This window comes from Mesoplodon bidens (genome assembly GCF_964165515.1).
Source record: "Mesoplodon bidens genome assembly, chromosome: 19".
NCBI classification, from domain to species: domain Eukaryota; kingdom Metazoa; phylum Chordata; class Mammalia; order Artiodactyla; family Ziphiidae; genus Mesoplodon; species Mesoplodon bidens.
The window spans coordinates 25699307-25987664 of record NC_138179.1 but is presented as its reverse complement, the minus strand read 5'-3'; the positions used below and the strand labels follow the sequence as shown (position 1 = coordinate 25987664).

Here is a 288358-nt window from a genome sequence, read left to right as displayed (position 1 = left end):
TTTCCCTTTGATCCCACTGACCTACATTAGATCATATGCCCAAACCCAAGTTGCAAATAAGACTGTAGAAACAAATGTCTGGTATGACCAGCTTTTATGTTAAGGGGAACCTCCATCATGAGCAGGCAACCAACAGGAGGGTGGCCAATTCCTCCAGGTTTGTCAGAACTTTCCTGGTTTTAAAACTGGAAGCTCCACATCTTGGGAAACCCCTCAGTCCTGGGAAAACTGGATGGTGTCACCTATCTGTCATGGTGGATGCCTGTAGGGTGTTGGAGGAGAGGAACAGGTGGTAGGTATATGCCTATAGTATCAGGAAGGAGCTCAGGTACTGCAGGTGTCATTTGAGAGGGGGAAGAGGGGCTATTGCATGAGCTGTTCTGAGTAGAATGGATGGGTCATGATTAGCATTTAGATGTGAAGCAGGAAGGAGAGCAAGGGATCACTGGTGACTCTGGGGGGGTCCTGTCTCAAGTAACAAGAATGCCCACTTATTATCTCACAGTGCTGTGAGTCAGAAGTCTGGGCACACAGTGGCTCAGCTGAGTCTTCTGCTGAGGGTCTCACAAGGCTGAAATCAAAGGGTCCCTACTTTTTCAAGTTGTTGGCAGAATTATGTTCCTTGTGGTTGTAGGACTGAGGTTCCAATTTTCTTGGCACATGGCTTTCTTTATCTTCAAGCAAAAATACTACATTCTACCTTTTCCTGCCTCAAATTCCTTATTTTCCCTTACATTACCAGCTGGAGTAGGATTTCTGCTTTTAAGGTCTTGTGTGATTAGATTAGGCCTGTTCAACAATCCAGGATAATCTCCCAATCTTAAAGTCATCTGATTAGAAACGTTAATCACATCTGCAAAGTCTGTTTTGCCATGTGCAGCATATTTATCAGAATAACACCAGGGGGTGAAAGTCATGGGGGCCAAAATTCTGCCTACAGATGGTTAGGTAGAAAAATTAGGAGATCATTGATGACATTTTGCCACAGCAAAGAAGAAAAAGTTTTCTAACAATAGAAATAAGCCTTCAGGTAGATGGTCTGTCTTACGAAGCACTGAGCCCTCCATCTAGGAAAGAATTTAGAGCCACTTGAAATGCTATTAAAGAAATTCCTACACTGAGGAAGGATGGGAATGGATGATTCCTAAGATTTCATCTAACTCTAAGATCCTACAAGTCCAGTTTTCCAAATTACTGTAGTCCTGCCAAATAGAGAAAAATACAGTAAGTTTGATTAATGAAAAGACAGAATTTTTCAGAGAGTGATCAAACCATTCTAATACAGGTGTTTTTACTTTCTCTGCAATGACTTGCCGTAAAACTTGAAAGCAAGGACTTGCAGAAACTGACCTTTCCTTTCCCATTTCATGGAGTTATTGGCTCTGAGAAAAAGCTTGGAGACACTTAGAGATCCCCAATATTGCCTGTCTTAGACTAGACCTTGGGTGATAGGGAAATATTATGAAACACTCCCTTGGAAGAGGCTGTTAGGATATCTCACCGATTTGTAGTTTTAGGGACTTTTCCCCTTTAGGTGATAGGCAGAGTGCTGAAAGTGGAAACAGACTCTGTGGCCCACCCTGAGACCAGGCTCTTACTGATGGTAAATGCAGGAAGTGGTTGCAGGCTGGACGGAGCTTCGAAGAGCAGGAGATGATGGATCATGAAAATCTGCTTTGAAGAAAGAGAATTCCAGTGGATCTAAAACCCTGTGAGAGTGGGAATTTAAATAGAATATCTTCTTTACCTATTAAGCGAGCACTAATACCAAAGCTAGGCCCAGGAGAGGATGAAGAACAGCATGTCTTAGACAATGTAGGATGAAGTGCAATAACCTTGATTATCTGGTGCCCAGATCAGACAGCAATGCGAAGTAAATCCTGATAGGAAAACTCTCAGGGGTTGGTCATGAAGGTGGGTAACTTTTGGCTCTTCATTTACCTAGAAAGGTGAACAGAAGAATGTAGGCTCTCCTCCCTGCACAGTTTGGGAGAGCATAATATTTCATCTGGGGAAGCTGAAAAAGCAAGACTATTTAGAGTGAGTCAGGATGTACACAGTCAGCCTCTGAACAAAAGCCCAAGACGTCACCCATTCCTGAATGCAGTAGACAGTCAGGTAATAGGAAGTAAACTGTAGAAAATGCTAAACTGAAGGAGGAAAGTTTGAGGCAATTGGGAGAGGAAGTGGTCATAATAGCTACAATGTATACATCATGCACTCACTATGCACCCAGCAGACACTCCACTCCGTGTCCATGATCTGATGTTGCCCACACAACAAGGCTATGAGTAAATAACCTGTTCCATGTTCAATGGCGCTGGCAGGTGGCAAAGCCAGGGCACAATCCATAATATGATTGTAGAACTTACTCTCTGAAGCATGATGTCACTCTAACGCAACTTCGAGCACACAATTCAGAAAGCGGTTGCCCAGAAATGTTTTTAGCTTTCTCACAACTATCTATTTAAGACCATGAGAATCACAGGATCTTCATGTCCAACAGGAGCACTGTGGTCACTCTTGCTCTGATCCCCTAGCCCAGGGGTCCCAAACCCCCAGGCCACAGACTGGTACCAGTCCACAGCCTATTAGGAACTGGGCCACACAGCAGGAGGTGAGTGGCAGGAGAGTGAGTGAAGTTTCATCTGCCGCTCCCCATCGCTCCCCATTGCTTACATTACCGCCTGAACCTTTCCCACCCGCCCACCACCCCCCGAGTCTGTAGAAAAATTGTCTTCCACGAAACTGGCCCCTGGTGCCAAAAAGGTTGGGGACCACTGCCCTAGCCCATATGAGTTGTCGTCTATGACATCAATACCAGGTGACCCTCCTTACCTGCCTGTGTCTGAAACTGAACCTGTTTCCTCACAGACAGCTCATTCCATTACCGGCCATTTATAATTGTTAGAAAATTCTTCCACGAATCAAGCTAACATAAGCCTTCCTTTTAATTTCTACTCCCCATTTTTCAAACTCCAGAGCTATATAGAAAAAGTCCAGCATTTCTCTCTATATAAAATGCATGCCCGAGTGGAAGTCAGCCATCATTACCCCAAGACCTCAGTTCTCCAGAAAAAATATTTTCAATTTCTTCAACCATTTTGAAAGAAATGAAGACCACCAATGTCACCATTGCCACAATCATCAACGCCACAATTGCTGCTGCTACCACTAAACCTTCAAGGATGAAGAAAAAAAAAAGTACCTAAACATATGAAAATATTTAATAGGGCAAAGGAAATTACCCAATCTAAAGATTCATAATAATTTTTCCATTACAAAAGATTAGTATAAGAAGAAATGGAAAAAAAAGAATAAATGGAAGCTCAAAAGGTTTGACTAGACATTCACCAAAGAAGATATATAAATAGCAAATATGCACAAAAGCATTAATCATTGGGGAAATGCAAATTAAAACCCAAATGAGATATCACTACACATATACTAGAATGGCTAAGATTTAAAAGACTGACAATATTAAGTGCTAACAAGGATACAGAGCAACTGGAATGCTCACCATTGCTGGTGGGAATGGAAAATTACACAGACAGTTTGGAAAACATGTTGGTAACATCCTATAAGGTAATGATGCACTTGTCATACTACCCAGCAATCTCACTTCTAGGAATTTTTTTAAGGGAAATAAAAACACATATCTTCACAAAGACCTAAATATGATTGTTTATTCGTAATAACACCTAAATACCCTTCCACTGGTGAATGAATAAACAGATGGCAGGACCTCCCTACAATGAAACACCTGCTCCACATTGAAAAGCACAAACTACCGATTGATACAACAAATGGATGAACCTTACATGAATTTCTGCAGGAAAGACACCAGAACCAAAAGATTACATGTATGGTTACATTCAGAGGCTATTCTGGAAAAGGCAAAGCCAACTAATGAAAAAACAGATCAGGGAATTGCCTGGTTGTCCAGTGGTTAGGACTCCACACTTTCACTGCCAAGGGCCCAGGTTTAATCCCTGGCCGGGGAACTAAGGTCCTGCAAGCCACGTGGTGCAGCCAAAAAAAAAAGAAAGATCAGTGGTTTCCAGGGGTTTGGCGGGGGAGAGGGGCTGACTAGTTAGGGCCAACACAAAGGGATTCAAGAGATGATAAAAGCGGTCTGTATTACAATCATGGTGGTGGATACATGACTATGTTTTTGTCAAAACTACATACAACAGAAAGAAAAAATTCTACTGTATGTGAGTTTCTAAAAATCGATCAAGGTTTGAAGGCAACACACCCAGAAAATAATACAAACTGTAAAAAACAAAATATGACTGCATTACAAATTGATAGTAACTACCATGAAGGGGACAAGGAAGAAAACTAACCTAAGTAACTTTGGAAACTGTATTTTGACTGGATATTATAAGGTTAAGACAAAAAGAACTATACACTGATATTGTACCCTAGTTAGTATTTTTTTCTCATACATGTATGAGTTAACAATTCTAAAAATACTTTACATGTATTCTAGGGTTGAACAAATAAATAAACATATTGTATATAATAAAAGCCAAGTTTCTCCTATTGAAGAAGTTACAAATAAGGAAAGGAGAAGGGTAGAATGAGCCCTGTGGAGTTGTATTGAAATTAGAGGTATCAATATAAATGCATGAGATTTTAAAAATTAGCTAACATGGGAGAGAAGCAGAGACAGAGTTTTCTGTGAACCCATAGGTTAATATATATTCATGTAGTTCCACTCTCTTTCCACTAAAAGGGCTTAGAAGCAATAAAATCTCAATAGCAATGAGCATACCCAGTGCCTAGATCTTGGCTTCTAAATACTATCCTTTAATCAAAAAAAGCCAGGGCTTATTGGTGAAGTAGCTACTTCCAGGACTAGGGCAAGAAAAACACAAGACAAACCTATAATGTCTGGTGATAACAATGCAAGTGCTGAAGAAAGAACGGAAGCAGAAGCCAATCTGAGAAAGTTCCCCATAGCTAAAACTGGAATAACTTGAACAACAAAGTAAATGGTAACTGTACTGGATTGTAATCAATAGAATAAAATAAAAAAAATCCATGAACCCACGCAGATGTAAATAAGTAATCAAATAAGTAAATAAATGGTGGAGAAACGACAGCTATTCCCTACAGGAGAATTCCAATTAACAAATGCAAAAGAAATGAGGAAAATGAAAAATAACCAACAGTAATGACTGTAGACAAGATTCACAGATGAATGTTAAAATTGGATGGTGAAAGTTTGAGGAGAAATAGGATATTTGAATAGTCTAAAAGTATCTCCCTCAAGATATATGACTATATATATAGAATAGAATAGAATAAAATTAGGATAGGATAAGATAGGATAGGGTAGGGTAGGGTAGCGTAAGGTAGGGTAGGGTAGGGTAGAGTAGAATAGGATAGAATAGAATAGAATAGAATAGAATAATAGTAACTACTTTGAAGAGAGTTGGCACTCCTCAACTAACTAATCAAACACCCAGTAATAAGTCATATCAACATCACATATCCCCTGCACTACAAAAGGGCCATATTTCAGTGGTATTCTTGCCAAAAATTCAAAACCTCAATAAAATCTGAGAAAACACCAAACCAACCCAAACTGAAGGACGTTCTACAAAATGACTAACCAGTACTACTCAAAAGCATCAAGGTCCTGAAAGACAAAGAAATACTGAGGAAGAGTCCAGATTGGAGGAAGGAGACTTGACAGCTGAACCCAGTGTGGGGCCCTGGATTGGAAAACATTGGTCAAAAAACTGGTGAAAACCGAATAAAGTCTGTAGTTTACCTAACAGTATTATGCCGATGTGAAGATCTTAGCTTTGGCAACCGTACCACACGTATGTAAGATGTTACATTACATTAGAGAAAGCTGTACTAATATTGCTACTTTTCTGTAAATCCAAAAATATTTCAAAATAAAAAGTTAAAAAATGCAATGACAGACTCTTAAGAAATAATGGTAATATTTAAAGTTATCCTGTGCAGCCAACACCAAACTCAAACAGAAATCCCTGTTCTTAAATTCCTTTTATTATTAGAAACAAAGAATGGAAATAAAAGAATGGAACACATTTCATTCAAGAATTTAAAAAATATGCACATATAGATGTACATCCGTAAAAGAAGAAAGGAATAATGATAAGAGCAAGTATCAATAAACTGAAAAAAAGAAAAACAGACTAATGCTAAATGAATCAAAAGAGAAAACACAAGCACACAATTTAAAGTCAAAGAAAGGGATAATACCATTTATATCCATTTGTAGCCATGGATAGAGAGACAGTTTTTTAAATCCTAAACAAATGTTGTGTATTAACCTTTTATTTTAATGAGTGGAAAATATTCTAGGAAAACATAAATTATGAAAATTGACACAAAATGCATAGGAAAGTTAAAAAGCCTAATAACAATAGAAGAAGTAGTTTAAAAAACTTGTTAAAGACCTACACAGAAAGAATCATAGTCTTTAATTTTATGAATGAGTTCTTTCAAATGGTCAAAGAATAGTGAACTCTTATGTCAATTAAACTGTTTAAGAGCGTAGAAAAACATAGAAAACTTATCAACTCATTTTCTAAAATGAGAATGAGTCTGATGACATAAACCTGGTAAAGTATAAAAATAAAATGTTCATTTTACATATATAATTACTATCTCAGAGAGTTTCGATTCCCTCTTGTAGAATTTTGTTCAATTCCTTTCAAATTTAGAGACTGAGAAATATAGGAAACAATAAAAATAAATTTTAAAAATATTTGAGTCATTCTGTTTTTACCACATTCTCTCTTAACTATTACACCATTTGTCCTGGGGAGAGGCCTTATACATTCCTTATAATTCTTGTTCTGGATGCATCTTAGGAAGCCCCAGTCTTCTTGGTGTTTTTTCCATTTCAGTGTTTTTCTACTTTTACACATTCATGCCAGCCTCACTTTTCCATCTGTGCTTTGTATTACGCCTCTCCTTACAGCTCTTGTACGTGTTCTTTTAAAAATGTGAATTAGGGACTTCTCTGGTGGTGCAGTGGTTAAGAATCCACCTGCCAATGCAGGGGACATGGGTTCGATCCCTGGGCCAGAAAGATCCCACATGATGTGGAGCAACTAAGCCCATGCGCCACAACTACTGAGCCTGCGAGCCACAACTACTGAGACCACATGCGACAACTACTGAGCCCGTGCACCTAGAGCCCGTGCTCTGCAACAAGAGAAGCCACCGCAGTGAGAAGTCTGTGCACCGCAATGAAGAGTAGCCCCTGCTCGCTGCAACGAGAGGAAGCCCGCGCACAGCAACGAAGACCCAATGCAGCAAAAAATAAATTAATAAAAAATAAATAAATTTCTAAAAAAGAAAATTTCATGATTCTGTGCCTTGGCATGGATATTAAAACAAAATGTTAAGTCAAGAGATTTTTTTTAAATGTGAATTAATCAGAAAGTCTAGCCACATTGATTTTTATGGATGTCTCCCCTTTTCTTCTTCATCAAAAAATCATTCATAATTATATCATCAGAATTTAATTTTTGAGAGTATTTCATCCTTTGTGGATTAAAGGGGCAGTAGAGTCCCTTATAATGATTTCAGGTTTTGGAATAATGGCTCTTTTTTCTGTAAAGCTTTTGAAATATGAAGACCATGGGGCTAGGATGCGTGTTTTACTGGGTCTAGGCTTCCCTTTGGTGCCTGTGAGATGACATACTTTCTTTCTTCCAAAGCTTTCAATTCTGCTTAACCAAGAATTCCACCCAAGTTGATCAAAACTAGCAGTTTCACTATAACTTTTCAAGAAGAGGGGTTTCCCAAATCTCGATTTTTTTAAAGAAAGTCTTCCCACTTCATATTTTTCATGTATGAAGCAGGCCTCAGCTGGAATCCATTCCTCTTACACTAGTACTAAGAGTGTTAAACATGACAACTCTAAGTTAGAGAACTCACTAGTCCTCAGGAATATCTCGTACAAAGCTAACAAAGCTCAAAAGACTGCCATGTGCCAGTTTCAGTGCCTCATAGACATGTGTGATGGGGAGACATATGAGCACACAGTTCCTCCCCCCAACCCCGGGGCTCCAGTGAGCAGCAGGGTCATCGTGGAGGATGGGAGACCCCCGTGACAAGTCTTAAACACGAAGACAAAGGATGAAGCACCAACCAGTCAGTCTCTGGGGTCACAGAGAGCCCAGGAGGTCAAAGGCCTAAGTTGTGAAATTGCATCCCATCCTTGCTGGAGAGAAGCTGCAGGAAAACAGCAGGACAGCTGCCAAAGTAATGAGAGCAGGACATCCAGACCCCTGAGCCCAAGAGGGTGGCTCTCCTGCCGCAGCAGCCTCTGAGCTAAATGACAAGTGGGAGACTTCCCTGGTGGCGCAGTGGATAAGACTCCACCCTCCCAATGCAGGGGGCCTGGGTTCGATCCCTGTCAGGGAACTATATCCCACATGCATGTTGCAACTAAGGAGCCCACGAGCTGCAACTAAGGAGCCTGCCTGCCGCAACTAAGACCCCACACAACCAAATAAATAATTTTAAAATGAATAAATAAATATTAAAAGAAAATAAATGACAAGTGGGTACCGGTATCATTAGTTTGATTATTTTTCCCTTACCTCCTTCCTTTCCCCTGCCTGCTTCCAAACAAGGATACTAAGCCCTTAGTGGGGTCTCTTTTAAAAAGTTTTTTTAAGGTACAAGAAAAAAAAAGATAAAGTTACACAACTGTGTACCCACTATCCAGAATTAATAAATGTTAACTTTTTGCCACGTTTGCTTCCGAACTTTTTTAAAACAGTAGGAATAAAACATTATAGAGAGAGCATCCTTTGTTCCCATTTCCAACGCTTTTCCTTACCCTTTCCAGAGAAAATTACACAGATACATATAAACATATATATACATGCACAGATATGTATGCATGAACAATATTATGTTTTGTGGGTTTTTTTAATCTATATAAGTGTACCATATAACACATTCCTCTCTCTCTCCCTCACTTTCTCTCATATATATATGTATGTGTATATATGTACATATATGGATAAACTATAGATAGATACGTAGATAGATAGGGAGATGGATGGATGGGCAGATGGAGGGAGATACATACATACATACATAAGTAAACAATACATATAATGCTTTCTGGTTTTACTGAAATGTAAATAAATGTATCCTATGGAACATGTACCTGCTTTTTCTCTCTAAGCATTGTGTTTCCGGGATGTGTAGATACGTGGATACATCCCGCCCTGGTTCACTCACTGCTCTTCCTTTGTGGAACCCGGAGCATGAGTTACCATAGTATATCCAACCACCCCCTATTGACAGGCATTTGTGCTGTTTCCAGGTTTTCCGATTACAAACAGTGCCGTCAGGAGCGAGTCTTCCAGGACCCGTCTTGGGGAGTGAAGCGTCTAGACCTAGAAGTGGAATTGCTCATCCAGAGAGGAGGTCAGCACACCAAATAGGAAATATTTTAGGTTTTCAGGTCTCTGTCACAGTTACTCACCTTGGTCCCTGTAGCATGAAAGAGCCGTGGACAAAGCGAGTGAGCGCCCTCGTGCTTCAAGGAAACTGCCACCTCTGTCCCCAGCGAGAGCACCGTCAGCATCACCCCCGACAGCCAAACAGCTCCCCAAAGCGGTGCACACTTAGCCTTCCCCACTGTCCTGCTTCCATATGTTTTCCCTTCATAGTTTCTTGCCTTGGAGATGTTTGCAGAGCTGCAAATAGACGTTGCTTGGGTCAACAGACCCTCATGTGTTTTAGGAGCCGGAATTCATTGAAAAGATTGCAAATGCTTGGGGTTCAGAGAGAAGAGGGGTGTGTATGTGTGTGAGGGCGGGGGAGCTTTGAAGTCCACCAGAAGAGAAGAGGAGAGATTTTGCCCAGACTGTTGTCGGTTGCTCCTTGAGCAGGGGGTGCCCTCTCAGTCCTCGGGGGCAGGATGCAGCAGGACTGCAGAGGGGTGGCTGGCAGGCTGCCCAAGAAGGTTCCCACCCTCCAGAAAGCACAGCACTGGCAGAGGTGCTGGACTTCAAAAACCATGTGGACATAAGGCTGGACATCCCAGTCATCACCAGGGAGGGGATAGGAAGAGAGGGCCACACACCACCCACCAGCCCCGATGATCTGGACAGTTGACCGTCCAGGATTATTATACAACCTGGAGGAGGAGAGAAGGAAGAATCCTCAGTTTTAAAATGTCCTTGGAAAATTTTTTTTTTTTTTTTTTTTTTTTTGCGGTACGCGGGCCTCTCACTGTTGTGGCCTCTCCCGTTGTGGAGCACAGGCTCCGGATGCGCAGGCTCAGCAGCCATGGCTCACGGGCCCAGCTGCTACACGGCATGTGGGATCTTCCCGGACCGGGGCACGAACCTGTGTCCCCTGCATCGGCAGGCGGACTCTCAACCACCACGCCACCATGGAAGCCCCCTGGAAAATTATTTTAAAGGTAGAGAACTCATATTTGCACACCCGAATTTCACCCACTGCAAGGGAATTTAACTAGGAATCTTCTCCCCCGTGTCTTTTGTTTATACAAATATTAAAAAATCCTTCAAGGCTGTGTTCCTTCCTCACCTTCCCCAAAAAGCCATCTTTAAGGACGCCAGCTAGAGTTCTAACTTCTTTTGCTCAACATTTGTCGAGTATAGAATAATAGGATGGTTAAGAAGGGGAACTCCAGAGTTACCCAGGTCTGCATTACAATTCTTCTTCCTCCATGTACTGTTAAAAAACAAAATTCAGATGAGTAAATTTTAAACATCTTACTGGCTTTTTCAGTAATTCATGAATCAGACATCATCCTACCAAGCAGATAGAAAGAAACTCTGAGGAGCTGTACAAAATGAAAGACTTTTACTGGCAGAAGGGAGCAGGACAGGGAAGTTGTACTCAGCAAAAAGCAGGTTGGTTATCACAAGGTCACTTTCCTTTAGGGGATGCAGGGGTCCACTAGACAGATGACCTCACTAGTGCTGATCAGGGGATTCCTGATTCCCCGGTTTAAGATTCCATTGGTTTAAGATTCCATTTCCGGGAGAACCAAAACTGTAATTAAGTCACAGTTTAGTGATGTGGGGCTTAGCATAAGTGACTCCATTTGTGGCCTGTTGTCTTGTTTCTAATAATACCCTCTGGAAGGTGGACAACTTAACCTCTCTGAGCCTCTGTTTCCTCATCTTCAAAAACTGGGAGAACAATAGAATCTATCTCATAGGATATGATAATTAAATGAGAAATGTCAAATATTTAGAACGTAGCTATTCCCCCCCACAAAATGATTTATTTATTCTTGGACATTATTGCACTTACTATCTGTAGCCCGTATTTCAGTATTTGATTGCGTATTGCTGTGAGAGCAGTTACCTCATTGTATTATGATTACATGTGTGTATTTGTTCTTTCCCTTCACACGATGAATAACTCCAGGGCAAAATTTTGTTTTATTCATCTTTCTATTTCTAGTACATGGTACATAGTAGAGAGTCATTATATGCTTGCTAAGTAAGTGACTTTATGAAAAAGTTGACTAATGTTGCCTTGTGCTTTTGGCTCATGCATCAATCAAATGTAAGGGTAAAAAAAGATTTTTCAGAATCCTAAGGTGTCAGAAAGTTTACCTCCAACAAACCTATTCTTAGAAAATTACTCGCAAAGCAAGAGAATAAACCAAGAAAGAAAAAGATGTGGAATCTACAATGGATCCAACCCAGAAGAAGAGTAAAGAGAATTCCCGGGATGAGAGCATTAAGCTGAAATCACAGCCAATTCAGGGGGAGAGTGAATCTGAGGAGGGGGGCAGAGTAGGAGAAATTGATGGAATAATTCTTATGATTGAGAACTGGAGAAATTTTGGTAATATAATAAAGGCAATTACTGGGATAGAAAAAAAGGAGACCCCATTTGAACCTGAACTTACAGAAAGATTCTCCTTTGAGTACTGAGATTATCATATTCTACACATATTAATGGAAATGTAATCATAGCACATTGCTTGGTTCTGCAAAGAATAGTAATTATATTATCCAGAAGAAGATAAACGCTGTGGATGAGTTTTCAACTTTTAGAATCAATTCTAGCCAAATCATGGGAGGCAACCTTGCTTACATAACAAAATGCAAACATTATAAACCTTGATAATGGAAACATAAAGCTTTTGTGCATAAAGTGTAGGAGGTAGACAGGAGCACTGGTAAAGTATGGGGAAAGCAAATTACCAGTGCAGAATGGAGATGTCTTATGGTTGCTAGAAAAAGAACTGGGAATAAAAGGATAATGTTTGAATATGCAGATGTGACTAAAGAAGGAGGAGCTGGTTGAAGATATTAATACACTACACTTGGGGGATAGGATTGGTGGTGATAAAAGTGATAGAAATTCTTATCTATCAAGCAGAAAGACAACAGTCAACAATTGGTGTGGACTCCAGAATTGGTAACATAAATGTACTCTTTATCTGTATAGAGACAACACCCAAAAGAACAGATACACACACGCATGCATGCACGCACGCACGCACACACACACGGACATATCTGTTAATAAAGGAAGAAATTAAGGTCAACCATAAAATACAATGCTTTTTTTAAATTAAAGTAGGGAACATAAACAATATGCTGACATCATGAGTTTTGCTGGGATCCTTCCTACTTGGGTGAAAGCTACTCTCTTCATCAAAATCTGGGAGTGGGGGGCAAGGGTGGGTAGAGCCAGGATTGAAAATGAGAGCACAGGAGGCAGGCGGACAGACCAAGTCAGGCGAAAACTGCCCCCTCATGGGGAGAGGCTCCCAGCCGGATGGACCACAAGTTGAATCAGGGATAAACGTTGGAATGGACACGGTAACCAGGAATGAGAGGTCTAGCATTTTGTAATTTCTGAAGAATTCCAGTTAAATTCCCTTTCGCTTCAGTAAACAAGATGAAAACCGCTGCCCGCCATGTGTGTGGTCTCTGTGGCACCTAAGAGTCAAGGTCACAGCCAGGACATGAAAAGGGAAGCCCAGCAGCTGCTGGCGTCCCAGGTGCTGAGAGCAGAGGGCAGCACGCCCTCTACTGGCTTCCTGGGGGGACTGCCACACGGAGGCTTGGGGGCTGAGCCCCCAGCTTGGAGATGGGCACCTGAAGCCAGGAAAACTTTTGGACAGCAAGTTTTTTGGCTAGTAGCAAACAAGATAATGCCTTTCTCTACCAGGAAATTCCATTAGGGAAGGGGAAACAAAAAGCTGAAACCATCTTCACAGCCAACTAGAAATTTTGCAGAGAAATGATTTTTTTTTTTTAATGATTGTAAAACTTGGCTAGAATCATCATCATCATAACCTCTTTTATTTGCCGGGTGACAGGCAGTTTGCAAACACTTTGACATCATCTCATCATACCCTTAGGAAGTACTGTTTTCCTCCTTTGCAGAAAACACAGGCATCCCGAAAGCATAGCAGCATTGCACAACTAAGGTCCCGCATCAACTCCAGGCATGACCTTTAGTTTTGTCCCCGCTGTACCATCCAACCCAAAGGCCCTAAGAACAGCCCAATAAATCAGGAAATGTTCGTGACCGCCCCTCAGATTCACAGTGGTTCCTGCCTGTGTAAGCACAGAAACCCACCCCCCCCACAATGGACTGAAACCCAAGGGTTCACCCCATTTACTCCACCCTCGGGGAGTCTCACTAGGAAGAAGAAACGAGCCCAAGGTCTTTGGGATTTATGGATTATTCACATGCTCCCACATGCGACCCACACCTTCCCTGCTTTATGGCATCACAGGAGAGTTCATAAAAGAAGCAGGCTTTACTTCTCAGCAGAGTTGCATGTTTTGCAATTACAAATAGTAAAGGGGAGCTTGCATGAGTGAATGGGCTGGCTGCACTTTTTCCCAGTACCCACACGTTAAACTTTTGACACCCAAGTCACCCTGCTGTTTCAACCAGGAAAGCCTGGTTGGAGCTGGTGAGATAAGAACGTCAGTAGCAGATGAAGCAAAGCCCTCTTGTCTTAGCCCAGCGAGGTGGTGAGCCCCTTAGCACCTTGTCAAACACTAAATTTAATCCCAGTTTTATTTTCGAATCGCTTTTAAAAAATACAGTAACCATTAAGCAATAGGGGGAAAGGTCCTTTTAAAATGATTTATTACGTGTTAACAGCTAAAGAAAACCTAAACAATGTCTCCATAAAGACCCACGATCACATTTTTAATTAAGAGCCACAACTTTTAATGGAAAGCATAATATGCCCATTCATTTCAGGGTGCTGGTGGCAGCTGGGCCATCCAGCATTGGACTCGGGGGAGAACAGCAGCTTCCATTCCCACCTCAAGGTCTTCTGCTAAAGAAAATAACGATAAAGTCAGATCCCTTTAAACCTTGAGTTTGGGAATTTCAACCCAGAAAAAGGACACATTTTGTTTCACTACAGAGACGTTTATTACTGTTTCTGAAGTGCCCACAATAGCTCACTCAGTGCTCTGAGTAACTCAGACACCCCCGGAGTTTTAATATGTGTCTAGGTGGTTCTAAATGTGACCCGGGACATTCCTGCCCGTGCTCTGGGCAAACAAATCAAGCTCTGAGAAACAAATCGTCACTCTCTCTTTCTGAAACTGGCCCCTTAAATGCTTTTTCTTCTCCAGCTCTTTTATTTATGATTAAAATTTCATATTTCTACCATATAATCCTGCAATCCCACTCCCGGTCATATACCCAGAGGAAACATGGTCCAAAAAGATACATGCACGCCAATGTTCATTGCAGCACTGTTTACAATAGCCAAGACATGGAAGCAACCTAAATGTCCATCGACAGAGGAATGGATCAAGAAGATACAGTACACATATACAATGGACTATTACTCAGCCATAAAAAAGAATGAAATAATACCATTTGCAGCAACATGGATGAACCTAGAGATTGTCATACTGAGTAAAGTAGGTCAGACAAAGAAAGAGAAATATCATATGATATCGCTTATATGCGGAATCTTAAAAAAAATGATTCAAATGAACTTAATTACAAAACAGAAACAGACTCACAGACTTAGAGAATGAACCTCTGGCTACCAGGGGAGAAGGCTGGCAGGGAGGGATAGTTAGGGAGTTTGGGGTTGACATGTACACACTGCTATATTTAAAATGGATAACCAACAAGGACCTACTTATAGCACAGGGATCTCTTCTCAATGTTATGTAACAACCTAAATGGGAAAATAATTTCAAAAAGAATAGATACATGTATATGTAAAACTGAATCACTTTGCTGTACACCTGAAACCAACACAACATTGTTAATCAACTATACTTCAATATAAAATTAAAAGTCAAGAAAAAAATTAAAATTTCATGATCAAAGAGAACAGAGCTCTGTCTGTTTGTGTGGTCCTGCAGGGAAGTGTCGATAGTACCACCAGCATCGATTGGCTGCTTCCCACGTGCCAGGTTCTGCAAGGCTCTGTGATTAGAGTTCAACAGCATTATCTCACTTGATCCTGGTGACAGGGCAGTGAAAGGCTTATCACCCCCATTTGCAGGTGGGAAAACTGAAGCTTGGAGAGGGCGAGGAATTTGGTTGCTAAGCAGCATCACACACCACGGGCTGTGGATGGGTGGGGTGGGGCTGGACCAATGTACGAGACCCAGTCCTTACACTCAAAGAGTTTTAGGGCTTGTTGGAAAGGTAGGACTTGAGCACATCGAAACAGAACCAGCCATACCGGACTGCAGCTGTAGGAACCCAATGGCAGCTAAAGGGACACAGAGCCCAGTCGCCCCTGGGTACCCATGGGGGATTAGTTCTAGGATCCCTGCAGACCCCCAAATCCACAAGTGCTCATGTCTCGTATAATATGGTGTAGTACTTGCATATAGCCTACACACATCCTCCTGTATACTTTATTTTTTAATATTTTATTTTTATACTATTTGTAAAAGTTACTTTCCATTTACAGTTATTACAAAATATTGGCTATGTTACCTGGGTTGTACATTACATCCTTGAGCCTATCTTACAGCCAATAGTTTGTACCTCTTACTCTCCTACCCTTCTATTGCTCCTCCTCCACCACTAGTTTGTTCTCTATATCTGCAAGTCTGCTTCTTTTATGTTATATTCACTAGTTTGTTGAACTTTTTAGATTCTACATATAAGTGATATCATACAGTATTTATCTTTCTCTGACATTTCATTTAGCATAATGCCCTCCAAGTCCATCCATGTTGCTGCAAATGGCAAAATGTCATTCTTTTTTATGGCTGAGTAGTATTCCATAGTGTGTTCATGTGCCTGTTGGCCATCTGCACTTTAAATCACCTCTAGATTACTTGTAATACCTCATACAATGTAATGCCTATTTTGTACATATGTACATAGTTGTAAATACAGTGTAAATGCTATGGAAATAGTTGCCTGTGTGTGGCAAATTTAAGTTTTGCTTTTGGGAACTTTCTGGAATTTTTTTTGAATATTTTTGATTTTCGATTGGTTGAATCTGCAAATGCAGACCCCACGAACATGGAGGGCTAATTGTATTGCTGAAGAAGTTCAGAGAAGGGAACACCTGCTCTGGGGTTTAAGATAGAGGGGAATTCAATCTTGACCTTTAAGGATACTCTGAATTTTAAAAAATAGAGTGGGGGCAGGTGGAGAAAAGGGAAAAGTGAATTCTTGTAGAATTCTTATATGTCAGTGTTTGCCTAACTTGGTTCTTTGTGCCACCTTGAGAATTTTTGCCACCTGGACACCCCAGGTACCAAATTCCTGCCAGGATAATCTACTACGATTTCTCAATATTTTTCTTAAAACACATTACTTTTTAAACAAAAGATTTAAAAGATTTTAAAGGAAACTTTATATCGATGCTGCAATTTGAAAAGTAGAATCATTTAGCTGAAAGTAAAGAAGTAGCCCACAACAGTACATGGGATAAAAACAAGATAATGCTCTCAAGTTTAAAAATTGTAAAATAACAATAGAATAATACTAGCACTGAGAAACCTCAATATATTGTTTTAAACCTGAAAAGCAGTCCCTGTTAGATTCCTGTCCTATGTTTTCAGAAGGCTTGGCTGGGTGACTAGTATCAGAACAGACCTAGGCTTTCCTCAATTCACAGCCCCTTTGTTCCAGAGGCCAGGACACACTGAAAACAGCCCACCTTTGCTCACCTGCCCATTTTCATGCGGTCACTCTTGGAGAATCTTTCCCAAGCCATCCTCCCCAGCAGATACCTGCGATGCCCAAAGAGGGAAGCTGGGGGAAACCTATTGGATGTGGGGAAGTATAGAATGGCGATTCATCCTATCATTACTTCCAAATATACTGTGACAGCAACTTAAGTTACAGAAGGTTTAAAATGTCGATGATGTTCTGAAAAAAGTGGATATCCAAGGCTTTGTCTACCTAAACCTGAGCTTAATAACTGCAATGGAATCATGCACTTCAAGGGCAAGCTATATTGCTTTTTCTAAAACACGTTAAAATTAATGCATAGAAATTCATACTAGAATATTCTAGATCATCATTTGTTTGTGGATCACTTTTTAGGCAAATACTAGAAACAAAGTTCCAGAGGAGAATCCTCCAGCTGGTCCTGCCCCAAAGAACCCATCTGGCCTTCCCACCACCTGCTCCAAATTCTTCTTCTTGGGATGCCTGAGACGTGCTTTGCCATTTGGTCCCAGACTAACTGCATCCAATACTGCATCTGTCTTTGATTCCAATAGCCCTTAAGAAGCATCTTTGCCATGTCAACACTGCCCTAGTCTTAATGCCTGAAATGTAGACAGTGTTTCTCTCTGCAGGCAACCTGAAGGCCTCAGAGACAAAAATATATTTGAAAGTAAAAGGAGTGGGAACAGGGGTATTTTTTTTGAAGTATAGTTGATTTACAACATTATGTTAGTTTCAGGTGTACAGCAAAGTGATTCAGTGTTTATATATATATATATATATATATATATTTCTTTTTAGATTATTTTCCATTATAGGTGATTATAAGATATTAAATATAGTTCCCTGTGCTATACAATAAGTCTTTGTTGCTTATCTATTTTATGTATAGTAGTTTGTTAATCCCATAGTTGTAATTTATCCTTCCCCCACTCCCTTTTCCCTTTGGTAACCATAAGTTTGTTTCCTATGTCAGTGAGTCTGTTTCTGTTTTGTATATAGACTCATTTGTATTATTTTTTAGATTCCACATATAAGTGATATCATACAATATTTATCTTTCTCTAACTTACTTCACTAAGTATAATATTCTCTAGGTCCATCCATGTTGCTGCAAATGGCATTATTTCATTCTTTTTATGGCTGAGTAATATTCCACTGTGTGTGTGTGTGTGTGTGTGTGTGTGTGTGTGTGTGTGTGTACCACATCTTCTTAAGCCAGTCTGTTGATGGGCACTTGTGTTGCTTCTATGTCTTGGCTATTGTAAATAGTGCTGCTATGAACATTGGAGTGCATGTATCTTTTTGAATTAGAGTTTTCGTCTTTTCTGGATTATTATCCCCGGGGTGGGATTGCTGGATAATATGGTAGTTCTATTTTTAGCTTTTTAAGGAACCTCCATACTGTTTTCCATAGTGGCTGCACCAACTTACATTCCCATCAACAGTGTAGAAGGGGGAACAGAAGTATTTGATCATCATTAGGATAAATTGCCTATTCGGCTACTTTCATCCTTCCCCGTTCAACCTAACTGGCACATTAAATCTCCACCACATTAAGCAAAGTTTCGACCCCTATCCAAGCCCATGTTTCAGTTTCCTTGGTCTGCTTGATCCAAGACGGGCCTGATGAAGGCTCCAGTGGCAGCTGTGATATAAGGGCTCTGGAAGAAAGTGGGCTAGTCGGGTGAGCAAGTGCTTCTCTCTGACGATGCCCACTCACACCCTTCCTGACACCATCCTGCCCACTGCTGACTTTGAACTTGGTAGGTTAAGTCCTTGCAGACCTCTTCATAGGCTACAGCTGCTTTGCCCCACCCCGTATCCCAGGGTTCTCCCACCTCCCATCTCCCTGCTAGGGAATAGCCTATTCAGAGTATGGAAGGCAAGTTCTGTAAACCCACTGTGCTCTAGAGCATTTGTCTGAAGTCCGATGCTAGTTTGGAATTTTCAGATACTGTCCTCCGATGTATCTTTAGAAGGAACTTTGGTGGTTTAATCTCATCCAATGCTGTGGGGTTTGTTTGTTTGTTTGTTTTGCCACACTGCTTGTAGAATCTTAATTCCTCTACCAGGGATTGAACACGGGCCCGGTAGTGAAAGCACGGAATCCTAACCACTGGACTGCCAGGGTATTCCCTCCACTGCTATGTTTTTAAACCAAATTAAGTAAACAACTATATGCCAGTTACTGCATTGGGTGCTGGAAATACCATCCGTAGCCAAAATAGTCTCTACTGTGCAGCAGTTCATCATCTCAGGGGAAAAAAAAAGGCATTTTTATGTTATTTACTTGTTTATTTGTCTTAACGACAAAGTGCCCTCAGAACAAAAAAGCAAGAGAAATTACCTGTGTTTGGAAGATTCAAGTCCACCCCATGGACTTGAGGGTCCACCCCATGGCTAATGGTCCCTCTCCACAGGGGGCAGGGGGCCATGTGGCCCTGGCTTCAAGGGTCACAGACCGGGAAGGGGCACACATTACATGAGAGGACGCACCCATGTTGAAACCAGAAATTATGGGTTGAATTAACAGAAGGACAGAAAGCAGTATAAACCTGAAGCTGAAGGACTGTGATGGACAGAAGGACCATGGTGAGGCTAGTGATGGCTGTGATGGGCCGTGTGCAGGCAGAGCCCCAGAGATGAGGGAGAGGGAGAGAATTCAGGAGGGAGAGGGAGGGAAGAAGAAAGTTGGAGAAAGTGGCCATTTCGTCCTGGTAGCTGTCAGCTCCTTGCTCACAGTCACAGCCGCTGTGTCCCAAGGGACATGTGAATTTATTTTGGATATACTTTGCCTTTTCGTTCAGTAGCTTGTACCCAAAAGAACACTGCTTAGAACATAAGTCAGAGAGGTGACATTTAAACCAGATATGAAAGACGAATAGCAGTTGGACAGGAAGGAGAAAGAGTAGCACACTCAGCCTAAGAAAACATTCGTGTGCACAGAGGTCCAAAGAAGTTTCTGTCCCGAGTGGTTTACAAAGTATGACTTTCGGTCCTGGGAGGGGTGCGGTCGTGGGGATCTCACAAGGTATTTTGCACAGCTCTTCTTTGTCTGTCTGCCTGCCAGCTGGTGCCAGGAGATGAGCTGCACTAGGGTGGGATTCTAGGCTCAGGACAGGAACCAGGGGATGATTGCACAGGCAGCTGTCTTTAGCAAAGTTGTCTCAGAGTCCAAACAAAACCTTGTACACGAATGTCCACAGCAGCGGTATTCACAAGGGCAAAAGGTGGAAACAGCCCAAATGTCCATCAGTGGATGAGTGGAGAAACAAAATGTGATCTGTCTGTGCAATGGAATATTTCTCAGCCTTTAAAAGGAATGAAGTGCTTATACGTGCTATAATATGGATGAACCTTGAAAACATTATGCTAAGTGAAGACAGCCAGACACAAAAGGCCTCTTGTTATATAATTCCATGTATATACCCAGGATAGGCAAATCCATAGAGGCAGAAAGCAGATTAGGGGCTGCCAGGGGGTAAAGGGAGGGAAAAACAGAGTAACTACTAATGGTTAAGGGTTTCCTTTTGGGACAATGATAAAGGTCTGGCACCAGATAGTGGTGGTAGATGCTCGCCATAGTGAATGGCACACTTGAATATGGTTAAAATGGTAACTATTATGTGTATTTTATCACAGGTTTTAAAACGCAAAAGCTAGTTTTTAAAGTGGGCAAGGGGAGAGCTAGACCTCACTGTGGATCCGGGGGAAAGCCCTCGGGATCACGCAGACAGCAGAGCCACAAGGAAGGGGGCTGTGCTCCCTGATCTTCTAACCAGACCAACCTGTTTCCTGCAGCAGCTAAGCTCTGCTAAGAAGTGGTGTCACACTGGTGGAGGGACGGCTGAGCTTTGAAAGACTCAGACTTGGGTTCAATCTTCACTCTGCCCCTCCTGAGATGTTTGACCTTTGACCTTTCAAAGATATCCACGCTGTCTCTGAGCCCTTAACCAATCACACAGGACGCCCCCAGGCCCCCCAGGCCAAAGGCCTCCATCAGGGCACAGACCTTCTCTTCCTCCCACTGTGAATCCTTCCCCCTCCTCTGCCTGCCTTGGAGTCTCTCCAGACTCAAGTGCCAAGGCTACCCCCTTCCCAGGGCACGGTCAGCGTGAAGAAGAGCCTTTGCTGTCCCGTGTGGTTGGCCTTCATCACAGTCCTTAGATGTGATCTGGACCTGAGTTACCTACCTGAGGGCCGTGGGCATCCTCCTCAAAGACCTCTCGCCACTCCGAGTCAGGTTGGATTCTTAGAGTGCCCTCTCCTCTCTCCAGAACCAAGAAGGCAAATCTTTCAGCTCAAGATCTACGGAGCCTTCCCGAGACTCCTCTGAAATAAAGATAGAGAAGTTCAGAAAGCACTGAGACTGGAGCAATTAAAATAACAGGAGGGGAAAACTATCAGTGTCATCCAATTTCCAGAAGATGTAGAAGGGATGCCAGAGTGTTGACAGGTGAAGCAGACAAACAACGCACAGCTGAAAGCGGCGGCGTGGAGCCCGAAGTGAGGGGTTCAGAGCAGATGGGAGACCCCCGAGTGGGGAAGGGTGGTGTAAAATGTGATGCCCAAAACAGGGGGGCTCATGAAGGTCTGTGTGTGATGTATCTGTTAGCACCAGTACCCGCACCCCGTAGGCAGAGCTCAGGCAGCTGATGTTATTCCCCCAGAAACAAACAAACAAGAAACAAGCAAACAAACAACAAAAAAAAGCCTGAACATCTCTTTTTCTAAAAAACCAAAAATACTTGTTAAAAATATTAAATGTAGTAAAAGTGTCTTTAGAAAAACTGATTTCTTTACAATTTCTTTAAGCCCCTCAAATTTGCCTCACTCCCCTCGCAGGGGCTGCTAGAATTGCAGATTCCCTCAAAGGGGGATTGATTTTCAAAGAAACCAAACTACATTTTAGGAAATGAGCTTTATGTAGGTTGGTCCCTTATCCCCAGCCTGTACCTAAGCTGTTTCTTCTATTTGGAGTTCAGGCAAGTCCAAGCACCTCTGACACAATTTAGGGGCTGCTGGTCAGGGTGGATTATCATCAAGCCCAAGGAGGGTCCCAGGTTGAAATAGATCAAAGGGAAAAGTGTTAGGGAGACAGTGTGACCTGGTGACAGGACTTCCTGACCGGGGAGAGAAATTGTATGGCAAGGTGCTATTGGTAGTCCTGTCCTTCAGACTCATGCCTGGTTTTCAGAGACAAAGTAAATCTCCACGCTCTGTTTTCATGGAAAGCTCCCAGTATACTCCCGCGCGGGAAGCACAGTTTTGCCACCCTCTGTAAAAAAATTAATAAACTGAAACCTCACTTAAATAGAGTTGAGAGACCAGCAGGGGGAGCTCTCATGCCCTGTAAGGATGGCAAAGCCCAATAGGAAGAAGAAAGACTCCTCTTCTTTCCTGGTCAGGACTCAGCCAATGACAAGCCACGGACTCTTTGTTTACTATCACCTCCCAACTTCCGTTCCCCTCTATAAAAGTATTCTCCATCCCTTGCTGTGTGGGGACTTCCACGTGGTTCACCGTGGTTGCAGACCCCAAGTGGCAATTCTCTGCTGATCCGAAATAAAACCATCTTTGCTGGAGAAATATCTGGCGTTTTATTTGTTAGGGGAAACGCTGACTGAAACCTCCTGCCCTGACCAGGCATGGTAGTAACCAGTTGCGTGAGTTACTTTATGACAGGAGGTCCTGGTAAAGAACTGGAACTAACAAGCTACCACCAACCGGAAGAATTTGGGAAAGGTCAAAAGGAGAGAGGAGATGCCAGCCCATATGTCCTACCAACCTCCCAGAATCCTCCTCGCTGGAATCCATCTTGGCTGAGTGATGCGTGCGCCACCAGGAAGGACCCTGAGTCAGAATGATTGGCCAGAGAGAACCCGGAAACTAATCCCATCACCATAAAACCCGAGACTGCGAGCCACGTGGCAGAGCAGTCCTCCTGGTTTCCCTGACCCTTGTGCTCTCCCTCCAGGCGCCCCTTCCCAATAAAGTCTCTTGCTTTGTCAGCACGTGTCTCCTTGGTCAATTCATTTCTTTTTTTAAATTTTTACTTATATTTATTTTTGGCTGTGTTGGGTCTTCGTTGCTGTGCATGGGCTTTCTCTAGTTATGGTGAGCAGGGGCTACTCTTCTTTGCGGTGCGCGGGCTTCTCATTGTGGTGGCTTCTCTTGTTGCGGAGCACGGGCTCTAGGCATGTGGGCTTCAGTAGCTGTGGTGCATGGGCTCTAGAGCACAGGCTCAGTAGTTGTGGCGCAACGGGTTTAGTTGCTCCACAGCATGTGGGATCTTCCCAGACCAGGGCTTGAACCCGTGTCCCCTGCATTGGCAGGCGAATTCTTAACCACTGAGCCACCAGGGAAGTCCCGACAATTCATTGCTGAGTGTTAGACAAGAGCCCACTCTTGGGCCCTGGAAGGGGTCCCCCTTCCTGCAACATATTTGCTTTAGGTCAACACCTGTAAGGAAGGGAGGTTATCACAGAGGGAGAGGAGCAGTCTCCCCGCTTTAGTTGCCTCAGCCCCTTTAGGAGCCCTGGTGTGGCAGTAGCGGCTAGACCCAGGGAAGCCCACGATGGAGCACCCAGCTGAGGAAGCGGTGCTTGGAAGGTGCCAGGAGAGCAGAAGGAAGGAAAAGGCCAGTGGATGCCTCCCTGTGCCTGAGTATCCTTGCTGATGAGCATGCTCTAGAAACCCCAGGAATCGAGTGCTGGGGCAAACCCAGCACACAGAGATTATGAATTAGATTAATAGCAACAATCATTATTTTATATATATATATGCATATATATATATATATATAAAAGCCTGCCTAAGCCAAATCTGATCATCTGCTTATTTCAAGAAAAACTATCTGTAATCAAATTTTTATGCAAAAAGAATTTTAATAGCTCCACAGAGCTTTGTTATGGAAGAAATTAATTCCTCTGTTAAAATGAGTTTGCAGAATTCAAGTCTATAAACTAGATGAATATGTTTCAGATAAAAGGAAACTTTATTCATTTTTGCAAAATAACTATTTGCTACTTGCTTATTAATGATAAATGACCTTCATTCACTCATTGCCTTATTTCTCATCTCGCTTATATCCTCCCAAAATTGGCAATTAAGTGTCATGGGCAAAAGCAAGTCTCCAGAGCCATGCTGCAAAAATGAGAACCCTATTTCTGCAAAGTGAACTTGGAGGTTCTGATTCTTTTTGTCTTCCATGTCTCCCTTGTAAAACAGAGGTATATAAAAATACTTCCTTCATCAAAGGATTGCGAAGAAGGGTAAATGAGTTAACAGCCTGGTGCTTAATGAGCAGTCAATAAAGGTTATCAAAATCATTAGCATTGGGGTTTCCCTGGTGGCGCAGTGGTTACCCTGCCAATGCGGGGGACACGGGTTCGAGCCCTGGTCGGGGAAGATCCCACATGCCACAGAGCAACTAAGCCCGTGTGCCACAACTACTGAGCCCACGCGCCACTGCATGCCTAGAGCCCATGCTCCACAACAAGAGAAGCCACCGCAATGAGAAGCACGTGCACTGCAACAAAGAGTAGCCCCCGCTCGCTGCAACGAGAGAAAGCCCATGCGCAGCAGCGAAGACCCAGTGCAGCCAAAAGTAAATTAATTAATTTAAAAAAAATCATTAGCATCATATAAAGTGAGAACTAGCAGGCACATTAGGGTCCCTGCGGCCCTTTTATCTTCCAGCTGAGGAATCTAAATTTCTAAGAACTGTTCTGAGCCAGAGCCTGGACTTCAAGTTTCCTTTCATGCTTAACTGAGAATCTCTTTGACACAAAGTATACATGTAAAACAGAAAGCAAGAGTTGTTTATTCTATGGGTACTTTAAAGACTGTCTTGAAAGAATTCCTTGACAACATGGTGTAAAATGTTATTCTCTGAGGAAACAGGAGACAAACAAAACTTCTTCACCAGATCTATGGAACTGTGGCAAGCTATCTCAGAAACTAGAGGACTAGGGGATTTACATGGTCTCTGAGTGTTACAAAACCCCACAAGGCTGGATTTACATACAAGCAGAGCCCAGTCTGGGTCATCCCAAAGACCTGCCCCACCAAAGTAATTCCTCCCAGCTTTCACAGAACCTGAGAAAGATCCCTTCTGACAAATCAGGCTGTTACCTGGATTAAAACACTGAGGTACCAATCCAGCACTAAATCCCATCAACCAGAATTTAATGAAACCCTTGTAATTTGTTACAGAATAATTACACTTCTAATTTACTTTTTTCAAAAATTAGAACAAATCCCAAGTCATCCCAGTATAAATTGCTTCTACTCACGTGCATTCTGATATGTCTTTTTCAGCTGAAGAATAAGTTCTTATTTATTATTTTTCCAGATTTATTGAGGTGTGATTGGCAAATAAATGGCAGAACAAGTTCTGAATGTGGGCGTGTGTCACACATTTGACAATCATCCCTTATACACAAGGCAGTAGATGAGATGCCCCAACAGGGCTATAGTCGATAATCAACACCTGTGATTTTAGAAGTTTAGTTTGGCTTGGGTTCATTTTCCCTGGATGGAGCTTCTTACTTTTGCTCTCATGAAAATCAATTTTTAAAAATTTCATAGGGGTCTAGATCTGAATTCTGAACTTTTTAGGGAAAAACATTGTCTCCCCCCCAAAAATTGAATATTTTTCCTTCTTGACAATGGTAGACTCCTGCCTCTAGGATTGTTATAAAGATTCTAATTAATGTTTGCAAAGGTAGACAGAGTCCAAAGTTTAGTTGATTGAAGTCACAAGGGTCAGAAAAGGTCAATATCCTCATCCCTTAAGTTCCAGTTGATTTGGTGGTTGAGTGCTCAAGGAGGGTTTAAATTCTGCGAGGCAGCTCAAGAAAGTTCTTCAGACTAATCTTCACCATTGAGACAGAACTGGGATTCTTCACAACTGATTTGTTATCTGTCCTATAGTTACTTCTCTTGCCTGATAACAGTTGTTTGTTCCTACATTCTTCTGTTTCCTTAAGATCATTAATTACTGAGACCTGTTCTAGGGCAAGCTTTGTAGCTTAGATCACAAAATGACTTAGGCCAAGAAAGCCATGCCTGGTTCTCTTTCCCTGGGGACCTCATATCTGCTTACACTATCACCAAAGCTATAGACGGCTCAAAGGAACCCTGGTACAGCAAGGACCAGGGCATGGGTGGCAGAAAGATCTAAGCTAACTTAGATGGCCTGATGGTTTACCTTTAGACATCACAAAGTCTCCTGGAGAAAGAAGAGGTGATAATTTATGTAGGATATGAGCATGTAGAGGATGAAAAGTAATCTTCTCTCTAAACTTCTAGGTTCTGTGGCTAACCACCCCCCATTCCCCCACCATAATAAAAAAGACAGATTAACAGGAAAAAAACCTCAAGTTTGATAACATGTGTTCCTCCTGTACATGGGAGATATCCAGGAAAACAGAGTCACTCTCCAAAATGGCCCAAGGCACCACCTTAAATACAAGCTCCATTTAAAGACAAAGGAGGATGTCATGGGTAGGGTGGGACAGTTAGGAAGGTTATCAGGAAAAGCACAGTAAACAAGGGTAAGGTTGTTATGCAGATTTAGGTCTTTGCCTTCTCCACTGATCAGTTTCTAGAGATTTAGTCACCCCCTTTATCCTGCACAGAGAGGGAGACTCCCTTACAAATGGAGATTTCCCTTGTAAATGTAAATTTTTCTTACGAGAGCTAACTTCTGCTTGGTTTTAAGAGTTTTTCCTGTGTCTGCTGTTTCTTAAAAATAATCAAAATAATCTCAAAATAATCCTTACCCCAAAGAAGCATATTTTGGGATGGTATATTCTGTTCCCCTTCAGGAGACAAGCTCTTGAGAATTCTTAGTGGAGTTCTCAGCTGTGCCATATGGGTAAAAATGAAGAGCATAGAAAACCTATTCCCAAGGGCTTCAGTGGAAACTCCCTCATTCATCCAAAAATGATCCACTGTCCTAAGCAGGTCCTATAGAAAACTGTGGAGTTGAGGGATCTCCAACAAAGCCCTCCTTTTTTTTTTTTTTTTTTTTGCGGTACGCAGGCCTCTCACTGTTGTGGCCTCTCCCGTTGCGGAGCACAGGCTCCGGACGCACAGGCTCAACGGCCATGGCTCACGGGCCCAGCCGTGAGCCCAGCATCAGTTTCTTTTCTTTTTTTTTTTAAATAAATTTATTTATTTTATTTATTTATTTTTGGCTGTGTTGTGTCTTTGTTGCTGCGAGCGGACTTTCTCTAGTTGCTTCAAGTGGGTTTCTCATTGTGGTGGCTTCTCTCATTGTGGAGCAGGCTCTAGGCACGCGGGCTTCAGTAGTTGTGATGCACAGGCTTAGTTGCTCCATGGCATGTGGGATCTTCCTGGACTAGGGATTGAACCCGTGTCCCCTGCACTGGCAGGCGGATTCTTTTTTTTTTTTTTAGAAGGGAAGTAGTAAAACTATATTTATTCCTAGACAACATGATCACGTAGACAGAAAATTCTAAGGAACATACAAATAGCCACTACAATAAATGAGTTTAGCCAGACAAATGTACAATAATCAATTGTATTTTTACATACTAGCAGCCACGGTTGGAAATAGAAGTGAAAAAACAATATGTACCACTAACAATAGCATCAAACAGCATCACATTTGATTATTGCTGATGGGAATGTAATAACCCTCCAATTCTACTCTCAGGTATTTGCACAAAAGAATTAAAAACATATGCCCGTATGCAAGTAGTGTAAAAGACATTTATACTTATATTGGCAGTAAAAAAAAAATTAAAAATAAACCTAAGGGATATAGAAGTATATAAAAATAGAAAGTGAAAATATTGGCAGGCAGATTCTTAGCCACAGTGCCACCAGGGAAGTCCCCATGTCCTTGTTCTATATTCTTTTAGGCAGTTAGAGGGAAGGTCAAAGTTTCTTCCTAAGTCTTTTGGCCCTTGATCGTTTTCAACTTGAAATAATTCACAAGACAAAGAGACATTTTGGAGTGGCAAATTTTTCCCATAAAGAGATTTTTTTAGATTTTTATTTTATATTGGGGTATAGTTGATTTACAATGTTCTGTTAGTTTCAGGTATACAGCAAAGTGATTTAGTTTTATATATATATTCTTTTTCAGATTCTTTTCCCATATAGATTATTACAGAATATTGAGTAGAGTTCCCTGTGCTATACAGCAGGTCCTTGTTGATTATCTAGTTTATATATAGGAGTGTGTATATGCTAATCCCAACCTCCTAATTTATTCCTCCCCTCCCCATTTTTCCCTTTGGTAACCATAAGTTTGTTTTCTAAGTCTGTGAGTCTGTTTCTGTTTTGCAAATATGTTCATTTGTATCATCTTTTTTAGATTCCACCTATAAGTGAAACCATATGATATTTTTGTTTTTCTCTGACTTACTTCACGTATGATAATCTCTATGTCCATCCATGTTGCTGCAAATGGCATTATTTCATTCTTCTTTATGGCTGAGAAATATTCCATTATATATATATATAATATATATATATATTCCATTATATATATATATTTTATATATATATAATATATATATAATATATATCACATATTCTTTATCAATTCATCTGCCAATGGACACTTAGATTGCTTCCATGTCCTGGCTATTGTCAATAGTGCTGTTATGAATGTTGGGGTGCCTTCATCTTTTCAAATTAGATTTTTCTCTGGCCATGTGCCCAGGAGTGGGATTGTTGCAGCAGGTCTTGAGGAACAAACTGTTGTATGTGATCAACTCTGGTGAGCCAGTGAAAGCTGGTATGAGCTGGCTCTAGCCTTCTTCAGCATATTTGGAACAGGTTATTGGACTATTGGTTGTTGATGTGGCAACAGGAAGCAAGATACTTGACCTGTCCTGGTGAGACAGCAATCTGAGTGGAAGAAGTTAATGATGCCATCAGCTGGCAGGCATTCAAGGAGGGCAAGGCTTCCGGATCATGCTCTAGAGGTTGAGAAAATCCATGGAGAGTGAGCTGGGATGGTAACTTCTCTCCATCTTGAGAAATTTAGAAAAGGACAGTTGGTTTTAGAACGTCCATCTCAAGATACAAAAGGACCCTGAGGTATAGAGCCAATATGTTCAGACCACTAAAATCCAGGTTTAAAATCCATCTTTCCTGTTGCTCAAAAACTCACTGACTAAAATTATAAGTGAACCAGAATTCTTCCTCAGTAAAATTAGTGAGTTTTCATAACTGAGAGGGGCATCTTCTGGGAAGTAGAGCTGGGGAATCTGATCCTGCATCTCATCTAAAATGCTTTCCCACTGCACTGTTCTTACCTGCTTTGACCTACCCTCTCACTAGGACACTGTTAGGGACTGGATTGCGTCTGCTGGAGATTCATCTGTTGATGTCCTATCCCTCAGTTCCTCAGAATGTGACCTTATTTGGAAATAGGATCTTTATATAAGTACTCAAGTTACAGTGAGGTCATCAGTATGGGCCCTAATCCAATACAATTGGTGTCCTTATAAATGGGGGAGATTTGGAAACAGACATGCACATGGGAGTGATGGCAGAGATGGGGGTGATGCTTCTACAGCTAAGAAACACCAAAGATTGCTAGAAAACCACCAGAAGCTAGGAGAGAGGCATGGAAAAGATTCTCCCTCATGGCTCCCAGAAGGCACCAACTCTGCTGACACCTTGATCTTGGATTTTTGACCTCCAGAAATGTGAGACAATAAATTTCTGTTACAAGCCACCCAATGTGTGGTCCTTTGTTATAGCACCCCTACCAAACGAATAGAGATACCAGAGCCTGAACATAGGATCTAAGAGTAGCCAGGACAGCCTGCCACCTAGTAGATATCCACAGAGATTTTATGAATAAATAAGTGAACCCATGAATGGAGAACTGAGGCTCTTGGTGACTCAAGTCACAGAATGTATATAAATAATCTGTAGTGACTTATATGTGTCTTTTCCTTTGAGGAACAATCTCTTTCCTACTTATTGTGTTTCCAACAGTTGGAAATCATGGTACCCACTGCCCTCACACAGGGCAGGTGTGTGACCTAGGCTGGTCGGTCGAAGAGTCATTGACTCTAAGGGTTAGTTCAGGGCTAAGCATGTGATTCAATCCGAGCCAACAAGACTTCTTTTTTTTTTTTAAACTGGGGCAGCCTGCCCTGATATTCCTTTAATTATTATTATTATTATTATTATTGGCTGTGTTGGGTCTTCGTTGCTGCACACAGGCATCCTCTGGTTGCTGCGTGCTGGGGCTACTCTTCATTGTGGTGCGCGGTCTTTAGTAGTTGTGGCGCATGGGCTCTAAAGCGCCAGCTCAGTAGTTGTGGTGCACGGGCTTAGTTGCTCCGTGGCATGTGGGATCTTCCCAGACCAAGGCTCAAACCTGTGTCCCCTGCATTGGCAGGCAGATTCTTAACCACTGCGCCACCGGGAAAGCCCCCAGCAGACGTCTTTGTTGGTGATTAATAAGAAAGTCTACTTCTTATCTTGGGAATCTTGGCATGGAGAAGATGGGCAGTTGAAGCTGAGGTGGCCTCCTCACCCAGATGCATGCAGGTCTTCAGGTCCCTCATCAACATGAAGAGGGCAACTGGCCAGCCCACACTGGGACGCATTTCTCAGGAGAGAGAAAAAAAGAGAGAGAGAGGAAAATGACCACAACACTGGAGCCTCTGGTCTTCACTGTGCCCAGGCCACATCAACCACTGATTCCTGCTTATAAAAGTCAATAAATTCCCTTTTCTGCTTAAGCTAGCTTAAGTTATGTCCCTGTCACTTGCAGGCAAAAGAATAGTGGGGAATTCAATGTAATTGCGCTTAAGAACAGCTGTCAATAGACTGTGCATATCTAGAACGATCCATTTACTGGTAAATCTCTTCAGAGGGACACTGCGTACCTGAGTTATGAACTCGTTTTTCCTTCCAACTATTCCCACTCCACATGTGGTTCAAATGATGTACACATTCCATGGTCCTGTGCCACACACTTGGTTTTAACCTCTACTGTCATTTAACAGACTGCCATGCATTGAGATTCATGCAAATTTGTGGCCAGAGTTAAGTGGTTCCAGAAAATGGAAGAAAACCCAACTGCTGGTGCCACTATAATCCTGCTTTGTCCCTCTTCCCAGGCAACACCTGCACCTCTTCTAAATATACACAAGGAAATACTGATTTGAAGATGCCTGCATGTCTCAAAGCGGCCCTGCTTGGAGAGGACTTCAGGGGCCACCTTGAGAGACAGGGTATGTTGGGATACTGTGTCCCCACCTCCTGTTCAACCAGGAAAGCTCTTCTTTGCATTACTTTATATATTGGAATATATAATTACTTCATATACTGGAATATACTAAAATGAATTAAAAGGAACTGATAAAAGAAAATGGCCTAAGACCCTCTAGGGCAGTAGACCCTGAGCAAATCTTTATTGCCTTAGTAGACGAATGTGTAGGCTTCGAGGGCTGAGGTTCAGGCCCCCGGCTCAACACTTCTGCCCCATCCCGCCAGCAGAAGAGCTCTGACACGGGTCTGACACCCATGGAGCAGCAGGTGGTTAAGGGCAGGGCATGCTTCGTGAACCCCATCTCTGCTGTGCGCTAGTTATGTGACCTTGGACTAGTTACTCAGTCATGTACTTCAGCTTCTTAAGCAATCAAGTGGGAGAAAATAGGAGTGCCCCCATCATGAGATCATCCTTGAGGACTGATTCCTCTAAACATATAAAATGTTGACATCAGTGCCTGGCACACACGAAACCTGAGGGAAATCCTAGGCATTCAGGGTCTTGGCCAGCTTCTCATGCTCCACCAAAAGCCCCTCCACACAAGGAATGTGCTGGGGGAAGGACAGTAAGGCTGGAGCACTGGGAAAACCAGCAGGAATGTCCATCACACACATCTGTGATTGTGCAGCGGGGGACAGAGTCACTTATTCTTCGATGCACAGTTTCCATTAACAAAAAGAAAAAAATCAAAACTCTGGCACCATGTGGTCTATCCGTCCCCTGGGTTTTGTCCAGGGAATGGCTAGCAATGACTAATCTAATATCAGAGGGGCTTGACAGCCCAGGGCTTAATATATGAAGTGTTTAGTACATTCCTGACGAAAATCGGCTCCAGTGTATGGACACACATTCATTCATGCCTTATGGTTCCCAGCTGCAACACTGCAGCCATAAACACTCGTTGTTGGAAGGCTGGGGGAGACTAGGAGTGGATTTCCAGGAAGGACTGTTTCTTCAGGGGAGCAGGCCAGAGAGCAAGGCTCCCACAAGACCAGGGGGCCCCCTGGCTGGGGCAGGAGGAAGGCTGGGGATGGGGTCTTGCTCCTCACTAAGGTCACCATCTCTGCAGTTCTGCTGCAGACCATGGAGGGCTGGGGCAGGTGATTTATTTCTCTCCAATTTGCAGATAGGGATGCAAAGACCTAGGACTTTGTGGAGTGAATTTGCTTAACAAAAATTGTCAGCCATTTAGCAGAAGTCAGAAAACAAAACAAACAAATGTGTTTGTGTTGTTGTTTTGGTTTTTTTAAATAAATTTATTTATTTATTATTTATTTATTTTGGCTGTGTTGGGTCTTCATTGCTGTACGCGGGCTTTCTCTAGTTGCGGTGAGTGGGGGCTACTCTTCGTTGCGGTGCGCGGGCTTCTCATTGCTGTGGCTTCTCTTGTTGCAGAGCACAGGCTCTAGGCGCGCAAGCTTCAGTAGTTGTGGCTCGCGGGCTCTAGAGCACAGGCTCAGTAGTTGTGGCGCATGGGCTTAGTTGCTCCGCAGCATGTGGGATCTTCCCGGACCAAGGCTTGAACCTGTGTCCCCTGCATTGGCAGGCGGATACTTAACCACTGTGCCACCAGGGAAGCCCAACAAATGTGTTTTGAAGGCAATTTGGGATAGAGCCTTCTACAGGCCGAGGAAAGGTTGTTTTAGTGGGGAAATGTGAGCTTCAGTTACCCGAGTTGAAATAACTGTTGAATGTCTGATGATGCATGAGTAAATGAATGGACTTGCCCAGGTTGCTCCTTGCAAGGAGACTGCAGTGTTCTGGAAAGCACTCCACACTGGGAAGAAGGATGTATGGATTCTAGGATTGCGGATGACACGTCCTTGTTTTGCGACTCGGGTCAAATTATTTGTCATCTCTAAACCTCCATTTCCTTAACCGTAGAATAGAGCAATGTATCCTGACTACTTTGCAGGGCTGGTGTTCAGCTCAAACAAGGTTAATGTGTCTGGAAGTGCATCATCAGCTCTAAAGCCAAATTTGAACACAAGGAAATCCAAGGCAGGTAGAGGTGATCACGTGGCTATCTGAGTTCTGTGCCACTGATGGCAGAGATGGAGGTGCTCAGGGTACGGAAAGCCGTGGGAACACTGGTCACCGCGTTGCCAAAGTCAGTTAAGTTCAACTAATCAAGTTTAATAAGATGTAATGAATAGTCTTAATAAAGAAATTCTACTGGTTTGGCAAGTATTTGTGGATGAACAATGTCGCCTGCCCTACCAGTAACAAAGGATGTTGTGGCCACTGTCATCAGCCACCGCAGCCGCCCCCCAACGGTGCCCTCTGAGGGATTCAGGATGGAGAAAAGCAGGATCCAGGCCCCAGATAGTTAAGATGCCTATCAAAGGAATGATTTCAAGGAGTCCAGACTCTTGCATCTTCCCGTACACAGAAAAGCACTAAATTCATTACCTTGAGGTGTCTGGTTTTCTTTAATTAACATTAATCTTTTGATGTTTGACTACCTGGGGTGTTTTGTTTTGTTTTGTTCTGTTGCTTTGTTTGTGTGTATGTGTGTTTGTTGCAAAAACTCCTGTATATCCTGGCTCTTCCCTTACCTCTCCGGAGCTGTCCCTCAGAGCGATCTGAGCCGCCTCCTGGGCTTAAGTCCTCGGTAAGTGTGCTGAATAAAACATAATTCTCAATTTTTAGGTTGTGCATTTTTTTATCAGTCGACATATCAATCAGCCCTTTGAATTATGTATGGATAGTGGGGAGTTTGTAGGATTGTTATGAAATTTCCCTTTGCTTTTTAGCTTGCTTTTTTCATGATTCATGGTAAAATTAATTTCTATTGTGTGCTTTTTATCCCCTGGCAGAAATCTTGGTTGTATTTGAGAATTTATGCAAAGTGAAAAGGAGCATTAAAAAGAGAGAAAAGGGAGAGTGGAAGAAATGGGTGACAGGAGTCCAAACATATAAACGTCTACTTATAAAATAAGTAAGTCCTGGGGATATGTTGTACAGCATGATGATGACTCTAGTTAACAATACCATACTGCATACTTGAGAGTTGCTAAGAGAGTAGACCTTAAAAGTTCTCATCACAGGGGCTTCCCTGGTGGCACAGTGGCTAAGAATCCGCCTGACAATGCAGGGGACACGGGTTCGATCCCTGGTCTGGGAAGATCCCACATGCCGCAGAGCAACTAAGCCCGTGTGCCACAACTACTGAGCCTGTGCTCTAGAGCCCGCGAGCGACAACTACTAAAACCCACGCGCCTAGAGCCCATGCTCCGCAACAAGAGAAGCCACCGCAACGAGAAGCCCACACACCACAACGAAGAGTAGCCCCCACTCACTGCAACTAGAGAAAGCCCGCACGAAGCAACAAAGACCCAAGGCAGTCAAAAAAAAATTCTCATCACAAGAAAATTAATTCATAAATATGTATAGTGATGGATGTTAACTAGACATTGTGGTGATAATTTCACAATGTGTACAAATATCAAATCATTATGTTATACACAAGAAATGAATATAATGTTATATGACAATTATATCTCAATAAAATAAAATTAAGAATTTTAAAATAATAATAAAAAATAGAAAGAAAAAAGAAGGTCTTAGTTTGGGGTCCTTCCCAGTAGAACCCAAGGCAAAGATTTAGGTGTAAGTGGTTTATTTTTGAGGAGATTCAGGATGCCCTTTGAGAGGGTGGGAGGGTGTGACTGGGAAGGAAAAGAAGCCAGTCCCAGGATTTCCCTAGCAGTCCAGTGGGTAAGACTCCGTGCTTTCACTGCAGGGGGCATGGGTTCCATCCCTGGTCAGGGAACTACGATCTCATATGCCATGTGGTGCAGTGAAAGAAAGAAAGAAAGAAGAAAGAAAAGCCAGTCCTGAGCACAGACCTGAGTGTGTTGCTGTGGGTAGCAGGGGTTGGTCCTCCTGGGCCCTTTTACACACTGTGCAGAAGGCACCTCAGAATTGCCCCTTTAGGAGGGGAGGACGCTGGGGTATTTATCTACCACCTCCCACTTGTCCTGTCCTAGGAATTCACTCCCTGGTATTCTTCTGGTCAGCTCTGGCACAGGCTGAGAACACTCCAGAAGCCAGATAACATCCTCTGGCTGAGAGAGGCAGGGTCTTAAGGAGGAAGTCTTTGGGGTACGCAGGAACCATCCACGGAAGATGCAGATGGAGCCGAGGCTTGTAGGAGGGGCAGGGACAGAGACTAGCTCACAAATGAAACCGGTCTGGGGGGAAATAGCCTTAAAATGAAATCATCAATGGCACGGACACTCTCATAACAGCAGCTGACCCCATTTGTGACTTTCTCCCAAAGTCTAAGGTTCCATGGAACATGGAACCCCAGAATTAGAAGCTGGGGTTTGAAATACCCAGTGAGTGAGGGTTTCTTCACTTTCAGCCCATGATCTCCTGCTTCAGAATCACCTAGAGGGAACCTATGAAAAGTCAATATTCTTGGTCCCTACCCAGACTTAACCAAATCTGGATCTGGGGGGCAAGATGCTATGGTGTATGCATTTATAACAAACACTCCAAGCCATTCTGATACAACTACTTTATGATCTTCACCCCACTCTCGCTAAATCTCCAGTTGCTCAATAATCACTTGAAATGTCATCAGAGAAGTTGAAGATGGTGTTTTTGTCCAGAGGCACAATCTCTGGGACTTAACCCTAGCAAGGATGCTGGCCATCCTCCTGTTGGTCCAGAGCATCTTCCATCTGACAGGTGATGATGCCCAGAAACTCTCCTTCACACAGCACTTCCGACTTGGCACATCCCGTAATGGTCTCCCTTCAACACTTTGCAGCCTCCAACCCCTACTGAGCCCCATCCATGATCTAGTTCCTTTATCCATCCACCATGGCTTTGGGGGAAGAGGCCATAGAGATAACCCATGGGGAAGGATCTAGCACAATGCCAAGTTCAATAAATGTTTGGGGAATAAATGATGGGTCTCCTACATCCTCTGTCTTTTCTGTCTCATGTTCTCTTCACACTTCCTACCTCCCCACCACCATCCTTCTAAAATATTCCTCCTATTTTCTTACTCCCCTTCTCCCACCCCTCATCCTTCTTTTTTTGGCTTTGATAGAGAATTAAACTATATGTTGGTGTTTTATTAAACTAATTTTATCGGCCCTTAATGTACAAGGTATTTAAGACATTTCATATGTGTGTTTTCTCTCAAATTAGTCTACTTTGACATCTTAGTTCCAAAATGTTTTCTTTTTTTTTTAACATACATTTATTTATTTATTTGTTTGTTTGTTTGGCTGCACCAGGTCTTAGTTGTGGTACGCGGGATCTTTAGTGCAGCATGCGAACTCTTAGTTGCGGCATGTGGGATCCAGTTCCCTGACCAGGGATTGAACCCAGGCCCCTGCACTGGGAGTTCGGAGTCTTAACCACTGGACCACCAGGGAAGTCCAGCAAAATGTTTTCTTTTTAGTACGTGGAGCTCTCAATACATATTTTTTCCCCAGTCACTGGACATATGTAGGAAAGAAGACTTTTCTGAATATACTGCTATGTGAATATACACACATACATCAGAATGTCTCAGCTAGCACCTACCTGGATCCAGGTCAAGAAACATAAGCTCTCAGTCTCACCAACCTGCTTCTTTTAATCCTTCGCCCTCCAATTTCACATTTAACTGAAGAAGATTGTCAGTAGATCAGATAGAAGGGATTTTTTTAAAATTTATGTATTTATTTATTTATTTTTGGCTGTGTTGGGTCTTCATTACTGTGCGCGGGCTTTCTCTAGTTGCGGTGAGCGGGGGCTACTCTTCATTGCGGTGCACAGGCTTCTCATTGCGGTGGCTTCTCTTGTTGTGGAGCACGGGCTCTAGGCACTTGGGCTTCAGTAGTTTTGGCACACAGGCTCAGTAGTTGTGGCTCACGGGCTCTAGAGCGCAGGCTCAGTAGTTGTGGCGCACGGGCTTAGTTGTTCTGCGGCATGTGGGATCTTCCGGACCAGGGCTCGAACCCGTGTCCCCTGCATTGGCAGGTGGATTCTCAACCACTGTGCCACCAGGGAAGCCCCAGAAGGGATTTTTGTTCAAACCCCAAAGGACCTGCTGTTGCTTTTAAATGACGTTAGGGAGGCAGAGGAGGGCTCATCACATTATGAACTTAATCTCCTCTGAGCCCCATCTTTCACCTCTTGGGGAGAATTATCTTTACTCATGTGATATCGCTGCTGCCTGAAGTTTGATTTAAAGAATCGATGTCATCCAGAAACATCAGTTTATTTATAGCTTCTTTACATAAAAGTCTATAAATTAAGGAAGAATTAAGGAGGAAAGGAGAGATCTGGGTGGGGGCACTCAGGATGAGTTGTGATGTCAAGTGTTGAGTCTTTGATGATTTACTGCTCATAAAACAAGAAAAGAACAGAGCCAGTAGAGGCATCAATGCCTGGGCTGTGAGGCACTTGGGAGCCCAGGACCACTTTTGACTAGACACAGGTTTTCCCAGGTCCATCCTCCTGTTCAAGGGTGATATCAATGGACACACCTATTTTAGAGATGGGAAAATGGAGGCCTGGGAATGATCCTGGGAACTGCGAACAGGAGGTCTCCTTGGCTGTAGATACATGGGCTAAAACCAGGACTTTAAACCACCAGTAATTTAGTAGTCATTGTATAAGGAGCATTAAAAAGACTACCTAAAAGCTGCGAGAGGAGGGTCAGAAGTCCTGAGAGGTGATGTGGAAGGAAAGAGATGCTACACTGCCTCTGCCCCTAGAGCTGACCTCAGGGTTAGTGTGCCCTAGGGTGGACCAAAGAGAGTACCTGTATCCTAAATCACAGTACACCAGCCCTCCTGGCATGAAGCCTCCGAGGGATCCCCAGAGCCACATGATCCAGGACGGCAGAGGCCAGGGAGTCCTGTTGGGCAGCCCTTGATGAGATTTCTTCCCAGCCCGTATCCTGTCCTGTTAATACTACCTCATCACAAGGTAGAAGATGCCCAGTCAGCGTGGAGGAAACAGACGGGCAAATGGGTGTGGGCGGATGTAGGAAAGTCTTCTATGAAACATCAAGAACTTTTTCAAGCCAGAAATAAGAACCAAGCTTTGAAGGCCTTCGCTCTGATGTGGTAAAGTTATTTTCTCCCCAAACGAAAGTTAGAGGCATCTCAAGAGCGCCGTCCCTTTTTTCATTTTGAGTAAAGGTTAACTCTGTGCAAGTCAGATCCACGATGGGGAGGGATGCCCAGGGAACTCACTGGGTCTCTGTGGCAAGGAGAAGTTGGCCGGTGCTCCAGCGTTTGAGTTCGGTTTGGGTTTCTCTGGTCCCCAGTTTGCTCCCGTGCCCAGGAGGCGGGTCAGACAAGTGGCCAGAGCTGCTTGCTACCTCCTACTAAGGTCCTTCAAAACACACGCACTGGCCACATGGCAGCCAATTCTCCTGGAAACAGGGCGCAAGTCTAGGAAATGGTTCACACAGCTGCCCCCCTAGTTCTTTCTTAAGGCAATCTAAGTGGCAGGGTCATAGCTGAGCTGCCGGGAAATCAGTATCACATGGTGTCCTAAGTGTGTCTCATGTAAACTTCCCCAAGCAATTAGCACACAAGGATACACAAGGATGCACATTTGCGTGCGCACGCGCAAACACACACAGAGCCCTTTGTGGACTTCTTTGGATTCTTGGCTATCCTTTAAAGGGAAGAGTGGGTGCTAAATTGGATCTTAGCTTCCCTGACATTTATTCTGGTTAAATGCCCCATGGTGCATAAATATGCACACTGGCTTGAAGGGGAAAGACCACTAGGAAGGAGATGGGTGGGTAGCTGAGCCGGCAGATGCGAACGCTAGTTCAGCTTTGCCTCGCTGACACCCTCCAATATGTCTTTCTTCTGTTGGACTGCTGTCCCCAGAGCCCACGTAGAGCCTCGAGAAGTGCATGAGGACTGACCTGGCTTCTAGCCCTGGTCTGCCCAGCGCCCCAGGAGGGCTTGAGATAATGCTTTCTGAGACCCCTTCCAACTCTGATGTTTTAGGAGTCTGCAATTACCTAAGATTTGTGAAACTGACATAGGGTTTTTATGCACATCAAAAGAAACAGAGCTTTTAGCTCAACAATTTCACTCCTAGGAATTTATCCTAAAGAGATAATCTAACATGTGTGCAAAGCTGTAGGTACAAGAATGTTCACCACAGTGTTATTTATGGCAGCAAAACGGGAGACCTCAGTGTTCAGCAATAAAGGAATGGTGAACTCAGCATTTCCCAAAGTTTGTTCTGTGATATTAATGGGTATGACTGGGGGACAAAAAAGAAGGAGGAGGTTGTGACATTCCATGGTCAACAATTTTAAAGAAACACCATCTTAATCAAAGAAAAAGTTAAAAAGATTTTTTCCATGTGGAATTTCATTGGCCCTTTATGCAGAAGATATTAAGTACTCAATAAAATCTGTTGAATGATTGACAATTTTCTGAATGATTGAAAATCTGTTGAATGATTGAACAGAAAGTGAATATTTATAGTCAGGAAAAAAGCTATGGGCTTCACTGTTTTAAAGCCGTGGAACATTATACCTTCCAGGACGGTAGAGTGGTCATTTATAGTACCTAAGGAGAGGGTACCCTCTAGATTATGTTTATTTCTGTCTTTATTTATTTTAAGCCTTTTTTTCCAGGAAAAGATTTAAAGTGGGTGAGCTGGGGGTTACACCATATAAAGTTCCTGGAGGGCAAGAGACCCTGCCACGAGCACTCCTTCGATGCAAGACCCAGGCCTGGAGAACAGACGCGCAACAAATTATATTGTTTATGCACCCCTCCAATAAACCCCTTCTGTTTCCTATAAAAATGATTAGTTCAGATGGAAATGTATATTTGTTTGGAATCCCAGATCTCAGAGTCTTCAACTAGCACCTACTGACACTGCCACTTTTCACAGGCAGTATGTATATTCTAAATAAGACGAGGGGTATTTATATTATTTACGACCACAAGCCTACACTCCCAGGCTCTTCTCCAGAATCGTATTCCTGATGAGCCGGGCTGGACCACATGTGACTTAGAAAGACTTCTTTGTGCTCCTGGCCCAAGACTTAATCTAAAAGTAAACATAGTATATAGCAGAATCAAGAATTTATAAACATCTTTACAGGCTGGAACATAAGACCCCAAGCAAAAAAAGTTATTGGCCACAGTAATACTAGCTAACATTTATTGAGTGCTTTGGGTATGCCAGCATTGTTCTAGACAGCTTTATATGAATTATCTCAGAATTCTTACAGAAATCCTATGAGGTGGGAACCATAGTCATCCCCTGTTTCACAAGTGAAAAAACTAAGGAACAGAGAGGTGAAGAAACTTACCTAAGGTCACCCAGCTAATGATAGAGCTAAGGTTTAGACCCAGCAATCTGTCTACAGACTCCATGGGCTTAGCCAGCCCATGATGCTCTTAAGCAGCCCTAGATTAATACTTTTTAAATAAAAAAATAAAAATAAAGTGAATGATGAAAAAAAAGCCACTGAATGGTGGATAATCAGCTGTGTTGACTTTATAAAAGCCCTCAAGTTGTGCTGTAAATTTGCTGTATTTCTACAGGACAATGTAAAAAATTATTGGGACTTCCCTGGCGGTCCAGTGGTTAAGACTCCACGATTCCACTGTGAGGGGCACGGGTTCGAGCCCTGGTTGGGGAACAAAGATCCCGCACGCCACACTACAAGGCCAAAAATAAATAAATAAATAAATTTTAAAAAAGCATGCTGTACTAGGTCAGAATAAGCCGACAGACACATTGAGGACCACTCAGGGGCTGTCCAGGCCCAAAGAGCCAGCCACGGGCGCCACCATTCAGATCACAAAATAGAGCATTAGCCACAGCTCAGAAGCCTGTCTGATTATTATATTACCTCCCAGATAATTACTGTTTTGATCTTTATCACCATAAACTAGCTTTGCCTGGTTCTGAACTTTATTTAAGTGGAATCGTAAAGTCTCCTTTTGGTGAGGCTTTCTTCACTTGCCGTTATTAACAGTGAAGTTCATCTATACTGTCGAGTCTGTGGCAGTGGTTCATTTCTCTTCATTTCATTCCCAAGGAGAGGAAATGTTTGTGTACAGCCCATGAACTAAGAGCAGTTTGTATAATTTTTTTTTTTTTTTTTTTTTTTTCCGTACACGGGCCTCTCACTGCTGTGGCCTCTCTCGTTGTGGAGCACAGGCTCCGGACGCGCAGGCTCAGTGACCATGGCTCACGGGCCCAGCCGCTCCGCAGCATGTGGGATCTTCCCGGACCGGGGCACGAACTCGTGTCCCCTGCATCGGCAGGCGGACTCCCAACCACTGCGCCACCAGGGAAGCCCTGTATAATTTTTTAATGGTTGAAAGAAATGTTTTTAAAGGATAACATTTTGTAATGTGAAAATTGTATGAAATTCAAGTCTCAGTGTCCATAAATAAAATTCTAGAAGCACAGCCATGCTCATTCGTTGTGGGTTGTCTGTGGCTACTTTCATGCTACAACAGCAGAGATGAGTACTTGTGTCAGAAGCAATATGTCCAGCAAAGCCTAAGATATTTACTATCTGACCCTTCACAGAAGCAGTGGACAGCTGCCTAGGAAGGGAACCCTCCCCAAAGACGGAGCCCGCTGGTGTCATGATTCTGGATGTCCCAGACTCCAAAACAGTAAGAAATACATTCTGTTGTTTATAAGCTATCTGTGGTACTTTGCTATAGCAGCCCAAACCTGCTATATCGTGTTCCACGGTATGAATGAACTATAATTTATTATCCATTCAATTGTTGATAGGTATTTGGTTTGTTTCCAGTTGGGGGCAATAATAAACAGTGATCTTATGTACATTCTTGCATATATATACACATTTCTGTTGATTTACCTAAATATGGAACTGCTGAGTCATTGAATATTCATGTGTTTAATTTTATTAGATACTATCAAACAGTTTTCTTTTTCTTTTTTCTTTTTTAACATCTTTATTGGAGCATAACTGTTTTACAATGGTGTGTTAGTTTCTGCTTTATAACAAAGTGAATCAGCTATACATATACATATATCCCCGTATCTCTTCCCTCTTGCGTCTCCCTCCCACCCTCCCTATCCCACCCCTCTAAGTGGTCACAAAGCACCGTGCTGATCTCCCTCTGCTATGCAGCTGCTTCCCACTAGCTACCTATTTTACATTTGGTAGTGTATATAAGTCCATTCCACTCTCTCACTTTGTCCCAGCTTACCCTTCCCCCTCCCCGTGTCCTCAAGTCCATTCTCTACATCTGAGTCATTATTCCTGTCCTGCCCCTAGGTTCTTCATAAACAGTTTTTTTTTAGATTCCACATATATATGTGTTAGCATACGGTATTTGTTTTTCTCTTTCTGACTTACTTCACTCCGTATGACAGACTCTAGGTCCACCCACCTCACTACAAATAACTCAATTTTGTTTCTTTTTATAGCTGAGTAATATTCCATTGTATATATGTGCCACATCTTCTTTATCCATTCATCTGTCGATGGACACTTAGGTTGCTTCCATGTCCTGGCTATTGTAAATAGAGCTGCAATGAACATTGTGGTACATGACTCTTTTTGAATTATGGTTTTCTCAGGGTATATGCCCAGTAGTGGGATTGCTGGGTTGAATGGTAGTTCTATTTTTAGTTTTTAAAGGAACCTCCATACTGTTCTCCATAGTGGCTGTACAAATTTACATTCCCACCAACAGTGCAAGAGGGTTCCCTTTTCTCCACACCCTCTCCAGCATTTATTGTTTGTAGGTTTTTTGGTGATGGCCATTCTGACTGGTGTGAGGTGATACCTCATTGTAGTTTTGATTTGCATTTCTCTAATGATTAGTGATGGTGAGCATCCTTTCATGTGTTTGTTGGTCATCTGTATGTCTTCTTTGGAGAAATCTCTGTTTAGGTCTTCGGCCCATTTTTGGACTAGGTTGTTTTTTTGATATTGAGCTACATGAGCTGCTTGTAAATTTTGGAGATTAATCCTTTGTCAGTTGCTTCATTTGCAAATATTTACTCCCATTCTGAGGGTTGTCTTTTTGTCTTGTTTATGGTTTCCTTTGCTTTGCAAAAGCTTTTAAGTTTCATTAGGTCCCATTTGTTTATTTTTCTTTTTACTTCCATTTCTCTAGGAGGTGGGTCAAAAAGGATCTTGCTGTGATTTATGTCATAGAGTGTTCTGCCTATGTTTTCTTTCCTCTAAGAGTTTTATAGTGTCTGGCCTTACATTTAGGTCTTTTATCCATTTTGAGTTTATTTTTGTGTATGGTGTTATGGAGTGTTCTAATTTCATTCTCTTACATGTAGCTGTCCAGTTTTCCCAGCACCACTTATTGAAGAGACTATCTTTTCTCCATTGTATATTCTTGCCTCCTTTATCAAAAATAAGGTGACCATATGTGCGTGGGTTTATCTCTGGGCTTTCTATCCTGTTCCATTGATCTATATTTCTGTTTCTGTGCCAGTACAATACTGTCTTGATTACCGTAGCTTTGTAGTATAGTCTGAAGTCAGAGAGCCTGATTCCTCCAGCTCTGTTTTTCTTTCTCAAGATTGCTTTGACTCTTTGAGGTCTTTTGTGTTTCCATACAGATTTTGAAATTTTTTGTTCTAGTTCTGTGAAAAATGCCATTGGTAGTTTGATAGGGATTGTATTGAATCTGTAGATTGCTTTGGGTAGTATAGTCATTTTCACAATGTTGATTCTTCCAGCATGTATCATCTTTAATTTCTTTCATCAGTGTCTTATAGTTTTCTGCATACAGGTCTTTTGTTTCCTTAGGTAGGTTTATTCCTAGTTATTTTATTCTTTTTGTTGCACTGATAACTGGGAGTGTTTCCTTAATTTCTCTTACAAATTTTTCATCATTAGTGTATAGGAATGCAAGAGATTTCTGGCATTAATTTTGTATCCTGCTACTTTACCAAATTCATTGATTAGCTCTAGTAGTTTTCCAGTAGCATCTTTAGGATTCTCTATGTATAGTATCACGTCATCTGCAAACAGTAACAGTTTTACTTCTTCTTTTCCAATTTCTATTCCTTTTATTTATTTTTCTTCTCTGATTGCTGTGGCTAAAACTTCCAAAACTATGTTGAATAATAGTGGTAAGAGTGGAAAACCTTGTCTTGTTCCTGACCTCAGAGGAAACGGTTTCAGTTTTTCACCACTGAGAACAATGTTGGCTGTGGGTTTGTCATATATGGCCTTTATTATGTTGAGGAAAGTTCCCTCTATGCTTACTTTCTGGAGGGTTTTTATCATAAATGGGTGCTGAATTTTGTCTAAAGCTTTTTCTGCATCTATTGAGATCATCATATGGTTTTTCTCCTTCAATTTGTTAATATGGTTTATCACATGGATTGATTTGCATATATTGAAGAATCCTTGCATTCCTGGGATAAACTCCAGTTGATGGTGTATGTTGCTTTTAATGTGCTGTTGGATTCTGTTTGCTAGTATTTTGTTGAGGGTTTTTGCATCTATGTTCATCAGTGATATTGGCCTGTAGGTTTCTTTCTTTGTGCCATCTTTGTCTGGTTTTGGTATCAGGGTGATGGTGGCCTCATAGAATGAGTTTGGGAGTGTTCCTCCCTCTGCTATATTTTGGAAGAGTTTGAGAAGGATAGGTGTTAGCTCTTCTCTAAATGTTTGATCGAATTCACCTGTGAAGCCATCTGGTCCTGGGCTTTTGTTTGTTGGAAGATTTTAAATCACAGTCTCAATTTCAGTGCTTGTGATTGGTCTGTTTATATTTTCTGTTTCTTCCTGGTTCACTCTCCTAAGGTTGTGCTTTTCTAAGAACTTGTCAATTTCTTCCAGGTTGTCCATTTTATTGGCGTATAGTTGCTTGTACTAATCTTTCATGATCCTTTGTATTTCTGCAGTGTTAGTTGTTACTTCTTTTTCATTTCTAGTTCTATTGATTTGAGTCTTCTCCCTTTTTTTTCTTGATGAGTCTGGCTAATGGTTTATCAATTTTGTTTATCGTCTCAAAGAACCAGCTTCTAGTTTTATTGCTCTTTGCTATTGTTTCCTTCATTTCTTTTTCATTTATTTCTGATCTGATCTTTATGATTTCTTTCCTTCTGCTAACTTTGGGGTTTTCTGTTCTTCTTTCTCTAATTGCTTTAGGTGTAAGGTTAGGTTGTTTATTTGAGATGTTTCTTGTTTTTTGAGGTAGGATTGTATTGCTATAAACTTCCCTCTTAGAACTGCTTTTGCTGCATCCAATAGGTTTTGGGTCATCATGTTTTCACTGTCATTTATTTCTAGGTATTTTTTTATTTCCTCTTTGATTTCTTCAGTGATCTCTTGGTTATTTAGTACTGTATTGTTTAGCTTCCATGTGTTTGTAATTTTTACCAATTTTTTCCTGTAATTGATATCTAGTTTCATAGCGTTGTGGTTGGAAACGATACTTGATATGATTTCAATTTTCTTAAATTTACCAAGACTTCATTTGTGACCCAAGATATGATCTATCCTGGAGAATGTTCCATGAGCATTTGAGAAGAAAGTGTATTCTGTTGTTTTGGGATGGAATGTCCTATAAATATCAATTAAGTCCATCTTGTTTAATGTATCATTTAAAGCTTGTGTTTCCTTATTTATTTTTATTTTGGATGATCTGTCCATTGGTGAAAGTGAGGTGTTAAAGTCTCCTACTATGACTGTGTTACTGTCGATTTCCCCTTTCATGCTGTTAGCATTTGCCTTATGTATTGAGGTGCTCCTATGTTGGGTGCATAAATATTTACAATTGTTATATCTTCTTCTTGGATTGATTCCTTGATCTTTGTGTAGTGTCCTTCTTTGTCTCTTGTAATAGTCTTCATTTTAAAGTCTATTTTGTCTGATATGAGAATTGCTACTCTAGCTTTCCTTTGATTTCCATTTGCATGGAGTATCTTTTTCCATCCCCTCACTTTCAGTCTGTATGTGTCCCTAGGTCTGAAGTGGGTGTCTTGTAGACAGCATATATACGGGTCTTGTTTTTGTATCCATTTAGCCAGTCTGTGTCTTTTGGTTGGAGCACTTAATCCATTTACATTTAAGGTGGTTATTGATATGTATGTTCCTATTACCATTTTCTTCATTGTTTTGGGTTTGTTATTGTACGTCTTTTCCTTCTCTTGTGTTTCCTGCCTAGAGAAGTTCCTTTAGCATTTGTTGTAAAGCTGGTTTGGTGATGCTGAATTCTCTTAGCTTTTGCTTGTCTGTAAAGGTTTGAATTTATCCATCAAATCTGAATGAGATCCTTGCTGGGTAGAGGAATCTTGGTTGTAGGTTTTTCCCTCTCGTTGCTTTAAATATGTCCTGCCACTCCCTTCTGGCTTGCAGAAAGATAAGCTGTTAACCTTATGGGGATTCCCTTGTATGTTATTTATTGTTTTTCCCTTGCTATTTTAAATATTTTTTCTTTGTATTTAATTTTTGATAGTTTGATTAATATGTGTTTTGGTGTGTTTCTCCTTGGGTTTATCCTGTATGGGACTCTCTGCGCTTCCTGGACTTGATTGACTATTTCCTTTCCCATATTAGGGAAGTTTTCAACTATAATCTCTTCAAATATTTTCTCAGTCCCTTTCTTTTTCTCTTCTTCTTCTGGGACCCCTATAGTTCGAATGTTGTTGCGTTTAATGTTGTCCCAGAGGTCTCTGAGACTGTCCTCAATTCTTTTCATTTATTTTTCTTTATTCTGCTCTGCAGTAGTTATTTCCACTATTTTATCCTCCAGGTCACTTATTCATTCTTCTGCTTCAGTTATTCTGCTATTGATCCCTTCTAGAGAATTTTTAATTTCAGTTATTGTGTTGTTCATCCCTGTTTGTTTGCTCTTTAGTTCTTCTAGGTCCTTGTTAAACGTTTCTTGTATTTTCTCCATTCTATTTCCAAGATTTTGGATCATCTTTACTGTCATTATTCTGAATTCTTTTTCAGTAGACTGCCTATTTCCTCTTCATTTGTTAGGTCTGATGGGTTTTTACCTTGCTCCTTCATCTGCTGTGTGTTTCTCTGTCTTCTCATTTTGCTTAATTTACTGTGCTTGGGGTCTCTTTTTTGCAGGCTGCAGGTTCGTAGTTCCCGTTGGTTTTGGTGTCTGCTCCCAGTTGGTAAGGTTGGTTCAGTGGGTTGTGTAGGCTTCCTGGTGGAGGGGACTGGTGCCTGTGTTCTGGTGGTTGAGGCTGGATCTTGTTTTTCTGGTGGGCGGGACCATGTCTGGTGGTGTGTTTTGGGGTGTCTGGGACCTTATTATGATTTTAGGCAGCGTCTCTGCTAATGGGTGTGGTTGTGTTCCTGTCTTGCTAGTTGTTTGACATAGGGTGTCCAGCACTGTAGCTTGCTGGTCGTTGAGTGGAGCTGGGTCTTAGCATTGAGATGGTGATCTCTGGGAGAGCTTTCGCCTTTTGATATTATGTGGAACCTGGAGGTCTGTGGTGGACCAATGTCCTGAACTCGGCTCTCCCACCTCAGAGGCACAGGCCTGACACCTGGCTGGAGCATGAAGACCCTGTCAGCCACACAGCTCAGAAGAAAAGTGAGAAAAAAAGAAAGAAAGAAAGAAAAGAAAAGAAAGTTATTAAAATAAAAAACAAAATTATTTAAAATAAAAAAATTTAAAGTAAAAAAAGAAAGAAGAGAGCAACCAAACCAAAAAAACAAATCCACCAATGATAACAAGCGCTAAAAACTATACAAAAAAAAAAAAAAACAAACAGACAGAACCCTAGGACAAATGGTAAAAAGTAAAAGCTAAGCTCTACAGACAAAATCACACAAAGAAGCATACACATACACACTCACAAAAAGAGAAAAAGGAAGAAAATATATATATATGTATATTTTTTTTAAAAAGGAAGAGAGCAAACAAATGAATAAACAAATCTACCAGTGATAATAAGCTCTAAGTACCAAACTAAGATAAACATAAAACCAGAAACAATTTAGATGCAGAAAGCAAACCCTAAGTCTACAGTTGCTCCCAAAGTCCACCACTTCAATTCTGGGATGATTTGTTGTTTATTCAGGTATTCCCCAGATGCAGGTTACATCAAGTTGATTGTGGAGATTTAATCTGCTGCTCCTGAGGCTGCTGGGGGAAATTTCCCTTTCTCTTCTTTGTTCGCACAGCTCCTGGGATTCAGCTTTGGATTTGGCGCCGCCTCTGCATGTAGGTCGCCCTCTGGCGTCTTTTCCCCGCCCAGACAGGAGGGGGTTAAAGGAACAGCTGATTTGGGCGCTCAGGCTCACTCAGGCCGGGGGAGGGAGGGGTACGGATGCGGGGCAAGCCTGCAGTGGCAGAGGCCGATGTGACGTTGCAAGAGCCTGAGGTGCGCCGTGTGTTCTCCCAGGGAAGTTGTCCCTGGATCACGGGACCCTGGCAGTGGCGGGCTGCACAGCCTCCCAGGAGGGGAGGTGTGGATGGTGACCTGTGCTTGCACACAGGATTCTTTGTGGCAGCAGCAGCCTTAGCGTCTCATGCCTGTCTCTGGGGTCCACGTCTCTGCAGCTCGTTTAGGTGGTGCTCTGAATCCCCTCTCCTCGCCCACCTTGAAACAATGGTCTCTTGCCTCTTCGGCAGGTCCACACCTTTTCCCGGACTCCCTCCCGGCTAGCCGTGGCGCACTAACCCCTTCAGGCTGTGTTCACGCCGCCAACCCCAGTCCTCTCCCTGCGCTCCGACCGAAGCCCGAGCCTCAGCTCCCAGCCCCGCCCGCCCCGGCGGGTGAGCAGACAAGCCTCTCAGGCTGGTGAGTGCTGGTCGGCACCGATCCGCTGTGTGGAAATCTCTCTGCTTTGCCCTCCGCACCCCTATTTGCTGTGCTCTCCTCCGTGGCTCCGAAGCTTCCCCGCTCCGCCACCCGCAGTCTCCGCCCGTGAAGGGGCTTCTAGTGTGTGGAGACCTTTCCTCCTTCACGGCTCCCTCTCACTGATGCAGGTCCTGTCTCTATTCTTTTTTTTTTTTTTTGCGGTACGTGGGCCTCTCACCGCTGCGGCCTCTCCCGTTGCGGAGCACAGGCTCCGGACGCGCAGGCTCAGCGGCCATGGCTCACGGGCCCAGCCGCTCCGCGGCATGTGGGATCTTCCCGGACCGGGGCACGAACCCGTGTGCCCTGCATCAGCAGGCAGACTCAACCACTGCACCACCAGGGAAGCCCCTGTCCCTGTTCTTTTGTCTCTTTTTTCTTTTGCCCTACCCAGGTACGTGGGGAGTTTCTTGCCTTTTGGGAAGTCTGAGGTCTTCTGCCAGCATTCAGTAGGTGTTCTGTAGGAGTTGTTCCACGTGTAGCTATATTTCTGATGTATTTGTTGGGAGGAAGGTGATCTCCACGTCTTACTCCTCCACCATCCTGAAGGTCTCTCCAAACAGTTTTCCAAAGCTGGTGCTCCAGTTTACTATGTCACCAGCAACATAAATGGTAAATTTGTTATAAATCAAGTGATTGAATATGAATAATTCTGTTTCTGGACTCTATTCCACTTCCTACAGTTTTTTTCATAAATCATAAAGTATAATCATCTTTATTCTTCTTCTACCTTGCCTATTCTTAGCCCTTTCTATTTCCATATAAATTTTAGAATCTGCTTATCAATTTCCACAGAAATAAAGTCTGCTGGGATTTCGATAGGGATGGCATTAAATATATAGATTGATTTCAAGAAAAAATAACGTAGCAAGATTGAATCTTCCAATCTATGAACATGGCATTTCCTTCCATTTATGGCCAGTAACTGTGTGTAGTTTTTTGTGTAGAAGTCTTGAATATCTTTCTTTGGGCATTTCCTAGGTATTTGTTTTTTTTAATATTCTTTTGAACTGCAACTCCCCACAAATCCTCCAAATCAATGAAGCAGCTCTAATCACTGGCCCCTGAGAATCTCTGAAACATCCTTTCCAAGTCCAGCCCCACTCTTCTGAGATGTCCTCTTTGCTTTTCCTACCTACTAGGATTTCAATTATATTTGAAATCCAGAAAAAAAAAAATCCATCTTTTGCTTGAAATCGTCTCAGACCTCTCCAATCCTGCAGTAATGCTGCATTACCATCAATTAGTGGCTCCTATTATCTTATTGCTTATTTACTAATTAATGATCCTGTGCTACTTGGCCTTTTCTTGGGAGTAAATTGCTAGAAAACTTTTCAATATCAACACACAACTTTTGAAGTCTTGTCTCCCCCCCAAAGTACACATTCAATGAAGATAAATACGCATTATCTTTTACTTTTAGTATCCCTTAAATATTTTTCCAGAGTAGTGTGTTCAGAAGGAACTTAAAGTTAGCTCCCTGTATGATTGAATCATAAATTTATTTTCCAAAACATAGTTTAGCTGAAGATTGATGTGAAATGGTTAGCTATTTCCTATTCTTTCTATAATTGGCTCATACATCATGCACATAATAATTCGTGGATTTAAACTTGTCTTATGCTTTAAAGCTAAACTTTTCAGTGAATTAAGAGAAACATATTTTTGTTTTCTCTTCTTTATTTTTGATGAAAGAGGTAGGCAGCTGGTTCAAAAAGAGATTTGAGGGAAAAAACCACTTTATCCTTTTAGCCTTTTTAAAAAGTCCCATTGAATGAGGCCATGAAATTATAGAAGACGCAAATCTGTTATACATAATTTGAAGTAGTTGACATGCAAGACCCCCCTGTGCGGATTCAGAAATCATTTTTTCAAAATGCCAGGCAGCATTTTTTGGCTCATAAACATTGACAGTGCCCTGTATGACCCAAATAATTTGTTTCTTCAATTGGGAAATCCTTAGATGTAGCCAGGCAAGTTTAGAAAAGAGAAAGGCAGAAATACAGAGAGAAGTAAGAGGGAAATGGCTGGGTTGAGACTGGATTCTATTTTACTTCTATGCTGACTTCCATGAATTGGGATCAGGCCAAATGATGAGGGAATAAAAATTAGAAAGATTGAGCTTTAGACAAAGAGGATTTTGTGGAGAGTCTATACACAGATCATTTGGGGCTTATGTTTTGTTTAAAAAAAAAAAATCACATCACAACCACCAGCCCGAGCCCTCAAAACGTTCCCAGCAGCTGGCAACTAGAGATAAGGCAGAGGTATTTCACAGTCTAATACTAATCATATTTGAGCACTTCAAGTAAGATTGGACAGTCTTTTTTTTTCTTTCATACTATTTATTTTTAAGTTCAAATCAAGGACTTGTATATATGAAAGATCCTCTTGCGTCTAAAACACAAAACAGAGGGAGAGAGAAGTGGGGATGCAGCATGAGGTGGGGGGTAGGAGTTAGAGAAAAGACTTGTGTCTCCAACAGAACCCTACTCATTAACATTGGAATTCTTATAAAATTCCAGGCTGCCCCAGCTGATACCCACATGAGGGTGGAGGCTGCTACCCAGGCTGTCAGACCTCTGGGGTGAGGGAGTGGAGTTCAAAGACCAACAGCATCCTAGGATGTTCTAGGATGTCACAAAGAGGAGGACCAACGGGGGAGGAGACCCATCCTGAATCATGATGAGCAGCTTTATTTCTCTGCCAGCCCTGCAGATCCAGGCTGCTCTCTGTAAGCCATCCTGTAATTCTACATAATCCATGCTTCATTTGCTTGGAGCATGATTGGAAAACAAACAAACAAACAAATTCAAAAACTGTAGTCTATGCCAGAAAGGCTCATTACTGATTATAGATTAACTCCCTTTTCTTGAAACCATTTCTTCCTGGTCTTGTTCATGCTGTAGGTCTCATATATCTTCCCTCATGTATATTACACCAGGTATGAGTCAATGGCTTCAGGTTAAAAACAAACGGGCATCATTAAATTAGGTTAACCTGCAGATAACCAGCTATCGGTCATCTTTAAAGCCATTCTGTCCCACTATTCTAGTACTTTTTCTTTCAAATTATCTCATGAAATCCCATCATTCCCCAATCCCAAATCCACATGGGATCAGAGGATGCAAAAGCCCTCATCTGCTAATCCCATTCACTGTCACACAGATACAACATCATGCATCTATACTGTTGCCTACAGTGTTCCCTTTAGGGGTCTAAAGTACTTTCACTTGTGTCTCTGCTTGTTAAACTCCTGGTTTGTTATTCAAGAACAGTGCAAACTGTTGCCTTCTCAGAACATTCCCCTAAAATTCCCAGGAAGAAAAATCTTTCTCCACTGTGCTTTCTTAGCCTTCTTCATCTACCACAATTGTGATACTTGACAAATAATCAAATGTTTATAAAACAATTTGAAACCATGTATCTCAGATTGGGACTTGAACCCACGAGGCCGGGACTCAAACCCAGCCAAAACCCGTATTGGGACTTGAACCCACACGGCCAGGGCTCAAACCTGGCCAAAACCCACAGTCTTTTAACTGAGATCACACACCTGGTTTCAGGACTTAATGAAGCTCAGGTTCTTGATGTCTCATCGCAGAAAGAATTCAGTGAGAGACAAAGTGATAGGTAAGAAGTGGATTTATTTAGAGAGAAACACACTCCACAGACAGAGTGTGGGCCATCTCAAAAGACGAGAGCGGCCTCAAAATATGGTTAGTTATTATGGGCTGGGTAATTTTTTTTTTTTTGGCTACGTTGGGTCTTCGTTGCTGCACGCGGGCTTTCTTTAGTTGTGGTGAGCGGGAGCTACTCTTTGTTGTGGTGTGTGGGCTTCTCACTGTGGTGGCTTCTCTTGTTGTGGAGCACAGCTTCTAGGCACGTGGGCTTCAGTAGTTGCAGGACACATGCCCAGTAGTTGTGGCTCATGGGCTTAGTTGCTCCTCAGCATGTGGGATCTTTGCGGACCAGGGATTGAACCTGTGTCCCCGGCACTGGCAGGCGGATTCTTAACCACTGCACTGCCAGGGAAATCCCGGGCTGGGTAATTTCATATGCTAATGAGTGGGAGGATTATTCCAACTCTTTTGGGAACGGGCAGGGATTTCCAGGAATTGGGCCACTGCCCAGTTTTTAATCTTTGATGGTTGTCCTGGAACTGTCACGGCACTGGTGGATGTGTCACATAGCTTGCTGATGTGTTACAATGAGCATACTGAGGCTCAAGGTCTAGTGGAAGTCCACTTGTCAACTTGGACCTATTTGGTTCTAATCATTTTATGTCATGTCCTCGGGCTATGTCATTCTTTTAAAGTTTGTGCCCTGCCCCCTTCCCTGCTGTTTCAAATTCAGTGATCACTCCTACCAGATAGCACAACAGGAGGAAAAACTATTTCAGTGACATTACTGTATCCATAAACTCTAGCTGTGGCCGGTACATGATGGATATGCAATAAAACATTGAACAAATATAGATGGGTGGGTGGATGGATGGATGGATTGTTGCTTAGATGGAGCTAGAGAAAGATTGGTGTATTGATCTCCTATTGTTGTTGGGTAATAAAGTCTGATTCCATTTTTTGATGTTTGCTGACAGTATTTAAGCTTCACTCCACACTATCCTCTTTGTGCCCCACACCTGGGAAAGCTGATAAGAATTGGTATCAATGGGACGACGATAAGACCATGCACAGGAACCTTCACCCTGTCCCCACTTTATAACTACCACAAAACCTCCAAGCCAGTCTCCTTTTCCCACTTTCTCAAGCTATTTTTGGACCTGACTGGGAGCCACCCTGAAAGCCTCCTTTATGTGAGTAAAAGTTTTTTTTCAGATCCTTTTGGTGTTTGTGTGGCATCATCAATCTCAACATCTGAACCAAATTTGGGGTAGGGGTCCACCCTGTCTCTGAAGGGTGGCTATAGCATGCCGCAACAAACTATCTATCGCAAACTTAGTGACACAGCTCAGGATATTGTCTATAGCCCCTGAGGAGGAACTAAAGGTCCTTGAATTTCTTTAACGACTGAACTAGTATTACTTTGTCCTGTTTGACTGCTTTCCTTTGCTTTTGCATTTTTTTCCCATTTCTCTGATGAACTTTATTCTTTGGCTAAAGTTTTTCTACAGACAAAAGGTAGGCGGAGGACGTGGTGGGGGGTGGAGGTGGGGTCTGTCTGGGGAAGGCCCCATAGGGCTCTGCTCTGTTATAGAGACCTGCTGCTGAATGAGATTCTGGGAGGGGAGAAGGACAGGATGGGTAGAGAAAAACTGAGCAAATTCAAAGAAAGTTAATATCTCGTTGTTTTTACATAAAGGCCATAGAGTCTTTCAGTTCCTCATTTTGTCCCGTCTTTTGCCAGTGAAAGCTATATTTACTTTATCTTTGTTTTGCCCCAGTAAATAGTGTGACTATGAATATTTAACAGGGCACAACGGTTCATCTTCTCTACTCTGCTGGCCCCATTAGACCATCCAAGATGTTTAAAGTATAAAAAGTGATAGGGCTACTCTCTTAGCGAAAACAACCAAACAGACAAACAAACTAAACATCTGAAACTAACACAACACTATAAATAACTATACTCCAATAAAATTAAAAACAAAAAATCTACTTCTTAACAATTTTCAAGTATACAATATATATTATTAACTAGTCATTTTGTTGTACATTACATCCCCAGAACTTATAAGTGAATATTTGTGCCTCTTAATTACCTTCACCCAACTCCCTCTACGCCCCCAATCCCTGCTTAACTAATTCACTGAATTTGAGTTAAGATATTTGAGCTGTGTATTCATAGTGTCTCCATGTACATAAAAAACTGTAGATTGAATGACAATACAATTAGGAAGAATTGTACCTTATTGAGTAACTGAGTCTGAAAGATGAAGAACGAAGATCAGTATCAATCTGTGAGATTGTCTCTAAAGATGACACACAGGGCTCTACCCTATGGGGCATTTTTACTTATGCCAAGTTTGAAGGTGGATTTTAGGCTCATTAAATTTGTGGATAGCACAGTAGAAACACTAAATAATGGAACTGAGTTCACCCAGTGGACTCAGACAATGGGTCAGGTGGTGGTGGGCAGGGAACAGTGGAAGCTGGCCATGTGTTTTCTTCTTCCTCCCCTCCCCCATCACACTCTTCTCTCATTCACCTTTGTGGCATGTACAAGTTTATACACCCCACACAGGGCCACTGAGGGATTAAGCGAGATGAAGGGAAGTGGGTGAGGTAGCATCATTCCCTACATTCTTCAGGACTACTCGAAGTCCGGTGGTTAAGACTCTGTGCTTCCAATGCAGGGGCCACGGGTTCGATCCCTGGTTGGGGAACTAAGATCCCACATGCCTCAAGCCCGAACAAAACAAAACAAAACAAAACACACCTTCTTCAGCCTTGGCCCAGGATTTCAGGGTGGGCCAAGATGACAATCTTCTAAGCAGTACTAGCAGGGGCAGAACTCAAACTCTAGGTCCCCTTCTTGGCAAATTATTCTGACGTCTCTAGAAATAGTCTTTGGGGGTGACCACATCTGCCTTTGTGAACACGAGCAGTCGGTGCAATAAAAGGGTGGTTACGGAGATTTGCACATGCTTGATGTGCTCTTTTCATCAGGCAACCAGGCCCAGGATAAAGCAACTGCCGCTAACATGTGCTTCTGCTGAGGCAAACACATCAAAAAGACCACCAGAGCTAAAAATAGACAGGACATCAGATGCATTCAGGCCACAAGCTCGAGAAGCAGCCTTTTAGATGGGCTACCACATATGCAGAAAATAATGATTCAGCGATGAAGACGAACGTTTTGGAGCTAGAAGAACTGTGAGAAATCACGTGGCCTAACTCCTCACTTGAGTGTGGAGAGCACTGGGCAGAGAGAGGTCTGATGTGCCCAAGATCACCCAGTTAATTACTGGTGTGGTTGGTTTCTTGGCCTGGTCCAAATTTCCTTCTACTCTGCTATGTTGTTCTGGTTCTAATAAAGATAATAACAGTAATAATTGTGATGACTTAATGTTTTTATCACTTTGTTTTTTTTTTTTTTTGCTGTACGCGGGCCTCTCACTGCTGTGGCCTCTCCCGTTGCGGAGCACAGGCTCCGGACGCGCAGGCCCAGCGGCCATGGCTCACGGGCCCAGCCGCTCCGCGGCATGTGGGATCTTCCCGGACCGGGGCACGAACCCGTGTCCCCTGCATCGGCAGGCGGACTCTCAACCACTGCGCCACCAGGGAAGCCCCAAGACAGTAGATCTTAAAAGTTCTCATCCCAAGGAAGAAAACTGATAGCTATGTTAGGTGATGAACGTTAACTAAACTTACTGTGGTAATCACTTTGCAGTATATACATGTATCTAATCATTATGTTGCACACCTTACACTTATACAGTGTTATATGTCAATTATATCTGAATAAAACTGGGGGGGTGGGATAGGGAGGGGGGGAGGGAGACGCAAGAGGGAGGGGATATGGGGATATATGTATATGTATAGCTGATTCACTTCGTTATAGAGCCGAAACTAACACACCATTGTCAAGCAATTGTACTCCAATAAAGATGTTAAAAAATAAAAAAATAAAATAAAACTGGGGGTGGCGGGGGAGGGAAGCCAAAACAAAAAAAATGCAAATGTAAAAAAAAATGCACTAGGATTGCTGTACTTTCTTGATAGAACTAGTCTAGTAATCCCATCAAAAAATGAGTGGGTCGGGCTTCCCTGGTGGCGCAGTGGTTGAGAGTCTGCCTGCCGATGCAGGGGACACGGGTTCGTGCCCTGGTCCGGGAAGATCCCACATGCCGTGGAGCGGCTGGGCCCGTGAGCCATGGCCGCTGAGCCTGCGCGTCCAGAGTCTGTGCTCCGCAGCGGGAGAGGCCACAACAGTGAGAGGCCCGCGTACCACACACAAAAAAATAAATTAAAAATAAATAAATAAATAAATGTTTTCAAAAAAAATGAATGGGTCTAATCTGGCATCACACTCATAACAAACAACTTTATCTGTATTTTATTATATTTTATCTGTATGTGCTCACAATGCCATCAAAAGTCAGGCAGGAGGGTCTGATCAAAAGCCAGACACAGGACTGGGGTAACAGCCTGGCCTCAGGCGTTTTTAGGCAATGGTGGTGATCTGGCTCACAGGTCTGGTTAGAGTTTGAAGGCTCCTTTGATAACCCATTTCCTGCAGTCCCCCAATGTGTCCAGGTAGTAGTTCCGATCCAGACACCCCTAGGAATTTCACGAGGATAAGCTAAAGTTTCAGAACAGGATCAACCTTAAAACCTTACTAGGCACTGCATCAGGAAATTTATATAAAAGAACTGAGGGTTAAGCTCTTCAACCTAAAGGTGGGGAAGATGGCTGTGGAATTTTTCAGAGATTTATTTGGTATGAAATGCTTTGCACAGATGTAAACATTGATAAAATTCACATGTTAACGATCTGACTCTCCACTTCCGTTTGCTTGAATCTTCTCAAGATGCCTTCAGTTCCAGGCAGGGAGACAGAATTGCCTGCAGCTTAGCACATGAGAAGCGTGGCTCCTAGGACAGCCCTGGGTGTAGCTAGCTTCTTAATGATGTTAACCAGAGTAGGCTGATGGGATCTTAGAGGATCAAAAGGAATTTTAAAAAATTGTACATGAGCCCAGAAGAAAGTCCATAAAATCACTTCCTTGTGTCTGTGGGTTCCACCCATTAAACAGCCTGCCAAAGCCAAATACCTGAGAAGGAAGCAGGGTAGAGAGAGAGGAAAAAGGAGAAGCTGACTCTGGAGGGCGAATGAATCAATCCCCCAAATTCTGGATTCATTAGCATATAATAGAGCCCAAGGGGCTACATCCTGCCTGTGTATGACTTTAGGGAGAAATTTAAATCATCTTCTTCTACCCCGAGCTAATATTCTTCCTCGGTGTTATAAGAAATCCACCCAGCCTAGAAACCTGCGGCTGACTAAGGGTCTAGGAGAAGAAAAAGATAAGGATGGAAAGAGAAAAATGGAGAAACTGAGCTAATCCAAAGAAAATTAACACCTCCCGAAAGCAGTAGATTCCTTCAGTTCCTCATTTTGTCCCCAATCTCTTCCCAGTGAAAGTTGTATTTACTTTCTTCATTTTGCTTTGCCCCAGTACATACCTTGACTAGGAATACTAACCAGGCACAATTTGTTTCCCTTCTGCTGACCTCATTAAACCATATAAGATAAGCTCTAATTTGTAGCCAGGCTTCGAATTGAATTTAATCACAAAGCCCACCTCCTTTCAGTTCCAGTTCACTGCAAAACAGGCTATTTGGCAAGTGAAGCAGTCGGCTCCAGTGTGCCTCTGTGCCTCTGCATGAGCCGTGCCCAGCGTTGAAAAAGCCATGCCTTTTCTCCCTTACTGCCTAGTTCCTCACTCACCCAGCCCTGTCTCCTTCCCACCCATAACAAGCCAGCAACCTTCACCTCCCTGCACAAGCACTTCTCTCGGTCCTCACTTACGTTTGTCCGTTCTTCTGCTGTGATGCTCCTTACCCGTCTGGATTTCTCAACTACGAGTGACTCGATGGCAAGATCCCCATCTTCTTCATCTTTTTATTATTAGCGCCAGTAAATGATGGTTGAATGGAGGATCTTTCATCAGAGGAAGGCCAGCCCCATTCTTTATCCCATTACAAACCCTGCCCCTCATCCTTTGCTTTTCAGTGTCCCTCCATAATGGACAGGAAGGATCATGGTAATGAACTGCACCATCACCTGTGCATGCGTGTGGTTCTATAGGTGGTTTATACACAGAGCCTAGGTGCACTTACCTTCCATCGTCTGTTGATTTATTTGTTTCTTCCCTCTTCATCCAATGAGTAACATCCTGTCCAAAATGACTATAGTAAGAATTGAGGCATATTAAGTGAGAGCTTTGGTGCATGCTCAACAAATGATTGTTGAATGAATTAATTGAATGACGGAATGAATGAATAAAAGCAATATGATTAGGAGCAAGTTTGCAAGATGCTGGAGTAATTTCCTGCAATTGTCTGTAGAGTGCATGTGCTGGATGGGGCACAAATGCTGAATAAATGTTAGTCATCATCATCATCACCATCATACCATCATCGTCATCAACATTGTCATCAACAGTGCCTGGTATTTCTATTTAGCAATGAATCTCATGCCATTAAAGCCTGATGTCCACCATTATGGTTAATATTCAAGGTTCTGGGAGTTCCAGCCAACTGCAATCACACAAACAATAATAGACTCTGTATGTGCCAGGTACTGGGCTTTGTGCCTTATGGACAATATTTCATTTAATCCTCAGAAGATCCCTATAAAGTAGGTATCATTATCCCTTTTTACAACTGAGAAAACAGCCTTAGAAATTGGGTAAAATGCAGAAGGTTTGAATTAGTAGGCGGTACAGTATGAATTTACCCAGGTCTGTCTGTCTGAAACAGTGATGCTTTTTAAGCACTGCACTATATTGATCTATCATAAGGAAAAGAAGTCAAAATTCTAAATATTGACAAATATTTCTTGCAAATAAAATGATCATCTCTTTGCAAAGCCCAAGATATCCAACCTAGAAACTATTGCAGTATCTCAAAATATAATGGTATTTAAAGACCTCTCCTCTTTCCCATTTGGTAGCCATAAGTTTATTTTCTATGTCTGTGAGTCTATTTCTATTTTGTAAATAAGTTCATTTGTATCATTTTTTTAGATTCCACATATAAGTGATATCATATGAGATCTGAAAAAAAAAGATCTCATTCACAACAACTATTTTTTTTTTTTTTTTTTTTTTTTTTTTTTGTGGTACGCGGGCTTCTCACTGCTGTGGCTTCTCCCGTTGCAGAGCACAGGCTCCGGACGCACAGGCTCAGCGGCCATGGCGCACGGACCCAGCCGCTCCGCGGCATGTGGGATCTTCCCAAACCGGGGCACGAACCCGTGTCCCCTGCATCGGCAGGCGGACTCTCAACCACTGCGCCACCAGGGAAGCCCCACAACAACTATTTTTTTAATATTTATTTATTTTTGGCTGTGTTAGGTCATAGTTGTGGCACACGGGCTCTCTGGTTGTGGCGCGTGGGCTTAGTTGCCCCCCAGCATGTGGGATCCCAGTTCCCCAACCAGGGATCGAACCCGTGTCCCCTGCACTGGAAGGCGAATTCTTAGCCACTGGACCACCAGGGAAGTCCACAAGAACCATTTTTTTAAAAATTAAAATATTACGTCATGTGTCCCAGTGCAGGGAATTTGCTTTCTAGTGTGGCTCCCAGTACAGTTCACCCCTGCTCCCCACCCCAGCAGCCAGGGCCAAGTTTTTGGCAAAGTGGGAGTGAAATTCGTAAGTAATGTTCAAGGCCTATAGAAAGAAAACAACTGATAAACTTGAACAAGACATTTACAAGAATGAGAATAAATTAAAAGATATACCGGGGCTTCCCTGGTGGTGCAGTGGTTGACAGTCCGCCTGCCGATGCAGGGGACACGGGTTCGTGCCCCGGTCCGGGAAGATCCCACATGCCGTGGAGCGGCTGGGCCCGTGAGCCATGGCCACCGAGCCTGTGTGTCCGGAGCCTGTGCTCCACAACAGGAGAGGCCACAGCAGTGAGAGGCCCGCGTACCACAAAAAAAAAAAAAAAAAGATATACCATATTCCTTGATGAGAAGATTTAATATTGATAAAATATCAAATTTTCACAAATTTAGTTTCATATTAACAATGCCAATAAAAACTCTGACAGGACTATTGTCTGAAATTTCACAAAATGGTTTTAACATTCGTATTGGAGAACAAGCAAATTAGAAAAGCCAAAAATATTTTGGAAGAGAAAACTTACAAGAACGACTTACCACACAAATATTAACATGTAATATATAGTATAATAATTAAGTCAATATGTTATTTGTACAAACTTAGAAGGACAGAGTAATAAAATAGAATAGGAAACATAACAGCAGACCCAAGTATATATATAAATGTAATATTTGATAAAGGTGAAATTTAAAATCAGTTAAAAAGTAAAGAATAATAATTCAACAAACGGTTTGAGGAAAGCTGGCTAACCATTTAGAAAGTAAACGTAAATACCAAACTCATACTACACCCTAAATCAATTCCAGATGTACTAAAATTTTAGGCACTTAAAAAAAGTAAACTATAAAACACAGTAAATATTTATATATAATTTTTAGCAGGGTAGATCTAAGTGTCTTATCAAAAATAGAAATCTAAGAAAAAAACCAAGAGACTTGACTAAATGCAATTTTATAATGTTTGTAAGTAAAACAAAAAGAATTGACAAGCAAACGACAAACCAAAACAAGTTTTGTAACTTCTATGGAGGGGCTTAATTCCTCGACATATAAAGATTTGTATGAATCAATTAGAAAGGGATAAATAATTCAATTAAAAGCTCAACAAAAGCAGGTGGCAAAAGAAATACAAGTGGTTATAAACCCAAATAAACCCTGAAAATCCAATAACTGCAAACCAAAATGTCTTTGAGGTAATGCTGCTTTGATAAAAAATTATTATCAAATTGGCAATAATTTTTTAAATTATTTGTTAGAGGGCTTCCCTTGTGGCGCAGTGGTTGAGAGTCCACCTGCCGATGCAGGGGACATGGGTTTGTGCCCCAGTCTGGGAAGATCCCACATGCTGTGGAGCGGCTGGGCCCGTGAGCCATGGCCGCTGAGCCTGCGCGTCCGGAGCCTGTGCTCCACAGCGGGAGAGGCCACACACACACACAAAAAAGTTATTTGTTAGATTAGAGTAAGAGGTACTTGTGTACCCTGCTCGGGAGGAGTATAAATTTATGCAACCTGTCTGGAAGTTAATTTTGTCACAGGTATGAAAATGACCTAAAAACTGTGCAGCCTGCTTTGGAAGTAATAGTAAAAAAGTAACCGCACATGATAATCAGCAGTTAGCTCTTAGAAAGTTAACTGAATCATGGTGACAAACCAGAAATGATTTGAATTTCAACTTTAGAGAAATGGTTTAAAAAAGTGATTGAACATGGACAAAGAGGAATACTATGCAGTCATTAAAAAGGCTACTCTTGGGCTTCCCTGGTGGCGCAGTGGTTGAGAGTCCGCCTGCCGATGCAGAGGACACGGGTTCGTGCCCCAGTCCGGGAAGATCCCACATGCCACGGAGCGGCTAGGCCCGTGTGCCATGGCCGCTGAGCCTGCGCGTCCGGAGCCTGTGCTCCACAACGGGAGAGGCCACAACAGTGAGAGGCCCGCATACCGCAAAAAAAAAAAAAAAAAAAAAGGCTACTCTTACAGTCATATTTTATTTCATGAAAGATGTTCACAGTCAGTGAGAAAAGCCCACAGGACTGTATCTATGAGAGGCACTGTCCAGCAGAGCTTTCTGTGTGGATGGAAATGTGTTTTATCTGCACTGCCCAACAGCCCCATGCAGCTTTTGAGTACTGGAAATGTGGCTAGTGTAACTGAGAAACTGAATTTTTTAAATATTTGTTTTAATTAATTCTAATTTGAATGGCCACATGTGGCTATTGGCTGCCATAACTGATGGTCAGATCTATAGATTGATCATATTTGTATCTACATATATATGTGCATATATATTATGCACATATACATATATATGTGCATAATATATACTATATTGATATTTTAATCTACATAATATAGGAAAGATGTACACCAAAATGTAAACAATGGTTATCCCTGAAGACTGGCACTCTAGGTGTTTTATTTGTTTAAATATGTTTAAATTTGTTTTACTATGTGGGCAAGGAGAGTTATTTCCCAAATAGGAGTACAAAGTGCTATGAACTGGTTTGAAAACACTTTTCTATGCGGAGAGTGGTGAAAATTCTGGGCCTCTTATGTGGGTCCCGGATGCGTTTGCCTGGCCACCCAGACTGAATCATGTCTAATTGGAGCCCCCAGTTTTTTTTTCCCAAGGACCTTTCCAGATGTCACTGCCCCATATCCCAGCACACCAAGGATCACTTCCGCAGAGTCACAGCCCTGGGCTTTGGTCAATGTTAGTTTCCTAACAGTTTTCTTAACTGATAGGCAGAGAGTAAGAAAAACTTGTGTGAATGATGGGGCGGGAGGCCTGTTTTTTTTTTTTTTTTTTTTTTTTTTTTTTTTTTTTTGCGGTACGCGGGCCTCTCACTGCTGTGACCTCTCCCGTTGCGGAGCACAGGCTCCGGACACACAGGCTCCGTGGCCATGGCTCGCGGGCCCAGCCGCTGCGCGGGACGTGGGATCCTCCGGGATAGGGGCACGAACCCGTGTCCCCTGCATCGGCAGGCGGACTCTCAACCACTGCGCCACCAGGGACGCCCTCCGGGAGGCCTGTTTTTAATAGAAGTTGTGGGATCAGCCATGCATGCTTCCACTCAGCACTTCTTATCTCATCCAGTGTCAGAGCTTTTCATCACACCATGGGCCCCAGTCCTGGGAGATTTGCTTCTCATTATGGCTCCCAGCCATAATGTTCCCCATCCCAGGAGTCAGGCCCAGGCATGCCTCCAGGATGAAAAATTATCCAGGCTGCTGGTACAGTGGGAGAACTAATTCTCCCACTATGGGCACTTCAATACACTTAAGAAGTCCTCTGATACCGAAGGAATCACCACAACTGTAGCAGATGCCCATACCTGGGGCTCCTCCAGAACTGTTGAGGGCTGTCACAGAATACTCATTTTGTCTTCATTTATCTCTGTTTCACCCCAAGACCAGCATGGAACAATCAAGCATGAATATAACCTTCCTCCTCTCTCCTAACTGTCGCATTCATCAGTCACAGTACCCTTCTCTGCTGAGTCCAGTGAGGCCTCAGCATCCTTCTCAACCCAGGACAGTCATCACCCATCATACCAAAAGAAAGCTATTTGACCCCCAGAATTAAAGTTTGTCGTATGATTGTTCAGTGAAAGCAGAGCCCATATTGAAGCCAGACTCTATATTTTTGGACAGTTGAGAGCAAACAGCAATTTGCTGTTGTCCTATATTTATAGACTGCTGTAAGTTTATAAAGCACTCTTGTGACAGCTGAATATCTCAATAACCCTATGAAGTTAGAAAAGGCTGGGGTTAGTTTCCTGACCTGAGACACAGGCCCTTGTTCACTAGGTAATGTAGCAATAGTGTGATTGTCACAATCACTAGGTTGGTACATTGTGAAGAAGGGGCTTAATCCTAGATCACGTGACTCTAAACACAGGGCTCTTTTTGCAACATTGAGCTGCTGCTCCACTCAGACGGCAGTAGGAAAGCCCCCAAGCAACCCAGGGCTGCCCACGTCCAAGAGTAAACCAGGGGAGTGGTGAAGAGTTGGTCAGCCTCTAGCACTGGGTTCAAAACTTGCCTTCCCCACTTACTATTTGTATGACCCTAGGAAATTCCTCAAACTCTATAAGCGTCAGTTACCCCAGCTGTAAAACGTGGATAATCACATTCTCTCCCTCACAGAGTTGTTGTGAAAATGAAATAATATTTAGCACACTCCTGGGTATACAGTAGGCACTCAGTAGGAAAGTTCTTATCGCCAGTCCAGTTTCCACATGTGCCCACGAGAACAGCCCCTGGAAAGTGACCTGTCTTCCAGGAGAGGAAGATGACCTTTGCATCTTGAATCACCAAGTAGATTCCATAAAAGACTGATAAATCACCCAGAAGAGAAGGACTGGGGATTTGATCATGGATGAAGAAGAAAGTCACTTCTTAGACTAGAGTCATGTTGAGATGGATAAGTTTGCCTTACGGCCTTGGGGAGATCAAGGCTGAGACCCCAGGAGTGAAGGGGGATCCAGCATGCTCGGAGATGTGTGTGATGTACAGTTACCACCCCAGGTAGGGTACTTTTGATGATCTTCAGCTCTCATCGGATGATTGCAAGGAACCATTGCTTTCTCTTTAGGCCCCTGCATCACACTAGGAAGAATGAAACTTCTCCCAGAAAATTTGACCTTTGACAGTATGCCATCCCATGCCCACAAGTGGTCATTGCAAACTTAGGGCTAGCCCAAACATTTTTTTTTCCAGAGGGAGGTGGGCAGGCTTGAGATTGGGAAGAAAGTGGGAACTCTAACTTTTTAATCTTATAATGATGATGTTTCTAGGAATACTTTGTGGTACAAAGCAGAGATTATTTATTGACACTAGTTACTGTTTGATTGCATTCTCCATCATTTCTACATTGGCTGAGGATAATTTCTTGCTGGGAGAGGCCATTCACCACTACCACGGGCTCTGAGTGTCTCTTCATGCTCTAGCTGAGCCTGCCAAAAATGCAAGATCCTGACCACTCTCTGCCTGGTCCATTTCTCAAAATTGTGTTTGCAGCAAGCAAGATTGAGTGATGAAGTACCAAGCCCTCCTGGCCAGAGAGAGGGCATTGTTACCACTCACACCAATCTCAGTGTTCCTCTTCTTTAATGCAACCCGCTGTTTGTGAAGGCGTCCATCTAGGTTCATCTGTATCACTCCCCAGGGGACTTGAGAGCCATAGGGAATGGACATGACAGGAAACTCAAGCTGCCTGTTGTGCTATAATTATATTGTCTCTGACCCAGGAATCTCGTGTCTTCTGCCAACGCCCATGAAATAATAATAGGTTAGCTTAATAGCCTACAAGTAGGATAGACTCCCAGATCCTTTCTGGTTCTTGGCACTTATATATCAACAAAATTTAGCATTTTGTTGTATTCTATCCTGTACAGTTTGCTAACTGTGGGATATTGTAGTAGACAGGATGATCATGGTGCCTCCAAGCCCACAGCCTCTTCTAAGTGGGACTGTGTCATGAAAATGCAGCTTGATACAGGCCAGGTGACTATTCCCACACCTGGTGACAGCTAATTGGACCTGGAGTGGGCACTGGAATTAAAGAACAGCCAGTTCATGAGCTGGCCAGTAATCTGTGATGTGGACTGGCACAAAAATATGAGCTGGGCCAGATTCAGTGGATCAAGAAATGTACAGTTAGCAGTGAGATCTGAGCTGAGGTATCATTACAGTCATTAGCTGAAGCTACGAGGAAGCAGACAGTAGGAATGAACAAAAGCTATGAGATAGAGAAAGGATATAAAGAATCGAGAGAAGGAATGAACCAGTTAATAATTAGGAAGAACCAGACGTGAGAATATCAGCTGAATTATGATTGATGGTGGAACACATAACAAAGATTCATCAGCTCCAGCTGTGGAAGCCCATTGACCATCTTGGATTCAAAATCACCCACCACTTCCTGCTCTTCTTGAGGCCCCCTTGTCTGGGTCTTCCTGGGGTTCTGTGCTTGTGCATACTTTTAATAAACCCCCAATACTTGAAGTAACTGAAGTCCCCAGTGAAACAAACATGCACTCACCCATTCCTTGGCATGGTCTTTGTTCATACAATGGAGGTGTGGCTTGAGGAGATGGGGGTTGAATCAGCAAACTGCCTTCACTGCTCAGCAGAGCTCTCCTAGGATAGATCCCATCCCCCACCTGACTGAATGCTGAACCTGGGGCCCCATCAACAGGGGTCCCCCAAGGCACCAACAAACCCTATAAGCCTTCTAGACTCTTTTATTATTTCACGGTAACCCCTGGACAACTCTCAGACATAAAATAACATGGCATCAATTTAACATAAAAGAAACATAGTATATCTTTGTGATACTGTGTTAAGTCAGTGTTAGAAATCAAACACGGACACTAATTAAAATGAAAAACTAATGATACCTCTCAATACTTGTTTTTCAAATTAACAAAATTACATACACACACAACTTACATACAGTAACTTGTGTGTGTATGTATACAATTCTTTGAGTTTGTGTAAAGATTTGTGTAAACAACACTACAGTGATGATACAGAATAATTATATCATCTCAAAGCCATTCATTCCCTCACCTCAACAGGAACCGCTGGCGACCACCGATTCATTCTTTGTTACTATAATTTTGTCTTTTTTAGAATGTCATGTAAATGGAATTATTTATTTATTTAAAAAATAAATTTATTTATTTATTTATTTTTGGCTGCGCTGGGTCTTTGTTGCTGCACGCAGGCTTTCTCTAGTTGCCGTGAGCGGGGGCTACTCTTCGTTGCAGTGTGCGGGCTTCTCACTGCGGTGGCTTCTCTTGTTGAGGAGCATGGGCTCTAGGCACGCGGGCTTCAGTAGTTGTGGTGCGTGGGCTTCCATAGTTGTGGCGCGCAGGCTCAGTAGTTGTGGCTTTCAGACTCTAGAGCTCAGGCTCAGTAGTTGTGGCGCATGGGCTTAGTTGCCCCATGGCACGGACTAGGGCTTGCACCTGTGTCCTCTGCGTTGGCAGGCGGATTCTTTTTTTTTTTTTTTTTTTTTTTTTTTTTTTTTGTGGTATGTGGGCCTCTCATTGTTGTGGTCTCTCCCGTTGCGAAGCACAGGCTCCGGACGCGCAGGCTCAGCAGCCATGGCTCACGGGCCCAGCCGCTCCGCGGCATGTGGGATCTTCCCGGACTGGGGCACGAACCCGTGTCCCCTGCATCGGCAGGCGGACTCTCAACCACTGCGCCACCAGGGAAGCCCGGCAGGCGGATTCTTAACCACTGCGCCACCAGGGAAGCCCCTGGAATTATTTATTGCATTACTTTTTGAGGTTGGATTCTTTCACTCAGCACAAAGCCTTTTATTTTATTTATTTTATTTTTTTATTGAAGTATAGTTGATTTACAATGTTGTGTTAGTTTCAGGTGTACAGCAAAGTGATTCAGTTTTATATATATATAAAAGAATATGTATATACATATATATATAAAGAATCTGATATATATGTATCTCCTTTTTCAGATTCTTTTCTATAATAGGTTATTACAAGATATTGAATATAGTTCCCTGTGCTACACAGTAAGCAAATGAGTGTATGCTGTTGTATGTACCGACAGTTTGGAGACTTTATTGGTGAGTAGTATTCCATTGTATGGACATACCACTTGTTAATTCCTCCACCTCACAAGGACATCCTTCCAGGTGCCACTTGGGGTGATTCTTTTTATACAAACAAATTATGTATTTATAAAATTATAAATATATATGATTAACATTTTTAAGATTATCGAACAGTAAAATTGACAGTTTTTCTTTAGATGTACAGTTCTGTGAATTTTAACACATGCATAGATTTGTAGGGCTACCATCACACTCAATACAGAATAGTGTATCACCCCAAAAAAATCCCAGTGCTATTCTTCTTTTTTTCTTTAAGATGGCTTCTTCTAGGGCTATTTTTTTTTATTTATTTATTTATTTATTTATTTATTTTTGTCTGCATTGGGGCTTCGTTGCTGCACGTGGGCTTTCTCTAGTTGTGGCGAGTGGGGGCTACTCTTAGTTGCGGTGCGTGGGCTTCTCATTTCTCATTGCGGTGGCTTCTCTTGTTGCTAAGCACGGGCTCTAGGCACGTGGGCTTCAGTAGTTGTGGCACACGGGCTCAGTAGTTGTGGCTTGAAGGCTCTAGAGCACAGGCTCAGTAGTTGTGGCTCACAGGCTTCGTTGCTCCACGACACATGGGATCTTCCCAGACCAGGGATTGAACCCATGTCCCCTGCACTGGCAGGCCGATTTTTAACCACTGCGCCACCAGGGAAGTCCCTCTTCTAGGTTTTAAAATGTTTTTTTAATTGAAGTATAGTTGATGTACAACATTATATAAGTTTCAGGTGTACAACATAGTGGTTCACAATTGTTAAAGGTTATACTCTATTTATAGTTATTATTCAGGGTGATGTTTCCTGCCATCTGCCCTCTCCCATCAACTCAAGGAAGGGGAAAGCAATACGGAAATCTCAAGTGTCTGATTCTCAGGGTCATGCTGCTTCTGTGGTGCCCCCCCTTCCCAGACATCATTGCTTCCGCAGCAAGGGGCAACATATTGTATATCCTTTTGCACTTTACCCCTTTTTCTTCTGGACTCTATGTTTGTTCCTATATATATATATAAATGACTCCTATAATGGCTTGCCCTATTTCTGTGTTACTTCCCACATTTTGGATCACATAGTCTAAAAAAAGGACAGTATGGATCCACATAGTAGCAGCATAGGACACATTACTCATAGCCACAGTAACATTCACTGACTACTTTTTCATTCTCATTTTCCTTCTTTCCATGCTTCTGTCCTACATTTCACATCATCTATGACAAACCACATCAGCACGATCCAATCCAAACCACACATCATTCTAGGGCAAATTAATAACAGCCTCAAGTAAAATAATAGCAGTGCTGAGCAAATAGTTCAGTTTAAAATGACTTTAAGTCATTCCAGTGGAGAAAGTCAGTATGCCATCATGTGAAATCAAACCCAGCAGGAGTCCGTGAGGAATCAGAGCAAATGATTTTAAGATCATTTTCTCAGAAATGTGGACGAATCTTCCCAGTCAAGCATAGCCCATCCCAGTCCATAGTGCAGGTAGCATCTGTCGAGAGTGAAATTACCTTCCAATCGCCACCGTTAACATTTCAGGGTTGACACCAACCACGTCTCGCGCTATTTTGTAACCAACTCAGTTCGAGATTTCCATTATTTCCCAGACATCCCAGCCCTTACTGGGTGAGCCGTTTTCAAGGGATGTGGTGTGCGCATATCTCAGTGTCTCCAAAGCTGTAAATTTCTCCGAGAAGTCCGTTTACTCCTCCAAATGAGTTGTTAGAAGGCTTGACTGATTGTAGAAGCAAATCGACCTTTAATGGGCCGCTGCATAATTACAAAACAAAACCAGTTATACACATGAAACACACCCGCGTATTGAGCAGGAATGAGTGGAATGAATCTTCCAAACCCATACCAGCTCCTCAGTGTTTTAATTAGGTTGAGACATTCTGGTTTGGTGTCAGCTTTCTCATTGCAAGGGATCCTGCCTCTGTAAAACTATGTTTTACAAAGTTTTCTTTCCCCTAAGAAACAGTACTTATTTTTATGATGATGATGACAATGCAGAATGGTATAGTAATATTCCATTCAAGGGCAATTTTTGAGGGTTAGCGATGGAGAATTAGCCTCTGGAAACAAACTACCTGGATTCAGATCCTGGCTGGACCGCTAAGTAGCTGTGTGACCTTGAACAAATGATTTGATCTCTCTGGGCCTCAGTTTCCTCAACTCCAAAATAGGGATAATACTATTTGCCTCATAGGATTTGGGTAAGGATTAAGTGAGTCATTCATGGGAATCCCTTAGCTTGGTACCTGGCATGTGGGAAGCATTAGCTGCATCCCTCACAGAACATTCTTTCCTGGTTTTAGCACAAAGGATCACATAGAACCATCTTCCCCGTAAAGTGTCTTGTTGATTTCCCCCTCTATCCTGTGGAGGTTCATGGGCCCCAGAATAAGAAGAGAACGCCAGAGATGGGCTGCAGCCACTGGATTTGATGATGTTGAGATTCCCCAAGGATGGGTTTGGAACTCTGCCACGGCTGGTTTCCAGGCGGGCCCACTGCAGGAACATTCTCTGTTGCGCTGGCCAGATATCAGGATGCTGCCCACTCCATGGAACCTGACCTCTTGCACACTCCATGTTGTAATTAACCTTGGATCAGCAAAGCAATATCTGTTCTCCAAATGCAGTCGTATTTTATGCAAGCAGTGACAAGCTAATTAAGTTAATTTTTATAACACCTATCTGTATAATGAAACTAAGGTTGGACGAGTCCAGCTGCTTCTCCTTCAAGTGCCTCGCCGTGATGATTAAAAAATAATTAATATTGCACCAAAGACAGGAACGAGACGTTAATTCAAAGACGGGGGTGCAGTCTTTTTTTTTAAATTAATTTTATTTTTGGCTGCGTTGGGTCTTCATTGCTGCGCGCGGGCTTTCTCTAGTTGCAGGGAATGGGGGCTACTATTCATTGTGGTGCACGGGCTTCTCATTGCGGTGGCTTCTCTTGTTGTGGAGCAGGGGCTCTAGGCGCACGGGCTTCAGTAGTTGTAGCACATGGGCTTCAGTAGTTGTGGTTTGCGAGTTCTAGAGCACAGGCTCAGTAGTTGTGGCACACAGGCTTAGTTGCTCTGCGGAATCTTCCCAGACCAGAGCTCGAACCCGTGTCCCCTGCATTGGCAGGTGGATTCTTAACCACTGTGCCACCAGGGAAGCCCCGGAGGTGCTGTCTTAATGAAACATATCCAATCATGTTCACTTCAAGGCTCTACAACCAGATCCCTCTTCCAAATATAGATGAATGGCCACGAACATTGGGTCTTTCTTGAGAGCATTTAGAAAACCTTAACATCTCCCATTTGCTCCACCCAGCAAACATTCTAGAAATCTCTTTTTGCCTTTTAATGAGATAAAGGAAACTCTTGTATTTATTTGGGCAGTCAGTTGGCTGAAAGGAATTCCAAATCTGGACCAGAAATATTACTTTTGGGGGGGGCGGCAGCTACATCATCAAAACTGTAACTTCTCTGGTCGTATCACAGACACCCAAACAGGAAAGCTCTATTTCCATTTTTATGAAGCTACTTGTCCTACCTTCAAACAGGAAAGATTAAATAAAACGTCGTGGTTGGGGAAATTTAGAACTTTACTTTGATTTAGCTAGTTCAGCTTTTACTTGTATTGCATTCCAGGCACTGGTTTCCTGGCGGAAGGGGCCAAGGATGCTTCCCCTGGCTGGCTAGGGTCCCCGAGGCCATGTCTGTAGGCAGTAGGATGACTTGTTAGCTGGGCACGTGGGCAACTAGAACAGGTGCGGTGAATGTAGTCAGTGGAGAATCCCATGGCCCCAGCCACAGTCTGCCGTCACTTTGCTGCCTGGGTAAATGAGACTAAAGTCACTTGCAAAGGGAGGGATTGGGAATGAGCAAAGTTCTGTTTTAGCCAAAATGAGAGCCAACAACCAATCCCCCTCAAAGTTGGAAGACCGGGTTTCTGGATCATTCAGCGCCTGAGCAATATGTGTCCTTGGACAGAATGCTTTGCTTCTTTGAGCTTCTGTCTCCCTGTTAATAAAAGAAGGAAGTAGGACCCAACCTCAAGCTATGGATCCTTTTCATGCTATCGTTCTATGGACCTAAGACATCGCCTTAGTTTTTCTAAGGTTAAAATGAGATGAAAGGGCAGGTATTATCTAGCCTGTGGTTTTTGTTTTTTTTTTTTGCGGTACGCAGGCCTCTTACTGTTGTGGCCCCTCTCCTGTTGCGGAGCACAGGCTCCAGACACGCAGGCTCAGCAGCCATGGCTCACGGGCCTAGCCGCTCCGCGGCATGTGGGATCTTCCCGGACCGGGGCACGAACCCGCGTCCCCTGCATCGGCAGGCGGACCCTCAACCACTGCGCCACCTGGGAAGCCCCTCAAGCCTGTTTTACAGGTGAAAAACGTAGTCGTCATAGATCTTCCAGAATTTTGTTCAGGTTACTCAGTCTCCTCTGAACCTCGGATTTCAGACTAAACACCAGATACTGTGATTCCGCATCAGGTGCCCAATTGTGATGCTTAGAGCAATGCGTCCACCAACAGTGTCCAAGTTCTTTCCCTATAAGGAAGCCCCTGCCTAGATTTGATCACAAGATCTGCAGGTCAGCCAGGGCAGTGTTACTCCGTAGAGCGAAGTGAGTGGGGTGTGCTTTATTTGCTTTGTTTTCCTCGTGTGGGAAGCTCCCTAACAAAGGGGAAGGGATTCTGTTAAGGGCCACATCCACATAAAAAGCGATTTAATGTAGTCGATCCAGATGGGACTTTGCTACAGTAACAGATCCTGTGGCTTTCATCATTAACACCTCAACAGGCTCTTGCGGTCTTCCTCTCAGGAAGCAATTACACACACGTGCATCCCGCCTCGAAATTTTATCCTGGCTTCGGGTGGCTCGGGGCACAAGCAAAACCTGGCGCAAAGGGGTTTCCTTCTCATTTATTTGGAATGGGGGATTTGTGAGCTGGTGTCCCGTGAAATGTGAAGACATTTTAGAAAGGGCTTTGGTGTCTGAAGAGGGGTGGGTGAGAAGGAGAGGGAAGAAGCTGCTCAGTGGGGAAACCCCGATGTCTAAATGGGAGTCTATAAATCCAGGCTGAGAAAGGCCATTGTTTTGAGGGTTGGGATGCAGAACAGCACTGCATCCTTAGGGGACCCTCTGTTCCTCCTCCGTCAGTCCGGCCCTTTCTCTTTAGAAATGTCCTGTTTCAAAAGGGCCGTGAACTGGTTCCCAGGTTCAGAGGATCAGGCCTGGGTGCTGCATTGATTGAGTGCTGAGAAATCACACGCAGATGTTCTGGAGAAGGGAGCGCATGTAGGGGAGAATCTCACAATGGAAATCAAGCCTGGGTAGGTATCTCCTCAACGCCCTCCCTGCATTGCAACATGTCCTGGTCACAGCAAAGAACACGCACCTCTCACAGCCACCAGCTCGTCCACACCACACACAAGTCAAACAGCTATTTTCATTATCCCCATTTTACAGATGATGGAACTGAGGCCCAGAGAGGGAAAGTGGCTCATGGCCTATGTGTTACACAGATTCTAAGCAGCACAGTCATGACCTGGACCAGGTGTTTTGAATTCAAGCATCTCTACAGGCAGACCTTGTTTTATTGCCCTTCACAGATACTTCATTTTTTCATAAATTGAACGTTTGTGGCAACCCTGCGCTGTCAATGAGGGTTAGCATTTTTTAGCAATAAAGCATTTTTAAATTAAGGCATGTACATTGTTTTTTATAGACATAATGCTATTGCACATCTAATAGACTACAGTAAACATAACTTTTATATGTGCTGGGAAACCAAAACATTCGTGTCACTTGCTTTATTGTGATATTCGATTTTTTGCAGTGGTCTGGAACTGACCCCAAAATCTCTCTGAGGTCTGCTTGCACCGGAGCATTAACCCATATATAATTCTCTCCCTTCACCCCACCACCCCCTTCCCCTGACTTCCCAGAACCCTGCACCTTCTGAGTGCAGGAGTTCAAGACATTCAGGTATCTTTAGAACCAACAGTACTGAGTAGATTCGGCACCATCCCTGCATCAGAGGTCAAGATAACCTTATCTGTGAGGGATGAAATAAGGGGACTTAATCATTCATCTTTGCCTCCCTATGAAAAGCATACCTTCCTTTCTGCCGTCCCTATCCCCCTAAGCTGCTCAGTATGTCGACTCTTTTACATTTTAGCCTTTTCCTCCACGTGGTGCATGGGAAGGTCCAGGTGGTTAGAGTTGATTCACTAAGCAACTGCTGAGCAGGGGGACCTGGGGAGGAGGAGCTTGGTCAGACCCCAGGGTTCACATCCCGGCTTCCCCAGGTGGTAACCTTGGATTACCTTGGATTCTGAGCAAGCGGCTTCCTCTCCCTGCTCCTGTGTCCTCATCTGTAAAAGGCAGGTAATAATAGTAACTGCCTCCAAGGGTCTTTCTGAGGGTTGAATGAGAGAGATGCCCCTCTGGCATCCAGTAAGAGCTCAGTAATGTTTGCTGTTACTATTACTGAAAGTGGGGTCTGGCTGCTCGCCGCTCTAAAACCAAAAAAGAGGCAAGGTTGGTGGAAAGTTTGCTTTATTTTGGAGGCTGGCAATGGGGGTTTGGGGGGGAAGGGAGGGTGGACTCCTGTCCAAAGGCCGACTCCCCTCCCCCACCCGACAACCAGTAGAGCAAGAACTTTCATAGGCAGAGGGTGGGGGGCTACATGCAGAAACAGCACAGGCAGCTCTGACGGTCATCTTGAAATCAGTCCTGCAGTGGTCTGATCAGCATCATCTTGATTGTTTCAGGTACCGTTAATCTTCAGTTCCAGGGTCGGCTTGTTCCCATTTCCTTGAGGCCAGTTCTTGGAATTGTGGCAGCTCATGTCACGGCTACAGCCTGGTCATCATGTAGTTAACTTCTTCTACCTGGAGGGGTTTCAGTATCTATAAGGCAGCTCCCAGGAGATGGCTCAGAATATTATCTATAGCCCTTGAGAAGGAACTAAAGGTCCTTGACTTTGCTTACGGACTAAACTATTATTATTTAGTCTTGTTGGACTGTTTGCCTTTGCTTCTGCATTTTCTCACTTCTCTGATGCACTTTATTCTTTGGCTAACGTTTTTCCACAGACAAAAGGCAGGCGAGGCTGTAGGGGAAGGACCACAGGGTCCTGCTCCGTTTCATTACTATTAGATTTTGTACAGTGCCTCGCTCAGAGATGAAAAAGGCAGAAGTCCTGCCTTCGGGGAGTTTACAGTCTAGTGGCTGGAATAACACACACTGCAGGACACTGAGCTTGGTAGAGATGAGCGATTCTCTAAATTGAGCCTGCATCTGAGTCCTCAGAGGGGGTTGTTAAAACACAGGGCCCTCCTGTGTTTTGGTTTTGATTTGTATGCTGGGCTCACCCCAAAAGTGTCTGTTTCAGAAGGTCTGCGGTGGGGCCTGAGCACTTCTATTTCTAACAAGATCCCAGGTGCTGCTGCTGCTGCTCCGGGGGCACCACTTTGAGAACCATTGGTATGGCGACAAAAGCCGGCCCTGGGAGCACAAAGCTGATCCGCCTGCCCGCCAGAGCTGTGTGATCTTGAGCTGAGCTGCTGTGCTGGGAGGATTCACAGGGAGAATGAATGTCAGCGAGCCGTCAGGTGAAGGAAAGAGGGCCCTCGCTGCTGGTCCACACTGGACTTGGCTCGCTGGGCAAGATGTAGCAGAAGGAATTAGAGAAGCTGATCCCAGCTTGGGTGGAGGCCTGGGCGAGGAAGTTAATTTGAGAAGGATCAAACGCATCTGGAAGTCATAGTGATAATAACATAGATGCTTTGAGCCCTTGAGTAACAAACCCCGGGATACTGAGTCCGGGAGCAATTACAGGCATATTTAAGTATATTTTGATTGACTTCCACCGTCTGGACTTTGAAATATGAGTGATGGTAGAAAGCCAAAAGGCCCCCAATTCTTTCCACCGTAATCTGCATGTGACGTCTCCCGAGTTGTGTGGCTTCACGTGACATCAGGGTGGGATTTATCGTCCCTGCCGCCAAGCGCTAGGAACAGTGGCACCGCAGCAAGGAAATTTTTTTTTTTTAATTAAGAAACAGGTTGCTTCTATTACCCAAGCCTGTTCACCGTTGGCACTATGATCCATTCATTTCACTCACTCATTGTTACAATTCAACACTTCACTTATTTGCAGTTTGAACATGTTGATGTAAAATGTGGCAGACATTTCCTGAACACACCAAGAATGTGACGACCGGCTCCCCCAGGAGAGTCGTTTCAAATCGCTCGGCGTGCTTGCTCACGGCCGAACCCAGGGCCCTGTATTCACGCTGCGTCTCAGCGGTTACAATCCTCCCCTTCGTGGACGTTTGCCTGGATCCTGAAGCCACAGAAAAAGGAGCAATTTGACATCTGGCAGCTCCTGCAGAAAGCAGAGATGTAGGCTGGGAAGAGGGGCGGGGCGTTCCGACCCACATGAGAAGGAATAGGGGTTTGGGTTGCATACGATCTGAGCTCCCAGATAGAGCCAAGTTAGCACAGCCTTGGGGGGCTCCTGATGCTGGACCTGGGGAGCCCTAAGGCTCACACCTGCCTCTGGGACCACAGAGCCAAGAGGGGAGGAGCCCGGACGTGACTGGAAGAAATGAGGGGTCTGGGCTTTGCTCCAGCCCACAGCCGTCAGGTCACCGCAGGAATGGTCAGCCTGAGCGTGCCCCGCTTCAGGAGCAAACCGGGGTTCCTCAAACACCATTTCCCGAAGTGCCCATGAGCAAGAGGCTCTTGGAGTACCTATCATTTCAAAATATCCGTATCACTGTCTGTGTCCTTGAGACCTCAAACCAGATGTCTGAAGGCAGCTACCGGCAAGCTTCTCTGTTTCCGAACTCTTTCCCAGCTTCTTCCTTCCACAGCTGTTATCCATCCCCAGTCTAACTTCTCCTTCAATCCTTATGAAAATGAGCAGTTAGGTGGATATATTCTGCCTGGTCTCTCCTCCTCACCTCCTGCAGGGCTCCTGCAGAGCCCACAACATAAAATGGGCAGGGCTGAGCAAAGGCATGAGCTCTGGACGCAGCACCTCCAAACCCTGACGTACGCTGGATCACTTGGGGCTCTTGTGAAAACACAGATTCTGATTCAGTGGGTCTGGGATGAGGCCCGAGCTTCTGCTTTTTTGGATAAGCTCTCAGGTGATGCTGAGGCTGCTGGTCTGCAAACCGTATGACACAATTGAATGAATGACACAGTTGTAGCGGTTCATAGGAAAATATTGAACCCAGATCAGAGGTGCACTGCTATTCTACATCATCCCCTGGGATACCGGGGGCAAAAGTTAAATGTATATCTCTCATCTTAGTGGTGGTTTAATGCAAATGGATTTTATGTGTGCAGTAGCTGCCCGTGATCATGTTAAACTTCAGGGTTATGGATGCCACTTCGGGGCATTTCTCGATTATACTGAGAGCAGAAGGGAATTATGCAATGTGACATCTGACATAGTGGGGTGGAAACTTGACTGGCCTTGGAGTCAGAAGTTGACGACATGAATGTCAGCTTTGCCCCATCACTAGTGGGCACTGTGTGCTGCTAAGCACTCGACAAATGGAAAGAAACAATAACCGTCTTACTTAACCTAACAGGGCTGCTTTGAAGGTTAAACTAGGTAAAATCTGGAAAATTTCAATGCAATTTCAAATGATAAAGTATTGACAACCCCCTTTGGGCTCCAGGAGGATTAGCAAATGTGGGACGTAAAATAGCCTTCTTATAAAGAAGGCGGCAAACATTTTCACTATCACATGTGGTGCCACTCTATCCTAAATTGCATCTTAATACACTACCCCCATTTAATTATCCTTCTTACAGGATAATAATGGCTCTTTCAGCCAAAGAAGATATGGTATTATCCTAACGGCATTCACATAAAACATAAAGAGATCAAACAGTCCGGCTCATTTTCTTAATATCATAACAGTGAGGTTTATACAAGTCTGCTTAATTCAAGCTTGGCCATCTTTCCAGCTGAAACGTCCCCAGAGAGCAGCCCCTCTGAAAAATGGTTCCTTTCGAAGCCTCATGTGAATTCCTTTCTAATGTCAACCCTTAAGGAAGTAATTACTGAAAGTATCCCAGCCAGCAACACATCCAAGTGTTCCTCTTTGTTTGGGAGGGTGTCACATTCTTGGAAACCTTCAGGAGGACCAGAAAGGACAACTTGAAGGTGTTCATTTTTGGAACTGGCCATCGGAAAAAGAAGTCCAGCTTCCTAAGACTGAAGCCCCGTCAGATATAAAGTCTCTATGAAAATAATCCCTGGGTCAGCATTTGCCAAAGGGCCCAAGCTTCTGCGTCCAATTTGTATCACATTTAGACAAGTGATGACACAGTCCTGGACCTGTGTATTATACAATTACAGAGATGTGATTTTCATTATGTTATTAAAGTGCTAGTTGCTGCTACTCAGGCCACGCTCTCTGCAGACGATCTTCCCAGCAGCAGGGTTATTGCTGACGCCACCATTGCCGAAATTTCCAGATCTCAGTGCCACGTTCGTCCTGTTCTTATAGAGTCCTGTAGGGGTGAACAGGAAGTCCTCCTCAGCCCCCTGGGTTGGTTTTGATTAGACTCAACTTCTGGGAGAAACTGGACTCCTGCAAAGCCCAGCCAAGTAAACAGAACTCTCCCTCCCAGTTATCATTAACCCTTTTCTAGGCAGGCAGCACTTCACACAAATTTAAACCAGATGGGTGAAAGACCTTTTGCAAGAGGGAGGGAAGTCTTTTTCACAGGCTCCACATGGAAAACCAATAGGGGTGTGTTTCACGCATTCGTCATCTGTTTCAGGAAATCTGTACTGAGTATCGTGTGAAGCTGGAATTGGCTGGAGGTTCAGACCTAGTGGGGAATGCAGTCTTCACGAACCATGGATACAGACGACTCCGTTGATCATCCCAACAGCCTTCGGGACCAGGACATTGAAGGTCAGACTGGGTCAACCACAAATCAAAACTTTGATAATATCAGTTGAATCACTCAGCCGCTCTTTATTACGTATATGCAGTGCAGAAGGGTCAACGGGTTTCAGACAGGGTTCAGCCCCAGGATTTTAGAACAAGCTTCAAACTGAAGCTAATACGAAGCCACATGAAATGGAAGCAATTTGCCGTCTGCAGGGGAGTAAACCGGCTTTTGGCAATGCGGTACAGATGAGCCTGGGGTGTGCCCCAAACCTCCACCTAGGATGGAGACCTAGGAGGTCTTCACAGCTGCTCGAGAACAATAAGCTGTAAGGAACACAGGACAGCTGTTATTGTGAAGCTCTCAGAACTGATGCGGGGGGCTGCCCTAACCGTGCCCCTGGCAGATGGAGAAGCATCTCAAAATTGAGACGGTCAATTCATCTAGGTAACCCACCTTGAAGGAAATAACTCCTAGAAACAATCAGTGCCCTTTGATTCATTCTGTACTTGGCAAGCAAACTATCCCCACTGACTGATCCCAGGTACCTCACCCCAAATGGTTCCCACGATGAACTAATAAGTTAACATTCCAATAGGTGAGCCTTGCCTATTCTGAGGAACAAATTTATGCTAATTAAGTCTGAATGTCCCTGGGTAGATTCATTCAACTGAAACCTGAGCCAGCGAGGACCATACCCCAAATCAGACAACTTCATTCATTCATTCCTTCATTCATTCATTCTCTCACTCACGTACTCCATGAACTTACAGGAGTGCCATCTCTGTACTGGATACTGCATGAGGCATAAGGGATGCCAAGGGATCTCAATGTTCCTGCTCTTAAGAAGCTTCCAGTGTATTACAGACTTCCAGTGTATTTTTAACCTATGGGTTGTGATCAAGTAGAGAGTTATAAAATCGATTTAGTTGGTTACAAATAGCATTTAAAAATAAATATAATAGAACAAAAATGAATAGAATAGAAAAAAAGTGAATAGAACAAAAAGGAATAGAATAGAATAGAAACTATTACTTTATGTTGCTGTTTGTCCTTTTTACCGCACCAGCAACCAATTATCTGACTCTGTCTACCAACTGGTGCCCGACAATTCAGTTCAGCTCTGACACTGAGTACCTGGGGTTACTGCAAACCCCGCAGGTTAAGGGCTCAGGTCACAGACTGCTGCCACCTCTGACGCCAGCCACGAATGGGGTCTTCAGGCACCTGCACTTTAACTGACCAGCTACAAATCTGGGAGTTCCCATGACACCCCTAGGGTTCGATAAATCGTTAGAATGATTCACAGAACCTGCAAAAGTGTGGAACTTACCACTGCAGTTTATTATGAAGGATAGAAATGAATGGTCAGATGAAGAGGTCTGGAGGGTCCCAGGTGCAGGAGCCTCCATCCGCATGGCGTTGGTGTGCACCACCCTCCCAGTACCTGGGTATGTTCACCAACCACGAACTTCCTCAAAACTAGTAGTTCTGAGGTGTTTTTTTTTTAAATTAATTAATTTATTTTTGGCTGCGTTGGGTCTTCATTGTTGCACGCGGGCTTCTTCTAGTTGCGGCGAGTGGGGGCTACTCTTCGTTGTGGTGCGCGGGCTTCTCATTGCGGTGGCTTCTCCTGTTGTGGAGCACAGGCTCTAGGCGCACGTGCTTCAGTAGTGGCACGCAGGCTTCAGTAGTTGTGGCTTGCGGGCTCTAGAGAACAGGCTCAGTAGTTGTGGAGCACGGGCTTAGTTGCTCCACGGCATGTGGGATCTTCCCGAACCAGGGCTCGAACCCATGTCCCCTGCATTGGCAGGCGGATTCTTAACCACTGCACCACCAGGAAAGTCCCCTGAGGGTTTTTTTTATCCCATTATGTAGGCACATTTGATTAAACCATTGGCCATTGATGATTAACTCAATTCATAACCCCCCTGCCCCCTCTCCCCTCCCTGGAGGCCAGAGGGTGGGGCTGAAAGTTCTCACCTTCATGAAATGGCTGGGTCCTCTGGTGACCAGCCCCCGTCCTGAAGCTATAGGTAGGGTCCTGCCAAGAGTCACCTCATCGATATCAACTCAAGTATGGTTGAAAGGGGCTCCTCATAAATAACGAAAGACACTCCCATCACTCAGGAAATTTTAGAGTTTTTAGGAGCTCTGTTTCCGGAACCAGGGGAAGAGACCGAATGTATTTCTTATTATATCATAGCTGCACACAGTAGGGATTAGTGTTTCCTGTGGAAGTTTAGTTCTCAGTCACTCGTATATGTGTATGTGCTTGTCCTTCTACCGGATCTTGATATAAAAGGTATTTCTTAATATGGGCTTCCCTGGTGGCACAGTGGTTGAGAGTCCACCTGCTGATGCAGGGGACACGGGTTCGTGCCCCGGTCCCGGAAGATCCCACATGCCACGGAGCCTGCACGTCTGGAGCCTGTGCTCCGCAACGGGAGAGGCCACAGCAGTGAGAGGCCCGCATACCGCAAAAAAAAAAAAAAAAAAAAAAAGGTATTTCTTAATATGGATTGTGGTGAAAAAGTTTAAAAATTCTAGCATTGAGACATGCCTGCCTCCCAGATTGCCCTGTGAATTCTGACCCATAAACCGTGCCAGCATTTCAGGAGGGCTGACGGTTGATGTTTCTCTGATCCTTCAATTTCCCTTTCTGTCCCTTCACTCCCCCTGTTCCTTCTACAACGTGTAGGGTCTGATTCCTATAATGAATCCTGTATTCTGCAATTTTTTTTCTAAAGCTTGAAAAACACTTTACTAGAAGGAACATTAGATAGTATTTATAATGATTTGTGTCCATGTCCACGTCTACTAAAACATGTAAAACACACAATGAAAGCCCAGACAAGAAGTGACATTAACAGGTAGGAAAGGCTTCTTCGAAGAAATAACCTCAAATTAGGTCTTGAATGATGAGCAGACCTCCAACAGTGTCAAAGAAAAAAATATTCATGACACTTGTTAAAAATGGTGAGGAGAGGGCTTCCCTGGTGGCGCAGTGGTTGAGAGTCCGCCTGACAATGTAGGGGACGCAGGTTCGTGCCCCAGTCCAGGAAGATCCCACATGCCACGGAGCGGCTGGGCCCGTGAGCCATGGCCTCTGAGCCTGCGCATCCGGAGCCTGTGCTCCGCAACGGGAGAGGCCACGACGGTGAAAGGCCCACATACCGAAAAAAAAAAAAAAAGAAAAGAAAAGAAAATGGTGAGGAGGAATTGATTCAAGGGGAACGATCGTGGTAGGCCTAGGGACCACCGCCACGGGGTTTTGCAGTGGAGGAGAGAGACTGAACTCAGCTCTGAACACAACAAGGACAAGTGGGAATCTATAGCCGAGGAGCTGGGGTCGCGAGGTGGGAGGCGGGGAGAGGTCAGTGGATGGAAAATTACTAAGCAGAAGTATCAGCAGTAGCGGGGATTCTGGTAAACTGACCTAACAGGATTCTCTCTGAAGGAAGGCCGGGGTGATCACACATCCCCTGGGGGATGGTGGGGGATGAGGAACTTTGTCGTGGAGGGTGCTCACATATGGAGCAGGGAGGATGCTGGCTAAACTGACTAAGCGGGATTCTTGCTAAAACTGGACAATGCAGAGATGAACACAGAAGTCCAAAAGTCAAGGCCTCATTGATAAAGACCTCAGAGGAGCCTGAGCAGAGAGTTTGGTCAAGAAGAGAATCTCTGTCACCACACAAGAGCTCTCAGCTGGCACAAAAAATCTGCTTTTCTCTTTCTCGCCCTATTTCTTAACCTGCTCACCTAATTCCAACCCTGAGTACCTATTCTTCATGAATCACCTGAAAATTCAGCCAAATATTGGCCAAGCTAATAGAAAATCAGTCATTTTAGGGGCTTCCCTGGTGACGCAGTGGCTAAGAATCCGCCTGCCACTGCAGGGGACACGGGTTCGAGCCCTGGTCCGGGAAGACCCCACATGCCGTGGAGCAACTAAGCCCTTGAGCCACAACTACTGAGCCCATGCATCACAACTACTGAAGCCTGTGCGCCTAGATCCCATGTTCTGCAACAAGAGAAGCCACCGCAAGAAGCTCACGCACTGCAAAGGAGACCCAACACAGCCAAAAATAAATAAAATTAGGGGTTCCCTGGTGGTGCATTGGTTAAGAATCTGCCTGCCAACGCAGGGGATGTGGGTTCGAGCCCTGGTCTGGAAAGACCCCACATGCTGCGGAGCAACTAAGCCCGTGAGCCACAACTACTGAGCCTGCGCTCTAGAGCCCACGAGCCACAACTACTGAAGCCCGCATGCCACAACTACTGAAAGCCGCACGCCTAGAGCCCGTGCTCCACAGCAAGAGAAGCCACCGCAATGAGAAGCCCGCGCACCGCAACGAAGAGTAGCCCCTGCTCACCGCAACTAGAGAAAGCCCACGCATAGCAACAAAGACCCAACACAGCCAAAAATAAATAAAAATAAAATAAATAATTTTATTTTTAAAATTAATTAATTAATTTTAAAAAAAGAAAAGAAAAGAAAATCAGTCACTTTAGCTGTACACCTGCATTGGTATGTTCATACAGGTGAAATTGACCCAGGAAGATGCTCCCAAACCCCAAACACCTATCCAAGACTGAGATTGGACCAGGACCACAAAGAACCTTTTCCCCAATATTAAAGCCTTTACAAAGGGATCCTCATTTCTTTGGGGACAGCACGTCCATGGACCATAAGGAGAGAAAAACAGGTGTCTTAGATTGGATTCTCTGGACACAGACTTTGAGATGAGATTTGTGTGCAGAAGCCTTCTTAGGAAGAACTCTTGGGAGGGACACCTGTCAGGAGGTGGAGAGGCAGGAACGTGCAGGATGCAGTGTGGATGCAACTGAGGCCTTGGTTGGTCTAGCGGGGAGCTCTGCATTTAGGTGTCTGACCTCATTTCATTGACCTTGGGCTGAACCTTAGGAGGGCGTGTAATCTTGGCTGAAACAGGTCCCTATAGCACAGATGTAGGCAATGCTCAGTGAAGGACAGAGCTACGACCATCACCCCCATGAACAGTATTCCCAGGAGCTAGGAGATGGGTGCATAGGCCTTGCGAAGGGCATCTGGACACTGCACCCCAGGATCTAACACAGATCTATGCTCAGGTTAACTCTGTGTTCCTATTGAGGTTTGGCTCCAAATCTGAGTGTAGCTTCCTGGTGACCTGGCCCCGAACACTTATGAGTTGCAGGACACATTTTGGCAAGGCTGGACCAAATTCAGCCCATGTGACTCCCCTGCTATAAGGACACAGAATTCAAAAGAGAATGAAGAAGAGAAACATCACCTCTGAGCGGGGAGATAGAGCAAAGCCCCCTGGCAAAAGAGATCTATCGAAGGCCAATCCAGAAGGAGGAAAGCAGGCCTCCAGAATGCCCAGCTCCAAGGAGAGCATATGAAAAACCATCTGTCATTTTTGGATGCCCAGAGACAGTTTCCTCTTGCTATGGTAACATCATCCCAGTTTTCCTTTGGAGGACCATTATTCCTTTGCCACCATCCATCTCTAAGGTTCAGATGGACCAACCCTTTCCCTTCACTCTGTGTGTGGGCAAGTCAACCAGTCTTGGCAAAGGAGAGTGAAGCATCCCTAACCCCTGGCAGTTTTTTTCTGCTGGAGTTGCTAAGATGATAAAACCATCAGCTTGGAGCTGTGGATACCCATCTGCTCTCCCCTGGATAGAGCCCATCTGAGAAGGAGGCCAGTAAAGAGAAGCAGCTCGGAGGTAGAGCAGCTCAGAGGCAGAGAGCAGGGACAGGTTCCTGGTGACGCCTTGAGAGCATCTGGATACAGCAGAACCTGAAGATCTCTTTCCAAATCTACCACTGGTCTTTTCAGTTAGTTGAGCTAGTACTTGTTCTTTTTTGATTAATTCGTTAAGTTGTTTTTTGTCACTTACAATGAAAAAAAAAAGTGGGGTGCGGCTTCCATGGTGGCGCAGTGGTTGAGAGTCCGCCTGCCGATGCAGGGGACACGGGTTCGTGCCCGGGTCCGGGAAGATCCCACATGCCGCGGAGCAGCTGGGCCCGTGAGCCATGGCCGCTGAGCCTGCGCGTCCGGAGCCTGTGCTCCGCAACGGGAGAGGCCACAACAGTGAGAGGCCCGTGTACCGCAAAAAAAAAAAAAAAAAAAAAAAATGTGGGGTGGCATGTTCTGATCCCCTTCACAAGCACAGAGGAAACTGTCTGGTCCCAAGGACGGGGCTCAGCAAATCTGAAGGTGGGCTCTGGAGAGGCAGTGGAGGATGTGCCGTAGCTTCCTTCACTTCCCAGAGTTAATCCCTGCTCTTCCATCCAGCTGGGTGACCTGGGACAGCTCCTTGTACTTCTTGTGTCTCAGTTTCCTCAGCGGTAAAATAGGAATAGAACAGACACTCCCCTCCTGTGCTTGCTGTGAGGATTAAGTGAGTTAGGGTCTATGAAGGGCTTAGGAAAGTGCCTGGCACATAGTAAATACAGAATTAATGTTTGCTAGAATTATTTTTATTGGAGCCTCTTTGGCATGTGGAGTAGAAGTGGAAAAGCAGATGTGCTGGGCAGGTGAGCAGGGGCCCCTGATGGAGGGCCTGCTCTGGAAAGTTCGGCTGTAGGCCTGGAAGTCCTTTCTGTGCGTGTGAGGGTGGTGGCTCGATAATGTCCCCCCAAAGATGTCCAGAACCTGTAAATATGTCACTTCATGTGGCAAAAGGACTTGCACATGCAATTTAGTTGAAGACCTAGAGATGGGGAGATTAGCCTGGATTATCCATAAATCACCAGGCTCCTAATAAGAGGGAGAGTGGGTCAGAGAAGGAGACGGGAGGATGGAATGAGAGGTCAGAGGGAGGCACGCACAAGAGCCAAGGCTGTGGGCAGCATCTAGAGGCCAGAGGAGGCAAGGAAAGCCGTGCCCACTACAGCCGGCAGAAGGAACGCAGCTCAGCCAGCCCACTTTATTTTTTTAAATTTTTGGCTGTGTTGGGTCTTCGTTGCTGCACGCAGGCTCTCTGTAGTTGAGGCGAGCGGGGGCTACTCTTCGTTGCGGTGCCCAGGCTTCTCATTGTGGTGGCTTCTCTTGTTGCACAGCACGGGCTCTAGGCACACGGGCTTCAGTAGTTGTGGCTTGTGGGCTCTAGAGCGCAGGCTCAGTAGTTGTGGCACACAGGCTTAGTTGCTCCATGGCCTGTGGGATCTTCCCGGACCAGGGCTCTAACCCGTGTCCCCTGCATTGGCAGGCGGATGCTCAACCACTGTGCCACCAGGGAAGTCCCTCAGCCACTTTAGACTTCTGACCTCCAGAACTGTAAGAGAATAAATGTGTGTGGCTTTAAGGCACTAAGGTGTGGCAGTTTGTCACAGCAGCTGCAGGAAGCTGACACAGGGAGCAAACAGAGAAATGAGGTTTAAGACACGTGCCATAGGCTGCCTGGGGCTAAGAGGAGCTGTGCCCGTGAAGGGGCACCAAGGGCCATCAGGGGAGATGGGAACGTTCTATATTCCTTTTTTAAAAAGCTATTTATTTTTATTGAAGTATAGTTGATGTACAATGTTACATAAGTTACAGTTGTACAATATAGGGATTCACAATTTTTAAAGGTTATACTCCATTTATAGTTATTTTAAAATATTGGCTACATTCCCCATGTTGTACAACATAACCTTGTAGCTTATTTTATACATAATGTTTTGTACCTCTTGATCACCTACCCGCTATATTGCCCCTCCTCCTTCCCTCTCCCCACTGTAAATATTTTGTGCGGAAATGTTCCATATTCTTTTTTTTTTTTTTTTTTTAATTTTTGGCTGCCTTGGGTCTTCATTGCTGCGCATGGGCTTTCTCTAGTTGCGGCGAGCGGGGGCTACTCTTTGTTGCAGTGCGCGGGCTTCTCATTGCGGTGGCTTCTCTTGTTGTGGAGCACGGGCTCTGGGCGTGCGGGCTTCAGTAGTTGTGGCACGAGGGCTCAGTAGTTGTGGCTGATGGCCTTTAGAGCACAGGCTCAGTAGTTGTGGCGCACAAGCTTAGTTGCTCCGTGGCATGTGGGGTCTTCACGGACCAGGGCTCAAACCCGTGTCCCCTGCATTGGCAGGCGGATGCTTAACCATTGCGCCACCAGGGAAGTCCCGGAAATGTTCCATATTCTGACTGCAGTGCAGCCTCAGGGGGGGACCTTTGGGAAAACTCCTCAAACTTTGCTCAGAGTGGATAAAGTGGATGTATTTCTGTATGAAAATTATACCTCGATTGACTTGAAAGCAAGTGTTTTCAAAAAGAAACGTTCCTTCAGTTTCTCAGTGTCTCTAATTCTTCCTCCTAAGGAGGAAAGCAAGACCACTGGATTCTGATCTTTACTGGGGAATTGTGTCCAATGTCCACACTTTACAGGTGTGGAAACAAGAGGCTCAGGGACAGGAAGTGACTTGCGCCAGGTCACACCTCGTTTCTGCCCCAGCAGGGACAGAGGTGAGTGAGGATTTTACTTCCCACCCAGGGCTCTGCTTCTCCCTGTCATCTAATGCTAGGACACCCAGGAAGGGCAGGGCAGTGCTGTCCCCGCAGTGACGTGCTGCCTTCTTTCCTGCAAACCCAGAACCTTCCTGGTCCCCATGTTCTGTCCCCAGATGCTGAGACGTCCCACTCTCCTATTTCCAAGGGGAATGAGGATCAAACCAACAATTTCCTTCTCTGCCCACTGCCCAGCAGCTAGCTGAGGGCATAGCAGTTACAAAGGTGAAACCAATTTCCCCTCATGAAATTCCACTTTCCCAAATCAGGGAGCGCCCACCTCCCGACCTGATCACATTCCTGAGTGCCCTACCCTTTACCCACCGACCCAGTTCCTGGCTACAAAGGGATCCCACCAGCCCATCATCACGTATATTTGGCCACTACTCCAGCTGGAAAGTCCTAGCCTCTAGGAGAGTGATGTGTTTCCTGCCCCAAGCCTTGGGACAATTTTCTCTGTCATCTGTCACCTCCTACTTTGCAGGGCCTGCTTTGCAGAGAATTCAAACTCCTTTCACGTTTGTTATTACACTTCCTGCAACAAGAGCCTCAAGAGGCAGAGAATGGCATAGGCGCTTTTTTTTTCTTTTTTTTTTCCTCTGACCTCTGCGAGCACGTTCAAAGCCCTCAGCCCAGCAGCCAGCATGCGATGAGGGCCCAGTGGCTTTGCACGATGATGTTTGGCTGTGTCCAGAGAGTAGCTCAGCAGAAAGCTGCAGACTGTCTCGTGGAGACCAGAAGTGGCAGGTGGACCAATGTTGCCTGTTCATAGAATTCGAGAACCAATGTGTCTTTTTCACGGGGGTCAGAAATTCTTAGAATTGAAAGAGGATCTTAGCTATTGTTTAATCAAACTTTAGGTGCCTCCAGAAGGGACACAAGGAAGGAAACAGAGTTTGTCCCTTAGCACCAATCCGAGCGGCCACCCTTAAGATGCTCTTCTGAGCAAATTCTAGCACAGTGACCAAAGTGTGTAGGGGGACAGGTAGTGTGCACATCATGTTGTCCTCTGATACCATTAGTCTTTGCTATGACCCTCTCCACCTCCCCAGCTGGCTTCAGATGCCAGTTCTTTGTCTTTTCACTTCTAAGCAGAAAATCATTGTCGAGTGTCCAGCATGAAAAGTTGTTGCTCAGAACCTCTAAACTATTTCTGACACAGCCAAGGATGGAGGGAGGAAACACTGGCACCAAAAAACACAGTGTTTTTTCATTTGTTTTGGGAGCTTGTGAGTGAAAGCAAGAGCCCAGCCATGAGTTCCCCCATCAGAGCAGAAAGTCTGAGGTCTGTTCTCGAAGTTCCTGTGTGGTCCCAGACCAGCATCTTCGGCATCACCTGGGAACTTGTTAGGAAGACAGTTTGTTGGGCCCCACCCCAAACCTGTGGAAGCAAACTCTGAGGGAGGTGCCCAGCCATCTATGTCCTAACAAGCCCTCCGAGGATTCCAGTGCAACTCACAGTTTGAGAACTCCACGGGACACACTTGTCTTCCCCCTTCCTGAGTTAGAAGCCCCTTTGAGAATCTGACTCAGGCCAGCAGCTCTCCCCAAGAGAAATACACAAGCAAAGACTTTTGGGGGTAGGGGTAGGGTGCTGTTCAAGGAGTACCATGAAGGTCACTCAAGAAGAACATCGGGGACCATGGCTGAGAATGACGTACAGCCATCCCTTGGTCTCCCAGGGGTTTGTTTCTGGATCCTTGTGGATCCCAAAACCCATGGATGCTCAAGTCCCTTATACAAAATGGCATGGTATTTGCCTATAACCTACATACCTCCTTTCATATACTTTAAATCATCTTTAGATAACTTATAATACCTAATACAATGTAAATGCTATGTAAATAGTTGCCAATGTGCAGCGTATTCAAGTTTTGTCTTTTGGAACTTTCTGGAATTTTTTTCCCTTGACTATTTTCTATCTTCAGTTGGCAGAGCCAGCGGCAGGCAGAACCCAACTGTATCCTTCACGTTCATTCAGGGGCTTTGGGTCTGGACTGCAGACAGGTCAGATGTTACTCTATTTTACTCGGGGGACTGATCTCACCCCGCAAATTTCCCTGCAGCAAAGCAGGGACGTGAACCTGGCTCGCCGCTCCAGGGCCCCCAAAGCACCCTCTCAACACTGCGCCCCACCCCCTTCAGTTTAACCGATTTCCAAAAGGAGATGGAGGAGAACGGCCATCCGGGTGGCACTCTGAACCTTTTCACAACAGTAGACTTTTGGAAATCAAAACCCCAATTTAAGAAGGAAGGAAGAAGCGGGTCCCTCTGCTCCTGGGAAAGCAAAGGGTGCAGCAGCCCACGCTCACCGCTAGATGGCGGTCGTGGAAGAAGCAAATGCTCATATCGGGGGACCTTCCCGGGGGACCCTGTTTGGCTTCCGTGCATCTCCCTTTTGACCCACAAAGTGTTTGTACATGTTTTGGGGAAATCTCACGTGAAAATATAGTGCTCCAGGCTCACTTGCCAAACAGTCCCAGGATCTGGCATCACCTGGGCCGGCATCTCTCGGGGAACCACGGCTTGGCTCTGAGCAGAGCTGCTCCCCCAGGTGGAGTTTGCCCGTCCTCTCCTCGTCCTGCTGGTCACTCACTCATGTCACCTCCTGGCCTCTGCAGGCTGAGTCTGCCACCCCAATAGCCCCCAAGCCACGTAAAGGGGTGTCTGGTGAGGTATATAAGTTGAGAAGTGCCTGCATACATTCTTCTGTTCTATTATTTTACGCTTTACTCTGGTCTTACTGTCTGCAAGCCCATTTTACTTCTGCCCAAAGCTGGGCGAGGCGCCTCTAGTACGCGCCCACAGCGCACGAAACATTCCCTACCTTAGAGTTTACCATATTATCTCGGGCCCAGATTTTTACTGTCTCTCCCATTAATTTGTAAATTCTCTGGGGGCAGGGACCAAGATAATTGGGTACCTGGCTCTTCAAAGGAATTCAGTAAACAAAGAAGCAAAGAGAGAAGGAAGAGAGGGGAAGGGTGTACTCAAACATCCTTGGTTCTCAAGCCCAAGTGGGCATCAGAATCCGCTGGAGGACTGGTTACAGCCCCAGCAGCTGGGCCCTACCTGCAGAGTTTCCGATTCAGTAGGGCTGGGTGGGGCCTGAGAATCTGCGTTTATAACAAGTTCTTGGGTGATGCTCAGCTATTGGCCCAGGATCCACATTTTTGAGAACGTTTGCTCTTGGTGACTTTTTTTCAGAAGACCAGCTTCTAGAAATAGTTCGCAGGTTTTTAATAATTCTCTCACCCCTGTCTTTTTATTGTAGAATATAGCAGGTACTCCATAAATAGTGGTTCCGAGACACATACATGAGTGGCTCTCCCCAGATCACATGGTGAAGTGAAAGTGTGGCCAATCAAGCATCTAACTGTTGCTCTCTGAGCCTGGGCTGTGAGGCCTCAGGGTCCTTCTTAAAACTCCGTCAGCCACTCTGTGCACAAGATGCAGATTGCTTTCTGCCTGATATCCTGGAGAGAAGCTGCTTTAGAGGAGATTCCAGAAACCACTGCCCTTCTTAAATCCTCTAATGTATCCAGGGAGATGGAGAAATCCATGGTGTTCTGGAGGGCGGGGGGTGGCAAACAGAACACAGTGTCACCAAAAGCCTTGGTTATCTTCAGGTCGTTGGTCACAGGGATGCAGTTGGCAAAGGAATTTTGTGGAGTAATGTATGTCAAGTGAAGCCCCCTGAGGACAAAGCCCAGGCTGGTAGGAGCTCTTCCACCTCCCGGGAGGCTCAGCTGCAAACCAGATGGAGCGGGGCGGGGTGGGGGGGGGCGGTCTCTGCATTTTTCCTCCCCAACCCCAACCGGCGGGGGAAAAACGAGGGTACGCTGCCACCAAGTGGTCATGGCTGGTAACACGCCGTGGCTAAGGAAATAATGAAAACCCGGAAATGTCTGAAGAATGGATGCATGAGAGGATAAACACTGTGATTATTTTATTTTCGTCTTTTCCAGTGAACTGAAACACACATTCCCATTTTTGCATAGAAAACACTGGGAGAAAGAAGTATCCAAGGAGGAGAGTCAAACCCTTTAAAGATCCCGGACCAGATATTGCTTGACCAAGAAAGTGTAGATGGATAGGGAATTCAGTTCAAGCCCCTTGGATCCCATCCAGATGTTCAACCAGCTGGTCACACCGAGTCCCCTCCAGTCAATTACTTTTCTTGATGTTTCTAATCAAGAGTATTATATATGTGATGCTATAAACTTTTATACTTAATATTAGCTCATAACTCAGGATCCGAAACCAGATGTTTTGGGTGAGAAAGAAATTGATGACTTATCAGTAGATTGAACCCAGGCCACTGGCTGCTTTCCAGGCATTTTACCAGCTGAGCTGCAAAGCAGAGTGGTTGCTACCAGCTCCCTTCAGTTATGGAGAGAGGAAAAAAGAGAGAGAGAGAGAATGAAAATGCATATGAACATAAAGCAGCATTCAAGATCTTTTATGATTTTTTTCTCTTATAAAATAAGAGCTGGTAGTGTTAAGTCAATCCTCAGAACACATCCTCCTCTTCTTTATAACATCATGAAGGTTGGGTGCTGGGGATGGAGGGGAGAAGAAAGTAAAATACGTTGCCAAGAGAAGGGGATGCCGCTGACCATCACCAATCAGGTGGGATAATGTCTTTAAATTGTAATTGACTTTTCCTCCCAGGGATTCCTCTCTGCCCTGGGATCCAAACAGCCATGCCCACACACAGGAGGAATTAGGCCGAGTAGAGAGCAGAGAACAAAGAATTCTTTTGGGCTGTGGTTTCAGGCTCCTGAAGGAGAGGAGGAATTCCTGCCCCACCGACCTTCTTGAAAAATACCCCCCAATCTGTGGATCAGGGAGCAGGACTTCAGGTGGGTGTCAGGGAAAGAGTTTCTGTGACTGACTTCCTGGGTTAGAGTCCTGGGTGGGTAGCAGACCCCAGAAAGGGCATGGCTGCATGCGGCATCTGGCCATTTGGGGCCAGAGTGATTCCAAATGAGCTAACCCATGAAGAGCACTTAGCAGATACAGAGCATGTGCTCAAAGAACTGCAGCTGTTACTGCTTTTGTGAGGATGCTCATGTTTCAGATGCCTTTAGAATCACCAAAGCCAGCTCCCTGTGGGATGCTTCCTCAGCAAGGGACAGCCAACAGAGGACCCTGGACCCCTCCCCCTCTCCCTCCCCCTTTCTACCTTTTCTCCCCACATCAGACAAGACCACTTTTTTTTTTTTTGCGGTACGCGGGCCTCTCACTGTTGTGGCCTCTCCCATTGTGGAGCACAGGCTCCGGATGCACAGGCCCAGCGGCCATGGCTCACGGGCCCAGCCACTCCGCGGCATGTGGGATCCTCCTGGACCGGGGCACAAACCTGCATCCCCTGCATTGGCAGGCGGACTCTCAACCACTGCGCCACCAGGGAAGCCCTGGACAAGACTACTTTTAACTCAGTTTCCTTAATGAGCCAATCTAAATCAGTATGTTATGGTGAATTTTATATGTCAACTTGGCTAGGCCATGGTACCCAGATATTTGGTCAATATATTTTTTACATGAGGTTAACGTTTACATTGGTAGCCTTTGAGTAGATTACCTTCCATAATGTGGGTGGGCCTCATCTAATCAGGTGACGGCATGAAAGACTAATCATCCCAGAGAAAGGAGGAATTTTGCCAGCAGATGGCCTTTGGACTCAACTACAACTCTGCTGGGTCTCCAGCCTCCTGGTTCACCCTGCAGATTTTGTTTTCAACTCTTTTTTTTCTTTGTTTCTTTTCTTTTTCTTTTTCTTTTTTTTTTCATTTGGTCTCACAGCACACCTTGCAGGATCTTAGTTCCCCGACTGGTAACCAAGGGCTGAATCCACGCCCTCAGCAGTGAAAGCACAGAGCTACAAACACATGAGCCAATTTCTTAAAATAAATCCTTCTTTCAACACACACACACGCACACACACACACCCTGTTGGTTCTCTGGAGAACGCTGATGAATAGACAATGATTCCACAAGAACATTATAGAATCCACATAAATATGAGGAAATCAGGGCCCTACCCCTACACTGGTGGATTGAAAAGCAGAATACTGGGTATCTACTGGTGAAAAATTGGGAGAGTAAATCTCTCTATTAGTTATGACCTTTGTAATCTTGGGCAAATTAATCCCTTTCTGCCTCAGTTTTCTCATCTGTGAAATGGGATACTCATAGGCTACACATGGCAGCACTGTGGTGAGGATTAGATGATTTACACATTTAAATTCATGGAGGCGTGCCCATCACAGCACTCACTGAACTACTGTGTGTGGTTCTCTGGATATACCCCCATCTTTCGTATCTCCCTGCTGTTCCCCCTGGCTGGAATAACTTTCCTCATCTTGCCACTCTGGAAACCTCCTATTCATTTTTCAAACTCCCAAGCATGCCACATGTTCTGTGAGAAGGCTCCTCTGAGGCCATCCTCTGTACACAGAAAATAACTATCACTAACACACATGCTTATGCTCTCAGCAAAAAAATCAACCATGCAAAAAATATATATATATTAACTATATTTCTTCTACCTTTGCATATTTCTATTTTAAGCTACCATGCTGGGTTGGCAGAAAATTCAGACCTCAGGGCTTCTGAGTCCCCAGGCTCCTGAGGGGCCATGTCAGCTTCCTGGAGGTGGCATGCATCAATCTGTTAGGCTGCCATACCAAAATACCACAGACAGGGGGGCTTAAACAACAGAAACTTATTTTCTCACAGTTCTGGAGGCTGGGAGAGTGAGATCAAGGTTTGGTTTCTTGCAAGGCCTCTCTGCTTGGCTTGCAGGCAATCAACTTCTCCTTGTGTCCTCACCCGGCTTCTCCTCTGTCCTGGAGCATCCCTGGTGTTTCTTTTGTGTCCTAATCTCCTTCTCCTACAAGGACACCAGTCAGATTGGATTAGGGCCCACCCTGATGGCTCATTTTGACTTAATTACCTATTTAAAGGCCCTAACTCCAATTACTATCTGAGTACTGGGAGTTAGGCTTCAACGTGTGAATTTTGGGGGAACACAATTCAGTCCATAACATGGGGTATAGTGGCAGCTCACACGTTATCAAGGCAAATGGGGGTGGGGGGAACATCTGGTCCTCAGTCATCGGGCCACGGGGCTCTTCGATGCTCATCACCTTGATCAGAAATACCCTCGGTCCACAATGCCCAGATGCCCAGGCAGCCAGTCTCCCTGCAGTCCTGCAGCCTTCAGGGGCTCTGCCAGGGAAAGGGGCACACGTCTCCCTGTGCCTCAGCCCACATTTGCCTTTCCTTCAGCCCAAGGGACTCTCCCTAGTTTCCCAGAGAATCCTTTCTCCCTTCACCTTTTTGCCAGAGACATTGGTCTCTGTCCAACAAATTTATCCAACAAATCCTCTCTTCCCAGAAGCGGATGCTTTTGAAGCAAAAGCAAGGGAGACTCCGGGGCTACTTTTGCCTTCATCCCGGCCACAGCCCCCTGCTGCGACTTTCAAGGGGGCTCGCCAGCTGCTTGAAGCGGGAAGGTCAGACCCAAAAAACAATCTCAAAATAATATGCCTCGCTTTGTTCGACAGGCATAAAAACAGCCCAGACTGTTGGATGGATGGAGGGATGGACAGAGGACAGATGTGTGAAAAAGCATGTACAGCCAATGTTAACAGCGGGATGTAAGCAGTGCGTGTTCAAAGAACGTTTGACATGTTTCATTATCAATTGGTGTGCGTGTAGGGAGGGGGACTATTACAGTTCACATTTGCCAGCCTTCCGCCTGTAAGCTCCTCGGTGAAATATGGGGGGTTTTGTCTGTGTTTTTGTTTGTTTGTTTTTTATTGGCAACAATGTGCTCAGCGCTTGGTAGCGCTAGAAATAAGCTCTGAAAGGAGCGGACTCTGAAGGAAGGAGCCTCGTCCTTGGAGGTTCCGCACTCCTCTTGACTGCAGCGCCACTGCGCCCTCTAGTGGCGAAGTCGCTCGCACTCCTCGGGACGTTTCCCTGAGACCCGGCCCTGGGCTGGGACCAGTCTGGGGGGACCCGCCAGGCTGCGACCCAGGGACCTGGAGGAAGGGCCGCAGGGCAGGTAGATGGTGGGAGCCACCCAGAAGATGCACCACGGAGGATGTGGGATGGATCCAAACGTGCGCTGAGGGACCTCCCTGGTGGTCCAGTGGCTAAAACTCCGCGCTCCCAATGCAGGGCTCCCGGGTTACATCCCTGGTCCGGGAGCTAGATCCCACATGCCTCAACTAAGAGCCCGCATGCTGCAACTAAAAGATCCCAAACGCGGCAACAAGGACCTGGCACAGCCAAATAAATAAATAAATATTTTTAAAAATAAATAAACGTGCGCTGAGGATCTAGAAGGCTTACGTGTTCCAGCCTGGTGTCCATTGAGAGCACCTGCCGACTGGGGGAGGGGTTAGCACCCCTCAACCGGGAAGAATATTCCAATCAGGTGGACAGGGAGTTGCCTCACGGCCTCTCTACCTGTGGGCAAGCGTCTGTGCAGGACCCCAGCCCCTCATTTCAGACTCTGGTTCAGAGCTACCAGCTGGGATCATAGGAAAAGAGGGACCTTAAAGTTCTCCCCTTGAAGGTCGAGGGCCAGCAGACACAGGAAAGCTGAGGGGTCCTGAGTAGAAAGGGGCTGGGGGAGGAGAGGCTGGAGTGAGCTGTTTGGGGCTGAACTGTGTCCGTCTCCCAAATTCATGTGTTGAAGTCCTAACCCCCAGTACCTCAGAATGTGACTGAATTTGAAGATAGGGCCTTTAAAGAGGTGATTCAGTTAAAATGAGGCCGTGGCAGTAGGCCCTAGTCCAATCTGACTGGAGCCAAGACATTTGGACACACAGAGAAACACCAGGGATGCACAGCGCAAAAGCCATGTGAGGGCACAGGGAGAAGGTGGATGTCTGCAGGCCAGGGAGAGAGGCCTCAGGAAAAACCAGCCCTGCTGACACCTTGGTCCCAGACTTCCAGCCTCCAGAACTGTGAGAAAATTAATTTCTGTTGTTTAAGCCCCCCAGTCTGTGGTGTTTTGTTATGGTGGCCTGAGCAAACGAATACTAGGCAGAGCCTCTATGCCCTCAGCAAACGTTTCCTGTGCGCCGTCTAATATCTAATTTAGACACTGCTTAATGCTCAGTATCTAAAGAGGAATGAAGGGCCTTCCCTGGCGGTCCAGTGGTTAAGACTCCGTGCTCCCAATGTAGGGGCCACAGGTTTGATCCCTAGTTGGGGAACTAAGATCCAGCATGCCACACAGCGTGGCCAAAAACAAACAGAAACAAAACACAACAAAAAAAACATAATAAAATGGGATGAAGCCTGGGAGGCATTAACTATGGCAGAGCTGCAGTCTCTCAGAGCCTGATGCAGCCTGAGCCATCTTTTTTTTTTTTTTTAACATTCCTTGTATATTAAAAAAAATACACCAGAGATGTAAAAAATGGTGGTACCTGAGTGGGTGTTGGCTGTGACTTGCTTTGACTTCCAAGCCTGAAGTCTCATTCTCAGTGAAACTTGGAAACTGACCACCATATAAAAACCTTGGCCTGAATACTGAATGAGAACCATCTACGGGGAGGGAGAGGCTTTGTGGAAGTGGAGCAAGGCACCCTGGCTCACAGCCCAAACGTGGAAGTGAGGCCATGGTGGATATTCCATCCACCATGGAGCTGCCCTAGTAGCCACTGCGAGGAAGGGATGAGCCATCCCCAATGAGCAAAACTGTGGGCAAGAAAATGATTGAAATGGTTTTCAAGCCACTGGGTTTGAAGGTAGTTTGCACCCACAGCAGCGGACAATTAAGAGACTCAAAGCAAGAGGAAGTGGTTGGATTCTGTTAATTGCCGGTGTCACTGCGTTCTGAAAGCCCATTTTCTCTGTTGCCTCTCTCCCTGCTGCCCTGATGTCAGGCTCCCTCAACTCCAGCAAGTCTGGGGTCACTTTTCTGTCTCTGACTCTTTGATGTGCCCTTTTGAACGTACCAGTCAGACTCCTCCCTCTGATAACACCATCTTTGGTGTCCTGATTGAATTTTGGGCCCTGTTTAACTGCAAGGCCACAGTCTGATTTAAGTTACTGGGTTCTTCCTAACTTCCTAATATTAATTGCCTGCCATAAGCCAGGCCCAGTTCTAGGAGCTAATGATACAGGAGAGAACCAGACTAAGAGAGCCCTGTACTCAAGGAATTTAATTCAAGTATAACCTCAGACTAGCTTTTGTCTTCATAGACCAGGCATAAAATGTGACCCAGAGCATCACTGCAGAAAGGCATACTGCGCCCTGAAAACAACCTGATAAGCACCCAAGCCTTCCCTAATTTCTTCATCCAGATCTCAGAATTTTATACAAATACTTTATATAAGTGATTCATCCTATATTTAAAGGTATAAACATTCTGGGATTACCTGACAGATATGAGCCTAGGGAACTAGTAAAATAGAACCAACATTTTATTTTTTTGTGTGGAATTTAAATTTTTTTTAAAAAGGATCAAAGTAGTCACCAAGGGGAAAAAAATCAATATTTTATCGCACTTCTGAACTTTTTTTTAAGTTTAGTATTGTCTCTGTCTTTACTCCAGCTTTATTGAGCTATGGTTGACATATAACATCGTGTAAGTTTAAGGTTTACAGTGTAATGACTTGATATAAGTATGTATTGCAAAATGATTACCACCATAAGGTTAATTAATGTATCTATCACCACATAGTTACCTTTGTGTGTGTGTGTGGTCAGAACTTTTAAGATCTACTCTCTTAGTAACTGTCAAGCGTACAATACAGTATTGCTAACTATAGTCTCTATGTTGTACATTACATCCCCAGAGCTTAGTCATCTTATAACCAGAAGTTTGTACGATTTGACCACCTTTACCTATTTTCCCCATGCTCCCAGCCCCTGGTAATCACTAATTTACTCTGTTTCTATGAGTTTTTTTTTTTTTTTTTTTTTTATGTGGTACGCGGGCCTCTCACCGTTGTGGCCTCTCCCGTTGCGGAGCACAGGCTCCGGACACGCAGGCTCAGTGGCCATGGTTCACGGGCCCAACCGCTCCGCTGCATGTGGGATCCTCCTGGACCGGGGCACGAACCTGTGTCCCCTGCATCGGCAGGTGGACTCCCAACCACTGCGCCACCAGGGAAGCCCTGTTGTTTGTTTTTTAGATTTTCTATATAAGTGAGATGGTATAGCATTTGTCTTTCTCTGACTTATTTCATTTAGCATAATGCCCTCAAGTTTCATCCATGATGTTGCAAATCTTTATTTGATATGGCTAATTTGCATTGTATACGTATACCACATTTTCTTATCCATTCATCCATTAATAGACGCTTAGGTTGTTTCCATGTCTTGGCTATTGTAAATAATGCTGTAATTTACATGGGGTGCAGATAACTCTTTGGGATAGTGATTTCACTTCCTTCATATATATACCCAGAAGTGGAATTTCTGGATCATATGGTAGATCTACTTTTTTTTAATTCTTTTTTGAGGAAACTCTTTATCATTTTCCATAGTGGCTGCACCACTTTACATTCCCACCAACAGTGCACCAGGGTTCCCTTTTCTCCACATCTTGGCCAACACTTGTTATCTCTTAACTTTTTGATAATAACCATTCTGACGAGTGTGGTGATATCCCATTGTGGTTTTCATTTTCATTTCCCTAATGATTAGTGATACTGAGCACCTGTTCATGTCCCTGATGGGCATTTGTATGTCTTCTTTGGAAAGATGTCTATTCAGACACTCATTTTAAAATCGTATTATTTGGCTTTTTGCTATTAAGTTGTATGACTTCCTTATGTATGTTGGATATTAACTCTTTATCAGATGATTTGCACATATATTCTCTCATTCTGTAGGCTGCCTTTTCATTTTGTTGATCAAATATTTACTTTGAATATGGGATGGTAGTATCATCATCGTTTCAGGGCTTAAGCCCGTGAAAGGTGTAAAGTCACAGAAATGCAGTTTTCCTGATCCTTTTGGGGAAGGTTACTTCAAGTGCAAAATATGCTTTTTACACAGTTGGGTGGTAATCTTCCACAGAACCAGTTTCATATTTGAGTGAAACTTCCAAGTAAAGGATCAATCCCACTTACGGAAGCTCCCTGTATTTCTAGTGGTTTAATTGAGATCTCTCAGGGACAAATCCTCATTCACTTTGTAAGGGGATAGTAGGTCTTTTTCTGGTTTTCAAAAGGCCTGTATTGGGCCATCTGCCCCAGGATGTCCCTGGTCAACATTTCTTTAACCACTGTAGCTTATTTAAGTATATTTTATGCGGGTTGAAACATTTTATTTCCTTTTCAATTTTACTACCATTTATTGAGCGGCTGTTCTGTGGCAGTGCCACTCAAAGAGCTGTCAGTATATTATTAGGTAATTTACAAAAAATGGGCAGAAGACCTAAATAGACATTTCTCCAAAGAAAACATACAGATGGCCAAGAAGCACATGAAAAGCTGCTCAACATCACTAATTATTAGAGAAATGAAAATCAAAACTACAATGAGGTATCACCTCACACCAGTTAGAATGGGCATCATTCAGAAATCTACAAACAACAAATGCTGGAGAGGGTGTGGAGAAAAGGGAACCCTCCTATACTGTTGGTGGGAATGTAAATTGATAACAGCCACTATGGAGGTTCCTTAAAAAACTAAAAAACAGAATTACCATATGACCCAGCAATCCCACTACTGGGCATATACACAGAGAAAACCGTAATTCAAAAAGACACATGCACCCCAATGTTCATTGCAGCACTATTTACAATAGCCAGGTCACGGAAGCAACCTAAATGCCCATCGAAAGAGGAATGGATAAAGAAGATGTGGTACATATATACAATGGAATATTACTCAGCCATTAAAAGTAACAAAATTGGGGGGCTTCCCTGGTGGCGCAGTGGTTGAGAGTCCGCCTGCCGATGCAGGGGATACGGGTTCGTGCCCCGGTCCAGGAAGATCCCACATGCCGCGGAGCGGCTGGGCCCGTGAGCCATGGCCGCTGAGCCTGCGCGTCCGGAGCCTGTGCTCCGCAACGGGAGAGGCCACAACAGTGAGAGGCCCGCGTACCGGAAAAAAAAAAAAAAAAGTAACAAAATTGGGTCATTGTAGAGACATGGATGGACCTAGAGACTGTCATACAGAGTGAAGTCAGAAAGACAAAAACAAACATATTAACGCATATATTTGGAATCTAGAAAAATGGTACAACTGAACACGTTTGCAAGACAAAAATAGAGACACAGATGTAGAGAACAAACGTATGGACACCAAGGGGGGAAGGGGGGATGGGATGAATTGGGAGATTGGGATTGACATATATACACTAACTTACATAACATAGATAACTAATGAGAACCTGCTGTACAGCACAGGGAACTCCACTTTGCTGTCCAGTAGAAACTAACACAACACTTTAAAACAACTATATCCCAATTAAAAAAAAATTAAAGGAGGATGTTCAGCTTATAAATCATTAAAATAATTTTGATAATAAAAATATATTATTAGGTGATTTAATTCTAAAAAAACTTATGAAGTGAATACTGTGACTATCCCCACTTGACAGATAAGGAAACAAGCTCAGAGAGGTCAAGATCACTCAACTAATAAGAGACCCAGGACTCGCTTGTTCCAGAGCTTGTTCTCTTAACCCCTCTTCTTGCTTTTCTTTCCACAAGCCAGTAAAAACATCTGAAACGTGTATTCATGCGAATTACAATGGAAATAAAATTAGCAAAACTTCTGTGGTAAAGCTCTAGTTTATCTCCTCACATTTAATCCTAAAAACAACCACAAAGGGGTAACTTGTCTAAGGGGACACCTCGGAGTCGGTGGGGACGGGTCGATCACCCCTCAGCCAACTCCACTCCGAGAACCTGGTCTCTGGCTGCCATTGTCTTTTCCGGTCCTGCGCTCCCAGAAGTCCCGCCCAGGCGAGGGAAGATTTCCGGAAAGAATTGACGCGGGGAAGCCGGAAAGAGACCAGGGGCGGGGCCGTTCAGGGCGCTCTAGCATTGCTCCTCTCTATGACCACCGCCACTTGACACTTCCGGAGCGGCGAGGCTCCTTCCTATTGGGCGCGCGGCCTCGCGTAGGCGGGCGGCCCGGCTGGCGGAGCGCTGACTGGCTGGGGCGCCACGCGGACGGAGGGGCGGCGCGTGGGGCACGCGGACCGAGACTGCCGGCTGCGCCCAGGAGCGGGAGGAGGGGGCGCATGTGGGCTCTCCGCTCGCTGCTGGGGCTGCGGTGCGCGGCCTGGCGAGCCATGTCGCAGGGGCCGACTCGCCGGCCGCGGCCGCCCAAGGACCCGCTGCGGCACCTGCGCACACGGGAGAAGCGCGGCCCGTCGTGGGTGCCCGGGGGCCCGAACACCGTGTACCTGCAGGTGGTGGCGGCTGGCGGCCGGGATGCAGGCGCTGCGCTCTACGTCTTCTCCGAGTTCAACCGGTCAGTGAGCCGCGCCGGGTTCCGGCCGGCCCAGCGGGTCCCCTGGCCAAGCCCCGCCCCGCCGGCCGCAGTGCTGAGCGCCCAGAGCATCGGGGCCCATTCCTGGGCTTGGTACCCCGCCCATCCCCCCCTTCCCAGTGTGGATGCGAGAGCCTAGATCCCTTATATCCCCGTCCGTGTGACTCCGGGAGGCCCCGCTGACTTTTAGACAGACTTGGGTATAAGCGTTCCCTTCCAAAGCCTCGTCCCCGAGCCCCCTGCCGTGCACCCCAGGACCAGGGCCTCCTTGTCCGTGTTGGGGGTGGGCAGGTCTGCGGAGGAGGTGATGGGGAAAGGACGCGTCTCGCCTCAGTTCGAGCCTACTCAGGCCCCAGATCCCTCCCTGCCTCTGCTGAGGAGGGTTCAAACCCCAGCATCCCAACAGCAGAAATGCGGTTGGTAGCACAGCATGTGTTTTTAGTTGTTTTCCCCTGTGGTGTACAACAAAGCATATAAATGGTGGCAGAAGTTTTACAGAACCGAATCTAATGACTCTCTGGTGTAATGTTCGTCCTTTAGGTATCTCTTCAACTGCGGGGAAGGCATCCAGCGACTCATGCAGGAGCACAAGTGAGCCAGCCATTTTCCTGCGGGGTGGGGAATGACTTTGCGGCTTTGAGGCAGGAGGGTTGTTACAGCAGGAGAATGGGTCCTTGGTCCTTCTGTTTAGTCCTGCTCCAACGCTTTCATTTTCTTAGGCTGAAGGTGTCCCGTTTGGACAACATATTCCTGACCCGAATGCACTGGTCTAATGTTGGAGGGCTGTGTGGTGAGTATATTCTTTCTCAGGTCAGGGGCTGGGGGGAGGTGTCTGGGATTTTAACCTGCCTGGCCTTTTTTTTGCCCGACTTCGGAGTCCGGGGGCTCTGGAATTCTTTTTATGCCGGCCCCCTCAGCTTCAGCAGGGAGAATCAAAAGCTGACTCAGAAAAGTAGATTTTAACGTAGACGCTGCCTGCAGGTGTTAACCATCCACCTCATTTATTGAGTTGCTGGACTGGAGGTATGGGACAAACTGGAGAGTGTGGTGATGGTGATTACAGTCAGTATATCAATATTCACCATTGAGACCGTCCCCTTGCTACACACAGATGCCCAATGTCCAGATTACCCCCTTGTTTATGCCCATCAATTAGAAAGATCGAGATTGTTTTGCCGCCAGATTTGGTAAGGTTCGTGGAGTGGGTAGGAGGGAGTGGAGGCTGAACTAGTCTCCTTCCCAGAGCTGAGACTCAGGTGAGGCCAGGAAGCACCCAGGGTGCAGAATCTGTGGCCTGCCTCTGACTTGGCATGATTTTGCACCCGAGGTGCCTCACCCTAGTATCAAGTCCTGCCCGTTCTAGAGGCATTTGAGTGATGGTCGGTGTCCCTCGTAGGTCTGGCCAGCATCACGTCTGCTCTGCACATGCACAACAAGCAGAAAACTAGCAAACTGAGTAAGGAGTGCGCCTCCTGGCCGCAACTACGGGTCAGGGTGATGAGAGATCTGATTTTATTCGTCCCTTTTAGGAATGATTCTTACCTTAAAGGAAACCGGGGTTCCAAAGTGTGTGCTCTCTGGACCTCCACAACTGGTGAGTCTCTCCTGACTCAGCTGTCAAAGCTAAGCCCTCCATTTCAGTGTGAGTAACAAGGGTTTCCAATTTTACAAATCAGCTTTCTGCCCTCCAGAGTTCATTGACAGTGGCATAAACACTTTGCCTTTCGAGTTAAAGACACCTGAGTCCATAAACCTTATTAACTCTATGACCTTGAGTTACTTTCCTTTCTGGAGCCTCAGTGTCTTCATCTGTGAAATGGTTTGCAGTTGTTAAGGATTAAAGGAGGTAACACGCAAACACTCACTCTTTACCAGGTGTTTCACACCCTATGGACACAACAAGTGTCAGCTTTTATCCTTATTTAAATTTCAGACGTCTTCATCCCTTCCCAGCCAGCTTAGGACACTGGAGAGGTTGTGTACACATCGTTAGCGTAAGGGTTCACTTCGCAGGTGCTGGGGTGAAAGGCCAGCCCTGTACAGTCTGTCCCCAGAATAATGCTGCTTGGCCGTCCCTCTGTCGTCTTCTCGTTGGTCTGTCCCTACACCTTCTACTGCCATTGCTTCCCATGTCCAGTCCTGCCCCCCTGTGACCATCCAGCACCGCGGCCAGAGGGACCCCTCCCAAACGGAACCGCAGGCGGCTCACCATCCTAAAACCCTTCAAGGGTCTTTGTTGTACACACAGTCCAAACGCCTTCACGTAGCCCACAGGCCCTGTCGGCCCAGGCCCTCGCCGGCCCTGGCATCTGTGCCCTGGTCACCAGGCGGGGCTGTGAGCTGGCTTTTAGCTCTTCACGGAAGCCCCTTACTGTCTCGGGCCTTCGCCCATGCACCAGTTCCCCTCTTGCCCCACCTGTGTCCTTCCTTCAGGGCTCACCTCAAAGGCTGTTTGCTCAGGAGCTGCCCCTGACTCTCCAGAAGGGTCGGATCCCAGCTCCCTGCGTTTTTTGTATCTGCAGGTCCCTCAGCACCATGGCTGCTGGTTGTCATTTGTATTGTTTCTGTCTCCTCCCCTGGATTCTAAGTTCCATGAGGGCAGGGACCCCATCTTTTCACTGCTGACCCCTTGGCATCTAACATGTGGTGGACACTCAGTAAATATTTGTATGAAGGAAGTTCAAAATACTCTGTGAACTGTGTTGTATGTCGGTACCTTTGATGCCGCTCGTGTACTTGAACGTGTTGCTGTGTCCTCCATCTGTGCAGCCATAACTGTTCACTTCCTTATTTTTCTTTCTTAGGAAAAGTACCTGGAAGCTATCAAAATATTTTCTGGTCCACTGAAAGGAATAGACCTGGGTATGTCCTTGATTATGACTCATTGCCATTTCTGTCTCATATGTCCCCGTCTCTCAAATCAGAATCCATAAAAGCTGACAAAATTAAACCTTAAAGTCAAATGCTTCATCCACGCGAGATGAATTTTTAAAATACTGCTTTGCTGCACTTTCTGTGCTCTCGCCTCCCGCTCCTCTCCAGACACGGCAGCGGAGGCAGGAGTGAGTGAAAAGCTGCTGCGTGCTGGGTGGGGGTCTCTCTTGGGGCCCCGAGGCTCCGCCCTGGCCCTACACGTGGTTCTCGTCATCGAATGGCCTTGGGTCCCTTGTAGGGAGAAGGGCTCTGAGCGGCTGACTGAGCGGGAGGCGCATGGCCGCTTGATGGGAGGAGGGCTGGCCGATGTGCAGAGCCTGGTGCGTCTCTGGCTTGTCCTTCTGTAGAAACACTAGTATTTTATTTCAGAATGTGTCCCGGGCCTCGCGATGCTGAGCATTTGCCTGTGTCTCTCACGTTTAAGTCTCGGCTTCATGTTTATTTTAGCGGGTTATCGCCTGTGATCATCGTGTGTCTTCCCTGTGGCTGACCTAAATATTAGTGGCTGATGAAAATATGTTTTCGCCGTTTTCCTAAACACTTTGGTTTACTCAGAAATTCTGGCTTTAGCGCAGACTCCCGCCAGAATCCAGAGCAGGTTGCTTGCTCGTGGGCAGCGATGTGGACTCGATCCTCATGCCTTGTTCGCTGCCGCAGTCACTGTCCTGTGGTCTTTTCCCCGCAGCGGTGCGACCCCACTCAGCGCCGGAATACCAGGACGAGACCATGACGGTCTTCCAGATCCCCATCCACAGTGAGTGTGAAGCCGCGATTCCTAGGAGTGGGAGGACGTGGGTCCGGGGTCAGGAAGGCAGGTGGCAACAGAAACTGCCCGATCACTGGCCTGTGTATCCGGCTTTGTGTTCTGAGCATGATTAGGAAGTTTAGCCGAGGAGTTCCTGCCCTTAAGGAGCTTATGACCTGGAGGACAGATGCGTTTACCTTGTATGTAACGATCGTGATTGCACTTTGGGGTGCCAGGTAATCAGGCTCTGCCCTCAGATCTGCCCATTTATCGCCAGGGGTCATTGCCACAGGTGTGGGCGCCCTCCTGGGATGCAGGGGCTTGGAGAGGTGGCACAGGCGAGCCTTGTTCGTAAGCAGCAGCAGCAGCCCGGCGGGAGTGTGGTTGGCGGTCAGAAGGGCTCAGGGCCTCCTGAGGCCCCGGGGCCCGACGTGCGGTCCTGACACGGAGACAGGCAGGCTGCACGCGAGTCACTGCCACGTCCGTGCCGCCCTGGGTCTGGGTGACGCTCTGCGTCGGTCTCCCGACTGGGGGCGACGTGCAGGGCCGGCTCCTTGTCCGTCACCTGGCCCGAGCTTGCTGCGTGCAGAGTGGGGCAAACGAGCCCGCACCCCCGGCCGGGGAGCCCAGTACCCGCCGGGAGACAGGCCTGCGCTGGCCCAGCTCACTTTCCTCGCGTGTCCTCCCCTGGCCGCGCCCTCAGCCTGGTGTCCTCCCCGCTCCGGCACGTGGCCCCGCGCCCTGACACGTGCGAGTGATCAGTGTTGAGCCCGCCCGGCGAGCCCGGAAGACCCGGCAGCTCAGAGGGCCGGGTGGGGCGGGGGTCGCTGAGACCAGCAGCCGTGTGCCCACCTCTTGGGGCAGGGATTTCTTCCATTCGCCACACCGCGGCCTGCGGGACCTTCGTTCCCCAACCAGGAATCGAACCCGGGGCCCCTGCAGTGAAAGCATGCAGCCCTAACCGCTGGACAGCCAGGGGAGTGTTTTTCTGACCTTGAGACCGAACTGACTGCCCAGTGATGCCACTCCTCGTGGCGACGGGGAACCTTGGGCCAAGGTCTGTGCGGAGCATGATGGCGGTGGATAAACCAGCTGAGTGCATGGGTGCCTTCTGCTCAGCACGCGCTCTTGAGTCCCCACTGCAGTCAGGCTGGGACCCGGGCAGAAACCTCAAGATGAGGAGGATGGGCGTGCAGCCCAGAGCCAGGCGGGGAGGTGGCCAGTAGAGGACAGGCCAGCATAGTGGGCGACCGGGCTGTGAGCTTGCCCTCGGCGTGTGTCACTTGCTCGTTTCCCTTCCCAACCAGGTGAACAGGTGAACGGGAAGCACCAGCCAGCGCAGAGTCCAGAGAGGCTGAGTCCAGAGCCGTCTCCAGACTCGGGACCCGCAGAAGGGGAGCAGCACCTGGCGGACGGTAATGGCGCTTGGACAGCGGTGCGCTGGCGGGGGTGGGAGCCTGTCTTAATCCGTTGGCTTCTTCTGCTCTACATTTGAATCTTTGTCATAAGGAAGTTTAGTGTGCAAAACAGACGCTTTTTCTTATCGCATTAGGATTCAGCTGTGGGGCAGGTGAGAAGGTTGTCTTTAAAAGCAGCCACACTGCCAATCCGCAGCCCTGGGGAGCCCCAAGCTTTGGCTTCAGTTTAACCAGAGGAAGAGCAGGACCTGGCAAATGATTGATTGGGAGGCTTTGTGTTTCTCTTTTTTTTTTTTTTGGTATAAAGTTACATTGTTTATTTCATCATACAGTATAGATCATTAAGTCTTTACTATTCGTTACAGTCTTTGGATTTTTTTTTTTGAATTCCCATTTCACTTGTAGCAAGTCAGTGTCATCCCCAAATCAAAGTCACTTTTTTATATGTGCACCCATCATATCTGCAAAACCCCACACACAAAGAAGGTGTTCCAGCACAGTGTCAGCGGTGCAGAGAAGGCACGATGAACTTTTTGTCTCTCTGTTAAGGCAGCAGTAACGCAAGTTAATTTTTCCTGAGTGCAGAACCTAACAGCTAAGCAGACAGAACAGTCATATCAACGAGTGGATTTGCACCTTTTCTTCCAGAATGACAGCCTACTGGGAAACTGGATTAAAATTCCAGGATGAGACGAATCAAACGAATTGGGCTGCTTGAGGATGCTGTTGTCCGGGGATGGGCAGGGTTGATAAGTTCCTGTCTCTGCCTCGAGGCTGTGTCTGTCTGAGGACCGACAAGGGGCTGGCCCTCTGTGCTGTCCTTTTTGGGTGGCTCGGGTGAGGGCTGACACCCACGTCGTTTCTGCAGGCCTTGTAGCTTTTGTGTTATTTCCCATATTCTTACACTTGTTTGTAAAGCACGTTACAACTTATTTTCCCCCCTCATCTCCACTTCTAGGTAAAATGTGTCATTTTTTAAGAACATTTCACTTGCCATTTTCTGGTTGGCATTTTGCATTTTTGTTTACTCAGATCTCAACACGAGTAGGAAAAAGAAAAGATCTGCTTGAGAAAAAATACCAGTGTTTCTTTGACCTTTGTATCTGAACAGTTCCATCCATTTAAGTTTTGTGAAGTCAGATTAGGTATCAGACGATCCCCCGATCTGTGGCACCTGGAGACATTGCTGTTTACCTTGTGTGGTCGGATTTGTTTCTCCTCAGGTGTCGGTCAGAAAATGCACGGCAGGGACCCCTCCTTGGTCGTAGCCTTTGTCTGTAAGGTAAGCACCTTGCTGGACGTGCTCTACACGAACATGTGTCTGGTGACCTAAGGGTTTCCGGTAATTTGAAGGTAGCAGCTCCTACCATCACCTGTGTTCAGAGGAAACAGTTGCCCTGGTTCCCAGTAAACCACCTATGCTTGTACGTACTTCCAGATTCTCTTCCATCCAGAGTCAGGCTACAGAGACATGTTTCATATTTGGCTGTGAGCCTCCCTCTTGAACTTCAGAAGTAGTTGATAAGTTTCTGAAGTTAAAGACTACTTTTTTTTTTAGGAATTTTTTTTTTGTTTGAAGTATAGTTGATTTACAGTGTTGTGTTAATTACTGCTCTATAGCAAAGTGACTCAGTTATACACATATATACATTCTCTTTTATATTCTTTTCCATTATGGTTTCTCACAGGATACTGAAGACAGTTCCCTGTGCTGTACAGTAGGACCTTGTTGTTTATCCATTCTGTATATAATAGTTTGCATCTGCTAATCCCAACCTCCCAATCCATCCCTCCCCTGCCCCCCGCCAACCACAAGTCTGTGAGTCTGTTTCATAGATAAGTTCATTTGTGTCATATTCTAGATTACACATATTAATGATAGCATATGGTATTTGTCTTTCTCTTTGACTTACTTCACTTAGTATGATAATCTCTAGTTGGCATCCAAGTTACTGCAAATGGCATTATTTCATTCTTTTTTATGGCTGAGGAGTATTCCATTGTATATATGTACCACATCTTTATTCATTCATCTGTTGATGGACATTTAGGTGGTTTCTATGTCTTGGCTGTTGTGAATAGTGCTGCTATGATCATAGGGGTGCATGTATCTTTTTTTTTTTTTTTTCGGTACGTGGGCCTCTCACTGCCGTGGCCCCTCCCATTGCAGAGCACAGGCTCCGGACGCACAGGCCCAGCAGCCATAGCTCACGGGACCAGCCGCTCCGCGGCATGTGGGATCTTCCCAAACTGGGGCATGAACCCGTGTCCCCTGTCTCAGCAGGCAGACTCCCAACCACTGCGCCACCAGTAAAGCCCTGTATCTTTTTGAATTAGACTTTTGCCTGGATATATGCCCAGGAGTGGGATTGCTGGATTGTATGGTAATTCTATTTTTGGTTTTCTGAGGAACTTCCATACTGTTTTCCATAGTGGCTGCACCAGTTTACATTCCCACCAACAGTGTAGGAGGATTCCCTTTTCTCCACACCCTCTCCAGCATTTATTTGTAGACTTTTAAATGATGGCCATTCTGGCCTGTGTGAGGTGGTAGCTCATTGTAGTTTTTTTTTTTTTTTTTTTTTTTTTTTTTTTTTTGTGGTACGCGGGCCTCTCACTGTTGTGGCCTCTCCCATTGCGGAGCACAGGCTCCGGACGAGCAGGCTCAGCGGCCACGGCTCACGGGCCCAGCCGCTCCGCGGCATGTGGGATCCTCCCGGACCGGGGCACGAACCCGCGTCCCCTGCATCGGCAGGCGGACTCTCAACCACTGCGCCACCAGGGAAGCCCTCATTGTAGTTTTGATTTGCATTTCTCTAATAATTAACAATGTTGAGTGTCTTTTCATGTGCCTATTGGCCATCTGTATGTCTTCTTTGGGGAAATATCTGTTTAGGTATTCCGCCCATTTTTGGATTGGATTGTTTGGTTTTTCTGGTGTTGAGTTGTATGAGCGGTTTGTATATCTTGGAAATTAGCCCTTGTTAGTTGCATTGTTTGCAAATATTTTCTTCCATTCTACAGGTTGTCTTTTCATTTTGTTTATGGTATCCTTTGCTGTGCAAAAGCTTGTAAGTTTGATTAAATGCCACTTGTTTGTTTTTATTTCTGTTGCCTTGGGAGACTGACCGAGAAAACATTAGTAGGGTTTATGTCAGAGAATGTTTTGACTATGTTCTTTTCTAGGAGTTTTATGGTGTCATGTCTTATGTTTAATTCTTTAAGCCATTTTGAGTTTACTTCTGTGTATGGTGAGAAGGTGTGTTCTAACTTCATTGATTTACATGTGGCTGTCCAAGTTTCCCAACACCACTTGCTGAAGAGACTGTTTTTCCCGTTGTATATTCTTGCCTCCTTTGTTGAAGATTAATTGGCGGTAGGTGTGTGGGTTTATTTCTGGGCTCTCTGTTTGGTTCCATTGATCCATTTGTCTGTTTTTGTGGCAGTACTATGCTGTTTCACTTGCTGTAGCTTTGTAGTATTGTCTGAAGTCTGGGGGGGGTTATGCTTCCTGCTTTGTTCTTTTTCTTCAGGATTGCTTTGGCAATTCTGGATCTTTTGTGGTTCCATATGAATTTTAGGATTGTTCTACTTCTTTGAAAAATGTCATGGGTAATTTGATAGGGATCACATTAAGTCTGTAGATGGCTTTGGGTAGTATGGCCATTTTAACAATATTAATTCCTCCTATTCAAGAGCATGGGATATCTTTCCATTTCTTTAAATCGTCTTCAACTTCCTTTATTAATGTTTTATAGTTCTCAGCATATGTCTTTCACCTCCTTGGCAAGGTTTATTCCTAAGTATTTTATTCTTTGGGTTGTGATTTTAAAAGGTATTATATTTTTACATTCCCTTTCTGATATTTCACTGTTGATGTAAAGAAATGCAACTGATTTCTGTATGTTAATCTTGTATCCTGCTACCTTGCTGAATTGTTTTATCAGTTCTGGTAGTTTCTGTGTGTAGTCTTTAGGGTTTTCTATATATAGTATCATATTATTTGCAAATAATGACAGTTTTGCCTCTTCCCTTCCAATTTGGATATCTTTAATTTCTTTTCTTCTCTGATTACCGTGGCTAGGACTTCCAATACTATGTTGAATAGAAGAGGTGAGAGTGGAACATCCTTGTTCCAGATTTTAGCAGTAAGGCTTTCAGCTTTTCACCATTGAGTATTATGTTGGCTGTGGGTTTGTCATTTAAAATAACTTTTATTATCTTGAGACATGGTCCCTCTATATGCACTTTGATAAGAGTTTTTATCATGAATGGATGTTGAATTTTGTCGAATGCTTTTTCTGCATCTATTGAGATGATCGTGTGTTTTTTGTCTTTTGTTGACATGGTGTATCACATTGATTTGAGTATGCTGAACCATCCTTGTGAACTTGGAATGAATCCCACTTGGTCGTGGTGTGTGATCTTTTTTGTGTATCGCTGGGTTCAGTTTGCTAATATTTTGTTGAATTTTTGAATCTATATTCATCAAAGACGTTGGCCTGTCATTTTCTTTTTTGGTGTTGTCTTTGTCTGGTTTTGGTATCAGGGTGATGATGATAGCTTCATAGAATGTCTTTGGGAGTGTTCCCTCCTCTTCAATTTTTTGGAAGAGTTTGAGAAGGATTAAAGGACTACTTTTTCACAAAAAGCTTTGTTTCCCTTCAAATGAATCAGGCCTTTACTGAGGCTCCTTCACCTCTTTTAGTTTATATCATCTTCCTGTAGTTGTTACACTGCTGATGTACTAATTTTTTTTTTTATTGGAGTATAGTTGCTTTACAGTATTGTGTTTCTACTGTATAGCAAAGTGAATCAGCTGTATGTATACATATATTCCCTATTTTTTTGGATTTCCTTCTGATTTACGTCACCACAGAATTGAGTAGAGTTCCCTGAGCTATACAATAGGTTCTCATTAGTTATGTATTTTATACATAGTATCAATAGTGTATACATGTCAATCTCAATCTCCCAATTCATCCCCCCCCACTTGGTAGCCATACATTCCTTCTCTACATTTGTGTGTCTAATTCTGCTTTGTAAATAAGATTGTCTACACCAATTTTTTCAGATTTGACATGTATGCTTTAATATATGATATTTGTTTTTCTCTTTCTGACTTACTTCACTCTGTTTGACAGTTTTCTAGATCCATCCATATCTCTACAGATGACCCAATTTTGTTCCTTTTTATGGCTGAGTAATAGTCCATTGTATAGTTGTACCACATCTTCTTTATCCATTCCTCTGTTGATGGACACTTAGGTTGCTTCCATGTCCTGGCTATTGTAAATAGTGCTGCAATGAACATTGTGGTACATGGCTCTTTGAATTACGGTTTTCTCAGGGTATATGCCCAGTAGTGGGATTGCTGGGTCGTATGGTAGTTCTATTTTTAGTTTTTTAAGGAACCTCCATAGTGTTCTCCATAGTGGCTGTATCAGTTTACATTCCCACCAACAGTGCAGGAGGGTTCCCTTTTCTCCACATCCTCTCCAGCCTTCATTGTTTGTCGACTGTTTGACAGTGGCCGTTCTGACCGGTGTAAGGTGATAACCTCGTTGTTTTGGTTTGCATTTCTCTAATATTTCACGATGTTGGACATCTTTTTATGTGGTTTTTTGTAAACGGGGTAAGTAAAATGCACCTCTTGAAATTGGCTTCTCAAGTGTCTGCCCTCTTCTGAATTCTTTTGCGATGCCCTACCTGGGGCATTTCTGGAGGACAGGTGTCTTTCCTTGACAGCCCCACAGGCCTTGTGAGTATTCATTCAGTGCCCATCAGCACGGGTTTCAAAGTTGTTGTTACGGGAAAGAGCCACAAGGCGGCAGCACTTCTCCACGCTCCACTCTTGTTTTTCTTTTAATTTTTTTTTTTTTTTTTTTTTTTGTGGTACGCGGGCCTCTCACTGTTGTGGCCTCGCCCGTTGCGGAGCACAGGCTCCAGACGCGCAGGCTCAGCGGCCATGGCTCACGGGCTTAGCCGCTCCGCGGCACGTGGGATCCTCCCGGACCAGGGCACGAACCTGTGTCCCCTGCATCGGCAGGTGGACTCCTAACCACTGCGCCACCAGGGAAGCCCTAATTTGATTTTATATTGGAGTAGAGTTGATTTCTTCCAAGGTTGTGTTTGTTTTAGGCATACAGGAACTTGATTTAGTTATACATTGACGTATATGTATTCTTTCTCGGTTTCTTTTCCCCAATATAAGTTCTTACAGTGTGTTCAGTAGCATTCCCTGTGCTATTCAGTAGGTCCTTTTTGAATATCGACTGAATATAACCAACCTCCTAAATTATCCCCCCATCTTTCCTTTTTGGTCACCATAAGTTTGTTTTCTTAGTCTGTTTCTCTTTTGTAAATTAGTTGGATTGTATGAATGTATAGATTGCACCTGTAATTGATAATGATATTTGTCTTTCTCTCTCAGACTTACTTCACTGAGTATGATAATCTCTTGGTCCATCCTTGTTGCTGGAAATGGCATTAGTTCGTTCTTTTTTAATGCCCGAGTAGTATTCCAGTGCATATATGTACCACATATGCTTCGATTATCTGTCTTTGGACGATTTGGGTGCTTCTGTGTCTTGGCTATTGTAAATAGTGCTGTCCTGAAGATAGGGGTGCTCGTGTCCTTTCGAATTAGGATTTTGTCCAGATCGAAGCCCAGGACTGGGATTGCTGGACCATATGCTAACTCTATGTTTTTTGTTGTTGTTGTTGTTGTTTTTGCGGTACGCGGGCCCCTCACTGTTGTGGCCTCTCCCGTTGCGGAGCACAGGCTCCGAATGCGCAGGCTCAGCGGCCATGGCTCACGGGCCCAGCCGCTCCGCGGCATGTGGGATCCTCCCGGACCGGAGCACGAACCCATGTCCCCTGCATTGGCAGGCGGACTCTCAACCACTGTGCCACCGGGGAAGCCCTGCGTTTAGTTTTTTAAGGAACCTCCATACTGTTCTCCATAGTGGCTGTACCAATTTACATCCCCACCAACGGTGTAGGAGGGTTCTGTCTTCCCCCATGCCCTCTCCAGCATTTATTCTTTGTAGACTTTTTTTTGATGATGACACCATTCTGACTGGTGTGAGGTGATACCTCATTGTAATTCTGATTTGCATTTCTTTAATACTGACTGATGTGTTGAGTATCTTTCCATGTGCTTTTTTTTTTTTAATACAGTGTGTGCATAATTTACCTCTTGAAATTGGCCTGTTGAAAGTCAGCCCCTTTTTGAATTCTTTTCCGATGATTTACCCCAGGGCATTTCTTGAAGGCAGGTGTCATTCACAGCCCCGCAGGCCTTGTGAAGATCAAGTGCCCCTCAGCACTGGTTTAAAGTTGTTGTTACGGGAAACGGCCACAAGGTGGCAGCATTTCTCCGTGACCGGCTCTGGGTCCCCGGCAACCAGAGCCTGAGGCAAAGCGCTGTTCCTGGGTTGCCAGTTAGAGGGGAATAGGCGAGAAGAAACGCCCCAGGCTTGTGTCTCGTGACTTCTTCCCCTCACCCCTTACGGCCCGGCCCGCCTTCAGCCAGTCCCCACTCTGGCGTCACTGCTCTGCTGAGGGTGCTGTCTTCTGTGGGTAGGTGGGGCGACCCATAGGAGGCGTGGAGCCCAGGGGACTCGGAGCTCTTCCAGCCCGTGGGCTCCACCATCCTTTGGGCGTACCCTGCTTGGTTTCGCTGTAGGAGGGCCCGCCTGGGTCTGGAGAGGGTGTGGGGCTCATTTGCTGGCATGTCCTCCCTGGCTCCCTTAGCCCTTGACGGTCCAGCCTTGGGCCCTAAGCCTGCTCGGGCTCCAGGGGTGTGACACCAGCTCAGGGCACCAAGGCCTGAGGGGCACAGATTTGGCATTTCTTTTTTTCTATTTTAAATTTTATTTTTTATTGGAGCGTAGGTGATTTACAGCATTGCGGGTTTTGATATCGCTGCTGTTTCTTCCTCTGTGTACAGGAACTTGATTTCCTTATACATAGACCTATGTGTGTGCTTTTTCGGGTTCTTTTCCCATATCGGTTATTCCAGAGTGTTGAGTAGGGCTCCTTGTGCTGTAGCCTGGGTCCTTGTTGATTATTTTATAAATAGTAGTGTGTATATGTTAACCTCAACCTGCTCATGTCTCCCTGCCCACCACGTTTCCCTTTCGGTAACCACAGGTTTCTCTTCTGAGTCCGTGGGGCTGTGTCTGTTTTGTAAAGTTCATGTGTATCCACTTTTAGATTCCACCTATGAGTGGTGTCATATGATACTTGTCTTTCCGTCTCACTACCTTAGTACGATTACCTCTACCTCCTTCCCTGTGGCTGGAAATGGCATTATTTCATTTCTTTTCTTTTTAATGGCTGAGTAATACTCCATTGTGTCTATGGACCCCATGTTTTTTTTTTTTGTTTGTTTGTTTGTTTAAATTACAGCAGAAATATTTCTGAGGATTTGGGCATTGCTTTTTTTTAAATTAATTTTTATTGGAGTATGTTTGCTTTCCATTGTGTGTTAGCCTCCAGTGCACAACAGAGTGAATCAGCCATACACATACAGGTATCCCCTCCCTTTTGGACTTCCCTCCCATTTAGGTTACCACAGTGCATTAGGTAGAGTTCCCTGTGCTATATGGTATGTTCCCATCAGGTGTCTATTTTATAAATAGTATCAATAATGTGTATATGTCAGTCCCAGTCTCCCAATTCCTCCCACCCCACCCGCTTCCCCCTTGATATCCATACATTTGTTTCTACGTCTGTGTCTCTATTTCGGCTTTGCAAATAAGATAACTTATACCTTTTTTCTAGATTCCACATATATGCGTTATTATACGACATTTGCTTTTCTCTTTCTGCCTTATTTCACTGTGTATGACACTCTGTAGGTCCATCCACGTCCCTACAAATTACCCAATTTCGTTCCTTTTTATTGCTGAGTAATATTCCATTGTATGTACGTACCACACCTTCTTTATCCATTCCTCTCTTGATGGATATTTAGGTTGCTTCCATGTCTTGGCTGTTGTAAATAGAGCTGCTATGAGCATTGGGGTGCATGTATTTTTTTGAATTATGGTGTTCTCTGGGTATATGCCCAGTATGGGTAATTCTGTTTTTAGTTTTTTAAGGAAACTCTGTGCTGTTTTCTATAGTGGCTGAATCAGTTTGCATTCCCACCAATAGTGTATTGAAGGTTCCCTTTTCTTTTTTTTTTTTTTTTGTGGTATGTGGGCCTCTCACTATTGTGGCCTCTCCCGTTGTGGAGTACAGGCTCCAGACGCGCAGGCTCAGCAGCCATGGCTCACGGGCCCAGCCGCTCCGCAGCACGTGGAATCCTCCCAGACCGGGGCACGAACCCGTGTCCCCTGCATCGGCAGGCGGACTCCCAACCACTGCGCCACCAGGGAAGCCCGAAGGTTCCCTTTTCTTGACACACTCTCCAGCATTTATTGTTTGTAGATTTTTTGATTATGGCCATTCTGACCGGTGTGAGGTGATACCTCATTGTAGTTTTGATTTGCATTATTCTGATAATTAGTGATGTTGAGCATCTTTTCACGTGCTCGTTGGCCATCTGTTTGTCTTCTTTGGAGAAATGTCTATTTAGGTCTTCTTCCCATTTTTTGACTGGTTTTTTTTTTTTTTTTTTTTTTTAATATTGAGCTGTTTGAGCAGCTTGTGTACTTTGGAGATTAATCCTTTGTCAGTTACTTTGTCTGCAAATATTTTCTCCCATTCTAAGGGTTGTCCCCTCATCTTGTTTATGGTTTCCTTTGCTGTGAAAAAGCTTTTAAGTTTCATTAGGTTCCATTTGTTTATTTTTGTTTTAATTTTCATTACTCTAGGGGATGGGTCGAAAAAGATGTTGTTGTGATTTATGTCAAAGAGTGTTCTGCCTATGTTGTCCTCTAAGAGTTTTATAGTGTCTGGCCTTACATTTAGGTCGTTAATCCATTTTGAGTTTATTTTTGTGTATGGTGTTAGGGAGTGTTCCAATTTCATTCTTTTATATGTAGCTGTCCAGTTTTCCCAGCACCACTTATTGAAGAGGCTGTCTTTTCTCCATTGTATATATATTTTTTTAATTTTAAAAAATTTATTTATTTTATTTATTTTTGGCTGCATTGGGTCTTCATTGCCACACGCCGGCTTTCTCTAGTTGCGGCGAGCGGGGGCTACTCCTCGTCGCAGCGCGCGGGCTTCTCATTGCGGTGGCTTCTCTGGCTGTGGAACACGGGCTCTAGGCGCGCAGGCTTCAGTAGTGGCTCGTGGGCTCTAGAGCACAGGCTCAGTAGTTGTGGCGCACGGGCTTAGTTGCTCCGCGGCATGTGGGATCTTCCTGGACCCGGGCTCAAACGTGTGTCCCCTGTATTGCCAGGGGCATTCTTAACCACTGCGCCACCAGGGAAGCCCTCTCGATTGTATGTTATTGCCTGATTTGTCATAGATTAGGTGACCATATATGCATGGGTTTATCTCTGGGCTTTCTATCCTGTTCCATTGATATATATATATGTTTTTGTGCCAGTACCCTGTGGCTTTGTAGTATAGTCTGAAGTCAGGGAGGCTGATTCCTCCAGTTTTGTTTTTCTTTCTCAAGATTGCCTTGGCTATTGGCAGTCTTTTGTGTTTCCATACAAATTGTAAAAGTTTTTCTTCTAATTCTGTGGAAAATGCCATTGGTAGTTTGATAGGGATTGCATTGAATCTGTAGATCGCTTTGGGTAGTATAGTCATTTTCACAATATTGATTCTTCCAATCCAAGCACATGGTATATCTCTATATGTGTTTGTGTCATCTTTGATTTCTTTTATCAGTATCTTAAAGTTTTCTGCATACAGGTCTTTTGCCTCCTTAGGTAGGTTTATTCCTAGGTATTTTTATTCTTTTTGTTGCAGTGGTAAGTGGGATTGTTTCCTTAATTTCTCTTTCTGGTCTTTTGTTGTTAGTGTATAGGATTGCAAGAGATTTCTGTGTATTAATTTGTATCCTGCAACGTTACTAAATTCATTGATTAGCTCTAGTAGTTTTCTGGTGGCATCTTTAGGATTTTCTATGTATAGTATCATGTCACCTGCAAACAGCGACAGTTTTACTTCTTTGCCAGTTTGGATTCCTTTTATTTCTTCTCTGAATGACGTGGCTAGGACTTGCAAAGCTATGTTGAATAATAATGACGAGAGTGGGCACCTTTGTCTTGTTCCTGATTTTAGAGGAAATCGTTTCAGTTTTTTCACCATTGAGAATAATGTTTGCTGTGGGTTTGTCACATATGGCCTTTATTATTTTGAGGTAGGTTCCCTCTCTGCCCACCTTTTGGAGAGTTTTTATTATACATGGGTGTTGAATTTTGTCAAAAGCTTTTTCTGCATCTATTGAGATGATCATATGGTTTTTATCCTTCAATTTGTTAATATGGTGTATCACATTGATTGATTTGCATATATTGAAGAATCCTTGCATTCCTGGGGTAAATCCCACTTGATCGTGGTGTATGATCTTTTTTGTGTGTTGTTGGATTCAGTTTGCTAATATTTTGTTGAGAATTTTTGGATCTATATTCATCAAAGATACTGGCCTGTAATTTTCTTTTTTGGTGTTGTCTTTGTCTGATTTTGGTATCGGGTGATGGTGGCTTCATACAATGTCTGGGAGTGTTCCCTCCTCTTTGATTTTTTGGAAGAGTTTGAGAAGGATCAAAAGACTACTTTTTCATAAAAAGCTTCATTTCCCTTCAAATGAATCAGGCCTTTATTTAGGCTCCTTCAACTCTGTTTTAGTTTATATCATCTTACTAGTCGTTAGCTGCTGACATTGGACTAATTTTTTTTCTCTCTCTCATTTTATTACAACAAAGTTTAACAGTCCAGAAAAGTCACATGACCTTGGTGGGTCGACACTGGACTAATTTTAATATTGGCTAGCATTCAGAGAGACCTAGATTGGTAAACTGAAGTTGATCAAATTCTATGAAAATGTTATTACAATCACGTGTTTTTCAGATCTGACTAATTGCCTACTTTCTGTGGGACTTTGCATTAAAATTTTATTATACTAGAACCTGCAGCAAACAGTTGTCTGATCTCCGGTAAGACTACATTGCTTTTTCGTGAGCTTTGATTTTATTTTTTTTTTTTTTTTTTTTTTTTTTTTTTTGCTGTACGCGGGCCTCTCACTGCTGTGGCCTCTCCCGTTGCGGAGCACAGGCTCCGGACACACAGGCTCCGCGGCCATGGCTCGCGGGCCCAGCCGCTCCGCGGCATGTGGGATCTTCCGGGATAGGGGCACGAACCCGTGTCCCCTGCATCGGCAGGCGGACTCTCAACCACTGCGCCACCAGGGAAGCCCTGATTTTATTTTTTTTTAAGCAATATATTTGATTTAAAGCCGACTTGGTAAAGTTGATTTTAAAATCCATTTGTAATTTTCATCCATTTGTAAAAAATTATAACACCAGCAAGTGAACACAGTTATGAAAGGTTAGTAGTAATATTAGTTGTTAGTTGTAAGACTGTGGCCAGTATAACTTCCATCAACTTACTTAGATAGTAAAAAGTAATATCTATATCTATAAAAATAGTTTATATCTATTTTACTTAGATATAAAAAGTACTTAACTTTTATAAAAGTTAAGTACTGCTGCCTGTAGCCTTCTTACTTCTGTGTCTGAATTTTTAGGCTGCAGGATAATTTTCTAGAGCAGTTTACGTGGTAATCTTTTGAGTGGCGTCGCATCAGTCCTTCCTGAACAGATCCCGTCGAGCGTGGTGTGTCCTGTGCAATGGGGACAGCTGTCCTGGGAGCCGCGTCGCCGCGGGCTGCGTCCTGGCCTCTGGCTCCTCCCACCTGGTGCTGCTGCTCCAGCCCCTTTGCCCTTTCCTGAAAATTGGCTGCTTCTTGGCTCAGGGTTCAGAAGGCGGTAAAGCAAAGCTAGTTCAAGTTCTGGGAGGTGGGAGAAATAGGCTCTGGGTGTGAGGGTCTGAGAAGCTCTTGTCTGGTAGGAGCCTGGGCTTTGGGCAGCCATCTGCTGCCCTGGGGCCTGGGAGCTGGCGTCCGGTTTTCAGACGGGAACAACTTTCTCCACGGGTTGAATTGAGCTTGTAGTGGAGGCACGGGTTTTGCCGGCCTTAGGCCTGACGTTCCTGTGAAACACTAGAAACGTTCTGCTTCCATCCAGTTTCCTCCAGATCTGTGGTCACCACAGTGCATGTTAATGTCATTATCTGAAGGTGTCATCTACGTCTGTCATCTTTGTATCATGTGCTCACGCTAAGCTGTCATCATTCCTCTAGGATAACGTTTTCCAAGACAGAAAATCCTGGAGTCCTAATAAGGCTTTTGGATCCACACTGGAGACTGAGCCCTAAGAGTAGTTTCCTAAATTCAGGAAGTTAAAAGGAAATGCAAATAGCTTCTAAAGATCTAAGGAAGAAAATGAAATTCAAATATAAGTCAACCCTGAAAGACTTATTAACATTTTATGCCATTTCTGACTTTTTCCTGTTATTAGGTCTGAAATATATGGATTTCTAAAACGTTGGGACCTGAGTTTTTAAGTACAGAATGATTATGAGGTTTTGTGTTAGGGTTATTGGCGTTAGGGTTATTGGTTTCCCTTTTAACATAATAAGAGAATACTGGGAACTTTTTATTGTAACTTCGTATAAAAGCAACAGAACAGTTCTGCCAAATATGTGAAAAGTAGAGGAGAAAAGCCATCCACACGCTGTACCCTGTCCTTGTCACTGGAATGCCATGTCACATGGTGGTTACGCAATCATTTCTGCTAGAACGTGTTCTGGTAACACTCCTTTGGCTGTTAGGTGACCCGCGCAGGACGATAAAAGCAACAGTGTTTTCTCCTCCAGGTACCTGGAGGACACGTCTTCTTTGATATGGAAATGGATTGCATTTTATTAGATGTGTAAGGAGTTAATGGGAAATAGAACACCTCGGTTTTAAATCATTCAGCTTTTAGTGCTAAGCTCAACTGATTTCAAAACGAATGATGAACACCAAGCTTCTTCATCAGTCACTGGAATTACATGGAGATCTCTTCCTTACAGCTCCACATGAAGAAGGGAAACTTCTTAGTACTCAAAGCGAAGGAGCTGGGCCTCCCAGTGTGAGTGGCGGGGACAGCTGGGGGGCCTCGCCGGGCGCGCTGAGCTCCTGGAGCCCCGCCCTCACCGAGGCCTCGCCTCTCGTTTCAGCGGAACAGCTGCCATTGCGCCCATCATTGCTGCTGTCAAGGACGGGAAAAGCATCATGTTCGAAGGAAGAGAGGTGAGGTGCCCTGTTGCTGCGGTCTCAGCAGTGACAGGCAGGGGCCGGGACGCTGGACAGGGTCACTGCCTGGGTCAGGCCCTGCAGACACCACTGTTGAGGGCACTGAACAGCTTGGATTTCAGCACGTAGCTGAGCAATAAAATAGGGTCTCTTGTCTAGGCTTGTCCTGCACATCAGCGCTGGCCGTGTCGGGCCGTTTCTGGAGGTTGTCTCTTTAGGATTTGGGGGTCTCCTTATAGGATGGGTGCTTTCCCTTGTACTTGAGCTCAGGGGGGTCATAAGGGTGGAATTCGGACGCGTGGCCCAAGGGAATGACGTTGTCACGAGATGTGAGGACGTCAGGACCACACGACCTAAGAGAACCGTGCGTGCCATGCCGGGCCGTCTGGCCACTTCAGGTGTGAAATGCCCTCTGCCAGCTGGTGGCCGCCTGTCTGCATGTCAGCAGAGAGGGCGAGAAGGGTGCAGGTGGTGATCTTATGTCGGCGCTTCTCTGGAGGGTGATGCGGCGTTAGCAGGTGACTCCAGGGCCTGCCCTGGGAGCACATCCTGACCTCAGTGACTTCACAGATTTTGCCTGAAGAGATCTGCACCGCCCCAGACCCCGGGGTCGCTTTTGTTGTGATAGAATGTCCAGACGAAGGATTCATTCAGCCCCTCTGTGAGAATGCCACCTTCAGGAGGTAAGGAGGGGTCTCCGGGCGGAGAGGTGAGAGCCGACATCGCTCGGGAAGGCCGGCCTGGCACTGACCTGTGGCTGCCCCTGCCGAGGCCTGGGCCACCACGGCTCCGCACAGCGCCCTCCCTGGCTGCCCGGCCCCAGATCCGCGTGTCCTGAGTTTGCACCACTTGACCCAGCAGAGCCCCCTGCTTCCTTCCTCTCAGTTTCCAAGGAAGAGCCGAAGCCCCCGTGGCCCTGGTGGTCCACATGACCCCGGAGCACGTGCTCCTGGACAGCAGATACCAGCAGTGGATGGAGAGGTAGGAGCCCCGGCACACGCCAGCCACGGTTCCACCGCCCCCCTGCCCCCTGCCTGAGCTCTCCCTGGGGTTCCCGCCCTCCCTGGATCCTGGGGGCGTCCCTGCTTGCCTGGGGCTGGTTTCGTCAGCTCTGGACAAATCCTGCCTCTGGACCGTCTCGTGCGTTTTTCCTAAAGAAGAGTCTTGCAAGGATAAAGCCGCAGCTTCAGTTTATTGAACGTCCGCGACACGTCAGGCAGCGTGTTAGACACGGTTCATTTCCCTCCCGATCTTGCCGACAACCCACGTTCAGTGACTGGGAGGACGGGTCCCACTCTGCTGGTTTCTTTGGCCGAGGCCGGCGCCGGGTGGAAGGACTTAATGGGTTGGACCTGGGCGCGTGGTGACACCGCCCTCCCCCGCCGGCCCCTGCAGTCCCTCCTCGGGGCCCCGGTCCTCTGCCCCTCGGGGCCTGAGTGCTGACGCCCATCACTGTTTTCCTCTCCCCACCCCCCACCCCCCGCCGTGCTCCCTGTGCTTCCAAGTCCCCAGCACTGTACCTGACCCTGGCTTTCCTGGTGCTGTTTCCCCCACGCCCAGGGCCTCTGACTTTGCAGACATGCCGGGCTCGGAGGAGGAGGAGCAGGGCTGTGTCTGGCCACGTAGGGTGACCTCGGTGGACAGCTCACTCACCCTCTTGAACACTCCCAGTACCTGGCCGCCCCGCCCCCGGTGCCACCCCCTGGGTGGGAGTCTTCCCAGAAGGACACCGTGCTGACGGTGTGCGCGTCCGTCTTAGGTTCGGGCCCGACACCCAGCACCTGGTCCTGAACGAGCACTGTGAGTCGGTCCACAACCTCCGCAGCCACAAGATCCAGACGCAGCTCAGCCTCATCCACCCCGGCATCTTCCCCCCGCTCGCCAGCCTCCGCCCCCAGGTAGTGGCCCAGCTTGGCCTGTTGCCCACTCCCCAGGCAGCTGCCCCCCGCGGACCACGGCTCCGTCTCTTGCAGGAAGGAGGGCTTGACCCCTGCGTGCCCCTGGTTCGTGGCCAGTGTCTCCTCAAGTACCAGCTCCGGCCCCGGCGCGAGTGGCAAAGGTCAGTGTGGTCTCAGTCGGTGGGGGGCGGGGCGCATCAGGCTCGTTCTGGGGGGGGCCGGGGGTCAGTGGCGCAGGCTGCTCAGCCGCATGGTCTCCGCGTCGGACCCGGGAAGAGCCACAGACGATAGGTGGCGGACGGTGGCTGCGTCCTATTATAAGCTGATCCGGGGAGACGGGGCTGACGGCCATCCTTTCCTGAAAGTTGCCTCTGCTAACAGCCGTGTGTGTGCATTGTTTTGGAACGTGGTGAGCGTAGTGTGAAGAAAGCCCTAATCTCATCACCCTGGCACGGCGATGGTTAACATTTTGTGTTTTTTATCTTTGAGTACGTGGGGATGTGTTAAAATACACGTCTACACCGTGGGTTTAGGGCCTGACACGCTGCCAGGCTTCTCCCGCGTCATGATAGTCTTTGTAAGCACACTGTCGCCGGTATTCCAGATACGGGTGTTGGTGCGTTGGAGGCATTTCCAGCTTTTTGCTGTTGTAATGAGACAAGTGCCTTATATAAAAGTCCTTGAGGAGAACCGTGTTCCCTTAGGGTGATTGTGAGAAGGGGATTAGTGGGGCGGGGGCGGCACTGCCCGAGGCACCTGGTGAATCCAGGCGCTGTAGCGTTCACCCCAGCCAGTCACCTGAGAGGTGCTTACTGCCCCGCATCTTTAACTTTTAAAATCTCACCCTTGAATAACTGGAAGTGTCCTGTGCACGCCGTGGTGTCTGTGTCCGGGCAGACCCCATTCTGGACCACTGCTGGACACCGGGCACTGTCGCGGTGAATAGTTGGGGCCCTTGAGGGGCCCCCTTCCCTCCCCTCCCCCCGCCCCGGGGGATACCAGATGCTAGCGGGTGTAGTGAGTAGACGTCGGGAGGCTGCTTAGAGTGCCCGCACCATCTCCCCCGCCCCCGTCCCCCGAACGTCAGGAGTGCCAGGGCTGCCCCCTCCTGCTTTGAGCTGAGGTTCTGAGCAGCCAGAGCTGTGAGACCCCCCTGAGCTGGGAGAAGGTCTTCCGGGCAGGAGAGCGGAGCTGCCCCAGGCCCCAGTCACTTAGACTTGAAAGCACTTTCTGCAGGCGGTCCCCAGGGATTGAGCTGGATGTGCAGGGTGGTTGCCTGGGGCCACACGCTCCCCTGATGCCCCAAGATGCCTTCTTCTTGCAGGGATGCCATCATGACCTGCGACCCTGAGGAATTCATTGCCGAGGCCCTGGAGCTGCCCAATTTCCAGGAGAGTGTGCAGGAGTACAGGAAGACTGTGCAGGACGGCCCGGCCCCGGCGGGTGAGCCAGACCAGGACCAGCCCCGGTGTCTCCTGGCCTCTGCCCTCCTGCAGCTGTTCGCACAGCACTGAGTGGAGGGTCAGCGTGGCCCCGTCGAGCCCCGTGTACCTGTTGAAGCCATTGCTTCTCTGGCCTCCGCTTAAGACCACAGGTGCCGGCCCCCGCCCGGACCGGTTAGGTTGGAGGCTAGGTGACGGTGCCCAGGCTCTCCTGGCGAGGCCCACGCTGAGCTGAGTGCGGCGGTTCTGGGGCCTCCTGTGAGGCCCTGGGCAGAGCTGGCAGTCCAGTCCTGGCTTTGCTGGGAAGGATCCACGGAAGGTTCCGGCCATGGCACTCACCTTGCTGGGCTCTCACCGCCCTGACAGGAAGAGCAGGCTGGGGAACTCCGTGACCTCTTTCTAGTGCTTGGTCTTCCCAGTGTTGTGTTCAGCTCACGAATGAGGTGGAGAAACAAGGCTGGACCAGAGGGCGGGTTCAGGTTCAATCCCGCTGGCACCAGGCCGGCGTGTTGGGAAGTTGACCTCCTGGCTGCACGTGCCGTGGGCTGGAAATGGGTTTCTGGTTTGCCCGTTAAAGGTCCATTTAGATCACATTTGTAAACGTGCACCCGGGGCCTGTCAGGCCGAGCGGGGCCCATCTTCTGCATCTAGGTGGCTCCGCCTCTTCTCTGGGGAGCTGGCCCCCCTCGGAGCCCCTGCAAAGTGCAGCAGGGCCTGTGCTGGGGGTCCCCAGCCCCGGGAGATAAATGCTGACTTGTAGCATGGAAAGGTGGCCTTTGCTATTTAACACTTAGGGCAACTCTGCTGAAGAAAGGCCCGTGGAATTCCTTCGCTCTCCTTCCCAGGCAGCGCCGGGGCGCCTCGCCCCAGGCCCGTGTGTAAGGAGGTCAGACCACCAGCCCCTCCTGGGGAGCTGCACTTAACTTCAGTGCTGGCTCACTTCTGACCCAAAGAAGTGAACAACTCGACGTGTGTCTTTCCATAGAGAAGAGAGGCCAGTATCCAGAAGTGGTCTTCCTCGGGACGGGGTCTGCAATCCCCATGAAGATCCGGAATGTCAGCTCCACTCTCATCAACATCAGGTATTAATCCTGCACGGGAGGCGCCCGTCAGCGGGGAGCCCGGGGTTTTCTCAGCAGACCCTGCTCCACCCGCCAGGCTAACCTGGAGGTGCAGCCTGTACATCCCTGGAGGCCCGTCTTGGCTGGGGGCCCAGCGGGGGCGGTGGGGGGTCAGGCGGTTTTCGGCTTCCGTAGCTAGCTGCACTGGAGGGAGTCACCGAAGTTGGCCACCCGTTACATCTTCGGATGCAAACTGCTGACGTGTATGCCGTCGCCCTGCTGAGGGGCGGTCTTGATAAGTTTCCACGTCCCTCCTGTGAACCAGTGACTGGCCACCTCCCGCACCCCCATCATCGGTGCACCTGCCCCAGGCTGCTCACGGCTGGCGGTGGGGCAGACCCAGGCCAGGACTCGCATCCGCCTCTGTGTCACGGGGCCCCTCACTGGTGCCGCTGGGGTGCGGAGCGGCTTCGGGGCTCCTGCGTTTGCTTTGTGAGCCTCTTGGGTTTGCCTGGTGGTGGTGGTCCACAGGGAGGCGGACCAGGGCCGTCTGTGGGAAGCCAGGCTCGTTTTTAAGTTTTACTTTGTCATCCGGGTGCCGGTGGTGGATGGCTAACAGCCGAATAACGCGTTAAACGTACTCGGCAGTTGTAAGGGGCACCCCGACAGCAGAAGCGCACGGGTCTGGGACGTGTTTCTCTTGTGACGGAGGAGCTGGCGGGAAGCGGCCCTGGCCTTTCCCGGAGGGCGTTGGTGCAGCCGCTGTCTCCGGGCCACGCCAGCTAAAGCAGAGCCTTGGGTTCTCCTGGCGGCCACAGCGGCTGTCGCCACGTTCCTTCTAAGTAGAGTCTTGTGGATTTCATGTCCTCACCTTTTCCTTCCGCAGAAACTTTCTTGGGTGCCCAGCATCTGTGTAGCTTTAGGTACGCTCCATGCACGTAGTAACTTCACAGAGCGTTGCGACACTATTTCGTGTCACGAGGACGGACGTGTGAGACCACCACCCCCTTGACAGCAGCTCCCGTGGGAGGAGTTGAGCGGTCCCGGGAGACAGGCACCCAGCCTCGTCCTGCCCTCCTCCCTGAGGGCAAACCGTCTCCTCCCATAGCTCCGATGCGTCCCTGCTGCTGGACTGCGGGGAGGGCACCTTTGGGCAGCTGTGCCGCCACTACGGGGACGAAGTAGACCGGCTCCTGGGCACCCTCGCCGCCGTGTTCGTGTCCCATCTGCACGCGGACCACCACACGGTGAGTGGGCCGCCTCCTTCCTGGCCGCGCACCTCCGCCCGGGCCTGGGCTCGTCTGCAAGCCCGGCGCCACGTGCGTCTCCCCTTGCCACGCGGCTCCTCGGAGCTGCCCTCGCCCGGAGGCGGGCGGCTAGGTCCGCCAGAGCACCGGGCACCCAGGGGCCCCAAGGCGGGAAGGAGGTCAGGTGTGGACCTGGCTGATCCGTGTCCCTTCCTCCTTCCCAGGGCTTGTTGAACATCCTGCTGCAGAGGGAGCGGGCTCTGGTGAGTTGCATAGGACTGGACTGCCCTTTTGCTTTTCTTTGGAATGAGCGCATGCGCGCAGACACACCTCGGGCCGTAGCACGCTGTTTTCCCTGCAACGCGCGCCGTGTGCTCGGCGCTCTGATCTCCCCGTTTCAGGTGTCGCTGGGGAAGCCGTGCCACCCGCTGCTCGTAGTGGCCCCCACCCAGCTCCGGGCCTGGCTCCAGCAGTATCACACCCAGTGCCAGCCGCTGCTGCACCACGTCAGGTGAGCGCCCGGTCCGACCCCGGACGGTGAGTGCGCGAGGCAGGCTCAGATCGCAGGGAGACGGTGAGGCGGTTCCCACCTCTAAACGTTCATCTGCCCCGACACGTTTCTCCTCGGCTCTCCTTTCTGTTCCTGATCCTAGATCTTTGCCAACACTTCGCCCAGACACAGTTCCAGGGCCGAGTGCCCTCGCTCCCTGCCTCAGTGACGGAATTAAATTTTATCATAGCGATTTGGGGGGGTCCTCTCCAGTCAGTGACTTGAACTTCAGATTAAATGTTTTTTTAATTTTCTCACAGTATTATTCCTGCCAAATGCCTTCAGAAAGGAGCTGAGGTCTCCAACCCCAAAGTGGAAAGGTTGATTAGTTTGCTGCTGGAAACCTGTGGCTTGGAGGAGGTTAGGGGAGGGCCCGGGCACGGGAGGGCAGGTTGGGGGACGGGCGTGTGACGTGGGGAGGAGGGGGCGAGGCAGTAGCTGGGCCACGAGCCCGTCACCCGCTTCCTCAGTTTCAGACCTGCCTGGTCCGGCACTGCAAGCACGCCTTTGGCTGCGCGCTGGTCCACACGTCCGGCTGGAAGGTGGTCTATTCGGGGGACACCATGCCCTGTGAGGCTCTGGTCCAGATGGGTGAGTAGGGGCAGCCACTTCTGGTCCCCCCGACAATTCTGGCTGTCATCCTGACTCGCAGCCTCGTCCCAGGGCCCGGGGGCAAGCGCTGTGGGCACCCCAGGCCGAGCGGTATTCTCAGAGAGCCTGTGCTTACGCTCTAGGGAAGGATGCCACCCTCCTGATCCACGAGGCCACCTTGGAAGATGGTCTGGAAGAGGAAGCCGTGGAAAAGACACACAGGTAGCGGAGCCCTCTGAGCCTGCGTCAGCCGGTCCCCCGCTCCTCCCCGCTGCTGCTGGGCAGGTCTGCTTCCCTCCAGGGGCCCTGGGGGCTTCTGACCCCAGGCAGTTGTCTCCCGAGCCTCTGCCTTTATTTCTGCAGTGCCCTCCAGGCAAGGTTCTGGGGGAGGCGTGGCTCGGGAAGGAACTGGAAATAACGCTGAATAAGTGGGAGGCCGGGGGCAGATCTTGCGCTATTTAAGGGAAGAGCGTGTTACCCCAAGTCGGGAGCCCCTGCTTTTCTCAGAGGCGCTCACTGGCGGGAGGTCTGAGAGCACAGAGCCTGGGCTTCCCTGGGGCCGGTGGGTGGCAGCAGGAAGCCCCGCCCCCGGGTGCCCGAGCAGGCAGTCTGGGCGGGGGGTCTGCGTGACTCGCTCCCTCCAGCCTCGTGTCGCCCCGTCTCTGCAGCACCACCTCCCAGGCCATCGGCGTGGGGATGCGGATGAACGCAGGGTTCATCGTGCTGAACCACTTCAGCCAGCGCTACGCCAAGATCCCGCTCTTCAGCCCCGACTTCAACGAGAAAGTTGGCATCGCCTTTGACCACATGAAGGTCCGGGACCGCTGGGGCGGGGGGGGCGGGGTGGGTGGGGCCAAGACGCTTTCCATCCATGCGCAGAGGGCCAGCCTCGGGCCACCACCCAGCACGACTGGCACAGGGCCTTCTGGACACAGTCCATTGAGAGCCTCTTGGAGGCCCAGTCGGTGCCCAGAGTGACATCATTTGAGCTTCTGCACAAGCCTGGGAGGCAGTGTTCTCCTGAGTGGTCAAGCTGGGCCTGTTCCCACCACTGGACATTGGGGTGCCTGGGTTCTGCCCTGCTGGGCCTGACATGACGGGTCCGTCTGCCGACGGGGGTATGGCTGGTGCCTGGGAGCCGTGACGGCCTCACCCCAGCCTCTGCTTCGTCTCGCTTTGTAGGTCAGCCTGGGGGACCTTCCGACGGTGCCCAAGCTGATGGTGCCGCTGAAGGCCCTGTTCGCCGAGGACCTGGAGGAGATGGAGGAGCGCCGGGAGCGGCGGGAGCTGCGGCAGGTGCGGGCGGCCCTGCTCGCCGGCAAGGACGCGGAGCCCCCGCGGAAACGGGCCTCTGCCACACAGCCTCCGAGCCCGCAGAGCAAGAAGGTCAGGGCCCAGTAGCGACATGGGGCTGCGGAGCCGCTGCGCGCTGGAGGAGAGGAGGCCCACGTCGATGCCGTGCACGCCGTGTCTTCGGTCTGTCAGGTGCAGTCAGGGTGCACCCCCACCCCGCTGCGGCCCAGCCATCCCCTCTGTACCCAGAGGCAGCCAGGCCCCAGGAGCGCGGGGCTGTGGATGCGAAGCCTCCAGGAAAAGCGTCTCCAAGGACGGAACACAGTGAAGGTCGCGTTTGGAACCCGAGTGCTTTTGTCCCTGTGCCGTCGCTGGGGACCCAGGGTGCCCGGAGACAGCTTGATGGTAAGCCTTCCCGTTGTTCCAGCGAAAGAGGCGGCCGCTTGCTTGCCCCGTGACCAGAACCACTCACCGCCCTACAGAGTGCTGAGAAATACTGCGTGGGGTGGCTCCGGTGCCTTCCTTTTTGAGGATGAACAGCACTGAGGTTAGTGTTTGAAAAGAGAGAATCTTCAAAGAAAGATGCCTCTAGTATTTGCATATTCTTCCCTCCGGGGAGACTAGAGGAGGAGCTTTAAAGTTTCAGGTGCTGGGAGGCGCAGACCCGCAGACCAAGGACCAGACTTGCCGTGACCTTGGGCTCCCTCCCGAGGCAGCGCCTGGCATCAACTCCCGTGGCCCCTTGAGCTTGTTAGTAAAACAAGATAGGCCACACTCAGGGATAATAAATCTTTTAATAACATTACCATTGACGACTATGTGTACATGTTTAAAGGTTACTAACTTTCAACCCCCCCGGGCCTCATTACAAATTGGGTACTGAACTGCCCTGCCAGCAAGCGAGCAAAGCTGTTCACGTCAAAAGTTTGCAAGTCCCAATGTCGGAGGAGGGTTATTTTACACTTTTTGTTGGGAAAAATAATAGCATTTAAGTTTTTCATTGTACACCTGTACATGGGTTTGGATTGAATGGCTCAAATTAAACAAATATAGATTTCATATATACAAATATTATATCCTGTATAGGTATGTCTATTTTAAAAGGATAAAACTGTAAGAGTTGGGCTTTGCATGCATGACCCGAATCTATTTCTTACTCCCTTCATCCCAGCTGTGACCAGGCTCCCCGGGTTTCCTCCCCGAGGGCAGGGGGGGCTTCGTGGGGAGGGTGAGCAAAGCTCTCCACGCCGCAGGGCCGAGGGCGCAGGCCTGGGGTCTCCGCGGGCTGGTTTCTCCTTCCTGTCTGAGCTTTGGGTAACAGGATTATTGCTATTCACCTGGGACCTCCAGAAAGAGGCGACCCCACATCTTCGTGCCCTGGATGCCCCGATGCTCCTGGGCGGCTGCACTTAGCGACACCTAGTGTTGGTGGGGGGAAGAGGGGTGGCCTGGGGAGCTACCTTTGGGCCCTCCAGACACGCTCAAGGTCATTTTTTAAATTCAGAGATAGAAAACCATAAGATAGGAAAGGGAGCTTCAGTCCACGGCGTGGAGAAGTAAAACTCTTTGTCAGATGTTGTTTTTAGCCATTTCCTGTAGAGCCCACGGAGGAAGGTTCGCCCTGGCCGGCCCTCCCCTGCGAAGCAGCAGGCCGGTCAGGGACCCGGGCTTCTCAGCTTCTGTAAGCGAGCCCCCCCACCCCATCCCCGCTCTGTACCATCAGGCTGGTCGCGCAGGACTCGCTGTGGCCGTCAGCTCAGGCGACAGGCAGCCAGGGCAGACCGGCCGCTGGGCCCTCCATGCCCCACCCCGCAGAGGACGTTTCTGAGACACAGGCCCCTGGGTGGACGGGGCTGTCACTTGGCGTGGAGGCTGAAAGGGGGTCAAAATAGGCACAAAGTCGAAAGGCAAAGATCAAACAAAAGGCCAGAGTCCCCACCCGGAGGGAACGCACAAAATCTGCGCGGCCAACACCTGCCACGTGGGTGTCTGCCACGCTCCAGCCTCGCAGCGGCCGTGACAGTGCAGAGCCGCGGGAACACGCGTGTGGCGGTGCCGCTCAGAGGGCCGTGCTCTCTGACTCCTCTGGGTCCCTCTTCTCAGCCACTGAGCACCGCCGCATGTGCTCCCGGGGACCGAGGCGCAGCGCCGAGCCCAGCTCCACGTGGATGGAGGGGACGTCCAAGTGGACCAGATCTGGAAGGCGGCAGAGAGAGGTGCTGAGGGGGCTGCCCGCTCCCGAGGCACAGCTGGCGGGCAGGACGGCGCGAGGAGCGGGCAGGGCTTTGGTCACGGAAGGGCCAGTGCGTCTGGGGGCCGCCGCGGCACCCACCACATCGCAGGGCCAGGGCAGGGCTGGCCTGCTTCGCCTGTGGACCCAGACGTCCAGATCCTGCCCATGGGCCAGCTTGCCAAGCCGGGCCACGTGACACTTACACCCATAAAAGGATGCTTCTGGCCGGGTCTCGGTGACACCTTCCGGGGAATTTCAGGGCTGCCTTTAGTTCCCTAAAGTCTGCGGGGCTAGGGTTACAGGCTGGGGAGACAGACTTCCCCCAAGTGTGTGAATGAGTGGGGGGAGCCCTCGCTCAAGACCACGAACGGTACCCTTGGGGTGGCTGGTGGAGGCAGGGCGGGGTCCCCCTCAGGACCCCAGAAATAAGGGGAGCAGACTGCTCCCTAACAGTGGGCACCCCATCACCCCGGCACTAGGGAAACCACTCACCTCCAGTTCCACCCCTACTGGGGGCACTTAAGGGTCACTTCCTGGGAGATGCTCAGGAGGAAGGTCCCTGAGGCAACAGGCTCGGCGTCTGTCCAGACCTCAGCTGGCAGCTCAGTGCAGGCCAGGCCACGGGGCTGCGGGGCCTGGAGGGGCGGCTGCCCCCAGGTGGGCATTGGACAGCCGCTCCCTGACTCCTTGGGGGCCGCAGGGGGCTAAGGGGACCCTGCATCTTTTGCTCAGGCCTGTTCCTTCCTCCCAGGGCTGCTCAGCCTCTGGCCTCCACACAGCCTCGCTGTCCCTGGGCAGCGTGCTGTCCCCGGACCGAGGACATGCAGCTGGACGGGGAGCAGCCCTGGGCCAGACGGGGTGGGGCACCCCGTGTTTCTGTAAAGCGAACATTCCGCCCAAGGAGGACCAACGCAAGCGGACAGACATACGTTCAGACACTGTCCTCAAAGACACACAAACATGGAAGCTCTGGGACGAAGGTCCTTCTCTCTCCACCCAGCCCCCAAACAGGGCCCCCGCCTGACCGAGCAGAGCCTGGGGGTCTGCCGGTGCCCCACGGCCGGCCTGGACTGTGAGGGGCAGCACGAGCCCTGGGGCTGGGATTCTGGATTGAAAGTGCCGTCCCTGTCACCAGGGGAGCGGAACCCCGGGCGGTTTCCTACCCTGCCTGGGCCTCAGCAGCCGCTGGGCGGATACAGGAGGGAAGGTGCCTGCAGGTGAAGGACGTGCAGCCCCGAGGCGAGTTGCCCAGCTGCCATCCTGGCTGCTCCCTTGGACGCCTGAGCCAGAAGGTGACTCAGGTAGCCTAAGCTTGGGGCGGGGAGAAGGTCCACTGGCCGCCGGGAAAGGGGAGGCCTGTCTCTGTGTCAGAGGCCCCAGAAGGGCCTGTCCCGGGGCCCGCTGGATGCCCTGGAGCTGTTTCTGTCAGGGGTCTGCAGCCTGCAGCTCAGCAGCTTCCCTGGGGGAACTGGGGGGGGCACCCTCCCCTTCTTTGCTCTGGCTGCCCCTTTCTGACTGAGGCCAAGACCCTTGCCTCCTCCGGCTTCCTTCCTGTTCTTGCCTTAGTTTTCCTTTGGAGCATCTACTCCTACAGGAGGAGGAGACCAGGCAGAAGCTGGTAACAAAGGCTCTGAGTACTTCACTGAGTTGGACAGAAGGGCCCTGGCTGGCTCTATACACTGGGGATAAATTCTAGAACGAACACTATGGACTCTTCAGGATTTGCCAACCGTCCTAGCTGGAGCTCAGGCTCCAGGCCCCGCGGTGGAGGATGTGGCCATGGCAGCGGGCGGGTCCTCTCCCTGGGGCCCTTCCCTGAACCAGGGGTGCACATGCATCTCCCCGACACTGGGCACCTGTCTGTAGCAGGTCAGCCAGTGACACAAGGACACAAGGGACAGGGCTGTCACCCCCTCAATCTAAACCGAAATGGGCGGGCAGCAGCTGGGATGAGGTGACTGGCCAGAGAAGGGGAGGGAGGCCTGTTTCTTCCCCATCTCCTCCTCAGAAAAGGAGGAAGCCAGTGAGCCCCAAGGCCGCAGAGGCTGCCGTGCAGGTCGGGGCGCATGCAGAGCGCGGGGCTGCGGCCTGGCTGCGAGCGGAGGGGCGAGGCCGGGGCCGCTTACCCTGGAATCCCCCTCACGTATCCACAGCTGCGGCCCCCGTGTCACACAGCTGCGAGGACACAGCGACAGGATTCGGAAAAAGGAATAAATACGATGAGACGAATGGAACACGGACCACGCCCAGCATCACGGTCAGAGGGACCACAGAAAACCATCACTGACCATGCGGCTCAGACCCCCGCCCGCCCTGCGGGACGACGGGCCAGGCTGCCGCTGCTGGAGGACATCAGGACAGGACAGGCACGAGACGACTGCTAAAGGGCAGCAGCTCTGAGCCGGGCAAGAGGGAAGGGGGCCGCCACACCTCCCCAGGGCCCCTCCCATCCAGCAAGGGCTCCTCTAGAACCACCAGCGGGAAGTGGTGCTCACTGGTTAGAACTTTTCCTTAGCTTTTTATAAGCCTCAGGGTGGGTGGAGCAGCTGGACCTGGCACCGTTCATCACAGCAAAGATAAAGCAGCCGCGCACGTGCGCCAGGCTGGCCCTTCCTGCGCAGCGAGGCGCTAAGCCCGCAGGCTCACCTCCACCTGATGGAGGGGAAAACGGCACGCCTGGAGAGGGACGTGGCGGCAAAAGCATGACCCGTTACAAGTCCCAGGGCACCCGGGACCCAGGGCCAAACTGCTCTCTCGTGTGTGTGTGTGTGTGTGTGTGTGTGTGTGTGGTGTGTGTATGTGGTTGTGTGTGTGTGGTGTGTGTGTGTGTGTGTGTGTGTGTGTGTTATGCTTACACAGTTTCCTGGAGGAAAATAGCTCATCTTTGACTTTAAATTTAAAGCAAAACTAAATTTAGTCTTCGTGGGCTTCTCTAACCAGGGGGCACGCACCTTTTCTGAAACTGACCCCTTTCTAAATACGTATTGCTAGAAAAACAGTTTTCTAATAAGGCTTCTTTAGCGAAGAGGGAAAAAACAGCCTCTGCTCTGCCATCACAATCCAGCCCCTCCTGCAGCAGCCCCTCCAAAGGCGCAGGCCGCTCAGCCCCCAGCTGAAGAGCAGGATCAGAACCCTGGGCTGGCAGGCGTTCAATTGAGAGAAATCCCCCAGGGAGCCCCCTCCCCGCAGGACAACCGGCCACCAGGGCTATCCACGGTCTCACGGGGGCTTCTAAGGAGACCAGCCCAGATGCCACGCACGTGGTCAGGGCCATCCTTGGCAAGTAGGGTCCATCCCCTGCAGAGTCCCCGGAGGTCGCTCTGCACGGCCACCGCACTAAAACTCACGGAGACGCTGCACGCGCGGCAGTTACCTGTGGACATGCTCTCCCCGGGGGACACACCGTCCAGCGCGGGATGCTCAGCGGATTGCGGGCTGGAGGCTGCGAGGCTGACGGCGGGCGGCTCGGGGGGTGGCAGGGTGGGCCTCTGCCGGGGCTTCGGGGTGGGCCGCGACTTGCTGAGAGTGCCCATGAAGCCGGAGGGGGAGGCCAGCGGGGGCGCCGCGGCCGCCGGGGAGAGCTGGCCCGAGGCCAGGGAGTACCCCGGGGGGCAGCTCAGTCCGTAGGGTGATGGGGTGCTGGGGGGCGTGGGGGACAGGCTGAGTGGGGACGGCTGGCCGGCAGGTGGCTCAGGCAGGGGCCCCGGCTGGCCAAAGGGGACCTTGGGTGGAATGGGTGCCAGCTTCTTGGAAACTGAAAGAGGAAGCATAGAACACGGGGTTCAGTGACACCCATCATCCCTGTGGCTGTCAGCAAGCCCCCACCCGCCATCACCTCCACTCCCAGCTCCTGCTGAGAGCAGCCAACACCGTTTCTTAAAATTCACCTAGAACTGCGTATCTGCCCATCTGTTCACTAATTTCTCCTCCTCTCCTCTGGATTCCTGCTATGATCAGCACACACACCCCCAGCCAAACGGGAGAACACATTTCCCATGCCCAGGCCGTGGCTGAGTTCCCAGGGTCCTCCCATCACTTCCAAGTAGTGCACCTGTCAGGGGGCCTTCGAGGAGGGAGGAGTCTGGACGCAGCGTCCAGGACGGGACAACTAGAGACCGGCTTGCGGCAGTGGACCCTGGACAGAGCAACCGTCCCCGGGACGGGAAGCTCTGACTTTTGGCTGAACCTGCCCAATGGCTCTGGGATCCCGTAACAGTGACCTATAACCAAGTCCTCTGGCCACGGAGGCCCAGAGCCTCCAGCACGCTGCCTGTCTTTCCCTGTGCTTCCCCTCAGTCCTGTGGACTTGCCTCAGAGGTGTTTTCCCTTCCAGAACCCTGGGTGTAGACGTGCACAGACCTGCATCGTTTGTTCGAAGTGCATCACTGCCCCAGCCCCGCTGCACTGCCTTCATTCCCCTCTTCTTATCTGCTTAGTCACGCTTAGTCATGATGTGTTCATCATGCCTTTAAATGGAAAGGAACTGGCAAAGATGACGAGTTCTAATATTTAGAAGATCCCTTGGTGGACAAACGTCTCGAGAAAGCGACCACTCATCTATCAGACTGAGGGCTGGCCGTGGGCAGCACTTACTCTCGAGGAAACTGTCTTTTTAAGCCCTCAAGGAGGCATCGTCCTTCCCCCTACTCCCCACCCACCCCCGACGGAACAGAATCTATTCCAACGATGCCGCGTGCACCTCCCTGGCTCCTTGGTGTGCAGTGCAGAAAAGTAAGGGTGCCACTCTCCTGAGTCCCATCAACTTGGGTTCAAATTCCTATCCCGTCTCACCTGCTGCAAGCTGGGGGATTTTATTTAAACCTCTTGTATGGGGCTTCCCTGGTGGCACAGTGGTTGAGAATCTGTCTGCCGATGCAGGGGACACAGGCTCGAGCCCTGGTCCGGGAAGATCCCACATGCTGTGGAGCAACTCAGTCCGTGCACCACAACTACTGAGCCTGTGCTCTAGAGCCCACAAGCCACAACTACTGAGCCCACACGCCACAACTACTGAAGCCCACATGCCTACAGCCTGTGCTCCACAATAAGAGAAGCCACCGCCATGAGAAGCCCGCACACTGCAACGAAGAGTACCCCTACTCGCTGCAACTAGAGGAAGCTCGCACGCAGCAAAGACCCAACAGAGCCAAAATAAATTTTTAAAAAATAATAAATAAATAAATAAAATAAACCTTTTGTATGCACTGGAAAGAATCACATTTCCTCCACAGTACTGTAATAATTACATGGGATCATGTATGTCAAGCACCACACAGTCATGACTTAAAACCACTTTTCAGCCCTATTGGCTGATGCAGGCATTACGTGCTTCTCATCCAGTGGAGACTCTAGGGGTCAGCACTTGAACACGTCTTCCCCCGAGGGAGCCGGAATGTCTGTGGTGGCATTTACCACCCCAGGTAGGGACAGGCCTAGGTCATGATGTAAGACTGTAGGCACATCGTCAAAAGACTGAGGGGGTACAAAACAAAACTCAGCGTGCCATTTGTGGGCCGTGGTGTGCCTTTCAAATGATGGCGCTGAGCTGCTGAATGTCACCTGGGAAACCCCTGCCTGGGTCCAATGGGCTGTGAAGAATGAGAGGGCCAACGTCCCACTGGCTTTGGGAAGCCGTATGGCCTGGAACAGGAGCCCTGACCCCACTGGACAGAACAGCTTAGCCATCACCCTGCCCTGCGCAGCTGGGGGAGGGTTAAAAGCCGTGTAAACTAAGACAGCCAGAGAATTCTATCAGGACCGCAAGGGAAACGTGTTATTGCTGCATAAAGCCCTGGCACGCTCAAATTCCTCCACTGCCACTTTGGCCAACCTCCTGTGTTGCAAGGTGCCCTCACATGACCCTCGGTGTCCTGAGCTCACCACAGGTGGCCCAGCAGCAACACCCTTGTACTACAGTTCCACATTCACCCGTCTGCAGAGGCCACGTCTGCTGCTCTGTTAGAGCCTCGGGGCTCTCTACACATAGCAGAGGCTCAACAAACCTTTGTAGGGCGTGTAAGGGATGAACGGGGATGAGCAGGATGGAAGGGCTGGGTGAGGTCAGGCTCGGATGATGGGCTCACACAGCAGCCCGCAGCCAGGATGGCCGGGAGGGGCCCTGTGTGAGGATAAGGAGAACCAGCCCGGTCCCACGTCCCAGAGCTAAAGGCACAACCTAGAAGCCAGACAGGCCTGAACTGAGAACAAATTAGACAATGTGCTGTTTTAAGCACCTCACAGACTTTGTGATGACAGAAGGTGAAAAAAAAGGTGGCTCTGATGAACACACATCCCATGCAGCCCCCATTTATGAGATATCGCCATGGAGCATGTCTTGGCTTTGGGGAATCATTTCAGGGAGAATAACGGGGCCTTCTGCAGTGGGTTTCAGTGGCAGAAATCTGGGGTGGGCAGCTCATGGGCCAGTGGACAAATGTTCAGGCCTCCACTAAAGAAATATCACAGGGCAGGCCTCCTGCAGAAACAGTCTCAATTCCGCCTCTGTGTCCCCTTCTACAAATAATCCAGGGGTAGGCAGCTGGGCTGGACCCCAGCTGGGGCAGGGGGCTCCTGGGGAAGACTCCACACTGCATTTTAAATGGTGGTGGGAAGCCTGGCAGAGTCGATGAAGACATGTCATCCCAGGCGATGATTCTGCAGAAAGGTCCTGGTGGACGGGAAGCAGTGCCCCGTGGCTGCCCCCACCACACCCCCGAGCCCACTGTTCAAATGAGTAAACCGAGGAATAACGATGCAACGACCCCTCTTGGGGTTGGCTAACTTCCCAAAGCTCTCATGCGCAGTAATTCTTCATGAAACCAGTTTCTAAATCTCCGTGAGAATGGAGGGACATGTTTCCAGACGGTGTGACAGCTGTCTGGCCCGAGCCCCCCAAGCCCCCCGAGCCCGGAGGCCGTGACATACCTTTCCGGAGGGTGTGAGGACTCTGGTCTGTGGGCAGCTGGCTGGGGCTGGCACCCGGCTGCATCCCGGGCTGCATCCCTGCACTGGGCGTCCCCTGGCTGGAACCTGGACTTCCTTTCTGCCCAGATCCTGGAGAAAGTTCCTTGCTTTTAGAAGTGCTGAAACACAAGCACACAGGACAAAAGAAAGCCCCTGGACTCAGGTAACTTCAGCAGCAGCACAGTGAACTGAATACGTGTTTCTCTAGGCAGGTATGGTCCTCTCAGCCCTTCTGAAAGCCTTCAAAGATGCCCACGGAGGTGACCATCCTCTCTTGGGGCTCTGAGGGCCTGGGTTCCACCCTCATCCCCGTGTGGCACCCGTGGCCAGCTCCCTCTCTGGGCCTCTGCCCTCTCTCCAGCAGGTGACCATCCCAGCAAGTCTCCTATTTGTCCATTTCCTCTGCCGGCCATCAGCCGCTGCTTCCTGAGGACTCCCTCTCCCCTCCCACATCCCTCAGACGAAACTGAAGCCCATGAGTCCACGGCCAGAGCTGGCGACCCCTCGTCCTCTCCAGTGGAGCCATCAGCAACCACGCCATCCAGGGTCACTACCCTCCCCCCCCACCCCCCAACTCTGATTGTCACTTCCCCATTTCTCAGGGAAAATACCTTCTACTCATTAAAAAACAAACAAACAAACAAAAACCCCCTGCAATCCCTTCACTTAGGGGGTTGGTTTTTGTGTGTATGTGTCTGTGTGTCTGTGCGCGCGCACGCGTACATGCGAAGACTGGGTTGAGAGGTTCAGCTTCCCAGAGTCTCCAAAGTTTTTCCAGCGGTGGCCATGGAGGAATACTGCGCACCCTAACAGAAAGCACAGTGCCTCTGAGTGAAGGAGCTTTCCTGCTTCTCTGAACTGCTGCTTTAGGACAGACAGAAACAAACGGCAAAGCAGTCTCCTGTGCAATCCCCACTCCTAGAATCTCCTCTGACCACGTCCCTTTCAAGGAAGGGCCAGGGATGCCCGCCTTCCCCTGCGACCCTGGGTATGAACGACCACATGCCGTGACGTGTGCCTTGACGGCTCAGATTGCGTTTTTCATCTTTGGAGCGACAAGGGCTGCCCTGCATAACAGTTCATGGAACTAGCGCTGGAATGAGCGTGCTCCCCGTCTTTTTTCTTCCTCTGCAAGAACGAGATGCAGTCACACCACAGGCTGCAAAGGTCACCAGGCCCAGCATGACCACGGCACCTCCATTCTTTACCTGATTTGCACCCATTTTAGCAGTAAAATGGTCTCTATGCGTCTAAAGGTAGAGGAGAGGAAGGGAGAAACACTGAAATTCTAAATTTCACAATAGGGAAGCTGTAATAGCATAGGAGGGGGACACAGGGAGCTGGGGACTCAGATTCCTCGCCTGGCCTTAGCTTAGCAAGCTGCCACCTTACACGTGTGCCTGGGATGCTGTTCTTGGAAAGCCTGGGCTCCATCTGATAATCCAGGCGTCTGTGAATGCCTTACCTGCTGCAGAAGCCAAACCAGGATGCTTAGAAAAGGAGGGAAATGACCAACTCCAAGAGGCTTTGAGTGGATGCAGCAAACCCAGACCAGCACTGCGGTCAGTGCACCGCAGGCCAGACTGACCCAGGCTGGGGGGGTTGGTGGGGGGAGGACGACAGCGCCCTGTTTACCTGATCCGCTCAGCCCCGGGCTGGAGGCCGAGGCCGGATGGAGAGAGCGCGGGCACCGCGGGGCCGTCGGGGGTCTGCTCCGGGAGGGGCGACGGCAAGGGCGGGGCGAGCTCCGCGGACGGTGCTGGGGGCTGCATGGTGGGCGGGGCGCAGGACGCCTTCCGGCCGGCCGAGGAGCCTCTTCGAGCCACCCACGACGTGTCCATGACCCTCACGCCCATGCTGGCCAGGGACAGAGACACTCAGGCTTAGCCGCGCGTGCCGGGCGCCGGGGTTCCCTCCCCCACCAAGCGCCCCGCAGCGCAGCCCGAGCATCTCCTGGACCAGGGAAGCGAGGCAGCTGCCAGCCGTGCTCCACGGACAGAGGTGCTTGAGCATCCCGGCAGCTCCGGGCGGGGCTCCCACCAGCGGCCCGGGCACCGCTGGCCTTAGGACCACTGCCCGCCCAACAAGCTCCCCAGAATCCAAGCTTCCCTCAGAGCAGAGAGCGGCCTCACTGGGGGGCACCCACTCCTCCCAAGTGGGAGGTGAAGGCGGGCGGGACAGCGGGGGGGGGGCATCAGACTACAACAGGGCACCAGCCAGTAGGGGACATCTAAACATTCATCTTCCTTCTTTTTGCCACCTGGGGATAGAGTGCACGGGACAGACTCAGGATTCCTGCGCCAGCCCCAGGGTGCTGGCTGAGCTACAACCTCTGCAGGGTCTACACAGCAGGGAAGGGCTGATCATGCCTCTGGTCAGTCCCCAGCCCGACTCCATTTTAACGAGGGGAAGACAGTCAGCTTTGAGTAAATCGGCCAAAGCAACCAGCCACACACATTCACCCCCTTGCAGAGCTCCCTAAGGCATAGCTCGCTTAGTGGTCAGAGACTGAGCGTGGCCTCGTAGCTACCCAAGGATACCGTACCTTTGGATTTTCCTAAGGCTGCAGGGACAGAAACATACAGATATTAGTGTCGAAAAAACTGCGCCCTCCTTGGGACACACAGCTTGTCCCTGTCAAGGTCTGTCTTTTCTCTTGTGTCTGTCAAGGCTAAGCCTGGGGCTTTTGCTGTGCCATGAAATTGTTCCAGTTTAGCTGGTCTCTCTAGTTAAAGTGACTTTTCTGTTTGTACAGGTGAAAATCATCCTACCAAGCTTGCAGGGGAATAAAGAGAGATGCCAAAGAGCTGACACAGGTCAGGAATAGGGAGGAAAAAAAATCCGTGGGAGCAGCAGTCTGCTCTCTTCTCAGTTAATGATTTAGAAGGTGGTTAATGCCCTCCTCTGGTCTAGGAGGTGACTGGTTCCACAGTACGCAGTCGAGGCCTTCATTGACTAAGGCCAGAGCCAACCCTTCCAGTATTAAGGGAGACACGGACATTCACGCAGGGAGAACACCAGCCAGCACGGGTCTCCCCTGCGTATGTGCACAGAGGGTCGTACTCATGCCCACGCTAGTCAGAAGCAAAGAGCTATTACAGCATGACATTCTAGCCACCTCACAGAGGGGCAGCAAGATTCAAAGAAAAGGTCCACGTTTGGGGATCGGTCGTAGCAGGTGGGATGTGGGTCCTTTAAGGAAATGTGCGGGGATGGACCCTCCGTGAGGCGCACAGAGGAGAACGATGCTACAGCCGCGCGCACAGGGGACAGACGGCTTCTGACGCACTTTCCCCTGGGGGCGGGGACCCGGAGACCCCTTCCTGTCGAGTGCCACTGTTAATATTTCTCATCTCCAAGGCATCTTGGGGGCGGCCAGTCTCTCTCCAGGACCCACCTCGCAAGTCATCTTGCCTCTGAGGATCCTCCACCAATAAACAAGCACCTTCTATACGAGATCTAATCACCCCTGGAGGCCACTCAAAACTCTGGGACAGGGTCCGATTGCGTCCCCCGGTATTCAAAGTGGGCTGCAGGGGGATATCAAACTATGCCCCTTGGGCTTCCAAGTTTATCAGGCTGAAAAAGAGCAAAAAGCTTAATATTCCACTTGGGGAAGCAAACCGATACCACTTAGTTGCAGTGCTGGCAAGCAGGGCGGGATTTTTCCCGTGGTGATCAACAGAAGCCCCAGAGGACGGAGGTCTCGCGCTGTGCTCTCTTCCTTACCCCATTCTCTCTCGCTTGGAAAGACCTTCCCCATTTGGGATGAGAGGCGTGGGCTTTGGGATCAGGGCTGGTGGGGGACACCTTCTATTTCCAGACACACCTTCCAGCACTGTTGACCCCAGACACCAGGCTCCCTGGTGATCTTCTCTTGGCTGACCCAGGGGAGGGCACGGTCGGGGGTAAGACCAACGAGACCCGCTAAAAATCATGCATCGGCAAAGCATCAGCAACCCAGAGTCGAGAGGAGAAACGCACACCCCTGCTTTTATAAAGAGACAGCTGTGCCGACTGTAATCACCACTCTCCCAGCTGAAGTGACTTTCATATGGGAAGCCACGTCCTCTGTGTCCAGGAAACACACATCAAAGGTTCACTGACATCTTCAAAAGGCAATAAAAATCTTTTTTTTCTTTTTCAAGTCTTTGTATAGACATACACTTTTATTTCACTTGGGTAAATATTTAGGGATAGAATGGCTGGATCACATGGTGGGTAAATATTTAACTTTTGCAGAAACTGCCAAACTGTTTTCCAAAGTGGTTGTTCTATTTTACACTCCTGCCAGTATTCTATGAGCGTTCTAGTTCCTTCATATAAAAGGCACTAAAAATCTTTACAGAGTGAATCAATCACAGTGGCAACAGCAAGACTCTCAGAGGCCTCAAAGCATATTGCCTTCAGAAGCAAATGAAGATTTGCTTGGAAGATTGGTAGATTTAAGTGTCTGAACGTCTAGCTAGAACTCCACCCAAAGACAAAAATTACAAAATTGCTTGGCATGCTGCTGAGAGGCGGGGAGCTATTCAGAGGTGGAAGAATACAACCAGGTTATGTAAGCAGGTCACAAGTTTCTGCTCATTGTTTTATCACATAAAGAAGCAACAGCCGCCAGAATCAAAGAACTTGCGTGTTATTTAAAAATAACCGGGACTTCCCTGGTTAAGAATCCGCCTGCCAATGCAGGGGACACGGGTTCGAGCCCTGGTCCGGGAAGATCCTACATGCCACGGAGCAACTAAGCCGGTGCGCCACAACTAGTGAGCCCACGAGCCACAACTACTGAGCCCGCGTGCCACAACTACTGAAGCCCGCGCACCTAGAGCCCATGCTCCGCAACAAGAGAAGCCACCGCAGTGAGAAGCCCATGCACTGCAACGAAGAGTATCCCCCGCTCGCCACAACTAGAGAAAGCCCGCGCACAGCAACAAAGACCCAACGCAGCCTAAATAAATAAATAAATAATAAAATAAAATTAAAATGACCAGGTTCAATCAATCAGAAACAACCAACTCCCTTAGAAGTCACTGCACAGATACCCACATCTCGTATGGATGTCAAAGATTTCCCATGGCCACTGCTTCTGGTGAAAACGAGAGGAACTTGGTTTTCGGATCCCTTTATGGCTGAATCAAGGGAGAAGCGAGAAACCAGAGGCCAGGAAGAACCTCCGAGAAACAAAGGGTTTGGAAATCAATAAGCAGAAGGCAGGGGCATGTGGCAGAGTCCAGGAGGGCACCTGGGCAGAGCCTCCCTTCTGGACTTCCTGGGTCTTCTAAAGAGGGAGCAAGGTGATGGGAGGCGAGGGCCTGCAGCATGTGGGGAGCTGACCCTGAGACACGTGGCTCCCGTTCCTCCTTTAGGGTAGGGTGACAAGGGGCAGGGAATTCAGGCTTCTCACACCTGCTCGCCCTCAGGATTAACGCAGGGCAGCTGGCAAACACTCACCTTGGCAAGGCAGCCCCGCTGAAGTCTACTTCACCCTGCTTCACTCCTCCCAGTCTACAGGGACCTCATGTTTGCAGAGAACTTACCCTAAGCTACACTTTGTATTTTCCATGAGAGACTGTATCATGGAACAGGTCTCCTTGATTCAGGAAATGGAGTGGCATTCCTGTTTTAAAGTCTGTAACCTGGCAGGCCACACAGGGAAAAGATAAGATCTAGGACCTTAAAAATTAGGAGACAAAGGCCTGCCCCAGGGAAAAAAAAAATCTGAAAGTTGGAGACTCCAGCATAAGAACAGGTATCTACAGAGAGAACACATGTATTACTGAGAACAGAAGTTTGCTGTGGACCATTCCAGGTGATGAGCTGTCAGGGGTTAGTGGTTGTTTTTTGTTTTTCTTTTGGCCTCTGTAGGATAGACATCTGTCATGCTGTTTTTATTTTATTCAGTTTTGGCTGTGCTGTGCGGCACATGGGATCTTAGTTCCCTGACCGGGGATGGAACCCGTGCCCCCTGCAGTGGAAGCACGGAGTCCTAACCACTGGACCGCCAGGGAAGCCCCCTGTCATGCTGTTTTTTGAATCCTGGTCAGGAACAGTCCTAACCAGAGATGTCAGCCAACATATGGCTTTGAGGTATTCAAGTCTGCAGAGATCAGAAAGGTTGAGATTTTTGTTCTAGAGATCAGTTACGCTTGGGAAAGACTCACCAAGAGAAAGGAGGAAAGAAAACCTGGTATCTCCCCAAAAACCCACAGAAGCTTTGGGAGTCCCCGCACCGTTTAAGGTGAACTTGGAGGTCGGGGAGCAGTGGCAGGACGGGTGCCAAGGTGAATGATGAATAAGAAGGATCCTAAAAATCCTGGCTTAGCCTTGTCTGCAGTCCCCCAGGAAGGCCAAAATCCGGTATTTCCAGCTCCTCTAGGGATAATTCCTCTCCTAAATGCATAACAACAAAGTTTCGTCACCTCCCCAGTACACATAAAACCTGGAGTCACCTGGCAACATTTCACAGACCTGGTCTCAGCATCCACAGAGGTGTAAATCCTGGAAATGTGGAAGCAGAGGCAGGGCCTGGGCCAAGAATGCACCTCCCAAAGGCCCAGCTGACCAATCCAACCCCCAAGTATGAGTCAAAGTTTCCCCTGGTACCCAGAACTTTCTAGGTAAGCTTGTTTTACCCCAGGTTCGGGCTCTCTCTGAAGTAACATTCCTGCACCCCCTATCCACGACATAAACCCCTTTCAGGGTGGCTGTCTTTTGGAGGCTCTCCATCCTTCCACTAGGTCTGCAGAGGACCTCAGTATCCACAACTGAAAAAAACAAGTCCCTTGGAACACGAGTTCTGACTGTCTCATAACAACAGGCTTTGTGATCTAATAAATTTGGGAAATGACGCCACAGCCCCTTGTGAAGATGCATGGCACGTCACAGCGTGTAAAAGACCCTAAGAAGTCATACACCCAAGAAAGGGCTTTCGACGTGTTGAATCCTGTGTTTCAGGAACACATGAGACCCCAGATTTCCCTCTCCTTGCCTCCTGCCCCAACATAACCTAGCATTAGTGGAACCAGCATTCCATAGAGCACTGTTCAGATCGCTCCCGAACTTCTCAATTACATGTGCTTATTCCAAATTACAGAACGTCCAGGCTAAGGTCCGGGGGCAGGGGCGCTGGTGAGACAAGACCCCTGCAGAGCAGTTTCAAGCACAGGCTGGGGATGAGTAGTCACGCACGAAACTGAGCTCTGAGGGAGGCCGCTAGCCCTGGTGTAAATATCCTCGTGGATTCAGGGGCTGCTGTCGGCTGGCCCTGGTGGAGGCCCCCTAAGGATAAGAACGCAAGTGAATTGGCTACCGGCACATCAGGTTTCAGACGGGAAAGCGCAGCTGCACCGAGCTGCACGGGGGCAGAACACTGGTATCCTTTTTTTTTTTTTTAAGTTTGTTCTGATTCTCTTTAGTTGCATAACAAACCACCTTTGAAGTTTAGTAGCTTATCGATCCGGGCCACAAGTCCACAATTTGGGGAGAGTCTGGCAGGGACAGGTTGACTCGTCCACACAGCACTAGCTGAGGCGGTTTGACTTGTGTAGTTCTAGCCTCTGTATACCCCTAAGAACCCTCTGGTGCTAAGGCCCCAGCAGCATCTGTAAAGCTGCCTGCAGCCCCTGGGGTCCCAGTGGGATGGCAGTCTGTCCAGGGAAATCCCAATGACCTTGGCTGTTTACACTCTTCGAAGACTATACTGTAGGGGCCAGTGGATGTCGAACGCCCTGAGATTCCCCAGTGATAACTTTCTCATAGGGGTCATCTGGATGGCTTTTCAGAGGGGACTGGGAATCAGATGAGGTCTGGCAGGGTGGAGCCCACCTCTGATGCAGAAACACTTGGGACCAAAGGACCAGAACTGCCCCTCCAGGGCATCCCCCGCCGCCCCCACCCCGACCCCCGCAAGAGACACTTCACACAGGAACTCAGTCACTTAAAACTGAATTTTAGAAACAAATTCCAATGCATTTGCTAGCTCTCTCGCTCCCTCTCTGCATCTCTGTCTCTCTCCCCCATGAGGCAAAGATCAGATTCTAAGTATGCTTTTTTTTTTTATAGATTGGTGAAATCTCCCCCTACTCCCTTTAACTTCTAAGAATTTCCAGCTTTTCTTTCCCCACCAGACAGAATACAATGAACAATGCAGAGCAGAGAAACACCGCGCACCCGCCTCTCCCGGGAAGGGTCTCTGGTGGGAAAGGGGACGAGCAGGGACACTGGGCCTTGCGAACACTCCCCATCATCACAGGACACAGGTGTGGGTCTCCAAGGTCGACTCCCACTCAGAAGAGGAGAGGGGTGGAAAGTAAGGCTCACGTACCTCCACAGTTCTGGGCTTTTCAACCTTTCCTCTGTAGGATACATTAGCCGATGACTCAGGCCCACGTATGTGGGTGCCAGGGCTGAGCTGACACCTCCCATGAATCAGCTGTGCTTGTTAGGAAACCTGTTTATGCCCATTTGACTTCTTACGGGAATCGCATCATGCAATTACATATTACGTGAACTGATTTAATATGGGTGCAAGAGGGTCATTCCTACGCGAATTAAGCTGGGCGCATTTATGAGTCTCATAACAACTGCATCAAAGTAGGTGTAGGTGTCGATCATAAAAGACGGGAAAACAACTCTTAGAAACTTACAAGGATTTTACACTCAGATTGCTTCAAGGTTTAGGTTTTCAATCTGTTTTAAAGAGACTGAAGCTGGGAATGTTAAACTACACACTGCAGGTGTTACTGATGCAAGAATGTTGCTGAGGGGTCCAGACGAGCAGACCCATCATCAGGATAAAACCGCTGAAGATTTGAGAATTGATGTACATTTGTAAATTTTGGGTCCAAATAAAGTGTTTAGTATCTTTTCTTTTTTCAGTTTCCCCTTTGACCCACTTTTTTTTCTTCTGATGAGAACTAATCAATACTGATCACAACGGTCAGCTCGGAAGGCTGCACTTACTTCCGGCCTGAAGGGTGGGAAGCAAGCCTAGCACCCCAAATAGCACAGATGGAAGCATCAAGAATGAACTGACGTTCTAACAGACACAACCCACTCAAACGGCTGCTGGTAAGTGCAGCCTTCCTGTCATCCCATCTGAATCAACCCCTCCATCCCACAACCCCCAACACTGAGAAAGGGATGCTAGTTCATACCCATCCTTTTTGTAAAACTCCAGCATCATGTTATCCGTGGCAACGCTGAGGGGCCGGCGGGCCTGCTCGGGCTGGCGCCGGTCGGCAGGGTCCATGTCTGGGGAGGGCATTGAGCTGTAGTTGGCATTGTGGTTCACGTGCACCGGACTCCCGTAATTGCCCGTGATGTTGAACTCTAACTCTGCGGGGAAGACAGAATGGGTGCACATGGTCTATGGGTCGGCCATACCCTTCCTGGGCAGGAGGGAGATAGCAGAGATGGCCACTTCTTTATGGGTCACCCCTGAAAATCTTGTCCCATGGTTCAGTGTTAGATCATCTATTGATATTAATTCATCTTAATATAATTCATCCTATTACCAGGTGAACACATGGGCTCACCTAGCGTGTAATACGATGGGCATTTAATAAAGCATTTTTCATTTGTGATTCACAAAACAAATTTAGCCAAATAGGAACAGATGGGTACTTTCTTTTTGAAAAAGGCAAAATAATCTATCTCAAACCTTATGTTTAAAAGTGAAATGCCAGAGCAGTCTAAATCATATCAGGAAAAAGAGCAATGCCCACTCTCAACACTGTTATTTGACACTACTGAAGAAGTGCTAGCCAGTGGAATTAGTCAAGAAAAGAAAATAACAGGCAATATTATTATCTGTAGATGATGATGTTGTCTTTCTGGAAAACCAAAGAGAAAAATAAATTTTAAAGGATTAGAAATAGAAAGAGATCTAAGATTGTGGGCTATCAAATGGATTCTAGTCTCATCCTTTCCTGGTCACAGCCTATTTATGTGTAATGACAATGAATGAGCACAGAACTTACAGAATTATGCCTTTAACTCCTACCTCCTATATTTCTTTATCCTGATTTCCTATCCTCACCCGACTGTGTCATCAACTGAACTCTTATTTCAGAGCTGTCACGGTCAAAACACATGAAGCCAAAAGACAATCAAACTTCTTTAATGTTAGATCCGCACTAAGTGATTACTTCTGATGAACAGAGCAGAGAATTATTAATATTATATCCCCACATGAGTTAATAGTTTGTTGTTGCACAGCCGAAAGCATACCCTTAATATTTACTAAACATAAGGCACAGTACTTTTTAAAAAAGCAAACACTGAATTTAATGTAACAACTGCTGCCTGTCTCTTCAAAGCTGTCACCACTGAGAGTCATTCCCTTATCCAGTGGTGTTTCCATGCTAAGAACATTTATGAAACTCCATCTTAGGGAGTTGTCTTGAGAGCTTCATTTTGAACGAGGTACAAAAAAGAATCTTGTTGCCTCTGAGCCCCATCTTTACATGCCGAGGGCAACTCCAAGGACACAACCTAGCGCAATGAATGGATGGCACCCAGGTGATCCCTAAGCTCGGAATAAAAGTTCATGTTCATCTCCAAGCCGCTCTCTCACTTTGTCCCAGCTTACCCTTCGCCCTCCCCGTGTCCTCAAGTCCATTCTCTAGTACTACCAAATATAAAATAGATAGCTAGTGGGAAGCAGCCACATAGCACAGGGAGATCAGCTCGGTGCTTTGTGACCACCTAGAGGGGTGGGATAGGGAGGGTGGGAGGGAGACGCAAGAGGGAGGAGATATGGGGATATGTGTATATGTATAGCTGATTCACTTTGTTATAAAGCAGAAACTAACACACCATTGTAAAGCAATTATACTCCAATAAAGATGTTAAAAAAAATATGGAAAGGAGGCATGAATATTGCCAAAAAAAAAAAAGTTCATGTTCACCTCAAATCCACGTTCATCCTCTGCGTCTACAGAGCATAACATCTCTCTCTTTTTTTTTTTCTGCTTCAGCATTTCATGATTGACAGATTTAAAGAAACTATGGTGTAGATGTCAGACCAATAAAAATCTGAGGGCATGGTTAGCACAGCACCTTCAGGCCAGAATTTCCCTTGACCAGGGATGAGAGTAAGAAGCTGCCATGACTTGACCCCATTCCTGAGTGGTGTATGTGTGTGTGTGTGTGCGCATGTGTGCACGTGTGCTTGTGTGTAGGAGGATTAAAAACAAACCAAATATACACACACCTCTGGCCAGTGGTACTCAAAGGTTTCACAGATTCGGAACTCACGGCGACACCCCCATGTTCCACAGAAGCCCACTCCCACACCCGGATGCTGCCACGTACCCCCGGGGAAGAACCAGTCTGCGTGCTGGATGATGGGCTCGATGATCCCGACGATCTGCAGCGAGACTGTGGTCATCATTTCCGTGATGTTCCTGTGAGCACAGGACAGAGAGGGGCAGGGCGAGGTGAGCGGCCAAGGCAGGGAAGGGGCCCTGGACCAGAAGTCTGAGAGCAAAGCATCCTCTCGGGAAGGACACTTCACCTTCCTGAACCTTTCCCCCCCTCTATGGAATGCAGATACCCCAGAAGTCCTCCCTACAGGAGACGAGCAAGTGACATACTCAAAATCGCCAAGTATGAGGCACCTTTCGGTGTGAGGTATGATTCTCATAACTGCCAGATTCACCCTTTTCCCAGCTCTGTTCTCCCTTTTGAGACAGCCCTCCATCCCACAGATGCTGGGATGTGTGCTGTTCACAGGGGGCCAGGGAGGCCTGGAAGAGCTTGCCGTGCCTACTGCTTGACTCAGATGAGCTCAGAGAAGACCCTGACTGCAGGCCTAGCTCTGAGACTCCCAACGGGAAAGATCTGAAGAATGCCGGGTCTCCTCCTGAGTCTAAAGAAGGAGCAGGCCAAGACAGACATATGACCTGACACATACATGAGGCTGGTGGTTATCCGGGGCCCTGGCCATCCCGCCTAGGCCCCAGCAGCATCCTGGCCCCAACGGGACCCACACACCCCTTCCTCCCTGGACTCACCCTTCCGCTTGTGGCCACAGCAAGTTGGGTCCTAATACAATTGCCATGTTACTGGGAGTCATCTTGTTGACATCTTGGTATTCTGAGAGTTTGGATAAAAACTTGATCAAGTATCTGAAAGGAAGTGAGACGGGCCAGGTTTAACAAGGGCTCAAAACCAGCCGTGGTCCCCCAGCACCAGGTGGAAACTTCTCTTACTGATAACAAGATTCATACATCCTACAATATAATTAAGACGTGTCACGCGTCAGGACACGAGAATGCTCCAAAAACAGATGGACTCAGCTCTCACTCGGCTAGCTGTCAACATTTGCTTCGATTAACCCTGGCCAGAAAAATTCTCCATCTTTCCTTTTGACCCACTGCACAATGACTGAAAGTCCTTCCTTCTTTTCAAACCTCTGTCACCTGCCATCCTCCCTGTGTGCAGAGGTGAGAAGCAGTCTGTAGGTGTCATTGGTGGGGACATTTACATGCTAGGGGTGGCGTCCCCTGGGGTTAACCTCAGTGGGGCTCTGAGAGCCAATGAAGAAAAAGTTAAACCTAGACTTAGCACGTGGCCCAGCAATTCCACTCCTAGAGAAATATGTCCACATGCAAATGTGGACACAAATGTTCCCAGAAGCATTATTCATCACAGCCAAAAAGGGGAGACCACCCACATGTCCATTAAGGGATGAACAGATGAATCAAATGCAGTCCATCCAGACAATAGAATACTATTCAGCCCTAATAAGGAATGAAATACTGACACATGCTACCACATGGATGAACCTCAGAAGCATGATGCCAAGTGAAAGAAGCCAGACTCGGAGACCCCATGTTGAATGGTTCCATCTCTATGAAATGCCCAGCGCAGACAAACAGACACAGAATGTAGATGAATGTTTGCCAAGGACTGGCTGGGCAGAAATGGGGAATGACTACTACTGGGCACAGAGTTTCTCTTTGGGGTGCTGAAAATGTTCTAAAATTAGACAGTGGTGATAGCTGCACAGCTCTACAGATTTACAAAAAGCCACTCGATCGTACACTTTAAAAGGGTACAGTGGTATATGAATTGTATTTCAATAAAGCTATTATTTTAAAAAAATCAGTAAGTGAGATGTGCACAAATGAAGCACAAAAAGAACTCTCACAGACCACACCAAACCTGCCAGGCTGCACAGAGGCCCCAGACTCAGTTACACAGGTGGCGGGTCCAGTCCCATTCTGCCTGGACAACAGTGATGTGGCTCCTTCAGGAATTGCTGACTTACCTTCTGCCCATGGAGCAGAAAGACCACAGAGGCCCCTAAAGCTGTCAGTGGGCCACCTCTACCCACAGCCTCTCCTGCCATGTCATACCCTCCAAGAGGCCACACATGCCTGGACCAGGACATGGGACCTGAGCTGAGTCAATCCACGGGCTGGCCAGTGGCCTAGCAACACTTGAAGAGTCATACCGATCTGATTCTTGCTCTTGGGATTTTGTTTTTCAATTTTGTATATATAAATTGACCAATTTAAGCATTTTAAAGTGTATAATTCAGTAGCGTTAAATACTTTCACGCTGTAATGCAACCATCACCACTATCCATCTCCAGAATTGTTCATCACCCCAAACTAAAACTCTGCACCCATTAAATGACAGACCACCTGCTGCTTCACCCCCTCAAAGCCCCTGGCAACCACCATTCTATTTTCTGTCTCCATGAATTGACTACTCTATGTACCTCTTATGAGTAGAACTGTTCAGTATTTGTCCTTTTGTGTTTGGCTTCCCTCAGCGTAAAGCCTTCAAGGTTCATCCACACTGTAGCAAGAATTGGAATGTCCTTCCTTTTGAAGGCTGAATATTGCATTGTATGTGTACTTTGTTTACGCATTTATCCATCACTGGACATGGGCTGTTCCAACCTCTTGGCTATTGTGAATCATGCTGCCATTAACATAGGTGTACAAAATCAAGTCCCTACTCTCAAAATCTTTTGGGAATACATCCAGGAGTGGAATTGCTGGGTCGTACACAGTAATTCTATGTTTAAGTCATGAAAAGTCGCTCCTGGGATTTTTAACAGGAAAACAGAAATAATCAGGCAGATGGCAGCAGGAGCTGAAGCTGAAAATCTGCATCTAAGGCAGTACCCAGGAGAGGGGGAGGCCCAGGGGCAATGCTGGCACAGACAACGTGATGAGGAAGCAGGAAGTGAAATCCTGGTGGTGGCAAGAAAAGTAAGAGACAGACTCGTGGGAAATTGCTGCTGAAAGGTGGAAACCACAGAATATTCTCCCAGCCTCTTCTTCCTGCAGCCTAGCTCCAGGACACACCTGCCAAGTCCAGCTCGGGGTCTGGTCAGCCTCTCCGCAGTGTCCACGGGCACCCATCTTTACAATAAACCCCCGGTATCTGGAAACAGCCTGCATTCATCTTTGCTCCTTGCAAATCAAAGAACTTAACTGCATTAGCCAACAGCTGGTCAGGAAGCCTGCAAAGTCTCACAGCCCCATTTAGTCTGTTTCCTCATGTGCAAAACGGTAATTCACAGCCTCCCAGGGCTGCTTGAGGTTGAAAAGAGACCCTGCATGTTAACCATGCTTTGGACACCATATAACACCATGCCTGCCAGTGACCATGCCTTTTGGCCCGGAAACACGTGTCTGAGGCTTAAATAACCTTGACCCAGGGTCTCCAGGGTCCACTCACCGGATGTTGTTGTAATTGGCCTTGGGCAATTTTTCACAAGCATTCCACAGAGCCTGGAGCCTCTTGTCCTGCTCCTGGATGCTGGGAAATTAACAGGAAAAGCCATTGGTTGAGCACGAATCGATGAAGTCCCACCAGGATTCATATTCACCAGCCATCGAAATATTTGAGAAAAAGGAACCAGCCGTTGTCAGTGATTGTATCAGTAAACTATTATCATTCAAATGTTTGGTTCTTATTATTTCCCCCTCTAAGGTCTCTTTCTGTCTTGCCTGGGCTATTTGAAAAAAAACTTCCCCTACACAGGTCACACGGCCCAGGTGAATGGGTGCTGGGGCAGCAGGTGAGGGAGGAGGGCAGAGGCCAGACACCTGCTCTGGAGTGGGCGGGGCTGTGGTGTCATTAGGAGGGCGATTCTGTCACAGCAACAGGACACCAGAAACAGGTCAACCCCACTTTCACACCACAGTGGCAGCTGACTGGCCTGTTCCACAGGTATTAGTTAATGCACATTAAGTGTCTTGTCATCTGGCACATAATAGATGCTCAATAAACACCTTCTGAACAAGTAAATTACATGAACTCATACAGACATAAGGACATCTGACCCTTGAAGACATAACTCAGAGATGGATAATTTCCATGACCAAAGGATTCTCTACTCTACAAAAAGATTTGCTCTAAGGGTTTCTTTACTGATAAACCCTGTAAGGATTAAAAGAAATTACTTATAGGACTACATTTTTTTATTTACTTTTCATGAAAACCTACATCAAGGCTGACACGGTTAGGAAGGCCTTATGTTCAAAGAACCTTTTCTCGAGAAAAACTAAAAAGCAAATGCCAACAGGGAGGCCCAGCTCTGACCCCTTGACCCGGGGCCCAAGGCAGGGCAGTGGCCATCACTGGGTCCCCAGAAGTCCTCCCTCCCATCCTGACCCATCCCTTTTCCACTCCTGAGCCCTTGAAAGGGCAGATACTGCCAAGACCTTCCCTTCAATAAAAATCAGCACCCACGTACTGAGGGTCTCCCATGTGTCAGGCAGTGTCCCAAGGGCTGGGAAGCAGGATGCAATCAGAGGAGACCGTTGCCTCCCCCGCCCTGCCCCACCAGCCCAGCTCACAATCTAACCAGCTACACAAACACAGCCTCGAGCCCGCAGATCAGTTCTCCGCAGAGAAGGAACACCGGGGATGGGACGGATCCTGACTGCCAGTTGCTTGACGTCTGGGTGCCAGGAAGGCGGGCCCAAAGAGTCAGAAGGAGCCCACCAGGCAAAGGTTTCGGGGGAACAGTCGCACGGGAGGGGGTGGCCAGCACGAAGAGGGAGAAGTCCTAGGAGTGACGGGAGCCTCGGGCTTTCCCACCACCTCTGGGAGGCGTGGCTCAGCCCCTGGGCTGCTCCGTGGTTCCTGCATGGAAACACTGAGCACACGTGACCAGCCAAGTCCCAGGCCACCTTGCCTGGCAGATCCCGCACTACTGCCCCTGCTGTTTCCTGCCAGTCCCCACCCCGACTCCGGGATGGCCCGGCCCAAGGCAGAGCTTCCCTGAAGGCCAATCCGCCGCTCGGGTGAGTGCGGCTCTTTGGTGAGATTCAGCTTCACCAAAGGTCAATGGTTATCAACCCAGTAGCCTCGGGAGCTTTGCCACAAAGAGAATTAAACCAGAATCTCTGAAAAGGAGGTCCAGGCATTGAACCTAGGTATCTTTTAAAGCTTCGCAGGAGACTGATGCACACAGAGGGTTGAAGGTGGTTGTCCTGGGCAAAATTACCTTCGTTAGAGACTGTGGCCTCAGGGTGGCCGCCACCACCATGCTCAGAATCTTCACGCACAACATGCATCTCCTCCAGGGGCAGAGAGAAGCCTTTGCTTTCCCTTGGTTCAAAGACCTGAGCTCTTCAAGGCATCCGCTCACCCCTGTTTCCTAATGGAGCCCAGCTCTGTAAATCATCGGGAACGGTCTCTCTCTGATCCCAAAGCACCCGGCTGCCCTCTCCTCCTCCAGCTTGGTGTCACCAAGACCACCCATACATTCAGCGAATAAAAGGGGCAGGTGTCCATCAAAAGATATGTTCTCACTCGTCATCATCCCCAGGACCCCCATGTCATTCTAGAGAGGCGTGGAGTGCCGTTAAGCACGTGGGTTCTGGAGCCGGACTCCTTGGACTCAAATCCTCATCCTGTCATCTATTAGACGGCAAGTAACCTGCCACGAACACCTGCTCTGTGACTCGACTTCCTCATCTATAAAATAGGGAAAACAGCACAACCCCCTTCATCGGGTTGTTGTGAAAATCAGATGAGTTAAAAACATATAATGAGCTTAGAACGATGACAAGCCTCTAATAAACACTCAACAAATGGCATTGGCTGTGATTATCAGTATCATCGTGGGCTCTGAAACTCACTTTCCACCATGAGATGTAGGAATACCAGGCTGTCAGCCAGCCTTTTAAAATGCATCATCTCTATTCTACCATGGATAAAAAACCAGAGGTGTGCACGGTAACCGGAGCGAGCTTTTTCTAACTCTGCACACGCCAGCCTGGCTTCACTTCCAGGTCAGCTGGGTTCTCTTGTAGCCCCAGTTCTTACAGAAGCACATACACACTCCAGCATCCTTTTGGAGCAGCTCAGCTGGCTGCTTTTCACTACTAAATCCCATGACTAGAGACCCCCAGAAATCATCCTTTCATGGGCACCGAGCTCAGTCCTCCCATGAAATGGTCCTCTCCCTCCTGTATCTTTTTCTCCTGGACCATCTCCACCCTCATCTCTCCCAGCCTCTCTCTGGTGCCCATTCTCCTGTGTCCTCCCTAGCCGTGTCCATTTACTCAGTAAAAACCGATTCCTCCAAACAGGAGCATGTACGAAAGTCAGCTCTTACTTAGGGCCAAAGAAAATATATAACACAATCCTAATCACGAATCAAGTGAGGAAGGAAGCCAGGAATCCCACGCTTCGGAGTTACACAGGTGACATGGCTGGGGCGTCACCTGCTGAGCACCAGTCCCCTGATCTCCACACCCCCATCTTCCCGATGCACGACCAGGGACTGGGTCTCGTTCCTGCCACCTGCCTGCTGAGGCCCCCCTCCAGGCTCACCTTCAGGAAAGTGCGATGGTGTCCACTGTCCGGACATTGTATTTTGATGTTAGTTATTCGTTAGTTGTTGTTAATATTTTTTACCTATTACAGATGAGGGTAAAGACCCCTGTCACCACTCCCTTGTCCTGCTCTTTTCTCCGGAAGGAATCACCCCCACCCGCCAGTGTGAGCCTTTCCAGAACCTTCTTTTATACAGTTATACATTTATAAAGGCACTCCTAAAATTGTATCGAGTGTTTTTTGTATTTCTTCTTTTTCAAACAACAGACTATCCTGTGGGTCCTTGTTAACTTTAGTTCACTCAAAATTAAATCTTCGTATCTTTACATGTGAGCAGGAATAGCTCTACTCGTTTTTCAAAGTGCTGCCGGGCATGTGAGAGTGTAGCTATACCGTATTTTATTCGGTCATTCCCTTCTGCTATTCAAGGTGACCGCGCGACCAACACCTTGGTACACACATCTCCGGGCACACGTACAAGCCTTTCCCCGTGACACATACCAAAAAAGGGGTTCGCTGGATCCCAGGTGGCATGCTTTCACAATTTCAGTAAAGACTTCCAAATAAACCACAACCCAGAAGACACCCCGAAACGTGCTGTACTCACTTGGAAGCCTGAATCCACTCATCATAGAGCTCAAAAGTCATCAGAGGCTCTGGCAGCTCCCGGAGGTAAGATTTCAAAGCTCCTGGACATGAACAGCATACGGTCCGTGAGCCACTGGGACACGGCAGAGACACATGCTACCAGCCAGTGCCACCATGGGGGCCACGTCTGGGGACGGTTCCCCAACCCATGTGACAAGGTCACACAGTGGCTGCCGCGTGACCGGATCCGAGGCTCTGGCGCGGCCGTGGGCCCTGGGCTGGTGATCACACTGGCCTCCCCCCTCATGTTTCCCACGCTCGCCCCTTCCCCTGGCAGGTGGGGGATGGGAAGGCCTCCCTTCAAGGGCCACAGGCACCAGGGCTCAAGTGGGGTCCTGAGTGGACATGCCTGAAGCATGCTGCGAAGCCCGTGGCTCCAGTGGCCCCGACACGTGGCCGCACACCCTCCATGCCCACCCCTTCCCCCGGAGCCCCTCCAGTTGTGAGGCCCACCTGCAATGGCATGGGGATCTGCTGAGCACTCCTGCACATCCACCACGCAGCAGTCCAGGGCAGCCTTGAGCTTCTTTAGCTTGGAGGCAGATGGGGCTACTCGGAAGAGGCCCTGCCAGACAGAGGGTCACAGGACAGCCTGAATCTCCAAGGCACAAAATCAAAACGGACAGGACAGGATTTCCCTGGTGGCCCAGTGGTTAGGAATCTGCCTGCCAATGCAGGGGACATGGGTTCGAGCCCTGGTGCGGGAGGATCCCACATGCCGCGGAGCAACTAAGCCCGTGTGCCACAACTACTGAGCCTGCGCTCTAGAGCCCGCAAGCCACAACTACTGAGCCCACGAGCCACAACTACTGAAGCCCATGCGCCTAGAGCCCGTGCTCCGCAACAGAGAGAAGCCACCACAATGAGAAGCCCACACACCACAACAAAGAGTAGCCGCCACTCGACGCAAGTAGAGAAAGCCTACGCACAGCAACAAAGACCCAACGCAGCCAACTAATAAATAAATAAATAAAATTAATTAATTAAAAAAACCTGACAGGCAGTCTACCCACCCCGTTCCTCCATGATCAACTAGGTGCATCCTTCTCATCACCGGTTATCAATATTGGAGCAGCAGGACCCAAGCCTCGCCCACAGCTGTGTCCCTAGCGCCTAGTATGGGGTGACCCAGCGTTCTGGTTCAGTACGTATTTGCTGGATAAATGAACCCTGGGCACTTTGACTTCCTGTTCTTGTGTATTTAAGATATATTTTGGAAAAACAAAAACACTAATTTGAAAAGATACATGCACCCCCATGTCCACAGCAGCGTTATTTACAATTGCCAAGATAGGGAAGCAAACTAAGTGTCCATCAACAGATCAACGGATAAAAAAGATGTGGTGTATATATACAACGGAATATTACTCAGCTGTAAAAAGGAATGAAACTGTGTCATTTGCTGTGTATTATGCTAAGTGAAATAAGTCCGACAGGGAAAGACAAATACTGTATGATATCACTTATATGTGAGATCTAAAAAATACAACTAGTGAAGATAACAAAAAAGCAGCAGACTCAACACATACAGAGAACAAACTAGTGGTTACCAATGGGGAGGGGCAATATAGGCATAGAGGATTGAGAGGTACAAACTATTAGGTATAAAATAAGCTACAAGGATATACTGTACAACACAGGGCATACCGCCCATATTTTATAAAGACTATAAATGGAGTATAACCTTTACAAATTGTGAATCACTATATTGTATACATGTAATTTATATAATATTATATAGCAACTATACTCGAATTTTTAAAAAAGGATGTATTTTGGAGAAAACTTTGACTGAGACCTGGTCAGAGTTGGAGGTCTAGGAGGTGGATGCATGCACAAAGGTCTACAGTGTGTGTGCGCACCTGTGTCTCTGTGTGTGTCCGTGTCTTTGTGTCTGTGTCTTTGTGTGTGTGTCTGTGTGTCCGTTTCTTTGTGTCTGTGTCTTTGTGTGTCTGTGTGTCCGTTTCTTTGTGTGTCTTTGTGTGTCTGTGTGTCTCTGTGTGTGTCTGTGTCTTTGTGTCTGCGTATCTCAGGAGGCACAGGGCTACACCTTGAGGAACTCATCAAGGCCATGCCCTCAGGGGATGGGCAGACTGGGGGTGGTTACGAGGCAGCAACGCCTCCGCCTCCTGCAGCCCCTTCGTGTTTTATTCTTAAAGTCACTTTCGAGTCATTGTCACCTCTTCCACGTGAACCGCTGCAAAAGTGAGCTACTGCCGTATAAAGGGAGAAGGAAGCCAGGGGCGTGTGGAAGGGGAGACACGAGCAGGTCAGATCTGGAGGGGAGCCCCCAAGTCCGGGGAAGGTAGACGTGGGTGGAAGACCCGTTGGTTTGTTTCACTTGCTCAGCTCCTTGAATTCTGTGATGCAGCCCAGACACCGAGATGCTGGCAGGATCCCCCTTGCTCCTTTAACTGTTTATGGCCACTCAGATTTCCAAGTTCCTTCAGAAGAAAACATGCCTCATCCGGAACACTGAGTTTTCTGCCTGCTAAGACTGCTAGCCCCCTTCTCAGGATAGGGTATGTCAGATAAATCGATGTCCAAAGCTCTATGGCATCCCTGTGAGGAAGCCTCATGAGCACATTTGGACCAGTGCATACGTTAAGGCTGCTACAGCCCCAAAGCAGGCTGCACATGCATTGAAGGAGCGGGCGAGACCCTCGTCAAGCCACGCCACGGCCCTGGGGAGAGAGCAACCACACCCGGTGATGGACGGAGTCAAAGCGAAGGGGGCAGAGTTTTCAAAGAGAATCTTTTAGATTTATGACAGTGTCACTGAGATGGCTGCTTCATGCAGTGACAAACACCAGGGGTGCAGGGGTGGGAGGGTTGTTAAAATAGCTTGTGAGTCCAGTTTTGGGGGCGTGAGAGGAAAATCTGCATGGAAATGTTGAAGACATGGCAGAAAACTCAAGAGTGGAGCCCACAGGAGGACGAGAACCCTGAGTCCTCACTAAGGTCAGGCAAAGCTCTCAGAGAGGGTGATGGCACCGCAGCAAAGATCAGAGTGAGCAGAGGGCGGGGCTGGTCGGTGCAGATTCCCCCCCGATGCTGCCCTGATGCTGCCGGCAGGGGCGGGGGGGGACCCAGGAGTCCAGGGAAGAGCTGGTTTTAAGGACAAGTATGTTAGCAACTTCACAGGCAGTGTCGGCCAAGGCAGCTGGACTAAGTCATGGGAAGTAGCAGTGGGGATCCCTGGGGACCAGTGAGGGCAGCTTCAGCCCAGTCGTGGGGGCAGAAGGGACCAAAAAAAGAAGAGGAGTGAGTGAGTGAGTGGTGGTGAGGATGCAGGAGCAACAGATGATGAGAGCTACTTTAAGAAACTGAGTAGCACAAGCCACTACAGAGAACAGGATGGAGGTTCCTTAAAAAACTCAAAATAGAGTTGCCATATGATCCAGCAATGCCAGTCCTGGGAATAGATCCAGAGAAAACTCTAACTAACAAAGATACATGACCCCCTATGTTCACAGCAGCACTATTCACAACAGCCAAGACATGGGAGCAACCTAAGTGTCCATCAACAGATGCATGGATAAAGAAGATGTGGTCTATATATACAATGGAATACTACTCAGCCATAAAAAAGAATGAGATAATGCCATTCGCAGCAACATGGATGGACCTAGAGATTATCATTCTAAGCGAAGTCAGACAGAGAAAGACAAATATCATAGGATATCACTTATATGTGGAATCTAAAAAAATGATACAAATGAACTTACTTATGAAACAGACTCACAGACTTAGAAAACAAACTTATGGTTACCAAAGAGGAATGGGGGTGGGGGAAGGATGAATTAGGAGTGTGGGATTCGCAGATACAAACTACAATACATAAAAGAGATAAACAACAAGGTCTACCGTATAGCACAGGGGACTATATTCAATATCCTGCAGTAAATCATAATGGAAGAGAATATGAAAAATATATATGTATAACTGAATCACTTTGCTGTACACTTGAAGCTAACACAACGTGGTATAAATCAATGATACTTCAATAAAAAATAAGTAAAATAAAAAATTTTTAAAAAGAAATTGGGTAGCATAAAACACAAAACCAAAGTGCAAGGGAAGGAACATTGAGGCTGTGGTTGGATTGAGAGAAGAGATTTTTCTAGGCTTGGGGCAACCTGAGCCTACGTGTTGTTAAAGGAGAAGAGCTGAAGCACAGCTGGAGGGTGGGGCGGACAACGCGAGTGAGAGCGAGGCCTGGTGAGAGGCAGAAAGGTCCGGATAGAGCAGGTGGGAGAGTCAGGAGACAACACGGGAGAAGTCGGAGGACCTGATCTTCCAGACCCTGTTCTCACTGAGTAGGCATGTGAAGGCAGCAACAAATTCTTTTCACTTTTTTATAGAATGATACTGTACAGTTACATTTAGAAACATTCCTTATCTTTCAGAGACACACACACTGAAGTCCTGCAGATGCAATGACAGAATGTCTGGGATAGGCTTCAAAACGTCCAGCCAGGGGCTGTGGTGGAAGGTGAAGGTAGAGATGGACCTGACTGACCATAAGCCAGGCGATGAGGTGCAGTATCTTCTCTTCTGTCTTTCAGTTTTTCCATAATTAAAAACAAATGATGGGGAAAGAATAAGCCAAGTTCACCTCCCTCCACGAAACCATCCCTCAGGGGCTGAAAAAACCTTACCGTCTTTTCACTGGTAATATACATGAAAATGCCTGGCACTTAAAATGGGGTCCAAAGCCCATTTATTCCCATCCCTTCCGAATAGCTGAATCTAAAACACGCCTGGCTTATAGGGGGCAGCAGACATCCAGCTTCATCGTTCATCAGCTTCCTCCCCTTCTGACCCCTCCCTCGCTGCCCGCCCTGGACCTAGTGATACTTAGAGTGCTTACTGACTGTTTTGAATGAATCAGGTTTATGTGACAGATGCTAGACTCCTCTCCCCTCATAAGTTCATAAGCCCCCATCTCACTCTTTTATACTTTGCTCAGTAATAAATGCCCTAAATAAATACTGATTGGCTGATCAGATTAAATGAAGATGGAGTAATGATTTTTACATTGCCTGTATAAGAAGCCAAAGATGAGGTCTATCTCCCAGGAAAACATTTACACAACAAGAAAAACAAGTCACCAATGTCTCTTTACATCTGACTCATATGAAATGCTTTCTAATGTCTGTATCAATCATATTTTCAGGATCTCTATAAAAAGGTTATGACCAAAAATGTTAAAAGGTCTATTTTTTCAATTAGAGAAAGAGGAGGCAGAGGATCAGAGGGGGAAGGAGGGGGAGGGGGAGAGGAGGAGGGGGAGGAGGAGGAGGGAAGGAGGGAGAGGAGGAGGAGAGGATGAGGAGGAGGGAAGGAAGGGGAGGAGGAGGAGGGGAGGAGGGGAGGAGGAGGAGGGGAGGGGGACGAGGGGGAGAAGGGGGAGGGGAGGAGGGGAGAAGGGGGAGGGGAGGAGGGGAGAAGGGGGAGGGGAGGAGGGGAGAAGGGGGAGGGGAGGAGGGGAGAAGGGGAGAAGGGGAGGGGAGGAGAAGGGGAGGAGGGGGAGGGGAGGAGGGGGAGGAGGAGGGGGAGGGGGAGGAAAATGCCCCAATCACATTAAAAATACAGAAAGAAGGGACAGGGCGGGGCTGTAAGATCCTCAGGGCCAGTGGTATCATGTCCTGCAATCCTCCACTGTCCCCAGAGAGCGAAGGCTCATGGGAGAAAGCAGGACCGGTTTGAGGAGGGGCAGCTGTACCGCGTCTTCATGGGTTTGGGTTCGTGGGGCTGGGGGAGGATGGTAACAGAGAAGGAGAGCCCAGAGGTTCCATCTCGCAGATGAGCAGCCCTGCTCGAGGCAGAGCTCGGCTGTGCCCGGACCCACCTCCTCCTGCATCCCACACTCCAGCAGCATCGTCACACACGCCTCGATGGGGAAGGCAATCTCCCGGCCGCTGATCAGGAGGTGCTCCTCCAGGGGCTTCCCGAAGGAAGGTTTCTCCACCCAGGCCTCTGTCGGGGGGCAGCAGAGCAAGAGAGGGGTCAGTGAAAGGGGTCAGTGGAGGTCACCCATGTGGGCATCTTCCCTTCCTCTGCTCACACTGATTCTCCTAAGTTTACCAAAGACACGGAGCCCAGCTGAGTCTCCATTCTTGTGGTTTTGGGGGATGATGCGGGGAGTGGGTGGAATGGACGGCCAGCCCACGTGAGCAGAGCTGGTGGGCTTCCTGTCACCCACGCACCTCCACGCATGCTCATGCACACCCGACTCATCCCCGTGGGGCAGTGTGTGTGAGTGTGCTTGGCTTCACTGCCGCTGGGGCAAGGCACCTGCTGGGGGAGGTCCTGGGGCTCATCTAAACGTGGCCCTGCTCGGGGAGCAGCAGGTGAGCCAAGCACAGGGCACCAGGCTTCTCTGGGAAGCAGGCTCCCCAGCCTCCCCGGTCCAGGCAATGTCTGCACTCACCCTGCTGTGCTTTTATCTGAGGCAACACAGCCTGCAGGAGCGTCAGTGACTTCCTGTGGTACTCGGCCTGCACTTCTATGAGCTGAGGAACACAAGAGCGAGTGTCACCCTTTGCTGACGGGTGGGGAGCACAGGCTGCCGCACCACTGGGGTGCCCTATGTGGTGCCCTGCTCTCTCCTCCACCCACCCGCGATGACAGGCATGTGTCTCCTTAGCCTCTGTGGCAGGGAGGTGACCACACATGGAAGTCTGGAAAGCAGGGGAATCGGGGAGGAAGACAGGACACCCCGGGGCTGAGCCTGCCCTCACTGTCGCCCTACCTAGCGAGCACCCCGCCCCCAGTTCTCCCGGCAAAAGGCACCGAAGAGGTGCAACAATGAAAGACTATAAATGGAGAACACATTCAGAAATCCGTATGCCTATGAGATGGCGCTAAATGCCATGAGCCTCTATATATCTTGATTTCTGCCCAAACAGTTCAAGATATAACTGGTCGGAAAACATGTGCTTGCTCCACAGTCCTCTTCAAGTATCTTGGGAGGTAAAATTGCTTTGGTTATCGTGATGCAGGCCAAAGAACAAAGTCCTTCAAGATGTTCTACTTTGCCCATCTCACTACTAAAAAAGCTGCTGAAATGGTGATAAGAGCAGAGGAAAACCTGTGAACAACAGTCACTTCATTTATTTTCTGAATCTCTACCTCCTCCTCCTCCAAAAAACATTGCGCATGTGTGAGGGAAAAGGTGGGAGTCACTCTGCTGAGAAGTCTGGTGTGAAGAGTAGCTACTGTTATCCCCAAGGAAAACGAAAAGGGAATTAAAAAAAAAATCAGAATGTTGCAATAAATGGTACCCAAATGGCAATTAGGTAAGCTAATAATGCTTGGAATGTCGATAATGTCATTCGTTTTAGAAACTCTAAAATGAAATATTATCTTCGCATATAAAACTGATGGAATATACTTGAAAATTACCGCGCGCAGGCTTTCTCCAGTTGCGGTGAGCGGGGGCTACTCTTCATTGCGGTGCGTGGGCTTCTCGTTGCAGTGGCTTCTCTTGTTGCGGATCACGGGCTCTAGGCACGTGGGCTTCAGTAGTTGTGGCTTATGGGCTCTAGAGCGCAGGCTCGGTAGTTGCAGCTCAAGGGCTTAGTCGCTCCACGGCATGTGGGATCTTCCCGGACCAGGGCTCGAACCTGTGTCCCCTGCATTAGCAGGCGATTCTTAACCACTGCGCCACCAGGGAAGCCCAATCCCACTATTTTAAAATAAACTTTCCAAGTTGGAAGAAACGCCTATCAGCTCTCTCTCAGGGCAGAAGAAACTCTGGCCTTCTCAGCCACTGATGCCCACGCAGGGAGAGTGCTGACCGCCCACAGCTCTGCCCCACGCTTACAACACATTTAAACTTCTCAGAATTCCTCCTCCTCTTTCTTCCCTTTACCTTCCTTCCTTTTCTGTTACTTCCTTTTCCATAAAGAGATGCTTTGAGATTTGAGTTTCATTCCCAACTTGAAAAGCAGGTGAGCTTAACTGGATTTTTCATTCGTATTTTTTCTTCTCAAGTTTTTTTTTTTTTTCTTCTTCCAGTTGCTTTGTATTTTCCCTGGTAAATAGCCAGGGTCCTAATTATTTGGGCCCAATCATTCAAGTATGGATGACTCAGACCCTGATTCTCTACTCTCTAAATCTGCTCTCACTGATGAAAGACAGGCAAACAGGCCGTATCAATCCTCCTTTACCTACTTGCCACCGTCTTGGGCAAAAATCTAGATTAAAAAACAAATACGCGCCAGGTGGGGTTTTCTTCTTCTTCTTCTCCTTCCTCTTCTCCTTCCTCTTCCTCCTCCTCTTCCTCCTCCTCTTCTTCTTCTTCCTCTCCCTCTCCCCCTCCCCATCCCCCTTCTCCTTCTTCCCAAGTTCCTTACTGATGATACATTCAGGTTTCTCAACCTTGGCTCTGCTGACATTTTGGGGCTGGATTATCCCCTGTTGTGAGAGTCATCCTGTGCATTGCAGGATATTTCGCAACAAATTTGACCTCCGCCTCCTGGATGCCTGTAACACCTCCCCCCTCAACAGTGACAGCCAAAAACGTCTCCAGACATGGCCAGACCTCTGCTGGAAGAGGAGACAGAATCACCCCTGGTTGAGAACCACTGCCATAGATCACTGAGTTGCAGTCATCTTCATGGATGAAGCTGTATTTTATTCTTGGGCTTTTGGAGAAATCCATACAAGGAGAACTAGAAGGCAGGATTTATTCACAGGTAGAACAGTCAAAGCCCCATCCATTCTCAGGACGTGCTCAATCTAGGGGCCCTCAGTCCGAGGCCGGCGTTCCTCCCTGTCCACACCGTGATGCCTGTAAACAGACTTCAAGCAGCCTCACCTTTCTGGACCCTTACCGTTTGAAAGTAGTTTGCATAGTCAATTTCTTTGGCCACAAAACTGTACATGTCAGCCGACAGCTGGTCCTGTAGGGGGTAAAACACAAGATAGAAGGTGGGTCATGCAGGAGTCTAAGCATCACAGAAGAAAGAGCCTTAACCGTGATTGATCTCATTTTTCATAATACTTGACAGATTACAAACTTTGCCTGTGGACATTCCCCCGTTTCCCAACCACGGCTCTAGAGGATGAATAAGCAGGAAAAGAACACCTAAGCCAGTGTTTTCGCAGGGCGTTTACTTAACACGTGGGCTACATCAAGAGTTAGGAAAGCTGGAATGGGGGAGTGATGTGCAAATTACTTCCCTACATCTCTGTGGCAGGCACCACCGTCCGAGGCAGCCCCGCCAGGTACAAACTGCGCTTCTGCTTTCCTCATCTTGCCGTTTCTTCCCTTTGATGATGCTACCTGCCTTGCTCTCCTTCATTCTCAATTCTGATTGGTTCCCAGCATATGGGAAAGAAACAGAAACACACCAAGTTGTGGGAAGCTGGGTAAGACAGGTGGGCAGGGGAAGGACTGCTGATTCCAAACTTGGCAAAACCTGGGCTCATCCAACAACACACACAAATCTCATAGCGTGAACAGTCCTCCACCACTGAGCTTCCCATGGGACCGAGAACAATGGCTGAATGCTGTGTCTGGTTCTGGAAAGTGTACCCTCCAAGGAGGACAGTTGTCTGTCTCACAGAAACACTCCCTGCAAGGTGCGATAAAAGTGCATCTTGAGCGGATGTAGACTTTGTCAATAACCGTATCTTTGGACATGTCACATCTCTAAACTTGTGTGTGCAAGTCATGTGATCTCTGACATCCCTCCCTATTTGGTAGCCTTGAGGTAGATTTCAGAAGAGATGCTTAGTTAAGGAGAAAAGAGTCTATAATGTTCAAGTTGAAGTAACATGAAAATATCACCCCAATGCTTAGAGCAGCACTATTTCCAATTGCCAAGATATAGAAGCAACCTAAGTGTCCATTGATAGACCAATGGATAAAGAAGATGTGGTGTATACACAATGGAGTACTACCCAGCCATAAAAAAAAAAGAATGAAATCTCACCATCTGTAACAATGAACAGACCTAGAGGGCATTATGCTAAGCGAAATAAGTCAGACAGAAAAACAAATACTGCATGATCTCATAGGTCGAATCTAAAAAACAAAACAAAACAAAAACAGACTCATAGAGAACAGTAGTTGCCAGAAGGGAAGGGGTTGGGGGGTTGGGGAAAATAGGTGAGGGGGATTAAGAGGTGCAAACTTCCAGTTACATAATAAAGAAGCCATGGGATGTAATATACAGCACAAGGAAGATGGTCAATAATATTGCAATAACTTTGTATGGGGACAGATTGTTACTAGACTTATCGTGGCGGTCATTTCATAATGCATGAAAATGTCAAATCATCATGTAGCACACCTGAAACGAACATGATATTGTATGTCAACTATATCTCAGTAAAAAGGAAGAAAAAAAAAAAACAGCACAAGAAAGCTGACCCAGATGCTGAAGGAATTAAAGCAGGCAATACATGATTCAGGAAGAGAATTCTGCACCGACTGCAATAACCTCAGCAGCTTCTCCAGCTGCCGATTAAGCTGTTCTCAGTGAGCACGGGGATGGGAGGAGTAATCTGCTTCCTTTTCCACTATCCTTGACAGGCAAACATCCTTAAAGCATTCTTGTACACAAGACAATAGAACCAAGATCCCAATTTCAGAAGAGTAGCTACCAAGAGTTCAAGGTAACTTTCCCAAAGAATAAAAGGGGCTCTAGGATCACTCACCTCAGTTCCCTTCCACCAGAGCATCCCTACCATGAATGCCTCATCTGTCAAAGGTGCAAGAGAAAGTGGTTTTGTTAGAACTCAACCTTGTTTGCCATCCCCCCAGCAGCCTTGGTCTGGAAACATCCATCGCCAGCCTGACAGGCCTCAGGGAGATATTTCAAGTCAGGGAAAAACAAAGGGTGGAGTGATTAAAATGGCTCAGCAGACAGAGGAAAGGAAGGGAGCCTCTCGGAAGGGACTAAATGCCATAACAAATCACCTTCAAGGACTCAGCAGATGATCTCAGAAAAGTTGGGCCAACTGTGTGTGCCCGCAGGAACACGACAGGGTTTTCTAAAGGTACAATCACATTACCATCTTAGGAAGTTAAAAATATAGACTCCAAGTAAGCCACACAAGTGAGAAATAAAAGTGGAAACTCGAAATCAAATTTCTGTTCATCTAAATAAATAAAATAAATATTGGGACTTCCCTGGCGGTCCAATCGTTAAGACTCTGAGCTTCCAACGCAGGGGGCCCGGGTTCGATCCCCGGTTGGGGAACTGAGAATCCACATGCTGCGCAGCACGGCCAAAAAATAAAAATAAATAAATATTAATCTAAATTATTTATAATTATTAATAAATGTTATTAATTAAATTTATTTTATTCATAGATATCAATAGAATATTTTAAAAAATAAATTCCCATTAATCTAAATCATTAGTGAATTTTCTTTATAAAGGGAAAAAATCTTCCATTAATAATCACCAGAATTTTATGTATTTAAAAAATCATTTGTTTTCTGATTTTGCAACGGATCCATACTCAAAAAAATACGAAGTAAAAAAACAAATTCACCTGTATTCCCACCACACAGAGATAACCGTGCAGAGATAACCACTATAGATACTGACATTTGCCCATTTTGTACTTATTTTAATCAGTCATATGATTGCCTGGTTTACAAAAAATGGGATCAGGCTGCTTGGTAGCTCATTACCCACCCCGCAGAGAAACATGTTTCCTATTGGTCATGGCATTTACTGTATGGATGGACTGACTCTGTTTCTTTTGCTGGTTATTGTGTTTCTAATTTATCACTATTATAACAACACTTGAAAAAGCATCTGTTAATACAGTTTTCCACCCATCTCTTGATTATTTCTTTGGATAAATTCTGCAGTTAAAATTAATTCTGATTGTATAACTCCTTAGAGTTAACTTAAAGAATATTAGAAAGATAATTATGAGTTGGGAAATTAGATCTTATGCATTATACTGCTGAAAGATCAGAAAGATCACCATTGGGGCTTCCCTGGTGGCACAGCGGTTGAGAGTCCGCCTGCCGATGCAGGGGACACGGGTTCGTGCCCCGGTCCGGGAGGATCCCACATGCTGCGGAGCGGCTGGGCCCGTGAGCCATGGCCGCTGAGCCTGCGCGTCCGGAGCCTGTGCTCCGCAACGGGAGAGGCCACAGCAGTGAGAGGCCCGCGTACCGCAAAACAAACAAACAAACGAAAACAAACAAACAAACAAAAAGAAAGATCACCATTTATACTACAAGGAGTAATCCATGAGTTTTGTTTGTTTTCTGTAATAACCATTTGATTCTGTTTAATCACAAACAAATTTATAGAGGAAATTTAAATAATGTGTTTTTCATTTGTATTTTTTGATCAAGAGCTTAACTTTCTTCTACCTTTATTACCTATTTGTGTCATCCACTGTCAATTCCTTGTGACCCTGAGTACCTGTTTTCCTATGAGAGTCTTCATCTATTTCTTATTTATAAGATTTCTAAGAGTTTTTTAGATTGATGAGACCATCAGTTTTATCAAATACTGCTAATATCTTCCCCAATTTTCTGTTTGAAACTGTAACTTATTTTTTTTCCAGTACTGCATTTTTTTAGGGCTTCTGTAAATAGTAGTATGTATGAAATTTTTCTCTTTACAACTTCCTCCTTTGGTAATCTGCTTGGTGCTTCTCAACCAACAATATAAATATCCATATATATATATATTCAGTAGAGAATATGACATTTAAATCTTTAATAAATTGGGAATTTATTTTGGTACTTGTATCAGATACAGATTTCTTTTTTCAAAGAACTAACCAACCAAATGTCTGAGAATTATTCACGAATAGATTGTCCCTATGGATTACATATCTCACAGATGAAACATCTCATATACTTGGATTCTGGATTTTCTTCTGGCTGGGAGGCCTTTTTTTTTTCCACTGAGGTATTTATTTTTTTAAATAGTACCTATTTAAACTACATAATCCTATAATACATTTTAGGAGATAATAATTCAAAGCTCCAATAATTCTCCCACCATAACTTTAGAAACCTTTTACTACCCTTTGAAATATTTATTGCAATTTACCACAATCAAAATACTACACTTGTAATCAAAATAATTTGGGGGAAATTCAATTTGTATAGTATTAACTCTTCTCATCTAAAAACACCTCTCAGGGCCTCCCTGGTGGCGCAGTGGTTGAGAGTCCGCCTGCCGATGCAGGGGATACGGGTTCGTGCCCCGGTCTGGGAGGATCCCATATGCCGCAGAGCGGCTGGGCCCGTGAGCCATGGCCGCTGAGCCTGCGCGTCCGGAGCCTGTGCTCCGCAACGGGAGAGGCCACAACAGCGAGAGGCCCGCATACCGCAAAAAGAAAAAAAAAAAAATAAATAAATAAAAACACCTCTCAGTTTTATGAAGCCTTCTTTGATTTTCTTAGTAATATTTTATAATTACCCTATATTACAAATGTTATGGTAGGATTTTAGATATTTCTGTTGTTAAAAAAAAATCCCCAAGATATTTATAAATACTGGTCTCTTAAGTACTTTTTCTTGGTAAAAAGCGAAACTTTGATTTTTACTGTTGACTTCTGGTTTCCTATTTGGCACGTAGAAGCTCAGTCCTAACAAACGTAAAGAGCTGCAAAAAACTAAAAAATCAACAACTCTTTTTAGATCCATCAGAGAAGTGAGGGTACAGGGCAAAGCACTGCCCCCAAACCAGAGAGGCAGACAGGTGAATACGAGAATCACTACTTACTGGAGAAGAAATCCGGGAGCAGAAACCTCCGTAGTTTCAGCAAACCCTGAACTGTAATTGACAAACCACAGGAGGCTCACGGTGGACAAGTCTGAGAATTAAAAACTCCAGGGAACGGGGGAGCCCTCACACTTTTGCTGAGTTAAGTTCTCACAGTGAACATCAGAGAAAAACCCTCTTTAGCTTTTGCCAAGTGGAAGAGGAAAGGTACCATTTTGAAATGTACTAGAGCATTCTACTCTTAACAAGACCTACCCTTAGGAGAAACTTTTTTTTTTGGCCGCGCCGTGCGGCTTGTGGGATCTTAGTTCCTCAACCAGGGATTGAACCCGGTTCAACCCCATCTCCCTGTTCATCCTAATCACAGGGCTACAAAATGCTTCCCTGGCTCCCACACCTGACTACTACATCACTAAAGGCCTACTTACCTCAGTTCCCTTTACCCAGTACACACTGTGTCCACCTTTCGATAAAACTTGCAAGGCATACTAAAAGGCAAAAACACAGTTTGGAGAAACTGAACCAGAGTCAGATGTGTCAAGAATGTTGGAGTTATCAGGCTAGGAATGTTAAAAAATATGATTAACATGCTAAGGGCTTTAATGGAAAAAGTAGGCAGCACACAAGAACAGATGGATCGTGTAAGTAGAGACATGGAAATTCTAAGAAGGAATAAAAAAGAAACGCTGCACCTGCCCACCTGCCCCAGGTACCAGCAGGTTCCATCTTATGGAACCCACCTTGACTTGGTTTTCCTGGATCTAAAGTTCTCTGGGTCTAAAGACAAATATCGTATATTAACACATATATGTGGAATCTAAAAAAATGATACAGATGATCTTATTTGCAAAGCAGAAATAGAGACACAGATGTAGAGAACAAGAGTTCTGATACCAAGGGGGAGGGGAGAGTGGGATGAACTGGGAGATGGGGATTGACATATATACACTATTGATACTATGTATAAAATAGAAAACTAATGAAAACCTACTGTAAAGCACAGGGAACTCTACTCAATACTCTGCAGTGACCTAAATGGGAAGGAAATCCAAAAAAGCTATACGTATCTATGTATATGTATAGCTGACTTGCTTTGCTGTACAGTAGAAACTAACACAACACTGTAAAGCAACTACACTCCAATAAAAATTAAAAAAAAAAAAAAAAGAGCTCTCTGGGTCTAAAGATCTGGGGAGCTCTGCTTGGGCCTTGCTGTGCCTAAACATAGGGAAACCAGACTGCCACCTTGCTCACCTTCAGCCCACAAACTTTCTTTTTGCTGGGCTACCACAGTGTAGGAGATCCAGCTGAGAAAATACAAAACCATGAAGATAGAAGAGGAAATGACCCAATTAGGGCAACCCAGAAAGGGAAGGGAGGAGGACCACAGTGGATGTTTAGAATAGCTGGCAGCCAATGAAGTAGAAATAAAAGAGTAGTCAGAAGAGAACTTTAAAGAAAACATCAGTGCCTGCTCTCAAGGGGATCTGCTCAGCACACAAATAAAGCTGCCGAGAGCACAATGAGTGGTTTTATCCACTGGATATGATCATTCTACAGTTCATGTAATGAAACAGAGGCCACAGACCAGCCAAGATAGCTATGAAAGAGAGTGGGAGTTATTTTGCTGAATATTATAATTGCTATGAAGTCATTAAAAGAGAGATTGCACAGTATTATCCTAGGAACAGACAAGCAGATGAATGGACTACAGAGCCCAGAAATAAATTTGAGGAATCAGAGGATATGATTTCACTTCAAGGGGAGGTGGCTTACCTAATAAATGAATTACTTCTTCATATGGGGGGAAAAAACCCAAATCTCCTGCACACCACATACAAAAATAAATTTCAGGTATATTAACATGCACAAAATAGGTGTATAAGATGCATTAAAGACATTAAAACAAAATTAAAGAAGAAAAATTTCTTAACCTTGAGGTGGACGGTGCCTGATGGACCACCTGGGGTCTTCTCCCATACAAAGTAAATACAGATATATGATCACGTTCTTAATGGCAGACATCAATATAAACAAAAATCAAAAGACAACGGCAGATTGGAAAAAGTATCTGCAGCACAGCAGATAGAAGAAAGTTTAATATCTCTAATTATACAGAGAACTTACACAAATCACTATTAAAAACAATAGAAATACTGGTCCGACTGCCAATATAAATAGACAATTTGACAAACTAAGAAGGTCTAGAAATATAGAAAGAATGTCCAATAAGTACACAAAGATATACTTAGGACCACTAACATCCTGGGAAATTAAAATTATAATAACATAGGGATAGCTTTTTTTCCCTCACTGGACAGGCAAAAACTGAAAACAGGAAAAACATACAATACAGAGAAAGATAAAGTGAAATGTCCAATTCTGTATATTAGTGGTGGGAATATAAATTGCAGTTACCTTTTAAGAGAGGTAAACTGGAGCTTTCCTGGTGGCACAGTGGTTAAGAATCCTCCTGCCAATGCAGGGGACACAGGTTCAAGCCCTGGTCCGGGAAGACCCCACATGCCGCGGAGCAACTAAGCCCGTGCGCCACAACTACTCAGCCTGTGCTCTAGAGCCCGCGAGCCACAACTACTGAAGCCTGCATGCCCAGAGCCCGTGCTCCGCAACAAGAGAAGCCACAGCAATGAGAAGCCCGCACACTGCAACAAAGAGTAGCCCCCGCTCACCGCAACTAGAGAAAGCCTGCACGCAGCAACGAAGACCCAACGCAGCCAAAAATGAATAAATAAATTAAATTTAAAAAAAAAGAGAGAAGTAAACTGTCAATATCTATTAAAACTTAACTAGTATACATAGTCTTCTACCTAAAAATATCACTTTTGGGGATCTATCCTATAGGGGAAAAATGTTACCAGTGTATAAGAATATACATAAAACGATGTTGATTATATCATTTTTGTTGATGGCAAAAAACAAAGAAACAAAACACATTAGTTTGAATATCTATCACTAGGAAAAATAGCTACATATATCATGGTAGATACCTCCCTACTAAGGAATATTGTATACATTATTAAGAAGACTAAGTTGGATCTACAGCTACTAACCTAGAGAAACGTCCAGGATGTACTGTTAATTGAGAAAAGCGATAGACCAATAGAAACAACATGACTGTTTTATAAACACACACATACACACAAACACAAAACAAGTACCTAGAAAAATGCTATATATGAGGGCATATTTGTATGATTATAAAAAAGAAAAAAGGGTGGGAGGCTATGTAACAGGTCCTAACACTTACTTCCTTATCCATATAACTTTTATGGCCACTTGGCACGTCACAGGGCACACTGTTCACAACAAATCTTAATAAATATTGTTGAGAAAGGCAAACTGGTCACCTCCTTTGCAAATGGAGGGGTTGGTTGGTTGGTTGCTGGGTAGGAAGGGAAAGGATTATTGGTGTTTTCTTAATATATTTTCAAATTTTTTCCACTGGTTTTGGTGAACATGCAATACTTTTGTAATCTCTGAAAAGGAATTTTAATATATTTTTTGGTAAAAACAGCCTATGTAAGAAGCTACCCAAGACTGAGTGAAGCTATTAAACTTTTACTCTAATGCGTTTGGATATTTGCATTCAGCAGCTCCCCTCACAACTTTTTTTTTTTTTTTTTTCATTTCTGGCCACTCCGTGAGGCTTGTGGGATCCCAGTTCCCCAACCAAGGATTGAACCCAGGCCACAGCAGTGAAAGCTTGGAATCCTAACCACTAGGCTACCAGGGAACTCGCCAGCAGCCCCTCTTAACATCACCCTGCTGTGTCTAGTGAAGAAGGAATTTTGTAAGAAACAAGATTTAACTGAAGGACGTGAACCCATGGTAAATGGGTAGAGAAGACACAGAGTAAAAGGGAAATCAACATGAGAGAAGAGTGACTCTTCACAAATAGCACCAGCTAGATCTTTGCCATAGACACAGGAATTCAAATGAGAAACCAGCTTTACTCACAATGAGTCTTGGGTCTGAAGTACTGGTCTAACTTTGCTTGGCTCCATAGAACTGGAGGCTGAGAGATAGCAAATCCTTTCAAGATAGTTTTGATGTTTCTAACTCCAGAGAGAAATTCTATCTGACTGTGAATGTCACCTGAATGCAAGGTCTGAATCACCTGTACAGGGTGGTCATAACAGCAGAAGCTGATGGACAAGGTAAGACTCGAAAAAGCCACAAAGAACAAAGATGTATGCATGCAAAGTGGCCGCTCTCCTGTAAAACTGTATGTTAGGAAGACAACAGATACCAGCATAATTCCAGAAATGTGGTATTTTTGTTCCTTAGATCCAAACCAAAACTGGCATATCTGCACGTATACAGATGTACATATACACAGAGCATCAAGAATGGGTATTGCTGACAAAGCTCCATAAAAAGTTTGTGGGGAAAGTAGATGAGAAACATTTGCACATGGGTGACGGGTGAGGGGCACCTATCACGCCCGAGGGCAGAGGCACACTTTGTAGAACGAGGTCCTCCTCTCCTGACAAGTGGAAGGTTTTCTTTGCTGCAAGTGTCTCCTTGGCTAGCATTTCAACTTCATAGATACATGTATGTCTCCCACAAAGCAAAGGACTGATAAAGTGACTCAGGAAACAGTAAAAGGCAAACAAGAAAATAATGAAATATCAACAGGGAGTCAAGGCTCATCTACTGTCTAAACTCTCAACTGTTCTGGGTGGCCTAGAATCTATGATTTGGGGCTCAGATGACTGACAAAATCTTCGTGGAGAAACCGAGGCCATTTCCTCTTTGCCTACCACGCAGAAATATCAGTGATCACCCACTGCTGTCCCCCCGCATCCAGGTCACCATGAAAGCCCCAACTCTTAGGGTTCATGCAGGACTCTTTGGAGGTGTCAGCAGGCAAGCCTGGGGACACGGATTCAACCAGAGGCTCACTATTAGCATTTTCATAGACCTCCAGCCAATAAAAAGGGACTCCCTTAGGGCTTCCCCGTCTTTCTCAGTGGAAAGGAGCAAAGAGCTGGGTACCCTGCAAATCTCCACTCTGTTGGCAGACTCCTCCATCTCCTCCCTGAGGGCATCTGCTTTGGCACCTGCAGGCTGTAAGCTGCTGGACAAACCTGAAGACTTGGAAGTCTGCTGCCACCTGATGGGAAAGAGGAGACAAAGAGGAGAGGTGTGAGACAGGTAGAGAGAGCCCTGGGGACCCTGTGGGAAGCAGAGAAATAGCTGGTTATGAGTATCACCCAGGGAACACCACAGCCTCATTCCAAAGGAGAGATAATGAAAAGGTACCCAGTACCAGACCAGGAGAAAGGGGGCTCCAATGTCCAAGTGGCAGGACTGAAGGAGGCTGAGGATAGCGGCCACTTCAGACAGAGCAAGGATTCCCCAATTTGCCATCATCTTCCCCACTGTCTTCTGAACACTCAGGCCAAATGACTTCACCACTACTTCCCCTGAAGCACGGTCCATGCCATTCCTATTAGCTTCCTGCCTATCCTGCGGGCTGTGAGTTTCGAAACATTCACCTACTTGGCTGAAGCCAGTCATGGGTGCTAAGTGAGAGGACAAGTGGGTAAGATTAAAACAAATGTGAAAGCAAAAGTCTCCACTGGTAAGCACTAAGCAACCTCTGATCAACACTGTGACACCTCATTTATATTTTCTTAAACATTTATTTCTCTGCAGAGAATACTGGCCTTCTGAGGGAGCCCCTTGGGAAACTTTAATAGGGAAGCACAAATATTTCTGGTTGCTAAGTCATTATCAAGGAATTACCAAAAGCAGGCCCTGAAAGAAGGTTCTAATTATGCTAAGATGCTAGTAGCTATAGCAGGGAACAGCAGCGGGCCTCTCCCCCTGAGGCTGTAAACTCAACAGCCTATAGGACTCAGCAAGTAGGAAAAATAAGTCAAATGGGTCATTATCTTAAAATCTCGTCCACCCAATCCTTTATTTCCTACTTGTGACAGGGACATGAGATATAAAGCTGTTTCTCAGCTCTAAGAAAAATCAGGATTTTTCTGATTTTTCTTAGAGCTGAGAAACAGCTTTATATCTCATGTCTGATCCAGCCAATGCCTGGCTGCAGTCTTGGGAAGTCAGGAGGAACAGGGAGGGGACGGGGACCTGGCAGGGGCTCACTGGAGGGTGATCAGGGCTGATGGGGCCCAGGCAGGAGGAGTGTGGCCCATAGGTTGCTGAATGTTTCAACTGACAAGCTGCGAACTGTCAAGTGAACTCATCAGATGAAACATGACAACAGATTAAATAGCATCCTCTGAAACCACGCAGGCCAACAGTGTACGGACCAAACCAAAGAGGTCTGTGGGCTCCATCTTGCTCTTGGACTGTCCATCCAATGTAGAGGCAAAAAGTGCAATTTTACCCTCATTTTGAGAATCAAGAATTGAATCACTAAGTGTCTTCTCTGTACAATTCTTCTTTCCTCTTGTGTTATGTGCAGGAAAAAATTAGAGAGTGGGGCATTATAATATCAAAAAAGGGGACATTAGTTCTCTTTGCTATTAGCAAAAAGTAGCAAAATGAAGGATTCTCTGTCACTTAAAAAGCACACCCATGTGAAAATTACTTAAAAAGGCTTTAGGACATCAAGCTGGCTTGAAGCTCCAGAGATGGACACATGTGTCCTGAGAAAGATTCCTCATCCAAGATAAGAATTCAAGGCAAATTAGAAAGGATATATTCTATTCCAAAATGTTAAGAAAAAAAATCTAAGCTAACAGATAAGGATTAGTAAGAATTCCTGGGCAATTCTTTCTTATAATGGTTTGCTCTATAGAAATATTTAATTAATACCTCCCAGGCTTAGTCAAATAAAATATGAAATGTCATGGCTATAATTTAGATCTCAGATAATGAATACATTTCCATGGTTGATTATGGTAGATTATGGAGCTACAACCACCATCCCATTCATGCTACCTAAAGGAAAAAAAAACTAACCAATATATAAGTGTAAAAAATAAACAAAGTGGCCACAAACACTAAGCTGATTTTTAGGGTCTTATAGATCTGGATTAGATTTGTTTTTTTAAAAATCCAAATTACACTTAATATATGTATATTAAAATGAAGACATTATCCAAAGTTATCTCTTTCTTTTCTTCCCTATTCCCCTTTATTCCCCCTACCCCCAATTCTGTCCTGGTAGTTTAAAAACATACACCTTTCCCCTCCATTTATAAGGAATTTTACTTGTAATGGATAAGTAATCTACTTTGATATTATACAATAGTGATAAAATGCCCCCCAAATGGTCCCTTTGTGGAGACTGAATAGCAACATATCAAGGGAAACTTGGAAACATTTGTATAGGTAGCAACTAATTGGGAAAAGTGCCACTAATCATGAATTTCGACAAACAATAAACGCTGGAGAGGGTGTGGAGACAAGGGAACCCTTGCACGCTATTGGTGGGAATGTAAATTGGTATAACCAGTATGTAGAACAGTATGGAGGTTCCTTAAAAAACTTAAAATAGAGCTACCATATGAGCCAGCAATCTCACTCCTGGGCATATATCCAGAGAGAACCATAATCTGAAAGGACACATGCACCCCAGTGTTCATTGCAGCACTATTTACAATAGCCAAGACATGGAAGCAACCTAAGTGTCCATCGACAGAGGAATGGATAAAGCAGATGTGGTACATATATATATAATGGAATATTACTCAGCCATAAAAAAGAATGAAATAATGCCATTTGCAGCAACATGGATCTAGAGATCCATCTAAGGATCTAGAGATCCTACTAAGTGAAGTCAGTCAGACAGAGAAAGACAAATATCATGTGATATCACTCATATGTGGAATCTAATTTTTAAAAAAGATACAAATGAACTTATTTACAAAAAGGAAACAGACTTATAGGTATCAAAAACAAATTTATGGTTATCAAAGGGGAAACATGGTGGGGAGGGATAAATCAGGAGCTTGGGATGAACATACATACACTACTATATATAAGATAGATAACCAACAAGGACCTATTGTATAGCACAGGGAACTCTACTCAATATTCTGTGATAACCTATATGAAAAAAGAATCTAAAAAACAATGAACATATATGTATGTATAACTGAATCACTTTGCTGTACACCTGAAACTAACACAACATTGTAAATCAAGTATACTCCAATAAAATTAAAATATTTTTAAAAATCATGAATTTCAAGGAAGGATGATCTTCTCATTCAGAGGCTCTTATAAGTAAACTCAACAATTGTTCTGCTCTGTTAAGAGAAGAAATAAGGCTTCTTGTCCAAGAAGAGTTTGAGCTTTGAAGTTTGAAGAGTAGAGAGTTCATTTCTTCCCACTAAGGTAGCTGAGGTGACCCCATCATTCTCTGGGAAAGATGCCATCAGTCTACGATTTGGGGATGGTGAAGACAGAATACAAGCTTTAAGGAAAGGCTAATGGAAAGAAAAAGGCCAGAAATAAGGGTAAGATGTTTCAGAGACCAGGAGAAGGGTAAGAGAAGGCAAACTCAAGATCAGTTCAGGGTGACAGGAAGTCTGGAAGAAGTTTTGGAAGGAAACAGGAAAGCTGCTTTAGTGGGACATTTATTGTTTCATCTGCCCAGTCTTCTCCGCTCCTCTGCCTTTGGCATCCTCCACTTTTTGAGGTCCCGGCTCAGAAGGAGGATGCTACAAGGAATAGATCCTAATGTATGCAGACTGACCAAATGGGGAAGTGGGGTGGGGTAGAGGCGGGGGCAGTGAGAACCCAACTGCTCCTCCAAGAGTAGCTGGTGACGTTTGCATTTCAGTAGCACAGTATCTGGTCTTACGCTCACTGCTCCATCTTGGGAAACAGTGCTCATGCTGACTCAGGGGAAGGGTTAGAGGAAAAGGCAAGAAGTTGGGGTGAGTTGGCTTCAGAAACAACCAACGTTGTCAAGGGTCCACGTTAAAGGTTAGAAGCATAAAAATTTGGAGGGGGTAGTAGATTATTTCCTTACCAAATCCCAACACACAAGAGAGGATGAGCTGAAGACATGAACATGTTTGTTACATCATGGAAGAGAGGTCCCTGATGACACTCCTCTGTGGTTTCAGAATCTACACACCACTTGGTGTCACCATTAAAAATATAAGACAAGACTAGGTTGACCACGGCTGTCACCAGGGAGAAACTCTCTCTCCCCTAAGGGGGCTGAAAGAAAATACGTAAGTGGACAAGGCAATGACAAGCTTTGATGCTAACATCCAGTCCTCTGAGCAGAAGCTCTGGGCTGGGAATGCAGGTGTTCCTTAGAGAAGCAGAGAAGAGATCTCAGAACTAAAACCCAGGTCCTCACAGAAGGAAATGACTGCAAACCCAGGAGCCCAGTGTCCACCGTCACCCGGACGGTGGGACAAGCAGCATACCCGCCATCATCTTATGTGACTCCAGGATGTGGGACTTGAACACTGGGGCTACAGGACGCATTTTACGTGGCGCACGGACACTGTAGGAAGTCATACCACACCATTATGCCTGATGCAACCTTCTCTCTGTTCCTCCAAGGGCCCTAGGGGGAGGGCCTCAGATCTGGGTCAGAGTAACTTCAACCACTTTCTAATTCCTCCTCCTCTTCCCTTTTCAGCAACTGGAGACTTCAGGATCACAGCCTTCCACAGGCAACAGGACCTAAAATTTAACAGCACGGGTACTGCTTTCATCCTGTCCACTTGTACATTTACCTGATACTTGGTAGCTAAGGGCACTGCCTTTCACTTTATGGTAGTGCTGTTAAGATTTCTCTTTTAAATAGACTCATTTTGAAAAAATGCATCGACATTTCACAAGGTGTGTTGGCACAGATGTCAAAGATCATTCAGGTGGACTGAAGTTTGGGAAACACTAAGTGAATTAAAGAAACGCTGACAGATACACACTGCCATATATACGGTGGATAAACAACATGGACCTACTGTAGAGCACAGGGAACTATGTTCAGTATCTTGTAATAAACTATAATGGAAAAGAATCTGAAAAAAATCGATATATAGATATAAATGTATAATTGAATTACTTTGCTGTACACCCAAAACACTGTAAAGCAACTATACTGCAATAAAAAAAGAAGAAGAAGAAAGAAACTCTGTTTCTCTGCTAATCTAGCCTGATTTATTTCTGGTCTTGGGGGACTGTGCTATACTTTCTGTTGATCCAAATGCAGAATTCTGGTGCCTCAACTAGTTATAGTAGCAGCTTCCTTTTGGAAAGCTCTTGGGAAGTGCTGTGACAAACAGGATCTCATCTGACACTCCAAACAACCTCCCAGGTCAGCCCACAAATACTGCAAATGTTGCTACTGTCTGTGCACAGGTGATGAGACTACTATTCTGGAAGGTTCAGTGACTTGACCAAGGTCGCAGGTCTAGAGAACAGGCAACCTGGATCTTGGACCTCATCATTCACTCCTGGTTTGTTTCGTTATCCTATAGCTCACAGCCAAAGAATTTCCAGTTTTGTCTTTGTTTCTTTTTCTCAAGAAAATTAAAATAAGATGCAGAGATTCTTAAACTTGACTTACAAAGGACCAAAGGTGGAACCAAAATGTTCCTTCCGTATTATTATTCACGAGTCTGCACTGTTTCAACGTGCACACGTACGCACACATGCCACTGTAAGAAATAAAAAGGCATTTACACACAACCATGACTTATGACAGCCACAGTCAAAGCCACTGCAGGGCCATGGCACGCCCCTGCTGGAACGGGAATTTCCCGGTAGATTCTGGAGGAGGGAGCAGGGGAAGAACAGCACTGTTGGGACTGCACTTCTCCCATAATGGTCTCAGGGTTACAAACGGCTGCAGAAGAGACAGTCACACCATCGACCGCAGGAAAAGGAGACCAGGTCCCCAGGATCAGAAATACTCCTCTCATGGTAAACAGGACGACACGTCACGCTACCTGCCTCTCTGATCTCTGCCCCTACCACTCCCCACTTTGTCCCTTCCACCTCTGCCGTGCTGGTCTTCATTCTGTGTCCTGAATACGTCAACCTCATTCCCATCGCAGGACCTTTGCTTCTGCTGTTCCTGCTGTCATGGGCAGTTCTGCACCAGATCTTTGCATGGTTGCCTCCTTATGAGATCAAGTGTCATCTCCTCAAAAAAAAGCCTTCTCTCATTCACCCTATCTAATGCTGCAGCCCGCTTCTCCACATCTCCTGCCAAAATTACACTGTGCTCTCTTCTTGATAGGACTTACGGCTTCTGAAACAGCCTCACGTGTGTGTTCTCCTGCCTAGATCTAACTCCCAAACCAGGCTATAGCCTCAATGAGAGCATGGTCCCAGGACCTCCAGCGCCTGACACATGGTGGTATAAGAAACATCCGATAAATGAAAATGCTCACATGCAAAACCCTGCCCCTCAAACATGATCACGGCTCCTTCAAAGGAGCAGAAATGAAAGCAAAGAAATCCCACCAGACCTCGTTCGTGAAGAGTCCATGTCCAGCACCAGCTTTGCTAAATGTTTCCTCTGTTTTTGGATATTTGGGATTTCCACCTGTGGATACAGGAGAAGAAAAACACAGTGGATTTGAAGCCCAAGACAGATTCTTTTTTTTTTTTTTTAATCTTTTTTTTGTGTGTGTGTGGTACGCGGGCCTCTCACTGCTGTGGCCTCTCCCGTTGCAGAGCACAGGCTCCGGATGTGCAGGCTCAGCGGCCATGGCTCACGGGCCCAGCCGCTCCGTAGCATGTGGGATCTTCCCGGACCGGGGCACGAACCCGTGTCCCCTGAATCGGCAGGCAGACTCTCAACCACTGCGCCACCAGGGAAGCTCTTTTTAATGTTTTTAAATTGAAGTATAGTTGATTTAAAATGTTTCAGGTGTACAGCAAATTGATTGTTATACATATATATCTATTCTTTTTCAGGTTCTTTTCCATTATAGGTTATTACAAGATACTGAATATAGTTCCCTGTGCTATACAGTAGGGCCTTCTTGGTTATCTATCTTATATATGGTAGTGTGTACCTGCTAATTTCCAACTCCTAATTGATCCCTGCCTTCCCTTTCCCCTTTGGTAACCATAAGTTTGTTTTCTATGTCTGCGAGAAAAGACAGATGCTTAAAGAATTAATGATATCTTCCCAACAAGTTTGCTCGAGGTCTCCCAATCCTCATTTTCGGAGGAAATTCTTGGTTCCCTTTCCTGAGCTCAACTCTGCTGCTTCTTCACTGGAATCTGTCAGGTCCCGAGTCGAGCCAGACCATCTCAGAGGCCCTGGGTCGCCCTGCTCACTTCTGCCCGCCTCATTCCCGCTCTCACCCAGCCGGCAAAAACATCTCTCTGCTTGTGTAAGGGCCAGACATGGGAAGAAAGGCAGGTAGATCTGACACACGGACCTAATTCAACACAGACAGCTGGAGGAGGAGAACTGGCCTCAGGAGGCCTGAGAAGCTATGGGGAATGCAATTAGGATATATTCCTATAGAAGGGAGTTTTTTTTTTCCAAAGTAAATAATGAATAAACATCGCCACGGCTTCACTGAGTGATAAGTTCTCCCACGGTGGCTGTCTGTGGATGCCCTTTTATTTCTAAAGGTGACTTAAGTGAATATTCCAGTGCAGGATGTTGCTTGCGGGCCCAGCAAAAGTGGGGAAGGAGTTGAGAATTTAAAAGGAAAAAATGTGAGGATGGTCCAGTGTTGTACGAGGTGCTCTGTATTCACTCTTCCAGGCATAGATGAGTAGGGCACTGACTTCCAGTAGGAAGACAGACAATTGTCCCCAGGCACCTGGGTCATCGCGGAGCCCAGACGCAAAGCGAGTCTCAGCACCCAGCTCAGACCTGCCCCCTTGAGTTCTCTCACGGCTTTGGCTGGGACCCCAGAGCACCTTTATAAAGAGCAAGAGGGCCTCTCAGGAATGGTCTAGGCTATACCAGGATGGCATCTGAGAAGTCGAGGGCTGGTCCATATCAAAGCACCATATCTAGAACGTTCTCCTTGAATACTTCTAAGTACTTCGGTAATTATTTACCTATTCATCTGTCCCAGAAATGGCACCAGGGGATGGGGAGGTGCTGGGAGTGGTCGAGAAAGGAAACCAGACATCGTCCAGGGCAAGGCTGCCCGATATGGTAGGTAGCCTTGAGCCACCTGTGACTATGCCATTTCAAATACAAGGGAACGTGGACTTCCCTGGCAGTCCCGTGGTTGAGACTCCAGACTTCCACTGCAGGGGGTGCAGGTTCAATCCTCGGTCGGAGAACCAAGATCCCACATGCCGCTGGGCGTGGCCAAAAATAAATACATGAATAAATTCAAGGGAACAAAAATTAAACAGAATTAAAAATTTAGTTCCTTCGTTGCACTAAACACATTTCAAGAGCTCTGTAGTCACAGGTGGTTAGTGGCCACCAAACAGTGCAGACGTGGAACATCTCCATCACTACGGCACCGTGGAGGCTTGTACAATCAATTAAAGGGAACTGGGAGTAGGTCCAGGCTTCAGGACAAATAACATCCCCCAATGATTTTCTTTCTTTATAAAATTTCACTTGGTTGAAGCTGGCAAAACTGTCACATAGGCATCAAGGCTTCATTTTAAGAAAACAGTTTTCTTTAATGTCCTTTAAAGTAGAAAGAGAAGGGTCCTATGTAAACAGAAACAGTGAGGGGGCCTTAGAGAGTCTCCTGGACACGGGTCCTCAACCCTTGTGAGTAGGGGCTGCTGTTCATTTTTTTTTTTAAGTTTTTAATTGAAGTATAGTTGATTTACAGTGTTGTGTGAATTTCTGCTGTACAGCAAAGTGATTCAGTTATACATATATGTACATTCTTTTTTTTCATATTCTTTTCCAGTATGGTTTATCCCAGGATATTGAATATAGTTCCCTGTGCTGTACAGTAGGACCTTGTTGTTTACCCATTCTATATATAATAGTTTGCGTCTGTTAATCCCAACCTCCCAATCCATCCCTTCCCCTACCCCTTGGCAACCACAAGTCTGTTCTCTATGTCTGTGAGTCTGTTTCTGTTTCGTAGCTATGTTCATTTGTGTCATATTTCAGATTCCACTGCTCATTTCACCGAAGACTTGAGACAGGTGGAGGGCAGGGGTGGAGATGGGGTGGAGACCCTGCGGGGGACACGGTGATGCTGCCAGCCTTGCAGCTTCACCCATGGGGATGCCAGCAGAGGAGAGGGTGGGTGGGAGAAGGGGGCAGCCCGCAGCTCAAAGGGCTACCAGGCTGGGGAACCCCAGGCAGTCGGGTAGGAACAATCCCTGGTGAAACACTGTGCCACAGAGTGGGGTGAGCGGTAGAAATAGCCATGAGGCCGGAGCAGAAGGACCCCAGAGCCCACCACTCCGCCCTCCCCACTCACGCGGGCCCAGCCTCACTCCTGCTTCTGACCTCGGCCAGCAGGAACAGGGGCTCAATCACATCTCTCTCCACTTGCAATTCAAAATGAATCAGCTCCTGGGCCAGCTTGTCCTCTGCCTCGCCACAGAGTTTCAGCATCTTCCTGTGACAGAAGGGAAGAAAAACCATCCTGAGTACCCTGTAGAGAAAGCTGTGACCCATCACCCCCCGGCCAGGTAAACACTCACGAGATGGTGTTAATAAAGCAGTTGACTGCCATGCCGTCCCACTGACCAACTTGCTGCATGTGGTTTCATTTCTGACACTGTCTACTTTTTAAAGGATGCTGAGTACCTACTGTGTGCCTGAGCTAAAAGGGGATTTGTGGGGAAAGTAAGAGAGATGTGGAGAGAACAGATTCACACATGCCAAATCCACAGGCCTAGAAAGAGCCAGATGCTTCTCCTTCCTGAGACCACTGGAGAAAACAGCTAAACTCAATGTGCCAACAAACCAACATACCTTCAAACACATACCAAAACCTCAATGTCAGTAGGCTCTAACAGAAAGAAAACTCCTTCTGCCAAGCCATGAAAACTTATTTAATATAGGATGAGCAGACGATTTTCCAATGAAAAACTGGAATGGAAAACCATGTAAAAGTTTATTAATAATGAGCGAATTACATAAGACCTGAATGAGTAGAAGGTTATGCCATATTCCTAGACGGGAGAATATAATATTTCAAAGATGCTCATTTCCCTTGAAGGGCATACAAGCAGCCCTCCCTTTTCATGGTACCATGTTACCTGAAACTCATGTAAAAAGTTTTTACAAATTAACAAAAGTATGGAAAGAGGTAATACTATTCTAAAGTTAGTATGTACTTTTCCTGTCCATATATATTTTTTAAATTAATTAGTTAATTAATTTTTATTTTTGGCTGCGTTGGGTCTTCATTGCTGCACATGGGCTTCCTCTGGTTGCGGCGAGCGGGGGCTACTCTTCGTTGCAGTGCGCGGGTTTCTCATTGCGGTGGCTTCTCTTGTTGCAGAGCATGGGCTCTAGGCACGTGGGCTTCAGTAGTTGTGGCACCTGGGCTCAGAAGTTGTGGCTCACAGGCTCTAGAGTGCAGGCTCAGTAGTTGCGGCGCATGGGTTTAGTTGCTCCGCGGCATGTGGGATCTTCCAGGATCACGGCTCAATCCCGTGTCCCCTGCATTGGCAGGTGGATTCTGAACCACTGTGCCACCAGGGAAGCCCTCTTGTCCATACTTTTACACTTTTATTATATATGTATGTGTTCACATGCAATACATCATACAGCTGCTTCAGCCAGCTAAATTGCTTGCTTTTTACATTCATCATTAGGTTTCACCTAATTCTGCATGTATATCAAGATGGATAAGCCCCAAACATAATGATTAATGTAAAAAGCAAGTAATAGAAGAATACGTTCAGTGTCAAACAATGGATGTAAACGTTTTTGTTTTTGTTTTTGTTTTTGCGGTACACGGGCCTCTCACTGTTGTGGCCTCTCCCATTGCGGAGCACAGGCTCCGGACGCGCAGGCTCAGCGGCCATAGCTCACAGGCCCAGCCGCTCCGTGACATGTGGGATCTTCCCGGACCGGGGCACGAACCTGTGTCCCCTGCATCGGCAGGCAGACTCTCAACCACTGCGCCACTAGGGAAGCCCGTAAACGTTTTTAACTGGGTCACTGAGGGTCCCTCATCCATGAAGTGTCTATTCGTATTTTTTGGTGATTTTTGTATTACGATCTTTTTATTTGTAGGAGTTCTTTATATACTTACAGGTATGTGTGTGGGTGTAGAGTAATATTTAAATTCTTTTTCAGATCTGCTGCAAATGTCACCTCCCAGGTTGTGGGTTTATCTCTGTATCTTTTTTTTTTTTTTTTTTGCGGTACGCAAGCCTCTCACTGTTGTGGTCTCTCCCGTTGCAGAGCACAGGCTCCGGACGCGCAGGCCCAGCGGCCATGGCTCACGGGCCTAGTTGCTCCGCAGCATGTGGGATCCTCCCAGACCAGGGCTCGAACCCGTGTTCCCTGCATTAGCAGGCAGATTCTCAACCACTGCGCCACCAGGGAAGCCCCTGAAAATATGTTTATTTTCCCCTTATTCCTGAATAAAGATTTAGTCTATCACTGAATCTAGATATCTTATATTTTCACTCACTACTTGAAGATACTCCTCCATTATTTCCTGGCATTTACTGTGCCTCCTGAATAGTCTGTTATCTGTCTAATTGCTCTTTTATACACAATTATCTCTTTCTCTGGTTGACTTTCAATTTTTTTTTTATTAATAGTGTGTAGTTTTATGACGATGTGTCCAGGGATGGATTTCTTTTGGTTGATCTCAATCAGGACTTTTGGTGCTTCTTAAATCTAAAGACGCATGTTTGTATTCAAATCTAGAAAAGGAAAGTCCAACCATAAATTTCCCCTTCTATTTTCTTCTTCAGGAGCGACTGCTACACATAATGCTGTATCTTTACATCCTGCCATCTGAGTCTCTCCATTTAATGCTGCCTGTATCCTTACCTCTTGTACTTTATTCTGTAAATTCTAAACTCCAGACCTCTTTAAGTTCACCAATTTCCATATCTGTGTGCAACTTCCAGTTTCTCTCAAGTAAGTGTTTAAATTATAATATAATTTGAATTCTTAAAAGTTCTATTTGGTTTTTCTTTGATTCTCCCTCTTCTTTTTTCACCCCTATTGTGTTTTGTCTTTATTAAATTCTTAAATTTCATTTTAAACATAATTACTGTCCATTTCCTTTCAGGTTGTCCATGCTTTTTAGTTTTTAGGGTCTGATTCCCCCACCGACTGTGTCTACTGATCCTCTCTGATGATGATTCTATATTTAGATTGTTTTTATTGTGAGCTCGAAATCAGCAAGCGTTGTTCTTCTGGGAATCCTATAAGTTCTGACATCTGACACGGAGAGATTTCATATTTGCTTCTGCTGGAGCCCAAGGGATTTCAAGTGTCCTTCAACAGCCTTCCCCGCCCCCCACCGGCATGCGGGATGCAGGATCTTAGTTCCCCTACCAGGGATGGAACCCGTGTCCCCTGTGGTGGAAGTGCAGAGTCCTAACCACTGGACCGCCAGGGAAGTCCCAACAGTTTCATGTTAACTTCTCCCCTTGGGAGCTGCTGCCTGCACAGACACTATGACTCCTGGACCTGGGGGCTCAATTTCTCACCGGCAACCTTTCCTTCTTCCCCGTCCAGTCTCCAGCCAGACCACAGGTGTCCTCACTATCTCCGTGAGGACTGTTAGTCCCCTTGTAAGGATGGGGACTCACCTAGATCTAGCACAAACCCATACATGGAATCGCCTTACCCAAGAAGCGTGTCGTCTCCCAGGACAGCTGAGCCTTCCACCAGACACTGAGCCAGTGTGGTCAAAGGCAACTTTTTCTGAAAAGGAAGAAAACGTGGTAATGAAAACTACTTCAACAGTCACCCACTTACACTAAAATAGCAAGAAGTCAAATACTTGCCTAGATATTACATTAGCTAAGAAACAAACTGACTTTAAAATATGAATAAAACCTAAAAATTCAGAGGATACAATGGTGGGTTAGACTCAGAGATGTCAAAATTCAGAAAATTAAAACGATTAAAGTTGCTAAGGTGGAAAATAAGGCTAAGGTTTACATGCTGCATTTTTTTTTTTTCGGTACGCGGGCCTCTCACTGTTGTGGCCTCTCCCGTTGCGGAGCACAGGCTCCGGACGTGTAGGCTCAGTGGCCATGGCTCACGGGCCCAGCCGCTCCACGGCATGTGGGATCTTCCAGGACCGGGGCACGAACCCGTGTCCCCTGCATCGGCAGGCGGACTCTCAACGTGCCACGAGGGAAGCCCTGCATTTTTTTTTTCTTTCTTTCTTTCTTTTTTTTTTTTTTTTTTTTTTTGCGGTATGCGGGCCTCTCACTGTTGTGGCCTCTCCCGTTGCGGAGCACAGGCTCCAGACGCGCAGGCTCAGTGGCCATGGCTCACGGGCCCAGTCGCTCCGCGGCATGTGGGATTTCCCCGGACTGGGGCACGAACCCGTGTCCCCTGCATTGGCAGGCGGACTCTCAACCACTGCGCCACCAGGGAAGCCCAGCCCTGCATTTTTCATTTCATTTCATTTCATTTCATTTTTTGGCTGCGCTGTGCAGCTTGCGGGAATTTAGTTCCCCAACCAGGGATTGAACCTGGACCATGGCAGTGAAAGCGTGAAGCCCTAACCACTGGACTTCCAGGGAATTCCCTACATGCTGCATTTTAAAATAAAGTAGAAAGCAGCAGGGAAAAAAGAGAAGATTTCAAACTTATGCTGAAGATTTGAGCCATGCCTTAATTTCTAAAAATCATCTCTCTCAAGAAGTATATTAGCCCCATTTTATAAATAAGGCAGCTTGCAGTCAAGGAAGAGAGGGAAAAATGTTCACACAGAATTACAATGCAAACAAAATAATCATCAAAATGAGGTATACTCCAAAGAAGACATAAAATGGCCAATAAGCACATGAAAAGATGCTTGACATCATTAGTCATTAAGGAAACCCAAATCAAAGCTGCAATTAGATACCACCTCACACCCACTAGGATGGCTATCATAATATTAATAATTTATTTTTTAAATACAAAAAATAAATATTGGTGAGCATGTGGAGATATTGGAACCTTCATGCTTTGCCAGCAGAGATGTAAAATGGTCCAGCACTGTAGAAAAGTCTGGCAGCATTTCAAGAAGTTAAACAAAATTACCATATGGCCCAGCGATTTCACTCTGGGGTATGTACTCAAAATAATTTGAAACAGATGGCTGAACAAAAACATGTGCATGATGCGAAGAGCAGCCCAATTCACAATAGCCGAAAGGTGGAAACAGCAAAAACGTCCATCAACAGATGAGTGTATAAACACAATGTGGTCTATCCATGCAATGGAATATTATGCAGCCATAAAAACGGAATGAACTCCCGACACAGATTACAACATGGGTGAACCCTGAAGGCATCACAGTAAGTGAGATAAGCCAGGCACACATGTGCACATAACATACAGCTCTATTTATGTAAGATATCCAGAATAAACAAATCCATAGGGACAGAAGGTAGATTCGTGGTTGCCAAGAGCTGGGGGGAGGGGGAAAGGGGAATGACTGACTAATGAGTATGGGATTTCCTTTCGGGGTGATGGAAATGGTCTGGAAGTAGATCATAGTGGTAGTTGCACAATATTGTGACTGTACTAAACGTCACTGAATTGTACTCTTTAAAATAGCTAAAGTGGTAAGCTTTATGTTATGTGGGAAGAGAGCGGGGGAGGGAAGGAAAGACGGAGGGAGGGAGGTGGGCAGGCAGAAGGACCACAGCGTGACCCATCTTCCCTCCTTAAGTGTCAACAAGCCCTCTCCTTCCTGAGCTGAAACCACCCAGCACACACGGAGAACAACAAGGGAAGAACAGCTAGATATCTGGGAAGTCCCTGGCGGTCCAGTGGTTAAGACTCCGTGCTTCCACTCCAGGGGACACGGGTTCGATCCCTGGTCAGTGTACTAAGATCCCACATGCTGCACAGCGCAGCCAAAAATTAAAAAAAGAACAGCTAGATATCCTCAGGTCTTCCAGTCCACACTGCCACACAGACAGCTCTTCAAACAGAAAGTGATGGAGCCCCTCCCAGCCCAGAATCTCCTGTCTTAGCACCCAGAGACCCTCGGCGGTAACTCGCTTACTCCCCAGCACGAATGGGGTACCTATCTGGGTACCACACCCGTGGTGACCGAGACCAGACACTGCTCTCATGGAACTTACATCCCAGGGCTAAACACAGACACTTTGAAGGAGACCCTTTCGAGAGTTGGAAGTGCCATGGGAACAGCAGAAAGCAGGACGATGGGCAGAGTGGGCAGCTGTGGGGAGGGGGCGGTAAGGAGAAAAGACTGCCCCCCCCGAGGGGGGACATTTAAGAAGCAAGCTGAAGGGAGAGAAAGTCAGCCATACCTCCAGATGACCTGGGAAAGAACATTCCGGGCAGAGGAACTGCAGGTGCAAAGGCCCGGAGGTGGGCTACCTAGCCAGCTCAGCTGGCTCAGCATCCCCAGCAGACCAGCATGGCTGGAGCACAGTGTGTGATGGGGGAGAGGTTGGGGGAGGGGGAGGGGTGGAGGTGGGATGGTGCGGGGCCTCATCAGCCAGAGGCAGGCACTGGGGTTTCATTCTAGGGGCACCTGGGGACCACTGAGGGCTTGTTTAAGAACAACATGATTGGATTAAAATAACTCAATCCTGAGACAGGCAACTGGATGACTTGAGAGTGGCACCAAGCTGGAGGTGGAGTTTTAGGAATCTGGTTTGAACATCCCCAGGAGACCCATGGGCTCTAGGTATCTCCGGGGAAGGTCACAGGAGGTAGACCAACCCCCAAGAGTGGTATGGAAGTTCCTAGGGTTCCTGGGGTTAGTCCAGGTGGAGGGGAGCCCAGGACACCAGGTGTCCTCAACGGGTCTAAACTATAACCCCCACCCTGCCCTGAGACACGTCCACCCCACAGAGGTCAGATCCCTTCCACTCGAGGAATCATCTTGCTACCCCATCATTTCACATAAAATGGGACATTGTTCTTGGTAAAAACGAGACCAGGCAACTAAATACTAATATATTCAAATTTAAACACCACTTTCTAGTTGTCCTACAAAGCTATTAGGTCCAGGTTTCCAGAGACTTAATTAAGGGCAGAGGAACAGTATCTTCGGAGAGCGTCTGCTCCCACCCTCACCTTTCAAAAAAAAAAAGCTACTTAAAGCACATTTTAGAAAAATGTCTAAAATGGTTAAAAAAGAAAAGGAGTTGTGCCGGTATAACATTTGTTACGCTCAGAGGAAAAGAATGGATTAAGGTATTAGAGCTCTTGACCAGGGGTAATTTTTTTCCCCCCGGGACGTGACGTTGGCAAAGTCTGGAAATGTATGTGATTGTCACGATGTGGGGAACATCCCTGGTATCTAGTGGGTGGAGGCCAGGGATGCTGCTACGCATCCTACAGTGCATCAGAAAGCCCCCTGAAACAAAGAATTACCCAGCCCAAAACATCGAGAGTGCTGAGGTTTGGGTTTAAAGAAAGGTGTTCAATCTGCAAGTTCCTAAAATATCTGAATAAGCAACCACTGAAGACGCTCCCCCCCCCACCCCGAATGTCGGATAGTACAGCCACACAAGACCATTTTGTTTATGCTAAGGATCCAGAGACCCATGATCCACCTGCCTTTCAGGCAGGACTCAAGCCTTTCTGAGTCCTTTTTCAGAATTTGACAAGGAAGCAAGGCAAGGGAGGATCTTGCCTACAGCAGATGACAGGCAATTTCTAATGGCCTGGAAGTTGGCATCCTTTGGAGAAATATGTCTACGAGTGGAGTTTTTCCAAATGAAAAAGATCAGTCCAATTATTCCTGTCAGTGAGTGGAGCAGAAAACCATGCCCGGGATGCCTAGCAGACTGAAGGTCAAGAACAGCACTTGAGGACCACGAAGCCATCGGTCTTGGAGGGAGGTGGTGAGGGGACAGCCAGGTGTCTGGTTTCCAGATTCACACAGGAAAAACCAGATGGAAATGGTATGACTGGAGGGGCCCTTCTCCCAAGCAGGGGGCCAACTTTATCTTCTAGCCATTTCCAGTCACTCAACATCCTCACTGAGGATTATGAGATGCTTTTAGGTGGAAAAGGGAGCCAATTTAAGTGACGAAGGACCACAGAACGAGAAAGTCATTCCTGTTTCAACTGCACGTTAATTCCTAAGATTTTAACATGGAAAATAAGATTTCTCTCTTTCTCTATCTCAAATGAATTCATTTTTGAAAAGCGAATGGTACAAAACTCAAAAGGTGCTGGAGGGTTTACAGCAGAAAGTCTTCTCCCATCCTTAACCCTCAGCCACTGGGTTCCCCTCTCCAGAAACCATGCCAGTGATCAGTTTTCTATGTATCCTTCCATAAATATTCTAAGAAGATCCAATTGTATATGTGAGTGCGTGTCCATTTTTAAAAAATATTTATTTATTATTTGGCTGCGCCGGGTCTTAGTTGCAGCACACGGGACCTTCAGTTGCATCATGTGGGATCTCGTTCCCTGACCAGGGATGGAACCTGGGCCCCCTGCATTGGGAGCTCGGAGTTTTAACCACCGGACCACCATGGAAGCCCCATGTGTCCATTTTTAATGGACACATTTTCCCTCACAACACATGATATAACCCCCTCTACACTTTGCTTTCCTTTTCATGTAGAGGTATCATTCATGTAATTTCCAATCAAGACATAGAGAGCTGCCTCAGCCTTTTTTCTTTCAATGGCTACACAGATCATTGAATGAAGATGACAACACGTATTTAAACAAGTCCTGTAGTGATGGTGAAAGGGGACAGGCCACAACCTAGGGCCTGTGCTTGTGGCCCAGGTGAGGCTCCTAAGAAAGCATTCACTGCAGGCGAGACACTGAGGGTGATGTTTGAGTGCTTGGATTCAAAGGGCACGGGTGTTAATGGGGTAAAGCCTCAATTAGTGGTGAGTCTTTGCTTGTGTAGATGCTTTAAGAGTCAAGAAATTGGGCTTCCCTGGTGGCGCAGTGGTTGAGAGTCCGCCTGCCGATGCAGGGGACACGGGTTCGTGCCCCGGTCCGGGAAGATCCCACATGCCGCGCAGCGGCTGGGCCCGCGAGCCATGGCCGCGGAGCCTGTGTGTCCGGAGCCTGTGCTCCGCAACGGGAGAGGCCACAGCAGTGAGAGGCCCGCGTACAGCAAAAAAAAAAAAAAAAAAGAGTCAAGAAATTAAGAAAAGGAAAAGAAAAGAAAAAAGAAAAGAATCAAGCGATTAGAAGGAAGCTACCAAAAGAAAAGAAGGAAGGAAGAAATGGATTAAGGTGACATACTTTCACGTCAAAAAGGGGATAGTGAACATCTATAATCAAAGGCGGGAGAATAGAGGAAGTTAATGGACTGCAACTCACTACAGACTACAAATTATTTCTATTTCTAAAGAAATGCTCTGAGACAAAGGAAAAGCTGAGGGCTCGGTAGACGCGGGGTACAGTGCTGATTTATTTAACCTAATGCCTACCCGTGACTGAGGTATTATTTCCTCTCTCCTCCACACTCTGCTCACCCCCACTTCACGTAGAAGGATACTGAATCTTTGAAGGATTCAATTGCCCACATGTCCAGAAAAGCTGCCAAAATGTGTTTCTCTTGTAGACGAGGGTCTAGGCTGAGAGAATCACCCACTATTCCGGGGACCATTAGCGCCCAGGTAAAGAGACCTTACTTAGCGAGCTTCACCATGACCAGTGGTTTTCCGGGTCAAAGAGAAGCTACTGAAATACACATTTCCCTGATTCCAGTGTGCCGAGAGATCCTTAAGAGTTGAGGGAAGGGGAGACAGAACGTTCCAGGGTTTGGAAGTAGTCGATCTGACTTGCCTGAGATGAGTGTTCTCGCTAAAATTATCTTAGGCATCGGCGGCACGGTTTGTAGGATGACTCAGAGACAAAAAGTCTTATTCTAATATCCACTCTGTTTCCTAAACATACACACACGCACACACGCCCCTCCATCTCCGAAAACTGCTGTCTACTGTCCACTAATCCAGGCAGACTTGCTCCTTGGGGCTCAGCAGTTCTCAGTGGTGATTTTGGACTAAAGGCGGAGCCCTAATAACAGCAGCAGTTTCTATTTCTTTACTATGTATTCATGTCAAGCACTGTGCTGGGCATTTACATGCATGACCTCACTTAACTCTCCAACCCTACTGGGCAGGAATTCATGGTTATTACTATTTTCCAAGGGAAGAAACCAAAGCATATAGAGGTAATTGACTTGCCCACTGTCAGGCAAAATTAGGAAGCAGTAGAGCTGGGCTTCCACCTTGGAGGGTCAGATCCCAGCCCTTAAACTCAGAGCCATCACGCTAAATTGCTTCCGTAAAAAATAGGAACGAGGGGCTTCCCTGGTGGCACAGTGGTTGAGAGTCCGCCTGCCGATGCAGGGGATGCGGGTTCGTGCCCCGGTCCGGGAGGATCCCACATGCCGTGGAGCGCCTGGGCCCGTGAGCCATGGCCACTGAGCCTGCGCGTCCGGAGCCTGTGCCCCGCAATGGGAGAGGCCACAACAGTGAGAGGCCCGCATACCGAAGAAAAAAAAAAAAAAAAAAGAATAGGAACGAGTCAAACTGGAGTGATGCAATGGGCAGGTTCTGTGCCTAAAATAGGCATGGGCCATCCAGTCGTGACACGTCTATTTTTAGTGCTGCCTACATGTGGCAGGCCGCATTCTAGGCATTGAGAATGCAGCCGTGATGGGAAGACAAGATCCCTGCTCCGGCGTAGCTCACATATTGGTGATGGGAACAGACACAGGAGCACATGAATGAGCAGGATGATTTTAGAGGATAACACAGGCTATGAAGAGCATGAAACAGTGGGACGTGACTGAGGGAGGGAGGGAGCACACACATCAGGTGGTAAGAGAAGCTGCACCGAGACGGTGACATCTGAACTGAGAATCAAACAGTAAGAAGTCGCTGGTGTGACTATTCACAACAGCGAAGACATGGAAACAACCTAAATGTCCATCCACAGATGCATGGATAAAGAAGGTCTGTTATATATATATATATATATATAACATATATATATATATATATATATATATATATATGTATACACACACACACACACACACAATGGAATACTACGCAGCCATAAAAAGAAGGAAATCATGCCATTTCCAGCAACACGGATGGACCTAGAGATTGTCATACTAAGTGAAGTAAGTCAGACAGAGAAAGACAAATACCATATGATACCACTTACATGTGGAATCTAAAATATGACACAAATGAACTTATCTATGAAACAGAAACAGGCTCACACAGAGAACAGACTTGTGGTTGCCAAGTGGGAGGGATGGACTGGGAGGTTGGGGTTAGCAGATGCAAACTATTATATACAGGATGGATAAACAACAAGGTCCTAATGTAGAGCACAGGGAACTATATTCAACATCCTGTGATAAACCATAATGGAAAAGAATATGAAGAAGAATGTATATACGTGTATAACTGAATCACTCTGCTGTACAGCAAAAATCAATACATCATAAATCAACTATACTTAAATAACATTAAAATAAAATAAAAGGAAGTTGCTGGCCTGAAACGCTGGGTAAGAATATTCCACGTGGAGGGTAGATCCCACATGAAGGCTCCGCATGGATATGAACAAGGCAAGTTCAATCACAGGTCAGTGCAGTTGGAGGATGATGATGGGGGCAGAGGAGGACGGTGGGCGGGGGCAAGAGCTGAGCTCAGAGATGCAGGTGGACGATGTACCATTAGGGACCAAGGGCCAAGCTAAGAAGCTGGGATTTTGTGCTACAGTGGGAATCCTGTGGGGGGACTGAAGCATCTGATTTCATTTTAAACACTCAGACAGTTGTAGAGACCAGATGATGAAGGGGCTGGGGGGGTCGGAGTGGAGACCAGAGACCCCGAAGGGAACACTGCTGTGTTCAGGCAACAGATGACTGTTGCGTGGACCGGGCTGATGAACGTTAAAGCAAATGGAGATTCTCTGGAGGAAGAGCCGGCAGGACTTAATGAAATGCACGTGGCGAAAGAATGAAAAGTAAGGATAAAGGATGATGCCTGGGATGTAGATCTGAGCAAGTGGGTGGATTAACAGTACCAACCCTTCTCTGCTAGGTCCTCCTCCTGTTAGAGCTTCAAATGCTGTAGTTCCTGGGGGGTCTTGATTCAAGGCCCCTTGTCTTCTCACCTGTATTTTCTTCCTGGGTGATCTCATGAACTCCCATGGATTCAACAAGTCCTCAAGCCAGGGACCTGGAAATCCCTCTCCCTCCCTCGTACCTCCACATCCATTCAATTGCCAAGTCCTGGTACCCTACGTCCAACATCCATCACATCTCCGACCTCTGACATCTTCACTGACCCCCATCGCAGTCCCACCTTGACTGAGCCCTTACCTGTCTAACTGGATCCTGACTTCCACCATAGCCCCACCCCATTTATCCATTCATCACACAATCACCAACAAATCTCATCCTGTTACTTCTGATTAACACACTGGCCTCCCATGGATCTCGGGGAAAAAGTCCTGATGCTGACCATGGTGAGACCGGGGGCCCTACCATCCCATCTCACACCCTCTCCTTGTCATTCCCTAACCTCTAGTCACTCGGGCCACCTTCATGTTGCTCAAAAATGCCAAACGCCTTCCCGTCTCTGGAAAATCCACACATCGCACACCCTAACCTAAAAGCACTTTTATCAGTGTCAGTGCTGCCACCTTTAGCTTGTCCTTAAAGGTCACTTTGAATTTCTTTTCAGTTTGATCATTTATTCAGTCAGATGAGAATAAGGAAAGACTGCTCAGCTCAAGAAATCATGGGCAGGGACTTCCCTGGCAGTCCAGTGGTTAAGACTTCGCCTTCCAATGTAGGGGGTTTGACCCCTGGTCGGGGAGCTAGGATCCCACGTGCCTCACGGCCAAAAACACCAAAACGTAAAACAGAAGCAACAGCGTTAACGTATTCAATAAAGACTTTAAAAATGGTCCACGTCAAAAATATCTGAAAAAAAAAGAAATCATGGACAAAATCAAGCACCTGTCATCTGTGCAGTGAAATCACTGATCTGTACGTGCCTGAGCTTATTTCTACTGCAGACTTCTTCCAGGTCCACTGAATAGCTGTCCAGTTCATATGGTAATCACTGCACCAGTGTGGCCTGTGCCTCCTGGCATCCCGGAACTCCCCGCGTGGCCCACATGCCCCCTCCTCTGGGGAAGTGTGAGGAACCAACTGCCTTTTCAGTGCCAGTCATCCTCTGACCTGTCGGCCTTGCCATACCCCAAATCTGCTACTGATTCATGATATTTTAGAAAACCTGGAGAGCCAAAAGCCTCCTATATAATTCGCAAGACTCTCAATCCAATTAAAAGCTTATAAATCTGGGTAACTTGACCTTATCCTCGAGAAATAAAGCTAGTAGTCATCAACCTACCAACACCAAAGGTCAGTTTCAAGACTCTGGTGCCAACAGTCAGATGCTACTCTTGATACCAAAATATACATTCCTGTTGACCAGTTATTTTATTTTACTTTATCTTTGGCCGAGAGACATGTGGGATCTTAGTTCCCTGACCAGGGACCGAAGCTGTGCCCCCTGCAGTGGAAGCGTGGAGTCTTAACCACTGGACCACCAGGGAAGTCCCTTGACCGCTTGTTTTAAAAACAGTGCTTTCTCCGGGCTTCCCTGGTGGCGCAGTGGTTGAGAGTCCGCCTGCCGATGCAGGGGACACGGGTTCGTGCCCCGGTCCAGGAGGATCCCACATGCCGCTGAGCGGCTGGGCCCGTGAGCTATGGCCGCTGAGCCTGCGCGTCCGGAGCCTGTGCTCCGCAACAGGAGAGGCCGCAGCGGTGAGAGGCCCGCGTACCGCAAAAAAATAAAAAAAAATAAAAACAGTGCTTTCTGGAACAAAAGGACGGAAGTGGGTCACAGGCAGGCCTGGCTACAGGTCCCACACATGGACCAGCTTCTGGAGTCCCATATACATGTCTGTTTGATGAAAGGGTTTCATGTCGAAAGCAGTATCGGAAACTCTGCCTTTAGACTGTCGGGCTCCCCTTGCTGAAAGTCCTGAGAGACACAGAATTATTTCCACAGACACTTTCCAAAGCTGTAAACATTTTATTGCTACCACACGTGAGTGGTTCCTGCTGGGAATATTAGGAAAGAAGAAACCAGGGCTGGGAAGAGAAAATGGAATGAAAGAGCAAGCAGAGCCTTTCTGGTCCTGCAGCTGAGATGGTGGAAGTATCAGGGCACATGCCATGATCACTTATACAAGTGAGGCCAAGAGAACCTGGGGGGCTCGGGGCAACTGCCGGGAAGAGAAGTGAACAAGAACTCCAGGCCAGAGAAAATCAAACAGACACCAAACACGTCGATCATAAACTCAAGGAGGAAAGAAACCCCCTAGATTGCATCTCCCCTGTAACAAAGCCAAGTGAACCGCTAAGAATAGCTTTTCATCTCTGGTAGACTTGATGGGGGTGGAGGGGTCAAAGGGAAGCAAATCTTCACGATTGTTCACCCCAAGGACTGCTCATTCGATGGAGTCACACGACGCAATGCTTTTAGTACTAATGCCCTTCTAGACAAAGACCCTGGAGCACTTTCATGTAGCAGGTTCTCTTTATTGCTTCATTACAGCAAAAACAATTTTCATAAGAGCCTTTATGGGCCACCTGTAACCTCCAAAACCACAGTGTAATTATCTTGCATGTGATCTTAAGATACTATGGAGGCAAATGGAAGCTGTGAACAAACAGCAGGGGTAAGAGAAAGGCGACGGCCTCCCTAACGCTGGGATCTCAGCACGCCCCTGCTCTCCTCAGGCGTTGCCCCTGTCTGGGGAGGACAAGGATGGGGACCAAATCTTGCTTGGTGAGGGTAGGGGATGCTTCAGGCAGGTTAAAGGGCACGGAGAGGTAGGAGGCACTGCCACACCACAAGACAATTCTCAGACACCGCCTGGTCCGTCAGCAGGCAAGTTTCACATCCCCCAGGGCTGGGAGGGCACTTACCGAGCGCTTGTCGGCCTCCGCCCCTTGCTGGCCCTGCAGACATGCCGTGAGCTTCTTGTGTGTGCTGTGGGAGACCTGCTTCACCAGCTCCAGCCGCTTCTCCACCTGTGGACAGAGCAGTGGGTGGGGCTCCTGGGTGAGGGGAGGTCAGAAGTGGGGTCACGGATCTGGACAATCAAGGGACAAGACTGACTCATGTTTCTGCAGAGACAACATCCAATGCAGGAGAAAAGGAAAAGGAGGGGATCACAGACTCAGGGACTCTCTGCTCACCATGCAATCAAATGCCTTCAAGTGTCTCCCGAAAAACCTCACCCAGACTGGTGTTCACAATGCAAGGGGCGATCATAAAGGATAAAAGCTGTGTCTCTAAATAGACCGGATGAGGAGCACTGGAGCAGCTTGAACAGCACCGGGAAGGGCTCGGCTGTAAAAGGGAATATGTCTTTGGCATCTATGAGCTACAGGCCAGCGACAACCTTACCTGAAGAAGGTCTTCGCTCAGAACTTCAGTCTTCTCTGCCCTAAAGAGAAAATGGAGAGACATATAGGTTAAAAAAAGAAAAAAAAAAACAAAACTAGGAATATAGTCTCATAATTACTCTCCACTCTCTCCCCACTTATAGAGAGATTAGAAAAACAGAGACATTAATAGCAGCTATTTTTTTTAAATTTTATTGAAGTATAGTTGATTTACAATGTTGTGTTAATCCCTACTGTACAGCAGAGTGACTCAGTTATACATATATGTTCAATATATTCTTTTTCATCTTCTTTTCCATTATGGTTTATCCCAGGATACTGAACATAGTTCCCTGTGCTACATAGTAGGACTTTGTTCTTTATCTATCCTATATACACAAGTTTGCATCAACAGCAGCTATTTCTAACAAGAGAAAAGAGAAAATATAGACAGTACTGGAATTTACTAGGAACCTCAAGGAACCAGCATTCCAGCAAAAACATGGTAAACCAGATGGTCTGAGGAGTCTCCTGCTACAGCATGGAAACTGGATGAAGCGCAACAAACACACTTCTTCTGTCTCCAGATTTTTTTTCCCAATAGAATTAAGTAGGTTCCCCCACCCATCCCCCTTGGTCTCCCCCAAACAAATAAGCAAAAGTAGCTTGAAAATCTGAGCAGACATCAATCAACAGCAAACACGGAGACAGCATTGAGTCCTGGTGACAAATGCAAATGCCACCACTGAGATCTGGTCACCTCTGTGAGCCCCCCCACCCACCCAGAAAGTGAGGGGCTGGAACCAGAGGTTAACACATTCAGGGAAAGAACTTGGATGCCGGCTGCAGTGTCCCAACCTGTTAGCAGCCCCTGTCTTATATCAGAGGAGAATGCAAATCTTCTTGGAGCAAAGTGCAAAGATATACACTCAAAAACACAACAGATAAATCAAAATATAAACTAACCCGCAGAAAGGAAAGAAAAAGAACACAAGGGACTTCCCTGGGTGGCGCAGTGGTTAAGAATCCGCCTGCCAATGCAGGGGACACGGGTTTGATCCCTGGTCTGGGAAGATCCCACATGCCGTGGAGCAACTAAGCCTGTGTGCCACAACTACTGAGCCTGCGCTCTAGAGCCTGCCAGCCAGAACTACTGAAGCCCGCGTGCTACAACTACTGAAGCCTGTGCGCCTAGAGCCTGTGTTCCACAACAAGAGAAGCCATTGTAATGAGAAGCCCATGCACCGCAACGAAGAGTAGCCCCCGCTCGCCGCAACTAGAGAAAGCCCGCACAGAGCAACGAAGACCCAACGCAGCCAAAAATAAAAATAAAAAATAAATAAAAATTTAAAAAATAAAATAAAATAAAAAAGACTGACCCGAGGAAGGAGGCAGGCTAACAGGTGAAGCTAATTTTAGGAAGCCTGGTATTTGGGGCCTCATCTTTGTAAACGAAAGAGCATTGTTCACCATCAAGACAATGAACACTACTATTTTCAGAGGATGAGTCATTCTACAGGATGATAGGCACCGTGTAGGTGACATCTGGGTACAAGTTATGTCTTTTCATTTTATTTTTTACACCAAAAGACTAAAGCAAAACAGAGCCTTGGCAAATGGATCTAAAAATTGTGCACTGTTCTCCTGATGGGCTTTAGAAGAACAATCACTGCCACCCACAAAAATCTTGATTGTCAGCGGTGTCATACATTAGCTTGTCAGGTCACAGCAGCATTTCCCAGAATGTGTTCCATGTAAAAACAGACTCATTAGACACCCTGAAGAAAAAGGTTCTGTGGACAAATAAGTTAGGAAACACTGAAGGCTATATTCTCCGTTAACAGAGTTTCATTAAAATATTAAACGCTCTGAGAAGTCCTGCAGGAAATTTAAATGGCTTAATTTTGGCTAACTTGTCATTTCCCAAATCTATAAAAAATATATTTCACATAACACCAGTTAACGACTACACCCTGAGTGCTGAATATAGTTTAGGAAACATGAAGATGAAGGTAATATTCAGTACAGGGCATCTTGGGAGACGTTCCCTGATATGCTACCTTGGAGTTCTGGCCTCATCACAGAAGGACACTTGGTTGGATTGAGAGCCAAACAATGAGGACTCTCAGCTGTCATTATAGAAGTCACGGAAGGAAACAGTGAGGCTGCCTTTAACGCAGAGATAGTCTCATTACAAAATATTTCAGACAAAAAGTCGCCAAGTTACAACACCCAAGAAGTTGTCCAATGCTCTCAATTTGTCTATCACTAATATTTTCAGCACCTGTTGCTCTCTTTCTATTTGCAGACGCTCAGGCTGGGTCCCATGGAGCAGCCATGAGATCCTTCTAACCGATGTCCCCGTCTCCAGCATCTTCCCATTCATCATTCACACTGCCTTTAGATAGTCTTCCTAAAATGTCCCTTTTACCTAATGCCAAAAGAGGTGCTCTGCTAAGTACTTTACAAACTTTATACCACTGTTTAAAAATGTACCTGAGATTTGTTTCAATCAGGTAGATAAGACATGCAGACGTGGAACTGTCATGAAGAAAGTTACACTTACAGGTTCCTAGAATCAGGAGGCATGGCACACCCTGCAGGGACACACAGGGATACACCAGGGCAGGGCAGGAGGCAGAGAGAGCTAGGGGACAGTGTGGGCAACAGTCTTTACTGTGGTTTCCACAGGAAGGATGGGTTGACAAAGCAAGCAAGCTGAGCAGGTTTAAAGTGGGATAATTTGAGTAATTTTGGTGGGCTCTGGGCTATGGGGGGAGGGCCCTAATAGTCCAGTGCTTGGCCCTGGAGTGATTTAGGGGCAGGAGGATACTGTCCAGACTACAGGAGCTTGAAAAGAGGTGGGTGGAGGTATGGATTCAGAATTGGTTGTTTGCATATCAAAGATGTGCTTTCAGGCAAACTGCTCTTTCTAGGAATTAGCCAGGCCTCGGAGAAGCAGTCTCTCCCAAGTCAGTGAGGCTTCAGATGCCCGAGCATCTGGAATTCAGAATACATAGTGAATACAATCACTCATTCCTTAAAAAAAAAACCTGGAAGGTGTTATTATCCCTTTTTTTTTCTTTTTTTTCTTTCTTTTTTTTTTTTTTTTTGCCGTACACAGGCCTCTCATTGCTGTGGCCTCTCCCATTGCGGAGCACAGGCTCCGGACGCGCAGGCTCAGCGGCCGTGGCTCACGGGCCCAGCCACTCCGTGGCATGTGGGATCTTCCCAGACCGGGGCACGAACCCATGTCCCCCCCATCGGCAGGCGGACTCTCAACCACTGCGCCACCAGGGAAGCCCTATCTCCATTTTTTTAAACAAGAAAATGAGGTTACTCTGAATTAAGTCATCACCTTAGTGTAATATACCAAAATATAGTCCTGGAGCTACAACATCAGCATCACTTTCAAACTTGTTAGAAATGTAAATTCTTCAGCCCCAACCAGACCTACTGAGTCAGATATTCTGGGAGTGAGCTCCAAAATCTGTTTTAAGATGCCCTCTAGGTGACTCCAATGCATGTTAAGAAACACAGGTGTATGGAATAAAATCTAAAAATCTCTGCTTTGGAAAATCCTACTGAGTCAACAAATTTATCTCTTCAAGGTCCTCCAAACTGTCCCCACTGTTCTATGCCCAGGCATCTCCCGCTCTTCATTCTGGCCCCTTACAAGAGGAGGAAGCTGTCAAGCTGCAACAATCAGACAAGCAGCAGAATTTATCAGCAATAATTGATGCTAGACTATAACGGAGCAATTCCAAAGTTCTGAGTGAAAATTCATTTCAATCCAAAAAAAAAATTGTGATAACTTATCAGTCAAGTATAGAGGTAAAATAAAATCATTTTTAGAAATAGAAAAGGACGTTACCTCTCTTTCTGAGAAAACCCCTTGAGGATGCACTCCAGAAAAAATAAGGATAAAACTTTAATCCAGTAAGAAACGACAGAAATAAACCTGAGACCAGCCAAGAGAAAATCCCAGGATGTCAGACCCACAGGAGGCTTGGAGAGCAATAAATACAAATTGGAACTCAGTGGCCTCTAAGATGAAGAGAGCAAACAAAATAATAGATGAAATGAGTAAGTTGGAAGGTATGAAGGCATATGATTCTCCCAATAGAAAAAAACAAGATAATCCCAGAGAAATTCCAGGAAAAGTACCCAAGAAAGATAGGATTCAAATATGAATCAAAAAACAAACAAATTTGAATCAAAGTAAAGTGATGCATGGTTGAATCATCTGTAGAATGTAAGAAAAGAGTATTTCTTTAACCTTGGTACTAGGCAAAGTCTCCTTTATCTGGGTAGGTATCTTTATGTTGGAACCACAGAGCATGAAATATTATTGACATATTACTTGGCTCTGCAATGAACCACATTTAAGTAGCTATAAAAGAAGTACTTAGTTGACTGTTGAACTTGTAGAATCAACCCATGAACAAAACACAGAAGACATAATTATGATGATTACAGGAGAGAATGAATGTAAATTTTATCAATCTTCAAGATGTGAAAAAGAGAAAGAGAAAAAAGAGGAAGGAAAAATGGGAAAGAAAGGAAAGAAAGAGGGAGAAGCAAACAGTTGAGAGAGGTGAATAATGCTCACTAAAGCCAGCCAAGAGAAACTACCATCTGTGGCAACTGCAGAGAGGTTTAAACATAAGAAGTAAAACGCTCTTTGTCACAATTGAAAAAATAGGTATGGAGGGGAAGGCAAGTGGTATAATACAATCAAAACCCCATCTCCCCAACAGGAAGTAAATTGTGTGTTTGTGGGTATATGAGAGAGAACCAACAGGACAAGCATATTATTCAAAGATGGGGAGCTAAATTACAGAGGAATTGAATACAGAAGTCATTAAAATTAATTGTCTCCAGAGAGCAGGGCTGGGAGTGGAATCAGGGTAAGACGGCTGATACCTTTTCATTATAAGTCCTTCTCTACAACTTGTTTTTTTAAAAACTACATCCACCTATTATTTTGATTTTTAAGGGACAAGGTTGCTGAAGGCATGGAAAATAGGTGTGCTCGCCACAGCTGTTGGAAGCATGAAATGGTACGATCTTTCTTGAAGGCAATTTGGCAATATATTTTAAAAGCCTAAAAATATAGAAAAACTTTCTCAAAGTAACTTAAATGGAGGACTCATCCTGAAGAAATAACTGAGGATGTAGATAAAAATTTAACTGTAAGAAAGGTCATCAGAGCATTGCCCTATGGGGGTCTACGTTTATACTTAATCTTTTGTTTCCAGCCCTTCAGTATATGGATATATTGGGAAAAAAATCCAAAGATTTTCCCTCAAATCCAAAGGGATTGTTTAAATGGATAGACTTTCATGTAAGTATTAAAAATGATGACATATATTTGACATGTAAAGGTACTGATAAATTAAGCGAGAAGGAACAAGCTATAAACCAGTACGCACAGTAAAAAAAACATACATATATGGATACTCAGAAGCAAAAAATATATGCTAAGGTATATGTCAAAGTGTTGTCAGCCCTCTGTTCTTCCCTTGTGTTGAACTTTCTAATTCTTCTATTGATACAAGAGACAGTATAAGTATTGTAAAATGTATTGCAAAGGTGGTTACCAGGGGCTGGTGGGGAATTACTGTTTCATGGGTACAGTTGCAGCTTTGCAAGGTGAGGAATTCTATGGATGGATGGTGGTGATGGTAGCACACAAATGTGAATGTGATTAATGCCACTGAATTGCATACATAAAAATGGTTAAGATGGCAAATTTATGTTGTATTTTTACTACATTTAAAAAACAAAAAAATAAATTTAAAAAATATTTACGGCAGTGAAAATACGTTGTGTGATACTATAATGATGGATATGTTTATATATACATTTGTCCAAATCCACAGAACGGACAGCACCAAGAGTGGACCCGAGGTAAACTATGAACTTTGGGTGATTATGATGTGTCAGTGTAGGTTCATCCTTGGTAACAAATGTAACACTCTGGTGAGTGATGTTGATAATGAGGGAGAATATCCATGTGTAGGGGGGAGAGGGTTTATGGGAAATCTCTGTACCTTTCTCTCAATTTTGTTGTAAACCTAAAACTGCTCTAAAAACAAAGTCTTTAAAAAACAAAATAATTGTATTACAAAATAATGTAAACTGGAATATTTTATGTCACATGTGATAAATTTATGAACACAGCAAGTTATAAACACCATATTTTAATATTGTGAAGGTTAACCCAATGAGTACATTTCTAAGAGGAGTTTTAAAGCTATTGCAAAGATTTTAGATTCTCTCCCATGTTACTTTTTCCCTAGTCCCAAAACAGGAATATTCTTGCTGGTTCCAAAATATCCAGGCATTATTTTTTAATCTCTAATGCAAACCCTACCAATTCCTCATTGCTTCCTTTGAGTCTTTCCAACAGTATCAATCGTTTCCAAGGACATTTTTGAGCCCCAAGGTTAATTAGTACTTCCCTCTCGAAAATAAGTTGTTTAAATCTCAAATGTCTTGATACTTATTATACTAAATCTTTAAATATGTATTTCTCGTGCTCTCCAAATAATTTTATGCTGGTTTAAGGTAAGAATATATACTTTAAAAATAATGCATAGGGCTTCCCTGGTGGCGCAGTGGTTGAGAGTCCGCCTGCCAATGCAGGGGACACGGGTTCGTGCCCCGGTCTGGGAAGATCCCACATGCCGCGGAGTGGCTGGGCCCGTGAGCCATGGCCCGTGAGCCATGGCCGCTGAGCCTGCGCGTCCGGAGCCTGTGCTTCGCAACGGGAGAGGCCACAACAGTGAGAGGCCCGCGTACCGCACACACACACACACAAAAAATAATAATAATGCATAGATGTGCATAAGACTCTACATAATATATTAATGATTATTCATAATATTTAAATTAGTAATGTTAATTATATAATATTCTTATGCATTTTTATGTATTATTTTAAATGTCTTTTTTTTTTAATTTCTCACAATTTTTCGAACATGGACCAGGGTTGTGAAGAATGGGCTTTCCCCATGATTTTGGAAGTGATTTTAGGATGCAGATACAGTGGTCTTGGTGATATCTGATCTCTGGAGTTGTTATGGGCTAAATTATGTTCCCCCCCAAACTCCTATGTGGAAGTCCTAACCTCCCTTACCCTAGAATGTGACTGTATTTAGAGACAGGGCCTTTAGAGAGGTGATAAAGTTAAAATGAGGTCATTAGGGTGGGCCCTGATCCAGTTATGACTGGTGACCTCATAAGAAGAGGAGATCAAGACCAGACACACAAAGAGACGACCATGTGAGGACACAGGGAGAAGACAGCCATCTGCAAGTCAAAGAGAGAGGCCTCAGAAGGAACCAACCCCGTGGACACCTTGATCTCAGACTTCCAGCCTCTGAAATTACGAGAAAATAAATTTCCATTGTTGAGCGCCCCCGGTGGTGGCATTTTGTTGGCGGCCCCTGCAGACCCACCCGTGAGTCATTCTGCATCTTCCACCTCCACTCCCTCGTGGTCACTTGTGAAATCTGAGCGCTGTGGACCTTTGTGGTTTTAAGGATGGATTATAGCATGATCTCGGGGCCACAGAACAGAGTAAAAAGCACTGCACGACTATTACACTGACCTCTGCTCATGATTTGGGGTCCATGTTTGTCAGAGACCAGGGTCTGGTGACCAACAGAACAGGACCTGATGTGTTTCCTGAAAGTGAAGGGATTAAACGGCTCAGGATGAACAGATTCCAAGCCATCCTTGGGAGCAATTTTCATGGTATCTGTCATTGCAGAAGGGTTCTCTGGGGTGGAGTTTAAGTGTGATTCTCTCTGAAGTTAAGGCCTGGACTCAATGACTTGCCAAGGTCCTTTCCTGGTCTATGGTTTGGGCACAGTTTTAAAAATAAACCTGTGATCCCAGACCAACAGAAAGTGGCTTGGAAGTACAGGTCTCTGAGGGGCAAGTCTGTGACACTGAAAATGACAGAATACCCTGGTGCCCAGCTCCAGTGTGACTTGCAGATTTTACACGGGGAGGCTGGCCCCAGGGTCCAGCGGGCAGGATTTTGGACACAATACACTACGGCGAGAGGACCAGGACCACAAACGTGGGCTTACTCGTTACTAGCCTCCTGCCCTTGGCAGTTCTGGCAGGACAGGGCTCAGAGAGACCAACAAAATGTTATCTTGCTAAGATAGGTGCTATTCCAGAAGTGTCCCCATCCAGACAAAACACTGAAGTCAGGGCTTCTGGCTTCCCTTTTGGTGTCCTTCTCTACCCCCCAGGCATCCCCTCTCCACCACTCTCTTCGTTCTGTCTTAGAACTGTTACCTGTCATACTCCCTAGAGGGCGAGAGGAACATATTTTAGACCCCGTCCCCACACTCTTTCTCAAGTGCGGCTCAATGCATCTCCAAGTCACACTGTGAAGGCTCCCAGGTAGGGATGCAGCCATAAATGAAGCCAGGCAGACCGTGGTCCAGGCTGATGCTGTGGGCTGCAGAAGCAAGGGGGTTCTGATGGTGCCCTGAAGGTTAGGGTTTGGGGGGAAAACTTTTCCAAGCAAAGTAGTACAAACCTCAGTTTGTCTGGCATCAAAAATATCAAGGCAAACAATGAAATGCAGATGTTAAAAATCAGCTTTCTCCCAGTGGTAGGGCAAGGACCCAGGAGAGGAGAGGAGAACCCTGATTTGATTTATAAAGGAACTTCCTTCCCCTGAAATCATAACTGAACCTAACCTCCTCTATTTACACATCAGTAGAAGATAATTATGTCCCCCACCAAGCTGTTTCTCCCCTGATCCACGAGAAGAAACACTTAGAACATGTTTATTTTTCCAATGACCCTCTCCCACCGCCAACTCTCATCCCCACTCCTGAGTTTGGTCACAATTCGACTTGAGGCTATTATTAGCTTTGTCCTTTAGAGTTTGTCTGTTTTGTTGCAATAATCACTACGTGGCACACACAACAGATTCCTGGCAAAAATCATCTCATCTGTTTAGGCTAAGCTACCTATTGGTCACAGGATTCGCTGCTCACTACTCTTTTCTGTCCTCTTGTAGTTTCTGGAGCTCCCCATCAGATCGGCCATTTGGCCAGTTTTCTCCTGCTAAATTATACAAATAAGTAAATAAATAAATAAACTCTAAGGCCTCCAATGCCCTTAAAAAGGTGATGTTACATGAGTAATAAACAGAGGTTATAGGAGTCTAACTCCAAAGCCTTTATGTGTTCACCTTACAAATTGGGTAACTGGGTTTGATATAGGATGTTTGATAATAACCTTTTTGTCCATAAGTCTATAGATATTGTTTAATGGTCATCTTCCTTCTGGAGCTGCTGATAAGAAATCTGATATGAGTCTAGTTCTTCTGGTTCTGTCTGTCCAGATGTGCAAAATTTCTCTTTATCTGCAAAATTCTAGAATTTCACCAGGAAACGTCTATACACATAGCTTGAAACATTCATCCACCCTGCCTAACTTGTCAGCTCAGAGAACTTTCCTTCTACTTTTACTTAACAGTTGCTCTTCTGTCTGGTTCTTTTTCTCCTCTGGGTTCACGTTAAGTCTCTTGAATCTGACCTCCAAGTTTCTTATCTTTTCCCTCACGTTTTTCACCTCTAAATGCCTTTGCTCTGTGGCCTGAGAAATCTGTTTCTCTTGATCTTCTAGAATAGAGTCATTATGTTCTTAGCAGTGACTATTTTTTACATACATCTGGAAAATAGTTCCTTATAATGTGGAAACAACGTTTTCAGTTCCATGAAGTCTTTTATTTATCTATTTTATTTACGACACTGGTATTTTCTTGAGAGTTCACTGCATTTTGTTAAAGTCCTCTTCCATCTCTTTCTTCACCTCTACCTCGACAGGAGCTATTTCTTCTAGTTTCCAGTTTGCGCTCCTAACTTCCTGTTACCATGACCTTGGAAGTGAGCTGCAATGGTTCCCCGCCTACTCACAGGTACATGTCCCTCAGCACCTGCACAGGTTAGGCTACTGGTGTTGAGTCAGTAGGACAAAAGCAGATGGGGGGAGACACAGCTCCCTGCAGGCTGGTGTTGAAGGGTTAGAGGAGGTACCACAATGGTACTGGATGGCAATGCTCATCGTTTCCGAATCACAAAGTTAAGCAGTAATTCAGCCTCCCAAGTCAGTCCTTGCTGGACCTTTTGCGGTCAAAAGTATCAAATAGGAAACTCAAATCAAAACTACAATGATGTACCACCTCACACCAGTCAGAAGGGCCATAATTAAAAAGTCTACAAACAACAAATGCTGGAGAGGGTGTGGAGAAAAGGGAATCCTCCTACACTGTCAGTGGGAATGTAAGTTGGTGCAGCCACTATGCAAAACAGTAAGGAGGTTCCTTAGAAAACTAAAAATAGAATGACCATACAATCCAGCAATGCCACTGCTGGGCATATATCCAGACAAAACTATAATTCAAAATGACACATGCACCCCTATGTTCATAGCAGCACTATTCACAATAGCCAAGACATGGAAACAACCTAAATGTCCATCAACAGATGAATGGATAAAGAAGATGTGGTACATACATACAATACAATACTATGCAGACATAAAAAAGAATTAAATAAGGCCATTTGCAGCACCAGGAATGCAACCAGAGATGGTCACACTAAGTGAAATAAGTCAGAGAGAAAGACAAATACCATATGATATCACTTATATGTGGAATCTAAAATATGACACAAATAAACCTAACTATGAAACAGAATCACGGACATAGAGAACAGACTGGTGGTTGTCAAGGGGAAGGGGGGTTGGGGGATGGATGGAGTGGGAGGTTGGGGTCAGCACATGCAAACTAGTATATACAGTATGGATAGACAACAAGGTCCTACTGTAGAGCACAGGGAATCATATTCAATATCCTACGATAAACCATAATGGAAAAGAATATTTTAAAATGTATATATATGTAAACTCAATCACTTTGTTGTACAGCAGTAATTAACACAACATTGTAAACCAACTATACCTCAGCTAAAAAAAAAAAAATTTTTTTAAGTATCAAATAGCTCCTGCAAGACAAACAAGCACTTACACTAAGGATTGAGGAGGGCTCAGCCTACACCACTCTGGCCTCTCAATTCACAGCAGTTCCACCCCCTCCCCCAAAAAAACTATCCAAATGCACACACAAAAAATTGAGCCCAGCACTGTCTCTCATCTCTGGATATCCTAGGTAAATTCTTGGCTTCAGACTCAACCTCTAAAGCTTTGCCACTATAGCAGAAAGTAGTTTTCAAAATGGCAGGATTTCCAGTCCTACGTGCCCTGCCAGGGCACTTCCACTGCTCCATCAGGAGGTGAAGTTTATTTCCATCCTCTTGAACCTGGGAGGGCCTTTGTGGCTGCACAGAAATAACCTCCCAGGCTAGGTCATAAGGATGCTCAGTCCTAAAACCCAGCCACCATGTTGCGAAGAAGCCCAAGCCACACAGAGTGGCCATGTGTGGGTATTTGGCCAACAGCTCCAGCTATGGTCCCAGTTGATGGTCAGCAAAGACCTCCAGACAGGTGAGCAAGCCTTCAGATGACACTGGCCTCAGCATCTGAACCATCACAGCCAACATGGAGCACAGCAGAAATGAGCTGTCCCCTCTGAGCCCCGCCCAAGAGCAAATTCATGAGGAAAACATCATTGTTACTTTAGGCCACTAGTTTTTGGGGTGGTTTGTTATACCACATTACTAGATAACCAGAATGGTCACCATGGTCCAGCATGCTATTCCACACAAGAAATCAAGGACCTGGGCTCAGACCAGCTTCTCCCTAGAATCCTCCAGCATTTATATTTTGATGCAGAATTTCCACCATTCTCAACAAGGATTCACGTTATCTCCAGCTTTCTTGGTCTTAGGGATGGCTTTGAGAAGATTCTAGAGCCATCCACTTCTTTGGTACTAAAATGACTGTCAGTGAGAGGTAAAATGGGAGGAAACTGGCATAAAATAATAATTCTATTTTATGCAAGTATAGCAGAGGAAGACATGTAAATGTTATGTCAGTTCTCAGGTTGAGATGCAAATATTTTAAGTTGGCTCAGTGAATGACATTATATGTTACAAATTTTAGGGGAAACTACCTGTACATGACAAGCATGAATTCACTTAACTAGGTCAAGGAGTTTTAGAAATGTGGGGTAACGGCATCAGCAAGCAGAGGTCCTCGCTTCTCTCTGGGCTGTTGATTCTCCAGGGAAGCTTCTTAGCCTCTCCAAGTTCCCTCATCTGTTATGTGAGGAAATTGGGCTCAGTGATCTTTAAGAAGATCCTGTGAGCTCAGCCATTCTGCGGACATTTAATGAATATTCATATGTCGATACCAAGAACATGCTGTCCACCCAACCCCATCATTTCACATGTGGAAGAACTGAAGACAGCCTGAGAGGTTAGCAAGCAAGTGAGAGATTAAGAGACAGAGAGGAAGAAACAGAATCCCCACCATCGGAACAATATGCTACCATGAAACTCTGCTTGTGGGGATCGACCCAGATGTTCTCAGTATATAGCTGCACCCTATGCTCCGAAGGGCAATAAAAGAGGGATTCATTCATGTCCTGCCCGTGGGATCTCTGCTACCAACCTCACAAGGAGGAGCCACGCAATGATGTGGCAGAGAAATGTTTGACCACCCCCATTATTCCAACTACCCAATCATAGGTCTGTGACACCTGCTTCCCAGGCTTCGCCCGCTCCCGCTCACTTCAACTGAAACAAGCTGCTTCCCCGCGTGGCCCTGATTGGCTGGCCATGACTCCTGCTTCTAAGGGACTGTGAGTAGGGCTTCCCTGGTGGCGCAGTGGTTGGGAGTCCGCCTGCCAATGCGGGGGACGCGGGTTCGTGCCCCGGTCCATGAAGATCCCACATGCCAGGAGCGGCTGGGCCCGTGAGCCATGGCCGCTGAGCCTGCGCATCCGGAGCCTGTGCCCCGCAATGGGAGAGGCCACACAGTGAGAGGCCCGCGTACCGCAAAAAAAATAAATAACAAATAACAAATAAAATAAATAAATAAATAAGGGACTGTGAGTAATAAAAAGCTTCTTCCTTCCTGGCAATCATTTGCATGTCTATGTGTCTCAATCCACCTCCTCAAAACAAGTCCCAGGTACATTTTAGAGCAGAAGGTGGCAGACGGGACTCCACAAGAACAGGGGGACATCTCAGGAAGTACTGAGAGAGAACAGAGGAGGGTCAAGGGACGATCTTTAGGTCCTCGGTGCCAGCCCAACATGTGGGCAGTAAAGCAGCCTGGAAAGTTTCCGAGATAATGAGAACAGGTGTCTCCTGGGTCCAAGCAGACCCCCTGGGGTAAGAGCTTCACGCCAGGAGGAGGAGGGCAGATCCCTTCCTGTAGAACGTATGAAAAGCTCCTGTACTCGTCTCCTAGGGCTGTGATAACAAGGTGCCACAGAGGGGCGGCTTCCACAACAGAAGTGTATTGCCTCACAGCTCTGGAGGCCAGAAATCTGCAGTCAAGGGGCTGGCTGGGGGGTTCCTTCCCAGGGCCGAGAGGGAGACTCTCTTCTAGGTTGTGGTTGCCTCGGGCATTCCTTGGCTCGTAGATGATGTTCCTTCTGTGTGCAGATGTCTGTCCAAATTTTCCCTTCTTATAAGGACACACACAGCCCCATTGGATTAGGACCCACCCTAATGACCTCATCTTTTTTTTTTTTTTTTTGTGGTACGCGGGTCTCTCACTGTTGTGGCCTCTCCCTTTGTGGAGCACAGGCTCCGGACGTGCAGGCTCAGCGGCCATGGCTCACAGGCTCAGCCGCTCCGCGGCATGTGGGATCTTCCCGCACTGGGGCACGAACCCACGTCCCCTGCATTGGCAGGCGGACTCTCAACCACTGCGCCACCAGGGAAGCCCCAATGACCTCATCTTAACTCGATCATCCGTAAAGACTATTTCTATGTAAGGTCACCTTCCCAGGTGCTGGGGGTTAGGACTTTAACATCTTCTGGGGGGAAAACAATTCAACCCATAAGAGCTCTGCATCCATTTCACTGGTGGTCTTTTTCTTTAGTTCATCTTATTCACCCCTCTTTGCTACTTTCAAAGTAAAACCCAGAAGGCCAATAAAAGGGTTCAGATCACCAATGCTGATCATGCAATTCCTGTGTGTGTGTGTGTGTGTGTGTGTGTGTGTGTGTGTGGTCACCACAACACCAATTTTCAGACGGTAGCTGGGTGTCCTACAGTTCAATTCAGTTCTGACACCATCTAACTGAAGACAGGGTCCGATCCCACAGCTTAAGGGCTCAGTCTCACAAGACTGTCCCCCCTCCCTGACACATACACTTCAGATGCCAGTCTCAAGGCCTGGTTGGCACCTGGCCTTCTGATTGGCTATAGATTGAAGGTTCCAAAGAACCCCCTCCTTGGGTTCGATTAATTTGCTAGAGTGGCTCACGGAACTCAAAGAAACATTTTCCTTACTAGATTACCGGTTTACTCTAAAAGGATATAACTCAGGATCAGCCTCTAATCACAGGGTTGGTTTCCCTGACCACCAACCCCCATCCTCAGGTGCCATCCAAAAGTCACCTCATTAACATAACTAAAAAGCTAAAAAGACACCATGATAGCTCTCACCACTTTGGAAATTCCAAGGGTTTTAAAAGTTCTGTGCCAGAAAGAGGACCAAGACCAAATACGTATTTCTTATTATAAATCACAACATCACAGGCTGAGAGCTTCAACTATGGAAAAGGAGTCTAGGAGGGTTGCTTTATCTGGCCTGATGCTAGAGCCATGAAAGGAATCCTTGCAAACCTGCAGGATCCCCGCTGAAATAGTCACACCCCCGGGAGCGACCCTCGTCCTCCCTCCTGGGCACCAAAGTGGAGGTGAGTGAGGGGCTCTGGCTGGGGCACTTCACAGCTCATCACAGCTGCCAGAGGGCAGGGCAGGTAAAGGAAGGGGATGAGATATGGCCGCTGTACACACAGCTCCTCTACTTGGCGGACCCGGGTGATTTTAGAATAGCAGACGTGGTCAGCACTTTCCATTCATAAGATTCCTGTGCCCACACACCGTGGGCTAATACACCACCGAAGGCTTACTACACACTTGGCATAAGTCTTCCCCCTGTTCCTCCTCCCAAGCTCGAGCAAATGCTGGCTCCTCAAAATATACAGACGTGAGAACCTATGGGGTCCTGAGCACAAGTAATACCAGTGGCACGAGGACAAACAGGGCAAGTGACAGCCACCTTCCAAACCACTAGCACTGACTAAATGCATCTTCCTTATCAGCAACCCTAGCCTGAAAAGCAGATCTGCCCCAAATTGGACATAATCTTTAGCAACATCTGATGATATCTGATGAATAAATTTACAAGTCCCTTTTGGCATGGGGCAGGATATAAACAAATAAATAACATGAACAGCCAATGCAAGTAAAGCTTGTTAGTAGACAGAGTATCCTTTTACAGGAAACACGGTCTCGCACGAGTCATTTCCTAGAAAACACAGCTAGCTCCAAGCCATTCTGCCATTATAGAATATTCTCCAGGACAGTTGCATTGGAAAGCCTTTTTTTTTTTTTTCCTCCACAAGAACATAAATCCACTCGTACCCAAAGAGCAGACACTCAATGGCAAGTATCCGTTTCCTACCTGTCTTAGTCTGTTCAGGTGACTGTAACAAAACACCTTAGATAGTGTGGCTTACAGAGAACAGAAATTCATTTCTCACAGTTCTGGAGACTGGGAAGTCCACAATCAAGGCACCAGCCGATACGCAGTCTGGTGAGGACCCGCTTTCTGGTTGACAGCCCACGTTTCCTCCCTGTGTCTTCATGTGGTGGAAGGAACAAGGGAGGTTTCTGGGGTCTCTCTTATAAGGGCACTAATCCCATTCACAAGGGCTTCACCCACATGACATAATCACCTCCAAATACCCTCACACTGGGGAATTAGGATTGTTAAAAAGAAACAGGCTAAAAATGGAGTCACTTGTGCTAAACCCCACGTCAGCAAACCGACACTCAACACCTAACTGCAGTTATGGCCTCTCACAGGAAAATGACCTTTAACTAGTGACCAGCACTAGTGAGATTCTGCCTGATAGAACCCCTACCTTCCCTGAAAGGAAAGCAACCTTGCCTGAAACAATCCACTCTAGGCTAGAAACTTCCCTTGTCCATCCCCTTCTGCCTATAAAAGTCTTTCACTTTGCACAGCTTCCTTGGTGCTCCTTTGTATGTGCTAAGATGGGATGCTGCCCAATTCATGAATCATTAGAGCAAAGTAGATCTTCAAATTTACCCAGCTGAATTTTGTTTTTTTTTAACAGGATTTACTGTATGAATTGTGTGTGTGGAGGGACACAAATATGCAGTCTCCAGCACCATGTGTGTAAGAGAGGGGGACAATTATTCTATCTTATCGGGGCCGTGGCCAATTTCAACACTTCCTGGTTCCCCAGTGGTCACATGGGGCTGTGGATCAGTCACAGCCAGACTTCGGCCGAATTACAGACGGCCTTGAGCTCTGGCTGGAAGGAACACCGTGAGCTGGGGCATTCACCTAACGGCATGTGTCTGGCTTTTTGACAAAATATTCCTTTTTAACTCTCTAACCTGAATATTAATATTGAATCTGTCCTGAACTGTAGGTTCTCCAAATCCTCCTCAAATCATCAGCAGCTCATGAACCCAAGTGGTCTATTTAGGGTCTGATCAGTGCAGGACCTAGTAAAAGGATAAGCTTTCCTTTTCAGAGGGTGGCTGGATTCACATTTAAGCTCCTGAGTCCCATGTGAGGTGACTTAGTATCTCAAGGTAGTTCATTCCTTATCCTTTCAAATGCGGGGGGAAGTGATGTCTAAAATACCACAATGAAGCATCCAATCCTTTGGTGGCTTAAGACGCTATCCTCTATTAGATGTCACTAGTCACTGCAGGCCTCCTCAGGGAGGATTTAAGCAGGTCCTCGCCTAAGAACAAGCTTCCAGAGGAAGCGGCAGGAAGTGGGAAAAAAGGCCTGCTCTAGGACTCAGAAATGGCTTTGCCATTAATTAGCTGCACAGCGATGAGGTTCAGAGAAGTGAGGCGACTTTTTTTTTTTTTTCAATAAAGTCTGGCAAGAGGTGGGGGAAGAGTTTTCTTGGTAAAAAGTATCATCATTATACTTCTAGTGCTATGTTATTTTCAGAATACGGATTACAGAAAGCAGATCTCAAAGTCTGGGAAGGCACAGCGATAACACAGAAAATGCCCAGAGAATGCATAGTCATGGGCAGTGCCTTTATTCATTAAAAAGCAACAAAACAAACATTTATTAAGTCCCCACTAAGTACCCTGCAGTATGTTAAAACCTGACATTCATTTAACTTTCCCAATAACCCCTGAGGTCGGGACTATGAATAACATCATTTTATTGATGGGGAAATTGAGGTTTAGCAAGTGTACATAATGCGTCCAAGGTCACAAAGCTTGGAGAAGCATCTTATGAATATAGTCTGAGCTCAGAGCCCACTTTCGCAACGTCTGTATCATCACAGCTTTTAAAAAAGTTTAGAGATCCTGGCAATCCCTAAAGCACCTTCCAAATAAAAACTCCGATTATGGAAGACAGGGAGGCAGGGAAGGCAAAAATAAACTTTGCCTGCTTCACAACTGCTTAGGGCTTAGCTTTCAATAGAGTTCTAAAGATAGTCTTACTGCTTTTCAAAAAACAGCAGAAAACCATTGCTCGTCAGGCTACCTATAGGGAAGCAGAGAGGAAGGACATTTCCCCGCCAGGCCCAGTAGACTTGCGGTTTCATCTGCCCTAACACCTCTAGAAGCAGCCACCCAGGGACCATGTGACAACTCCCATCCCTGCAGCCAGAAATGACTGGGCTGGGGGAGGCAGTGTAGTGAAGACAGACAGCTAATTAGATGTTCCTGGGATTTTATAATAAGAGAGGACAGTCAGCTGGGGCTGGACCTGTCAGGGCTAGTGGCTTGGATGGGCTGTCTATAAGGAAACTTGCAGGAACAGAACTGGTGAGGGCAGAGAAAGACAGGACAGCCTGGGGGACGTGGCCCCTTGGCTCCAAGTGGCAGCACATCTCTCACTGCCGTGACACCTCGTTATCCTTCAGGGTCAGCATCACGAGGGTGCTTGCTGCTGGGTGCTTATAATCAACTGCCCTTTCCTTAATGCAGCTTGAGGGTTTTCTGTCTCGTGTTTTGCATTTTGCAATCTAGGGCTTTGCCCCAACACAAACAAGTAGGGCCTCTTCATCCACACACGCCAGCCCAGGCATCCCACTACTCCCTCTGTCATTACGTTTCTTTAAGAGCAGCTTTCCCTTAGTGCCAGGGCCCCACTGGACACTTCATCACACAGGGTCACTCAACTCTTCAACATCGATGGACCACTTAACTGCTGTAGACAAAGAGACCCCTAATTTTAGACAAATTTTAATGAGCAGTCCAAGTATGTGTGGGAATTTAGAAGGCACAAAGTCAGATTGGCCGATTGTCCAATCAGTGGTGTGGGAGCAACTGGATATCCATTTGGAAGTGTTCCATTCCTTGGACCACGTAGAAAAATACACAGGAAGTAGATGACATCGTTCATTGTAAAAAAAAAAAAAAAAGTAAGATGATGAAAAAAATCAAGACAGTGTATAATCGTAAGGTGAGAAAGGCCCTCCCAGGCAGGATTCTAAAGTCAGAAGTCATAATATCAAAAGATTCTGTGACCAATTTCTTAAACTGCTATGGGAGAAAAGTCATAATAATAAATGACAAACGACAGCCTAGAAGAAAACACCTGCAATATACATAACAAAGCACCCACTGCTCTTTGCAAAGGTTTCCAGGGCATTTACAAAGCGTAGGGTGAAACATGAAGCCTTTCTCCCATCTATCTGTAGCCTGAGTCTTTCCTCCAGAGGAACCCCTGCAACATACCCTTTCTATCCTTATTCTACACAGTCAGGTTTCCACACTGTGAACTCAAAATAATTGGGAAAAATAAATTCCAGAAAGTTCCAGAAAGTAAACTTGAATTGACCACACACAGGAAACTATCTACATAGTATTTACATTGTATTTACAACTATTTACATAGCTTTTACATTGTATTCGGTATTATAATCTATAGATGATTTAAAGTATATGGGAGGGGACTTCCCTGGCAGTGGTTAAGACTTCACCTTCCAGTGCAGGGGGCGTGGGTTCGACCCCTGGTCAGGGAGCTAAGATCCCACATGCCTCTTGGCCAAAAAACCAAAACATAAAACAGAAGCAATATTGTAACAAAAATTCAATAAAGACTTCTTAAAAAATATAAAGTATGTGGGAGGATGTATTTAGGTTATAAGCAAATACTATGCCATTTCATAAAGGGGACTTGAGCATCCACAGATTTTGGTATATGAGGGGTCATGGGACCCATCCCCCCCTGGAAATCAAGGGACAACTATACATCTATATGCATATATATATACATGTAAGTTCACAGACACTTTTTCTTTTTTACATAATTGGGTTCATACTGTCTGTACTGTGTGATTTGATGTTTTCCACATAACTCGTCTTAGAGATCTTTCTAAGTATCTACATATAGGTCTACCCAACTTTATCAGCTGTGTTAGATACCACTCACTGTATCAGCATTTATTTAACCCTTCTCCAACTGAGAGATATTTGTTTCCAGTGATTCTGTTATAAATGTGCCCATCAACATCCTGTACATTCATCTTTGTGTATATGTGTCATAACACTGTCAAATGGGAAAAAGTTTACAAAACTATATACAATATTACCCTAACTTGGTTTTTAAAAACAACCACACACATATGTACAGAGAAAGCAAATTAGAACAAACATACCACAAGTATGACTAGTGGATACAACCTTACAATTGGACATAGTTCGTTTAGACTCTTCTGTGGTTGATCATTTTTCTGTGGTGAACACTGTACTTTAATCATCAGAGAAAGTAAGTTTCGGGATGAGTTAATAAATTCTGAATGGAGACAGAAGGTATGGCTCTCGATTTCCATCACCAACAATGATTTCAATCACTCAGACGCCTTTCCCCACTTAAATTGTGGGTTTTCAGTTGTGTTCTAGAGGGTGGATGCTACTAAAGAATGGTCTCTGGGTGAGAACAGGATTCTTGTGTATTTTTACACGTCGTGAAAGTGAAGGATAGAAGAGCTCTGATGGATCACCTGGTATTAGTGTGCCTGTTACAGGAAGTCAAAACGTGTGAAGCATGGCTGCTTTTACAAGTGGGGATGAGGAGGTTACGGTTTGGGGGCAAAGTCAGTGATTACAGCTGAGGGTCCTCGGAGGACCAGAAGGGAAGTCCACGAGTTAGCCTGCAATACCTGGAGATGGCGCTACAAGCAGTCTCAGAATTGGTCCCCTAGGAACCATGTCCCTCACCCCAAAGGAAAATAAGATTATCTGGAAGTAGCTGTATTGGGTAAGACCATGGAGTCCTTAAGGGCCATTATGCTAGTCATGTGGACATAATTAAACGAGCAACTGATCGAACAAATATACCAACCTCAAGAGTGAACAATCAGAGCTGCCTTCCGACACTGGTCCTTCACCTCCAAACTCAACTTCCATCCTCCCGCTCACGTTTCTCTAGAAATGTCTAGCCTCCCTGGCCCCTCCCACGCTTTGCAGATGATGAAATGTGCTCACATGCTGGGAGGTACTGACTGCAGCGTGACTGCACGCGTGTGATGATGACCAGTCACCACTGAACTTGTGGCCAATAACGCAAGATGGCGGTCATGGCACAGTAAGACATTGTACCCAGCATCTCAAAAACAGGTTCCAGTGATGTGGCTTGTCAATGACAGCGTTTTCACAGGCCATTTTGCCGGAGTGTAATGTGGCTGGAGTCTCAGAGGTCGGGAAGCCCCGCTTTGGGGCTTCTGCAAGCAGGGTGGGCCTTGCTTGGATAAGGCAAAGAGGACCCTGGAGTCCTGAGATGCAAGGCTCACCCACCCAACATCCCTCCGTGCACCATCTTGGGGAGGGCTTCATTAGCTCTAACTCCCACCAAGCCTGCCTTACCACCCTCCCCCCCAGCCATTAGCTGCCTAAATTCCCATTCAGGGATACCATGTGCTCTGGGGAGAGAACAATGCAGACCAGACCACTATCAACACGCGCCAACTTCACCCACATCCCAGCTCACAAGGAGCTAACCCACCTCATTCCCTTGTTGCTGAGGCTGCGGAAACCATTTACAACCTCTGCCTCTGGTTGGACACCGCATGGTGCCGGCGCCTGCCTGTCTGCTCACCAACGTGACGCGCAGCATTTGTTTCTAAACGCAGCCGCTCATCCTTGCTGTCCTCCACCCTGCCTGACCCCTGACTGGCCATGTCAGAGGGCAGCCTTGAGAAGCCCCAAAGGGAGAGGGGAGCACGATCGGTACAGACCTGACAGAATCAGGGTAAAAGGAACCAGAAGTCAGAGTCGGGGGGATGGCATGTGCTGGGGTCACTGGGCTAAGAGGTGGGTGAGAAGCCAGGCAGAGACAGAGGACAAGTCCACCAGGAGAGAAAGGCAGGCGTCAGGATGCTCAGGCAGTTGAGCCGGGAATCAGGAAATGTGCAGGGACTGAGGGTTCCCAACAGGTGCAACAGAGCCACCTGAGAGCGGGAAACCCAGGTGATGCTCTGCTCGTCACGGGGGATCTTCTATACAGTGGATTTGGGGAATTGGAACAGCTGACACGAGGGACTGCAGGGGCTGGGGTAAAGCAATTCCCGGGGCGGGGGGCATCCTGCTCTTACCCTGGGGCTTCCAGCTCCCTTGTCCCCTGCACCCCCTTCCTCACATTCACATTTCTGTCCTCTGTAACCGCCAAACGTTTCTCACGAACGGCTCACCTCCACTTTCTCAACGCTCATTCTATCTTTCCTGTCCTCCCCTCCAGCAGCCTGTGTTTTAACTCCTCCCCCTCCCCTGGGTGGATCCATTGTTTTATCTTAGGCCCTTTGATGCTTAATACACTGCTGAACATAGGTGGTGCCTCGAAATACCCACTGAATGAAATGACGTGCCCCACACCCAGAATGTCCTTCCCTGCGCCACACATTTATTTTTCCCTTGAAAAGGACCCCAAGGGACTTCCCTAGTGGTTCAGTGGGTAAGACTCTGTGCTTCCCCTGCAGGGGGCGCGGGTTCGATCCCCGGGCAGGGAACTAAGATCCAGAATGCCAAATGATGAGCGGCCAAAAAAAAAAAAAAGACCCCAATTTTTGTAATTATAAACTGTGACAGATGTTAACTATACTTTTAACTATATATTGTGGTGATCATTCCACAATATATACAAATATCAAATCATTACATTGTACACCTGAAACTCAGTATTATATGGTAATTATACCTCAATAAAAAATAAAGGAAATCATTAAATATTTAGAACTAAATGATAATTAAAGTATAATTTATCAGTGTTGTGGGGTGGAGGTAAATATTCCTTAGAGAGAAATATTTAATAATTATTAAATATATAAGAAATATAAGACATATTCCTTAGAGAGCACTAACTGCATTTATTACAAGCAAAATGCCATTAGAAGAAAAGAGATAAATGTTTAACTTGAGGCTAGGAGAGTAAACCCAAAGGAAAAAAAAGGGAAAAAATAAAATGTTAAGGACAGAAATGAGTATATAAGAATAAAGAATTGATCAATAAAACAAAAAAAATGGAATATGCAAGCATCTTCTAAGACAGTTAAGCAGTAGAGATTTAGCAAATTCAAAACATTTACAGCAAAAAAAAGAGGCAATATGACTACATATACTGTAGAGATTTTTTTAACTCTTCAGAATGTTAAAACAAACATCGATGTAATGAGATATTAATTCACCAAAACTGCCTGAGAAATGAACCAAAAAACCTCACCTGACCATATGCAATCAATTAAAAAAAACAGCAGGAGACCAAATAGCATAGACAAAATATACATATAAATGTATCATATATAAATGTATATATAAACTTATATAAATGTATTATTTATAAATATATATGTATATTAAGAAAAAAGATAATATAAGCAATAGAGGGAATTAACCAAAGCTAATATGGGTTCTTTAAAATGATGTGAAACAGACAAGCCCCTGGGAAAACTAATCAAGAAAAACCAAGCAAAGGCACAAATGACAAATATTGTGAATGAAAAAGAAGCATTTTTATGTCCATGCCACTCTCTCACTTCGTCCCAGCTTACCCTACCAAATGTAAAATAGATAGCCAGTGGGAAGCAGCCGCATAGCACAGGGAGGTCAGCTCGGTGCTTTGTGACCACCTAGAGGCGGGGTAGGGAGGGTGGGAGGGAGATGCAAGAGGGAGGGGATATGGGGATATATGTATATGTATGGCTGATTCACTCTGTTATACAGCAGCAACTAACACACCATTGTAAAGCAATTATACTCCTATAAAGATGTTAAAAAAAAAAAAAGAGTCATGTACCACAATGTTCATTGTAGCTCTTATTTACAATAGCCAGGACATGGAAGCAACCTAAGTGTCCATCGACAGATGAATGTATAAAGAAGATGTGACACGTATATACAATGGAATATTACTCAGCCATAAAAAGAAATGAACTTGAGTTATTTGTAGTGAGGTGAATGGACCTAGAGTCTGTCATACAGAGTGAAGTAAGTCAGAAAGAGAAACACAAATACCATATGCTAACACATATATATGGAATCTAAAAAAAAAAAAAAAGGTTCTGAAGAACCTAGGGGCAGGACAGGAATAAAGACGCAGACATAGAGAATGGACTTGAGGACACGGGGAGGGGGAAGGGTAAGCTGGGACGACGTGAGAGAGTGACATGGGCATATATACACTACCAAACGTAAAATAGATAGCTACAAACGTAAAATAGATAGATAGTGGGAAGCAGCCGCATAGCACAGGGAGATCAGCTCGGTGCTCTGTGACCACCTAGAAGGGTGGGATAGGGAGGGTGGAAGGGAGGGAGACGCAAGGGGGAGGAGATATGGGGATATATGTATACGTATAGCTGATTCACTTTGTTATACAGCAGAAACTAATACACCATTGTAAAGCAATTATACTCCAATAAAGATGTTAATAAAAAGTTTTTTTTAAATTTCCAGAAACATATAAACTGCACAAACTGACAAAAAAACAAAACAAAACAAAAAACTGGTGAAATAAATTTAACCAGAATTTAAAACCTATTCTCCACATGATCACCCCCCCCCAAGATAAAGCAAACAGTTCACACGTTTCAGATGATCTTGCAGGCAAGCTGAACACCCAGTCAGGGAACAGGTTATTTCCATCCTATCTCCTCAAACTACTCCAAAGAACAGGGGAATTGGGGTCAATGCCTTCTACACCCTTGAAACCAGAATCAAATACAGACAGCAACAAGGAAACTGATGAGATAAAAAGCTCATTTTTATAAGTACAGATTTTCAGCAGGGCATAGTCCACTCCTCCCAACAGATTACACTCCCCAACCTCCCTCTGACTTAGATGGTCCCTATTCTGGGCCAACGCACACAAAAGCATGCGCAACCTGGTTTCTGGAAAGTTTTCTCCCACAGACTTCATCTATTTAGAAAGTAATTCCCTTCTTCTGTTTAGAACAGCAGTCCCCAACCTTTTTAGCACCAGGGACCAGTTTCGTGGAAGACAATTTTTCCATGGATGCAGGGGAGGGGGGGTGCGGAAGACGGTTGAGCCGGGGGTTGAGGACCCCTGGTTTAGAATGTAAGAATAGTCACCTGGGTGGGAGAGCCGTAGGGAAGAGAGTTCTGGGGTGAAACTTTAGGACCTCCCTACCTTCTAGCCCTCTCTGTAAGAGATAAATAAGCTTCTGCCTTTGTCGAGGCTTCTGTTTTGTTTAAAGCTCGACCATCTAGGACTTTTCTGTTACATGCAACCCAAGCTGATTCCAACAGCCAGTTGAGAAGGAGAGACCCAGGAGGTGGGGAAGCTACCAGCCTTGCCCCCATAGTTGAGAAAACCCCTGACAGGAGGGACCTGAGGACTAGAGGGCTTTGCGTCCTGTGATGCTGGCAAAGCTGTTCAGAATCTCCCTGTGTGGATGCTTGAGCACAGAAACAAGACAGCTGGGAGGGACCCTACAAATGGACACAGCCAACCCTCTCATTTTACCCGTGAGCAGAGTGGAAATGACTCACAAAACTGATGCACTGGGCTTCCCTGGTGGCGCAGTGGTTGAGAGTCCACCTGCCAATGCAGGGGACACGGGTTCGTGCCCCGGTCCGGGAAGATCCCACATGCTGTGGAGCGGCTGGGCCCGTGAGCCATGGACGCTGAGCCAATGCGTCCGGAGCCTGTGCTCCGCAACAGGAGAGGTCACAACAGTGAGAGGCCCACGTACCACAAAAAAAAAAAAAAAAAAAAAAAAACTGATGCACTGGTACAATTCTGATTCCAATTCCCACGTGTGTGTGGGCTCTTTTCACTCCACCAAGCAACTTTCTCCAATACCAGCTGCGCTTCCTACAATTCAACTCAACTCTGACACTATCTACCTGGAGATGGCATCAGATCCCCCAGGTTCAGTGCTCAGTCCCATGAGACTGCACCAACTATCTCCCACCCCTCACTTCAGATGCTAATCACGAGTCCAGGTTGTCACCTGTGCTTCTCACTGACCTGCTACAGGTCTGAGGTTCCCATGACCCCCTCCTCAGGTTCGACTAATTCGCTAGGGGGGGGCTCACATAATTCAGAGAAACATTATACAGCTGACCCTTGAACAATGCAGGAGATTGGGTCCAGGATCCGCCCAAGACCAGAATCTGAGGATGCTCAAGTCCCATAGTCAGCCTTCCTACCTGCAGTTCTGCACCCAAGCCTTCAACCAATCACAGGTGCAGATCATGTAATACTAGAGTATTTATTGAAAAATGTCCACATACCAGTGGACCCACACAGTTCCAACTCATGTTGTTCAAGGGTCAGCTGTACTTACGAGATTATTGGTTTAGAGTATATAACTCAGGAACAGCAGAGTGGATGCGATGCACAGGGAAAGGGATGGGGAAAGGGCCCAGAGCTTCCTCCATGATCTCTCCAAGGCGCCATCTTCCCAGCACCTCCAAGCGTTCACCACCCCAGAAGCTCTCCAAACCCAATCCTTCTGGGGCTTTGTAGAGGCTTTGTTACATTGTCACGACTAATTAAATCACTGGCCATAGGTAATTGATTCAATCTCTGGCCCCACTCCTCTCCCTGGAGGTCAAGGGGATGGGATTGAAAGTTCTATCCCTCTAGCCAGCCCCATGCTCTGGTGCTTTCCAAAAGTCTTCTCATTTATGTAAGCTCAGGTGTGGTTGAAAGGGATTTGTTCTAAATATCCAGACACCTGTACTGCTCTTATCACTTGGGAAATTCCAAGAGTTTTAGGAGTTCTAAATATACATTTAGGAGCTCTAGGGACAAAGACTAAATATATATTTCCTATTACAAATCAAAACTCACGAGTGTTCAAAGCCAAAGTGGGAAGTAAACTCCAGTTCTTCTGATTTCCACCCAGGTACCAAGCTGTCTGTTATATGCGTGATTCTCAAAGATTAGAAGCTTCTAACTTCAGCTAAATGTTCATTCATTCACCAAATGCTTACTGAGCAAAAATGCTAGGGACCAGGAACGGGCCTGAGCCCTAGGAACACAAGGATAAGTCCCAATGTCTCCAGGCAGACAGCAGGTGGAGGTGAGGCTGATGGGATTAAGGCAGGTAAATGAGGTGAGACATTCTGGAGCCCCCGGGCCCTCCCTCCACTCCTACCCATGGTTGAAGCCAGCAAAGGGATGATCTTCAGAGCCCGGGAAAGCCCCTCACATTCTTGGACCCCTGTCCATGGACATGTGGGCTCAGAGAAAGGTAGTCCTACCCACCACAAACGAGAAGGCAAAGGACCCCGTACAGGTCAGTGAAACTGAGTAAGGCAATTGCAGTTTCTAAACAACGGGAAACGGTACTCTACGCCTTGCCTCTGGCTTATTTTAACGTGAGATCCCATCAACGTGTAACACACGCAGTGAAACGCAATTGGCTACGTGTAATTTTGTCGGTATGAAAGCCTGACTCGGGCCAGGCTCCTTACCTATCAGCTCTGCATTGGGTCTTCGGCAACTCGCTTCAACCATCTAAGCTTTCATCATGTCCTTGACTTTAAAACGGAGCTGGTTGGAACATGCTCTCTTGAGTTTTCTTGACTCCAAAATTGGATCATTTTATATTTATAGTTGATTTATCCCTTGACAAGTCATTGTATGTCTGTGACGTTCCACTTTGGCAATGCTTACCAACTTCCCTCCTAGCAGGCAAAAGTGAATCTGGTGCCCTGAATGAAGCATAAGGACAATCTGAATGCTCTTTTATGGGCAATGTTTTTCGGGCTTGGATAAAACGAACATTCCAGTGACAGACAAACTGACTCATCACAGAGTCATACGCTCACACCAACATATCATGGACAAGCTTGTCATCCTCAATCACGCAGCATCAAATGCTGCCTGGAAAAAAGGAAGCAAAGGTATACAGAAGAAGATGCTATGTATCGTTTATAATAAGTGCTATCATATTTTTGGACATGGCAGGAATTAATATTTTCAAAAGCCAATAATTAGCAGATATTGTTAAATGTTTATCATCAGACCCTTTTAGGGCCTGGGTTTGGGCAATTCTTTTTTTTTTTTTAATTGAAGTATAGTTGATTTACAATGTTGTGTTTAATTTCTGCTGTACGGTAAAGTGAGTCAGTTATACACATATATATTCTTTTTCATATTCCTTTCCATTATGGTTTATCACAGAATATTGAATATAGATAGTTCCCTGTGCTCTACAGTAAGACCTTGTTGTTTATTCATTCTGTATATAATAGTTTGCATCTACTAACCCCCAACTCCCGATCCATCCCTCTCCCTCACCCCCAGCAACCACAAGTCTGTTCTCTATGTCTGTGACTTTGTTTCTTAATGATGAGCAAATGCAGGGTTAACTGGGGCCAGCCAGACAAGGTGAAAACACAAGGGCCTAAAAACAAAAAAGAACCAAAATTGGAAGGAAAGACTAAGTTACTTAACAAACATCAGAAGCCAGAGAGATCAGGTTCCAGGTAGCAACCAGGAGTCAAACCAGAAACAGAAAATCAGATTCATGTGAACAAGCCAAGCCAGGGTTAAAAACAGTACACAGAGTGTCAAGCATCGTGGGCACCAAGCACAGACACAGACTGGTACGGGGTCAGGGTGGGAAGGCAGGTGATGAAGAGAACAGAGAGGAAGGCACAGGGGGCAGGGGAACTGCCAGGTCACACAGCTCTGCTCACCCAAATGCTTTGCGGTATGCGGGACTCTCCCGTTGTGGAGCACAGGCTCCGGATGCGCAGGCTCAGCAGCCATGGCTCACGGGTCCAGCTGCTCCGCGGCATGTGGGATCCTCCCGGACCGGGGCAAGAACCCATGTCCCCTGCATCGGCAGGCGGACTCTCAACCACTGCACCACCAGGGAAGCGCCCACCCAAATGCTTTTGAAAGGACTCTGTAAAGCGCATGAGACAGACTGTGAAAAGTCCACACACAGAAACCTCAGGAAAGTTCTCTGACCTGCAAACCCTAGAAACAACTCATTCTCATGACAACAGAAAAGCTATATTTTTAATGCTCTCTGCAGCTAGACTCTGAATGTTCTTTTATGGGCTAGAATCTGAATGGAGAATGTAGCCAACATTTATTTTGATAAAACAACATGCATTTTGTGTTCCTTCTAGAAACATAGGATACCGCCCAGTAAGAACTGTCTCTGCCCTCATGGATCTTAGAATCTAGTAGAGATGGTGAAGCAAATCAGGATTTCAGAGGCATCTAAGTGCCCTGATATAGGTTTGACGAACATTCCCAGAGAACTTGGTAATCAATTTCCAGAAGTAGCTTCTGACTTTAAAAAAAAGGGGGGGGGCTTTGATATGAATTACAGGAAAAATGTATCAGCAAGAATACTTGAAGGATATTCATGTTTCATTCCCAATCAACAAATTCAATAAAAAGTGAGAAATGAGTGCGTTGGTGTTGACAAGGTGACTGAAGCAGCACAGAGTGTTTCCATGCAGCGATAACAAATCATTTCAAAGGCTAGAAATCGACACCAAAAAAAGGCAGTACAGGAAGTCCCTGGGAAGATGGCCACTTGAAAAATGGCACTTCTACCCTTTGATTCAAAGTTACTATTAATATAACATTTAACAGAAAGATTTCTAGGCTATACTTCACCAAAGAACATGAATAAGAGTTTCCCCATTTTCCATTCTATTCTTATTGCAAATAGCAGGGAACAAGAAGAGGGCTGATATCTGACTTTATTCAAGATCACCTTCTGCCATAAAAAGGAATGAAATCATGCCATTTGCAGGAACATGGATGGACCTAGAGATTATCATATTAAGTAAAGTAAGTCAGACAAAGACAAATATCATAGAATATCACTTATATGTGGAATCTTTAAAAAAAGATACAAATAAACTTATTTACAACATAGAAATAGACTCACAGACATAGAAAACAAACTTATGGTTACCAAAGGGGAAAGGGTGGGGAGATAAATTAGGAGTTTGGGATTAACATATACACGCTACTATGTATAAAACAGGTAGACAACAGACTTACTTATAGCACAGGGAACTATACTCAGTATTTTCTAATAACCTATAAGGGAAAAGAATCTGAAAAAATATATACATGCACACATATATATAACTATATATATGTATAATTGAATCACTTTGCTGTACACCTTAAACTAACACGATATTGTAAATCAACTATACTTCAGTAAAACATAAATAAAAAAATAAAAATAACAACAACAACATGCTGGGAAAACTGCCTTTGGAACAATGCAACTTCCACATTCTACGGACATCACCCCTCCACTCATCACTCATTGTCTAATTCACATTTTTTTTTCCTAGTGTGTCCAAACACACTTTGTAGCAAATCAGTCTGTACTGTTTCCCTAAGCATTATTGTAAAGAACTTTACTATCCAATGGGATAAATCAAATTGTGCCGTGGTGTGCTGAGCTAAAGCTGGATAAGAAAGATGTAGTTCAGGACGGGGTAAAGCCCAGGTAACCACAGCAGGCCACTTCAACGACGACTTCGTCAACTCGGTATTACTTAGTGGGTAAACCTGAAACAACCTACAAAGACCGCAATAGAGAATTCTCAGCTCCATTCTAGCACCATACAAGTTCTCCCCTGAAGAAGAGAAGACCCTGTGAAGTTACTTTGTAGCACAAGCAACACCATGATGAATTTCACCTGTATAGATAAAGAAACTAAAGAAACAAACCATAAAAGTGTTCCCCACTTGGAATCATTTGAAGTCGTCTACAATCTAGCCCTTTCACTCATTCTATCTCTGTCTCTTTTACTCATATATGTACCTCCAAGAATGGCATTAGGAGAGATGCCATGGCATTTGAAGGTGTCTCCGGTTTGTCAAGGTAACCAGAAACACTGCAAAAAATTTTTTTCATATTGTTCTAAATCTACTCTAAGGCCTTGCTTTGTTTTCCTGTCCTCCGGGATGGATATTCAGGGTTTAGTCAAGGTCACATGCTACCCATACTGGCTACACCTGTGGTTCTCAAAGTATGGTTCCAGCCCTGCAGCATTAGCAGCACCTGGAAACTTGCTGGATGCATTTTATTGAGTCCCACTCCAGACCTCTTGAATCAGAAACTCTGGAGGTGGAGACCAGTTTTAACAAGCCCTCCAGGTGATCCTGATGCACAAGTTAGTTGGTGTGCTAATGAACCAGGAACCAGTGTTCTCAACCCCGGCAGTATATTTGAGTCACCTGGGGAGATTTAAAAATCCCAGTGTCCAGGCTGCACCACATACCAATGACATCTCAGGCCTTTGGGGGTGGGATGTGGGCATCAGTATCTGCAGCTCCGCATATGATTTCCCACGTTCAGCCAAAGCTGAGCATCGCGTTACCCCAAAGACCTTGCAGAGTTACTTTTATTTCCCTGGAGTGGTTATGCTGTTTCAAACTTCTTTCATTTGTTCACACTACAATCAGACATTCCTCGGTATCCACGGGGGATTGGTTCCAGGACCCCCGTGTGTACCAAAATCCGCGGAGGCTCAAGTCCCTTATATAAAATGGCTTATGACAGTCAGCCCTTCGCATCTGTAGATCAAAAGGCGATTGGCTGAATTGGCGGATGCGGAACAGAGGATACGGAGGGCCGGCTGTATTCTGCATCCCTGGGATGTTCTTTCTCCAAGGTGTTCACATAGCTGTATGCGCTTGTAGAACTCGCAAAATTTGAAACTTTTTTTTTAAAGAAGCCCCCACCCCAAATCATGTAAGCTTCACAGATAAAGTAGCTCTACGTCAACTGTCTCCATGTTAAAAATGAAACAATTGCAGCTCAGAGAGGGTAATTAGCATGCCCGAGATCACATGAGCTTGGAAGTGGCAGTGAAAACAGAGCCCAAGGCGTCCCTGCAAAGACCACGTCTTGAAGAACCTCAAGTCCCTGGCAATCCCATTCCCTGGTTCTGGGCCCTCACTCCCCAGGTGAACTTCCTCCCAGCTGTGCTTTCTTTCCTACCCTCAAGTCAGACAGCTGCTGCCTCAGGACGCGCCTTTGTGCAAACTGGAGAGGGCACCCCTTCCTCAAGGAAAACTAGCCAAGGCTACTCTGTATCTGCACAGTGTGACGAATTCTGCCTGGAGGGCCTTGGGGACTCAGCTGAACTCGCAGCTGCGGGACAGCACCCACCACCCACACACCTGGAGGGGACCACGCTAGGGTCGGAGTCCTGCTCGGGGGATGCTCGGGGTCCGGCCAGGTCTGGGCACCACCGAGCACCAAGGTGATCCCCTTCCCTGAGGCCCCTTGGGCAGGTGACACCAGTTGCCTTCACAGTGGCCCTGAAGGGTCCCATATCTTCTCCCCAGGGGAACAGCACCTCTTTTCTACCTCCTCGACCCAGATAAGCCACCCAGTACCACCTGTCACTCACCTTGCTGTGCTCTCCCAGGCCAGACACTGCTTGTTCCTATCCTCATGGAAGGGGGAGAGGTGACCTCGGACACAAGTTGGTACCCCAAGAAACGGGGCGGAGGGTCAAAGAAAGCAACTAAAGGACTGTTGAGATGAAAGCGTGGCCAACTAGTGACCAACAACAGTGCCTTCTTTGAACTTGGCTCCCTAGGTCAGCATCAAGAGATCCAGAAGGTCATTGGTACATTGGTTGTGTACCTAATTTGCCATTCCTCTGAAATCTAAGATGAAGATAAAAACCAAGATGTGGCAGAGCCATTCTGACAAAGCTAAGAACACAGTCCGAAGATGTTTTGGCCACAATAAACTGCCTGCCCAGTATAACCACATGCACACTACTGGGCTGAAAAAGTGAGGGGCATTTGTACCAGGTTGCACAAAACCAAGAGGTAGGTTAGTAAAATGGATCCATTTTCAAAGATTGGGATATAGAATAAAATATGTTTACTATTATTAAACTTCCTGATGACAGAAAAATCTCAATACTGAAAATGTAAATCATAAAAGAATGATTAAGAAATCTAGTTTTAGTGAATACATCCACAGCACATGACAAGAAGGCAAAATGTATGCTGGTCTTTCACTCAAGAACAATAAACGCTGGGGAGATATACTGGGAACTGGAGTTGGGTATATCTGAAATTTTTACAATTGAGAAAAATCAATGTTTGAGGGTGAATGCTGGTTGTTATTTCTTGCCCTTTTTAAGTTAGCCTTGATCTGGATCACAGAACAAAACTAACATATTATTTACCTGTAAGTGTGAGTGCTTGACCTCTGTTTTGTTTTGGGGTTAACCTCTTAACTGTATTTGGAAATAAATATGACCTGTGTGAAGATGAGCTATAATTTGGAAACAGAAGAGGAGCCAGGAGGAAAGTAAAAGATAATATCCTCTCAATTTCAAGTATTGAATTCTTCCTTCTTGAACAAAAAACACTTTAAGCCTAGGGTCATTGATAAAATACCTCTACTAAATCTTTGCAGGTTTCCATTCATCTGGTTTGAAAAACTCTAAAATGGAATATAATCCAGCCCAGAATCTACAAATAATTCCAAGCAAGTTGAGACATGGAAATCAGAAGAAGTGTCTAGGACCAAATTTCATCAGTGTAAGTAAAAGCACGTGGTCAACCACTGCACTTCATTTTGTTAAGAACGAACGTTGTTTGTACTAACTCAGGGAGAGAAAACTGTTTCCCATAAAGCTCACAGGACATGGTAAAGAAGGATTCAAAGGGTGATGAGGAGGAAACCAGATCTGGCTCAAAGATGCAGGAACACGCAAGAAGCACATGCTGCAAAGACGCACGACAACTGTCATCAGTTTCAAGATAGGAAGATCCCACTTTCACAAAGGTGAGCTCCTGGCAAGAAATAAGATACACTGGGACCAGACCATGACACCTGGCAAAGTGTTAACTGACATGCCAACGTTTCAACCACTGAATAAACAGCCTAGCAGGGGATCTTTTCGCTGCTGTCTCTCCACTAGTAAACTTCTCATAGAACACAATCAAAGAAGGTTTGGTAGAGATGAAATCAGCAACCTGGTACATATAAAACTAGTGAGAACAGATAAACAATAGTGTTCTACTGTACAGCACAGGGGACTATAGTCAACATCCTGTAATGGAAAAGAATCTGAAAAAGAATATATGTATATGTATAACTGAATCACGTTGCTGTATACCTGAAACTAACACATTGTAAAAAATAAACAATGAAAATTAAAATAATTGGAGTTGGGAAGGAGATGACTACATTTCCCATTCCCTCCTGGGCCCAAACCACAAACTCAGAAGGAATTTTCCCACTGAGGCTACCTCACCCCAAATATAGGACTAATCCACTTTACAATAAGGAGAGCTTGAGTACTATTAAAGTTGGAGACCAGTGATTTCTAGCACAGGAAGGACACAACAGTCAACCGCTGATATATTCAAAAGAAAGCTGACCACTTGGAAAATACAGGAAATTGCTAAAAGAAAAAACAACATCTGAAATATTCAAAACTTTCCCTAACTTTTAGATGTATTTTCTTTCAGACTTTTGATACATATACACAGGTATTTTTAAGAGGAATGTGAACATACAAACATCAATGTGTATCCTACTTTTTTGCTCACTTAATATTTTCCAGGGAAACACATCTTTCCAGGTCTTGAGAAATTCTGTAAACACATCACTTTTAAAGACAGTGGTACCTCTAGGAATTACTCTTAAATAAGGCATACAAAAGGATCCTTGGGCTCCCCTGGTGGCGCAGTGGTTGAGCGTCCGCCTGCCAATGCAGGGGACGCGGGTTCGTGCCCCCATCTGGGAAGATCCCACATGCCGTGGAGCGGCTGGGCCCGTGAGCCATGGCCGCTGAGCCTGCGCATCCGGAGCCTGTGCTCCGCAACGGGAGAGGCCACAACAGTGAGAGGCCTGCGTACTGCAAAAAAAAAAAAAAAAAAAAAAAAAAGAGAGAGTGATTAACCTCTCAGTCTGACCCTTGTTCTGACTCTTCTTAGGCTAGCTCCTAGTGACCACTGCTTCCTTTTCTAAATCTCTACACAAGTCAACACAGTCATCATTCATCCTAGCATCTTGCTTGGGATTTGAGTCAGACACACCTATCAACTCTACTTAAAAATCAACCCTCTTTCCTTAAAGAAAACAAAACCAAACACCCTAGCATGACTTGGTTCAGCTCTGTTCTGCAAGCATTTCTGTCTTGATCCACAAGTTCTTAAAAGATACCGGCCATTCCCACTTCTGGTTATATACTCAAGAGAATGGAAACCAGGATCTTGAAGAGATATTTGTACACCCCTGTTCATAGCAGCATTATTCACAATAGCCAAGTGGTGGAAGCAACCCAAGTGTCCATCCATAGATCAAGAGATAGACAAAATGTGGTCTATACATAAAATATTATCCAGCCTTAAAAAGGAAATCCTGGGGCTTCCCTGGTGGCGGAGTGGTTAAGAGTCTGCCTGCCGATGCAGGGGACGCGGGTTCGTGCCCCGGTCTGGGAGGATCCCACGTGCCGCGGAGCGGCTGGGCCCGTGAGCCATGGCCACTGAGCCTGCGCTTCCAGAGCCTGTGCTCCACAACGGGAGAGGCCACAGCAGTGAGAGGCCCCCGTAACGCAAAAAAAAAAAAAAAAAAAGGAAATCCTGTCACATGCTACAACATGGATGAGCTTTGAGGGCATTATGGTAAGTGAAACGCTAGGCCCGACACCAAAAGGCAAATACTGTATGATTGCATGTATATGAGGTAACTGAAGTAGTTAAGTTCATAGAGACAGAAAGCAAAATGGTGGTTACCAAGGGTTGGGGGAGAGGAAAATGAGAGGTGTTGAATGGGAACAGAGTTTCAGTTCTGCAAAATGAAAAAAAAATCTGCAGATCGCTTGCAAAATAAAATATACTAAACATTACTGAACTATATGCTTAAAAATGGTTACTATGGTAAATTCTATGTTATGTGGGGGTTTTTTACAATTAAAAACTTTTTTTCAATTATTTTAAAAATAAATTTACCAGTCATTGTTTGGCAACTGGACCAGGCCAGGTGGCAATGATTAAAAAAAGAGGTAATGTTCTCTTATAATATCTGAGGCTTTAACCAAATCACTAAAGCTCATTTTACCCTTTTAAATCAGAAGATCACTCTTCTCAGTGGATGGAAGACAAAAAGTAATTGAGCAGTCTAGTTTTCTCCTTTTTATTCACCAACTTATATCATCAAGCCCAAGGAGTTGGCTTATGTTTTCTACACTTTATTAAGAAGCCCAGAAACTGATATTTCTTGTTCTTCATCATGTTTGAACGTGACTGAAAATATCCTACACACACACACACACACTCACACACACAAACGCATGCACACACCTTCCTTTTCTTGTTCTTAAGCGTTTTGGTAAGCCTCTACCAAAAGTTTTTTTTTTTTCCTTCCAGTTTTATTGAGCTATAATTGACATACAGCACTGTACAAGTTTAAGGTGCACAGCATAATGATTTGACTAACATACATCATGAAGTGATTACAATAAGTTTAGTGAACATATTATCTCAGATACAAAATAAAAGAAAAAAAATTTTCCCCTCTGATGAGAACGCTTAGGGTTTAACGCTCTGAACAACTTTCACATGAAACAGACAGCTGGGGCTTCCCTGGTGGTGCAGTGGTTAAGAATCTGCCTGCCAATGCAGGGGACACGGGTTCGAGCCCTGGTCCAGGAAGATCCCACATGCGGCGGAGCAACTAAGCCCATACACCACAACTACTGAGTCTGCACTCTAGAGCCCGTGAGCCACAACTACTGAGCCTGTGTGCTGCAACTACTGAGCCCACGTGCCACAGCTACTGAAGCCCACGCACCTAGAGCCTGCGCTCCCAACAAGGGAAGCCACTGCATTGAGAAGCCTGCGCACCGCAACAAAGAGGAGCCCCTGCTCACCGCAACTAGAGAAAGCCCGTGGGCAGCAACGAAGACCCAACGCAGCTCCCCCCTCAAAAAAATCATAAAATAAAATAAAATTGTATTAAAACAGACAGCTGTGTTATCTTTATCATGTTGGACATTGCATCCCTAGTACGTATTCATCTTTTTTTTTTTTTTTTTTTTTTGGCGGTACACGGGCCTCTCACTGTTGTGGCCTCTCCCGTTGCGGAGCACAGGCTCCGGACACGCAGGCTCAGCGGCCATGGCTCACGGGCCCAGCTGCTCCGCGGCATGTGGGATCTTCCCGGACTGGGGCACGAACCCGTGTCCCCTGCATCGGCAGGCGGACTCTCAAACACTGCGCCACCAGGGAAGCCCCGTATTCATCTTATAACTGGAAGTTTGTGTCTTTTGACCACCTTCGTTTAATTCCCCCTCCCCCACTCCCGCCTCTGGTAACCACAAATCCGATCTCTTTTTCTATGAGTTTGTTTGATTCTGGAGTCAAATGACCTACAACACTTTGTTAATTCCTGGTGCACAATATAGCAATTCGGTGTTTCTATACATTACAAAATGATCACCACTCATTTCAGCTTTTCAAATTTTTTCATACTGATTGGCACCATTTGGTCGTTTACAGGTTAGCTGAAAACCTTTCCCCTGGTTTGATAAGTCCTTTCTAAATTAAACTTGTCAAAAGACTAGAGCCTGAAGCCACAAGGGTTTCTATGGGATGTTCTCTTTTCTCTGGGTCACACTGAACCAATCTCTCTCTCTCACACACACACAAGATTATCTGGGATGAAGAAAAATGCGTTTAATTTTTCAGATCTTTCCAACCCTCCTAGCAAGCCTGGCTTTCAGGCGCCTTAGTAATCAAAAACTTGAAATAATTAAAAGGAATTAAACCTTCAACGATTAAAATAAACTATATTTATAAAACCTAATACACTAAATATTATGATAGGAAAAAAAATTATATATCATGTATTTATATGATTATTTTAAAAAGGACACTATAGCATTATAAAAGAAACAAGCAAACAAGAATGTATTTGAAGTTTTCCCAAATTGTCTATTTCCCACTGATTTCACCTGGTTCTCCAACACCCAAATGTTATACCTCTTCGGAGGAAATCATTTTTACTAGAAAACAAATTCCACGAGGGAAAAGACTATATTGTATCCTGAACGCCAACCCAGCGATGGAGATAGCAGACATTTTACTAGTTGGATGAATAAGTGAAATTCACAATCTGGTGCAGAATTTTAGTTTCACACAACTTAGCTGTCCAATGCTGCAGAATTTCACAGCAGCTCTCTTCCTCATGCAGAGAATGTGAACCTAATCTCTACATTTGGTATGGTTTGTAGGAGCATACTGTCAACTAGACACTTGGAAGAACAGGTGAGGAAGAGATCAAGGTAAGAAAGTGAGTAGCTGAGAGGCAGGAACAAGAAAAGCGAGCAGTGGGGAGGGGATGGAACAGCCCCTGGCATGTAGTAAGTGCTTCCAATTTTAAAAAAGGAGGTGAGGAGGATGAGAATTCAAAGAAGAGGATGAACAGGACCAGATGATGATTCAAAGGCCCAGGAGGCCCCTGAGAAAGTATGACTTACGTACATCTCAGCCCAGATGGAATCTGAACTGTGACACTTCTTTCTTAATGCAGGCATCTAGAACATCTGCCCAATGTCCCAGAAACTCAAGATACATATTAGACCCTTATCCTAAAGTAACTCCTGACAGCCTGCCCCTTAAGGACACATATTCCCTTTCTTCCACCAGGTTCAATCACAGTTCTTGAACAACCTCGTCGCTTTTGTCTTTGTAAGTCCCTGATTCTTTCTCTTCCCCGGAATACTCTTTTTTATCCAAATCTGTGTCCCCTGAATTGCAATTCTTAAGACCCCAGATAAAGCTCTTTGTTCTCCGCAGCCTTGACACTGATTACTGTTCGACTTTACTGATTAAAATTTCTCCTTATCGCTTTACCTTAGCGAAATTAAGGAATAAATGACAGCAGGAAGTGAACAGGCAGCCCAGGCTCTGATCACTGGGCTTGGTCACTGACTGACTGTGGCCCCAAGGTGCTTTCCTGAATCTGTAAAAGGAGACCCCAGCCCCTACCTCACAAGACTTGCTGAAGCATGAAGTAAGACATGGCATGAATGCAGGCCATGTCTGGAATATCGGAAGTGCTGAACAAGTAGTGCCTAAGAAAGCAGACAGAAATAAATCTCTGGAAGGACTCATTATAACTGGACAAGGGGACAGAAAACCAAAGCCAGGGGAATGTAACACACTGAAAGAAAAATAACTGCAAAGTCCGAAGATGTGTCCCCAAACGAAATCAACCTTACCCTCACTTCTCTTCTCTGAAACATGGGATAATGTCCCTTTAAACAACCTGGCCAAACCTCTTTTCTAAAGCAGGTGGTTGCTAAGTGTTGCCAAGGGATACAGGCGAAGCTTGTGTGTAAATTAATCATTGTGTGTAAATTAAGCAAAACACCAGATGAGAACTGTCTGGAATAGGTCCCTATCCGAAGGAAAAAAATATAACAAATTTCATAGATTTCTTTTTCTTGTTTAGCTGCTGGAAAAAAGAATTTACAGGACACCTAATTTGATTCCTCTGTTATACAGGAGGCAAGTCTTAAGCCTCCAGAGGCAAAGTGACTTGCCCAAGGTCCCAAGGCAATCAGTGATGAGACTGGACCTAGAAAGTAATCTAACCACACCCTGTCAATTTCTCATAGTAACAATATAAAGGAAAATGTAACATCGACCCAGGAAATATCCCCAATAAGGACAAGAAATCTGAGTTACAAGACATTAAGTTCAAAACAATCTGAAACGTAAAGATTTAAGAATCTGAGAAATCAATCTTCGCCCACCCCCTAAATGAATCAAGAGAGACAGAGATGAGAGTCTGTGCCCAGAGCAGTTAAGAGAATTAGGGAAAGGGAAAGCATCTCTCATCACTAGCACCAGACAGCATATAAGATATCTTCTTGACAGAGCATCTCAAGACAGAAAATAAGTTCCCTGGCCAAACAGAATTTAGCAATCAGAGCAAAAAGACTCATAACTCTTTTAGGCAAAGAAGGAAAGCATTCAAATAAATACTTAAGAAAAGACTTCTATCTCCTTGAAATCCCAAACCCCCAGAGCTCACACAACCAGTACTTCTTTGCTGCCATGTAGTGGTAGGAGGCCTAAACTGCAGGGCAAGTTCTTAATTGAAGGCTGGCATATTTGACTTTATTCATTTATTCTAATATTTATTGAGTGCCAACTATGTTACAGGCACACTTTTAGACACCAAGATAGTCAGTGAACAAACAGACCAAAATCTCTGCCTTTGAGGACCTTACATTATAGTGAGGGGAGAAAGAAAATAAACATAATATCTATATATGTATAGTAAGTAGGTGGTAAGTGCTAAGGGGGAAGGATGGTGAATGCTAAGGCACTGGGATTGTGATTTTAGGTATGTGGTCAAGAGAGGCTCTATCAAGAAAGCGACATTTGGGCAAAGACTTAGTAAAGGTAGGGAAATGCCTTAATTAAGGTGAAAATACGTTTGGTATGATTATTACATGAAAAGACCAGTTTGATCAAAGGTGAGTGTGAGCTAATCAAATGATCACCATCAACAACTAGACCTTATGGGCTTCCCCGGTGGTGCGGTGGTTAGGAATCCGCCTTATTTAATGAGACTAACTTTGTGAACTGAATTCCTAAGCCACACAAGAACTATAAGAAAACAGAGTTCCTGCCAATTGCCTTATGAATGTGATACAAAAATCCAAAATAAAATACTGGCTAAACAACTCCAACTGTATATTCTAAAAATACATAATTAAGGGGCTTCCCTGGTGGCGCAGTGGTTGAGAGTCCACCTGCCGATGCAGGGGACACGGGTTCGTGCCCCGGTCCAGGAAGATCCCACGTGCCATGGAGCGGCTGGGCCCACGAGCCATGGCCGCTGAGCCTGCGCGTCCGGAGTCTGTGCTCCGCAACGGGAGAGGCCACAACAGTGAGAGGCAAGCGTATCGCGAAAACAAACAAACAAACAAACAAACCATAATTAAGTAGTGTTTATCCCAGTAAGTCCAGGATGATTCAACATAAAAATTGTTTATTGATTTCATGTACATTTATATATAGTCAAGGAGAAAACTTATGATTATCTCAATGGATGCAGAAAGAGGATTTAATACAATTCAACTTCTATTTGTGATTTAAAATTAAAAAAAAATACCTCATTGCAAATGAGGATAAGAAGGAACCTGATAAACTTGATGGAGTACCTATACATGAAACAAAAACCTAGAACAAAATGATAAACAGGAAACCTGTATGATACTATCAGCACTATTTAACATGGTCTGGAATTTCTGAAACACTTAGGAAAAGAAAAAATAAGCATAAAAAAATTAAAAAGTTATCATTATTTGTAGATAATATGATGCTCTATTAGGTTAAACTGTTTGAAATTACAGTTTTTATAGGCAAAAATGGTCAAACATCAGCAATGTCATATGGTTCAATGTAAGTTTAGCAACTTGGTTCAAAGTAAGGTTAGTAGGTAACCAACTATGAGAGTTAATAAGAGACTTCATCAAGGTTGCCAATATGGGATAACTTGCCTCCCCAATCAATCTCATTACAGCAGCAAAATCCAACTATGAAATATAGGATAATAATATATCAATCACAAGAGCATTATGAACCATGAAATATAAAGAAATCAACCAATACATTCTCTACAGTGAAAAATATTAAACTCTAATAAATACAGATTATGATGTGATTAAAAGAAAAACAGTAATTAGAAGCACTAGCCTATACGTTCACATTGCATCATGCATCGATCTGAAAAGCGGTGCTATATACAGAACAAAATGAGATCCAGAGTACAACTCATGTAAATTAAAACACCCAAAATTACAGTACATATTTTAAAGAATGCACACTGACGAAAGACAATACATTCAAACTGTTTTTATGGGGAAAGAGAAAAAAAAAAGATTAAAAAGACAACAGGCTTACACAGACCAGAGGATGTGTGCCATGATCTGAGAAGCTAACTTAACCCTCTGTGCTGAAGATCCAATAAAGAAAAGGAATAAAGTTTGAATCACATGGTATGTAAGGAGGACTAGTAAACACGTTTCAAGGTAGTGACTGGGTGTCAACAGTTGGGGAGAAGAGAATGTTCTCAAGTTGACACTTAGGAAGGCTCACCTGACATTGGTGGCTACAGTGGGTTGAGGCTGGGAGAGGACAGTTGTAGGAACACCGGTGATAAATCTATTCCCACGGGCTTCCCTGGTGGCGCAGTGGTTGAGAGTCCGCCTGCCGATGCAGGGGACGCGGGTTCGTGCCCCGGTCCGGGAGGATCCCACATGCCGCGGAGTGGCTGGGCCCGTGAGCCATGGCAGCTGGGCCTGCGTGTCCGGAGCCTGTGCTCCGCAACGGGAGAGGCCACAGCAGTGAGAGGCCCGCGTACCGCAAAAAAAAAAAAAAAAAAAAAAATCTATTCCCATGGCAGGGGCCCTTGAGTCCTCTTTGGAAGAAATGGAAAAATTAAAGGATCAACTTGGAGGGAGCATATCAAGAAAGAATCAAGAGAATCTTGGAACGGAACGGGGATTGTGGGTGTGGAAAAGACAAGGATGACTCCAAGCTTTCTCGTCTTGGTGTCTGGCACCAGGGATGGAAACAGAAAACTCTGGAGACGGAGCCAGGGGGATAAGCTGGATTTTAGAAATAGAAAATTCAGCACAATGTGCTGCTGTAGCCAAGATGGCCAATAAAATGTAAGGGCACTGGGAAATTTAAATGAAGCGACCTCCTTAGATGAAGTCACGGTCCGATGACACTGGCAACAAAGCTGGCTCTGGTTACTGTACCCAAAAAACAGGAAAAAGACACAAAGAGATAGAAGACCAGAGAGGAGGAAATCAAATGATTAAGTCAAATGGCTGAGATGGCTTCCTTACCAGACTCCTTCAAAGAGCTGGTAAAGAAACAATCTAAGAGGGATTATAAATGAATTATAAAGAAGCAGATTTGTCAATAATAAGAGAGATCTGTTGAACCAGAAAAGTGTTTATCAATAATATACTTTAGGACTTCCCTGGTGACGTAGTGGTTAAGAATCCGCCTGCCAGGACAGGAATAAAGACGCAGTGGTTAAGAATCCGCCTGCCAGGACAGGAATAAAGATGCCGTGGTTAAGAATCCGCCTGCCAGGACAGGAATAAAGACGCAGACGTAGAGAATGGACTTGAGAACATGGGGAGGGGGAAGAGTAAGCTGGGACAAAGTGAGAGAGTGGCATGGACATATATACACTACCAAACGTAAAATAGATAGCTAGTAGGAAGCAGCCGCATAGCACAGGGAGATCAGCTCGGTGCTTTGTGACCACCTAGAGGGGTGGGATAGGGAGGGTGGGAGGGAGGGAGACGCAACAGGGAAGAGATATGGGGACATATGTATATGTATAGCTGATTCACTCTGTTATAAAGCAGAAACTAAAACACCACTGTAAAGCAATTATACTACAATAAAGATGTTAAAAAAAAAAAAGAGTCCGCCTGCCAATGCAGGGTACACAGGTTCGAGCCCTGGTCCAGGAAGATCCCACATGCCGCAGAGCAACTAAGCCCGTGCACCACAACTACTGAGCCTGCACTCTACAGCCCGCGAGCCACAACTACTGAAGCCCACGTGCCACAACTACTGAAGCCTGCATGCCACAACTACCGAAGCCCATGTGCCTAGAGCTAGCCTGTGCTCTGCAACGAGAAGCCACCGCAATGAGAAGCCCACGCACCACAGCAAGGAGTAGCCCCTGCTCGCCACAACTAGAGAAAGCCTGCTTGCAGCAATGAAGACCCAATGCAGCCAAAAATAAATAAATAAATAATTAAATATACTTTAGAACGAACACAAAGAATGACGCTAAAGAACAGTGCATGCAGCCGCAAGATGCATTACTCCCATTGGCATTGGCTGCAGGTAGAAAATCTAGAAACCTAACACTCCCAAAGCCACATAATCAATATTTATTGAGTGCCTTCTACATATCACGCACTGTGATAGACACTGAGGATGCAATGATGGGCTCAAACATACATGGTCCCTGTGACGGTTAATTTTATGTGGCTACCTGGCTTGGCTATAGCACCAAGTTTTGGGTCAAACATCAGTCTAGATGTTGCTGTGAAGGTACTTTTTAGATATGAAGAACATTTAAATCAGTAGACTCGAAGCAGAGCAGATTACCCTCTAGGTCCATTTGGGCAGCTATAACAGAATAGCATGAACTAGGTGGCTTATAAACAACCGAAATTTATCTCTCAAGGTTCTGGAGGCTGGGAAGTCCAAGACCAAGGTGTTGGTATAGTCCATGTCTGGTGAGGGCCCACTTCCTGGTTCAGCTGTCTTTTTGCTGTGTCCTCACATGGCAGAAGGGGAGAAGGATCTCTCTGGGGGCTCTTTTTATAAAAGGGCACTCATCCCATTCATGAGGGCTCCACCCTCATGACCTAATCACCTCCCAAAGGCCCCAATTTCAAAGACCACCACGTTGGAAAATAGGTTTCAACAAAAGAACTTTGGGAGGACACAAACATCCAGTCCCCAGCACCCTCCATAGTGTGAGTGGACCACCTCCAATCAGTTGAGGGCCTTTACAGAAAACACTGAGGACCTCTGAGAAAGAATGAATTCTGCCCCCAGACAGTCTTCAGACTCCAGATGGCAACATCAACTTTTCCCTGGTTCTCCAGCCTACTCGCCTGCCCCACAGATTTCAGACTTACCAGATCCCATAATCACGTAAGCCAATTCCTTAAAATAAATCTCTCTCTTGTCTACATACATACATCCTATTGGTTTTGTTTCTCTGGAGAACTCCTATGAACACAGTTCCTCGTGTCATTAAAAAATAGTAATCAAAAGACTCTATAAGTGAACATATATTTTAAAACCAAGATTAGCCTATGAAAGGGAAAGAAATCTGATTCTATAGGAACATGAAATAAGAGAATCTGACCTAAACTGGGGTCAAGTGCTCTGGGAAATCTTCACCAAAAGGGACACTTCAGCCAAGATTCTGGAAGAAGAGGAGATAGGCAGGCAACGGCAGTCAGGGTGGCAGAGAGTGACTCAGGCAGAAGACAGAGCAGTGCAGAAGCAAAAGGAAGCAGGTAGGAACGGAGGTCAGGTAGGTACATCAAGGCCAGACCGTGAAGAACCTTACATGGGGTTCATTATCCTCAGAACAATGGGAAAGCACTGAAAGGAATCATTTTGGGGATAACATCAGATCTGCCTTGTGAAGACTCAAGCTACTATGTAAGAAACAGAATAGAAGAGGGCCAGAATTGGAAGGAAAAGGTGATGCTATGGTCTGAATGTCTGTGTCCCCCTAAAATTCATATGTTGAAATACTAACTCTCAAAGATGGTGATACTAGGAGGTGGAGCCTTCATGCATGACATAAATGTTCTTATAAAAGAAGCTCCAGACAGACCTCCTAGCTCCTTCCACTATGTGAGGACACAGCAAGAAGGTGCCAGCTCTGAACCAGGAAAAGGGTTCCCACCAGAACCAGACCATACTGCTACCTTGATCTTGGACTTCCAGCCTCCATAACTATGAGAAATAAATTTCTATGGTTTATAAGATCTCCAGTCTATGGTATTTTGTTACAGTAGTCAGAACAGACTAAGACAGGTGGGGGTCAGTGTTTCTAACTCATCCAACTGGATGGGTGTTGACCGCAGACACAACAGTAAGGAAGCCTGGGTAGAAGATCTTGAATTAGGCCTTGGAAATGTTGAGTTTAAGGCACATTTGAACATCTAACTGGAGGCCCCCATGACTTCTTTTCTGGATATTAGCCTCCTAAGAGGTTTCCCTGCTTCCACTCTTGCCTCTCGACTATGTACTGTGCACACAGCAGGAAGAATAATCTTTTTAAAATGTCAGTAAAACCATATTACTTTTTCACAGAAAATTTCAAACTCTTTTCCATGGTGTATTAAGGACCTGGGGCTCTACCAAAGGCAGCTCCAAGAGGGCTTATGAGCATTCAGTCACCTGCACAGAGTGGTCACTGAAGCCAAGGGCATGAAGGAAATTGCATAGGCAGGGACTGTAGAATGATGCGTGAGGAAATCCATTATTTCCTGCAATGGAGACAGATAAGGAATGACCAGAAAAACAGGAAGAATCCTGGCAGAATATAGTATCACTGAGGCCAAGGGAGAGAAAAAAGCACTTCAAGAAAAGGTGATCAGGGACTTCCCTGGTGTCATAGTGGTTAAGAATTCACCTGCCAATGCAGGTGACACTGGTTCGAGCCCTGGTCAGGGAAGATTCCACATGCCGCGGAGCAGCTAAGCCCACGCGCCAGAACTACTGAAGCCCGTGCACCTAGAGCCCGTGTTCCACAACAAGAGAAGCCACCGCAATGAGAAGCCCACTCACCGCAGCGAGGAGTAGCCCCCGCTCGCCGCAACTAGAGAAAGCCCGCGTGCAGCAACGAAGACCCAATGCGGCCAAAAATAAATAAATAAATTTTTTTAAAGAAAGAAAAGAAAAGGTGATCAACCAAGGCTGCTGAAACGTTAAATAGTAAAGACTCAGAGATGTCCAGTGGATTTAGCAATATGGAGTGTGGTACCTTTTTGGTACCTTACTGAGTTCAGGCAGAGGGATGTGGGTAAGGAAGAGGACCAGAAGCCAGGCAGGGGGGAACAGAGAGTGAAGAGGAGGCAACGACATTTGCAGCAACATGGATGCAAGTAGAGATGATCATACTAAGTGAAATAAGTCAGAAAGAGAAAGACAAATACCGCATGATACCACTTATATGTGGAATCTACAATATGGCACAAATGAACCTATCAGCAAAACGGAAACAGACTCATAGACGTAGAGAACAGACTTGTGGTTGCCAAGGGGTAGGAGGGGAAGGAGAGGGATGGACTGGGAGTTTGGGGTTGGTAGATGCAAACTATTACATGTAGAATGGATAAACAACAAGGTCCTACTGTAGAGCACAGGGAACTATATCCAATGTCCTGTGACAAACCATAATGGAAAAGAATATGAAAAAATAACATATATATGTGTATAACTGAGTCACTTTGCTGTACAGCAGAAATTAACACAACATTGTAAATCAGCTACGCTTCAATAAAAAAAATGTACAAAAAAAAAAGAAGAGGCAAAGAAATGGAGGTTGTGAATAGACGCCTTTCCAAAAAGTCTGGCTATAAAAGAGGAGAGGTAAGTCAGGGTGTGGGAGTGTCAAGGGAGGTTTTGTTGCCGAGATGGAAAGGACTGAACACCTTCACATCTTGATGGAAGGAACTGTTTGAAAAAGTAGTTGAATATAAATGAGAAAGAAGGGAGACCTCCTAACATAATAAGGTTCAGGAGGAGATGAGACCCACAGCACAGATGGAAGGATAGAAAGAAGAGAAAAAGGATTCCTCCTCTATTGGAAAAGGTGAGAAGGAAGAGAGAATACAGAGAGGTGGTCTTTGGACTTCACAGTGGAAAATTAAGGCCATCCCATCCATCTGGCAGAGCTTCAGTTTCCTATAGGAAGTAGAAGGTGAGGTTAGTCGTGGTGAGGGAAAGGGCTGGGGATGAGGACGGTTGAGGAAAGTAGGAAAGGGAAGTACTATTGTTTTGGTGAAGGACAGAACGAGCTGATCTGACAAACAGCAGGATTCAGAGGCAGCAACGGGGGCCCATTCAAGTTGGATGGTAAAGAATTCGTAAGAGTACCAACCTGCCTTGTTGAGTCACTTCCAACAGCAGGGTTTACCGCCTCAGATACAGGCACAAAGCTCACGGGGAGGGACTTCCCTGGTGGCGCAGTGGTTAAGAATCCACCTGCCAGTGCAGGGGACACGGGTTCGAGCCCTGGTCCAGGAAGATCCCACATGCCGCAGAGCAACTAAGCCCATGCACCACAACTACTGAGCCTGTGCTCTAGAGCCCGCGAGCCAGAACTACTGAGCCCGCGAGTCACAACTACTGAAGCCCACGCGCCTAGAGCCCATGCTCTGCAACAAGAGAAGCCACCACAATGAGAAGCCTGTGCACCGCAACGAAGAGTAGCCCCCACTCGCTGCAACTAGAGAAAGTCCCTGCGCAGCAACGAAGACCCAACGCAGCCAAAAATAAATTAAAAAAAAAAAATCTCATGGGGAAATACTTCAAGAGGGTTCAATGGTTTGCAAGGTGATTAGAAGTATTAAAGGAACCTGAGATTCTCATGCCCTCCCAAGAAACCAGCTGTTGCTGATCTCCAATGTCAAGAGTGCCAGACAGAACATTATAATTAGAGAGTCTACACTAAGTTGGTATTTAACCACAGCAGATTTCTGAGTTATGAGACTATGTGGATGAAAGAAGCTAGAAAAGCAGAATCTATCTGTGCAGCGCAGCAGAGAAGGAAAAAGGTCTCCCCAGTACTATCACCATCTTGCTATTTTAAGAAAACAGGATAGATCCAACACTTCTCGTTGGCCTTGCCGTCAACTTGTGCAGCAGAACAACTGCCTCTTTCACACACTTAACATTTAATTACCTGAGTCCAGCCTCAGCGTCAGATATGTGCCTTGGGAAGAGAAAGATGATGGAGTCCCCAGGCAAGGAGGGCAGCCAGGGAACCAAATGTCATTTTCCAGGGTATCTTCTTTCTGGCTCTACTGCTGTACACAGTTGTCTTTGTTCAGCTTTCATCACTTCTACTCAGGGCCTAAAGTGAGGAGACGACTCTATCCTGGTTTGCAAATGACTTGCATTCTAGACTTTGGTTTCTTTCTGAATAATTTCTGAATAATTAACAGTAATGGTTTATTAAATAGAGTATGGCCTTACTGGTGCTCCATAGACCTGCTGGCATTGAACTCCCTGAGGCACAGAAGTTTGAACCCAGGTACCTGGAGGGGTGTCACCACTCTCCCTCCCAGGCCAAGGGAAGTCAATGACAACCTACTGCAGGGTCAGCCAACTATGGCCTGTAGGCAAATCCAGCTCGTCGCCTGTTTTTGTATGGCCCACAATCTAAGAATGATTTTTAAGTTTTAAATTCATTTTTTTGAAGTATAGTTGATATACAATCTTGTGTAAATCCTAATGAAATAGTCTCCACCTATTATAACCAGTAACTTTTTTCGTCTTTAGTTGTGGTTTTTAAAATGTGTTCCTAGATATTGAGTAGTTACAAAAGAATATTTAAAACATTAAAAAGATGGGTAAAATGCAACAGAAATATAGTCCAGAAACAGACCCACATGTACTATCAACTGATTTATGACGAGGAGAACACTGCAATGTAATGGGGAAAGGATGGGCTTTTTAATAAATGGTGCTGGAGAAAACGGGCTATTCATCTAGAAAAAAGATGAAATTGACCCCTATGTTACAACATACTCACATACCTATGTAAGGTGAATTTTAGACCTAAATGTAAAAGGTAAAATGATAAACCTCTAGAAGAAAATATAGAAGAATATTTTCTTCTATGGGGTAGGCAATGATTTCTTCAACAAGGTACAAAAACTATTAACCATAAAAGAAAATTTGGATTTTATCAAAATTAAAAACTTCTGTTCCTCAAAAGACATCAAGAAAGTGAAAAGGCCAACAACTGGCAGAAAGTACTGGTAATAATATAACAAAGGAGTTCTCTCCAAAATATATAAAGAACCGCTACAAATCAATAATGAAGATACACAAAATCTAATTTAAGTATGAGCAAAAGATTGTATATACATTTCACAAAAGAAGAGATCTGAATACCCAATAAACTCATGAAAAGGTGTTCAACATCTTTAGTTGTTAGGGAAAATGCAAATTAAAGCCACACACCCACTGGAGTGACAAAGATCAAAAGGACAGACAATGCCAAGTACTGTCACAAGTATGGAGGAAATAGACTCTTACACATAACTGGTGGGAGTGAAAATGACACAAGCACTTTGGAAAACCGTTTGACAGTTTCTTATAAAATTGACCAGCAATTACACTCCTGGGTATGTATCCAAAGAAACAAGCCTATGTTCACAAAAAGACTTGCACAAGAATGTTCAGAGCACATAAAAAAAAAAAAAAACCTAAAAACTGGAAAAAGCCCAAATGTTCGCTAGTAGGTGAATGGATAAACAAATTGTGGGTATATCTGAATATACTAAATACTAAAGAGGAGGAAAAACGAATAAGCTACTGATACTTATTACAACATGAATGAATCTCACAAATGATATGTTGAGAGAAGCAGCCAGACACAAAAGAACACATCCAATCCTTCCAACGCCATTTGTTGAAAAGTCAATCCTTTCTTCATTGAATTGTCTCTGCATCTTTGTCCAAAATCAATTGACCATATTTGTGAGTCCTTTTCTGAACTCTCTATTCTGTTCAGCTGATCTAAGTGATGTCTCTGTCATTACCACTCTGTGTTGATCACAGTAGCTTTACAGTAATTATTAAAATTGGGTAGTATGATCCCTCCAAAAATATTCCTCTTTTTCAAAAGTGTTTCTGATACTCTAGTTCCTTTGCCTTTCCCTGCAAATTTTAGTGTCAGCTTCTCTGTATCTACAAAAATATCTTGCTGAAATTTCGACTGGAATTGCATTAAACCTATAGATTAATGTAAAGAGAACTGACATCATAACTAGATTGAGTCTTGCAATCTTTAATATGATCTGTCTCCCCATTTAGGTCTTCATTTCATCATTGTTTTCAAGTTTTCAGCATACTGACTCTGCACATATTTTCTTAGATTTATTCCTGTTCAGTGTTTTGTAGAAATCACCAATGAAACCATCTGGACCTGGCATTTTGTTTTTGGAAAGAACGCAATTTCTTTATAGATATAAGACAATTCCAGTTATATTGACTCTTCTTTGGTGAGTTTTGGTAATTTGTGGTTTTCAAGGAATTGGTACATTTTATCCACGTTGTCCAATTTAGGTGCAGAGTTATTTGTAGTATTTTTTAATCCTTTTAATAACTTGTCAGAGCTGCAGTGATATCTTCTCTTTTATTCCTGATATTAGTCATCTGTGTCTTCTCATCTTTTTCCTTAGTTTCACGAGATCAACTTTATTAATCTTTTCAGAACATCAGCTTTTGGTTTCATGTATCCTCTCTACTGTTTTGCTGTTTTCTATTTCATTGATTCTCATTCACCTCTTTATCACTTCTTTCTGTTTAGTTTGGGTTTATTTTTTATTTTTCTATTTTCTTAAGGTGAGAGCTTAGATTATTGATTTGAGACTGTTCTTCTCTTCTAATTAAGCATTTAATGCTATTAATGTCCCTCTAACCTTTAGCTGTATCTTACAAAATTTTGATGTTATAGTTTCAGTTTCATTCGAAATATTTTTTAATTTCCCATGAACTATCCTCTTTGGCCCATGGATAACTTATAAGCATATTGTGTAACACTGGGATCTTCTAGTTATCTTTCTGTCATTGATTTCTAGTTGAATTCCATTATGGCCAGAGAACATACTTTGCATGATTTCAAATTTTTAAATTTAAGATTTATTTTATGACCCATGATATGGTCAACCTTGGTAAATGTTTCAGGGGCACTTGAAAAGAGTATGCATCATCTTGCTGTTGGGAAAAGTGTTCTATAAATGCCAAATAGATCCAGTTAGTTTATACTGTTATTAATTCTTCTATATCCTTGTTGATTTTCTGTCTACTAATTCTATCAATACCAGAGAAGAGCTTTTGGGTCCCCACCTATAACTGTGGATTTGTCTACTTCTCTTTTCAATCTATCACTTCTTGCTGCATATATTTTGAACTTCTGTCCTCATTTAGGATTATTATGTCTTTTTGATGAGTTGAACCTCTTATTGTCATGTAATATTGATATCTTTCCTCATTGCTGTAATTTTCCTGGATCTGAAGTTTACTGTATTTGATATGAATATGTTCACCCTTTTCTTTTGAATGGAGCAAACTTGACAAACTCTTAATAATTCTAATTATTTATTTGCAGGGTTGTGGGGTTTCTTACATAAACAATCATATCTGAAAGTAATGACAGTTTAGAGTTTCTTTCATTTTTCATACCTTTTTATCACACTCAAGAACTTTTTATGACTTATTCTCCTTAGAATGGCAGGAATGGGCATGTGCCATTGCTATTCTAATATAATCTCTCATCATATTCTACTCAGATTTAAAGCTTCCTTCTATTTTATTCTAAAGCTCATGAAGCAGTTTTAGCAAAGCATCTCTCTCCCTTGTCCTTTGTGGGTTTATAAGCATGAAAACAAAGTACCTCAGTTGCTGCTAGCAGCTATATTGTGACCATGAAAAAAGCCAGTCTGAGGAAAAGGCCAAGATACAGATGAAGGCAAAGCAAAGAGAAATGGCGAGAAAGACAGCAGGGGCCCAGATCACAGGGCCCTGGACTCCCCCTACCTTTGGACGCCCTGTCACCTGAAACAGTCTCCTTATTGTTTAAGTCTCTCTGGATTGACATCTGTTACTATAATTAAAAGCATTCTAGGTGATACAAATGATCAACAGTTTTCTTTACTACAGAACTGGAGAGCCTTAAATAGAAATATAGACTGTAAGTTCCTAAGAAGAATCGACACTGTGCCACATTCTTCACAGTCCAAGGATTTTTTTCCCACAGAACAAAACTTGATAAAGAAGGAAAAGGACATTCTTCTGTCCATGTATTCAAAAACATCATATGCCCTGTGCTGCAGGAAGCCAGAGAGAAGAGATTCCAGGCAAGAATACAAATAAGGAGGACACCGCAATAGTCAAGGGTAGGGACATAGATGACAATGAAGAATCAGAGATGAAATAGCAGATATATTGATAGATAAATTATAATTCAGAGAGAGATTTGCAGGAACTGACTGGATATGGAGGGGTGAGGAATGACCTCGGAATACCAGGAAACATGCTCTCTAGGTCACTGCAAAGGTCACAGATCCCTGACAAAGTGACTAAGGTAGAGTCTTTGATGTCATTGATTAGGGTCTGGTCAATCATCCGTCTTGGTCCTTTGGGCAGAAGCCTCTAATTTTCCTTTTGGGAACTGCTTCTCCCCACTTGCAGTCTGTGTGGGCATGCAATCTAGTCAACTCTCTACCCTCCCACTGTCCCAAAGGGATGGCCAGGTCACATGACCCAAACCAAGCCAATCAGACTCTCTTCTGCAATGGAATCCTGAGTGGCCCAATGACAGAAAACAACTGGGAAGTAACCCTTTTTTTTCTAACTTTTTAAATTTATTTTTTTATTGAAGTATAGTTGATTTACAATGTTGCGTTAGTTTCTGGTGTACAGCAAAGTGATTCAGTTATACACATATATATGATATTATATATATGTGTATGTGTGTGTGTGTGTATATATATATATTCTTTTTCAGATTCTTTTCCCATATACATTATTATAAAATATTGAGTATAGTTCCCTGTGCTATACAGTGGGTCCTTGTTGGTTATCTACTTTATATATATAGTAATGTGTATATGTTAACAACCAAATTCCTAATATATCCCTCCCCCAACTTCCCTTTGGTAACCGTAAGTTTGTTTTCTATGTCTGTGAGTCTGTTTCTGTTTGATAAATAAGTTCATTTGCAGGGAAGTAACCCTTTCGAAGGTAGCCTCTGAAGAGCTGTCCTATCGCCCTGCACCTGGTCACTCCTTTGATTTTCTGAGCCACCCCCATCCTTCCCAAATCTCCATTTTGGCTTAAATTAGCTCTTTCTACTGCTGCAACCAGAGAACCCTAACAGGTCACGGGGAACCACTGGTGCTCCGCTCCAAGTCACGCAGACAATTTCAAAATGTGATGTGTCTTGGAAATTAGCCACCCTCAAAGGCTCCTAGCCGATCACTTCCTAAGAGCAGACTATTTAGTTCTGTAAAATGAGATCTGACATAATGTCCTTTCCAGAGCATGACGATAAGAAGTTTCCCATGTTTGAAACTAAGGTTCAGGAGAACTTCAAACATATTTCTAATCAGACCTTTCAGGGCCCCAAACTTAAAACACCAGTATGAGAATTTCCAGCTACATTTTACATTTGCCCTCTTTGTTTTGAGTCCTGGAAGAGTTTGGTTCTGTTTTGGTTTTTTTAATGTTCATTTTAAAGAATTTGGAAATTTTTAGAAAGTACCAGCAGCAAGAAACCAAATCACTCCTAATCCTACCCAAAGGTAAACACTACATGCTGAACCGTCCAGTCCTTCCAGATTTCCTTCCAGTGTGTTCTATGTCCTTTTTTAAAAAAATAGTGTACAGTCTCAACTATGTATGCACTTCTGTACCCTGTTTCCTTATCTTAAACATTTCTCAAAAGCTCTTAAATTTTATTGAATGTTAGGAAAACATTAAGATTGTTACAACTGCAGAGATGTGCCAGAATTTACTTAATCATCCCATTAACATTAGGCATTGAAAGTTTTCCGCTTTTTCCCCTCCTGCAGAATTATTAAAGTACAATGATAAAGAACATGGGTGTCAGAGTCAGCAGATCTGGGAGCAAATCTTAACAACTGTCCTTCTCTTACCAACTATGAACCCAGCAGCAACACGTACTCACCTGCTCAGAGATTTGCACAGACAACGGAGGACAGATCAGAACCTACTCCGCAGTGGCGCTGTGAGGATGAAACAGGAATATCTGCAAAGTACATGGAAGTGTCTGTTGGAGGACACACTCAACCCAGAGCAGCTATGAAAACTCAACCAAGGGCAGCAATCCCAACAGTGCCCATAAGCAAACAGCTAAAAGCTCTGTCCGCTTTCCATATTCCTTATTTTGTAAAGGTCCCTGTTTGGTTTATTCGTTATGTAGGAGTCTGTAGGGGCTTTTGCAGATATAGAAACTGCTTTTCTTTCAACATAGAGCTTAAAAAAAAAAAAGGACTTTCAAAGGGTACTCTTCTTACCCTTTCTGGTGAAACTGCAGTCAGGAAACAAAGTGAAGAATTTGCTATTGGCAGATTTTCATTGTATGCTCTTTGTGGTTGGCTACCTACAAGACACTCGATTACCTTAAATGAATGTGACAGTTTTATTTTTATTCATGTCAAGAGCGGTTCATTAGCATTTCCAGAACCACCTAAACTGAAGTAACTGGAAGGACACTGAGGCTGTTAAGATCCACCCTCAGGAGACAGCGGACCAGGGGGAACATTTGCCTGTACTTGACCTACTTAGGATGCAGCCCAGATATGGTCTGCCCCTTTCTTAGTCTACTTCTGCAAAATGGAGCTACAAAGAGCACCCAATGCCTATCCATGTTGCCATGAGCCAATAAAAATAATGCCTATAAAGGACACAGCCCAGTCCTTGGCGACAGGGGACAGAGCTGTGGCTTTTGTGGTTCTGCTCTTCCGAATCCATGAGGGACTGCATTTCCCTGCCCCAGCTCAAGTGGCATGGGGTGTGTGATTTGCTCTGGCCAATGAATGTGAGCAGAAGTGACCTGTGTCACTTCCAGAAGGAACCTTAGGAGCCAATGTATGATTCACCACATCTTCATTCACTCACCCACTACCATCACAGAGGTGCACGTGGAACAGAGCCTGGGTCCTTGAGGGGCCACCCCCAGCCCCGACTGGCCAGAGCCTAAGCTACCGAGATCTTGAGGGTTTTTGTTACAGCAGCATAACATGGACCATCCTGAGGAATACAATAACTAGTAGACACAGTGAGTTTTAAATGAGTGAGGCCACCAGTATTATTAATATCTCAAGATGTTTCATGTTTGCCACTAAACATAGAAAAACTGGGTTTGATTTGAGAAAACAAGACAAATGGGTATCAATTTCAACTTGTAATTTTCAGGTGCTTAAGAATATAAATAAGGCCCGAACAAGTGTCTCATGTCAAAGAGGCTTTCAGCCCAGCAGGGGATCGTGGTAATAACTATAATGTATTGAGTGCTTACAGGGGTTAGGCTGAGGATATTCTATTTATTATCCTATTTAATCCCGGCAATCAGCCCATACATTAGGTGTCATTCCTGTGTGACACAATGAGAAATTCTGTTCTCATGGTTCCTCTCCCCACTGTAAATTTTTTCTATATATATACATACATACATACATACACACACACACACACACACACACACACACACACACAAATTCTGACATGAGAGATGGTAGGTATCAGCAAGAGAAAACTTTGTTATCCTAAAGACGCTCCTCTCTGAAGGACCTGACAGATTCCTAGACACCGTGAGAATCTACAGCCACCCTCCTATGATGGAGACAAAGAATGACCTTTCTCGGGGCTTCCCTGGTGGCGCAGTGGTTGAGAGTCCGCGTGCCGATGCAGAGGACATGGGTTCGTGCCCCGGTCCGGGAAGATCCCACATGCTGCAGAGGGGCTGGGCCCGTGAGCCATGGTCACTGAGCCTGCGCGTCCAGAGCCTGTGCTCCACAACAGGAGAGGCCACAACAGTGAGAGGCCCAGGTACCGCAAAAAAAAAAAAAAAAAGAATGACCTTTCTCATAGCTGCACACGGAAGGAGAGAGCAGCCAGAGGGGACCAGAGTGAGCAGGTGTACAAGGAGGATTTCAAAGACAGGCAGTGGGAGAGGAGAGAGATATACTCTTGGTTATTCACCTGGGGCAGAGGTTCCCTTCCTCCAGTCATATCTAGGGGAACTTTGTGACTAGTTCAAGCTAATGAGATGTAAACAAAGGTGATATCTGTCAATTCCATGTCGAGGTATGTAAGAGCCAGGATGCCATCTCTACATCCTCTCTTCACCTTTAGTAGAGACTGAAAGCCACATATTGAGATTGGGGGTGGATCACTGAATCATGCATGGAGAAATGTCCTGGAAAGTCCCCTGACTCCCATGACATGTCACATGAGCTTAAAAGAAACTATTGCTATGTTAAGCCACTGAAGTTCCAAAGCTCAGGTGTTACCATGGCAGAGCCTAACATCCTAATATTGAGACAACATGGAAGACTCGAAGCTAGGAAAAGAACAAAATAAACCCAAGGAAATCAGGAGGAAGGAATTTAAAAGTTAAAGAAGCAGAATTTACTACAAATAGGAAAAAAAAATGCACCAATCAAGAGCTAACAAGAAAGAAATTTTTATAAAAATAGATTAAACCTAAAAGCTGATTAGGTGTGAGGGGAAGGAAACCCTCTAGCAAAGCTAGTCCAGGTGAGAAAAGAGAGAAATGCAAATTAGGCTGACAAAGGAGATACATGTATATACTCAAAAAATATTCTATTATATTTTAAAATCACCACAAAATTAATGCTTTTCTTTAAAACAGTTTACTAAAATGACTCAGGAAAAGATAGAAAACATAAATAGTCCAATGATCACTGAAAAAATTGGGGAAGCTGTCAACGAACTACCTCCAAAAAATGTCCTGGAAAAGTCGTTTCAAACCTTCAAAGAACAAGTAATTCCTTACCTCACCATTGCACAGAAAAAGAAGAAAACGGACACTTCATTTTACAGTGTTATCAAAATGTGACAAGCTTAGCAGAAGAAAAAAATTCAGATGCACTCGTATATGAATACTGAATGCCAAAATCCTAAATAAAACAACTAAATCTAGCATTGCATAAGAATAATTAGCAAACCATAGTCAAATAAGATCAACTGCAGGAAGGCAAGGAGAGCTCAATATTAGAAAATCTAATGAGGTTCAAGAATGTAAAACACAAGGTCCTCATGTGCAGGAACTGTAGGAACAATCACTGGTGTATCCCCAGCCCAGAAAACAATGCCTGGAACATAGTAAGTGCTCAATAAATGTCTGTGGCATAAATTATTGAGTGAATATATTAATAACTTAAGGGAGAAAAACATATGATTATCTCTAAAGACCATGATAATATAGTTAACCAAATTTAACTTTAATGCCAAAGAAAAACTCAAAGTAAAATACATTTATGCAGTGTGTAACATGATTAAAAGATAAAATCTCTCAAACAAATTATCACGCATTTCCACAGAGGATAAGAAGACAGGGAAGTCCACATTTTGCCATTTATTCACCAATATTTTAACACTGTTCTACAAGTCCCAGACAATGCAAGTAGACAAGAAAATAAAATAAATATAATACTGAAGAGGAAGAAGCAAAATTACTATTTGTAGAAAATATTTATGATTGCTACCTGGAAAATTCAATAGACTCCATTTTTTTAAAGTACTTAAAAATAATGAGAAGGTTTATGAAGGTGATTGTTTAAGATATACAAAAATCAATAACTTTCCTACATTCCAGCAATAAAGAGTAAGGAAAACGTAACAAAAGATTCCAAGCATTAAGTCTACAGTAATGACAATGACAAATTACTTAAAGCACAGAAGCAAAATTATGCAGGATGCAAGTAGACAAAAACTAGTTTATAGGATCATAGACAGACTTGAATAAACATACCCTAATCCCAGATGGGAGAATTATCATACTAAATATTGCAAAATTGTCAGTTTTCCCCAACTTAAGGCATACGTTTTAAAAAATACTAAGGAAGAATAAACCAAGGAGCAAAGCTAAAAGAATATAATCAACTTTTTTTTTAAATAAGAAAGCAATTTGTAAATTAGCTGTGATTAAGGCACAACAAGATTTTTAGGCAAAGCTGTTGAGTCCTAACTGCCAAGCCAAGGTGCTGCCCCAGATGAAGCTGAGATGAGGGGCCCAGACCAACTCCACTGCACCCCCCACCCAAAGCCTGGGATGCACCGATCCACCCCTGCTCACCTGGGCAGTAGAGCCCACCTTAAATCCCTGCCAACTGGCAGGTCAAGAGAACAAACCAAAATCCTAGAAACAGATACAAGTAGATGAAATCTTTTAGTACATAATAATGATGACATTTCAATACAGTGGGTATGAGTTACATCATTCAATTTGATATCATGGTAACTGTTTAAAAAAAAAAAAAAAGGAAAACTAAATGTGACACCTACGTGATGTCCCACACCAAAATTAAAGAATTTGATGAATTAAAGATTTGATGGCAAAATAAAATTATATAAATGGTAACGAAAATGTATAAATATTTATGTCATCTTAGGCTGAGAAAAGTGTTCCAAAGCATAACATTTAAAGCACAAACCGAGAGTTTTCCCGGACTCCCTCCGGGCTAGCTGTGGCGCATTAGCCCCCTTCAGGCTGAGTCCTCGCCGCCAGCCCCAGTCCCCTCCCTGCGCTCTGACCGAAGCCCGAGCCTCAGCTTCCAGCACTGCCCACCCCGGCGGGCGAGCAGACAAGCCTCTCGGGCTAGTGAGTGCTGGTCGGCACCAATCCTCTTGCGGGAATCTCTCCGCTTTGCCCTACCCAGATCTTGGGCCTGAGTGAGCCAGAGTCCCCGAAGCGGCTGCTCCTTTAACCCTGTCCTGTCTGAGCGAAGAACAGACGCCCTCCGGCGACCTACACAGAGAGGTGGGGCCAGATCCAAAGCTGAGACCCGGGAGCTGTGAGAACAAAGAAGAGAAAGGGAAATCTCTCCCAGCAGCCTCAGAAGCAGCGGATTAAAGCTCCACAATCAACTTGATGTACCCTGCATCTGTGGAATACATGAATAGACAACAAATCATCCCAAATTGAGGAGCCAGGAGTCAGTGCTGTGCCTCTGAGGTGGGAGAGCCAACTTCAGGACACTGGTCCACAAGAGACCTCCCAGCTCCACATAATATCAAGCAGCGAAAATCTCCCAGAGATCTCCATCTCAACACCAGCACCCAGCTTCACTCAACGACCAGCAAGCTACAGTGCTGGACACCCTATGCCAAACAACTAGCAAGACAGGAACACAGCCCCACCCATTAGCAGAGAGGCTGCCTAAAATCATAAAAAGTCCACAGACACCCCAAAATACACCACCAGACGTGGACCTGTCCACCAGAAAGACAAGATCGAGCCTCATCCACCAGAACACAGGCACTAGTCCCCTCCACCAGGAAGCCTACACAACCCATTGAACCAACCTTAGCCCCTGGGGACAGACAGCAAAAACAACGGGAACTACGAACCTGCAGCCTGCAAAAAGGAGACCCCAAACACAGTAAGATAAGCAAAATGAGAAGACAGAAAAACACACAGCAGGAGAAGGAGCAAGATAAAAACCCACCAGATCTAACAAATGAAGAGGTAATAGGCAGTCTACCTGAAAAAGAATTCAGAATAATGATAGTAAAGATGATCCAAGATTCTATTTCCAAGATCCAAAATCTTGGAAATAGAATAGACAAAATGCAAGAAACAGTTAACAAGGACCTAGAAGAACTAAAGATGAATCAAGCATCGATTAAAAACACAATAAATGAAATGAAAAATACTCTAGATGGGATCAATAGCAGAATAACTGAGGCAGAAGAACAGATAAGTGACGTGGAAGATAAAATAGTGGAAATAACTACTGCAGAGCAAAATAAAGAAAAAAGAATGAAAAGAACAGAGGACAGTCTCAGAGACCTCTGGGACAACATTAAACGCACCAACATTCGAATTATAGGGGTTCCAGAAGAAGAAGAGAAAAAGAAAGGGACTGAGAAAATATTTGAAGAGATTATAGTTGAAAACTTCCCGAATATAGGAAAGGAAATAGTTAATCAAGTCCAGGAGGCACAGAGAGTCCCATACAGAATAAATCCAAGGAGAAATACGCCAAGACACATATTAATCAAACTGTCAAAAATTAAACACAAAGAAATCATATTAAAAGCAGCAAGGCAAAAACAACAAATAACACACAAGGGAATCCCCATAAGGTTAACAGCTGATCTCTCAGCAGAAGCTCTACAAGCCAGAAGGGAGTGGCAGGACATAATTAAAGTGATGAAGGAGAAAAACCTGCAACCAAGACTACTCTACCCAGCAAGGATCTCATTCAGATTTGATGGATAAATTAAAACCTTTACAGACAAGCAAAAGCTGAGAGAGTTCAGCACCACCAAACCAGCTTTACAACAAATGCTAAAGGAACTTCTCTAGGCAAGAAACACAACAGAAGGAAAAGACCTACAATAACGAACCCAAAACAATTAAGGAAATGGGAATAGGAACATACATATCAATAATTACCTTAAATGTAAATGGACTAAATGCTCCCACCAAAAGACACAGATTGGCTGAATGGATACAAAAACAAGACCCATATATATGCTGTCTACAAGAGACCCACTTCAGACCTAGAGACACATACAGATTGAAAGTAAGGGGATGGAAAAAGATATTCCATGCAAATGGAAATCAAAAGAAAGCTGGAGTAGCAATTCTTATATCAGACAAAATAGACTTTAAAATAAAGAGACAAAGAAGGACACTACATAATGATAAAGGGATCGATCTAAGAAGAAGATATAACAGTTGTAAATATTTATGCACCCAACATAGGAGCACCTCAATACATAAGGCAAATACTAACAGCCATAAAAGGGGAAATTGACAGTAACACACTCATAGTAGGGGACTTTAACACCCCACTTTCACCAATGGACAGATCATCCAAAATGAAAATAAATAAGGAAACACAAGCTTTAAATGATACATTAAACAAGATGGACTTAATTGATATTTATAGGACATTCCATCCAAAAACAACAGAATACACATTTTTCTCAAGTGCTCATGGAACATTCTCCAGGATAGATCATATCTTGGGTCACAAATCAAGCCTTGATGAATTTAAGAAAATTGAAATTGTACCAAGTATCTTTTCCGACCACAATGCTATGAGACTAGACATCAATTACAGAAAAAGATCTGTAAAAAATACAAACACATGGAGGCTAAACAATACACTACTCAATAACGAAGTGATCACTGAAGAAATCAAAGAGGAAATTAAAAAATACCTAGAAACAAATGACAATGGAGACACAATGACCCAAAACCTATGGGACGCAGCAAAAGCAGTTCTAAGGGGGGAGTTTATAGCAATACAATCCCACCTTAAGAAACAGGAAACATCGCGAGTAAACAACCTGACCCTGCACCTAAAGCAATTAGAGAAAGAAGAACAAAAAACCCCCAAAGTTAGCAGAAGGAAAGAAATCATAAAGATCAGATCAGAAATAAATGAAAAGGAAATGATAGCAAAGATCAATAAAACTAAAAGCTGGTTCTTTGAGAAGATAAACAAAATTGATAAACCATTAGCCAGACTCATCAAGAAAAAAAGGGAGAAGACTCAAATCCATAGAATTAGAAATGAAAAAGGAGAAGTAACAACTGACACTGCAGAAATACAAAAGATCATGAGAGATTACTACAAGCAACTCTATGCCAATAAAATGGACAACCTGGAAGAAATGGACAAATTCTTAGAAATGTACAACCTGCCAAGACTGAATCAGGAAGAAATAGAAAATATGAATAGACCAATCACAAGCACTGAAATTGAAACTGTGATTAAAAATCTTCCAACAAACAAAAGCCCAGGACCAGATGGCTTCACAGGCGAATTTTATCAAACATTTAGAGAAGAGCTAACACCTATCCTTCTCAAACTCTTCCAAAATATAGCAGAGGGAGGACCACTCCCAAACTCATTCTACAAGGCCACCATCACCTCAAAACCAAAACCAGGCAAGGATGTCACAAAGAAAGAAAACTACAGGCCAATATCACTGATGAACACACATGCAAAAATCCTCAACAAAATACTAGCAAACAGAATCCAACAGCACATTAAAAGGATCATACACCATGATCAAGTGGGGTTTATTCCAGGAATGCAAGGACTCTTCAATATACGCAAATCAATCAATGTGATACACCATATTAACAAGTTGAAGGAGAAAGACCATATGATCATCTCAATAGATGCAGAGAAAGCTTTCGACAAAATTCAACACCCATTTATGATAAAAACTCTGCAGAAAGTAGGCATAGAGGGAACTTTCCTCAACATAATAAAGGCCATATATGACAAACCCACAGCCAACATCATCCTCAATGGTGAAAAACTGAAACCATTTCCACTAAGATCAGGAACAAGACAAGGCTGCCCACTCTCACCACTCTTATTCAACTTAGTTTTGGCAGTTTTAGCCACAGCAATCAGAGAAGAAAAGGAAATAAAAGGAATCCAAATTGGAAAAGAAGAAGTAAAGCTGTCACTGTTTGCAGATGACATGATACTATACATAGAGAATCCTAAAGATGCTACCAGAAAACTACGAGAGCTAATCAATGAATTTGGTAAAGTAGCAGGATACAAAATTAATGCACAGAAATCTCTGGCATTCCTGTACACTAATGATGAAAAATTTGAAAGTGAAATCAAGAAAACACTCCCATTTACCATTGCAACAAAAAGAATTAAATATCTAGGAATAAACCTACCTAAGGAGACAAAAGACCTGTATGCAGAAAATTATAAGACACTGATGAAAGAAATTAAAGATGATACAAATAGATGGAGAGATATACCATGCTCCTGGATTGGAAGAATCAATATTGTGAAAATGACTCTACTACCCAAAGCAATCTACAGATTCAATGCAATCCCTATCAAACTACCAATGGCATTTTTCACAGAACTAGAACAAAAAATTTCAAAATTTGTTTGGAAAAACAAAAGACCCCGAACAGCCAAAGCAATCTTGAGAAGGAAAAACGGAGCTGGAGGAATCAGGCTCCCTGACTTCAGACTATACTACAAAGCTACAGTAATCAAGACAGTGTGGTACTGGCATAGAAACAGAAAGATAGATCAATGGAACAGGATAGAAAGCCCAGAGATAAACCCACGCACATATGGTCAACTTATCTTTGATAAAGGAGGCAGGAATGTACAGTGGAGAAAGGACAGCCTCTTCAATAAGTGGTGCTAGGAAAACTGGACAGGGACATGTAAAAGTATGAGATTAGATCATTCCCTAACACCATACACAAAAATAAGCTCAAAATGGATTAAAGACCTAAATGTAAGGCCAGAAACTATCAAACTCTTAGAGGAAAACATAGGCAGAACACTCTATGACATAAATCACAGCAAGATCCTTTTGGACCCACCTCCTAGAGAAATGGAAATAAAAACAAAGATAAACAAATGGGACCTAATGAAACTTCAAAGCTTTTGCACAGCAAAGGAAACCATAAACAAGACCAAAAGACAACCCTCAGAATGGGAGAAAATATTTGCAAATGAAGTAACTGACAAAGGATTGATCTCCAAAATTTATAAGCAGCTCATGCAGTTCAATAGCAAAAAAACAAACAACTCAATCCAAAAATGGGCAGAAGACTTAAATAGGCATTTCTCCAAAGAAGATATACAGACTGCCAACAAACACATGAAAGAATGCTCAACATCATTAATCATTAGAGAAATGCAAATCAAAACTACAATGAGATATCATCTCACACCAGTCAGAATGGCCATCATCAAGAAATCTAGAAACAATAAATGCTGGAGAGGGTGTGGAGAAAAGGGAACACTCTTGCACTGCTGGTGGGAATGTGAATTGGTACAGCCACTATGGAGAACAGTATGGAGGTTCCTTAAAAATCTAAAAATAGAACTACCATATGAACCAGCAATCCCACTACTAGGCATATACCCTGAGAAAACCATAATTCAAAAAGAGACATGTACCAAAATGTTCATTGCAGCTCTATTCACAATAGCCCGGAGCTGGAAACAACATAAGTGTCCATCATCGGATGAATGGATAAAGAAGATGTGGCACATATATACAATGGAATATTACTCAGCCATAAAAGAAACGAAACTGAGCTATTTGTAATGAGGTGGATAGACCTAGAGTCTGTCATACAGAGTGAAGTAAGTCAGAAAGAGAAAGACAAATACCGTATGCTAACACATATATATGGAATTTAAGAAAAAAAATGTCATGAAGAACCTAGGGGTAAAACAGGAATAAAGACACAGACCTACTTGAGAATGGACTTGAGGATATGGGGAGGGGGGAGGGTAAGCTGTGACAAAGCGAAAGAGAGGCATGGAAATATATACAGTACCAAACATAAGGTAGATAAATAGTGGGAAGCAGCCGCATAGCACAGGGAGCTGCTTTGTGACCGCCTGGAGGGGTGGGATAGGGAGGGTGGGAGGGAGGGAGATGCAAGAGGGAAGGGATGGGGGAACAGATGTATATGTATAACTGATTCACTTTGTTATAAAGCAGAAACTAATAAATAAATAAATAAATAAATAAAAAATAAAGCACAAACCATAAATTAATAGACTTGAGATCACGAAATATTTTAAATGACATAGAACAAAATATAAAAGGCAGAAAAAGCTACAAGGAGATGTGCATGGCATAAGACAAACCTTGTATATGCCTGTTAACAATTACCTAAAAGTCAGTAAGATAACAGTTATGAACATGACTTTAAACAAGTGGGGCAAAGGTCTATGCAGGCAACTCAGGAAAGGCCATGAATGTCCAGCAGACATAACAAATGCTCAACCTCACTAGAAATTTGAGAGGAGAAAAGAGAAGGTTTTGGTTTTATTCAGGTAATTAACAAAGTTATAATATTAGTTGCTGATAGAGTTGGGGAGAAGAAATTAGCAATTCTTCTGAGCATGAAAATAGAATATGTGTGTGTGTTCATATATATAAAACATACATTCACAGTCTTAAAAACTTACATATTCTTTGGACCAGCAATTCTATTTCTAAGACTTCATCCTAGGAAAGTAAACCCATAGGATATATTTGCTACATGATTACCAAAGGAAACCGGAGGACTCTAATGGAATATTATATAGTTGAAAAATTATGCTGGAGACACACAATTATTGACATGGGATGATATTCAAGATGAAGGAGAAGGGACTTCCCTGGTGGCACAGTGGTTAAGAATCCACCTGCCAGGGCTTCCCTGGTGGCACAGTGGTTAAGAATCTGCCTGCCAATGCAGGGGACACAGGCTTGAGCCCTGGTCCGGGAAGATCCCATATGCCACGGAGCAACTCAGCCCGTGCGCCGCAACTGCTGAGCCTGCGCTCTAGAGTCCACGAGCCACAACTACTGAGCGCATGTGCCACAACTACTGAAGTCCGCACGCCTAGAGCCCATGCTCCGCAACAAGAGAAGCCACCGCCATGAGAAGCCCGGGCACCCCAACGAAGAGGAGCCCCTGCTAGCCGCAACTAGAGAAAGCCCGCGCACAGCAATGAAGACCCAGCACAGCTAAAAATAAATTAATTAATTTTTTTTTAAAAAGACAAAGGAGGAAAAATCAGGTTGCAAAACAGTACACACCAAATGGTCTCTAGCTCTTTAAGAATAGATATACACCTATGAAAAAACTTGGAAGACCATATCCAAAATATTCACTGTGGTCTCCAGGTAGTGAGATTATTGGTGATTTTTTTTTTTTTGCCTTTTTGCCCACCCATGAGTTTAAAACTTTTCTACAATAAACAAGTATCACTTATGCAACCAAAAAGAAAGTTAAAAAAAAGTAGATTGAATTCTGTGGGAAAATAAACATTTATCCTAAAAATAAACCCTGAAGTTGGAAAATGAAAGCAAAAACATCTGCTTCCTGGACAGAAAGGATAGTTTAAAATTGCTCGACAGCCACACACTTCCCACAGGCAGTGGGGTGCCAGGTGCCAGCTTGCTGGGAAGCCCTGCACCGAACAGGAGAGCCCTAACTCTCCCCGGCTCCCCCCAGCTTCTTTCCAACCTACAACTAACTTCACACGGAGCTGAAGCCTCAGGGTATTATCTGCTGTTGTTATCAAAATAGCATTTGAAATATATGTTGTCATTATCAATATAGCATTTGAATCTCTTGATTATCAATAAAAGAGCTCCTTACTTATCCCCTCTAAAAGGAACAACCATAAATTAAATGACTGTTTTGCTCACATGGCTACAGATTCACTCTTTCTAGAGAAGAAAAATTGGTCCTTATCACCCATCATGAAAAATGCTAATGACTACTGATACATTTCTTTGCTGGATGGCCACTGGGAGGGGAAGTCATTAATTGCTGTTGAAAGGAATGGCTCCCTCGCAATGACTTGCAGGCCTGGGAGAACAGAATTCTGCAGGAAATTCTGACGACTGAGGGCTGTACAGCAAGGAGCTAAGAAGACAGGAGCAGAGAATATTCCCTCCAGATTCGCTAGCCCGTTCATCAGTTTGTGAGTACATTCTGTTCTCTGTCACACAGACACACCACAGCAGGTGACCAGACACGGGCTTCCATAAAACTGATGAAAAACTTCGCTTTGAGACCTCATAAACGTGCACCTTGGAGGACAGGATTGGGTCTGCCCAGCGCTGCTGGACTCACAGGAGGACGTGGTCCCCCTCACAGGGAAATAGAGGTGGGAGCCAAGCATTCCAATGACTCATTTGCAATGACCTTTCCATGATGTCCTATGGATTGGATCATGGCTCTCGGGAGGCCTGCTGATGGGCAAGGCAGTGTCTCAGAGACACCTTCAAGGAAAAGATCCTCGCTGGCTTCGGCTGCTTTGGCCCAAGCAAAAAATGCCTGCAGCACCAGTGCTCCTAGAGGCTGCTGCATCCTCAGCATCTATCTGGGTACCACTGGCGACTGCAGTGACATCCTGAGAGCTGCACAGCAGCAGTGATGCTCAGCCCGGCTCTGCACCAGAAACCAAGCCCAATCATGGTGTCAGGCTGAGCAGTCTAGGAATGGAAGACGGGGGCTGTGCAGAGCAAACTTGGCCTTCCACTCACCAACTCACAGACTTGAAAACCAAAGAATCCAACCCCACCAGCCCTGCTCCCGCCCTTCCATGCCTCTCTCTCACACTTCCAGAGCTCCTTGCCTACTCCTGGGCTTCTTGAATGTCCCCCGTTTTGCACGAGAGCACAGAGCCCACTGACGGCCATCAATGGGCAGCAGCCCTGGGAATCTAAGAAGCCCCTTACACTTGGGAGGCCAGCGTTTTTGGAGAACTGAATGGGCAAGAAGCAGAAAATGACAAGGAACCTCACCGACCATTTCTTGGGCACTTGGTATAAGCCAGGCTCCCTTTAACTCTTTTTTTTTTTTTTTTTTTTTTTTGCGGTACGCGGGCCTCTCACTGTTGTGGCCTCTCCCGTTGTGGAGCACAGGCTCCGGACGCACAGGCTCAGCGGCCATGGCTCATGGGCCCAGCCGCTCTGCGGCATGTGGGATCTTCCCGGACCGGGTCACGAACCCGTGCCCCCTGCATCGGCAGCCAGACTCTCAACCACTGCACCACCAGGGAAGCCCTCCCTTTAACTCTTAACAGTCTTCTGAGGCAAGGGCTACTGTGACCCCCACTGTGCAGATAGAAAAAAAAAACCTCCTCCTCACCAGGTCAAAGTGTCAGTTTTACTTCCATTTTCTCGGTCACTTAGCAGCAGGTCTCTAAATCTCAGCTCAGGGAGACCAACCAACCAATTCCACCCAACACAAACCAAACACCACTTGCAAGAAAAATACTCTATGCCTTTCAGGATGCCTCTCAATCCAGCAACCAATAGACTCTCCTGAAGGCAAAAAAAAAAAAAAAAAAAAAAAAAAAGGCAATGTAAGTCAGGCATGAACTAGTTCCTCCCTTAAATCTTGCTCTGTCCTTCCAAAGCCCAGCTGTGCAGCTGTGCTCACGCCTCTATACGCCCCTTCCCACCACAAAATGAAAGAGGCCCGGTGTCAGGAGCCTCTTGCATCTTTGTCTACGATGCAGGGATCTCTTGCTCACTCATGCCTTCAGCTGCCAAAGAATTTCAGAGAACAGACTATACACCAGGCGTTAGGACAGTTGTCCCTGCCTTCGAGGAACTTAAAGTCTAGTGGGAAAGGTAAACAAGACGAGACAAAAACAATGAATGCCTTGTGGACACAGATTCCAAGAGAAAAACAGGGATTTTGTTTACCCTGCACTGAAAGAGCCCCTGAACCAGCGCAGAGCCTGGCACACAGCAGGCATCCAATAAGCATTTACTGAAGGAAGGAAAGAATGAACGAATGCCACGTGCATACAACCCAGTAACAGTTATAGCATATGCCCGAAGCTACTTTTAGCCACTATTTATGGAGCATATGCCCTAGTGCTGAGCACGATGTTGGGTGCTTTTCAGGGGTAATCTCATGTCCTCATTGCCACAATTACCACGTTACTGTTACCGAGTCCAAGCTCGCACTGCTCGCCGCATGACAGGCCAATAAATGGAGAGACGAGTTGATGGGGCAGGGAATAATGACTTTATTCCGAAAGCCAGCAGACCCAGAAGATGGTGGACTCGTGCCCCAAAGAACTGTCTTGCCTGAGTTAGAATTCAGGCTTCTTTTATACTAAAAGGGGAGGGGGTAAAGCCAAACACTTCCTGGTTCCCATCAGCCTCCAGAGGGGAGGTGTTAATTTCCTCCTCCCTGTAGTCATTCACTGGTGGGCCTGGTCAGGATGTCTCCTGTGAGCTAAACGAAGGTATTTTAGCTTAATGCTCATGACTTGGGAGGCAGGGTTCCCAGAGGTGGGCCATTATGTGTAATTTAAGCTTATAGGCAACATCCCTTTAGTGATTGACTTGTAATAGAACACAAAGGGTCTTCCTTATTACATTACCACAGTGCAACTCTTGTTATGCCCATTTTGCAGATGAGGAGACTACGGTGCAGATTTCAGCTCAAGATCCCGTAGTCAGTAACCAACCAACCAGATCCGTCACACTCAAAAGCCGGTGCTAGCTGGAACCATTAGGCACACGGTGGTCCAGTCTTGAAGGGCCAGGGATGCTTCCCAGAGGATGAGCTGAAGTGAAAGGAGAGGAGAGAGTCCAAAGCAGAAGGAATGTGTGCAAAGACGGGAGAAGCAGACCAAGGAGGAGATGAAACTCTTCCCACTTGCTGGCACCCTCTCCATGGAGAGGTGAGCACTTCAAGAGGAAATACTATTAGCTCCACTGAGTACGTGTAAGCACGGCAATTCCTACATTGTTAAAGGGACTGGATCTGACCTCTGGAGGTTTTATATTCAGAAGACCTCCAAAACCTGCAACTTATGGAAGGCGAGCTGGGTGAAGAGCCGCGAGGAAGGGCACCGCTCCAGCCCCCCTCTCAGCCTTCCCTCAAAGACAGGAATGTCGTCACTTCAGAGACACACAAGGACAAGAATCCAGCGGCTTGTTAAAGCCACTCCACTAGGGGGTCCACCAACCCCACACCTAAATTCCAAGCGTCCAATCCTATTGCTTCCACGGATTCAAGAAATTAAGAAGCAATGTTAGCATCATGCCTCACTACATTCTCAGTAAGACAAAGGCTGCCCACCCCCCCTTATTTTTTTATTTTTATTTTTTGCAGTACGCAGGCCTCTCACTGTCGTGGCCTCTCCCGTTGCGGAGCACAGGCTTCGGACGCGCAGGCTCAGCGGCCATGGCTCACGGGCCCAGCCGCTCAGCGGCATGTGGGATCCTCCCAGACCGGGGCACGAACCCGCATCCCCTGCATTGGCAAGCGGACTCTCTACCACTGCAAGGCTGCCCCTTTTATTTACCTGCATGGACCCTACGGTAAACTCTTTTAACCTTGTCAGTAAGCATGAACTGAGCACCAACTGCCTACAAGGCACTGTGTTATATACAATGAGCATATAGTGGCAGTCTATACATTCTGTGGTACTGTATTTGTAAGAAGTCAAAAAAAAAAAACTAAGAGCATTTCAAAGAGTGATGAGTGCTGTGACAAAAACCAACAGGATGATGGGCTGGAGCGTGAAGGAGGGAGGGGGGCCTCTCAAAAGCCTTTGAGCTAAGACCTGGATGATGAGGAAAACGCAATATGGGAAGAGAAGACCCTCAGCTGGGCAGGGAAAGTGGGAAACAGCTCGAACAAAGCCCCTAGATGGAAATGAGCTTGGTGTGTTTGGGGCAAGGAAGCCTATCGTGGCTGGAGCACAGAGGAGGAGGGGCGGGCAGGCGGGTGGGCGGAACAGAAGGAGTATGGAAAGACAAGGAGCGGGTCAAGTCGGACAGGGTCTTGTAGACCCCTGGAAAGATTTGGGGCGCTCGGTGCATTGAGACGCCCCTGGAGGCTTTCAAGCAGCAAAGCAGCACAAACTGGTTTTTGCTCTAAAAGGTTCACTCAGAATGTCACCAAAATGGATACAAGCTAGTGATACTCAAGAGTGGGCTGGCCCCCACTTTACCCGGTGCAGGACACCCCGGATGCCATCTGATGAAGAGCCAGAATTCATCCACACGCCAGCATCCACCAGAGACGCCATAAACAAGTGGAAAGTACCTCTTAGTGACCAGCTGCTTGGACTTCCAAGAATGTGCTTTCAAATTAGTAAGACCACCTGGTACCTATTCTGAAACCCAACTTCCTCCCTTTTCCCTTGGTCATTACATCCATGGATGAGGGTGGAAATCAGGTTTTATGCCCAAGGCTCGTAAATCTTACCACTTCAAAACAAGTCCTGAAGAGAGAAAGAGCTGTGTTTCAGGGGTGCCAGGGAGGAAGCGTGAACACCTTGTTAACATTTTGCTTCCAGCACCAAAGTGACACCCCAAGACCAAGTGAGAAGGGCAATCCAAGTCTACGGTCAGGGGCCTCTTGGTCACGTGGTTGCTCTGGCGCGATGACCTGATGACAGAGGCCAGCCAGCAGAGTGATGCAGAAGTCAAGTCACTAAAGACATGTCAACTCAACTGTCATCTGCTAAACAACCCAGACAGGAAAACACTGTTTCCGCATCCAACATATCCAAAGGCAGCCTGTGTGAAGCTATATCTGTGGCAATACCATGCCAGAAATCTGGGCTAATCTGCCTCTGCTATTCATAAATTCTCCCCCATGTGAAAGCACATGTGTTTGGGAAAGGAAAATGCATCCAAGTCAATTTTAGACATGGTTACTTGGAAACCATCTGGCGTCCCTGGAAGCATACGAAGCCACCACATCCCCTGCCCTCAAATGCCCACCGTAATTAGGGCAGTATGCTTACATGGGCATTCAGTGTCCCCAGTTAGGTCCCCACTCCCGCCCTACCAAATGCCAGTTCGGGCTCCATTTCCCACCCAAGAAAGGTATTGGGTTTCTTGGTAAACCTAGCGGAGGGCCCTCGATGTGTTGAGCTCGCACTTGAACTGCACCCAAGGTTGGTTCTCTGCTTTCCGCCGCCGGCCTTAGTAGGGCACACCTGCATTCCTTGACCACAGCAGCAACAGAAATCCCTCCCCAGGGACATAAGTTCCACGAAAAATCCCCTCTACCTAACCACCCTGTGTGCAGAGCCTGTCGAGCTTTGGAAGAGAACCACCAGAACCCTTCTGTAACATCAATAGAGGCTGGCACCCCGCGGAGCATCTTCTGAAGACACTAGCCCAGATGTAGCCCATTTTCACCGCGATGACAGCCACAGCCGGCTGGGTCTCGCAGCGTCCTAGGGCCTGGCTCTTCCTGACTGTGAGGCCTCGGTCCCCCTCCCCTACCTGGCTGTGATCTTCTGCTTAACTCATCTTCCAGGGGAGCTGGGCCTCCATTTCCGCGGCCTCCCTCCCTCCCTGCGCTGAAACCTGTCTCAGAACCAAGCCGACAGCAGCGCCATTCCACCAGCACCTGCCCTGCCCCCGCTCCCCCCACCCCTACAGATGCTCTCGCCACCACCTAACGCCTCGACAAACCCGGCCAGGAGAGAGATGCAGAATCTCATACGGTCAGAGCCCCAGGAAACAAACACGGCAGGAGGGGCAGGCTCGGCTCTGCCAAGCCGACCAGGCCCAACACTCCCCCGGACCCCCGACAAGCCCCGCAAGGGAAAGCATCTTTGCAGAGCGACCGCGGTTCGGCGGCCTCCAGCGCCAGCAGAGCGAACACCTGTTTCCAGGAAGCTCTGGGGCCAGAGGGAGAAGGGAGTCCCGGGGAAAGGCAGGGAGGACGAGGTGAAGGGGCAGCTGGGGACGCAGGTAAAGGATGCGTCACCGTTTGCGCTTGGCAGCCGGAGCCCCGGAGCAGCGTTGCAGAGCATGGGAAGGGGTCCGGGAAGTTCAAGGCAGGAGGGCTTGCGCCCGCGAGCGGCGCCCCGAGGGGGCGAGGGCCGGCAGGGAGCGAAGGGCGGAGGGCGGGAGGCCGGCGCGCCCGCTCCATCACCTGCGCGCCCGGCGGATGCAGGCTCGCAGCGCACCTCGGCCCGCGGCGGCCAGCGGGTGACCTACCTGCCCACCGTCTGGTTGGCCAGCTGGCGCATGCGGTTAAACTGCTTCTTCATCGTGGCCCCGCTGGCGCGCTAGCCCGGGAGCTGGGGAGGACGGAGCAGCCCGGAGCCCGCCGCAGGGTTACATGGCTCCCGCGCGGAGCCTCCCGGGCGACGGCGACGGCACTGCGGAGCCTCCGGAGCCGTCTGGCCCCGAGCGCGCCTCCCTCCCGGGGGCTCCACCGCCTACTCCTCCTGCCGCCGCGGCGCCGGCTGCCGCATCCTCCTCCTCACACGCGCCGCGGCGCCTTCATCCCAACGCCCGGGCCGCCCTGGGCGCCGCCAGGCCCGCCCCGGCTGCTTGCCCCCAGCCCAGCTCCGGCGCGGGACCCGGGTCTCCGCAGGCTGGCTGGCCGGCGGCCGGGGGTCCCCGCTGCGCCTGTGCGGAGGGCGCCGTGCATTCTGGGACTTGTAGTTCCGCGCCCGGCGCCCACCTTTCCTCTGCCCGAAGTTTCCACGTGCGGCGGGGCGCGGAGGTGGGCGGAGGCGGCGTCGCCGGCGGCTTTGCCCTTAGCATTCTAGGAAGGGAAAGGTTTTCCTGCTTTATAAATAAAGTGGAACCGAGAATACAACGGCACATTAAGAGCACCTGTCTTCCATTGTCTCTTTTTTAAAATGAAATACAGGTGACGTACAATATCATCTTAGTTTCAGGTGTACTACATAATGATGTGACATTTGCATACATTATGAAATGATCACCACCATAAGTCTAGTAACCGTATGTCCCCACACAAGTTATTACAATATTACTGACCATATCCCTTATGCTGTATATTACATCCCTGTGACTTATTATATAACTGGAGGTTTGAACCTCTTAATCCCCTTCACCTCTTTCGCCCGCAGCCCCTCCACCCTCGTCTCTTCTGGCAACCACCTGTGTGTATTTTAAGTGAACGGGAGGCGTCGCTGCTTTGAATTCACAGGAGGAGGAGTTATGCCAACAGGAACAGGGCTCATAAAGTTGCACCTGATTAACATTGAGGGGCGAGGTTAAGCTTGGGGCACAGGGGTTGATGGTCAGATTTTGAACCAGGCATAGTTTGCATCCCAGGAATTTGATCCTCGCTTTTCACCAAACCTAGTAGGTAACCAGAAGTCAATATAATGATAGTGGCATCGTAATCACGGGCCGAATTTGACCAGGACAACTTTTTTGTGTGGCTTACATTCCTCCTGCAGCGTCCTACACAGCGTCCTACACACAGGGGCAGCCCATTGACCTCAGCTGGCTCTTGAAAAGGGCTCGTTGACTTTCTGCAGCCTCTATCCTTAAGAAAACAAAGGTGATTGCAGTTAGGTTTCATCATGATCTACCAAGTAAGAGCAGTGTTATTGCGTGGTAGGGTCTTTGGATCAAACCGATATGAGTTTATATTAGAATTCCAAATACCAATTATATAACCTTAGGGGAAAATGCACACCCTCCCTAAGCCTCAGTTTTCTCATCTCTAATAGAGAGATAATACTGCATGAGAAATAGCAAAGTTAGAGAACTATTTGCTAAATTACCAACAATCAAATAACATCTAAATTTCTATGTAGAACATTATGTCATCTTCATTTACTATAAATATGATTATTGTGAGTGCAATAGAGAAAAATGCTATTCCTACAACAGAAGTACTAATGTGATAAATGAAAGAACTTTTTTGAAACGGGATATGTTGCATACGTTGATTATAGTTGCAAGATGTCCCAAATATGGTTCTAAGTATCTTGCCGGCCAGCTGAACAAAAAGAAGATGGTTTGAGGCATGTCTTGGCTGAATGAACATGAAATCTTTAATTAGTTGTGAATTTAGCCTCAGCTTATTAGGTCAGCAGCTCTAGCCAATTAGTAAGTGAAAGCATTATTTTCTTTCAACAGTGTTATGTCTATAATATCAACTTAATTTTTATACAAACTGAAGTTATCTCCGTTTTGAGATTTTTTTAAAAAAACCAAGGCACAGGGCTTCCCTTGTGGTGCAGTGGTTGAGAGTCCGCCTGCCGATGCAGGGGACACGGGTTCGTGCCCCGGTCCAGGAAGATCCCACATGCCGTGGAGCAGCTGGGCCCGTGAGCCATGGCCGCTGAGCCTGCGCGTCCGAAGCCTGTGCTCCTCAACGGGAGAGGCCACGACAGTGAGAGGCCCGCGTAACGCAAAAAAAAAAAAAACAAAAACAAAAAACCCAAGGCACAGCACCTTTTCATATGTATAAATAATAGTGAGGCCTTAAGGGCACTGGCTGACTTTTAGTAGCACTGTCTCTGGTAACGTCTAGAACCTCACTGTCCAATACAGTAGCCACCAACTACACATGGCTATTGAAATTAAAATTCAGTAAAATTTAAAATGTAGTTCCTCAATCACCCTAGCCACATTTTAAGGGCTTCATAGCCCCATGTGGCTAGGGGATGCTGTACTGGACAGCACAGAACTCTGGTAGACCACTCCAATATCATGCCAGACCCTGCCTTCAATTCTGAGATATTTCAGTTCAGTTCTGCTTCTCCACAAAAGACAGCCTACCCTGCTAGAGTGTGGTCCAATAATAGTTTATAAACTGGTGGTTTCTTCACAAATTTCTGTTCTCCTATGAGCTTTTCCTGCATTCAGCCGGGGCTTTTTCTGCTTCCTACCCCAGGGAGGGGATGACAGTGCAGAAAAAAAGAGCAAGGAGCATCAAGACTACTCTTTTGATCTTTCAAAGCAGGCTTCAGAAACACATGTGAGAGAGGAGGGCTTTAAAAGAAAGGGGTTTGCAGTTTCAAGACTATGGGCTTTGGAATGTTAATAGTCTGTGCCATTAACAGCAGAGTTTGAAGAATATCCTATCCTTCCTATTCTAGATAAAGAACCCACAAGCTGTGGGGTGCTGAAGAAAATGATAGGGGAGTGGGAGGGGAGAGAGGGAGATGAAAAGTAGACGATGAGTGTGCAGATTTTATCACTTCAAAAATGTCACTGCCTTCCCTATAGGAAGGGATTATACTTCCTCTTCTCTTTGAGGTCAAAATCGATCATGTGATTTTCCTTGGACATAGAATATGCACAGAAGTGATTTTTGTCACTTCAGAGCAGAAGTTTCATTTAGAGATCCTACTCCCTTCTTTTTTCACTCTGCCATGAGACCAGCAATGAGCCAGGTAGGGGCTGCTATGGATCACAGTTGTGATGATCCAACTGGAATGAAAAGCAACACCTTTGTTGTTGTCAGAGGTTTGGGGATTGTTTGTTCCTGCAGCATCACTGAATCTAAGCTGACTACTACAGAGAGAATCTCTGAGAAAGTGACTTTCCCCTTGCCCTTCCTAGGGTCAAAACTTAAGTTGGGTAGAGGCAGGTTGGACGCAGATATATCATACAGCTTTAGGTCATACAGCAAAGGTCACAGAGAGCCTCCTTGTGAGAGCCTGGAGCGCCCAAAACACAGTGCTGTGGTGGCTCCAGAGTTCCCTGCACCAAGCCACATGCAATGAACATGTGTGTGCCAGGAGGGCTTACAAAGGTACCAGAAAGAGCTGGACGTGATGCTGCTGGCATCAAAGATGATGAGAAGGCAGCAATGGCTGAGGTGTGGAATCAAGAAGCCCCAAAGTACTCTGACATTTAATTTCTACCACCAGAAGAATGGACTGAAAGTTTCAGTTAAGTGCATTTGAAGAAGACAATGAAAAGGAGGAGAAGGAGGAAGAGGAAGAGGAGGAGAGAGGAGAGGGAAGAGAAAGAAGAAAGAAAATTCTATTTTATACCTGACTTTGATCTGTGGAAGGATAATACTGCCCACTCCTATGGACCTTAAATGTGGCCACGTGACTTGCTTTGACCAACAAAACAGGGGTCTCTTACTTGCTTCAACAATATGGTAGTACCATTTATCTGAGATCCATTTCCTTTGAAATCTGATATTCCATTTGGGAGTCCCTGAATTAGAGTGGTTTTAGCATCTTAATCCTCAGTCCCAGCATTGGCTGGAGCTGCCCTGTCCAACTCAGGAGTCACTAAAGAAAAATGGTTATTTAAATTTAAGTTTAAATTAAGTTCAATAGAATTAGAAATTTAGTTCCTCAGTGACACTAGCCACATTTCAAATACCCCAAAACCACACATAGCTTGTGTCTGCCATAATAGATAGTATAAAATAGTGCATCAACGTCATCACTGAAGTTCTATTGGACAGTACTGGCCTTTAGAACAGAGTTCAAAATACAGGGTCCAGATACCATACGGTATCACTTATATGTGAAATCTAAAATATGAGACAAATGAACATACTTACAAAACCGAAACAGACTCACATAGAAAACAAATTTATGGTTACCAAAGGGTAAAGGGGGTAGGGGAGGGATAAGTTAGGAGTTTGGGATTAGCAGATACACACTACTATATATAAAATAGATAATCAACAAGGTCCTACTGTATAGCACAGGGAACTATATTCAATATCCTATGATAAACCATAATGGAAAAGAATATGAAAAAGAATATATATGTATGTATATATATATATATATATATATATATATATATATATATATATATATATAAAATCACTTTGCTGTACACCAGAAACTAACACAACATTGTAAATCCACTCTAGTTCAATTTTAAAAATTTAAAAAAAAAACAAAACACGGTCCACCAGAAGAGAGAAAACAGAACAGGAAGTGACAAGCTCACTGTAATTATGGCCGGTCATTTTATCTGACCTCTCCATGGTATTCTTTCCTCATCTATTATATGGGGGTTTATAGCCCAAGATCTCTAAGCCTTAAGTTTTGGGAAATCAACCAACTGACCAATCTACTTGCTCAATAAATTGCTGTTGGCCTGGATATGCCTAAGCCTTCCAGGATTTAACATGTCCAAAGTTATATTCAGTGTTACGCCATAACTGAAGGATACTATTATGCTTTTCAGATTCCAATCACCTTTATACCAGCAAGTATAAAACTTACACCATTAAAACATATCTGTTAGTCCAAAGTATCTTTAAACAGGATGACAGATGTTCCCATCTTGGGGCATATCAACTCCAATTTTTCAGCTCTCCTTGGATCTATATCTTTGCCAGAACCTTATCATGGACAGAGTGTATTTCCCTACCTAGTAACTTTGGACTTGGTTATGTGATGGCTTTGGCCAATGGCATGTGGATGGAAGGGACACGTGCCACCTCTACCCAATGTATTAAGAGGCTTTCTTCACCTCTGTCAGTGCCATAAGATGAACTTCCCTGAGGGGACTATTTGTCTGTCACCTTGGGCTCCAGAACGAACAGTTGTTGAGGCAGGCCTGATACAGACCACAGCTGAAATTAAGGGAGTAATTGATAAACTCATTCTAGGGCGGGCTACTTTAAAAGACAGATAAAATGAATAGAGCTAAAGAAAGGGAAAAAGGAGAAAAACGGAAAGGCGCAACTTTAGGAATGAGAAAAAGGATTTAATCACAGATGCCCCAAAAAATTATGAGAATACTTTTGCAATTTTATGTCTACTTGTTTCAAGGTAAGCTCTTTTTTCACTAGGAAAATATATATTACTACAGATGTTTTTAAAATAGGTAGCAATGGGGACTTCCCTGGCAGTCCAGTGGTTAAGACACTGTGTTCCCAATGCAGGGAGCACAGGTTCGATCGCTGGTCTGGAAACTAAGATCTGTCATGCTGCACAGCACAGTCAAAAAAAAAATAGGTAGCAAGACCCCTATGTTCATAGCAACACTATTTACAATAGCCAAGACATGGAAACAACCTAAATGTTCATCGACAGAGGAATGGATAAAGAAGATGTGGTACATATATACAACGGAATACTACTCAGCCATAAAAAAGAATGAAATAATGCCATTTGCAGCAACATGGGTGGACCTAGATATTATCATACCAAGTGAAGTAAGTCAGACAAAGACAAATACCATATGATATCACTTACATATGGAATCTAAAATATGACACAAATGAACTGACCTACAAAACAGAAACAGACTCACAGACGTAGAGAACAGACTTGTTGTTGCCAAGGGGGAGAGGGTAGGAGAGGGATGGATTGGGAGTTTGGGGTCAGCAGATGCAAACTATTATATACAGGATGGATAAACAACAAGGTCTTACTGTATAGCACAGGGAACTATATTCCATATCCTGTGATAAAAACATAATGGAAAAGAATACAAAAAAGAATGTGTGTGTATATATATATATATATATATGTATAACCGAATCACTTTGCTGTACACCAGAAACACAACAGTGTAAATCAACTATATTTCAATAAAATAAATTAAAAAAAATAAAAATAGATAAAATAGGTAGCAAGAATGAGTAGACCAAGAACACTGAAAACATTGGAAAAGTTGTTACAAAACAACACTCCCCAAAGTAGTCAGGCTCAGATAATTTCATTTATTTAAAATATATCTATTTCATTTATTTAAACTATAAATTTATTTCAAAGATTCAAGAAACAGATCATTCTTCTGCTATTTAAAGTGTTCCAGAGCACAGAAATAAAGGGAAAGCAACTCAGTTCATTTTATGAAATTGGCCTAACCCTGTAACCCAACCTGATGAATGTAGCACAAACATGAAACAAACACAAAAACAACAAACCAGTATCTTAAGAATAGACATAAAAATTATGAATAAAATTAATCCACTAATAGAATGTTAATGAATAAAATCTAACACTATATGTGTTTACATATAAATGCAGATACATTTTCATGGTATTTATTGAGGAATGAATAGTGCAGATAAATTAAAAAGTAAAAACCGTGCCTACTCTTACTAACCAAGATAACATTATGAATTTATAAATATATTTCAAAAAAGGGATCACACTTGTTAGGTCAATATGTTCATTCCCATCTTCTGTTATTTTAAATATCTCTGTGATTAACATGGTGACTAAAACTTTGCACATATACTTTCTTAAGATCAAAATTAAAGAATTAGAATTTCTGCATCAAGATACACACCACTGTATATAAAATAGATAAACAAGGACCTACTATATAGCACAGGGAACTATATTCAATATCTTGTAATAACCTATAATGGAAAAGAAACTGAAATATATATATGTGTGTGTGTATATACGTATGTATGTGTATATATACATATATATATATAACTGAAACACTTTGCTGTACACCTGAAAATAACACATTGTAAATCAACTAGAGTTCAATTTAAAAAGAGAATTTCTGCATCAGAGTGTGTCATGTTTTCAAGTTTATTCTTGTATTACCAAATTATGTTCTAGATTAAAAATTGGAAACATTTTGCAGGCCCACCTACCATGCATAAATGTTCTATTTTCCCCACACCCTGACCTATATGGGGTATTACCACTTTTAATAATCCTGCCAGATGAAGAGCTAAGAAATAGCATTATAGTGCTATTTTAATTTGCAGGGTTTTTCTTTTTTATCAGATTAAATATTTTTCTCACATGTTTCACGGCTATGAGTGTTTCTTCTTCAGTTAATTGCTCACTGCTTCATGTCCTCAGCCTGGTTTTCTCTTATGGCGTTCCATATTTTCTTAGTGATACTAAAAAGCTCTTTTGTTATATTAACTATACTAATGCTATTGTATCTTATGGCAAATGTTTCCTCTAGTTTGGCCTTCCCCCTTTTAAAATCTCTAATGTTGATTTTTGTCTTCCAGGAATTTTACATTTTTCATGTGGTCAAATCCATCAATCTTTTCCTTTATGTTTTACGCCCTTAGTTTAATGCTTAGAAAGTCTACCCTATCCTCAAAGGGTAGAAATATTCAATTGTATTTTCACCTAAGCCCTTTCATGTGTTAATTCTCTTTATTTAGAATAAATTCTAAATTCAACTTTGAGGACCAAAAAGTTAACTAGAGTCAGTATTTTTGATTCATTTCTTCCTCTAAACTCATTCTGAAATAATTCAAATATGTGTGTGTGTGTGTGTGTGTGTGTGTGTGTGTGTGTGTATGAAAAATTCTATTTCACTCGTGGAAATTAGGGAAACGTCCTACTTGCTACCTTGGCAGAAAATAGTACCAGTGATTCTGAGTCAGGGAAGCTGTCCAGGAAAACGTTTCTATGTGTGGTAACCTTTTGGGGGAAAATTAAACAGAGACCAACACCATCTCCGATAGACCACTGCCCCCACCATCTCAGCCACCAAATCCTGACTAACCAGACCTCTCTGAGAATGAACAAACACACACACACACACACACACACACACACACACACACACAAAAAGACTGAGTAGTTCAATGTAATAGTAAAGATGATGATGATGCCGACAGTGATGATAGCAAGTGATGCTGAAGATAGTAATAAACCACATAGCTAAGCAATATTGTAAGTATCTCAACACTCATTACCTTGTTCAATCCTGAAAAGAACTCTGGGATGAGGGTTTTATTACACCCATCAAATAAATCAAAGCTCAGAGGCTTTCTGTGAATAGTCATTCAAGTGCCACCACTGGGATGCAAACCCAGGTTTTTCTAGTTCAAATGCCTGTGCTTTTATTACCGGTTATTACCTCCATAACACAGGGAGGCGAATCTGAGAATTCAGAGAAATGTCCTCCAGTGAAAAAGTTAAGCAGGAAGTAAGGGAAATATATTTTTTAAAGTCTAATTTGTATTCTTGGTGAGAACAGAGAGAACATTGCTTTAATATGACAGGAGCTGGTTGCCAAGAAAAAGAGCCATATTAAACAAGAAAGAGTTCTTGGATAAGAAACATATGACTTCCAAACTAATGAAACTCAACAGAGGCAGGAAATAGCAGATTTGGCACTGCCCGAAGCAAAATTGGTGCATTCCAACATGGGCTGGAAGAAAGCTCCCCAAAATTCGGAGGAAAAAAGTAGGTAATTCAATGAAATGAAAGGAAAAGGAAGAGAGACATGGAATCTTTTTCAGAACATTAAAAAATATATATATACATGTAATAGAATTTCCAGAGCAGATGATGAAGAAGAAAATAGCATAAAAGTTCTTGAAAAGATATTCTGCACAGCTGAAGAAAGGCCCAAATCAAAATTGAAATCATTCATCAAGTGCCAGAATATATTACTGTAGTGGGTAGAGGTGGAAGCCCTAGATGTATCTTGGTAAAACTTCTGAATTTCAAAGATAGACACATACTGAACTGTATATTTGAAATTTGCTAAGAGTAAATCTTAAAAGTTCTCATCATAAGAAAAAAAACTGTAATTTGTGTGGCATAGATGTTAACTAATTGTGGTGATCATTTCACAATACATACAAATATCGAATCATTATGTTGTATACCTGAAACTAATATAACGTTATATATCAATTATACCTCAATCTAAAATGACAACCACTGCCAAGGCGGGGTGGGGTGGGGGAGGGATGGCGTGGGGAGTTGGGGTTAGCAGATGTGAGCTATTATATATGGAACGGATAAACCTCAAAGTCCTACTGTATAGCACAAAGAACTATATTCAGTGTCCTGTGATAAACCATAATGGAAAAGAATATAAAAAAAGAATGTATATATACATATATATATATGTATAACTGAATCACTTTGCCGTACAGCAGAAATTAACACAACATTGTAAATCAACTATACTCCAATAAATCAACCACCACCACCACCACAAAAAAAGGAAGACAGATACAAATGTATATAAGTACTGTTCCGAGAAAAGTTTGTCTCTGAAGAAAAGCCGATTCTCTCAATGTTTCCTATTGGCAACACTCAATGCAATAAAATTTGGAGCCATGTTTACAGAGTTCCAATGGAAACAGGTTGTAACTCAAGTGCGACTCAAAAATTCTACATCTGGTCTGACATTCACAAACAAGGGCAAAAGAAAGTCATTTTTAAACATGCAATGCCTGGAAAAGTTTATCAACCACCCATTCTCTAAAAAAATTATTCTTCCCAAAAGAAATTAAAAATCAAAATAAAGAACAAGAGAGAACATTTTCTATAGGAACTTGGGGTAGGGAATGATTCCTTAAACATGACACCAAAAACTCTTGACCTTAAAGGAAATATTGATAAATGGGATTACTTAACAACAAAGAGTTTGGTTTATCAGATAATACCATTAAGAGAATAAAAAAGGCAATCTTCAGAGTGGGAGAAGTTACTTGCAAACCACATAATAGTCAAAGGACTCAACTCCAGGATATATAAAGAATTCTACAATACAATAGGAAAAAGGCAGAAAACCTAAAAGAAAAATGGACGGGGGATGTGAACGGCCACCTTACCACAGAGACAAATCCAAATGGCCAAAGGACATACGAAAAGTTGAACCTCATTAGTCATCCAATATATGCCAATCGATTTTACAAGGGAATACCAAAACACACCCATAGCCTGGCTAAAATTGAAAAAGACTGGCAAAAACCAAGCATTGGCATGGGTGTAGCTCACCTGAAGCTCATATGTTTTGATGGGAGGACAAGCGCCTCAGAAAGCTGTTTTACATTATCAGCTGAGGCTTAGCAGTATGCAAAGCCCATGGCCCAACAATTTCACATGTTCAACAAAAATGTGTACATATCTGTACAAAAAGGCATGCGCTGGGATGTTTGTATCAGCAACATTTTCAATAGTCAGAAATTGGAAACAACTGAAACATCCATCCACAGTAGAGTGAACAAATAAAGGTTATACGGCCGGGTATCCCTACCACCTTCTCTCTTGTGTGTACTACCAAACTCTCATTCGCTTTTAGGTTACCTCAAATATCTCTCCTCTTGACACTCCATCCTTTGAATTTCTGACTCTCTGCTTTGGTCCTGTGTGTCTTCTTCCTCACATGGGCATGCTTCCTGAAAGGCAATGTCTGGATTTACTGTCTCCATTTCCTCACTGCCTTTCAATTCCTCGGTCTACATCCACCCGGCGTCACCACTGCACCCAAGATGCTCTCACCACCTCCTCATTATTAAATCAAACAACACTCTTCATTCCTTACCTTACTGAAACAGTAGCACTAGACACGATTGAAGACTCCCTCTTTCTTGACATTTTCTCCCGCCTCCGTGCCTGGGATACCACCTTCTTCCGGTCTTCTTCCTGGTTTTCTAGCCACGCCCCTTCCTCGCCTTCACCAATCTCTTACGTGTTGGTGGTCCTCAGCATCCTCTTTTCTTCTCACTCCACACACTGTGTAGCTCATAGTCATGCCCATGATTTCAGTTAATTTCCGTATGCTGACTTCTCCCATCCCTAAATCTCCACCCAAAGGACTCTGAGTTCCAGACCTCTCTTGTGACTGCTTTTGACTTGAGTGTCCTACAGGCAATAGTCGCTCAAAACTCAAATTCATAATTTGTCCTATTAAGTCACTCATTCTGGCCTTTTGCCTCTGTGAATGGAATGAACATACACTGGACAACCACCTACCCCTCCCAGATCCGAATCCTCTCCTTTGCTCACCACAGCCAGTGATCAAGCCGCATTCTTTCCATTCTATGTCAAATCTACCATAATCTCTCTATTCCTACCACCGTTTTCTTAGTCGAGTCACCATCTGCTTGTTGGCTGGTTTGTTACGGGTTCTTAGGTTACTACCTTCACTCTAACCCCTAGCCTTACTCCATCATTCCTCATGTACTAAATCCAACATGTTGAATTTCCCTTGAAGTTCTCATGCCTATAGAATAAGAAGGGCACCAATGATTTATCAAATGAATTCACAATTTACTCGGCTGTGCTCCCCTTATCCTTGTCACTCCAATCCATTTCCACAGTATAGCCAGAGTTCTCTTTCTCAAATGTAAATTTAGAAACTTAGGGGACAGATACATTTGGAATTTGGGATGAACAGATACAGACTAGTATATATAAAAATAGATAAACTACAAGGACCTACTGTACAGCACAGGGAACTATATTCAATATCTTGTAATAATCTATAATGGAAAAGAAATGTGAAAAAGAATAGAGATATATATGTATAACTGAATCACTTTGCTGTACATCTGAAACACTGTAAATCAAGTATACTTCAATAAAAAATTATAGTAAAAATAATAAAAATTAAATAATAAAAATAATAAAATAAAAATTAAAACATAAAGTGTAAAGATTATTATAGCACTTCCTTGCTTAAAATGTTTCAATGATACCCTCATGTTTTAAAGATAAGTTCACACTTATGGCAAATTCTCATTTATCTCCAGGCCTTTACACAGGCTGTTGCCTCTGCTTGGAATGCTTTCTTCCTCTGCTTTGGCCTGGCTAACTCCATTGTTGTAACTATCTTGGCTTGGTGGTCTCCTCTGGAGAGCCCTTCTTGACCATCCTCCCCACCCAAGACTTCCTTAAATGCCCTTTCTCTACCACATACCACATGGGAGCAGTATGCACTTACCCACATGTAAGCAACTTAGGCTATGTTGTCATTCCTTGTTTGTTTCCTCCACTAGGTGACAAACTTCTCATCAACAGGGGTTGTATAGAGTAATCTACAGTTTGTGCATCCTTTCCACCTTTTGGTAAAAGCGTCTCAACCTTGCTTTAGAAAAGCTCACCTTCTCCACTGTCAGTCCACAAGATTCAAATGATCCCATGCCGCAGCTCAGTGCTAAACAGGAGATCCAGACCCTGTGGATGAATTTGTATCTCATGCTCATGGCCACAGAGATTGATTCATGGATGAGTCCACTGAGAGACAGCTGTCAGATTTCCGCTGCGACTCTTAGGAGTGAGAAACTCTCTTTTTGCTGGAACTGCTAATCTGGCAGGATGAACACCTGGGGCTTCTGGCCACCTGTGACCTTCTTGTTTCTACGTGGGGAGAACCCACGAGAAAGTAAGGCCAGAGCAGGGAAGGCAGAGCCATGGCAGGGGGCAAGACTAATGCTAGTCTGAACTAGAGCTGAGGACCCCCATTCCAGGGCTCTTTCACAAAATCTCAGCTCCTCCATTTGGTTTATATATGTACTGATGAGAAAATGATGGTCAGGAATAAATTTAGGGAAGAAAAGAAGATAAAAACTCAGTCTTCCTTCGGGAGTTTCTACAGATTTTATAGATCACCTTGATGCCCAATTTGTTCTACATTACCATTCGGTTTGCTCAGCTGCGAAACTGATGAGAACATTGGGTTGGCTAACTTATCTGTCCGTGTGTTTTAACAGCATATATGTAACTGCAGACTCTGTTCCTTTTCACTGAAGTCCTTATTTTATTAGTATCATCAGTGGTAAGTGCGGGTGAGATGTACAGCATTTGAGATCAGGGACATTGGAGATAAATAAAGTGTGATTACTGGTTCTGCCAATTTTGAGACGTGTAACCTTAAGCGATTAACTTAGCCTTTCCAAACTCTGTTTCTTCAACGTAAACTGGGGATAATCATGGTACCGCTTCATGGGACCATTGTGAGAATTTAGTGAAATAACAGCACAATGCCTGGTACATCACATAGTTAAGAAAAAAGCTTCCATCTCTTTCTAAAATAAACATTTTATTTAAAAATATACATATATTTTTTAAAAAGAACACATGCCAACTTTGGTATTTAGCCATTGCTTCTTTTCTCTTCCTGGTCACCCACATTTCTTTCTAGTTATGTATCGTTGAGCAAAGGAGGCCAACGTGAAAACTCCACCTCACAGGGTCCCTGCAGAGAACGTATGCTGGCTCTTTTGACTTCTTCACAATGTGTCTCTTTGTGTTTCGCCAAGGGAAGATTTCAAGTACCCAGCCCTCTTTCCCCACTGTGGGCGCACTGGAGAGAACTCTGGGCAGCAGTGTGGATTCCCTTCCTTTGGAAAACATTAGAACAGCCTCCAGGATCCTCATCGTCATCCTCCCTTTTTCCATAAACCCTCGGGAGCTGTTAAAACATGTACAGGAAACTCACATGACCAGTGTCCATGAGGCTGAAGGTGGTTAAAATAAGCACAAGAGACAATCAGGAGTTGGTCTTAACCCATAGAATTCTAGAAGCCTAGAATCTACCAACTCCTACAATCAGGAGGGAATTTACTTATATGTTATCAAACTCAATGAATCCTATTACAATTTCCCTGCAAGATGATAGAGAAATTTTTCTCAGACCTCTTCCTGTCTTGAAATCATCTCCTAATGTGCAGTCTCAGCCTAGACAGGGTTGCTCTGAAAATGTGGATTCCAGAATCGAACCCAGTTCCTCACCACACTGAGCAGCTCTCAGACTTACAGGACTGTCTTGTTCCAGGACCTGCGCTCTGTGTGTCTAGTAATATCATCTAATACGGCATTAGCAGTTTCAGCATCTGAACCGCCCTGTTGGTTTCTACCAGATTTATAGGAAAATGAACACTCCAGACTCTTTTAATCCGAGTTCTCTCATAGCTGATAGCAAACTGTGTGCATCTGTGGACTTCCCCTGTGAGGACCACAGCCAAGCCCTGAAGGGGGACCAAGCTGCCCTCACAACCCTGCAGCTTTTCTCCTAAAAGATGGAGGCTCCCCATGGACACGCCCACCCTTAAGTGTCCCTTTGGTCCGGAGAGCTTGTTCTTAAGATCAAGGCTAGGGGCTGAGGCAAAAAAAAAAAGTTTCCTTTACCCTTGCCTGATTTTCAAGAGGCTTCTGTATCTGGCAATGAAAACAAACCCTAAAGCTCTCATAGATGATTTAAGTGGTGCAAGTAAGGAAAGATGTCTAAGTGACACACTGAGGCTGTTTGAGAAGAAAAAAAAGATGTTAGCATGGGCACAGTTTTTACATAAAAAGGGGCCCTCCCCTCTACCTTCTGGAAAAATGAAGATCCCTTTGTCACCATAGGTAAAGGGTTTCTGGTTGGAGGACTGGGAGATTCCCAGTGTTCTTGAAACTCCCCAATCACTCAAAATCTCAACCATCTGTGCAGAGTCTACGTGGTATTGTACATTTGGGGGTTTGTGTGCTTTGCACAGGTGAGACATCAAGTACTTAGCCACTGGATGAGTAAATTGGATGTGGGAGTTTTCGGCTAGGCAAGCATTGGTTTCTAGAAGAGCTGATGGTGTCTGAACATTTTTGGAAAAAGACTGTCTTAAACACTTGGGGTAGGTTTTTGATTCTTTTTTTCAGATTGGAAATAAATGTTGCTGAATGGCAAAGGCCACCAGTTCACAGACCCTTGACTATTTAGGTGGAAGACCCTCTTGCTTTCCTTATTT

General features: G+C 45.4%; 2 protein-coding genes across 6 annotated transcripts; one reads left to right on the top strand and one right to left on the bottom strand.

Moving 5' to 3' along the window:
- Positions 1-101778: 101778 nt before the first annotated feature.
- Positions 101779-130612, top strand: ELAC2 (elaC ribonuclease Z 2). 2 transcript variants are annotated; one of them, XM_081219451.1, is made up of 24 exons: positions 101779-102074; positions 102633-102683; positions 102812-102882; positions 103622-103686; positions 104897-104954; positions 105712-105780; positions 107079-107186; positions 108413-108471; positions 121239-121297; positions 121386-121458; positions 122032-122144; positions 122347-122442; positions 123221-123359; positions 123435-123520; positions 124684-124802; positions 125787-125883; positions 126971-127109; positions 127334-127372; positions 127511-127620; positions 127920-128019; positions 128130-128250; positions 128394-128472; positions 128919-129063; positions 129433-130612. In XM_081219451.1, exons 1-24 carry the CDS (start codon positions 101842-101844, stop codon positions 129649-129651), a joined length of 2448 nt encoding a protein of 815 aa, XP_081075577.1. In that variant the 5' UTR covers positions 101779-101841; the 3' UTR covers positions 129652-130612. The 2 variants fall into 2 exon arrangements, with proteins under 2 accessions (XP_081075577.1, XP_081075576.1); XM_081219450.1 differs by having other exon boundaries at positions 123221-123520.
- Positions 130613-130727: 115 nt separating this feature from the next.
- On the bottom strand, positions 130728-273546 carry ARHGAP44 (Rho GTPase activating protein 44). 4 transcript variants are annotated; one of them, XM_081219459.1, is made up of 21 exons: positions 273184-273546; positions 200437-200476; positions 199953-200057; positions 188643-188719; positions 185321-185432; positions 182382-182458; positions 175954-176071; positions 166051-166119; positions 163644-163725; positions 163062-163189; positions 157661-157772; positions 157167-157248; positions 153446-153526; positions 150760-150873; positions 150059-150150; positions 147898-148078; positions 140375-140596; positions 138701-138858; positions 135150-135530; positions 133903-133951; positions 131668-131739 (listed from the first exon to the last, which is right to left on the bottom strand). In XM_081219459.1, exons 1-20 carry the CDS (start codon positions 273234-273236, stop codon positions 133944-133946), a joined length of 2292 nt encoding a protein of 763 aa, XP_081075585.1. In that variant the 5' UTR covers positions 273237-273546; the 3' UTR covers positions 131668-131739; positions 133903-133943. The 4 variants fall into 4 exon arrangements, with proteins under 4 accessions (XP_081075583.1, XP_081075584.1, XP_081075585.1 ...); XM_081219457.1 differs by lacking the exon at positions 133903-133951 and having other exon boundaries at positions 130728-131739; XM_081219458.1 differs by having other exon boundaries at positions 131667-133951.
- Between the last annotated feature and the right edge of the window lie 14812 nt (positions 273547-288358).

Bases quoted from the DNA above. Each gene is read 5' to 3' on its own strand.
- ELAC2 (XM_081219450.1), top strand. From the start codon at position 101,842: ATGTGGGCTCTCCGCTCGCTGCTGGGGCTGCGGTGCGCGGCCTGGCGA. The intron at 121,459-122,031 runs GTGAGGTGCCCT...GTGACTTCACAG, and splicing joins TCATGTTCGAAGGAAGAGAG to ATTTTGCCTGAAGAGATCTG. The intron at 128,020-128,129 runs GTTAGGGGAGGG...CCGCTTCCTCAG, and splicing joins AAACCTGTGGCTTGGAGGAG to TTTCAGACCTGCCTGGTCCG.
- ARHGAP44 (XM_081219456.1), bottom strand. From the start codon at position 273,236: ATGAAGAAGCAGTTTAACCGCATGCGCCAGCTGGCCAACCAGACGGTG. The intron at 176,072-182,381 runs GTCTGGTGGGAT...CTTTCCCATCAG, and splicing joins ATGGACTCTTCACGAACGAG to GTGGCAGCAGACTTCCAAGT. The intron at 157,773-163,061 runs GTGGGTCCGGGC...TCTGTCTGGCAG, and splicing joins AGTGTGGGATGCAGGAGGAG to GGCCTCTTCCGAGTAGCCCC.